General features: G+C 51.4%; 16 protein-coding genes and 1 non-coding gene across 38 annotated transcripts; 7 read left to right on the forward strand and 10 right to left on the reverse strand.

Annotated features, from left to right (window-relative positions):
• Positions 1-18,490: 18,490 nt before the first annotated feature.
• LOC115861231 (polyserase-2) lies at positions 18,491-33,940 on the forward strand. Its single transcript, XM_070043613.1, is given in 21 exon segments — positions 18,491-18,527; positions 18,829-18,864; positions 19,052-19,087; positions 19,316-19,478; positions 19,920-20,200; positions 20,494-20,660; positions 22,481-22,730; positions 22,841-22,974; positions 23,288-23,573; positions 23,660-23,823; positions 24,225-24,462; positions 24,575-24,716; positions 24,991-25,256; positions 25,334-25,455; positions 25,720-25,993; positions 29,836-30,006; positions 30,296-30,313; positions 31,970-32,132; positions 32,413-32,684; positions 32,775-32,941; positions 33,073-33,940. Coding segments are annotated over 21 exon segments (3,711 nt in total). The 3' UTR covers positions 33,397-33,940.
• Positions 33,941-34,090: 150 nt separating this feature from the next.
• KAT8 (lysine acetyltransferase 8) lies at positions 34,091-44,834 on the reverse strand. Its single transcript, XM_030871831.3, has 11 exons — positions 43,519-44,834; positions 42,143-42,217; positions 41,891-42,066; positions 38,205-38,258; positions 37,939-38,103; positions 37,121-37,210; positions 35,292-35,432; positions 35,101-35,194; positions 34,856-35,006; positions 34,551-34,705; positions 34,091-34,266 (listed from the first exon to the last, which is right to left on the reverse strand). The coding sequence occupies exons 1-11, from the start codon at positions 43,727-43,729 to the stop codon at positions 34,202-34,204; spliced, it is 1,377 nt and encodes a 458-aa protein (XP_030727691.1). The 5' UTR covers positions 43,730-44,834; the 3' UTR covers positions 34,091-34,201.
• Positions 44,835-46,034: 1,200 nt separating this feature from the next.
• BCKDK (branched chain keto acid dehydrogenase kinase) lies at positions 46,035-53,210 on the reverse strand. Of its 3 annotated transcripts, XM_060285482.2 has the most exons (14): positions 53,051-53,208; positions 51,478-51,642; positions 50,640-50,932; positions 49,685-50,051; positions 49,491-49,559; positions 49,286-49,396; positions 48,941-48,988; positions 48,741-48,860; positions 48,164-48,262; positions 47,886-47,959; positions 47,417-47,545; positions 47,238-47,327; positions 46,597-46,755; positions 46,035-46,503 (listed from the first exon to the last, which is right to left on the reverse strand). In XM_060285482.2, exons 4-14 carry the CDS (start codon positions 49,877-49,879, stop codon positions 46,359-46,361), a joined length of 1,239 nt encoding a protein of 412 aa, XP_060141465.1. In that variant the 5' UTR covers positions 49,880-50,051; positions 50,640-50,932; positions 51,478-51,642; positions 53,051-53,208; the 3' UTR covers positions 46,035-46,358. The 3 variants fall into 3 exon arrangements, with proteins under 3 accessions (XP_060141465.1, XP_030727699.1, XP_030727700.1); XM_030871839.2 differs by lacking the exon at positions 51,478-51,642 and having other exon boundaries at positions 53,051-53,209; XM_030871840.2 differs by lacking the exons at positions 48,941-48,988; positions 51,478-51,642 and having other exon boundaries at positions 53,051-53,210.
• Positions 53,211-57,511: 4,301 nt separating this feature from the next.
• Positions 57,512-62,804, forward strand: VKORC1 (vitamin K epoxide reductase complex subunit 1). Of its 2 annotated transcripts, XM_030871846.3 has the most exons (3): positions 57,558-57,883; positions 58,716-58,825; positions 59,291-62,804. In XM_030871846.3, the coding sequence occupies exons 1-3, from the start codon at positions 57,711-57,713 to the stop codon at positions 59,497-59,499; spliced, it is 492 nt and encodes a 163-aa protein (XP_030727706.1). In that variant the 5' UTR covers positions 57,558-57,710; the 3' UTR covers positions 59,500-62,804. The 2 variants fall into 2 exon arrangements, with proteins under 2 accessions (XP_030727707.1, XP_030727706.1); XM_030871847.3 differs by lacking the exon at positions 58,716-58,825 and having other exon boundaries at positions 57,512-57,883; positions 59,291-59,513.
• Positions 61,583-66,858, forward strand: PRSS53 (serine protease 53). 2 transcript variants are annotated; one of them, XM_030871833.2, is made up of 10 exons: positions 61,609-61,721; positions 62,667-62,687; positions 62,793-62,955; positions 63,283-63,545; positions 63,689-63,843; positions 63,988-64,207; positions 65,000-65,150; positions 65,236-65,480; positions 65,567-65,712; positions 65,943-66,858. In XM_030871833.2, exons 1-10 carry the CDS (start codon positions 61,664-61,666, stop codon positions 66,258-66,260), a joined length of 1,740 nt encoding a protein of 579 aa, XP_030727693.1. In that variant the 5' UTR covers positions 61,609-61,663; the 3' UTR covers positions 66,261-66,858. The 2 variants fall into 2 exon arrangements, with proteins under 2 accessions (XP_060141464.1, XP_030727693.1); XM_060285481.1 differs by having other exon boundaries at positions 61,583-61,721; positions 62,667-62,955.
• ZNF646 (zinc finger protein 646) lies at positions 66,684-75,559 on the reverse strand. Of its 2 annotated transcripts, none has more exons than XM_060285478.1 (3): positions 75,378-75,559; positions 68,700-74,119; positions 66,684-67,380 (listed from the first exon to the last, which is right to left on the reverse strand). In XM_060285478.1, exons 2-3 carry the CDS (start codon positions 74,035-74,037, stop codon positions 67,259-67,261), a joined length of 5,460 nt encoding a protein of 1,819 aa, XP_060141461.1. In that variant the 5' UTR covers positions 74,038-74,119; positions 75,378-75,559; the 3' UTR covers positions 66,684-67,258. The 2 variants fall into 2 exon arrangements, with proteins under 2 accessions (XP_060141461.1, XP_030727671.1); XM_030871811.2 differs by having other exon boundaries at positions 75,271-75,559.
• Positions 75,560-75,801: 242 nt separating this feature from the next.
• Positions 75,802-91,475, forward strand: ZNF668 (zinc finger protein 668). 2 transcript variants are annotated; one of them, XM_060285480.1, is made up of 4 exons: positions 75,802-76,330; positions 79,788-79,944; positions 82,586-83,254; positions 83,685-91,475. In XM_060285480.1, exons 3-4 carry the CDS (start codon positions 82,608-82,610, stop codon positions 84,895-84,897), a joined length of 1,860 nt encoding a protein of 619 aa, XP_060141463.1. In that variant the 5' UTR covers positions 75,802-76,330; positions 79,788-79,944; positions 82,586-82,607; the 3' UTR covers positions 84,898-91,475. The 2 variants fall into 2 exon arrangements, with proteins under 2 accessions (XP_060141463.1, XP_030727685.1); XM_030871825.2 differs by lacking the exon at positions 79,788-79,944.
• A 4,132-nt stretch (positions 91,476-95,607) lies between these two features.
• Positions 95,608-104,794, reverse strand: STX4 (syntaxin 4). Of its 4 annotated transcripts, none has more exons than XM_030871806.2 (11): positions 104,530-104,794; positions 104,240-104,341; positions 104,028-104,127; positions 103,817-103,891; positions 103,016-103,086; positions 101,373-101,481; positions 101,225-101,301; positions 100,850-100,987; positions 99,851-99,961; positions 99,674-99,772; positions 98,349-98,471 (listed from the first exon to the last, which is right to left on the reverse strand). In XM_030871806.2, the coding sequence occupies exons 1-10, from the start codon at positions 104,557-104,559 to the stop codon at positions 99,692-99,694; spliced, it is 894 nt and encodes a 297-aa protein (XP_030727666.1). In that variant the 5' UTR covers positions 104,560-104,794; the 3' UTR covers positions 98,349-98,471; positions 99,674-99,691. The 4 variants fall into 4 exon arrangements, with proteins under 4 accessions (XP_060141114.1, XP_030727666.1, XP_060141113.1 ...); XM_030871805.2 differs by lacking the exon at positions 98,349-98,471 and adding an exon at positions 99,438-99,577; XM_060285131.1 differs by lacking the exon at positions 99,674-99,772 and having other exon boundaries at positions 95,608-98,471.
• A 14,916-nt stretch (positions 104,795-119,710) lies between these two features.
• Positions 119,711-138,708, forward strand: STX1B (syntaxin 1B). The gene is made up of 10 exons (XM_030871804.2): positions 119,711-119,969; positions 128,741-128,815; positions 129,014-129,113; positions 129,202-129,276; positions 131,759-131,832; positions 132,238-132,346; positions 132,540-132,613; positions 134,594-134,731; positions 134,833-134,943; positions 135,200-138,708. The coding sequence occupies exons 1-10, from the start codon at positions 119,940-119,942 to the stop codon at positions 135,278-135,280; spliced, it is 867 nt and encodes a 288-aa protein (XP_030727664.1). The 5' UTR covers positions 119,711-119,939; the 3' UTR covers positions 135,281-138,708.
• A 93-nt stretch (positions 138,709-138,801) lies between these two features.
• Positions 138,802-142,534, reverse strand: HSD3B7 (hydroxy-delta-5-steroid dehydrogenase, 3 beta- and steroid delta-isomerase 7). Of its 4 annotated transcripts, none has more exons than XM_030871800.2 (7): positions 142,424-142,534; positions 141,883-142,054; positions 141,505-141,660; positions 141,098-141,206; positions 140,921-141,020; positions 140,405-140,567; positions 138,802-139,875 (listed from the first exon to the last, which is right to left on the reverse strand). In XM_030871800.2, the coding sequence occupies exons 2-7, from the start codon at positions 142,046-142,048 to the stop codon at positions 139,460-139,462; spliced, it is 1,110 nt and encodes a 369-aa protein (XP_030727660.2). In that variant the 5' UTR covers positions 142,049-142,054; positions 142,424-142,534; the 3' UTR covers positions 138,802-139,459. The 4 variants fall into 4 exon arrangements, with proteins under 4 accessions (XP_030727660.2, XP_060141132.1, XP_030727662.1 ...); XM_060285149.2 differs by having other exon boundaries at positions 140,921-140,966; positions 141,883-142,050; positions 142,424-142,533; XM_030871802.2 differs by having other exon boundaries at positions 141,883-142,050; positions 142,424-142,533.
• Positions 142,535-143,072: 538 nt separating this feature from the next.
• Positions 143,073-166,693, reverse strand: SETD1A (SET domain containing 1A, histone lysine methyltransferase). 6 transcript variants are annotated; one of them, XM_060285140.1, is made up of 19 exons: positions 165,995-166,693; positions 165,047-165,211; positions 164,736-164,831; positions 162,487-162,757; positions 160,844-160,965; positions 160,382-160,611; positions 159,248-160,097; positions 158,309-159,094; positions 157,610-157,786; positions 157,388-157,475; positions 156,517-156,674; positions 156,273-156,360; positions 153,781-154,116; positions 146,765-147,799; positions 146,166-146,338; positions 145,963-146,073; positions 145,662-145,781; positions 143,976-144,113; positions 143,073-143,893 (listed from the first exon to the last, which is right to left on the reverse strand). In XM_060285140.1, the coding sequence occupies exons 2-19, from the start codon at positions 165,194-165,196 to the stop codon at positions 143,720-143,722; spliced, it is 5,103 nt and encodes a 1,700-aa protein (XP_060141123.1). In that variant the 5' UTR covers positions 165,197-165,211; positions 165,995-166,693; the 3' UTR covers positions 143,073-143,719. The 6 variants fall into 6 exon arrangements, with proteins under 6 accessions (XP_060141123.1, XP_060141120.1, XP_060141122.1 ...); XM_060285137.1 differs by having other exon boundaries at positions 165,956-166,693; XM_060285139.1 differs by lacking the exon at positions 165,995-166,693 and adding an exon at positions 165,790-165,928.
• A 1,367-nt stretch (positions 166,694-168,060) lies between these two features.
• Positions 168,061-174,628, reverse strand: ORAI3 (ORAI calcium release-activated calcium modulator 3). Its single transcript, XM_030871803.3, has 2 exons — positions 172,583-174,628; positions 168,061-169,656 (listed from the first exon to the last, which is right to left on the reverse strand). Exons 1-2 carry the CDS (start codon positions 172,841-172,843, stop codon positions 168,997-168,999), a joined length of 921 nt encoding a protein of 306 aa, XP_030727663.1. The 5' UTR covers positions 172,844-174,628; the 3' UTR covers positions 168,061-168,996.
• Positions 174,629-174,744: 116 nt separating this feature from the next.
• FBXL19 (F-box and leucine rich repeat protein 19) lies at positions 174,745-193,463 on the reverse strand. Of its 2 annotated transcripts, none has more exons than XM_030871792.3 (11): positions 193,148-193,463; positions 191,634-191,834; positions 190,095-190,238; positions 189,888-189,974; positions 189,576-189,794; positions 189,044-189,076; positions 187,262-187,773; positions 180,157-180,320; positions 179,905-180,066; positions 175,303-175,521; positions 174,745-175,194 (listed from the first exon to the last, which is right to left on the reverse strand). In XM_030871792.3, the coding sequence occupies exons 2-11, from the start codon at positions 191,808-191,810 to the stop codon at positions 175,016-175,018; spliced, it is 1,896 nt and encodes a 631-aa protein (XP_030727652.1). In that variant the 5' UTR covers positions 191,811-191,834; positions 193,148-193,463; the 3' UTR covers positions 174,745-175,015. The 2 variants fall into 2 exon arrangements, with proteins under 2 accessions (XP_030727652.1, XP_030727651.1); XM_030871791.3 differs by having other exon boundaries at positions 188,915-189,076.
• A 22,727-nt stretch (positions 193,464-216,190) lies between these two features.
• On the forward strand, positions 216,191-219,534 carry LOC115861220 (cardiotrophin-2-like; the record flags this gene model as incomplete). Its single annotated transcript, XM_030871789.2, is given in 2 exon segments — positions 216,191-216,340; positions 219,076-219,534. Coding segments are annotated over 2 exon segments (609 nt in total), but the record flags the coding sequence as incomplete, so codon positions are not given.
• Positions 219,535-220,352: 818 nt separating this feature from the next.
• On the reverse strand, positions 220,353-224,479 carry LOC115861219 (cardiotrophin-1). Of its 2 annotated transcripts, XM_030871787.3 has the most exons (3): positions 224,426-224,479; positions 223,126-223,244; positions 220,353-221,476 (listed from the first exon to the last, which is right to left on the reverse strand). In XM_030871787.3, exons 1-3 carry the CDS (start codon positions 224,448-224,450, stop codon positions 221,012-221,014), a joined length of 609 nt encoding a protein of 202 aa, XP_030727647.1. In that variant the 5' UTR covers positions 224,451-224,479; the 3' UTR covers positions 220,353-221,011. The 2 variants fall into 2 exon arrangements, with proteins under 2 accessions (XP_030727647.1, XP_030727646.1); XM_030871786.3 differs by lacking the exon at positions 224,426-224,479 and having other exon boundaries at positions 223,126-223,522.
• Positions 224,480-227,424: 2,945 nt separating this feature from the next.
• On the forward strand, positions 227,425-261,914 carry BCL7C (BAF chromatin remodeling complex subunit BCL7C). Of its 3 annotated transcripts, none has more exons than XM_030871783.3 (6): positions 227,425-227,775; positions 228,327-228,405; positions 228,739-228,847; positions 228,941-229,102; positions 230,553-230,638; positions 259,531-261,914. In XM_030871783.3, exons 1-6 carry the CDS (start codon positions 227,684-227,686, stop codon positions 259,729-259,731), a joined length of 729 nt encoding a protein of 242 aa, XP_030727643.1. In that variant the 5' UTR covers positions 227,425-227,683; the 3' UTR covers positions 259,732-261,914. The 3 variants fall into 3 exon arrangements, with proteins under 3 accessions (XP_030727643.1, XP_030727644.1, XP_069899773.1); XM_030871784.3 differs by lacking the exon at positions 259,531-261,914 and adding an exon at positions 231,192-231,381 and having other exon boundaries at positions 227,431-227,775; XM_070043672.1 differs by lacking the exon at positions 228,327-228,405 and having other exon boundaries at positions 227,689-227,775.
• Positions 244,563-244,635, reverse strand: TRNAK-UUU (transfer RNA lysine (anticodon UUU)). Its single transcript has one exon. It is a non-coding gene; the product is annotated as a tRNA-Lys (tRNA).
• Positions 261,915-276,323: the final 14,409 nt, after the last annotated feature.

Consider the following 276,323-nt stretch of genomic DNA (forward strand, 5'->3'; position numbering starts at 1 on the left):
TTGCTGCCCACCCAATGGCTGAGCAAAATTGGGATCCAGTTAGCAAGAAAGAAGGAGAGGAATGGCTGTGACAACCTTCCCCTCTCATTTTTGTTTTTGTCTGCTCTCCCACTAGCATCACGAATAGTGTATTGAGACAGGCAGGAAATATACTTAGGGTGTATCTCTTAAAAAGGAAGATTTCCATCCACAGTAACACTTGCCTAAGAGATATCAAAACTGAATATTGTATTTCATCTCAACCAGCTGAAACTAATAAACAGGTGTGGCTTTAGACTGACCTTGTATGCCAGACCCTCTGATTGGACCTAACTGAAGACTCTTTCCCTACCAATGAGCAATGGGACTTGTTTTAACCAATTGGGTCAGGTGCCCTCTGTAGAAAACTATGACAAATACCAATCCGTTCGAGAGCAGGGCCAGTCAGGGTCACCAACAGACCACCATCCCTACTAACACCCTGATTGGCCCAGCTTGAATCAATTCTCCTAGACTAAGAACTGGTCAGGGAGGTGAGGTTGTGTCTTTCAAAATGGCTGATAGGATGAGATTGAAAAAAGCAGTCAGGGACCTGTGTCCCCAGGCATTGTGGGTCATACTGAGGAGTTTGGTTTTATTATAAGAGACTTGAGTAGCCACGGAAGACTTTTAAGCAGGGGAAAACATTTTTTTAATTTGAGTTAATATCAGCTAAGGCCCCACTCCTGTGGATCAGGGGAGCAGATAGGAGGAAGTGCTACTGGAAGCTGAACAAACAATATAGAACAGCAGGTATACAACAGGATTTTCTGCAATGATGGAAATGTTCTGTATCTGTCCTGTCCAGTGTGGCAGACGCTAACCCCACGTGGCTATGGAGGCTTTGAAATGTGGTGAGTGCAACTAAAGAACTGAATTTTAAATTCTATTTAATTTTAATGCATTTTAATATTAATAGCCACATGTAGTTAATGACCTTTGTATATCTTTCCTTCTGTTCAAAAGTTCACTTTATGCCACTCACTTTTATGAAAGACCTACATTAGTACCTGTCTTTGCTAACTGAAAGATATACATAGAGGGTTTCTGCTTTTACAAAAAAGAAGTGAAAAAAGTGTTCAGTGTTTGCTGTGAGCAAGCTATGTCCACCCCAAGCAGCGAGAGCGGCACCACCAAGCTCCTTCCTTGGGAACTACACTCAACATTTCAACATCAAGCTCCCTTAGCTCTGAACTACGTCTGGGAGCATCTGTGCTTTCTCTGGATTTATTTTGTGCAACCGTTAGCAAGATGTATTCTGAAGTAATTGCTTCTTCGCTTTACGCCATTTTGGCTTACGAAAAGTTTCATAAGAATGCTCTGCTTTCAGAGAGCAGGGTGTTGACCTAAAACAAATAGCCTGCCGGATATTTCTCCAGCAAAGATGAATTTATTCAGGATCAGTAGAGAATTGTAATTCAGAGTCTGCAACCATGGCAAACCACATGCAAGTCCCCACATAGCAAAAGAAGGAGAACTCTTTTATAGAGGGGAAAAGGAAGGTGGGAAGGCTATCATAAACAAAGAGTATATGGCTTTTCATTGGCTGAGTCCTTGCCAGGAAAGAAGAGGAATTTTCTTCTTCCTGTTAGACTCTACTATGGTCCCAGGGTATGGAGCTTCCCCTCTGGTCTTCCAACTCTATTTAATTGAGGCTTCTCTTTATTAAGTTTTTTTTTACAGATCCTCCTTTTGATCCAGTTGTTTCTCTGAATGCATTGCTGATCAAGAGTCAGGTTTTCTAGTTTCAGCAGCTTTTTGTCCCACAACACCAGGAAGGACCTTTCCTGGGTATAGTGTCTCTTTTCAGAGGGAATGTACACAGATTGGAAACCTGTTGAGGTCACATCTGGGTAACAAGGAGGGAAAGGAGGGAGAACTCTCAGGCACTTTCAATCTCAAGTCCACCTGTCGCCAAGATCATAGATATTGGAGATCATCTGAAACATTATGTCGTCGTCAACAGTTTGGTGACAAACATCCAACAGGCCTGGTCTAGATATCTTGGGAAAGCTGTCTTATCAGATGTTGTCTCTTTCAGTTCTAGGAACTCTTTACTTTCAGGGCACCAGAAAATGTGCAGGTCCAGTCAGGGTTCAGTGCTTCCTTTAGGTGTGTCACATGAATCCAAGGGTCTATGCTTTGGAGTTTGACAACCCAAGCGCTGGTTAGCAGAACCTGATAGGGGCCTCTCCAGTGAGGTTGAAGAGAGTTCTGAAGGTGTCTTTTCCAAAAGACTAAATCTCCAGGTTGCAAGATGTCATGTTTAAGGTCTTCATCTCCCAAGGGCACACTGTGAAAAGACAGTTGCTCTACCAAAGCATGATTATTATTATTTCTTTAAAAGCTTTTCTCTTTCTTTTTTGTTTCTCTTTATTTCTTTTTTGGCTGCATTGGGTCTTCGTTGCTGCATGGGCTTTCTCTAGTTGCGGCGAGCAAGGGCTACTCTTCATTATGGTGCGCGGGCTTCTCATTGTGGTGTCTTCTCTTGTTGTGGAGCACGGGCTCTAGGCGCGCGGGCTTCAGTGGTTATGGCACTCGGGCTCAGTAGTTGTGGCTCGCAGGCTCTAGAGCACAGGCTCAGCAGTTGTGGCACACGGGCTTAGTTGCTCCGCAGCATGTGGGATCTTCCCGGACCAAGGCTCAAACCCGTATCCCCTGCATTGGCAGGCAGATTCTTAACCAGTGTACCACCAGGGAAGTCCAGAATGACTATTTTTAATACAAGCAATTATGCCTTTGAAATATTGGAATATCTCTCCTTTTATCAGTTGTGGGTCAAAAGAATCAAGAGACAAGTACATTGGATGACCCGTGACTATCTCAAAGGATAAGTTTCATGGGTTCCAAAAATGGGTGGATCTGAGATTTAGAAAGACCAACAGCAGTGCTTTTGACCAAGGTATTTGGAGGGTCTCTATAAACTTTGCCAACTGAGTCTTAATAATGCCATTAATGTGTTCAAGTAAAGAAGAGGATCGAGGGAATTCCCTGTCAGTCAGTCCAGTGGTTAGGACTCCATGCTTTCACTGCCAAAGGCCACCCGTGGGTTCAATCCCTGGCTGAGGGCGGCATGTACAGTGAAAGTTTTGTACAACGGGCCAAACTGCACAGACTTGTTGAAGTATGTGGCAAGTAAAATGGGTTCCTTTATCACTATGAAACACAAAAGGAGTTCCCCAAGTAGGGGTAGTTTTTTCTAAAAGGATTTTAGCCACAGAAGAGGCAGTAACCTGTCTACAAGGGAAGGCTTTAGTCCAGTGTGAAAACATGTAGACCATAACTAAAACATTTATACCCATAAGATGGAGGAAGTTGTATGAAATCCATTTACCAGATTTCAAATGGTCCATTAAGCAGTTTAAAATGTCCAGGAGCAGTACGAACAGGCTTCCCTGGGTTATACTTCAGACAAGTGGGACAAGTGAGGTAGGCACTTTTTGTGGTGCTGTTCATGTTTCCTCACCAATATTGATTCATGAATGCTATTATTTTATTAGTGGATCAATAGTTTAATGCATGTACAGTGGTGAAAAGTGGGAATTTTAGAGTCTCCAGTAGGACTGGGTTGTTATTTGACCAAAATCAGAGCCTTCTCTTTTTATCAAACCAAGAGTTGTTGAATTTCCAAACTTGTTTTTCCTTTTCTGAGGCCAATTGTTGGGGTTCTCTAGCCAGTTTTTCTAAGTTATCCTTTGGGGGAAATATTCCTTTGGACCATGACAGAGGTTTCGCTGCTCTTGGTCCCATTAAGGACAGCATTCTTGTGGAAATATCAGCAAAGAGGTTTTCCTTAGCTTCTAAAGAGTCATGTTTAGAATGCCCCAGAACCTTAATAATAGTTAAAGTGGCAGGTAAAAGTATTGCATCCACTAATTCCTGAATATAAGGGCCATTTTTAATTTTATTTCCACTGGAAGTGAGGGGAAGCCATGTTGCTTCCACAACATTCCAAAATCATGAACTACTCCCAAAGCATATCTACTATCAATATAAATACTGGCAATTTGGGGGAATTCCTTGGCGGTCCAGTGGTTAGGACTCTGTGCTTCCACCGCAGGGGGCACGGGTTCCATCCCTGGTCAGGGAACTAAGATCCCACATGCCACACAGCACAGCCAATAAATTAATTAATTAAATAAAAATAAATAAATAAACATTGGCAATTTTTTCCTTGGCCAAAGAACAAGAACGATATAATTCAGCCTGTTGGGTTGAAGTAGCCGTCGGTAAAGATGCTGCCTCAAGACAACATCAAAAGGAGTAGCACAGCATACCGAGCATGATATTAGCCAATTGTTCCCTTTTAAATAAGAAACATCATTCAACCATGAGAAGTCAGCGTTATCCAAAGGAATTTCCTGCAGACCATCACCAGGAGTCAGGGGGTGGTCCATCAGTGTTAAGCAGTCATGAGGAATTTCATCAGTGACAGAGTGGAGAAGAGTAGCAGGGTTAAAATCATTACAACAAAAAAGGGTTATGTGAGGAGCAGTTAACATAGGACTTCATAGGAGGTGAGGTGGCTGACTGAGAACTATTGAGTGTGGTGAAAATTCAGGAAAACTTCTATTGCATGAGGTACAGAAATGAATAAAGGGGATCTCACAAGGATTTTCTCAGTGGTCATAACCAAAAGGGCAGTGGCTATAATGGCTCTAAGGTAAGGGGCGTATCCGTGTGCCACTGGGTCCAGTTACTGGCTATAACACCCTATGGATCGATGGAGGTCCTTGTATTTTCGGGTGAGTAGCCCAAGTGCTCTCTTTTCCCTTCCTTTTCATATACGAAAAGGAAAAGGTGAATCTGAGCATTGGGATTCCCAAGGTCAGGTATGTTCATCAAACTCTCCTTTTAAGGCCTTGAAGTCTATGTTGTCTGGCTCAAAATTGGGTCAGGGTTGTTATTGTTGACTAAAACATACAGAGGTTTGGCCATAAGAGAAAAATTTGGAATCCAGTTTCAGCAATTACCAACTAGCCCAAGAAAACCTCCCAGTTAACTCTTAGTTTTGGGTTTGGGGAAACTTAGGACACAATGAGTCCTATCTGGATCCAAGTGTAGCCTTTGTTCTCTTATCAAATGCCCTAAATATTGAACCTGGGTTTGGGCGAACCATAATTTTTCTTTGGTGAATTTATGTCCCTTTAAGGCTAAAAGCTTTAGCGAGTGGATGTTGTCTTCCTGTGAGGAGGCTTGAAAAGAAGAGCAAAGAAGCAAATCATCCACATGTTACAACAAAATAAAACCTCCAGGGAACGTTATATCATATAGATCAGCCCTCTGGATCTGCAAGAAGTAGGGACTCTCAGTAAAACCTTGAAGACTTACTGTCCAAGTGAGTTGTTTTTCTTCCCAAGTGAAGGCTAAAAGGTATTGGCTAGCTTCATCAGCTGGAATACTAAAGAATGCACTACATTTCTTTACTGTAAATCAATTACAGTAAAGAATTAGCTTCCCGGGAATGGGTGTTGGTCACATATGAGAGTTAGGAATGACAGGGTGTCCAGGGATGTGTATTGTCAATGTTGTTTATTGGAGGTCCTGGACCAACCTCCACCCTTGGCCCTCAGGTTTTCTCACTGGTAAAACTGGGAGTGTTACAGGGGCTAATACAAGGGATAATGAGGTCTTGAACCTCGTAATCTTCTGTTATAGAATTTATGCCTTGAAGGGCTTCTTGACTTACAGGGTATTGATTAATTCTGAGAAGAGGTTTTGAGGAATCTATTAGAATTTTTTTAATTTATTTTATTATTATTTTATTTATTTTTATTTTTGGCTATGTTGTATCTTCGTTGGTGCTCGCAGGCTTTCTCTAGTTGTGGCGAGCAGGGGCTACTCTTCATTGTGGTGCGCGGGCTTCTCATTGCGGTGTCTTCTCTTGTTGTGGAGCACAGGCTCTAGGCGAGTGGGCTTCAGTGGTTATAGCACTCGGGCTCAGTAGTTGTGGTGCATGGGCTTAGTTGCTCCGTGGCATGTGGGATCTTCCCAGACCAGGGCTCAAACCCGTGTCCCCTGCATTGGCAGGCGGATTCTTAACCACTGCGCCACCAAGGAAGCCCTCTATTTGAATTTTGATGGGAGGTGTGCTTTGACTTTTGCCAGCATCATTTGGAGATTTTTTCCCATAAGAAAGGTGGTAACTGATTCAGTAGGGACAAATGATTAGTGTTTCCAGAATCAGCTCTAGTACTGTCAGAGATGGAAGGCATAAAGAATGTCAAAGGGTCATTTTGTTCACCTGGTTGGTTACTTTGATTGAAATTATTTCCTCCTTTTGAGAGAAAGAAATTCTTGAATGATGCTTCTCTAAGAAGTCTCAGCCTAATAAATGGGTAAGAGCAGAGGAACTAAGTATAAAAGGGTGTGTAGGGCTTCCCTGGTGGCGCAGTGGTTGAGAGTCCGCCTGCCGATGCAGGGGACACGGGTTCGTGCCCCGGTCCGGGAAGATCCCACATGCCGCGGAGCGGCTGGGCCCGTGAGCCATGGCCGCTGAGCCTGCGCGTTCGGAGCCTGTGCTCCGCAATGGGAGACCACAACAGTGAGAGGCCCACGTACCGCAAAAAAAAAAAAAAAAAAAAAAAAATTAAAAAAAGGGTGTGTATCTCTCAAAGGGCCTAAACAAAATAAATAGATTCAGAGACAGAAACACCCCTCTTTTTTTTTTTTAGCTGTGTGACATGTGGGATCTTAGTTCCCCTACCAGGGATTGAACCTACGCCCCTGCAGTGGAAGCATGGAGTCTTAATCACTGGACCACCAGGGAGGTCCCTGAGGCAGGAACCTGTTGAGGTTCATTAGAGGTCCTCACTATTTGAACTGTGTTAGCACTCTGAGGCAGGGGCTGTTTTATAATTGTGGGGTCAAGAGTAGCTCTGGTGTCGGCTAGGACCGGAAGAAATTTGTCCGCAATCTGGAGAAATGTTTCTCCAAACTGATTAAAAGGGAAGTTTGGGAAGAGCCCCTGTAGATCCTTGGAGCCTCAACATTTTGAGAATTAAGAGGACGTTGGAAAGACTGCTTAAAGGGCTGAAGACATCTAAAGCACTTAAATTTGTAACAATCTTTTTTTCCAATGTCCTGTCTCTTTGCAATAATAGCAGAAACTAGGAGGGTTTGGGCTTCATTTAGGAGATTTCATTTGCTGGAGTTGAAAATTAAGAATTTTGGCGGTCTCCCTTAAATCTGAAGTGGACATAGTTTCCCATTCCATTCTGGTCCTTTTAACTAAAAGGGAAAGTTCCCAGCTCAGCTCATTAACAAATATAGAGCTATAGAGCTAAAATCTACCTGGGCCATCCTTTTTTCAAATAATTTGAAACCCATTGAAGTAGCCATGAACAGGTTCATCTGATTTTTGTGTGCAAGGTTGAATTTTGTTCCAATCAACAGACTTTCAAATTTCCCTATTGAGTCACCTAGCGACTGTATGAGCCTGATCATACAATAAATTAGCAGGCTGGTCTCCCAGTTGTAATTCTAGAGATCTGTCAGGATTTTTCTAATTATTTTCAATTTTCATCCAATGCTGGGCCTGGCCTTCACTGACAGGTATAGAAAATGGCTGATAAAGGGAATCTCCTGGCTGTCCAATTGTTAGGACTCAGCACTTTCACTGCCAGGGCCCAGGTTCGATCCCTGGTTGGGGAACTAAGATCCCACAAGTTGTGTGGCACAGCCAAAAAAAAAATGCTGATAAGTCAGAGAAAGCAGGTTAATAAATCTGAGTGACTTTGTTAAATTTCTCAGCAAATCTGTGAGAAACTTCAGTTACTTTGGGAAAATCTTTGACTCTGGCTTGCAGTTCAGCTTTAGTCCAGAGAATATAAGCTATTAAAGGTTTAGCCTCTGAATCCTCAGAAGACTTAACTTTAAAGGGACAGATTCTGACAAGTTCAGAGGAAAAGGGAGCAAGGAGATTTTCATAGAAAAGAAGTTCAGAAGAAAAGGGAGCAAGGAGATTTTCATAGAAAAGGAGAGAATTGGTACTGGGGAACTGAGGGTATAGAGGAGGCCTAGGTGGTGTAGGAGGGAAAGAGGAAGATGGCCCCATAGACAGAGACAAGATGACACCAGAGGTGGCGCCTGAGACAAAGAAGCCAAGGAAGAAGAGCCTGAGGCTTCCGGAAACATGTTTTCTTTCTTTAATCATTTGTTGGCCTCAGTTAACCTTAAAATCTTATTTTGCAGAGAAGCAATTTAGACTCCAGATACTGTTGGGAAGCCTCAAAAGATCAATCAAAATAAGCATTCCAGGGCTTCCCTGGTGGCGCAGTGGTTGAGAGTCCGCCTGCCGATGCAGGAGACACGGGTTCGTGCCCCGGTCCGGGAAGAACCCACATGCCACGGAGCGGCTGGGCCCGTGTGCCATGGCCACTGAGCCTGCACGTCCAGAGCCTGTGATCCGCAACGGGAGAGGCCACAACAGTGAGAGGCCCACGTACCGTAAAAAAAAAAAAAAAAAAAAAAAAAGCATTCCACTCAGTTCTGAAAACGTTTGAGCTATTGTAGTCCAATTTGGCTTTAAGGAAATTAAGTTTGGGGATTTCCAAATTTCCCCATCATGGCCATCGATATTCTAAATTGCCTTTCTTCAAGTTGGTCAGTTTAGTTAGATAGAAATGATTATGAGGAAGAACTGCAGTTTTGAAACATAAAATCGGCTAGAGTCCCTAGATGTGGGGCACTCTCAAAATATTTAGATAACCTGGATCCCATTTCTCAGAAGTTTTTCTCTAGAGTAAAAGAAAAAATTTCAAACAGCTTCAACAGCTTCCAGCTTCAAACAGTTCAATTCAGACAGCTTGCAAGCTAATATCAGCTAATTCTAAGGAAACAGCTTGGACCCAGAGGAGCCAGGCCAAAGACTTTTTCAGCCAGTTTCCAGAGAATAGTTTATTCCAAAGGAATAGACCAAAGGTGGCAAAACTGGCACAGTTTAAGTGAAGCAGCCCCTCTTCCCAAAGGAATGGGCCAAAGGCATTTTCAGCCAGCTTTGGTTGAAACAGTCTGATCTCAAAATCAGACTGAAGTATCAAATGAGTACTCACATGCAGAACAAGGCCTTAACTCAAAAGACAAAACCTAAAAATAAACCCTAAATGAATCCTGGAAAGCTTCAAATGCAAATAGGGTGTGAGCTCCAATCCAGGAGAAAGATGCACCTTCAAACTCCAGGGTTGGTGAGAAAGCACTGAGTGAAAATGGGCTCAATTGTGAGTACCACACCTGTCTGCTCACCAGCCCCAGAGCCTTCAGGGATCTTCTCTGGTCTCTGTATGGGCCACCAAAATGTTGACCTAAAATAAAAAGACTTCCAGTTATTTTTCTAGCAAGGATGGGTTTATTCGGAATCAGCAGGGAATTCAAGCCACATGCAAGTCCCTGTACAGCAGGGGAAGGAGAATTCTTTTATAGAGGGGAAAGGAAGTTGGGAGGTCTATAGTAAACAGAGTCCATGGCTTTTCATTAGCTAAGTCTTTGCCAGAAAAGGAGTCTTTTTTCTTGCTGTTGGGCTCTGTTTCTGTTGTAGACCCTTCTGGTCTCCCAACTCTATTTAATTGAGTTTTCTGTTTATTAATTTTTTATAAGGGGAAACCTGAAATAATATGCCTCTTTTTTTGTTTGTTTGTTTGTTTGTTTTTAGTGGTACGCGGGCCTCTCACTGTTGTGGCCTCTCCCGTTGCAGAGCACAGGCTCCAGATGCGCAGGCTCAGCGGCCATGGCTCACGGGCCCAGCCGCTCCGTGGCATGTGGGATCTTCCCGGACTGGGGCACGAACCCGTGTCCCCTGCATCGGCAGGCAGACTCTCAACCACTGCGCCACCAGGGAAGCCCCTGTTTTTTATGAATATAATCTGAGTGGGTTTCTGTAATCTACAGCTTCCCTCCTCATACACGCTCTCATTTTAGATGCTTAGAATTCAGAAAACCCAAACAGCTTACAGGAGAAATATCTGCTATGGTATGAGTACCCAAGGCCCACCATGCTTCATCCCCCATCTTTACAGAGGGGTCTAGAAGGCTTCCTGAGCTCAGGCCTCCAAGTCAGGGCCTTGTTGCCACAGTTGCTTCTCAAAAATCTTGCCCTCACCCCAACCCCAATCATCTCCTGGCTCCCTCTCTTACCCCCAGGGTCTAAACCAGGCTCAGCCACACCTGTCCACAGCTGCTCTCCTCAGAGGCAGAGGGTCTCTCTCCCAGACCCCAACACAGATCATTTCCTCTTTCTCTCAAGAACCACCCTCCACATGGCATAGACTGCACCTCACTAAAATGAGTCCTCTTGAAGTAGGGCTGCTCATTTGAGACCAAAGTGCTGAGTCCTGGGGCAATTTCTGTCTCCAGTGTGCCTCAGCTGCTTGGGGGATGTATTGGAGGAAAGGAAGGGAGGCCCAGGTGGTGACCTTGTGCCAGCATGGTCCCTGGAGACCAGGTGATAGAGGCAGGGGATGGGAGTGTCTGGTGGAGTGATATGGAAAGAGGAGCAGTTACTCTTTCCTGCCACAAGTGGGAGCTTCAGACGACATCTTGACCGTACCAGTCAACTCGGCTTCTGGTACAGAGTGGAGTCAAATATGTCAACTTTTATCAATGGTCTCTCAAATATTCCCACTCAGAGGGACACTGCACCGAGTTACATGGCGTGCGCATTTTAGACCCCACCTCAAGTTATTTTGGAGCACACTCCAGAAAGTCTTCTTCCAAGCGAGAGACAACACAGTAACTTAGCAAGGCAATGTTATAGCCAAGGGAATAGGGTTGCCAAGTTTAGCAAATAAAAATGCAGGATGCCAAATTAACTCTGAATTTCAGATAAACACGAATAATTATTTCCCAAATATTGCGTGGGACATAGTTATACAAAAAACTTGTTCATTGATTATCTGAAATTCAGATTTAACTGAACATCGTCTATTTTACCTGACAACCTTACCAGGGGTTACATCCAATTTTAAGTTTTCCAAACTAAAATGTTTGCAGCCTTGCTCTGTGATGACACCCTTCTGCTGTGCGTTAGAGCAGACACCCCAGATCCTTTTCCAATTTCTTCACATCTTTTCACAAGAAGATGCATCACTGTCCAGCTTAGTCACAAGGAGTATATGTGGCCCTGACCTTAACCTGTGGAAACAATCTCCTGCCCCCTCTGCTCAGCACCTTTCAAAAGCTTGGCTGGGAGAAACAATATTTTTTAACGATTATCTCAAGAATGTCTTTTTTTCTAGGTCAGTGATAATCAACCTTTTTAGTGAGAAGCCCAATTCAGAAAAAAAAGTAACTTGTTACCAATTTTTTTTAAAAGAAATTATCTTTTTTATCAGGAACGTAGTATCAACAACTTTGCTTAAGTGTGCTTTTATTGTTTCTCCAATCACTAAAGGGCTTCATTCTTTTGGCTAAACTTTCAGAAACTACATAACATGCCTGCTCTGGTGTATCTGATGGAATGCTCCACCTTTTACCAAAGCTTGTGGTCTAGGAAAGAATTTTTGGAGCTGGCTCAGTTGTTTTTCCTTAATTGACCCTGGAGTCCACTTAATTGCAAAATGTGCTTTGTCTCTTTTTATTCAGGCGTAACGACCACACAGTAAAAGTTCACAAAGTGTGCTAATCTTAAATCTCAGTGAAGTTCTGAATTTGTATACACCTGAGTAGCCACCACCTAGATCAAGATATAGAACTTTCCTGCACTCCAACAAGTATTTTTGTGCTGTTCCCAGTCACTACTTCCACCAGAGGTCACCACTATTCTGACTTCTATATTCGTTGATTAGTTTTGTTCTTGAATCGTATATAATTGGAATCATACATTTAGGATACTTATATTTGTTGAACATTTTCTGTGAGATCCATCCGTGTGGGTGTACATGTCAGTAATTCATCCTTTTTTATTGCTGCATAGTATTCCATTGTGTGAATATATTACAATTGATTTATCAATTTTCCTGTTACTAGGCATTAATGTTGTTTCTGGGTGTTGGCTCTTATGAATAAAGCTTCAACAGACACTTTGTTATACTCATGTCTTTCGGTGCACTCATTTCTCTTGTGTCTAATCATAGGAGTATTGTTATTGGGTCATGGTATAGGTATATGTTCAGCTTTAGTGAATACTACCAAACAATTTTCTACCCACCCTCCCCACCCCTCAGCAGCGTATGAGAATTTCACTCACTCTACCTCTTCACCAACATTTGGCGTCGACAGCTTTTAAAATTTTAGCCATTCTGGTGGGTGTTTGGTGGAAGCTCTTGATGGTTTCTCTCGAGTCATCTTGCACAGCTTTTCATATGCATATTGGCTGTTGGGTAGCCTCTTTTATTGAAGTACCTGAGAGTCTGTGGTAGGTCAGCTCCAAAGATGACCCCCTCAAGGAAGCATGCCTTCTAGTATTCACACCCTTTGTAATCCCCTTCTCACTGAAATCTGCACTAGGTTGTGACTCTTTTTAACCAATAGAATGCTGCAGCAGTGGGGCTGTGCCAGTCCAGGCCTAAGCCCCAGGAAGGCATGGCAGCGTCTGCTCTAGGGTTCTTGGGAACTTCTGCGCCACCAGTAAGAAGTCCAGCTGCCGTGCTGGAGAGACCATGTAGAGTGACTACATGGAGAGGAGAGACCTTGATGTTACGTGGAGAAGGAGAGAGGCCCAGCCATCCCAGGTGAACATCCAGAAATTTCCAGCCCCAGCTGCATCCGACTGCAACCCCATGACAGACCCCAAGCTGGATCAGCAGCAGAACAACCCAGCGGAGCCCAGTCACCCCTCACAACAAAGAGAGATAATAAAAGGGGTTCTGTTTTATTTATTTATTCGAAGTTCATTTATTTGTTTATTATTTATTTATTGAAGTAGAGTTAATTTACAATGTTGTGTTAGTTTCAGGTGTATGACAAAGTGATTCCGTTTTTCAAATTCTTTTCCCTTATAGGTTACTACACAATATTGAGTATAGTTTCCTGTGCTACACAGTGGGTCCTTGCTGTTTATCTATTTTATATATAGTAGTGTGTATATGTTAATCCGAAACTGCTAATTTATCCCTCCCGCCCCCCGCCGCCCTTTCCCCTTTGGTAACCATAAGTTTGTTATCTGTGTCTGTGAGTCTGCTTCTGTTTTGTATACAAGTTCATTCATATCATTGTTTTTATAAATGTATTTATTTTATTTTTGGCTACGTTGGGTCTTCGTTGCTGCGCACGGGCTTTCTCTAGTTGCGGTGAGCAGGGGCTACTCTTCGTTGTGGTGCGCGGGCTTCTCATTGTGGTGGCTTCTCTTGTTGCAGAGCACGGGCTCTAGGCACACCGGCTTCAGTAGTTGTGGCTCGTGGGTTCTAGAGCGCAGGCTCAGTAGTTGTGGCGCACGGGCTTAGTTGCTCCACAGCATGTGGGATCTTCCCGGACCAGGGCTCGAACCCATGTCTCCTGCATTGGCAGGCGGATTCTTAACCACTGTGCCATGAGGGAAGTCCCTGTTGGTTTGTTTTTGAAGTATAATTGACCTACAACACTATGTTAGTTCCTGGTACACAACATAGTGATTTGGTGTTTCTGTACATTTCAAAATGATCACCACTATAAGTCTAGTTCCAATATGTCACCATACAAAGATATTACATAGTTATTAACTATATTCCCCACACCACACATTTCATCCCTGTGACTCGTTTATTTTGCAGCTGGAAGTTTGTACCTCTGATCTCCCTCACCTATTTCTTTCCTCCTCCCACCTCTCTCCCCTCTGGCAATCACTTGTTTGTTCTCTGTCTCTATGACTCTTTCTGTTTAGTTATGTTTGCTCATTTATTTTGTTTTTTAGAGTCCATATGTAAGTGAAGTCGTATGGTATTTGTCTTTCTCTGTCTGACTTATTTCACTAAGAGTAATGTCCTCTTAGGTCCATCCTGAGACGTTGTCGCAAATGGCAAGATTTCATTCTCTTTTATGGCTGAATAATATTCCATTGTATATATGCACATCTTCTTTATCCATTCATCTATTGATGGGCACTTGTGTTTCTTGCATATTTGGCTATTGTAAATAATGCTGCAACGAGCATAAGGTGTATATATCTTCTCTAATTAGATAAATACCCAGGAGTAGAATTGCTGGATCATATGGTAGCTTTATTTTTAATTTTTTGAGGAACCTCCATACTGTTCTCCATAGTGGCTGCACCAATTTACATTCCCACCAACAGTCCTCAAGGTGTCCCTTTTCTCCACATCCTCGCAAATCACATGAATCCTTAAACTCAGAGAACTTTTTCTGGTTTTGGCCAGAGAGGAAGATGTGAAGACAGAAAAAGGTCAGAGAGATGCAACATTGCTGGTCCTGAAGATGGAGGAAAGGAGCCATGAGCCGTGAGAGCAGCCTCCGAAAGCTGGAAAAGACAAGCAAATGGAGTCTCCCTTAGAGCCTCGAGGAAAGAATTCAGCCCTGCTGACACCGTGATTTTAGCCCAGGGAGACCCATGTCAGAATTCTAACCCTCAAAATTGTAAGGTAATAAGTGTGTTGTTTTAAGTGACTAAATGTATGATATTTTGCTATGTCGGTGATAGAAAACTAATACACTAGTTGATCTATAATTTCCCTTTCCACCAAACAGATCAACAGTGAACTGTGTGTCCGTGCACTGCCTCTCTTACCCAAAGGCATCCCCATATAATTATTTTATTGACGATGTTTGATTATGGTGTTATGGGTTGACATTCAGCAGCTCTATAAAAGTCAACCTTATGGGGCTTCCCTGGTGGTGCAGTGGTTGAGAGTCCGCCTGCCAATCCAGGGGACGCAGGTTCGTGCCTCGGTCCACGAAGATCCCACGTGCCGCGGAGCGGCTGGGCCCGTGAGCCATGGCCGCTGAGCCTGTGCGTCCGGAGCCTGTGCTCCCCAACGGGAGAGGCCACAACAGTGAGAGGCCCGCGTATCACAAAAAAAAAAAAAAAAAAAGTCAACCTTATGAAACTCCTAGCTGTTTTGTTTTTTGTTTTGTTTGTTTGTTTTGCTGCCCCACGGCATGTGGGATCTTAGTTCCCCAGCCAGGGAACGAACCCATGCTCCCTGCATTGGAAGCGTGGAGTCTTAACCACTGGACCACCAGGGGAGTCCCTCTTTGCTGTTTTTGCCACAATGATACTGTTGAGGAAGATTTCATTACACTGAAGTGTCCTCTCCATGAGTACCTTCAGGAGAAATTTATTTTCTGTCCTAGTACCTGGAAGAGAGACTCCTGCTTGGGTTTCCCTCTGTGTTGGCTATTAGAAAACTTAGAGCAGTGATTCTTAAGCAAGAGCATATCGGGGTGGAGCAACTATCAGAATCACCAGGGCAGCTTTTGAAAACTGCACTTGCACTCCCTCAGAAATTCCAATCTGTCTCCCTAGAAGAAAGTGTTCCCTCTTGCTCCCACAAGATGCATTGCTTTGGGGAGCCCCTGTCCTATTTAGAAAGGTCTTTTGGGTTGGGGAAAGGGTAAGAATTATTGTCTTGAGCAGCAGTTCTCAAATATGGTCTGGGAACCCCTGGAGGAGCCCCAAGACCCTTTCAAGAGGTGCTCAAGGGCAAAACTATTTTCATGACGTCAAGTGTACAATGTAGGTTTCCAAAGGATTCTTTTTTAATGGCGGTTCCTTTTTTTTCTTTTTCTTTTTTTAAATTTATTTTTGGCTGCATTGGGTCTTCGTTGCTGCACGCGGGCTTTCTTTAGTTGCAGCGAGCGGGGACTACTCTTCATTGTGGTGTGCAGGCTTATTGCGGTGGCTTCTCTTGTTGCGGAGCACGGGCTCTAGGCACGCGGGCTCAGTAGTTGTGGCTCGCGGGCTCTAGAACACAGGCTCAGTAGTTGTGGCGCACGGGCTTAGTTGCTCCGCGGCATGTGGAATCTTCCCGGACCAGGGCTCGAACCCGTGTCCTCTGCCTCGGCAGGCGAATTCTTAACCACTGCGCTACCAGGGAAGCCCTCCAAAGGATTCTTGACACATGATGTCCCAATAGACTGGATGCAAAAGCAGATATGAGAATCCAGCTGTATTTTATTAATCGAGACACTAAAAAAGGTTTGCAAAAGTGTAAAACAATGCCACTCTTCTCACCTTTTCTTTGGTTTTGGAAATGTAGCTGTTTTTCATAAAAAATATGTTATTTACATTAACATAATGAATTTCTTTTTAATGAATTAATATGTATTTCAAGTATTTTTCAGTTTTAATTTCAAATGCAGTAAATATTGATAGATATAAGGCACATAAGCGAAACCTCTTCAGATTCCTCAATAATTTTTAAGATTTCTAAGGAGGTCCTGAGACCAAAACACTTAACTGCTGAATTGGAGGAAGCAGTTTGTAGGTGAGGGTCTTCGTGGCGTGCATGCTTTGCATTAGCCACTCTCCACACCCTCTTCTTCCTACCTTCTTTTTGCCCATACCTCATTTTTCTGAGTGTTTATTGAATAAATGACTGGTTCTTCATCTTTGGAGGAACAAATGCCTACAAATAAGTGCCGGGGGAGACTTAGAAACCCAAGGATTGTGTTAACAAGTCTGAAGTTGTTATCCTAGAACAATACAACAACCAGTTATTTTACCAGGAAAATGGATTTATTCGGGAGCAACAAAGATTTGCCATTCGGGACATGCAACTATGGCAAACCACATGCAAGCCAGGTAACGCAAAGGAGAGTTAACTCTTATAGAGGAGAGGGGGAAGTTGAGAGAGGCTGTTATAAACAAAAAGTCCTTTCGAAGAAACTGGGAGTTCAAAGTATAGTGGCTTTTCACTGTCTGAGACAGTCTCTCATTGGCTGAGCTGCTGCCAGGCAGGGAAAAAATCTTTCTTCCTCCTGCTGGGGGTAGAAAAGTAGTGTCACTTCCTGCTGGAGATGCAAAGCGATGTCTCTTCCAGTTGGGAACTCTATTGACATCAAGTAGTATGTGCGTGAGAGCTCCCCCTTCTGGCCTCCCAACTCCATTTCAGTGAGGTTTCCCTTTAGTAATATTCACACCACCACGTTGACCTTCATTTCCTGCCACGGACTAGCTAAAGTTAACAAGATTATCAATCAATAGTTGGGTCTCTGTATTTGCATTTCCTCTCTCCCTGATCACTTCTCATTTTCCTTTACTCTTGCTGCCCTGCGACTGTACTTCCCAAAAAGGAAACAGCATGTAGGTTTTGCCTAGGCCTCTGTTTTCTAGGGAAACTGGACTAATAGAGTATTGTTATTATTCGCTTATGTTATTGATAAGAAAATAGATATATTTGTGTGGATACTTTTTGTTTGACCCTCCATTTCCATTCCCCACACTTCTCCATCCTGATCTGTTCCCCCAGAGGGTGACCTTTATGGACCACATCATGGGCTCCCTTGCACTCTGACTTCTGGTAGGTTTCAGATGATGGGAGGAGCTGGCAGGTGATCAGAGAGTAGGAGAAGAGTGAGATAGGGACTTTTCTTTCCCAGCTCCCTCCCTGCTGAGCCACAGGTTGATAAAGGTTGCCTTCCTCCATTGAAGGCACTCCTGTTGGCTGGCCCTCTCCTACCGCCCAGCTCTCTCTTTCCCGTTCCAGTATCTGCTCCCTCTCTTTGCCTCTTCAGGCGGGGCTCTCTGTTACTGCTAGCCCCCGGATGCTTCACCATCCCTGTCGGTTTCCCTGTTCCCTGCCTACACCTCTGTCAATAGTTCCTTCATTAAACTCTCCTCAATTCCTCTTCGAGGCACCATATTTCTTAAGTAGACTCCTACTGAATATACTGATGGGTTGAGTGACTTTCCTAAGGTCACACAGAGTAAGTGGCAAAACACCTGAGAGTACTTACGCTAACACAAAGAAGGGTGGAGTCTTTCTCGGCCTTACCAGCCTGCCCAGCCCCCTCCCAGAATCCTATGTCCTGCCCAACCTGCCGGAATCTGTGATCCTTTTGTTGGGATGGGATCGAATTCCCTAGGGCTCCCGTCCCAGACCTGGCCAGCGACTCCAGTAACCAGAGCTGTGTGAGAAGAAAAGGCCAAGCCATTGGGGTAGCCACACCCCAAGGAGAGATGAAGTCTCAGGTGAGTCACGCCACTGAGGGGCCACTTTCTCTGTCCCAAGGGCCACTGCTGACCTGCAGCCCTGCCTCACCAAGGACCCAGAACTTTGGCCTCCCAGCCCCTGGCTGTCCTCTCCTTCCACCTTTGCGGGTTCTCCCACCCAGTAAGTGTCCTGGAGCGAGGACACCTGCCCCCAACACCCACACCGGGCCCCTAGAGACCTGAGACGCGCACAGGGCTCTGGGTGGGGACTTAGGCTCCCTACTTCCTCCTTCTAGCCCCAGATCCACTCAGATTCCCAGAGATGGGCTCCAGCCAGGGAGGGTGGGGCTGTCCCTGGGACCATCAGGAGTCACGGGCTGCCTAGGCAGACAGAGCTGTGGCAGGGAGCAGATCTTCACCCATCTCTGTGCCTCCAGCTGACTCAAATGTACCATGTCCCAGCACCTGCTTCTCCCACTTGCCATCCTTGGTAACCTCAGGGGACAGGGCATGGTTGTAAGGGGCCTGGCTTCTAACATCTGGGGAGCTGGAAAGCAGGACTCCAGGGGTCTGCCTCGGGAGTGGGGTGTCAGAGGAGGCAGGGGAGGAGGACATCAGCGAAGGTGGGAGTGAGGTGTCGGGAGGGGAAGGAATAGCATATGAGAGGAGGAGGAAAGGAGGCCTGGGTGCCATGGGGGGATGGAGTACCTGTAAAGTTTGCGGGGAGGGGGGTCAGGGAGGGCGTATTGTGAGAATAGGTCTCCAGCCTCTTCCTGCCTCCATCTTTCCAGCCATAAGCCCCATCCCAGGAGCCTTCCAGGACTCAGGTAAGGCAGCTGGACTAGGTGAATATCACCCACAGAGGCAGAAAAGATGGGAGAGGTAGCATGGGTGCTGGCAGGGCGGCTGAGAGGGCAGGGAATTGGGGAAGAGGAAAGTAGGAAGATGGCAGCTGGGCACTGTCAAGGGCTGGATGTCACCAATATCTTCCTCTTTTTACCCTGTGACTCCCAGCTCTCAGTCCTACCAAAGAAGAACCTGAAGATCTGGGTAAGGAAGGGTGGGGGGGCTGGTCCTCAGATCTTAAAGGAGGTTAAAGCTGGCTAAGCGATGAGGGAGGTGGAAATGATCAGAAACTTAGAAGTGCCCAGGTTCTCTTTGTTCCCTGTTCGGGGGCAAACTGAAGTGGATTGGGGGGTGGGGCTTTGCCCTGAGTTACCTGGGCCTCTGGCTTGGGGGACAGGGGCAGGTGATGACCTCCACGGTATCCCATTGCAGACTGCGGTCGCCCTGAGCCCTCTGCCCGAATCATGGGGGGCTCAGACTCGCAGCCGGGCACCTGGCCGTGGCAGGTGAGCCTGCATCAGGGCGGGGGCCACATCTGCGGGGGCTCCCTCATCGCCCCCTCCTGGGTCCTCTCGGCCGCTCACTGTTTCGTGACGTGAGTATTCGCCCACGTCCAGCCCCTTTCTTTCAAAAGCCAAGCCCGCCCCGCAGCTGAGTCCCGCGGACTCAAGGCTAAATTGAAGGCCAGCTACCCCCGCCTCCCCGCCCTCCTGAAGCTAAGTGCTCTGCGGGGTATCCAGGTTCGGAGTGTGGTGAGGCCGCCAGCAGACTCCGCCCACCACTCCACCAAATATCCGGGTCTGAATTCCACCTTTCCAAAGCCCCCCATCAAGCACCTCCAAATCGCAACCGCTCCTCCCCCTTTCAGCAGTCTGTCTCAACCTCGATCGCCCCAGCCCCGAATCTGGATCGGATTCCGCCCCTCCTGGCTTCCCGCTGACCCCCCCTTCTCCCTGGTTCCAAGCCCCCAGCCCCACGAGGCCTGCCCCCTCCATGCGGTTCACCTAACCCCACCCCGGCCTTGGCCTTGGCTTAGGAATGGGACCTTGGAGCCCGCGGCCGAGTGGTCGGTAGTGCTGGGCGTGCACTCCTATGACGGACCCCTGGACGGCGCGCACGTCCGCTCAGTGGCCGCCATCCTGGTACCGGACAACTACAGCGGCGTGGAAAGTGGTGCCGACGTGGCCCTGCTGCGCCTGGCCTCTCCCGCCAGGCTGGGCCCCACCGTGCGGCCCGTCTGCCTGCCCCGCGCCTCGCACCGCTTCGCTCACGGCACCGCCTGCTGGGCCACGGGCTGGGGGGACGTCCAGGAGGCCGGTGAGTGGGGCGGGGGCGGGGGGGGGGGCGTCTCAGGAGGTGGGTTATTGGCGAGGTGGAGGCTACCAGGTGGGGCCGCAGGGCAGCCCGCACTGGGCGCTTGATGGGGCCGTTCCTGAGATGAGGCTGTAGGAAGAAGAACGGAGAGGAGTGGGAGGGGACATTGGTTTGGGATGTGGTGGGCGCAGAGACAAAGATGTCCAGGAGGCAGCTGGAGGGGACCAAGCTGAGCCCTGGGGAACAGGGGGCTGCACTCCTGACTCACAGCATTTCTTCTCTGGTTCTGCCCACAGACCCCCTGCCTCTCCCCTGGGTGCTACAAGAAGTGGAGCTAAGGGTGCTGGGAGAAGCTGCCTGTCAGTGTCTCTACAGCCGGCCTGGTCCCTTCAATCTCACTTTCCAGCTATTGCCAGGGATGCTGTGTGCTGGCTACCCAGAGGGCCGCAAGGACACCTGCCAGGTGAGGGGAGGCCCCTGCACCTGCCTGAAGGGCCAGGCAGAGCCCTCACCAATAGGAAGCAGTATGATTAATAGACAAATCCCATCTCGCTCATATTTCTGAACCTCATCTGCAAAAAGAGGGCAAGATTGCCAGTGGATGGGATTGATGTGAAGATTACAAATGGACAGAACTTGGGGCTCAACAAATGGGCACTGTTATCGATGGCAGTGTAGCGCAGTGGTCACATGCCAGACTCTGGAGTGTTATCCTGGTTAGAAGCTCAGTGCCACCACTTATTAGCTGTATAGCCTTGGCCAAGTTATTTGACCTCTCTCTGTGCAGATTTTCTCATCTGGAAGATGGGGATGATAGTGTTACTTGTCTGGAGGTTATGATGATTAAATAAATCATCATATGATTTATTAATCATTATGATAACTAAATAAATTTGTACATGTAAAAAACATTCAGAACAGTGCCTGGTCCTTAGTAAGAGCTAAATAAGTATTAGCTATTATTATTACTATTATTATTATCATTATATTATTATCCCATATCCTAGCCTATAGCACAGCACCTATTACTTAGTAGATACTCAACAAATAGTTATTTTTTAAAATGAATTAATCCTGGGCTTCCCTGGTGGCGCAGTGGTTGAGAGTCCGCCTGCCGATGCAGGGGACACGGGTTCGTACCCCGGTCCTGCGTGTCCGGAGCCTGTGCTCCGCAACGGGAGAGGCCACAACAGTGAGAGGCCCGCGTAACCCAAAAAAAAAAAAATGAATTAATCCTTCACAGAAGGGAATTTTCCAGATAACCTGCTGAAGGCCAAAACATGATATATTTTAACCATTTTCCCCAGAAATGTTCCTCCAATGGCACAGAGCTTTGAGGGCACTCAAGCATGCATGGTGGTGACGGGGATTCAGGCTAGATGGTTTTCAGGGTCCTTCCCAGTTATGAAGTTCCAGGACCTAGGGACATAATCCCTGCCTTCTTGAACAGGACTGCCAACAATTCAACTTCCTCTAGACCAGTGCTGTCGAATAAAACTTCCTATGATGATGGAAATCTTTTCTATCTGCACTGTCTGATATGATAGTCACTAGCCACACTGGCTATTGCACATTTGAAAGGTGGCTAGTGTGATCAAGGAATTGAATTTTAATTTTATTTAATTTTAATTAATTCAAATAGCCACATGGGGCTAGTGTCTACCATATCGGACAGCACAATTCTAGATGATTCTGCACCTTCTTTGTAACCCTCCTGGGGTCACAGAGGTGCCTAACCTGGAATATAGTGATATCTTAGGGACAATGCCCCAGCATTAAATGGCCCCAGAACCCTTGTTTTACTGTCTGTTCCTTGTAGTTCTTCCTCCTTACTTGCCTTCAAACTGTCCCTTCTTGCTGCTTTTCTAATAGCCTATTTCCAACAGCCTTTTCCTCCTGAATGCTGGCATCTCTGATTTACTTTAACAATTTAACAAGGAATTCTAACAACTTAGAAATCAAAGACAGCGTTTGTTTGAACTATTTATTGAACAAGAATCATTGGCTCTGAGTGAGACCTGCAGGCCTCTCTGGCATGGCCTTTAATGCGTTAGCTTGGTGCTCCTGGCTTTGACTGCTCATCAGCCTTTCTACTTTACAAGGCTTTCTTCTGCTTAGAGTTGTAGGGGTTACAGAGGACAAGGCACAGCCAACAAATGTTTCTAGGAGAAGGTGGCTGTATGTAGGGCCAACCAGAAGAGGTGTAGAACCTTTGCGAGGTGGTCCGGTATAAGCGGGTGGGTCTCTGGGCTGATCCCGTGACACTAAGTCATCTATCATCAGGGAGACTCTGGGGGGCCCCTGGTCTGCAAGGAAGGTGGCCGATGGTTCCAGGCGGGAATCACCAGCTTTGGCTTTGGCTGTGGACGGAGGAACCGCCCCGGAGTCTTCACTGCTGTGGCTCCCTATGAGGCATGGATAAGGGAACAGGTGTTGGGCTCAGAGCCTGGCCCTGCCTTTCCCACCCAGTCCCCGGAGCTCCAGTCAGGTCTCCCCGAGCCCACGGATGAGAACTGTACCATCGCCCTGCCAGGTGAGGGGGTGCAGGACACCTGGATGTCAGCTGGATCTGGGAGATTTGAGTTCAGGTGGAAATTGCCTGGGGTTCAGGAAGCCCCCTCACTCAGGCCTCTCACCCCTCAGAGTGCGGGAAGGCCCCAAGGCCAGGGGCCTGGCCCTGGGAAGCCCAGGTGATGGTCCCAGGATCCAGACCCTGCTATGGGGCACTGGTGTCTGAAAGCTGGGTCTTGGCACCTGCCAGCTGCTTTCCAGGGTGAGTGAAAACCCAGTCTCAGGCAGATTCTTGCCCCTTCCCCCATCAGTCTGAGACACTATCTAACTGGCCCAGCCCTTCCCCTGGGTAGGATAGGGGTAGGGGAGTGGGGTGCCATTGGGAGGTGTATGATCCAGCTCAAAAATCCGGGTCCTAGTCTCTCTGGGGCGAATAGAAGGGTAATACGAATTCGACCCAGGATTGGGGTGGGGGGGTGTCTGAGTGCACAGGTCTCAGGTCCGGGATGCAGAATCCTGCCTGGAGATACAGAGTCTAAGCCACGGGTGGAGGTTTAGACGTGAGCATGTGGGATCCAGCCCACGTACCCAGTCTCCCCATCCCGCAGCCGCATCAGCTCAGACCTCCCACCCCGCGACCTGGACCACTGGCGCGTGATGCTGCCCTCGCGCCCGCGCGCGGAGTGGGTGGCACGCCTCGTGCCGCACGAGAACGCCTCGTGGGACGACGCCTCGAACCTGGCGCTGCTGCAGCTGCGCGCGCCCGTGAACCTGAGCGTGGCCCCGCGGCCAGTGTGCCTACCCCACCCAGAACACTATTTCCTGCCCGGGAGCCGCTGCCGCCTGGCTCGCTGGGGCCACACGGGTGAGCAGGGACCCGGCTCGGGCCGGGCGGGGCGGAGCCGGGGCCGGACACCACCGCAGCGCAGGCCTCCTCCCTTTCTCTTCCAGAACCAGTGCCCGGAGCCGGTTCGCTGCTTGAGGCGGAGCTGTTGGGCGCCTGGTGGTGTCATTGCCTGTATGGCCGCCAGGGGGAGTCAGTGCCGCCACCGGGAGAGCCGCCTCTAGCTCTCTGCCCCGCCTACCAGGAGGAGGAGGTGGCGGGCCGCTGCTGGGTGAGCGGCGGCGGGGAGGGGCCCATGGGTCTAAGTAGGAGGGAGGGGCAGACTGGGGGCGGGGCCTGAGAGAGACAGGAACTGGGCTCCGTGATCTGGGGACGGAGGCGGGGTTAAGGCGGGGCCAGAACGCGCTAGGGGCGAAGCTTGGCCCAGAAGGACTTTGGGGAGGGGCCCCGAGACCCGCCGGGCCTTTTCGCTACCTCTAGGTTTAAAGAGAATCCTAAAGTGAGGGCCGACTTATTACACAGATCTGTGTTGGAGCCTGGCTTGGAGGAGGTGGGATTTGTTTATCCGAGTAGGCGAGAGTGTGGAGTCTAGGAAAGCCCCAGGACTTTGGCATCCTCTCATCAACTGGCACACACCTAGAGGCTGGTAACACACACACTCTCTCGCTGCAGAACTACTCTCATTGGAGCCTTCTATGCCGGGAAGAGGGGACCTGGTTCCTGGCTGGAATCAGAGACTTACCCAGTGACTGCCTGCGTCCCAGAGCCTTCTATCCGCTGCAGACCCACGGCCCATGGATCAGCCATGTGACTCGGGGAGCCTACCTGGAGGACCAGTTGTCCTGGGACTGGGGCCCTGAGGGGGAGGAGACTGAGACACAAACTTGTCCCCCTCACACAGAGCATGGCGGTGAGGAGGTGCCTTTGGGGCTTAGGGGCTCCTGGGAGTGCTTAGATCCATGGTAGGGGCTTTGCGGGTCAGCTGTTGGGCCCCCACTGAGGGAGTCGCCTCCTCTCTCTAGCCTGTGGACTGCGGCCAGAGCCGGCTCTGACGGGGGGCCTGTGGCCCTGGCTGGCAGAGGTGCATGTAGCTGGAGAGCGAGTCTGCACTGGGATCCTCGTGGCCCCAGGCTGGGTCCTGGCAGCCACTCACTGTATCCTCAGGTGGGTCTCACCCATCTCCCTGGCAAGAGGGAAAAATTGGAAGATGGGCCAAAGGACTCTTTCAGTAGAGGTTTGTTCTCCCTTTAGGGCTTTTATAGCACAGGGTAATTGCTGCGACGTGTTTTGAGACAAAGAGAGATTAGGAAGGAGGAATAATGAATGAAGGAGTTAGTGGAATGACCCTGGAGATTCATTCCACCCTTTCCCCTGGACTGGGAAGGACTTTATCAGCAATGAGGGGAACAGGAAATGACACTGGACCTTGTTCCAACAGGCTGGGCTCTACAACAGTGCCTTATATTGAAGTGTACCTGGGCCGGGCTGGGGCCAGCCCCCTCCCACAGAGTCACCAGGTATCCCGGCTGGTCATCAGCATCCGCCTGCCCCGGCACCTGGGACTTCGGCCCCCCCTGGCCCTCCTGGAGCTGAGCTCCCGGGTGGAGCCCTCCCCATCAGCCTTGCCCATCTGCCTTCACCCAGGGGGTACTCCCCTGGGGGCCAGCTGCTGGGTGCTGGGCTGGAAGGACCCCCAGGACCGAGGTGAGAGCCCTGGGTCCTGGGGGTGAGAAGTGGCTGGATACCAGAATCCCTAGGACAACCTTCCTTCCTCTCTCTAGTCCCTGTGGCTGCTGCTGTCTCCATCTTGACACCACGACTCTGTCACTGCCTCTATCAGGGCATTCTGCCCCCTGGAACTCTCTGTGTCCTGTATGCAGAGGGGCAGGAGGACAGGTGTGAGGTACGGAGCCTGGGTATCCTGGTCCAGGCAGGGGAGAGGCAGTGCTGGGCAGCTGGACACCAGGGAGAGGGCAGGGTTGGAATTCTTGGGTGCTGGGTCTCAGATAGGAAGAAGCAGTGCTTCCTGGCTGAACCTTGAGAGAGACCAGGGGCCAAGATGCCTGAGGATGGAGGCAAGCTGTGCTTTGTGGCTGGGCCCTAGAAGGTGCAGGGGACCAGGAGGAAAGGGTAAGAGACCCTTTTGGTCTTGGTTCTGATGCTGCAGGTGACCTCAGCACCTCCGCTCCTGTGCCAGACTGAGGAAGGCTCTTGGGTCCTCGTGGGCATGGCTATTCGAGGCAGCAGGGACCTATTTGCCGCCATCGGACCCGAAGAGACCTGGATCTCCCAGACAGTGGGGGAGGCGCATTTCCTGCCCCCCAGTGGCTTCCCCCACTGGCTCCCAGAAGGCGGCGACCTCTGTCCCCCTGACATGGCCAGGGCCTCAGGTTCCCCTCGAGCTGCTCTCTTCCTGCTGCTACTGACCCTCCTGATCCAGGGCTGAGGGGGCCTGGGTCCCTGGGCCACCTCCCCTTCACCTCCCCCACCCCCTCTAGCCCTCTACTTCCTACCTGGTGGGGCTGGAATGTGGCCCAACCGGCTCTGTTCCCTTACCCAGAACCTCCTGAGTGCCCCACCCACCTAGACTGCAGCGGCTTCAGACAATTGGGCCTCAGTGCCCAGCTATTTTGGGCCCTGGCATGCTTGAGGGCAGGGGGAGCCAGTGGACCACAAAGGTGTAAACAGAGACATGCGTGGCTTTGTGGCATTGCTGGGGGCAGGCTGAGGGACGGGGGGTGGGGGTGGGGGGGTGGGGGGGGAGGGGGAAGCCCCAGGGAGCGGGCCTCTCCCTCCTGGGCCTCTGTGAGTCAGGCCTTGGGCTCCCAGAAAATGTATCCCTGATAATGTGGCATCTGTCCCTCATTCCTGCCCCAGGGCGGGGGAGGTCGAGTGGCCAGCTGGGTGTATGTTACCTCCCCAGTGGAATCAGCATCCCCAGCACACACCTGCTGGACACCTCAGCCCTAGCTCTCTTGGACCCTGCTGCCCCTCCCCCCAGAGCAAGAAGGACTGAGGGTGAGGGTCAGAGGAAGGGTCCAGGAGTCTGGGAATCCAGGGTCTGTCTGCCATATCCTGTACCTGCACGGAGCCTCCCCCGTACACATACCCTGATGAATGGTGCCCCAGAGTGTTCACCTCCAGTGTCCCCAGTACACACACATGACACTAGTACCGTTCAAGGGTCCACGACATCCTGCCCAGTGCCCCCAGGGTTTGGGCCCCATCAAGAGTCCCCTGTATGTACATCTCACTACCTCCGCCCACCCCCACTTACCAGTGCACCTCCCTGCATTCATTCAACCACGTTCCCTGCTAATTGCTAAGTCCCGGCACAGCTCGGGCCTTGACAAGCCCATGAAGTGCTCCCAACGTGGGGGGGAACACATGGACTGGGGATCAGGAACAAGTCATAGAGGAGGTTCTAGCAAAGAATAAGGGCAAAAGGGAGACCCATCCGGGGCAGGAGGGGTGCTTGGGGTGGAAACCAGCCGCTGAGGGTGGCAGAGGGGTCACCTCTGGGGCTGGGGTCACCGTCCCTGAGTTGAGTAGGCAGAAGGTTGGGGAGGGGAGACCTTACAGGGAAGCTGGAAGTTCTTGGGAGATTGAGAAGATGGGCAGAGGTTCTTAAAGGCCCTGGCTAATCGTTTTGTGTTTTTTTTTCTTTGGCCGCACTGCATGGCATGCAGGATCTTAGTTCCCTGACCAGGGATCGAACCCCTGCCCCCTGCAGTGGAACACACAGTCCTAGCCACTGGACAGCCAGGGAGAGAATATTCTGCATCTATATCTCCACAGGGACATACACCCCTGCCTGCTCTCCATAAGGCAGGAGATAGATGGTCCCCAGGCTGAGTAGCTGGAGTTTGTCCCCGCTGGGCAGATACTCCAAGATGAAGAGGAGGAGGAGCCAAGCCCCCACCCAGATAAGAGACCCTGTATTTCTCATTCCCGAGGTCAAGGAAACCTTCCCGACTCTACATGCGCAGACAGGCTCCTCAGAGGTCAAAAAGGAGGGGGTGCCACCCCACAGTAAGTGATGCCAACCTATCCATAGATCTCTTTGCTAGAATCCATCTTGGCTAAGAGTTGCTCACGCACACGTGGGAGGACCCTGAGGTAAACCAAGTACGGACTCAGAGGCAGAGAAAGCAAGATGATTGGCCAAAGGAAACCTGGAAGAAATGCCCCATATAAGTGATTCAAACTACCCAGGAGCACGCAACTCTCTCTCTGAGTCCACCTGTGTGTCTTTCCACACGTACCCTTTTTCCTCCTAATAAACACTTTACTTGTTTCACTACTTTCCGTCTCTTTGTGGAAATTCATTTCTACACAGCTGACGGGACAGGGCCTTGTCACTGGCCACTCGTCCTCTGGTGGTCTAGTGGCTAGGATTCAGCGCTCTCACTGCCACGGCCTGACTTCCGTCTCTGGCCAGAGAACAGAAATCCTGCTTCAAGCCACTGCAGGCCGAGGCCACCCAAGATCACCCATGCCCAGTGAGTCACTTGTATGTCATCCCCCACAAATATTTAATATACACTGTCCTCTACCCAAACCCACCCACAGTGTCCAGGGTCTTCCCCCTCCACCCCAGCTTAGACCCCTTCCTGAGTCAGTCTTTTTTTTTTTTAATAAATTTATTTACTTACTTATTTATGGCTGCGTTGGGTCTTCGTTGCTGCGCGCGGCTTTTTTCTAATAGCATTGAGCGGGGACTACTCTTCGTTGAGGTGTGCGGGCTACTCATTGCGGTGCTTCTCTTGTTGTAGAGCACGGGCTCTAGGCGCGGGCTTCAGTAGTTGTGGTTCGCGGGCTCTAGAGCGCAGGCTCAGTAGTTGTGGCTCACGGGCTGTAGAGTGCGGGCTCAGTAGTTGTGGCGCACGGGCTTAGTTGCTCCGCGGCACATGGGATCTTCCCGGACCAGGGCTCGAGTCCGTGTCTCCTGCATTGGCAGGTGGATTCTTAACCACTGCACCACCAGGGAAGTCCCCCGAGTCAGTTTTGTCCCCTTTCCCATTACAGGAATTCCCTGCCCTCCAGCCTAGGCCCTGAAGTCCTGGCTCAGAGGTCCAGACACCTAGTCTTATGGAAGGTAGGTGGACAAGTGGGGCTCTGTATTTCTAAAGCTTGAAGCCAACACACTTTCCCAATTGCCCAGATTCATACACTCACAGAGGAGGCTCCTGACCCCCAACCCAGGCACATGGGCCTCCTTTCCCTGAACCTAGGTCACCTGCGCCCTCCTTCTGAGGACGATTCACCTGGACCACCCTTCCCCATCTTTGCCTTGTTAACAGCTTTTCATAATCCCTTTAGGTCTCAGTTCTAAAGGCACCTCCTTGAGGAGCCCTTCTTGATTCCAGCCTAGGTCACGCTCCTGTAAGTGGCTCCCAGAGCCCGCATTCTTCTTTCTCCATCACAGTTCGTAGCTTGAAATTATTCCGTAATTGTTTGTGTCATTTTATGATTCACGTCTGTCACCGCAACTTCACCATGAGCTCAGGGAAGGCAGGGACAGTGTCCACTTTGTCTCCTGTGCCTGGAACATATTAGGCGCTCAGTAAGTATTTGTGGAATGATTAGCACCACCAGACACGCGCACCACACCTCACCACGTGAAGATGAGGCTGCAGGCTCCACAGAAGGACCTGAAAAGGCCCCAGCCCGGGGGCAGACCTGGCTGTCCGGGGCTCAGATGCCAGGCCTCAGGCGGAACGGAGGGAGAAGCAGCTGGTAACACAGGCCGGGCCGGGCCCTGGGGGCATAACTGGTCATGGAGACCTGAAAGACCTGGGACCTAGAGCCACTGGGTCTGGAATCCAGCCATCCGGGTTTCCAGCCCTGCCTGGGGCTGCTCAGCCCAACCCCCCCACCCCCCTCGCCACACACACACACACACACACACACACACACACACACACAGGGTCTGAGAGGACTCAGGACTTTGGGTCTGAGAGGACTCAGGACTCAACCCAACCCCCCCACCCCCCTCGCCCCCCCCCCCCCCCCACACACACACACGGTCTGAGAGGACTCAGGACTTTGGCAACAAGAGAGGCTGGCTGAGCTGATCAGGGAGGGCGGGACCAGGGGAGGGGCCGGCAGGTAGGTGCCCTTTCCCAGGAGCTGCCACTTCGGAAGGAAGATCTACTGTGTACCCAGGCCGGGCTGGAGACGCGTCCTCACTGCCGGCTGCGGAGACCCTGGCGTTTACTCTGTGCCTGCTGCCTGCCTTCGAAGCCGCCTTGGACACCTGCTCCCGCTTCCCTCTGGTTCTGACACCTGGATCTTGCCTTTGAACCCCAGCCTGAGGTCCCTTCCTTTGGGTGCCTGGTGTCTTCCCAGGGCCCCTGGTCCTGGGTCATGGCCCAGAGGGCAGGGCTGGGGCCTAGGTGGTTGGAGGCTCTGGCCACTCTGCTTTTGCTTGGATTATTCCGGAATGAGATGGGTGAGCGTGTGGGGGTGGGGAGTGTGGAGCACGGGGCGGGGGGGGGGGGGGGGAGCGGGGAGGGGGCGGCCAGTAGTGCACTGGGGCCGAGGGTATAACCCTTTTCTGGGGCACATCCCTTATCCTGGGCTCAAGAACCCCCAGCTTCAGCCTCCCTGGCTCTTGGCCTCTCCCCTCAGCTTTGGCTTCCTGGGGGAGGGGGGCAGCCCTCTGGAGAAGCAGGAGGTAAGGGGGCATCTGGGCACTTGAGACTTCCCGTCTTACCCTCCCTCTTTCTCTTTCCCTCCAGGAGCCGTTGGGGCTGAAGGTGAGGCTCGCCGGGGAAGTGGGGGGAGGGGAAGGGGAGGGGGAGGTGCCACGGGTTCAGATTTCCTTGGGGCGTTTGAGTGCCTGACCTTCTCTGCAAGGCCGTCTCTTTCACTCCTGTTGTCTTATTTGGGTCCCCCAATAGCTCTGGGAGGCGAGGATTACAGCCCTCGTTCTTTGGATTAAGAAACTGAGGGGCAGAGAAATAACTTGCCCGACGGCACACAGCCAGTAAGTGGCAGAGCTGGGATTTAAACCCAGGTCTGACTCCAAACGTGGGTTGTTTTGAGGGAAACAAACCAAGGATCCGTCTCCTTGGCAATCCCGGCTTCACCATGTACTGGCTGTGTCTCGAATGCCAGTTCCCTCACCTCTGAAATGAAGTTGAGGGAGTTCCCTTGGGGTCCACTGGTTGGGACTCCGAACTTTCACTGCCGAGGGCCCCTGGGTTGGGGAACTAGGATCCCACAGGCCGTGCGGTGCGGCAAAAATAAAATAAAATGAAGTTGATTCTGGGAATTCCCTGGTGGTCCAGTGGTTCAGACTCTGTGTTTCCAATGCAGGGAGCACGGGTTCGATCCCTGGTCACGGAACTAAGGTCCCGCATGCCATACAGTGCGGCCAAAAACAAAAAATTTTTTTAAAAAATGAAGTTGATTCTGTCTGTCTCCTGGGGCTGCAATGAAGAGTCTGGAAGATTAAGGAAGTGAAAGCCCCTTTGGGGCCCGGCATTGCTTGAACTGCTGGTCTCTATTGTCCTTTTTACAAGGAGAGGGGGAGGAGCCTCACTGGGCGGTTTTCCCTGCTTCTGAGCAGGTGACTTTGTGAAGGGCACTTGGGTCCTGCTCCAAACAGCGGCCTCTGCGGGGGTGGGGCTGTCCTGGAAACTAGACATTCACACCCTGGGAGCCCGGCTGTTCCGTTCGTTTGTTCAACACACATCCACGACTCCATCCGTGTGCCCAGCCCTGTGCTGGGTGCTGGGGACATAGGGATCTGCCCTCGTCCCTGCCCCTAGGGAACGCCCAGGTTGGCTGGTTGAAGCAGACACGTCATAATGCGGAACAGCCACGTCTGGGAAGCACGGACCTCGGGAGCTCCGAAGTCGCCTCACTCAGCCAGCAGGGTCAGGGCAGGCTACAGAGGGACTGAGAATTTGAACCATCTCCATAGGCAGATAGCAGTTTGCTGAGCGAAGTAGGGATGAGGAAAGGTATTCTAGGCAGGGTGACCTGAATAGGCCAAGGTCTGGAGGTGAACAAGTGTGTGGCCCGCTGTGACAGGGTGTGCAGGGGATGGCTGTGCCACGGAAGGTCTGGAGTCTCGTAAAGGCAGTGCGGGCCAGGGAAGGATTTAAGCTGGGGTATGACCTGGCCAGATTTGTAAGGAGTGGAGCAGATGGAAGGCAGGAAGGCCGGTGAGGACAGAAGCTGGATGAGACCTTAATTAGGCACTGGGTTGAGGGTAGCGGGGGCGGGCAGATCTGACCGTGACTGGTGAACCATGGGATGCGGACACAGGGTGGCTGATTTCTGTGAACTCACTCCCCAAGCTCCAAACCAGACCTCCTGGGCTATGTCGGGAGTGGCAGGGTCGAGGATGTGGTTTGGGGGACCCTGAGGACCTGACCCCCTCCCTTCCTTTCCTCCCTGGGCAGCCTCCTGCGGCGTGGTCCACCAAGCACGTATCACAGGTGGTAGCGATTCAGCCCACGGCCAGTGGCCCTGGCAGGTCAGCATCAGCTACAACGGCGCCCACGCGTGTGGCGGCTCTCTCCTGTCTGAGCAGTGGGTGCTGTCGGCTGCTCACTGCTTCCCAAGGTACCAGCTGGGTAGGGGGCAGGGCGGGGAAGTCAAAAGTGGGCTGGAGGTCAAAGTTCAAGGATCAGTGTGGGTCAGAGGTTGGAGGTTCTTGGGTTGTATCTAGGGATATCAATAAAGTCTGTAAGGATCCGTCAGGAGTGAAGGCCAGAGGTCACAGGTCACAGGATAAAACTAGGATGCAGGGTGGACTCTGAAAGGTCAGGAACTGAGGTTGGACGCCACAAGGCAACAGGGATCCCGGTCTCTCGGGTCCCAGCCTTCGCCCCTCTGCCTGCAGGGAGCACCGCACAGAGGACTACGAGGTAAAGCTGGGGGCCCACAAGCTGAACTACTACAGCTCTGACACCGAGGTCCGCACGGTGGCGCAGGTCATTTCCCACCCCAGCTACCTCCAGGAGGGCTCCATGGGTGACATTGCGCTCCTCCAGCTCAAACACTCTGTCACCTTCTCTCGCTACATCCGGCCCATCTGCCTCCCCGCAGCCAACGCCTCCTTCCCCAATGGTCTCCAGTGCACTGTCACGGGATGGGGCCACGTGGCCCCCTCAGGTGAGGGTGAGGTGGGCGCTGATGTCTAGGGGCACGGAGGGAGCCGACGCAGGGTAGGAGGCCCTGGGTAAGCATCTTTTGCCCCCACAGTGAGCCTCCCGGCCCCCAAGACGCTGCAGCAACTTGAGGTGCCACTGATCAGTCGCGAGACCTGTAACTGCCTGTACAATATCAACGCCAAGCCCGAGGAGCCCCACTTTATCCAGCAGGACATGGTGTGTGCTGGCTATGTGAAAGGGGGCAAGGACGCCTGCCAGGTACACGCGGGGGGTCCGGAGAGAAGATGAGACAGGCGTGTCTTGGGAGATGAGGGCTCAGTGGGGCTGGCACGGATGGTTGGAGGCCTGGGGGCTGGTCCTGACAGCTGCTGTATGGATTTTCTCCTCAGGGTGACTCTGGGGGCCCACTCTCCTGCCCAGTGGGGGGCCGCTGGTACGTGGCAGGCATCGTAAGCTGGGGTGATGCCTGTGGGGCCCCCAACAGGCCTGGTGTGTATACTCTGACCTCCAGCTATGCCTCCTGGATTCACCACAAAGTGGCAGAGCTCCAGCCTCAGGTGGTGCCCCAAATCCAGGAGTCCCAGCCTGATGGCAACCTCTGCGGCAACTACGGGGCCTTCAACCCTGCCCCAGCCCCAGGCTTGGTGGGACCCCTCCTTCTGCTGCCACTAGGCCTGACCCTGGGCCTCCTCCGCCCACAGCACGACCACTGAGCTACTCACCCTGGGAGCTGACTTGCTTCCGGGACCTCCACAACACACCCAAGGACACACGCCTGCTCCCAGGATGCCTGACTTTGAGCCACTCCTTCCTCCCAGGACCCTGTGGGAGTTCAAAGCACCATCCTGACCTTTGAGCCCACTCTTCTGGGTTGCTCTTTGGGACTGTAACCTCCACCACAGGAGTTTACTGCCTAGGAGTCTACTGGCTAGAAACTCTGGTCACCTCCATCTGCTGTCCACAAGCCTATCGGTTGGGCTCCTGTGGAGCCCCCAAGGACCCTCGGCTATGAAAGTGGGCCCCGGCTCCCCACCTGTTTCTAGAAGACGCCCAGATGCCTGCTGCTGAAAGGCTGGCTGTAGCACCTCACCTGCTCTGCCTGATAAGCCCCATCATTTCACCCTCTCACTGTTTTCTGGGCTGGGGCTGCCTCTGGGCAGCATGCTTTCAAGGACAGAAAAGGCCCCACTCTTGCCTCACTGGCTGCCACGCCCCCCTGAGCCCCAACTCCTGGACTCCGGAGGACTGAGCCCCCACCGGAACTGGGCCCCGACTTGCACCTGGTGTGCGGGGTTAGACGGAGCGAGATGGAGTAAAATGTTCTGAGCACAACTGGCCGTGTGTGTGTGACGTGAAATGACGCCCATCCGCTCTGGGCCTCTCCCTCCCACCTCCAAAGTCCAGAGCCACTGGCAGAACTTACTTTATTAAAAAAATGACGAAACAGGTCTGTACATATTTACAGGCTGGGGTGCAAGGAGGCACGGGTCCAGCAGCAGGGGCACAGGCACAGGACACTCACTTCTTGGAGAGTTTGACTTGCTTGTGCTTGGGGGGTGCCCACTTGAGGCAGACAGAGTCCACTGTGGGGAGAAGAGGCATGAGAGGCAAGACTGGGCCTCCGGGCCCGGCCGCTCGCAGTGGCTGCTCTGCCCTGGGCCCAGACCAGGTTTCACCTCGAGGTGAGAACAGGGGTAGACTGGGTCCTGGGGAGGGGGCTGCCCCAGGCTTCGGTCCTGGGAGCTGGTCAGACTGGTTGGGGATCCGATGACAGCAAAACAGAGGCCTTGGCTCACTGCAGTCCTTACATCTACCCTCTGCCCACACACACACACACACACACACACCCTGGGCAGACTCCACCCACCTGTTATGGGTGGTTTCTTATACTGGGCACTTTTGAGGTGTTCCTCCACCAGCTTGGGTGTGACACAGATCACATGCTGGCCCTTCCAGTACTTGACCATGTTGAGGGACTGCAGGGTGCTGATGATGTCATTCTGGGTAATGCTCGTCATCTGGCTGCAGAAAGGGATTAGAGCAGATGCTGGAGAGAGCTCCCTTGTGGGATTTGGCTGGGACAGCAAAAGGGGACAAGGAGACAGTTTGACAGCATCACGGCCAATCTTAGGAGAGTCCTTCCCTCCTGAGGGTTCCAGGTGCCTCCCTTACCTAAGGTCCTTGATGGACAGAGTGCCCCGGAAGTCTCGCAGGATCTCCAGAAGGACCCAGGACCAGTAGCTGCGGTAGCTGAGCTTGCCCAGGTCAGACAGTGGCTTCTCAGGGGAGCCTACTGTGCTCTCCAGCTTGGACAGCTCATAACCTGGCAACAGTGGAAATGAGGAAACTGAGGACCCACCCTGCCCTGGCACCCCTCACCACAGCTGCCTTTCCTGGACAGGCCGGGAACCACTCACTGAAAGCAATGAGGAACTTTCCATAGCCACGGCGCTGGTAGGGGGGCAGGGTCAGGATGCAGGCCACGTTGTTCCCATCTGGTGACTCCTTTTCCTGTAGGGGTGGGTGGTCAGGACCTTTGCGGAGGCTCAGCCCCTGCTTCAGGTTCATTCTCCCCCTCTCCCTCAACCCGGGCTTCCCAACCCAGCACCTTCGAGAAATAGCCGACGATGTGGGCTCCCTGCCTGTCCACCTCGGTCAAAATGTAAAAGACGAATGGCTCCACGTCGAAGTACAATGTCTTGTGGTCCAGGAAAAGCTTGGCCAGCAGACACAGGTTCTGACAGTAAATCTGAGGGGTCGCGAGGTGGAAGCAGGCTCAGGGAGCAGGCGTAACTCCTCCGCCTCGCCCCATGGAGGCCTGGGCAGGAGCTGCCACCCTGCCCTGCAAGTGCCAGGCTCCAGACAGCAGCCAGTGCCAGCACGGTGAGAAGTGGGATCCTCACCAGAACAGTCATGTTTAGAACTGGAAGGAGTCTTAGAGTCACGTTTGATGGATGGGGAAACTGAAAATCAGAGAGCTATGAGCACTCAAGGAGGTAACGGCAGAGCTGGACCAATCACGGCTACCGCTTCTGAGCGCTGAAGAGGAGCTCAATCTTCACAGACACGAACTCTTCTGTTTCAGGTCAGGAAACAAGCTCAGAGGAGACAGTGGCTCGCTCAAGGTCCCATGGCTGGTGAGCACTAGGGCAGGATTCAACCTGCTATATGAGTTCTGACTGTTCACAGCTGTGTCCTCAGCACCTAGCTCAAGGCTAAGCGTGAAGCTGGGAGCTTGGTAAATGTCTGCTGAATGGACGACCCTCGAGCCTGACTGCAACCTGAGCTGTCTGCCCAGTCAGCCACACCGGGACAGAGACCAATGCCAGGAGGGCCAGTGGGACCTGGAGGTTGGCTTCATGGCAGAGATCAAGGACACCTTTTACATCCACTCTCGTTGGATTCAACAATTGTGTGAACCCAGCGCTGCTAGACCCATTTTGCTTAGGAGGCAACGGAGGCTCTGGGGGGCGGCAGTGGGGAGTGCTTGCCTGAGGACCCAAAGCTGGAAAAGGCAGAACTGGGAAGAACACCCAGGTCTCCTGCTGGGGCCCCTCCTGCCGCCCCCAGCCCCATTCATGCTCAGGAGGGCAGAGCAGGGGGCTCTGGTGGGGCTAAGATTTCACAAGCTGCTTATCATAAGGCTGACAGAGGCCCATGTTTACTAAACCCTATTCGATGCCAGGGACTGTGCTAAGTACTTGACTTTGCTGTCTCATTTACTCCACTAACAAGCCTGTTAGTTAACTATTATCATGACTCTTGTCTTAAAGATGAGGAAACAGGAACAAAGGACCTTAAGTAACTTGTCCAAGGTCAGCTAGGAAGTGACGGGGCGATTTGAAGCCAGGAGCCACTCAGAAGCCAGGCCTCTGCGTCTTACACTCCACGGGACTTCCCCAGGAGACCTTCCCAGACTGACCAGGCAAGGGTCAAGTTCTCAACACAGCAAAGCAGGCCCCAAAGGCCCCACCCTGCCGCAATGCCGCAATGAAGTCCTTCAGGAACAAGGAACTTATCGGTCTGAGCCACAGAGCGCTCCCAGCAGGAAACCTCACACAAAGCAGTTCACACCCAGGAAAAACAAACACCTTTTCTTCAGGCAGAAAGAGAAAGCAGTTTTTAAGAACAGCCTGAGGCAAGACAGTCTCCACTCTGGGTTCCAAAAGCGCCTGAACCCAAGCCACCCCAAGCTACCCCATCAGAAGGCAAGTCCTCAGGGAGAGAAGGGAAACTCAGAACTCGAGGCTGGCACCACAGGGCCACGAGTTGACTATGCACCAACCACAGGCCGAGCACCAGCCCGCGCACCAGCCCACAGTCCTCTTCGCACACTGAGGCCAGCCTCTACCCTATGGCGCCGGGGAGATCGTGAGATCGTCGGGAGGTGCCCAGCGTGTCCCCCCACCTGTCACAGTGCCTCCCCCCGGGGCTCACCTTGTGGTCTTTGCCGTCCACCTCGTACACAGAGATGTTGCTCTTGCGGTAGATCTCCTTCCCCGGGGGCTGCCGCCACTGGCACTGGCCCTGGGGGTGGGGACGGGCAGGGGGAGGCACAGGCATGAGGCCCCAAGGCTCCCCGCTAGGTGCCCCATCCCGCCCTGTGTGGCCTGCAGCAGGCCTCTGCTTCTCTCCACCTGGAGACCCCGGGCCCCACCCTTTACCTACATCGAGTAATACTCCCAACCATCTGAGGAGACGGGTGCTATTCTACAGATGGAGAAACCGAGGCACAGTAACCGGCTCAAACATCACACAGCGAGACGGTTTTAAGTCCAGCTCAGCCTGGCTCTGGAGGACTCTGGAGGGCCGGCACCCATGACAAGGGCATTTCCCAAACCACATACATTTGCCTCAGTGTCTCTACCCTGTGGGAAACACGCCACTGCCCTGCCCCAGCAGGTCCTGCATGTGGATTAAAGCTTCCTGTCTGTCCGCACCTCATGGTCCCACAGCTCTTTTCCACAGGGGAACCTGGCTCTGGACTGGCCTTGATAAACATGTGCTGAGGGCAAGGGACCCCAGAAGGTTCCCATTCCACAGAAGAGGAAACTGGGGTCTGGGGAGGGTCAGCAAGTTGGCCAGGGTCACTCCAGCAAAGGCAGAGTCAGGCCTGGAATCCAGGTCTCTCCAGCCGGGGCAGCTTTTCCTTGGACTCAACTGCTCTGGACCTTGCCTAGTGCCGCTGCCTCAGCCGGCCCTCAGCCTCTATGCCCACCACCGCACTCACCAGGCCCGGCCCAGCCCAGCCTCACCAAGTGGAAGCGGTAGCTCTTTTCGTATTTCATGTACTTGAGGCAGTACTCGCAGAGCCAGAGCTTGGGCTGTTTCCCGTAGTCTTCAGGGAACGGGGAGAAGTACCAGGCGTCGATTTCGTAGTTCCCGATGTGGATCTTGTCCACGTACTTCACCTTGGTGATCTGTGGGCGAGGTGGGAGTGAAGGGCAGGGGGTGGCTCGGTCGGGGCAAGGGATGCTGTAGGGAAGGGGTGCCCCCAGTTAGGACCCACTCCCCTACTTACCGCCTCATGTTCCTTCTCCAAGGCTGCTGTTGTGGGGTCCATCTCTGCATAGGTCTGAGTGAGAAAGAGCAGTGGACACAGGTGAACAGAAGTGGAGGTCAGGCCACGCCTCCCATCCCAGAACCCAGCACTTCCCGCCTGTCTAGCAAACCTGTTTCACCTGGTTTCGGAGCTGACTGGTCCAAGTTCCTCTCCCATCTGCCCACCCACCCATACATCCCAGACACTCCTGATGCCCAAGTTTGGACCTTTTGCCTGATGAACAGGGCTAGGATCAGGAGGCCTGGTTCCAGTTCTTGGGCTGGTAAGAGCTTCAGCTGTACAACGCGATCAATCCAGCTCTGCCACAGTTGTTGTGAGACAGATGACATAATGGGCCTGGTCTTCCGCTTCCACAGCAGGAACTGGTGCGGACACTCCGGTGTGCCTGGACCTCTTTCCTGCCCATGGGACTGCTCCCGGAGGCCCCTCCCACAGGCACATCAGGCTCTAGGTGTCCAGAAAGGAACTCAACCTTTCCTCCCTGCAAACCTGGTCATCCTCCTGGGTTCCCCATCTCACTAGGAGCATCACCTTCAGTCCAACTACCCCAGACCAATAAGAGGCCAGCTCTCAAGACTCCTCCCCCTCTCAGCCTGGCATCCGAATAATGGCCACGTCCTGTTAGCGCTACCTCCTTGTCATCTCTGGAACCGGTTCCTCTGTCCCACACCGAATAGCCACTGCCACCGTCTCAGGTCTGGATAGTTGACGAGGCCTCTGTAAATTCCCAGCCCCCAGTCTCAGCCCCCTCAGATCTGCTCTGCTATCAACACTCCTGTTGCTGGCCTCCATGGTTTTGCACATGCAGTTCCTTCCACCCTGAATGTCCTTCCCTCTCCTACAGCTGCCAGAAAATGCTTACTCAGCCTGGCACCGAGCACGAGCCAGGCAAGTGCATGATGAGGCAGAGCTTGGCGAGTGATCACGTGTGATTGTTTTTGCTGTGCTCTCCCTGTCCTTCAAGGCCCAGCACCCTGGGAAGGTGTGGTCAACAATCCTCCAGGAGGCCTGACTGCATTCTTCCCGATGCAGAATACATTCGTTCCCAAGTCAGGAATTCAGTGGTCAACAACAGTACCCTCCGACTCCCCCTTCTTGGTTTCCCCCATTTTCCAAGTCTTTGGAAGGCAGGGACTACAAGTCAGGTGGCACTCACAGCCCATCTTGTTCCTAGGCCAGATGCTGAAGGAGGAACCAAGTCCAGCCTGACAGTGGACGCAGTTAGGCCTATGACCTACACCAGAGTAGATGGCAGCCTTGCCCTGTAGTTCAGAAGGGAGAAGGAGCCAGTCTTTTACCCAGAACCCCTTCCACAAAGCACTTTGCCTGGATGGCCTCATTTAACCCTTTTGGCAACGCTGAGATACAATGTTCTTACTTCTGTTCTACAGAGAAGTAAACAGGCAGGGAGAGGCGAGGTCACTGGCCCTTGGGGACTAGCCAGCTGCCATTTATTCCAAGTACTAAGCACTTACGTCGTAGGCATTACTCAGAACAAGCCTGAGATGGGAATCCTCACTCTCTCCACTGCACGGAAGAGGAAACTGAGGCACAGAGAGGTAAGCTCACAGAACTGGCACCCAGGACAGCTGGGCATGGGCCCCTCGCCTGTCCAACTCCACACCTAACCCCTGCAAAGATGAGGGAAGGATGATTTTCCTCCTCACATGCCTCTTTAAAACACATTTCCCAACTCATACAACACAATCCTCCTCTGTAAATGCATTAAAGAATTACAAAAACACTACTTTCCGTAAATGCTGCAGTTTATTTAGAATTAAACATTAATTAGGCTCTGAAGAACCTTGCTGATCGTTAACTCGCTGTTACTCGTTCTTTGATTTTATCCCCACTGGCCCACTGTCAACCACCCTGCTGCCTGCCAGCTTAGAGGTACATCTTTGCGACTTAATGTGCCAGTGCAACCTGGCTGGGGAGCTAAGAAAACCTTAGATCCGAGCTGTCCGGTAAAGTAGTCACTAGCCACAAGTGGCCACCTAAATTTAAGTTCATTACATTCAAATAAAATTTAATTCTTGGGACTTCCCTAGTGGTCCAGTGGTAAAGAATCTGCCTTTCAATGCAGGGGACACGGGTTCGATCCCTGGTCAGGGAACTAAGATCCCACATGCCGTGCAGCGCGGCCAAAAAAAAAAAATCTTTTAATAAAACTAAAAAATTTAGTTCCTACTCACACGAAACACATTTCAAGTGCTCAAGGGCCACACGTGGGTAGTGGCTACTGTTTCGGACAGCACAGAGGCAGAACACTTCCATTTATCACAGGACGTTCAGTTGGACCGTGCTGCCTTAGATGGTGAGAGATTTTTTGGCCACGCCACGTGGCTTGCAGGATCTTAGTTCCTGACCAGGGATTGAACCCGGGCCATGACAGTGAAAGTGCCGAGTCCTAACCATTGGACCGCCAGGGAATTCCCAGTGAGAGATCTTTCTAATTCAGGTATTTCAAATTTTTTTTATCACAGCACTGTATACCAACTGCAAGTTTGTGTATATACATATATATATTTGTATGTGAGATAGAAGCTTCTTAAAACAATACTTACCTTTAATAAAGTGCAATGCACTATGGTACTTTCTACCTTGTCCTAGTTCTTCCATTTTTGAAATTTACATGGTCACAACCCACTGAACTAATTTGGCAATCTACTAACAGCCCCACAGTTTGCAAACCATTGCTGCTAAGCCCAGGACGAGCACTCAGAAGGATGGACTGGCACTGGTTGAAAATAATGAACGTCTGGGTGCCTTGAGAGCTCCATAAATCCTCCTCTTGTGTGCACACCCCATCTCACAAATCCAGAAACTAAGATTCAGAGTAGGAGGATAGAAACCCCCCAGGGCAGGCTAGCTTCGTGAAAAGAACCCAAGTTTTGGAATAAAGTGGCAGGAATTTCTGGCATGTTTCAAAGAGCTTGTGCCCCAAAGTAGGACAATCTAGTTGGCCAATCTAATTCCTAACTGGATTCCTAAAACTACCTGTACCTCCCTTGTAAACTGGGGATATAATGCTTACCTCAAAGAGTTGCTGTGAAACTTCAGTGAGATCATATACTGAAATACTTAGCCTAATACTGTGGTTCACAAGCCTATAAATGTTTGCCATTATTACTCTAATCTCAACCCACCCTTTTACTAGCTGTGTGATCTTGGGCATGTTACTTAACCTCTCTCAGCCTGCTTCCTGTTTTCCTCAGTAAGAACTAATTATCCCTGTGGTGTTGAGTTGTTAGGGAGGATCTGATGAGCTTATACAGGCACAACACTCAGCACAATGCTTGGCAATAGCAAGTGCCCCAAATCACTCATTCTCTTCCTCCCCTTTGGACTTCAGGTCCATCTGTCAATGTGGCACAGCCAAGAGCGGGCACGAAAGGTGCAAGAGGCCTGAGTTCCAGTCCCAGCTGTGTCATTTCCTTGCCACGAGACTGTAGCCAAGCTCTCACCCTCTCTGAGCCTCAGTTTTCTCATCTGTGAAGAATACCTAAGAAGAAATAAGAGTCCCCTACACACTGTAGGAGCTTAAGAAATGGGAGCTGCTGTGGTTTTGGCACCGGGACCCAAGGGAGTCAGCAGAGGCAGCTGAGCCTCCTGCGGCCCCGGGGAAGGGGAGGGGCCCGGACCTTCTGCACGTGGTTGATCTCGTCATGCTTGCGCTTTTGGTTGCGAGTGATCTTTCGCTCAGGCTGCTCGGCCAGCTCGCTGAGGTACTTCTCTGAGTTCTTCTGCACGGCATCCTTCACCGTCTTGGTCAACGCCAGCCGGTTCTTGTCTACCCATTCGTCCAGTCGCCGGTTAACTGTGAGGATGGGCCATGAGGGTGCTGCCCTTCCGCTCCCGCCCCCCCCCAGACCTGGATACCCCAAGTCACTCACAGCCCACATAGTGTACATAGAATTCCTCTCGGCCCTCCTGATCGTTCACTCGAGACTGGATCACTTCAGCAGAATCTGTGAAGGGAAAAGGCTAGGATCACCAGGAAAGAAAATAGGGCTGGAACAACAGTGATCCTTCACACTGAGGAGCGGTTTCCCAGATTCTGTGGCCAAATGTACGCTAACCTCACCTGTTCACATCTGCCACTCCCTTCAATCACTGTCTGAGGTGGGCCAGATTGGGCTGTTATTCTTATTTTAGAGACGAGGAAACTGAGGCTTACCCAGGGTCACCTATTTGAAAAGTGATAAGAGCAAATACTTAACTGAATTTAAATCTGGCTCCAAATTCAATGTTTCTTTTGCTATACTCAGTCGTTCATTTGTTCAGGGGTCATGAGGGCTAGCTGTGGAATCAGACGGCCCCACTTCCTAGCTATATTTAACTGAAAAAGTTATTTTGGCTTTCTGAGCCTCAGCACCTTCATCTGTAAAATAAGGATAACCGTGCCCACCTCAAACGGTGAATTAATGGCTCTAAAACGTTCAATGACAAACAGCCGACCATTCGATAAACGAGGAAGGCAACCACTGCAGGTCTGGCCCTGTGCTGGGTTGCTGCTGGATATGGTGATGGATCATGAGCAGTCCTGCCCTCCGGAAGTTCCCACTTTGATAGAAGACAGACAGACAGACAATGACAACATAATGGTACATATACTATAGCTCAGGTATGAAGAAAATGTTGCATTTCTTCATACAGAAAGGGAACATACAGAAGGGAACGACTCAATCTGCCTGAAGGGAGTCAAGAATGGCATCACAAGGGATATGATGCTAAAAGGATGACTGGGGCTAGCCAGCTAAACAAGGAGAAAGGGAAGGAAGGGCATTCCAAGCAGAGGGCACAGGCGGTAAAAGGCATATGGCCTTCAGAGTACACAGTGTGGTCTGGTCTGGCAATGGCCTTTACTAGGGGTGCTGGAAAACAGAGAGGTTACAAAAATGAATGCCATTCTAAGGAACTTGGGGTTTATTTTGGAAATGAGGCAAAGCAATAGAAGGGAGGGGAAGCTCGCTTTTGTGTTCTGGTAGGTCCTCTCCGCTGGCGGCTGCAGGGGATGGATGGAAGGGGGGAGTCACAGAGACAAGGGAGACCATTGAGGAAGGAGGTTAACAAGAAAAGGGAATGAAGCCTAAGACTGGGCAAGGAAGTGGATTGGGAGCTCTACACACATTAGGAAGAACTTGGCGAACACCCAACTCGGAGGGGGTTGTAGGCGGCGCCCGGGCAAGTCCGAAAGTCCGCGTTCTCCTCCCTCAGGCCCCGCTCCCGCCCTTAAACCCCGCCCCCTGGCCCTGGGTCCCGCCCTCACGCCAGGTGCTATCCGGCCGCCGGCACAGGTACGTTTCTCCGATCTCCACAGTGACTTCTGGCTCGCCACGCGCCGGGGTCGGCGGAGAGACGCGGCCCGGGGACGGGGAGGTCCCCTCGACCGCCACATTCTCGCCGGGCCCGGGATCGCCCTCCCCCGCGACCCCTGAAGTCGCCGCCGCAATCGCCGCAGCTGCTCCCTGCGCCGCCATCGCTGTAGTGGAAGTGACGCCAGAATACAGCGCCGCGCAGGGCCTTTAGCTCCGGGTCAGCGACTCGTGGCGGAGGCCGCGGCCGGCTGGAGGCGGGAGGGGGGGGGGTCTGTGACGTGGCAGGAGCTCATTGGCTCGTGCGACGGTCTCCGCGGCGCTGGGCCAGATTGACGTGGACTGTGCCGGTTGCCCTGGAGTTGTTTTCCGTTTGGAACTATGGCTGCACCCTGGAGTTGAAAAGAGGAAAAAGGCTTTCCTGATGTGATGCCTCAGCTCGATCTTTTTAAAGGTCCGGGTGCCTGATCAGGGGGCGCTGCCCCCACTCGACCGGGGCAGAGCCAAAGCAGCCTCCCTGGATGCCTGGCTTTAGGGCGATGAATTTGGGATTAGCACCCATCCCCGTACCGCCCACTTCCGCCTGCCAAATCCCGGTCTTCCGTCTAAGACTGAAGAAACTGCCTTCCTTGTTGAGTGGGAAAAGGACAGTTGGGGTGGGGGAAGCAGGACGGATGTGTGTCCTGGGACAGCCAATAAATCACTCTCACAGAATCAAGCCTTTGTAAAGAAAGGACCAGGTCCCCCAAACAGAAACTAGCCAAAGGCAGTGGACATAATGGAGAGCATCTGGGGCTTATTGAGTAAGGAATCCTGGGTTCTGCCCCTTCACTGGGGAAGTTGTACAAGTATGTCCATTCCCAGAGTGTCGTTAAAGGTTAAACTGTACAAGCCATATAACTATAAAAAGGTTGAACCATGTACTTATCTCTTATGTATATAAAACAAGTGTACTGCACAATACCAGACAGGGTAGGTGCTCAAACATTCCCTTTGGCCTCTCTCTTAATCATCTTTGACTTATAATTTGGTTATTGGGCTTAGAAACAATTCTAAGAGGGGTGTAATGCTCAAGCCCTAAGGATGAGGTTATAGATCAGGAAATGTCTAAGTATTTGTGAGGGATGGCAGTGGGAAGTGCTGGTAACTTGGCTTTTGGGGAATGAAGGAGTTTGGGGGGAGCAGTAAATGCCAGTTGTCTGGCAGCATATGAAACAGAAAAAATAAAAATCAGGCAAGAAAAAAAAAATTAAAACTGTAGTACCTTTTCCCACTCTCCACCCACCCCTAGAACTATGTAGATGATTCACCCAGATCCCCTAGAATCTTTTTCTGTTGCTTCTTTGTGCTTATATTTCCTTTGATGGGCTTTCAAAAGCCAGCACCAGAGGCTTGTTTGGCAAACTGCCCCTCAGGCTAATAGAGCTATTTTGCCTCAGAAGAGATGAAAACAGAAGTTCTTAGCCAGCGAGTTTTAAGTACCTCCCCAACCCCATTCAAATAGGGACATTAAACGAATGATTGTCCAGTGGAGGAGTCCATCAATGACTGTGGAGCTTAGCTCTCTTGCCTGGCCTCCTGCCCTTCCCTTTCCCACTTCCCCTACTCCCTTCTGGGAGCACTTTCTCAACAAATCACTCGGACACAAATCCTCCTTTTAAGATGTGCTTCTAGGGAACCCAACCTGAAACATCCCTCCTAGCTTAAAACCCTTCCATGGGTCCCTGCTGCCTCCAGGATAAAACCCATGCTTCTTCACTGTAAATTCAAGGTCTTTCACCCTGACTGCCACCTACCTCTCCAGTCTCACCCCTTCTGCCCTGCAGCCAGCAGGATCAAGTCACTATGGTTTCCCACCACCAGATACAATTCCTGTCTCCCCTCAGTGCCCCACCTCCATCACCAGTTCCACCAAACAGGCCTTCAGGCCTTCTCCTTCCCTGGCAAGATAGGCAGGTGGTCACCTCACCACCTGCTCCCTGGAGTCCTTTCCTTTTGCCCTCCCTACCAGGACCCCACTGTCCTCTGGGGCCTGTCAGAGCACAATCTGGTGTGTTCCTTTCCTTGGCAACAGCAAGCACAGCTGGCAGACAGTATTTTTAACCTTACTCAGGTTCAGGAATCAGGTGGCTTGGAAAGTTGCCTAGTCTGGTGACCGACACCTCCGCAACCTGTGACTGCTGGGAAGGGAAGAGTCAGAACTGAGGCCTAAAGCTGGGCCAACCCGGGCCTTCAATATTGTCTGGGAGCCAGAAACATTTGGTAAATGAAATAAATGAAAGGTCTTTGCACAAACTGCCCAAGTCATCCCCACTCCCGCCAAATGTAACATGCAAGCGACTCGGGGCCAGTTCCATTCCTGGTCTGCCAGGCTGTGAGGACAGAGACTGGAACATGAACTAGTTAAACCCAAGGGCCCAGGGGACCTGAATGGGGGCAGAAACAAAGGCTCACCTGCCCTGCCCACACATGGGGCCCAAGAGGGCATTCAAAATGTGAACTTTAATAACAAACAGCAGGTCAGAGTGGGGGTTCCCCAGGAACAAGAATGACGGAGCTGGTGCTGGAGACCCCAAGGGTCCCCACTTCATCCCCTCTAAGGCCTGGAGGCAGGGAAGCAGTGGACCCCATCGAGGAGGGGAGGTGCCTGGCTCCACGTAAGTCCATCTGCTTGGGGCCCTAAGACCCGAGATGCAGCAGTGTGTAGAGCAGGGTGGCACCCTGCTGGGCCCGGAAGGTCCTGCCAGGGTGTGTGGCCTAGCCTGGGCAGGCAAGCAGGCCAAGGGCTGCGGGGTCAGATGCGGAAGCTTTCCTCCCGGCCGTCGATGTGACGGAGCCGCAGGTAGACGTCCGTGCCAATGCCCTGTAGGGACTGCAGCCGAAGGGAACCACCGAGGTACTCTGCGTAGGCCCGCGATGTGGGCAGCCCGAAGCCAAAGCTGGGGGTGGGCAAGGGGACAGAACACGGGCTTCAAAGGTTGAGTCTCCTGGCCCCCCCCCCGCCCCTCCATTCTGGCCAGGTGGGGCCTCACCCGTGCATGGGTCCCGACTGGCCGCCACTGTGCAGGTCCAGGTGGCCGAAGAGGGGGCTGATCCGGGGGTCCTGGGTGCTGGCCTCAGCTGTAGTGAAGTGGTAGTCCATAACCCGATCCAGGTCTTTGTGAGCGATTCCCCCGCCCCGATCTGAAATCCTGGCAGGATGACGACGACAGGGGTTTGGCTCAGCTTTGGTGGGGCTCACTACCTCCCCAAGTAGACAGTGCTAAGTCGGGCTTCCTGTCGCTTCCACGCAGACATGGAATGTGGTCACCTAGACTCTTGGGCCTTGTTTTTTTAAGCTATGTTTCTCCACCCTTACCTCTGCCACTAACTGCTTATACTTCCTCATAGGACTTGACGTTTATTCTCAGCCCAGCACCGCAGACTGTTTATTTCTGACTCTTTTCCCACTCTGGGCCCCTCAGCTGCTGACAAGGACAGGGCCCTGGGGCCCACAGCTGGCCCCAGATCCACTCATGTCCAGCTCATGGCAATCTCAGAACTGGAGAATATCCTGTCCAACCAGAAACTAAATCTCAGACTGGGGCAGGTACTGGCTTGAAATCATCCAGCAAATCAGAAACAGTGCCCAGAACCCCCATGCATCCCACCCCAACTCCCACCCAGGGCAAACCTGATGACGAGATCGATATCATTGTTGGCGATGGTGATGACCACATCTGGGACATTGTAGGGAGTGTCTAGGTGACTCTCCATTGTGGCTCTGTGCAGGGGGCAAAGATCAGTAGGTGGTGGTGCCCCAGCCTCACCCCAGTTCCTGTCTGCCCCCTTCCAATATATCCAGCAGCCCACCTCATGGCATTCTTGAGCAGCTCGGGCAGGATGTAGTCCAGCGGCATCGGGATGAAGGGAAAACGGGCAGCCACATGTCCATTGATGCGGACTCGGGGGGCATTGCCATACTTGTGTTCACACAGGCGTCTGCGGAAAGGAGCAAGGGTTCAGACCTCAACCAGTGCTTATCAACTGGAGGTGATTCTGTCCCCAACCTCCCAGGGAAATTTCACAATCTCAATCTCTAGCGACATTTTTGGTTGTCACAGCTGGAGAGTATTACTGGCATCAAGTGAGTAGAAGCCAGGGACTCTTCTGAACATCCTAACAAGCACAGGCCAGCCCCTCACAAAAAAGAATGATCTGGCCCAAAACGTTAACAGTGTCACAGTTGAAAAACCCTGCCCTGGACCATGCCCTGGGCAACGGATCAGACCCAAACCTTCCCTGCCCGAAGACGTCACCCCCTTAGCCGTTCTAGCCTCACCTGGCAAAGTCCACCCACTTTTCAATAATCTTCTTTGGTGAGAGGCGAGTGCAGATGATGCCAACAAAGTCGGGCTGGCAGGAGAAAGAAGGTCAGGACCAGGGATCACCTCCACCCACACCGTGGCCACCAAAAGCTTGCAAACTCTAGACTACGGAAGCAGCCCCAAGGCTCTCCCCAGGCCCTCGGCCCGGGTCCCCAGCCCATGGGGGCTCCTGGCTCAGTCCTCTCTGCCCCACTTGACATTCCCAGGTAGGTCTCAGGTCCCCGTGCCCCACCTTGTCCTCATGTAGCGCCAGATGATGTGTAGCCAACATGCGTATCCCAAGCCTTGAAGTCAACGTCTTGTCTAAGAAGTAGCGGACGAGCTTCTCATCCTGTAAAGAGCAGGGGCTCAGAAACCCTGTGCCTGGGACTTCCCTGGTGGCACAGTGGTTAAGAATCTGCCTGCTAACGCAGGGGACACGGGTTCAATCCCTGGTCTGGGAAGATCCCACATGCCGTGGAGCAACAAAGCCTGTGCGCCACAGCTACCGAACCTGCACTTTAGAGCCCACGAGCCACAACTACTGAGCCCATGCACCACAACTACTGAAGCCCGCTCACCTAGAGCCCGTGCTCCGCAACAAGAGAAGCCACCGCAATGAGAAGCCCGTGCACCACAACAAAGAGTAGCCCCCGCTCGCCGTAACTAGAGAAAGCCCACGTGCAGCAACAAAGACCCAACACAGCCAAAAATAAATAAACAAAAAATAAAAACAAAAACAAAAAATGTTTAAAAAAAAAAAAAAAGAAACCCTGTGCCCTTCCCAGGCCCTCACAACAGGCCTGAGCCCCCATTGCGCTGCCCCTGACCTCTATGTGCTTCCGGCTCTCACGCAGGCCCTCAGCTAAGAGGGTCACCACATCCTTGTGGTCGTCCAACAGCTGTCGCACCAGCTGGCAGTATTGGGCATCATCCGTCTGGTCCTTGATCTGCAGGCCACAGAGTCATGAGCTTGGATGGTCCAGCCCTGACTTCTCAGCCCCTCACCCTGCCCTGGCCCAGCCCTCACCGGAGGGAAGTCTGTCAGCTTCTGGAAGGCACGGATGTACAACTCGTGCTGCAAGGAAGAGGTGTGGGAATTCACAGGGATGCTATGGGCACCAGGTAGAGAACAGCCACCCGTGCCCACCTATGGGGATCGCCATCCACCCCAATTCATTTGGTTCAAACCCCATCATGGCCTTTCAAGCCTCCATGAAGGCTTGGGTCCGAGTCCTCTGTGGCCCTGAAACCTTTTGGCAGGTAAGCATCTACCACTCTGATTCCGTCTCCCCATTTGCCCCATGGGCGGTGGGCACACTGATCTAAGGTCCTCTCTACTAGGGAAACCGACGCCGCCTTGAGGCCACCTTACCACGTGCAGTATGGTGGGGTTGCAGCCAATGATGAAAGGAAGACTGCGGAAGCCCTTGATACGATGAGCGATCCTCACTGGCAACTCCTGCTGCAAGTACCGGGCACTTTTCTAGAAGAAAAAGAGGAAGAAAGTTAAGGCCAGGGCCTGAGTGGCTGGGTCAGAGCTCCAGAGACCAAGAGAAAAATAGGGGCAAGAATCTTACCAGAAGGTGACTGCCATCCTGAGAGCGGCCTGAATAGAGCATCATGGTCGGAGTGAGACGGACTGAGGGCTGGAGGGGCAGAGGGCCCTTGAGCACTGAATCTCTGACACCCTGCCCCCATCATATTAGCTCCACCCCTTCCCTGGACACCCACTCCAGCTCTGGACCCAGGCCTCACCGCCCTAGCTGCACACCTTCTCCGCTGCCACATCGATGGCCGACTGGTTGTAAAAGGAGGTGACTGTCTTGGAGCGCTCCCGTGCCATCTCCACGTGGTGGGTATCGGTGGCTGATGTGGAGCGGGCCCGGAGAGACAGTGAGGGCCCCAAGAGAGGCCAGAGTGCTGGCCCGCCCCGGGGTCCGCTCCCCAGCACGGAAGCCAGTATCATCGTTTTGCTCTTTTGTCGAACTGGGCGGCCACTAGGGCTGAGGACCAGATAGATGGAGGCGACCCCAAAACGGGGCAAGAAGGGTGTGGGTGGGCAGGGGCACTTCTCTGACTTCAGGGGCGAGAGCCGGTCGAGGATGCTGACAAGCTCAGCCTCCAGGAGCAGCTCCCATCTATAAAGGCGGAAGAAGGGGGAGTTGTAAGGCTCTGAATCCAGGCGCACTATCTTTCCACGTGAGCACGGGTTAGTCAGATTTGGACAATCTCTGCCCACCCCTTCAACCACTTCCCCAAGCACACACAGGCCGACTCTGGATAACCTTGCTTTCCGGGGCTACTATTCTTCAATCTGATGTTCTATCTGGTAGTCTGGAGGGAAGAGGATCCTTAGACCCATCCAGCCCGAAAACCTCAACCCCCGCTCCCTCTGATCCCGGGCACCCTCGTTCAGGGGGCGGGGCTGACCCCTAATCCGGCGCCTTCGGACCCCGGCCGGTGTCTGGCCTGCGTACCTGCGGCACACAGTATTGTTTACCCCAGGGTCGGCTGCGTTGAAGTAGCGGCTCGGGAGTCCCCGTCTGGTTCCCTCCCTCCGCAGGGTCACTTGGTTCGGCCCGGATCTTCCCCATATGGTAGATGCCAGTCCCCCAGCCCCCCAACCCCAGTCCACGCGCGCTCCAGCAATCCAGAGCAAGGGCGGAGGCGGCGGGCGCGCGATGCGAAGCCTTCGCGGCACGGTCTGAGCAGGTAGCTCCACTTACCTCGGGGCCAGAGCCAGGGCCGGGGTCCGAGAGGAACGGCCCAATAGTCCACCGGCCGGGCTGGCCGAGCCGCTTGCGCCCTCTGCCGCCGTGACGTCACGCGGGCTATGGGCGCCCGGTGCCTCCTGGGAGTTGTAGTTTGGAGCGGAGGACTCGCAACTCGCGCCAACCCATCGTGGCTGTCTCTCTGCTCCCAGGTCCCCAAATAAATAGCACAGCTCTCTCCCGGAGAGAGCTCCCGGAGTTATCTGGTCTCTCTGGGCCTCTGTCTTCTGCTCTATAAAATAGGATCTCTGGGAAAGAAATGCGAGAGGGCGAGAAGACCCTTAGATGCAAAGTGCACAGACCAAACCCTACCTGGATTCCTCCCCTGAGGTCCCGTCCTTCTCCCTTCTAGCTCTTGACTCATTTGTGGGAAACCAGACTGCCTGGTTCAACCCCCAGCTCAGCCACTTACCATCTGGGGCAAGTTACTTAAACTACTCAATACTTCAATTCCCGTATTGGTAAAATGAGGTTGTACCAACCTTAGGGTTGTATGGTCACATGAATTTATATATGTAAAGTGCCCAGAATAGTGCCAGGTGTGGAATTAACACTCTACTAGGTATTACTATTACTATTATTGTTACTGAGTCTAAGCTCGCTCTGCTCGCCGCACGACAGGGCATAGGAGACGAGGTGTTGGGCAAGCAATTCAGCAGACCGAGAAGATGGCAGACTAAAGTCTCAAAATCACCAACTTATCGGGGTTTGGATGCCAGTTTCTTTTATAGCACAGAGAGGGGGAGGAGATGAGGAAGTAAAGTAAAAAGGCCATAAGTTTTGCAAATATCACCTGGAATGGCCAGCCTCGGGGAGGGGATGTGTTAATTTCTTCTTTCTTATAGCCATCCACAGGCAGACAGGGTCCGGATGTTTCCTTGAACAAAGGCACTTTGGTTTAACATTCAGGCAGAAGGGCAGGGTTCCCCGAGGCAGGCCATTGTGTGTAGACAGTATCCTTTTCGTGAACAAAAGCAGCAGAAAGCAAAGGTTAAAGTAAAAGAAACAGATGGAACATATAGTCAGATATGGCTCTTCCCTGTTACATTATCATTATTACTAATTAATGCCAGCAACAAACACAGTTTAGGTGACTTTTCTGTGCAAGGAGAGGAGATTGGTGTTGAATTAAATAAATAGACCCTTCCCTGCCCTGAAGAGGAAGGCAGACAATTTCCGTGTCATCAGTTGTGCTAAGAGCCACACAGGAAGGTCTGGGAAATTGGTATAGGTGCAGTGTGAGCAGGACTGGCCAGGCCTAGGAGCTGGAGTGGGAAGGACATGTCAGGACAGGGAAGAGCCTGGAGCATGTGGAGTCTGGGAGGAGAGGAGCTGAATGAGGTGACCAGAGCCAGATTTTGAAGGATGAGTGTGCATTTGTCCTGAAGTAGTAAGAAGCCACTGAAGAGGGCTTCCCTGGTGGCGCGGTGGTTGAGAATCCACCTGCCAATGCAGGGGACACGGGTTCCAGCCCTGGTCCGGGAAGATCCCTCGTGCCGTGGAGCAACTAAGCCCGTGCGCCACAACTACTGAGCCTGAGCTCTAGAGCCTGCGAGCCACAACTACTGAGCCCAAGTGCCACAACTACTGAAGCCCGCGATCTACAGCCTGTGCTCTGCAACAAGAGAAGCCACCACAATGAGAAGCCCGCGCACCACAACGAAGAGTAACCCCCGCTCGCCGCAACTAGAGAAAGCCCGGCACAGCAACAAAGACTCAACACAGCCAGAAATAAAATCAATTAATTAATTAACTAATTAAAAAAAAAAGCCACTGAAGGGTTTTATCTAGATAGATCTGCTCCTTAGACAGAATGCTCTGGCGGTCGTGATGGGACCAGTGAGACCAAACGAAGAGAGACCAGTGAAAAGACAGTTTTTCCAAGCAGGCGATGATGGGAGAGAGACTTTTCAGTGTGTGTTTGTGTGTACTTATACTGACCAGATTTTTCTTCACCATGGTCATGTATTTTCTAAATAGTTTAAATTTTTAAAGCAAAGGGGTAAGTGAAGCAGGCGATATTTTGGAGTTGGGGGGGGCTGTTTTGTTTTGTTTTTGAAAATTTTTTTTCTTTTTTGGCTGAGCCGTGCGGCTTGAGAGATCTTAGTTCCCGGACCAGGGACCGAACCCCGGCCCTCGGCAGTGAAAGCATGGAGTCCTAACCACTCGCCCACCAAGGAATTCCCTGGAGCTGTCTTTAAACTTCAGCAGAGGTGGGACCCTTCACCACCGGCTGGCCTGCCTGAGGGACTGGGGGAAAGTCTGCACAGATCATGAGGAAGGGGCTCCCTGAGTCTCTGGATTTTCTCTTCGCCCCTCATCCCCACACCATTCCCACCCTTTCTTTTCCCGCATCCCGGCAATACCCTGGAGTGAAGCTGGGAGGACGCTCAGCTCTGGAGGCGGCTGGAGGAAGGCAGGGCTTGAGCCAGCGTTAAAAGGGAGAGGGGAGGGTGCTCCCGCTGGGAAGGCCGAAGTGCGCAGAGAAGCAAAAGATGGCTTGAAGCGTGCCGGATCCCGGCGCTCACGTGGCCGGCAGTGTATTTGACCCTGCGCGCTGGACCAGCCTGGCTGGGACTCGCTGCTACCTCCCGGCGGTGGAGGTTGGACTTGCACCCCAAGAGTCCCCCTTCCCGTTGGTCAGGCTCTCTTCTAAGAGATTTACATGTGTTCGTTTCATCTTCATAACGAACCTCTGAGGTAATGTGATTATCCTCATTTTACAGATGGGGCAACAGAGACCCAGAAAGATTGAACGACTCCTCCGTCCCCTCTTTCCGTTCCGTCCTCACCCCCCATACTCATGGCAACAGCCACACTGGCCCACCTGTTTTTCCCTCAACATACCAGGCACGTTCCACCTCTCACTAGCTGTGCCCTCTGCCTGGAACACCCTTTCCCTAGATTTCCACATAGCTTAATCCCTCACCTCCTGTAAGCTTTATGCCCAAATGTCAGCTGAATGAAGCCCAACCTGATCACCCTATTTAAAATTGCAACCACCCCCATTCCCCTCACACTGCTTTACTCTTATTTATTTATTTGTTTATTTGGCCGCGCGCGCTGTGTGGCTTTTGGGCTCTTAGTTCCCTGGGATTGAACCCTGGCCCCAGGCAGTGAAAGCGCCAAGTCCTAACCACTGGACAGCCAGGGAATTCCTTCTGCTTTACTCTTTATTTTATCCGTAGCATGTATCACTGACAGCATACTATATACTTATGTATTTATCATAGTAATTGCTCAGTTTTTTTCCTAAAATGTAAGCCCATAGTATGAATATTTGTCTGCTATACTGATTTATCCTGTGCCCCTAACACAGTCCCTGGCACATAACAGGTGATCAATAAACATTTATTAAATAAATGGAAGAAATATTGGGCTTTCTTCTTGAGCTATTGAAAGGCAGAGTGACAAAACTACATCTTTTAATTTTTGATAAAGAGGTACTTTGACTGCTGTATGGAGAATGTATCTTAGGGTAAGAGATAAATATATCTGAGAGACCAAAGATGAGGCTACTGCATTTATCTAGGTGGGAGGTGATGATGGTTTGGGTCAAGGTAGAGGTCTGCATAGATTATAGGGAATGAGGGAGTGGTCCAGGAGGAGTGGCTTGGGTGGATTGGGGGGGGGGCATGGTTAAAATGGGAACCCCAGAGAAGGGCCAGGTTTGGGGAAGGTAAGAAGCTCAGTTTGGGGTGCATTGCATTGCATCTGATTGGCCTGTGAGACGTACATATGGTGATGTCCAAGAAGTGTTTCTGCTCTGGGGTGTGGAGCCCAGGAAAGAGATCTGGGCTCAGGTCAGAGTTCAGAAGCTGTGACCTGGAAGGAGTAAGGGAAGACATCAGTGGAAACAATGTTGCCTCATGTGGCGGTTTGTGTTTCCCAAAGATGCCCCACCCCACATGCCCACATGAATTTTTTAGAATGTGACTTTGACACTTCTCATATCAAGAGGTGAAGTTCTGTGTTCCTTCCCATTAGAGCTAAGCAAATTTGTGATTACAGTGGAAGGGATACTATATGATGACTTATGAAGCTAGATCATAAAAGATGATGCAGCTTCCACTTGGCTCCCTGGAGAACTTTTACTGGAGTCCTGAGTTACCACATAAGCAGTCTGATTGCCCTGTATTAATTGTCCATTGTTGTGTGACAAATTACCCTCAAAATATAGCAGCTTAAAACAATAAACATTTATTATCGCACACAGTTTCTTTGGGTCAGGAATTTGGGAGCAGCTGAGCTGGTGGTTCTGGTTCAGGGTTGCTTATGAGGTTGCAGTCAAGATGTTGCCCGATGGTCCAGTGGTTCGGACTCTTCGCTTTCACTGCAAGGGCCTGGGTTCAATCCCTAGTCAAGGAACTAAAATCCCATAAGCTGCACGGTGCTGCCAAAAAAAAAAAAAAAATGTTGCCTAAAACTACAGTCACATGAAGTCTTGACTGATGCTAGAGAATCCACTTCCAGGGTGGCTCTCTCACATGCCTAGCAAGTTAGTGCTGGTTGTTGACAGGAAGCCTCAGTTTCTCACTAAGTGGACCTCTCCTTAGGGCTGCTTGAGTGTCCTCATAACATGGCAACTGGCTTCACCCAGAGTTAGTGATCTAAGAGAGAGCAAAATGGAAGCCACAATATCCTAATGACTTAGCCGCCAAAGTCACAAACCATCATTTCTGTATTATCCTACTGGGTCAGATCAGCCCTATTTCGTGTGGGAAGAAACTACACAATGTTATGAATCCCAGGAGGTGGAAATCATTGAAGACAACTTTGGAAACTGGCTATTGTAGCCTGGAGTCTGCCATGCTGTGAGGAAGCCCAAACTAGTGCCTACGGAGAGGCTACAGGGATTCACGAATAGCCCCTGAGACTGCAAGAAGAGAGAGAGGCCAGGTTATCAGCCTCCCATCGTTCCAGCGTTAGCCAGCATCTGACCACAGTTATGTGAGCCAGAACTACCCAGCCAAAATTCTCGTACTGAATGCCTAACCCCTAAAAACTGAGAGAAAATAAAATGATTGTTTTTCTCTTAAGTCATTATTTTTGTGGTGATTTGTGTGAATCCTCGATGATTCCCACCTCCCGGTATTTATATCCCTCTGTAGTCTCTTCCCACATTGAACAGGGCTGACCTGACAGAATAGGATAAATGACAATATGAGACTTTCAAGGCTAAGTCATAAAGATACTGTGGTTTCCACCTTGCTCCCTCTTAGATGACTCATTCAGGGGGAAGTCAGTCATGGATATAGGAACACTCCAGAAAACTGTGGAAAGAAGTGAGAAACTGGTCTAAGTCTTAGTCCTCTGTATTAGTTTCCTATTGTTTCTATAACAAACTACCACAAACTTAGTGACTCAAAACAACATGAATTTTGACTTCCCTGGTGGTCCAGTGGTTAAGACTCCACCCTTCAAATGCAGGGGTTGCAGGTTCGATCCCTAGTCAGGGAACTAAGATCCTGCAAGCTACATGGCTGGGCCAAAAAAAAAAAAAATTTCTCTCTGGAGGCCCTAGGGGAGAATCCATTTCTTCAACTTTTCTTGCTACTACAGGCCACCCACATTCCTTAGCTCATGACACCCTTTCTCCATCTTCAAAGCCAGCAACACTGCATCTCTTTGTGATTTTCTTCTATAGTCACACCTTCCTCTGAATCTCTTCTTCTGCTGCCCTTTTTCACTTTTAAGGACCCTTGTGATTACATTGGATCCATAGGATAATCTGTTTTAAAATCAGCAGATTAGTAGCCTTAATTCCATCTGCAACCTTTAATTCCCATTTGCTACGTAAACTAACATGTTCACAGGTCCCAGGAATTAGGACACCGACATCTTTAGGAGCCATATTCCACTGGCCACATTGTCTGGAAGAAAAGGAATGGGCCTGAGAAGGAGCAGCCAGAGAAGGAAGGGGGCCATCAGGAGAGTGAAATATCACAGAAGCCAGAGGAAGACAAGAGTTCCCAGGAAGGAGTGCCCAACAGTGATTAATACTGCTGGGAGGCCAAGCATGATAAGAACTGAAAAATATGCATTGAATTTAGCATCCTGGTGACACTAGCCGTAAGTTTTCAGGGGAGTATTGGGGGCAGGAGCTAGTTTATGGTGTGCTGGGCAGCAAGGAAGAGGTGAGGAAGTAAAGACTGGGAGTGTAAAATCTTCCAAAAAACTTGATTGTAAAGGGATATTTGTTGCAACTTCTAAAATAGGGAAAAGTTTCAATGCAAATGGGAAGGAAGGGGAAGTATAGGTGAGAGGGGTCATCAATAGTTGCTATGTCTGTGAAGTGGGGAGCTCAGTTAGCCCACCAAAGGCTTGGAAAGGAGGGACTGTTGGGTTGATCTGGGCTCAGGTTTCGCCAGGTGGCGCCACAATAGAACAAAGGTTAGGGTACTGTCAAGGGTATGGCGGAGGTGATGGAGCTGGGCGTGTGGGGGAGAGACGGAGAGAGAGATCGGCCAGCAGGAGGCGCTGGTGCAGCAGGAGGGAATGGCTGGGCAAACTAGGCGGATTGGAGGTTATAGTCCTAATAATGTCTGAGATAGTAATTTCAGGGAAAACGCGTGGTTCTTGATCGGATCGCAGTATTCGCTGGATTCTTCGATCCTCTGGTTTCTAGTTCATGGATATTCCAAAGTTAGAGCAGGGCTTGGGCGAGAGTAAACTCTATATACTGTTAGCCCGATTAATAAAATTTTTAAAACTCCGGAGACTCCATTACCCTTGAGGCATTGCGGCCACCCCGACTACAATTCCCATCATGCCTGGCAGGCCGTCAAATCAGTAGGTACCCACGTACCTTAATCCGGTTTTCTAGTCCCAGCATTCCTCAGCAGTTTTCGTACCCAGGCAGCACTTCTGCCAAATCCTGGGAACAGCCAATTGGATCAGGGAGTGTGAGACCAACAGACCAGTCACCCAGCCAGACGGGCGGGAGAGAGCGTGGCCAAATCCGGCCCCGCCCCTGCTCCGTGGCTGGTTCCCTTCCGGCTGGCGCCTCCGGCGATACCAGAAGACATGGGCAATACCTGGCGGAGCCCTGGGTGGGCGCGGCTCGCGCTCTGCCTCGCGGGCTTAGGACTCTCTCTCTACGCGCTGCACGTGAAGGCGGCGCGCGCCCGGGACCGGGATTACCGCGCGCTCTGCGACGTGGGCACCGCCATCAGCTGTTCGCGCGTCTTCTCCTCCAGGTGCGTGCGCGAGTGAAGCCTTGGGGGACCCGCTGCTCGTAGGAGCGGTGCATGGGGACCAGGTGTGCATGGCGACCAGGTTGCCAGATGAATCTGGGATTGGGGTGCCCGGGGAGCGGATGCACGAAGCCGGACTGCTGAAGGGGACGTTGCCTGGCGAGACGGGTGTGTACGAGACAGGAGTGTGGTGGAGTAGAGGGGTCAGATAGTGCTGGGGACTGGGGTTATTCGAGGGAGAGTGCACGTGAATCCTGATGACAAGGAATAAGTGACCGGGCAGGACGGGGAGGTGGGGTCGAGTGTAGGGACTGATTATGGTCTTTTTAATTTATTTTGATTATGGTCTTAAGGATGGCTTTGCCTGGGGACAAGGTGGTCAGATCTGGCTATGCTTGAGGGTCTAGGTTAGTGGGATGACCTGAAACAGAATAGGGGAGAGGGTGGCCAGGGCGCTGGAGATTTAGGGATCCAGGGCAGAAAGATTCTGCCCTGGTTTCCCAGTCTCTGGTAACTCTGTAAAGCAAGGTGAAGGGTTATACTCACCTTGCCATGTTAAGACTTATTGAAGGTCTAGGATGAAAAGGGGACCTATCGGGGAACCATGGCCTGGTGTGACCTGGGGATGGGGGAGGATAGGAGCAGTGACATGGAATCCTGTCCTGGCCAAAGAAAGGCTGTTCCTGGAGGCCATTGACCCTTGGACTCATGTGGGGGTTGGGGGAAGGGCTAGAAGGGGAAGGACAGCCCAGATGGCTTCTTGGAAATAACCCTCCCAGGATAAGGCCCATGGCACTCAGTTGACACTCCTAACCTGGGCCCTCCCCTGCACCAGGTGGGGCCGGGGCTTCGGACTGGTGGAACACGTGCTGGGCAAGGACAGCGTCCTCAATCAATCCAACAGCATATTCGGTTGCATCTTCTACACACTACAGTTGTTGTTAGGTGAGCGGCCCTACGCTCTCATGACAGGCCCCTTCCTGTCTTGGCCACCCCAGCCCCATCCCTTGCAATCTTGGTGACCCAGACATCTGATGGCCAACTGCTCATCACTGAGCACCTGGGAGGTGGGAACCTAAAGGAGTCTTTACTGTCAGAGCCAGAAGGGCCCTTAGAGACTTCATAGGAGCCCAGTTTTCTGGAAAAGACTCAGAAGTTCCTTTCTGGGGGAAAACCAAGGGTTACTTATCTTTCATCTCATGTAGAGCTCAGCAGGAAAATTCACTATTTGGGTCCCAGGGATCATTGAACAGTTAGGAGAACCAAGGCCTTGGCGGAGCCTGTCAGAGCCTCTCATTTTAGAGACTCTTCCCCAGTAGCCCCTGCCATCTGGGTGGCACCATGGAGTCATGGCGTGTTCTAGAGGTAGCTAGTTCTGAAGCCCATGCCTGACCCTTTTCTGCCTTGCAGGTTGCCTACAGGGCCGCTGGGCATCTGTCCTGCTGGTGTTGAGTTCCCTGGTGTCTCTAGCTGGTTCTGTCTACCTGGCCTGGATCCTGTTCTTTGTGCTCTATGATTTCTGCATTGTTTGCATCACCACCTATGCCATCAATGTGGGCCTGATGGTGCTGAGCTTCCGGGAGGTCCAGGAACCCCAGGGCAAGGTCAAGGGGCACTGAGCCCTCACCCCAAGCCAGGCTGACCTCATCTGTTCTGCTTTGGCTTGTGATCTTTGCCCAAGGAGGCTACGTCTGGATCCTTAGAAGAGTCTGCAACCTGCCCCTGCCATACTCCCACACAGGACAATGGACCAAACATGCCACACTGTTTCCTTCACCTTAGTGCCTCTGCCTCTGTCCCCAAAGACTGGTTTCCAAAGTTCCTGCTATTGCCCAAGGAGGGATGGTTCAGAGCAATAAAATTCCTTAAATAAATTAGCCAAGTCTGAGCCATCTGTCTGCCAGGGACCTTAGTGTTGGGGCTTTCCCAGTCTTTCCTCCTCTGGGAGGGGAAGATGTGAGTCAGAACGAGAGTGGAGGGCCTGCTGGGAAGGGTAGTTAGTCCCTTCTCCAGTATGTGGAGTCAGCAAGACCTGGGGTGCCATCAGCCCCCACTCCCAGGAAATGGGCTGGCAGCTTGTCCCTCCTACCCACAGAAGCCAGGCCTTGTCTTCTGGGACAGCCAAGCATGTGAGATCTGCCTTTCTGGTTCTATGCAGGCTTGCTGGGAAGTTCTTCCTGTAGTCTAACCTAACCCCTCCAGCTGCCTTATCTACCACCCCAAGCCAGTCTTGGCAGCCCTGGAGGGCCAGGTACAGGTTGTGTTTTTGTTTTGTTTTTCCCAGTATGTACTAAGCACTTATCCACATGTGACTCACTGTTTAAGACCCTGACATGTCAACTCTTTTAATCCTTATATCAATTGTATGAGGTAGGTATTATTCTTACAGTCATCCCTTGGTATCCACAGGAGATTGGTTCCAAGACTCACCTACCCACCCCCAAACCAAAATCCGAGAATGCTCAAGTCCCTTATATAAAAGGGCATAGGGAATTCCCTGGCCGTTCAGTGGTTAGGACTTGGAACTTTCACTGCCGTGGGCCCGGGTTCAATTCTTGGCAGGGGAACTAAGATCCCACTGCAAGCTGCGCAGTGCAGCCAAAAAAAAAAATTAATTAATTAAATAAAATGGCGTAGTATTTGCATATAACCTGCACACACCCTCCCATATACTTTAAGATATACTTTTAAGTCATCTCTAGGTTACTTATAATATTTAATACAATGTAAATAGTTGTAAATACAATGTGAATGCTAGGTAGCTAGTTGTTGGTAAGCAGTAAACTCAAGTTTTGTTTTTTGGAACTTTCTGGATTTTTTTTCTTTTTTTTTTTTGGATCTGCAGTTGGTTGAATCTGCAGGTGCGGAACCTGTGGATACAGAGGGCTGACTGTATATCTTGATGAGGAGATTGAGGTTCAGAGAGAGAGGCTAAGTAATTTGCCCAAGATCACACAGCTAGTTTGGGGGAGGGGGTTAGGGAGCCCTCAGGACTTGAATTCACCAGGGCCATATGGCTCTGGTGTCTATGTTCTTAACCGGAGCCACAGCTGCCTCTGGGTTGGGGTCAGGGTCCCTGAACAGTCTGGTCTGTTCTGAGTTAGAAGTCAGGAAGAGGAAAAGGATGCATCCTGAGTGTTCCTCCCTCCTAATTGAGTCTTCCAACACCTGTTAGGAAGGTGGGCACCATGTGACCCTGTTTCCCGGGAAGGTAGCAGAGAGGCATTGAGATTTGCTAGTCTCGTAGCCAGCAAGAAGCAGACAGCCTGGCCCCTTGACACCTAGCCCTGTACACCCTGCCTCTGAATCAAACTAGGAGAAGATAAATGAAACCCCTTTGGACCCAGGCCTGGGAGGGAAGCTGAAATGAAGAGTGAGAACTGGGGAAGGCCTGCCCACCATGCCCTTCACCTGTTCCAGTAGGACAGCTCCCACGCTTGGGAGCAAGTTTACTCTGCTAGGCTTCGGTCTAAGCACTTTTACACTCAACAGTTTGGAGTTTTTCAGTCAAGGCACAAACGGGCTAACTGTCCAAGGTCACTCAAGTGTTAGGGGGAACTGGGATTTGAACCCAGGCAGTGTGGCCAAGGCTGAGGCCCAGGGAGAGGCGGTGAACAGCCCAGGGTCACACAGCCACAGCCCCAGAGCTGGAAACTGCTGGCTCCCTTCCAGCCCAGGAAAAGCAATGACTCCCGACTCCTAGCAAGTTGGGGGTGGAGCTAGGGAGATCCAGGTGGCTTCTCGGAGAACCAGAGCACGGGCGGCAGAGTGGCTTGGAGCAGCATGAAGGGGAGCTGGGGACCGAGGCTGCTCATCCTGGGAGCCGTGGTTCTCATAGAGGGTGAGTCACCCGTGTTTGCCGGGGAGGTGGTATGGTGGGGTTCGGGGGCTGTCCTCTACCCTAGTAGCCCCCTGCAGCTTGGTGTGTGAGAGAGTGCCTGCCCGGGAGGCCACAGTCAGCCTGTGGCAACGTAACCGTGTCTGGCTGTGTGTGTTGGGGAGGGGTATGTGTCCAAATGGGTATGATTTCCTTGGGCTGGATTATAGTGTGTGTCTGCAGGAACTGTCATTATGCCTGTGTGTGCGCCCTGTGGCCCCATCTGCCTCTCTACTTCCAGAATGACCTTAGGCAAGTTCTGGGGTTCTGTGGCCTCAGTCTCCCCGCCTTTACATACGTTCCGGTTCTCCTGGAGCAGATGTTCAATGGGTGTGTTTGTGTGTGCCTGTGATGGGGAAGAGGCAGGGCAGGGGACCCTTTGGTAGAGTCTCTGGTGGTTTCCGGAAAGATGGCGGAGCCCGAGTTGTCAGAACAGGGGCGGGGTGAGTCTCGATCTCTTGATGCCCTCCCCAACTTGGACATGACACAGGCCTCTAATTATTCCTCTTAGGTCTCTGCAGCGCAGGGCACAATTAAGCTAATGCTCTTCACATGCACAGGCCGCCTCTCTGACTCAGCAGTTGGGGCAGGAGTTGGGGGTCCTGCGGCCTGGAGGAGGCTTGGCCTGGTCCCAAGCTGAACCCCAGGCCCTGCCGCTCAGGCCCAGGAGTGCTGAGCACGGCTGAGACAGAAGAATTAATGACTGAGTGTACACTCTGAAGAGCTTCCAATACAAGCTGTTTCTCGATCTCATATAAATATTTTAATTCTGGGAGGGGCCGGTGAGGTCGCCACAGAGTCATAGCAGCAGCCCACACCAATCCCCCCAAACCTGCCCCCTCCACCAAGGCTGGGCCAGGCAGGTAAGGCTCCCTGCCCCAAGGCTCACCTGTGTCTCTCTCTTCCCAGGTCTTCAAGCAGCTCAGCATGGTAAGTCTGGGGCCGTGGGGCCTGGGCCTTACTTGGGTCTGGGTCGGGCCGGGGGTGAGGGCAGGACAGGGGCCTGCTGTTACCCTGACCCCCGCCTCTCCACAGCATGCGGGCAGCGTGGCCCTGGCCCCTCCACACCTCAGGAGGGCAACACTGTTCCTGGCGAGTGGCCGTGGCAGGCCAGTGTGAGGAGGCAGGGGGCCCACATCTGCAGCGGGTCCCTGGTGGCGGACAGCTGGGTCCTCACTGCGGCCCACTGCTTAGAAAAGTGAGTCACGGCTGTGGTCAAACAGGGTTTCTGGCTTTGGGGGTGAATGATTTGTCCCCAAGCCCCTCAAGACTGAGCCCTGCCCCTAGAGTAACAAAGTACCATTTATTAAAAATATGCCATGTGCCGGGTACATACTATCAAGTTAATCTTCACAGCCCTTCATGGTAGAAGCCTTACAAATGAGACATCTGAGTTGGGAGAAGGATGGACTTTGCTTAAAGCCACAGGTTTTCTGTCCATCTTTCACCCACTTTGTGCTGTCTCCCATGGTGTCACCATCCCCCGTTGCACTCAATGCCTGGGTCTTGTCCCCCCCACTTCCAGGGCGACAGTCACGGAACTGCACTCCTGGTCAGTTGTCCTGGGTTCTGTGAAGCACGAGGGGCTGAGCCCAGGGGCTGAGGAGGTGGGGGTGACGGCTGTGCAGCTGCCCAGGGACTATAAGCACTACAGCCAGGGCTCGGACCTGGCCCTGCTACGGCTCGCCCACCCTGTGGCCCACACACCCCTCTGCTTGCCTCAACCTGCCCATCGCTTCCCCTTTGGGACCTACTGCTGGGCCACTGGCTGGGATCAGGACAATGACGGTAAGTGCTGACCCAGGCTGGAGCCCAGAGGGGCACTCTGCTTGCCCAAGGTCACACAGCCTCAGCTGCCAACTGTCCACGTTCCCGGTCTCCCTTGCTCCTCCGAGCCCAGACTCCAGCCCCAACCCCCTCTCTTTCACCAGTTCCCAGGGCCCTACGGAATATACACCTGCGTCTGATCAGCCGCCCTACGTGTAACTGTCTCTACAACCGCCTGCACCAGCGGCTGCTGGCCAGCCCGGCCCGGCCTGAGATGCTGTGTGGAGGTCCCCAGCCCGGGGTGCAGGGCCCCTGTCAGGTCTGAGGGGGAGGACAAGGGAAGGGAACAGGAGGGGGCTGGGCACTCAATCCACAGGGACTGGTGGGAAGGAACACACGTAGAGGGTGTCCGCCCAGGGCTGGGGCTCAGGTGTCTGTCCTTGACAACACTGCTTGGCTCCAGGGAGATTCCGGGGGCCCCGTGCTGTGCCGCGAACCTGACGGACACTGGGTTCAAGCTGGGATCATCAGTTTTGCAACAGACTGTGCCCAGGAAGACACTCCTGTGCTGCTGACCGACGTGACTGCTCACAGCTCCTGGCTCCAGGCTCAAGCTCAGGGGGCAGCCTTTGTAGCCCAGGACGCTGAGACCCCAGAGATCAGTGATGAGGACAGCTGTGTAGGTATGAACAGCGAGTGTCAGGAGCGGGACGTGGGGGGACCTCCCCTCAGGGCTGCATGACTTCTGGGCAGCAGGTGGAAGCCACAGTGGAACAAATTTCAGCTCAGAATAGAAAACTGATACAGGGTATCCACACGCTGCCAGGGGCTAATGAGGGGGCTTACAAGGCCCCTTTCAGCCCCCAGGATGGGAACAGCTCCATTTATGGCTAAGAGGCATAGATGCTTTGGAACTTTATGAATTTGGGGTTTAGGTAAGATGAGGAATTTCTGGGATCTGGCTGAAGGTTTTGGGGTAGGCTGCAAGTTTCCGAGCAGGAACTCCATGAGATTGGAGAGGGCAGGGCTCCCGCTCAGTGGGGCATTAATTCTGGCAGTAAGTGACTAACATGCAAACTGCATGCAAAATAATTCCTGAGGCGGAAGCTCTATCTTGATGTTAAGAGAAGCACCGGTGAGCCAGGAGTTCTGGGGCCACTCCAAGCCCAGAAGGGTGCAGACAGGCGGGGTAGGGAATGATGAGCAGGCCACTCCCATGATCCTGGACCATCAGAGTTAAAAGCTTAGGCCCTGGATTTTGAATCTCAGGTTGGCTATTTGCCTGTGGTTACTGAGCTAGAAAGTCACGTAACCCCTCTGGAACTTTGGTTACCTTCGGTAATTAGGGCAAGCAAGATTCAACTTAAAAGGATATTGTGAAGATGGTTGATAGCACATGGGAAGCGGTTAGCACGGGGCCTGGCATGCAGTGAGCACTTAGCAGGAAGGCAGATGATGTAATCCGTCTGTTTCAGCCTGTGGATCCTTGAGGAGAGACGGGCCCCAGGCAGAAGCTCCCTCCCCACGGCCCTGGGACGCCACGCTGAAGCACCGAGGGAAGCTGGCCTGTGGCGGAGCCCTGGTGTCCGAGGAGGTGGTGCTGACTGCTGCCCACTGCTTCATTGGGTGAGTCCCGTCTCCCTTGCCTTTGTGCCCCCACCCTTGCTGGCAGCCGTGCCACCCAGTGCTGTCAATGCTGTCCCCTGCACAGGCGCCAGACCCCAGAGGAATGGACTGTAGGCCTGGGGGCCGGACCAGAGGAGCGGGGCCTGAAGAAAGTCACCCTGCATGGGATGTATAGCCACCCAGAGGGGGGCTATGACGTGGCCCTCCTGCTGCTGGCCCAGCCCGTAACACTGGGCTCCAGCCTGCGGCCCCTCTGCCTGCCCTACGCGGACCACCACCTGCCTGATGGGGAACACGGCTGGGTCCTGGGGCTAGCCCACCAAGGAGCAGGTATGTAGGTAGGACAGGGCCACCAGCAGCTGTGCATCTAGCCTAGAGGCCGAGGCAGCAGCTGGGTCTTCTCTGTCACCCTGCAGGCACCAGCTCCTCTCAGACAGTGCCTGTGACCCTCCTGGGGTCCAAGGCCTGTAGCCGCCTGCACACAGCCCTTGGGAGCGACAGAACCCCCATTCTGCCACGGACGATGTGCATCAGTGCTGTGGGTGAGCCGCCCAGCTGTGAGGTGAGCCCCACTCCCCCTGTCCTCACCCCACGGACCCCTTGCACCCCTCGCGCTGCCGCTCATGAACAGACCTTCTGCCAGGCTTGGCCTCAGACCTCTCACCGAAACTCAGCCCTTCTGCCAACTGGCTCCCAAAGAGCCAGGCCCCCAGCCCCGGCCTCAGCCCCCTCTGCCCCGTGAAGCTGCCTTGGGAGAGGAGGAAGTCACCAGTGTCCCCTGACCCCTGACAGGGCCTGTCGGGGGCACCGCTGGTGCAGGAAGTGAGGGGCACATGGTTCCTGGCTGGGCTGCACAGCTTCGGAGATGCCTGCGAAGGCCCGGCAAGGCCTGCCATCTTTACAATGCTCCCCACCTATGAGAACTGGGTCAGCAGTTTGGAATGGCGGGTCTACTTCGCCGAGGAGCCAGGGCCTGAGGCCGAGCCTGAAAGCTGCCCGGCTAACGAAGAGTATGTGGCCCTGGGCCCTCGTGCCAACACTGCCTCCGCAGACACCTTCTCTCTCGACCTGGGGCAGGGCAGGGCAGGGTCTGGCCTGACCCACCTCTAGCTGCCCTGGGTGGAGTGGAGCAGTGGACGGACCCATCTGGATTCAAATTCTGGCTCTTGTCATTGTTTGACTGGGAGAGCACGCCTCTCAGCCTCTTCGGACCTCACTTTTCTCATCTGTCATGGGGGCTGAGGAGCACCTCCTTCCTCTTCCTCTAAGGGAGGAAGGGAGGGAAGCTGTGAGGACGAGGCCAGCCCCATCCTCCTTCCTCTCCCTGACAGGCCAGCCAGCCGGCTGTTGACAGGTGGCTGTGGGATGCTGCGGTCACAGTGAGGCAATTCCTGCGTCACTGCCCCTGCCCCTCTGCCATCCCCTCCGACCCTGTCCCCCACTGGGGCAGGCCCGACAGCGCAATGGGCTCTGGGAAGGAGCCTGCCCCGACTGACAGCTGCCCCCGCTCCCCTCTGCAGCACAGGGAGACCTCCCCTGTGGATGCCCCCTCCACGTCCAGCTCTGCGGTCCAACGCAGGCGTCCCCAGCTTTCCCTATTCATCATCCCCTCAGATACAACCACACCAGCCATGTACTTTGAAAATTTCTTTTTTTGGGGGGAGCAATTTTCCTGTTTTTTTAAACTTAAATAAATTGTTACAAAATAGACTTTAGAAAATAAATTACAAATTGTAGTAAAGGGCTCCCCCCTTCCACAGGCAACATTCCCACCCATGGCTCTCTCTCTGAATCTGCCTCTCCCGAGTGTTGGAATCTGGCTGGTGAGGGTGGCCTGGCTGCAGAGCCTGGCACTGGGTTTCTTGCAGGGCTGGTCACAGGGAAGAGCATGGTGACAAAGGCAGGGGAAAGGAGGTCCTTGAAGGACAGGACGGGAGGAACATCTCACCCCCTCCGTGGGAAAGAAGCCAGATCTGGGTCCTCTTTGCAGGAGGAGGGGAGAAGAGAGCTGGGGATGCCCAAACTACTCCTGAGCAAAACAAGATCAAGCCTTTCCCTACAATCTGCCCTCCCCCTACCCCGTATTCTGATCTTTGGAAACTTGAATTTCAGAGGGAGAAGCTGAGGTCTGCAGGCCACTGGGGTGAAGGGTCCAGGAGTGGGGTCGTGGGGGTGGGTGGAGGGGGCAATGACAAGTCCCCTCTGCCCGCCGCTGGTGCCTTTGGGGTTCCTGGGGAGAGAAAGACGAGGCAACTGAGGGCACAAACCCCACACAGCTTGTACCCCTCCCTCTCCCTAGCCCTGCAGGCCATTCCCCACAGCCCCTGCCCCCAAGGCCTGTGTGAGAACTCCCAATTATTTCCCCAGACCTGGTTAACTAACTCCTCACTCATTCCCTTGGGGTCACGAGAACTCTTATCCTGAAAGCCGTCTTATCAGCACTCTCAGGGGAATCTCACCACCCACCCCTCCTTGCCCTGACAATCTCTGGTCAAGGGGCCCACCATCTCAGGGACACCCACTTTGGGGGCCACTAAATGGAAGTGGCCCTGGGAGAAGGGCTACAGATCCCTAGGGGAGGTGGAGAGCAAGCCCAGGACTTGCTGAGGGAACAGGCTCTCCCATTCCTCTGCAGCCTCGTCCTCCAGCAAGGCTGGGCGGAGGTGTCTTTCCCTGGAGATTACCCTTGACGGAAGGGAAATAGGGGCTGATAACTGTTGTTGCTATAGCTGGGCCTGGTTTCAAAGAATCAATTATCTGTGACTCAGTCCTCCAATTAAAGGTGTGCCGGCGGGAAGGCAGGTGTGCAGGTGGAAAGGGTGGTTTGGTTGGATCCCAAAAAGCAAATGCACAGCAGAGAGAGAAGAAGGTTGAATAAAGGGAAGGAGAAGAAACGTGGGCCAATAGAGGTGGGAAAGGGCCAAGGGTCTAGTTTCCAAGTAAAGAGGAGGGGGAGCAGAGACAAGATTCGGGGAAACAGGGACAGGGAGCTCGGTGCCAACTAATGACCCTGTTCCCCGACCAGGTCAGCATGGAAGCCACAGTCTGGGGGCGTCTCCCATGCCCCCTTCCTTTTTCCCTGGCTCCTTGCCTACTCTAGGGAAGAGCAGAACCTAGACCATCTTGTTCTCTAGAAATCATTACTTAATTGGCTGGATCAGGGGAGTGTCCGGATGCAGCAGCCAGGTGGCACCCAGCTACCTCCCCTCCCAAAACAAAAAGACCGTTCCTCTCTAGCTCCAGCACAGCAGAGGAGCTCCGGCAGCTGCCTCTGCCCCTGACCACTCCCTACCACCCCTGACTACCCCAACCCACCAGGCTACCTATTCACCTTGGGGTAAGGTAGCCTCCAGGGGTTCAGATCTCAGCCACTCAAAAGGCAGCATGCGCAAACTAGCTTTCTCTACATCCCAGCCCTGGCCGCCTCCTGAAATCCACGTGATCCTCTCACTCCTTGCTCCCCTTGGGGCCAGTTTTTACCCTCTACTATGTGCCCGCCTCCTCTGGGACCCTCCAATCCTCTGCCCAAGCCCATTCATGTCCCCATACCAGAGCTGGCCACTGTCCACTCCTCCTGGTGCTGCTGCTGGTGCTGCAGGAAGCTGATGCGGCGGCGGAAGTGGCGGGGACAGTGGGGGCAGGTGAAGGGCCCCTCCCGGGGTGCGTGGACCCGCCCGTGGCCCTCCAGCCGGGCAGCTGTCCGGAAGGCCTTGCCACAGACGCTGCAGCGGTGGCGCTTGGGGTCCGTGTGGGTCCTGCCGTGGTTCTTAAGGGACAGCAGGTTGGGTAGAAGTTTGGGGCAGAGGGAGCAGGGATACAGTCCAGTGGTGTGGGCCTTCTGGTGGTTCAGCAGGCTACCGGCATGGCGGTAGGAACGCCCACACTGGGCACAGCGGAAGGGCCGCTCCTCGTCCACAGCCACTGCGGACCTGATGCCTTGGCCTCCATTAGCTCTCCCGGCATTCTCTCCTGGGGCCCTGGGGGGTTCTGATGGGGCCTTCCTGACTTGACCAGGGAGATCCACCTCATCCTCTACAGCCCCAGCTTTGGGACCTCTGGCCTCCATCAGGGGCGACACCTGACTGAGGCCCCTGGCATGAGTCAGCAGGTGGCTGGCGAGTTCCTGGTGGGACCGAAAGGCCTTGCCACAGTCAGGGCAGGCAAAGGTCTGGGCAGCTACGTGGTTGTGGCTCTGGCTCTTGGTGGCCACAGGATTCAAGAACTCCTTGGAGCAGAGCAGGCAATAGTGACGGTCTGTCTTGTGGGTGTTGTGTTTCCAGGGCCCTTCCGACTGGCAGGAGGTCTTGCCACAAGGGCTGCAGGAAAAGGAGTGGCTCTCCGGCTGCGGCTGAGGGCTGCTGTCTCCATTGTCCCAGCTATCCATGGGAATCAGACTAGGTCCATTGGGCTGGCTATTGCCAAGGTGGCAAGGACTCCTGGGGACACTGTCCCCTGACTCGTCTTCCGGCTTGGTCGGTACGTGACCCCCAGGAACCCAATCTCCACCATGATTCACCAGTCCTCTGTCTCCTCGCCACCCATCTGCTTTCCCCGTGCCCCAGGACATTGGCTCCGTGCCTTCTAAACCTGCTGCCTTGAGGGGGCTCTGACTCTGCTCCGCTGGCCTCATGACTCCAGCCTCCAGCAGGGGTACCGACTCAGTACCGCACCACCGGTCCTCTAGTCCCTGGTCATCGACCAGGTTCCCCTCACCACCCTCGGTGCCGTTTGGGCCTCCCTGACCCCCTCTGGTCTCCTCATGCTCTCGCAGGTGCCGCTCCAGAGATCCCCGGCCAGGGAAGCCCCGGCCGCAGAGGGCGCAGCGCACAGCTGCCCGCCGGGACCGCCCAGCTCGGCGCCGCCGGCTCTCCGAGTGCAGCCTCTGGTGGTCCTTCAGGGCCATGCGGTTGGAGTAGGTCTTGGGGCAGGCGGGACAGCTATACTGGCCCGTCTCGTGGCTACGCCTGTGGTTCAGGAGGCTGCCGGCATGGCGGTAGGTCCGCCCACACTGCCCACAGCGAAAGGGCCGATCTTCCCGGGGCAGCTTGCGGGAGCCCCCAGCCCCACCGCGCTCCATGTGGACCCGCTGGTGGCTGGCCAGCTGCTTGCGCAGGCGGAAGGCCTTCCCACATTCGGCACAGCGGAAACGTCGGGGATCCGCGTGGATGCGCCGGTGGTTCTTGAGGGACATGAGGTTTGAGAAGCCTTTGGAGCAGGCCTGGCAGCCAAAGTGGCCGGTCTGGTGGCTCTGCCGGTGATTGATGAGGCTGCCGGCGTGCTTGTAGGACCGGCCGCACACCTCGCAGCTGAAGGGCCGCTCAGAGCTGGCTTCAGTCTGGCAGCCCTTCTCCGCGGTCTCCAACCTCGGCTCCATTTCTTCCCCCTTCACAGTGGTCTCCTCCCAGGCCTCTTCCTTCACCCTCGCCACCTCCTCCAGGGGCTCCACTTTAAGCTCCTTCTGGAACTTCTCCACCTCTGCCTGCCCGAGGCCCTCCTCTGCCATGTCTTGGGGCTCACCGCTGCCTCCTCCCTCTGGAACGGGCCCCAGCTGGGGCTCAGAGCCTTTGCAGCGCGGGTGGTTTCTCAGATGGTTGCGATAGGCAGCCAGGTTGGGGTAGCAGCGCGAGCAGACGGGGCAGATGAAGTCTCCGGTCTGGTGGATCTTGCGGTGGTTCACCAGGCTGCCCCCATGGCGATAGGTCTTGCCGCACTGGTTGCAGCGGAAGGGGCGGGGCTGGGTCTCCAGAGAACTTTCCCCACCCGGCATACAAAGGCTGTCTGCAAGCGTAGCACCTACTCCCTCTCCAGACTTTGTGTCTCCACCCTCCCCAGAAAAAGAGGTCACCGTGCCCTCAAAGGTGCCAGCTGCAGCCATCCCTGTGGCATCACCTGACTCTCCCGGGTGATGAATGAGGCTGGGAACCTCGCCATTGGTGTTCCCAGAACTCTGGCTTTGGTGGTGACGCTCCAGGCTGCCCAGGTCATCGTAGGTCTGACCGCAGCAGCCACAGATGTGCCCATACCCGGCGCCATCCAGCGCCTCGACCTCCCGCTGCAGCTGATTCAGCAGTTCTGCTTCCGAGAGCTGTAGTGGGGGGCTATGGGTGGAGCCTGCCCCTGCTGCTCCTTCCTCTTCCCCCTCCTCCTCTGAGCCCTCAGTCGTACCATAGGAGTCATGAGCCTGGCGCCGGTGACGCCTGTAGCCAGCCCGCCCAGGGAAGATCATGCCGCAGAGGCAGCAGAGGAAGGGCTGTGCGGATGCTGCCTCCCCAGGCCCATGGCTCTGGAAGTGGCTACGCAAGGCAGGCAGGGACTCAAACTCCTTCGGGCAGAGGGAGCACTGATAGATGCCCGGTGGGTGGCAGGGCCTGTGGCTCAGCAGGCCAGCAGCATGGGGGAAAGAATGCCCACAGTCAGGACACGTGTGGGAGACCTCAGCCTGCCAGCCAGCAGCGGCTCTGGCAGAGTGGGAAGGGGAGCTGGGCTGGCCAGGGGCTGGTTTCTGGTCTTCCTCCACCCCAGGGGGGCCACCACAGAAGCGAGTCCCATTGCTCTCCTCATCGCCTGGGATGTCCAAGTTGTCAAGGAAACAGGCCTCCTTCCTTTCCAGTCCTTCCTCAGTGCCGCTGCTCTCTTTATCACCCTGGAAACAGGCCTCATCCCTCTCAAGCCCACATTTGTCCCTTTCAGCTGCAGCCTGCAAACAGCTCCCATCACTTTCCACGTTGCCTTCGGCTCCACTCAGACTTTGCCTTGAAGGGTCTTGGGGACGGCTCAGGCCCTCACCGTTTTCCACCAGCTCTGGGGCCCAGCTCCCGCCTGACGGGAGTTCAGCTTCTCGCCCACCGCCAGCACTGCCAGCCCGCCTCCGGTGCCGCCTGCTCCGCCGCCGACTGTGGCGGCGCATGTGGTTCTTCATGGCGGCCACGGTGTGGAAGTGCTTGGCACAGGCCCCGCAACTGAAGTCTCCCGTCTGGTGGGTCTGCCGGTGGTTGATGAGGCTGCCTGAGTGGCGATAGCTCTTTCCACAGTCTCGGCAGGCAAACGCCCGAGGAGGTGACACCCTGGTCTCGGTCCTGCCGTTCTCCCCTTCCCCATGGCTCCAGCCGTGACGTTCAAGACTCTCAGGGTCTTCAAAGAGCGTGCCACCCAGGCTACATATCTGTGGCGCGGTCCTATCTGTTGCTGGCGGGACATCGGTGGCCCCCTCTTCACGTCTGCACCCAGGTCCCTGATCTGAACAGGGGGCTGCCTCTGCTCCCACTGGGTCACCTGGGAGCTCCACCTTGCGGCGGCCGAGGGGACCCTCGGCCCCTGGGCCTGTGCTGCGGCGAGCAGCCTTGCAGTGTACCCGCACGTGGTTGCGCAGGGCCATGAGGTTGGGGTACTTGCGGGGACAGAGTGAGCACTGGTACTCTCCTGTCCGATGGCTATGGCGGTGGTTTACCAGGCTCCCCCGGTGCCGGTAAGCCCGACCACACTCATTGCACTTATAGGGGCGGTGGTCCACGGTGGCGGTGGGGACCTCCTTCTCTTTGTGGGTGGTCTCAGCCAGCGGCAGGGGAGCTGGCAGTACTGATGGCTGCCCATCCTCTCCGGCTCCTTGCCGGGGTCTGTGATGAGCCCGCACGTGGTTTTTGAGGGCAGCTGCGTTGAACAGCTGCTTGGAACAGATGGAGCAGGGGTAGACACCTGTCTGGTGGCTCTTGCGATGGTTGATGAGGCTCCCAGCATGGCGGTAGGTACGGCCACAGTCCTCACAGTGGAATGGCCGATACTCCTCCAGGCTGCTATCTTCCAGCTCCCCAGAGGTGCTCAGCTCCCCAGAGCCATTTAGCATCTGTGTACCAGGGAGCTGGTCCCGGCTGCTCTCGTCTGTGTGCCCATTGGTGGTGGGCATCCCCTTCTCTTTCCACAGCTGCTCCTGACTTTCACCCTCGTGGGATTGCTGGTGTTCCAGCAGCTCTCGGGGGAGCCGGAAGGCGCGGGGGCAGTGGGGACACTGGTAAGGCCGATACTGGGCATGGAGTCGGGAGTGATTCTTCAGAGCCATGAGGTTAGAGAACTCCTTGAAGCAGATGGCACAAGGGTAGACGCCCAGGGTGTGGCTCTGGCGGTGGTTGGTGAGGCTCCCGGCATGCTTGTAGGTCTTGCCACACTGACTGCACTTGTACCGCCGCTCCTCCTCAGGAGGAGGGGACTGGGTGGGCTCCTGGCCTGCTGTGAAATTCACTACTGATTCAGCCAAATACTGTTCCAAATTGCTAAGGAGACTGCTGGCCGGGGTGGGGAGCGGTGGGTCTCTGGCAGAGTTGGTGGTGGGCCCCCAGCCCTCTGTGCCCTCCTCAGGATCTGGCTGGCTTTCCCAGCCTTCTCTTTGTCTGGTGGGTGGATCTTCCCAAGTGTCCAGAGCTGCCCTAGGGTCTGGCCCAGATTCACAGCCAGATGTCTCTTCAGTATGTTTCTTCTGGTTTTCCCAGCCTTCCCCAGGGCCAAGCCTCTGGCCCCAGGAGTCAGTGGACACTGTCTCCCCCTGGAGGCATGGAGTGGCTTCCTTGGGGCGCGGAGGCCTGCGCCGCCGGCGGCCTTCAGGAGCATGAGTCCTCATGTGGCTCTTGAGGGCCATGGGATTGGTGAAGTCCTTGCCACAGGTGGTACAGGGGAAAAGGCCAGTCTCGTGGGTCCGGCGGTGGTTGACCAGGCTCCCTGGGTGACGATAGCCCCGCCCACACTGCTGACAGCGGTAGGGCCGAGGGATGCCGTCGGCCTCCTCACTGTCCTGGTTGGAAGATGGATGGAGCAGTTCTCGGTGCCGTGACAGTTCTGGGAGGCTAGGAAAGTGGCGCTGACAGTCAGAGCAGCTGAGTGAGGTGGGCGTGTCCTCCATGGGGCAGTGTGGCAGAAACCTGAAGGTTCAGGAAGAGCAGGCAGGTGGCAGCAGCATCTTCCTCTGGTGGAGGGTCCAAGGCCTAGGAACAGGGGGCAGTGGTCAGAAGGAAAGCCTGAATTAACTTTGCCTATTAGTTCTATGAGCAACAAGTTCACCAGAGGGCACAGATGGGTTCCCCAAGCAGCAATGCCCAGAGACCTGCTCTCTACTGGATCTATTCTGGAAGCAACATCATTTAATACTTCCCTGCATACAAGCTCCCCAAACATGGCAGCTCCTCTAGGCCTGACTCATCTCTGGAGGTATAGATAAGGAAACTGACGTCTAAAGGAATGCAACCTACCTCTGATCACAAATCTATTATTCTGTCTTCAGACCAAATCCCAAAAGCTTTACTGTCTCTAACCCTCTGCTCTCTATAAATCTATCTTCTGCGACATCTTAAAAGGATACCTGTACCTCTCCTAGGACCTTCTATAAGGTAACTCCAATCCTCCCTCCTTCACCCCTCAGCTAAACGGAGTAGCCTAGAGGCATGCAAAAAGCAGCTTCTTTCTTCAGTTGACAGCCTCGGACCTGAGAGGTGAGGTTAGAGGCCCCCTTCAGAGAAAGGGCTGGCTTGCTCCCCCACCTGCCCTATTCCTTTCAGGGTCACAAAGTCACGTTTCTGAAAGACTCTCTTGGGTTCCCTGGATTCCAAACGATCTTCCATCTTGGAAATTTCATCTCCTTTCTGGCTCTTCACCCCCAACCTTTATCTTTCCTACGCCTCTCCATCCCTTCTCATTTTTTCTTCTACCTTCTCTCATAATACTAATGACAACAGCAACACGTGCTACCTAAGCATTACCATGTGTCAAGGCACTGTGCTAAGTAAAGAATATTCGTTATGTCACTTAGTCCTCACAACACACTGCAGTGCCTCTGTTATCCCAGTTTACACACGAGCCAGCCCGTTTGACTCAATCTTCTTTCCAAAGCCCTTGCTCTCTCCATGGCAGGCCCCCATGCCTCCTACATCACCTTGGCCTTCTCTGACTCTGACTGTTCACTCCCTTGGGACCCAAATACAACTCCTATCTCCGACTCTAAACCCCCTTACTGAACCTGCTCCCAGAATTCTCACTTCACAAAGCCCCTTCGCTCAAGAGTCGCCTCTCCTAATCAACCACCAATAAGGTCCTCTTGCCTCACTCATCTCCTCGACCAGTTTTCTCTTAGGACCCCTACCTCACACCGGTGGCCCCTTCTCGTTCCCGCCGCGGGTGCGTCCGTTGGGGACCGCGAACGGGAATGCGCCTGCGCACTGGACCCTCACCCTAACTGCAGCCACGCACCCCAAGGGGTGGTTGTGGAGGGGCTCTCGAGCTCCCACACACGCACACTCTGCCAGGGCTCCTGGGCGGTGGGAGGGGAGGGAAAGAGGGAAAGGAGGGGAGAGGAGGAAGGACGCAGAGGAAAGAGGGCGCAGCTGGCACGAGCCAGCAGTCTACCCCCCAGCTCCGCGGACACTTCCTATTGTTACTAGGAAACAGGAAGTGTCCAAGCCGCAAAAGCTTCCCCGCGAAACTTCCGCCTTAAAAATGCTTCTGTCCCGCCTCCAAGCAGCGGTTCTACACAGACACATTTCCGGTGCTAGATGAGAAGCGGCTAACGCGCGACTCTGACCCCGCCCACGTAGGTCAAAGAGCTGTGTCGTTCTGCACTAATCTTAGCCACACTTCCGGGAAGAGCCGCTAAAATCGTTACGGTGCATATTGGGTGAGCGCAGAAGAGGATAAAAAGGGTTCTGCAGCCCTGGCCTCAGTATTTTGGCGACACTTTTCCTGGGGCTTCTTGTAAAACTTCTAAAGACAGATGAAGGGAGCGTCATTTACTCCTTGCTATTAAGGGAAATGTTGTGGAATATAAGCGGATTTAGGTACTACAAATCTTGGGCATGGCCTTTCTGTCCTCCCACCTTCTAGTTCACGGTGATCTATCCCCAGGCTAGCAATAGCCGGTGCATCCCGTAAACCTATTCCGGTGTCCTCTGTCATTAGCACCCACAGAGACCCCCTGCAAGGTGTTTCTCCGCCACCTTCGGCTGGGGGGTGCTCGGATAAACTTTGCCTTCCTCCCTAGCGGGAAAAGCTCCCTTCCACTTCCGCTCGCCGGCCCCGCCTCCCGTCCCTCCCCCTCCACCCCCCCAAGCTGGGTCCTAGCGCCTGCCGCGCCCTGGCTGTGTCCCGGGCTCCGTCGGTGAGAGGAGCTGTCGTTGACGCCACAGAGCCAGCCCCAGTCTGTTCAGGTAGGAAATGCCGGCGGGAAGCCGCAGGGACCCCCGAGCAGTCCCACTGCGGACGCAATCCGAGCGGGCCTCAGTTTCCCTGTGGGTGCAGAGGGCAGATGGGGTTGGCCTGGCGCGAGCGGCGCGGGCGGGGCGGGAGGAGTGCGGCCCCGGGAGGGCGCGGGCGGGCGGGCTCTGGGCCCAGCGGGTCCTAGAACCCGCCGGCTGTCCCGGCGGACCGGCTGCAGCAGACGCCTGGGCTAGGGCGGCATGGCTGCCCGCCTTGCTCCGTGCGCACACGAGGGTCCTAGAGCCCGCCATGTTGCGGGCTTTTGTCCCAGGCGTGCGGCCCGTCAAGCACGGTCCCCGGAGCCGGCGGCCCCCCTCCCCGGTCGAGGTCCTGGCCGCCCCTCCCGCGGTCCTAGAGAACGCCATCTTGCCGGCCTTTGTCCAAAGTATGGCCTTTGGTCCATTCATTTGTTCATTCTGTCATCCTTCGTTCACTCCTTCTTGCCGCGTTCTCCGATTCCTCGTTTTCCCAGGGCTTTTCCTGAGAAGAGGCAGCCCAGGGCCCTGCCCTGCGGGGCTGTCTGTCTGCCGGGGGCCCGACACGTAGACAGTTGCAGGGAGCGAGAATGCACAAGGTTTCCGCAGCTCTCGGCTCTAACGACCTTAAAACTCCCACATGCCTCAGAAACCTCATTTTACTGATGAGAAAACTGAGGCCCAGAGAGCCATGGCGCTCTTACCTCTATAGTCTTATTAAGTATTCCTGAGGGCACTGGGGAAGCAGGTATTTGAAAGATGCAAAAGAGTTTTCCCACGGGAGAAGGCAGAGGGAACTGCATATGGAGATGTATTTAGGTGGTGAAGTTTGAGAATTGTGGCTGGAGCTAAGGTCGCTGTCGGGAGGGGCACAGTGCCCCTGGAGGTGAGGCTGGAAAAGTGGGTTGGGATTAGATTGTGGACTGACCAGATTGGATGCCTAGGAGATGATTAGTTCTTATCTCTGCATGGTTCACAGTTCCCCATCTGCCGTCTCACCGGATCTCTCATGGCCTGTGAGGCCTATTGGTAACTACTTGTTTAGAGGTGGGGAGACTGAGGTGCAGAGAGGATAAAAAGTGGCTTTTCACCTCATCACTGCCCGCAGGGTTCTAAACTCTGGGAATTAAATCTCTGCATCCCTGGCATTTAGAGCCTGTTCATACAGCAGGACGTGTCCCGCCCCCTAAATTCAGTAGTAAACAAAGACAAAGACAAGCCTCCCTCACCAGAGCAATGAATCCACTGTGGGGTACTGGGGGCGATATTTGGACCCTGTGAACTTGGAAAAGCAGAGAAATTCAGTTACTAAATAGTTGTTGACCGACATTCTTACAAACTCCTACTATGGAGGAGGCAGAGGCTATAGACCTGGGTTCAAATACCGCCTCGGAGGTTGATTTGTTCAGTTTGTTTTGGGCACCAAGCATGGTTCTATGTGTAGAGGATACAGAATAATAAAGGTTCCTGGCTCTTTGCCAGCCTAGACTCTCAAGCTGGAGACAGAGAATTAACTGAACCATACAATGTATAAGTGCTAGCAAAGCAATAAGCAGGGGACAGAGGGCAGAAGTTTGGGAGGCAGAGACCACCTGGCTTTGAGTATTGGCTGTGACTATGACTAGTTTCTTCACTTCTGTGTGCCTCAGTCTCCTTGTCTGAAAAATGGGGGGAAAATAATACTATTTAACTTAGTCTGTTTAGGCTACCATAACAACAACAACAAAAATAACAGACTGGGGGGCACAACAGAAATTTATTTCTCACCGTTCTGGAGGTTGAGGTGTCCAAGGTCAAGGTGCTGGCCAATTCAGTTCCTGGTGAAGGCTCCTTTCTTGGATCGTATGTGGCCACCTTCTGTCTTAAGTTCTCACATGGCCTTGCTTCCATGCATGCGCACATTCATCCATAACAAACTCCTAGGCCATCGTGAGGCTTAGCTTGAGTAGCACACATAAAATGCTTAGAATGATACCTGGTCCATGGTAAATTTGCAAGGAGTGTCATCCAGATGAGCAACATGAAGGAAATTAAACAGGAGGGGGATAGAGAGTGATTAGCAGGGGTGCAGATAGCATTAAGAAAGGTGGTCAGGAAAGCCCTCTTTAAGGAGGTGACAGGGAGCTGAGACCCAAATGGAATCAAAGAGATAGCTACACAAAGACCCTTGGAAATAATGTTTCTAGCAGAGGAAACTACTAGTGTAGAGTCCCTGAGATGGGAAGGAATTTAAGTCTTTGAGGGGAAAAAGGGGGAGCCTGTGTGGGTAGAGCCTAGTGAGCCAAGGGGAGAGGAGTGGGAGATGGGATAGGCAGGAGTTAGATAGTTCAGGGCCTTGCTTGCCATGGAAAAGATATTGGTCTTTGTCCTGGGAGCGGTGGAAAGTCTCATGATTTGGCTAATAAACCTTAAGTAAATGAAGACTGGTAGAGAAAGAGCCCAGCCCAGGGACCTGAAGACTCGTGTTTGAGTCTGGGCTCCTTGACTAGCTGTGTGTCCTTATGTAAGTTTTTTCCCTTACGGGGGCCTTAATCTCCACATCTGAAAAAGAGGTGTATTAAAAATGCCTCTCTCCTAGAAGCTTCTGAAAACCTAAGGTTCTTAAATAAGTGTTAGTTGGAATGACCCAGAAAGCATGTTTAGAATAGATTTCTGAGTCCTACCCCATGCTCCCTGCATGATTATTTTCATGCAGGGAGTTCACAGAATCACTCTAGGGAGTGGTGGGTGGAAGAGTCCTCCGTGAACAGGGAAGTGAAGAGCTGATGATGGTTTTTTTTTTTTTTTTTTTTTTGCGGTACGCGGGCGTCTCACTGTTGTGTCCTCTCCCGTTGCGGAGCACAGGCTCCGGACGCGACGCGCAGGCTCAGCGGCCATGGCTCACCGGCCCAGCCGCTCCGCGGCATGTGGGATCTTCCCAGACGGGGGCACGAACCCGCATCCCCTGCATCGGCAGGCAGACTCTCAACCACTGCGCCACCAGGGAAGCCCCTGATGATGGGTTTTTGTTTTTTTTAATATTTACTTTTTTGGTTGCACTGGGTCTTTGTTGCGGCGTGCAGGCTTCTCTAGTTGTGATACGCGGGCTTAGTTGCCCCGTGGCATGTGGGATCTTACTTCCCCGACTAGGAGTCAAACCGACGTCCCCTGCTTTGGAAGACAGATTCTTAACCACTGGACCACCAGGGAATTCCCAACGGAGGGGCTTTAGACAGGGGCCTAGCCTACCTGACCCTTCGTTCTTTATGGAGCTTGTGCCTGGCACGCCCCTACTATTTCCCCTGGGAAGTGCCTTAGGAGAAGGGATTTACCCCTCCAGCTACCTGGTTTCTGGCTCACAGATGGGAAGACTGAGGCCCAGAGCTTGGAACCCACGGTTCCAGCCCTCTGAGAGGGAAACAGAAACATAAAGGGTGCTGGCTCTGGTCTCCAGGGACTTCTACAGGAATGAGAGGAGACCAAGGTGTAACCTGAGCTCAGGGTTCTGGTCATCGTGGGGCTGGCCCAGGTAGCAGATAAGCCTGGGAGGGCCCAACTACTCAAGGCGAATTAAACACCTGGATTCAAGTCTCAGCTGCACGAGTTACTAGGTATGTGACCATGGGTTAATCACTAACCTTCTCAGAACCTCAGTTTATTAGTCTGTAAAATGAGGACAATAATCCCTATCTCAGGAAGCTATGAGAGAATTAAATAAGGTTGCACACTCAGCAAGGTGTCTGGCTCTGAGAAGATTCAGTAATTGAGGGCAGTAATTATTCTTACCTCATTCAGCCCTCGCCCAACCCTGTGAGGTAAGTAGTGTTATTACCTCCCTTTTTTCAGATAAGAAAACTGAGGTCCTATGGCATGAAGTAAATTGCACAAGGTCACAGCTAGGAAGTGAGGAAGGTAAGATTCGAAGCCATGCAGTTTGGCTTCGGAGACTGCACTTAACGACAATGCTAAATTGTTTCTCTGGGCCTCAGTTCCCTTATCTGTGAAAGGGGGTAATAACAGAACGTTTTTCATGGTGCTGACATGAAGTGCAAGTAAGTTAATACATGTAAAAAGGTTAGGATGTTGTCTGCTGTTTAGCAAGTGCCCGGTAAATGTGAGCTATCATTTTCTTTTTTTTTTTAATATTTACTTATTTATTTGGTTGCACCAGGTCTTAGTTGTGGCAGGCAGGCTCCTTAGTTATAGCTCCCGGGGTCCTTAGTTGTGGCATGCGAACTCTAAATTGTGGCATGCATGTGGGATCTAGTTCCCTGACCAGGGATGGAACCCGGGCCCTCTCCATTGGGAGCATGGAGTCTTATCCACTGAGCCACCAGGGAAGTCCCAGGCTATCATTTTTATTAAGGAGAAACTTTATCAGACTGTCCAGAGATGATCTAGAAAGGAGGTAGTGAGGGCCTCATCCAAGGATAGGCAGATTCCCTAGAAACTAGGCGGAATTCAAGCCCTGGGGAAGGCTGGGCCTCAAGCCCTTTAACTCACCTTCCAGCCCTAGGATTTAATGGGAAAAGTGAAAAAACCAAGCTGAGGGTGGAACAGAGCTGTGTGGGATGTAGGGCAGAAACCAAAGGGGAGATGCAGGAAGACCTTCCTTTGGGAAGTAAGGCTCTTCTTATTTTTTTTTGCTGTACGCGGGCCTCTCACTGCTGTGGCCTCTCCCGTTGCGGAGCACAGGCTCCGGACGCACAGGCTTAGCGGCCATGGCTCATGGGCCTAGCCGCTCCGCAGCATGTGGGATCTTCCCGGACCGGGGCACAAACCCGTGTCCCTTGCATCGGCAGGCAGACTCTCAACCACTGTGCCACCAGGGAAGCCCGGGAAGTAAGGCTCAAAGGAAGGATTGGTAGGATTCATAACAGCCAGGAAGGACCTGGGAACTTGCATGGTGTGATGGAAGCCATGAAAAATTCTTGAGCAGGGGACAGAGCATCACATGGTACCTTAGGGAGAAGACTTCGGCTGCCTGTGCACACTAGATTGTGTGTGTAGGGGTGGGAGACTGAGGCAGGGCCACCAGGCAGAAGGGTGCTGATTCTAAAGATGCAGCCCTTGCCAATCACCCGGGGACTCCTGCATCCTCCCTGGGTCATAACTTAGAAGACACCAACCCCTGAGGTATACAGATGAGGAAACAGGCCTAGAAAGGAGTGCTAGAATCCAAACCTCCTACCTCCCAGCCCATCTTTTGGACACACCTGGCTCCCCTCCCCTCTCTATAACATTGTCCTTCCCCCCACCCTGGCTGCCCCAGCAGCTGCTGCACCTTAAGTGGATCTGATGTAATCCTCTTCCCTTTATCCCCCAGGGAGGATGAGCTGGTGTTAAGACTAATGCAGCTGTTAATCCTATTTCCTCCCAGCCATGATCTGCGGGAGCAGCTGGGTGGAGGCTGTCTGGGCTCTGAACAGAGAAAGAAGGGGCCATAGCTAGAGTGGGTGTCCCAGGAGGCCAGGCCAGAGCAGATACATTGAGTATGAGACAGAGACTTCTAACTTCTGCTAGCAATGGCTCAAGCTGCTTTGAGAGTAATTGAACTTCCCATTACCAGAGTTATGGGAGCAAGAACCAAAGACCCATTCCAGAGCAGAGGGTGGACCAGGATTCCTATCTGGGGTGGAGTACCTTACAGCTGTGCAAGGCCAGAATTCTGTGTGAACGGTTGCTGCCTCTGAAAGCTAACCAACCAGAGGGGAAAGACAAAATACATACGCTGGGGACCTGTCCCTTCCAGACAGATGGTGCCAATGACCACATTTAGCCCACTGGCTCTGCCTTCTTCTGGACCTACCTCTGTCTTTCCTGAGCACTTGGAGACCTTCAGGCCAGACCCACATCTAGGTAGCCTCCGTGTCTGCAACCTTGCACAGGGCTTGGATTCTGAGCTGTAGAAGGAAGATGGTGAGATGGACAGAGCCTGGGCCTTCTGGGAATGCCACAGGGTTTGGAGAAGCCCAGAGGCTGGGGAGGGAAGTGCAGGTGGGCATTTCGATGATCCCGGCCTCTCTTAGTTCCTCTGAGGTCAGTCACCTGGTCCAGCTCCTTTCATCAGTGAACAGACCAGAGAGGAAACTTGAGCGCAGAGAGACAGGAATGTTTGCGAGGAAGGATGTGCATCCCAGGTGGGAAATGCAGATAAGATAGAGTTCCTTCTGAGGCCTCAGAGGGCTTTGGTGAGGAGACGCCTTGGAGAATTGGAAAGGGGTGTGGCTTCTAACTTTGCCTCTCTTGCAGAGAAGCCCCGCCCATCCAGGCCATGGAGGTAGAGTCATCGGAGGAGAGGTCCCCAGCCCCTGGCTACAAGCGCTCTGGCCGTCGCTATAAGTGCCTGTCCTGTACCAAGACGTTTCCAAATGCACCCCGGGCAGCACGCCATGCTGCCACACATGGGCCTGCAGACTGCACAGAGGAGGTGGCCGAGGCAAAGCTGAAGCCAGAGACAGACCCCAAAGCGGAGGATGCCAGCGGGGACAAGGTGTCAGGTGCAGCGGCGAAGCCTCGGCCGTATGCGTGCCCGCTGTGCCCCAAGGCCTACAAAACGGCACCAGAGCTGCGCAGTCACGGGCGCAGCCACACGGGCGAGAAGCCCTTCCCTTGCCCCGAGTGCGGTCGCCGCTTCATGCAGCCCGTGTGCCTGCGCGTGCACCTGGCCTCGCACGCCGGCGAGTTGCCCTTCCGCTGCGCGCACTGCCCCAAGGCTTATGGCGCGCTCTCCAAGCTCAAGATCCACCAGCGCGGTCACACCGGCGAGAGGCCCTACGCCTGCGCCGACTGTGGCAAGAGCTTCGCTGACCCCTCGGTGTTCCGCAAGCACCGGCGCACGCATGCAGGCCTGCGGCCCTACAGCTGCGAGCGCTGCGGCAAGGCCTATGCTGAACTCAAGGACCTCCGTAACCACGAGCGGTGAGGGCGCTGGGCTGGGTGGGGGGCAGCTGAAGGGGTTGGGAAGAGCGCACCAATAGCGTGAAGGCGTTGAGTCCCAAAGATCGGAAGGAACCAATGGGAAAGTGAGTGAGGCAGAGCTATGGGGGCAGAGGGTGAAACTGGGGTCTGATTGGCCTGGGTTCCTGGACTAGGAAGGGGGTGGGGCTTGAAGTTGGGCTGCTGCCCAGGAGGTACGAGTGGGGGCCGGGTCTGTTGAGTGCAGAGATGGATCTAGAACGCCTAGACACCCAGCCTGAAAGTTTCTTACTCTGAGGTACAGACCTGTGGCCCTTAGGGGATTGGGCCAAGGCCCCAGCGATGTTAGGGGGCCCTAACGTACAGTACAGACAGGCGGCGGGGGTCGGGCGATGGGCTGCCACCTTCACTCCGGGCCTCTCCACTCCCACAGGTCCCACACTGGCGAGCGCCCCTTCCTCTGCTCAGAGTGCGGGAAGAGCTTCTCCCGCTCGTCCTCGCTCACGTGCCACCAGCGCATCCATGCGGCGCAAAAGCCCTACCGCTGCCCGGCCTGTGGCAAGGGCTTCACGCAGCTCAGCTCCTACCAGAGCCACGAGCGCACGCACTCTGGCGAGAAGCCCTTCCTCTGCCCCCGCTGCGGCCGCATGTTCTCCGACCCCTCGAGCTTCCGGCGCCACCAGCGGGCACACGAGGGTGTGAAGCCCTACCGCTGCGAGAAGTGTGGCAAGGACTTCCGGCAGCCGGCCGACCTGGCCATGCATCGGCGGGTGCACACAGGCGACCGGCCGTTCAAGTGCCTGCAGTGTGACAAGACCTTCGTCGCGTCCTGGGACCTCAAGCGGCACGCGCTGGTGCACTCCGGCCAGCGGCCCTTCCGCTGCGAGGAGTGCGGCCGAGCCTTCGCCGAGCGGGCCAGCCTCACTAAGCACAGCCGGGTGCACTCGGGTGAGCGCCCCTTCCACTGCAACGCGTGCGGAAAGTCCTTCGTGGTCTCGTCAAGCCTGAGGAAGCACGAGCGGACCCATCGCAGTAGCGAGGCCGCAGGGCCTCCCCCGCAGCAGGAGCTGGTGGTGGGGCTGGCGCTGCCGGTCAGCGTGGCAGGCGAGGGCTCAGCAGCCCCGGCAGCAGGGGCTGGGCTCGGGGACCCTGCAGCAGGGCTGCTGGGGCTGCCTCCGGAATCGGGTGGTGTGATGGCCACCCAGTGGCAAGTGGTGGGCATGACGGTGGAGCACGTGGAGTGCCAAGATGCTGGGGTTGGGGAGGCTCCTGGTCCCTTGGGGGGGGCAGGCGAAGTGGGGGGTGAGGAGGTGGACGAGAAACCACCACAGTTTGTATGCCGGGAGTGCAAGGAGATGTTCTCCACGCTGACGTTGCTGCGACGGCACGAGCGCTCGCACCCAGAGCTCCGGCCCTTCCCCTGCACCCAGTGCGGCAAGAGCTTCTCAGACCGGGCTGGGCTGCGCAAGCACAGCCGCACCCACAGCTCTGTGCGCCCCTACACCTGCCCGCACTGCCCCAAGGCCTTCTTGAGTGCCAGCGACCTGCGCAAGCACGAACGTACCCACCCTGTGCCCATCGGGACCCCCACGCCCCTCGAGCCCCTCGTGGCTTTGCTAGGAATGCCTGAAGAGGGGCCAGCCTGAGTCCCAGGCCCCCTCTGCCACACTCCTGGGAGCTCCGCCCCTACAGGGTGCTTCCTGAACCTCCCTTTGCCTCAGCTCACTCTTAGACTCCAGATCCATCCCTTCATCCCAGGCAGCTAGCTCACCTTCCTGACAAAGAGCTGGGGACAGTGGAGGCTGGCAGCAGCCTCTGAGAGACATGGCTCCCTCCGAGCACCACTCATTAAAGCATTCGCTTTGACACTGGGTTGTCTTCTGTGTTCTGGTCGGGGGTAAGTAATGGGAATTTGGGCATCAGATAAGGTTCAGTGGAGATCCCTGGATTGACAAATTAGAAACTAGAAGGGTCTTTGGGTGCACTGTTTTCTCTACGTTTCAGAATGTCTTGTGACAAAGGGTTCCACGGTCAAGTAAGTACAGGAAATTCCTGTACCCTTATTGGGGATTCTTGGTGATCAAAGTATGTTAAAGTCATCGATAAGTCCTGCAATGAACAAATCTATTTTGCTTTGTTTAGCCCACACTTACTTGACCTGTTACTGAGTAGCTCTACTTCTGTCTTTTTGCAGATAATAAACTGAGGCCCAAAGTTAGTATATTTCCCACAAATTGCAATAACAAATTAGAAAATACACTTGGGGTCCCATTCACAATAACAACAAAACCCATAAACTACAAAGGAGTAAATCTCACAAAAAACATGCAAACCCTGTATGAAGAAAATAGTATCTTTGTCCTGAAGGATATAAGACCTAATTAAATGGAGATATACCATGTACCTGAGTGGAAAGTTATTATTAAAAGATGTTGATTCTCCAGTTTAATCCTTAAGTTCATTGCCATCCAAAAGAATTTTTTAACAAAACTTGAAAATCCTAAATTCCTGTGCAATATATATATGTAAAAACAGTGGAGGGGACTTCCCTGGTGGTCCAATGGTTAAGACTCCGTGCTCTCAATGCAGGGGGCCCAGGTTCGATCCCTGGTCAGGGAACTAGATCCCATATGCCGCAGCTAAGAGCCCGCATGCCACAACGAAGAGCCTGCATGCCGCAGCTAAGACCCAGCACAGCCAAATACATAAATTAATAAATATTTTTAAAAAACCAACAACAGTGAAGCTGTCAGGACTTCCCTGGCGGTCCAGTGGTTAAAACTCCGTGCTTCCACTGCAGGGGGCAAGGGTTCGATCCTTGGTCAGGGAACTAAGATCCTGCATGCTGTGTTGCTCAAAACAAAAACAAAAAAACAGTGGAAATGATGTATTTGACACGCTAGATAATCAAACACCAAAGCACTGGAATAAAAACAGGAGATTACTGACATAAGAATAAATTAATAGAGTGGGGGAGAGGGTTCAAAAGCAGCCCTATTTCTGGGAATGTAGTTTATGATAAATATGATTATTCAAATCGGGAGAAATGTAGGCTGTTAAATAATTTGATAGTTATAGCTGTACTCTGGAAGGCTACATAACTTTTAAAGTAATTTTGCAAAGAACCAAAAATGGAAAAACAAAAACGAGGCGCCACATTTAGTGTAAACTGGGAAGATGATTTGATGTTTATCAAAAGTTAAATACTTCATGATGTATGTAATCATTATGCTGTACGCCTTAAACATACAGTACTGTATGTCACGTCTCAAAACTGGAAGAGGGGAAAAAAGCAAACAAACACATTTTTTTAAAAAAGGTTAAATGCATATACTCTCAGCAAGTACACCTCAAAGAATTTACATCACAGATTTCCTTTTCCAGTTCTGTGGCAAAACTGAAGATGAAAGATTCTTTGGTGCAGCAAAATTTGTGATAACTGGGAACACCCTATATGTCCATTAGCAAAGGACTAACTATATAAGGCCTCTGTAAGATATATTATGCAACAGTTTTTTTAAAAATGAGCCTTATCAGTAGTGGGAAGCAGCCGCACAGCACAGGGAGATCAGCTCGGTGCTTTGTTACCAACTAGAGGGGTGGGATAGGGAGGGTGGGAGGGAGACACAAGAGGGAGGAAATATGGGGATATATGTATATGTATAGCTGATTCACTTTTTTATAAGGCAGAAACAAACACACCACTGTAAACCAATAAAGATGTTTAAAAAAAAAAGCCAAGAGAAAGAAAAACACAAAGCTCAAAAAAAAAAAAAAAAATGAGGCTTATCAGGACTTCCCTGGCGGCGCAGTTGTTAAGAATCCACCTGCCAATGCAGGGGACACGGGTTTGAGCCCTGGTCTGGGAAGATACCACATGCGACAGAGCAACTAAGCCTATGCGCCACAACTACTGAGCCCATGTGCCACAACTACTGAAGCCCGCGTGCCTAGAGCCAGTGCTCCGCAACAAGAGAAGCCACCGCAATGAGAAGCTCACGCACCGCAGCAAAGAGTAGCCCCTGCTCGCCGCAACTAAAGAAAGCCCACAGGCAGCAATGAAGACCCAACACACACAAAAATAAGTAAATAAAATTTTTTTAAATGTTTAAAAAAATGAGGCTTATTAATCTATGTTGTTGAGCAATATTCAAAAAATATGTCAAGTGTAAAATAGTGAAGTACAAAGCAGTGTGGTTAGTATGCTCCCATTTGGGCCGAATTACACATAAGTGCTCAAATTCCTATAGAATATTTCTAGAAAGATAATCAAGAACTGATTCTGGACTATAAATTCTAACCACCGGGGCCTTCTGCATTTATAAGCCAAAACAAAGCCAAAGGTCAGAGTGAACCAGATCCTTCTTTCTATGCTGTTATCTGTAGACTTGGGGGCCACCAAGTTGGCAGCCTTAGGAAGTGCCCGGTGTGCCACTGCCAGTCATGGGGACTAGGCAGCAGCTGGCTGTAGCCCAGGACTGGTACACCAGGTAGCACCTGGAGCAGAAGTACTAGGTATCCCCTTGGTGTCAGGGGCCTCACTCAGTGTTGTCATGCCCAGGCCCTCATTCCTGTTCTCCACAGCAGAACAAGGGGGCCACATGGCAACAGCAGGGATCAGTGTCATGGCTGCAGAAAGAGGGCACCAGTTTGACCAAGGACACTCACTGCCCAGAACCATATCCAGAGCAGGAAAGAAACAGACACCGGACTGAGGGATTGAAAGCAGGGGAACTTTTGTTTACTACTGACTTGAGTTTTGGCCTTGAGCAAGATGATTTATCTTGGGGTTTGGGGAGGCACCTTTTAAAAATAGGTGTAAAGATACCATATACACTAATCAACAGATATCCCTGGGTATCTATCTACAGTGAAGGATGAAGTGGGTCCCCTGGATGTTCAGAACAGATCCACAACTCCTGCTCCCTTTCTGGGCCCAGACAACACACCCATCCCTTGGTCCCTCTTCTCTGACACCCCCAGTATCCCATACCCTAGTTCCTGCTCCCTGAGGACACAGTCTGACTTTCAAAAAATTAACAGCATTATTAAAATATAATTCATATACCATACAATTAACCTGTCTGAAGTGTACAATTCAGTGTTTTTTTGGTATATTCACAGGGTTATGCGACCATCACAGTCTGATTTTAGAATATTCTCATACCCTCAAAAGAAACTCCATACCCATTAGCTGTCACTTCCTATTGATCCAAGCCCCTCCCCCCACCAACCCTTTTCCCTCAGCCCTCATCAATGGCTAATCTACTTTCAGTCTCTATAGGTTTGCCTATTGTGGACATTTCATGTAAATGGAGTCATACAATATGTGGTCTTTTGTGACGGATTTTTTACTTGGCATAATGTTCTCAAGGCTCATCCATGTTGTAGTTTGATCAATTCTTCATTCTTTTTTATTGTCAAATAATATTCCATTGTATGGCTATGCTACCTTTATTTATCCTTTCATCAGCTGATGGACATTTGGGTCTCCATCTTTTGTCTATTGTGAGTAATGCTGCTGTGAACATTCATGTACAAGTTGTTTTTTTTTTAAATGAACTAAGTGAGCCTGTCTTTTTTTAAAATACATTTACTTATTTTATTTTATTTATTATTTTTGGCTGCACTGGGTCTTCATTGCTGTGCACGGGCTCTCTCTAGTTGTGGTGAGCGGGGACTACTCTTTGTTGCAGTGCACGGGCTTCTCATTGCGGTGGCTTCTCTTTGTTGCGGAGCACAGGTTCTAGGTGCGCAGGCTTCAGTAGTTGTGGAATGTGGGCTCAGTAGTTGTGGCTTGCGGGCTCGGTAGTTGTGGCTCGCGGGCTGTAGAGCACAGGCTCAGTAGTTGTGGCGCACGGGCTTAGTTGCTCCGTGGCATGTGGGATGTTCCCAGACCAGGGATCAAACCCATGTCCCCTGCATTGGCAGGCGGATTCTTAACCACTACGCCACCAGGGAAGTACCTGTACTTTTGGGTGGACAAATTTTCAATTCTCTGTGTATATATCTAGGAGTGGAATTGCTGGGTCATATGGTAACTCTATGTTTAACCATTTGAGCAACTGTCAGACTGTTTGCCAAAGTGGCTGCACCATTTTACATTCCCACCAACAGGGTATGAATGTTCCAGTTTCTCCACATCTTCACCAACAGTTGTTATTATCTGTCTTTTTTATTACAGCCATCCTAGTAGGTGTAAATTTGTTGTTTTGATTTACATTTCCCTGGCGGCAAATGATGTTGAGGATCTTTTCATGGGCTTATTGGCCATTTGTATATCGTCTTTGGATAAATATCTATTCCAAGTCCTTTGCCCATTATTATTATTTTTTTTTAATTTGGCTGTGCTGGGTCTTAGTTGCGGCACGTAGGATCTTTTAGTTGCAGCATGCAAACTCTTAGCTGTGGCATGTGGGATCTAGTTCCCCGACCAGGGATCAAACCCGGGCCCCCTGCATTGGGAGCACCAAGTCTTAGCCACTGGACCACCAGGGAAGTCCCCCTTTGCCCATTTTTTAAATTGGATTGATTCTGTTGAGTGGTAGGACTTATGTATTCTAGATACAAGTTCCTTATGATTTGCAAAAATTCCCTCCTGTTGTGTCGGTTGTATTTTTACTTTCTTGATGGTGCCCTTTAAAGCACAAACATTTTTAATTTTGATGATGTCCAATTTGTGTATTTTTGTCTATTTTTGCTTGTGCTTTGAGAGCCATATCTAATAACCCATTTCCTAATACAAGGTCGTGAAAATTTATGCCTATGTTTTCATCCAAGGGTTTTATAAACATTTACAAAGTTTATAATTTAGTTATAAATGTAAAAGTTTAAAATGCATAAAAGTTTTTTTCAAATAAACTATGTTTTTATAGCTAAAAGCTCTTACATTTAGATTTTTGATCCATTTTGAGTTAATTTTTGTATATGGTTTGAGGTAAGGGTCCAACTTCATTCTTCTGCATGTGGATATCCAATTGTCCCAACTCCATTTATTGAAAAGACTATTTTTTCTCCACTGAATTGTCTTGACTTCATTGTTGAAAATAAACTAACTGTAAATATAAGAGTTTATTTCCAGACTCTCAATTTTATTCCCTGGGTATATATCTTTCTTTATGCCAGTATCACATTGTTTTGCTTGCTGTAGCTTGGTAGTAAAATTTTAAATCAGGACCTGTGAGTCTTCCAACTTGTTCTTCTATTTCAAGATTAGTTTTGTTTTTCTAGATCCCTTGCATTTCCATATGAATTTTAGGATCAGCTTGTCAACTTTTGCAAAAAAGAGAAAGAAAAGCAAGCTGTCTGGGATTCTGATAGGGATTGCATTGGCTCCGTAGATCAATTTGAGGAGTACTGTCATCTTGACAATATTAAATATTCTGACCCATGAACATGGGGTGTTTTTAAATTTATTTAGATTTTAATTTCTTTCAACAGTGTTTTATAGTGTTCAGTGTATAAATCTTACATTTCTTTTGTTAAATTTATATAGAAGTATTTTATTCCTTTTGTTCCTATTGTAAATGGAATTGTTTTCTTTCGTTTTTGGATTGTTCATTGCTAGTGATGAGAAATACAATAGATTTTTGTACATTGTTCTTGTTTTCTGAAACCTTGCTGAACCAGTTTACTAGCTCCAATATTTGTGTGTGTGTGTATTCCTAAGGATTTTCTATATACAGGATCATGTCATCTGTAAAATGAGATTGTTTACTTCTTCTTTTCCAGTCTGGATGCCATTTGTTTCTTTTTATTGCTTACAGGGTTAAATAGAAGTGATGGGAGAAGACATCCTGATCTGAGGGGGAAAACATCCAGTCTTTCATCATTTAAGTATGATGTTAGCTGTGACTTTTTCACAGATGCCCTTTGATAATTAGCAAGTTAAGGAAGTTCCCTCTTATTCCTAGTTTCTTAAGCTTTTTTAAAACATCAAAGTTGTTGGGCTTCCCTGGTGTCACAGTGGTTAAGAATCCACCTGCCAACGCAGGGTACACAGGTTCGAGCTCTGGTCCGGGAAGATACCACATGCCGCAGAGCAACTAAGCCCGTATGCCACAACTACTGAGGCTGCGTGCCACAACTACTGAAGCCTGAAGGCCTAGAGCCCATGCTCCTCAACAAGGGAAGCCACCGCAATAAGAAGCCCGTGCACCACAACGAAGAGTAGCCCCGGCTCACTGCAACCAGAGAAAAGCGTTCACACAGCAATGAAGACCCAATGCAGCCAAAAATAAAATAAATTAATTAAAAAAAAAAAAGAAAATCGAAGTTGTTGGATTTTGTCAAATGTATTTTCTGTGTCTATTGAGATGATCAGAGGGTTTTTGTTCTTTATTCTACTAGTATTCTTTATTACATTAATTGATTTTCAGATGTTAAACCAACCTTGCATTCTTGAGATAAATCCCACTTATATAATCATTTTTATATATTGCTGAATTCTGTTTGCTAGTATTTTGTTGAGGATTTTTACATCTATATTCATAAGAAATAGTGATCTGAAGTTTTCTTTTCTTGTGATATCTTTGTCCCGTTTTGTTATCTGGATAATTCCCAGACAGTCTGACTTTTGGCCCTCACTTTTCTTCTGCCCCAACTTCAATTCCCTGGCTCTCTGCCAGGACTGTCCCAGGTAGTGAAAGCACCTTGGGAATGCAAAATCATAGGCCCCGCTGCTGGGGCGATAGCTGGCATCACTCCTTAGTCTGTACTTTGGACTTCAGTCCTGATCCCCTCCCCAGCTGAATGTCTGCATAAACTGGGACTCCTTGCAGGAGAAAACTCCAGAACCAGGGCTGAGGCAGAGGTAAGGGAAGGCAGCAGGCTTTGTAGATGGGGCGGTCATTCTAGATTCAACCAAGGAGATTTGGAGACTTGTTCTCAATTACTTACGCACAGCCCACTCTCAACTAAAAGCCCTCTCCCTGGAGCCTGCTTTCCATTCAAGTCCTATCCCAGCTCTGGTCTCATCTCTTACCTACTTTTTACACTCAGCAGGCTCCAGCCATGCTGGCCTTCTGTTTATTTTCTTCCCAGTCTTGGGACCTTTGTACTTGCTGCTTCCTGGGGATGGAACCCATAATCCTAGATTTGCCCATGATGCTCTTTCTTTTCAAGTCTCAGCTCAAATCTTACTGCTTCTACTGCTGCATAATAAATGACCACAAACTTAACATCTTAAAAACAACGTCCATTTCTTATCTTATGGTTCTATAGATTAGAAGTCCAGGCTGATTCAGCTGGGTCCTCTACTTGGTGTCTCATGAGGATGAAGTCAAGGTCTTGGCCAGTGTGAGCTTTTATCTGGAGGCCCTGGCATAGAATCCACTGCCAGACTCACCTGGGTTATTAACAGAATTCAGTTCCATTTGACTGTAGGAATGAGGTCCCTGTTTCTTTGTTGGCTGTCAGCCAGTGGTTGTTCTCAGTTTCTAGAGGCCATCTACATTCCCTGGCTAGGAGCCCCTCCCTCTTCAAGATCAGCAATGGCACATTGAGTCCTCCTGCTTCAAATTTCTCTGACTTCTGTCTTCCTCTTCTGTAGCTAGCTGGAGAAGCTTTTCAGCTTTTAAGAGCTCATATGATTACATTTGGTCCATATGAATAATTCAGGACAATCTCCCTATCTTAAGGTCAACTGAGTAGTAAACTTAATTACATCTGCAAAGCCCTTTTTCTCATGTTAGGTAACATATTCATAGAGATTAGGGCATGGAATCTTTGGGGGCCATTATTCTCCTTACCACAGTTCACCTTCTAGCCCTCAAAGATTCATGTCTGTCCCACACACAAAATACACTCACTTCCTCCTGAGGTCCCTAAAAGTCTCATCCCATTACAGCATCAAGTCAGAGTAAAAAAAAAAAAAAAAAAGTCTCATATAAATCTCATCAAACCAAAAGTCCCAAGTCTCATTATCTAAATTAGATGCAGATGAGGCTCTGGGTATAATCCATCCTGGAGCACAATTCCTCCCATCTGTGGACCTATGAAACTAAAGAAACAAGTCATGTACTCCAACATGCAATGCTGAGACATGCATAGGGTAATAGTTATAGACATTCTGGTTCAAAAAGGGAAGAAATGGAAGGTAAAAAGGAGTCACTGATCCAAAGCAACTTCAAAAGCCAGCTGGGCAAATTTCTTTAGGTGTCCAGGCCTACAAGTAACCCTCCATGGCTCTGCTCTGCCTTCTGAGCGCTCAGTTCTGCCCTTTGGATTAATCACCTCCCCTAAGAAACCATTCCTGACTATCTTTTAGAACAGCCGTCTCCAACCCCTTGTAATTTTTTGTCACAACACACTGCTTAATTTTTTAATAATACATGTCCTGGTTTTGGGATGTCTTAGCTATTTCTTTACTTGTCATCTCCACTAAAATATAAACTCCATGAAAGCAGAGACCTTGTCTGAATTTTCACCTCTATTTCTCCAGCACCCGCCATAATGCCTGGTGCGTAAGTCTTGCTCAATAAATATTTTGGGAATAAATGAAAGAATCAGTTAAATGTGGATTGGGGTGCTGTGGTATGCTGAACAATAGCCCCCCAAATATGTCCACATCCTAATCCCTGGAACCTGAGAATGTTACTTGACATGGTAAAAGGGATTTTGCCAATGTGATTAAGTTAAGGATGGTGAAATGGTAGATTATACTGGAGTATCTGGATAGGCCTAAGGTAATCACAAGGGTCCTTATAAGAGGGAGACAGGAAGGTCAGAGTGGGAGGAGAAGGTGATATGATAGAAGCCAAGATTGGAATGATGTGCTTTGCAGTGGAGGATAGGGCCACTAGCTAAGGAATGCAGACATCAGTTAGAAACTGAAAAAGGTAAGCAAATGGTTCCTCCAGAAGGAGCCAGCCCAGCCAACTCCTTGACTTTAGCCCAGTGAAACTAATTTTGGATTTCTGACCTCCAGAGCTATAAAAGAATACATGTATGCTGTTTTAAGCCACTAAGTTTATGGTAATTTGTGCCAGGAGTAATAAGAAACTCAAGTTCCATTGCCTAAAGCAAACCATAGCTGATGTCAGTGGAGTGGGGATATATCATCTTTTCGTGTGGAGGGGCCCCACAGGGAAGGCCAACGAGTTTTTGAACAATTGTAAAATCTTCCCCCGTCTGCCCTCTTTGTCACAAATACTGTCTTTTGTGTTTCCTCCACATGCAAAATAAATGCATCCCCGTCTCAAGGCAGACCACCCAAATGACCTATCTAATCATGGCATCAGGCTCAAATCCAGGACCTCTGATAGTCTCTATATCAGGTCCAGATGTGGCATCTCTTGATCCAGAGACCTATGACCCAAAGTAAATAAACAGATAAACAGATAACTAGATAGATAAATAACTAGATAAATAGATCAATCAATCAATCACAAGTTATCTCTGTCCCCTCCACCACATCCAACATATGAAGTGGAACAGGGACAGGATAATAGCAGTAAATACCCTCATTCAGAAGGAAAAATGGGAGACAGAAGTTACTGGTCTATGATAATTCTAAAAATCCTGCTGGGCAGATGTTGAAAAGGACCCCCCTCCTTCCCCTGGGAGTGGGACTGCTTCCTGGGACTAGTTCCCTAGTTCATTCTTCTCCATGTCCTTAGCTCTGCCTTTGTTTGTTTGTTTATTTGGCTGTCTTAGTTGGGTCTTAGTTGCCCCGTGCGGGATCTCCAGTTGTGGCATGCGGGATCTTTAGTTGCAGCATGTGGGATCTAGTTCCCTGACCAGGGATCAAACCCAGGCCCCTGCATTGGGAGTGCAGAGTCTTAACCGCTGGACCACCAGGGAAGTCCTGGCTCTGCCCTTACAATGGCCCATCCTTTTCCATTTATTCTCCTTGGCCACATTTGAGAACACTTGGAGGTTATGCCTTTCTTTAATAAGGCAGCTTTTTTTTTTTTTTTTTTTTTTTTTTGCGGTACGCGGGCCTCTCACTCTCGTGGCCTCTCCTGTTGCGGAGCACAGGCTCCAGACGCGCAGGCTCAGTGGCCATGGCTCACGGGCCTAGCCACTCTGCGGCATGTGGGATCTTCCCGGACCGGGGCACGACCCCATGTCCCCTGAATTGGCAGGCGGACTCTCAACCACTGCACCACCAGGGAAGCCCCAGACATGCCTCTTTTTCGACTTAGTTGTAGGCAAATGGAGAGTTACACTCTTAATCTCTTTTCCCTGAATCACCTTGTATAACTGAAAGGATTTACTGGAAACCACTTCGACCAAGTCAGAGGTTTTTACATAAGGCATGAGAGCCATACACTTGATGTGGCCCTTGCCACAAAGATGAGTTTGTTTTTTTACAATAAATTTATTTATTTATTTATTTTATTTTTGGCCGCACTGGGTCTTCGTTACTGCGCATGGGCTTTCTCTAGTTGAGGCGAGCGGGGGCTACTCTTCCTTGCAGTGCGCGGGCTTCTCATTGCAGTGGCTTCTCTTGTTGTGGAGTACAAGCTCTAGGCACGCAGGCTTCGGTAGTTGTGGCTCATGGGCTCTAGAGTGCAGACTCAGTAGTTGTGGCGCACAGGCTTAGTTGTTCCACGGCATGTGGGATCTGCCCCAATCAGGGCTCAAACCTGTATCCCCTGCATTGGCAGGTGGATTCATAACCACTGTGCCACCAGGGAAGTCCCACAAAGATGAATTTTAATAAAACTTTGTGCCTTAACGGCCTTGTCAAGTTGTATCTTTCACTGGTTAAAAATCTGGATCACTTGCCTGGAGTTTCTATATTCTCTTCCATTTCTGCTTAAAAACTGGCCAATTATATTCTGAGTCATCTCTTTCTTACAGTAACTTGTCAAATGCACGCAATAGCAACCAAGGCATGCTACTAATATTCTCTTTCCCCAATTTTTTGCCTAAAGCTCTAAACTCAGTTGGACGTTATTTATACTCTTAGTTCTATTCCCAGCTTACAGTTTAAAAAAGTGCTTCACCACTGCATAACACACATCACCATCTTTCCAGCTTCCAATGGTAGTTTCCTCACCAGCCACTGTCCAGCTCCAAAGCCAATGACACACAATTCAGGTTTATTTTTTATTGTAGCAACACCCCACTGCTGGGTAATAATTCTGTAACAGTTGAAAGGACTGTTGATGTGGTAACAGCCAACCTCAAAATATCAGTGGCTAACAGCAAGAGAAGTTTCTCATTTACATTACGCATCATTTTACAGGTGGGCTACAGCTCAGCTTCATGTCCTGTTAATTCTGGGTTCCAGGCTGAAGGAGTCTTGATCTGGCAACTGACAGTTTCATGGCCGAGGAAAAAGAGAAGGGAAGCTCTCAGAATACTCATTGGTGCTTAAAGCTTCTATTTGGAAGTGGTACTTTGCATTTCTACTCATATTCCACTGGCCATAGCCAAGCCCATTGTAAGTGGGGCATGAATGTATAATCCTCCTAAAGAGAGGGGCCCAGTAGGAAGGACAGCATATATTTGGAACAATAATCTACCACAGGGCTGTACCGGAAACTGATATCAATCACTGAACTCGTCCATTCTTGCTTCATATGCACTCTGCTGCAGCGTTTTGTACCATGTGACACCTCTCATACATCTTGATCAAGGGTAAAATCTTGACTCAAGGTAGACAATTCATAGGTAGGTCAATGTAGCCTGACCTGGACCAGTCAGGTTCCTTTTCTTAAGAATCTGAAGCATGAAATATTCAGCGGGTGAGGGAGTAAGTGGAGAGGGCTTGCAGGTGAAAGGGATACAACATGATTTGGAAAAGCCACAACTAACACAGGCCATGTTCCCTGAAAGTTGGGCTGACAGCAGCCAAGCCAGGATTTCAGTGCAAAACCTGCCCTGAGCCCCTCACTCAGGTCGGTTTCCCACAGGGAAGGGGTATATGCAAGGAAGCCTGTGAAACCTCCGGTGCACTTGTCTTCTAAGTCTGCTCCAAACTTGCCACTCACCTGTTCAAAAATCTTCTATAGGTCCCCACAGCCCACAGAAAAAGTTCAAATTGTTGAGCCCGGCATCTGAGCCCTCGCTTGGCCATCTAGCCACCTCTTCCAGGAGGTTCTGGATGGCGTCCTGGGTGAGACGGTTAAGCAGCCTTTCAGGGTGGCGCTGTCCAGCACGGCCAAGCGGAAGACACACGCTGCACGTGGACACCCAGCTGCGTAGATGTGGCAGTCTCCGCGTCGGCTTGACAATCTCTATCAGATTCCAGTAGGTACCATGGGTCGTGCAGTTTGATTCTGAAGGTAGAAAAATGGGGGACTGGACAAAGGCGACCAAGAGGACAGGATTCTGCTGAAGCAGCAGGCCGCAAGGGGAAGAGATGGAGAATGGAGAATCAGGGAAGCGCAGAGGCCCCGCGTCCAAATCAGTCTTCCCCTGGGGCAGGATCCATCCGGTTCCGCAGTTTCCCCATTGGGTGGGCATCCATAGTGTTCGAACGCTTCTGAAAATGAGGGGTTACTTCCTGTAGGCGTCTACTAGAGTTTCTTCTGTACACAGGACACAGGATCTCAGACAGGACGAAGGCGTGGGTAACCTCCCAGACTCGGCCAGCCGCAAGTCCGAGCAGCTAGGGAGAGCGACCCGGCCACGCCTTCTCGCGTGAGGTTCTGACTCCCTGCGCACGCCTGCCAGTCTCTCACTGGCCAGCCGCCTTCCGTCTCCTTTGGCGTTTTGATCATGCCCCTTGAGCTCTGTGATCCAATCGCTTTTGGGTGCGACTGAGGACTCGCTCTGAGGCCCCGCCCACATCAGCGTCCTCTAATTGCTGTTTAATACCCGGTGCTCACTCCTTCAGGACGCCCTACGGACCAATCGTGATGCTCTTCAGGAACAACACTTAGGTCCGCTAGTCAGTCGTTTTCCAAGTGGCGACCGGGCTACCCTTCAGCCACACCCCGTACACTCGGGGCCAAGTGTACCCTCGGATCTGGCGCAGGCACCGAGCAACCGCCATTCTAGGGCCACAGGGAGGGGCTGCAGGCGGGCGCCCAGCCACAGATGGAGGCTGGGCGGTCCTGTCCCACGTCACTGGGGCCCAATCCCGCCCTCTGACCCCTCCCCCATCCCGGGTCCAGGGGCGGGTCCGAGTCTGCACCAACGACCACACAGCTAGCCCTTCATCGCTCGCATCGCCCCGGCACCCACGTGTGCACCCCATACTTGGTGGCCGAAGCGAGCGGTACTGCAACCAGACGGGCTGGGCTACAGGAGCAGCAGCGGTGACCTGTGGGATCGAAAGTGCGATGGGACAGGGCGGCTGGAACCCGGCTCCCAGACCTTGGTCAGGATCAGGCACCTCCCTCTTTTTACCAGGCTTCGGAGCCAGCAGCCCTGAAACTAGGTGTCTGGGGACAGGCGCCACACCCAGCTGCAGAAACTAGGCATGGGACTTGGAACTCTTAGACATTTAGAGTGGAAGCCTGGAGCTCAGGTGAGTCATGGAAACCCTGGGGTCAGGCTCCTCTGCCTCCTCTACCCGCTTCAGCCACAAGACCCCTGAGAAACAAGGTGAGCTGATACAGTGCCTGGCTCCATAACCTGAACTCATATAAGAGGCAATGCCTTTTTCTGGGCACAGGGCCTGGCCTGCTGAACCCTTTGCCTGGCAACCTCTTCACTGATTCTTCCCATAACTGGCCCCTCCTCACTTGCCACGCCACTCAAATATCGCCCCCTCTGAGACAGGCCCTTCCGAGGCCACTATATCCAAAGTAACAGGCTCAATTACTTTTTCACAGTGCCTCTTCTTCTTGGCCTCAGGAATGCCCATAGATGCCACACACACACACACACACACACAGCACCTGTGTCCCAGCCTGGCCTGGCTCAGCCTCACTTCTTTGGGGTTAGGTACTCACAGCCAGATGTGGGTGTTACACCCTCCCGGCCCCACTCATTCTCATGGGAGAGTAGAAGGGCACTGCCAGCCTGGTGTGCTCACAGCACCTACGACAGTCTGATCTGAGCCTGCCTGGGCTGGGCCTGTCCCCAAGGGTGGCCAGGAGGTGGGAGGCTGGTTACCTGGAGGCCCTGGACCAGCCTTTTCAGGAACACACATGCACAGGGGAATCTCCAAGCTTTTTTTTTTTTTTTTTTTAATTTCTTACAAAACCACATGTCCCAGCCAGACAGGACAGTGCAGGCCCGCCCCCAGGCACTGTGGCTGGAGGAGGGAGGCCCCCATGGATGAGGGGCTGCCGACCCCAGAAGGACCGTCTGCCCCTCTGCACAAGGCCAGTGTGAGGAAGGGGTCTGGCTGGAGGCTCTGTCCTGCCCACCCCCAGCTGCTGGGAGAGAAGGTAGACCCGGGGTCCCTGGTGCTCTTAGTGCCTGCAAGGGAAGGAGTGCAGAAGAGGGTCTGAGGGGAGGAGGAAAGGCTGGGGTCAGGGATGGGGCAGGCCAGGGGGCAGGCCCACAGTATCTCACCGAGAATATGCAGCGCTATCAAACCAACGTGGAGACGCTAATGATGACCACCAGAACGAGGACAGTGACGGACAAACAGATGGCAATAAAGACTTTCTTCTGTGGGAGAGGAGTGGGGTCAGGGAAACTCAGGAGGGGAAGGAGGGCCACCCGGGGGGTGGGGTGGGGGGGGCTGACCTTCCGCGCCTTCTTCTGGCTCTCCAGGGCCATCTTGACATGTTCCTGCCCACGTTCCACATAGTCTGCTGAGCTCAGAATGTTCTTCTCAATTCTGTTGATAGTCTCCCCCTGTTCGGAAGAGGGGGCGGTTCAGGCAGGTAGGAATGACTGGGGGTGGAGGGCCCAGCAGCTCCTCAGTCTGCCCAGCCCAACCACAAATGACTGAAGGACATTCCTGACAGAGAACACTGCACTAACAAAGATGTGGAGGCAGGACCACATCTGACCAAAGTCCGCTCTCCTGCAGGTGGCTTCGAGGCCCCCTTCCACCATGTGGTCCCTTCTGTCCTGCTCCCTCTCCCCATACAACCTCTACTCGCAGTGCTGGCTGGGAGCTGAGTGCCTTACATGGCTCCTATCTTTTCACACAGGGTGAACTTTTGTCCCCTCACAAGTCTGTCTGAAGTCGTGTTCTTTAGGCCTGTCTCCCTGCTGCTGTGAAGCTCTCCCTATCCTGGTACTCCTACCGAGTGAAAGCTCTTCCCCATGACTCCCAGCTGCGAAAGAGCATTGGGTCAGCTCCTCCAGGACAGGGCTGGAAGCTCCCCTTATCCTGAGATAAGGGCCGGGGGGAAGAATACCACCTCGCACTCCATACTTGTACAGATTTTAGGAGGCAGGCCCTCTAGGGGGCAGCTGTGGAGCGCTCAGAAGTATGAGGGTAGATTCTGTTGGTGGAGGAGAAGCCAGGGTTGGGGCCATACCTGGGGTGGGCTCAAGTTTGAGGGATGGGGTACAATGTATAGAGGAGTGGCCATCCAGGTAGCTGTTCAGGAGGACGCAATTTGGGGGCACAGCTAAGGATGGAAACAAAGGCCAGCCTGGGGGCTTGGCCCAGTCTGGAGGGGAACAAAAGCCCCGGGGAGAGAGGCTAAGGGTGGAGGTGGGCTGACAGGCACAACACAGTCTCACGTCTGGGGGCTGAATCAAGCCTGGCCAGCTGCCTGGGGTACCCACCTGCATCTCCACTTCAGTAGCCAGAAAAGTGAAAATCTCATGAAGTTCACGGATACTGCGCTCAAGCTGCTGGATCTCACTGTGCCGGGCCGAGATCTCATTTAGGGCCTGTCGAGTCACCTGTGTGTCCTTCAGTATCTGGAGAGTGGACAGGAGTGAAGGGACAAGTCACAGGGAAACCAGCAGCAGGTTCAGAATTTCCTGTTCAGCTTTGGAGCGGCCCTCAGGCCTAGAACTGGGGCCAGGCCCCTGATGAGTGGTTCCAGGCAGGCTAATTCGTGCCCTTCCGGGCCTCAGGATTCCCTCCATGAAAAACGGCCAGGACTCAGAGAGGACGGGGGGCCCGGCAGAGGGAGGCTGGCTGTGGCCACTCACATTGGACACAAACACCTCGCTCTGCCCGCTGTCCAGCATCTGCTCCAGCTCCTCGTCAGACACCATTCCAGCATTTGCTGTGAAGGAAAAGGCCAGGCTCAGAGCTGGTCAGGTCACCTGACCCTGTGGGCCGGACGCCGCAACTCACTGATCTTCAGCTGCCTCCGAATCCGCTCCACGTTCTTCTCCCGGTATTCGGACTGCATTGAGTTGCACTTGTTGATGAGCTCCACAAATTGTTGGGACAGGACCCCGTGCTAAGGATGGAGAATAGAAGCTGGGTACTCCTGGGAGGATCCCTGCCCGGTCTGGGCTTCAGCATCCCCGTGGGTACAGTGAGCAAAGAGCATGAGCTCATAGGTGCCTGCTGCCTTGACCACCTTGAAAGGCTCCCCCAGTCTCTCAGAGTAAAAGCCGAAGCCCTTACCAGGACCTGCAAGGCCCTATATGACCCGCCCCTTCCCCCGTTGCCCCTCTGACCTTACCTCCCAACACTGTTCCCTCACCCCTTCCCTCCAACCACAATGGGCTCTTTACTCCTCCCTGAGCAGAGCACAGCCCCACCTCAGGCCTTTACACTTGCGTGCCTTCGGCCTGGAGTGCTCAGGCCCCACAAAGGCCTTTAGTCTTTGTTACAATGTCACCTTCTAAGTGAAGTTTTCTCCACCTTATTGCAACCTGCCTTCTCCCGATGTTCTCATTCCCTCTCCTCCTGCTCTTTTCCCTTAATACTTCCTATGTTCTAAAATAATTTACTGATTTATTATGGTGATTGTCTCTCCGCACTGGAATGTAAGCTCTGTGAGGATAGGGATCTTTGGTTCACGGCTGTATCCCAAACAGCTGAAAAAGGGTCTGGCACACAGTAGACCCTCAACAACTATTTGTGGAATGCTTGTTAAACACCAGCCTCACTGCTTAGACTAGAGGTGTGCTGGGATGCCCGGGGGTCATAGCGATTGCCCAGATTTTTACAGGCCCACCTGGGCCGTCAGCCTCTCACACCAGTGACTACCACAAGCCCCCCCCTCCCCCGAAACGCTCTCTCTCCTTGTGAATTTTGCTGATGTCTAAAATCTGCTCATTCCTTGGAGTTCCTTCCTCAAAGACACATCTGCTCTCTTGGCTTCAGCTGTACCCTTTCAAGATGCCCAAACTGTTCCATCTTCAATCTGGGGTCTTTGCTGAGCTCTGGGCCCACCTACTTCAACTCTGATCTCCAAGAACTCCAAACCATGCCTCACTGCGCACCCAGAGGAGGCTGCTCAGACCACCTCAAATCTCCTTACAAAGCTGTTGATTCAGTGACCTTCCACCCCAGGGAAGTTCCTCTTCCTGACTTCTTGAATTCTGTCCCTGGGGCAGAGGATGTCCCTGTCACATAGGCAGGGAACCTCCCAGCCATTTGACTGCACCCTCTTCTTCCCTGGGCAGAGCCATTAGCTACCAAGTCCTACCTGAGTAATGTCTTTGTCATCTATTCAAGCTTAACTCCCCATCTTGGCTTCTAGAAAGTATCTCCTACAGCCGAGCCCAGATCATGTCTAGGGACTCAGCAACTTCTCACTGAATGGAGGAGAAGAGGGCAGTGATATAATGGCCTGGAAGTCATGAGACCTGGGTTCTTGACCTTGGGTGAATCCTATTCCTCTCTGAGCCTCAGTTTCCCCATTTGGAAAATCATCTGGTTGGACTTGATGATCTCTAAGGGCCCTTCCTTCTCACATCTGCCATCTAATGATCTATAAAACACTAGCTGAAATTTCCTAGTTCTGGGAATAATGAACCCACCTGGGTTTTTCTCATTCTTGTGTTGACCGAGTTATAGTTCTCATCAGCTTCCTCCTTCTGGGGCTCTATGGCTGTGGAAAGACACAAGAGTATTGGTAGAGCAGGGGAGTTTGACCTGTGGCTTCTGAAATTCGGTTTGGGGACTAGGACCCCAGCCACCCAGCCATACAATAGAGAGGGGCTTATGACATAGGATGTTTTTTTGGAAATAAAATTTATCATAAAATGACTAATTCTGAGTCTCTGACAGGCAAAAGTATATTTTTCTTTGCAATAAATACGTCAGAGAATTCCCACAGGCATGCAGAGGCCTCCTAACAAAACCCCCATCGGCCTGCCCAAAGAATGGTCACTGGTCAGCAAGAATTGTAGAAGTACAGCTGATCCTTGCACAACTGCATGGGTCCACTTTTACTTGGATATTTAGAAAACAAATGCATGCTACAGAACTACATGATCCACGGTTAGTTGAATCTACCCATGCAGGACCTGGGATATGGAGGGTGGACCATACAGTTATATGCATATTATGACTTGGGGGGTGGGGTGGCAACACTAACCTCTGCCTCGGTCAAGGGTCAAATGTAAATGGTTTCATTATAAATAAGGGAACCTAAGAGGCAGGCATATGCTGTGGAAAGAACTTTGGACTGGAAGCCAGGAGACGGAGATTCTAGACGTAGGCCTGCTGTGTGACCTGGATATATGTCACTGGCCTCTCTGGGCCACACACTCCCCAGATATACCAGGAGCTGGGCAGGATCAGAGGAAAAGTATCTGTCTGAGGTCCTAGAAGCTCACCCTTCAGCTGCGCGCGGATGTCCCTCCCCAGCTGTTTGATCTCGTCGCGCAGGTTCTGCAGGTCCTGCTTCATGCCTGAACAAGAGAAAGCCATGATGCCCAAACAGCAGCCCCTACCTCAACAAATCTCCCTGCCCACCACCTGCGTGGAACTACAATCCCCACAATCCCTCGGGCTCAGCATGCGTTCTACACCCAGGGTTTGACTCACTCTCCTCGGGAAGGGGCGTGGCCAGAATGGTGACCTGCTGCTTCTCCAACTCTCGGACTTTATTCTCCAGCTTGACAATAGTTTGCCGAATTGTCCGAACCTGGGGAGGATGACCGAGAGGGCTGAAGGAGATATGGGGGTACTCCAGGCCGCTATGCTCTTCGGGTCCTCCAGCCCCCTCGTGAATCCAGGCCGAGACCCCAGCCTCTTACCTTCTGGAAGAATTCATCGTCCGGGCTCCCCAGCCGTGCAGTGCCCGGGTGTACCACCAGCGCGACTCTCTCCTTGTCTTCATCGTCCGAGCTGTCATCCCCCTGCCAGGGCCAGGGTCACTGGCATCACTTCCTTAATATTGCTCTCGCCCAGCAGGACTCACAGACTTCCGGGTCTTTCCTTCCTAGCCCACAGCCACCCCTCCCTGCCCCGAAGACCAGGAGTCCTGCATTCCAGCCAGACCCCACCCCGTCCGCCTGTCCCCAACCCTGCTGTTCCGACTTCTCACCTGCCTCAGCTCGTGGGTCCTGTCCCGCATGGCGGCCCGAGCTCCCTCTCCCCGGCGCCGGAGCCCGGCGGGCCTCAAGATTCTAAGTTTGAAACTCCCGTATCCCACTCACACTCTGACACTCCCCTCCGCCCTCACCCTGCGGACCCCAAAACTGCCCCCTCCACGAGCCGCCAGAGGCTCTTTCCCTGGCACCATCCACAGTCAAGGGGAAGGAGCCGATCTCGGGGACCCCCACGTTTCCACAGGTTGGAATTCCCTTTTCTTCCCCCCCTCCCGCTCCAGTAGCCTCGGCCCCGCCCCCTCTGGGATGACTGGAGCATGCGCACGGGAGCTCGTCCCTTCCCCACCCGAGGGAAAGGCGGAGGTCGGAAGCAGCAGGGCTCCGAACGGAAGCAAAATTGCCAGGACGTGAGAACCCGCCCACTTCGCCGGAACTATCGCATCTTCAAACGGAAATCTACTTGCCAAAAGGGGTGAGAATGCGTCATTGGTATGTAATCTGAGAGGCCCCTCATCTCACATCACCCCACGGTGCACCCCTCCTCGCGTCACGTGACCGGCCCGGTCCCAGCCTCTCGGACTACAGAACGTGACGCTTGGACTGTCACATGTCTCGGCTCTGTCAACTCCGTCTCTGGAACACCTATCTCCCCACGACGTCCTCGGCACCCCGGTGCCCGAGTTACCTCCCTTCAGCCCCCACGCGGCGGGGAGGGGGCGCTGACTATCCCCAGAGGCAGTGGGTGGTAGGACCCTGGCTGAATTCGGCTTTATTTCTTTTGGGTCCGGGCGTGTTGGGCAGACGACTTAGAATTTGGAGCTGTCAACATGATGAGACCTTGAAATTCAGAAAAGAAAAAGATCCAGCATCAGAGAATTGCAGGGTTTTGTAGGCAGAGCATCTGGGGGTGGGAAGTGACCTCACCCGAGGCAGAAATCTCTTCTCCCGCATACTCCTGGCACAGCTTCTGACAGGTGGGCGGCTGGCGCCCGGCTTGAACGCTGCAGTCCCGCTGCACTCACCACCTTCTGAGCAGCGACACCATTTCAGGGCAGCTCAGGCTGAGAAAAGAGTCTATTATATTGAGCAGCATGTCACTTAGACCGCCGCCCCCCAGACCCCCACCTTGCACCGGAGTCTACCCTCTGGAGCCCACAAAAAAATTCCTCATTATAGTGGCCTGTGAGCTCTTGAGGTGAGGGCATGACTGTAGGGTTCTCACCAGAATTCCAGCACCTAGTTCAATACCCAGCACATAGTGGACCCTCAGTAGATATTTGGGGTTTTGTTTTTGGGTTTTTTTTGAGGTACACGGGACTCTCACTGTTGTGGCCTCTCCCATTGCGGAGCACAGGCTCCGGACGCGCAGGCCCAGCGGCCATGGCTCATGGGCCAAGCCGCTCCGCGGCATGTGGGATCTTCCCGGACCGGGGCACGAACCCGTGTCCCTTGCATCGGCAGGCGGACTCTCAACCACTGTGCCACCAGGGAAGCCCAGTAGATATTTGTGGACAGAATCTTAGCCTTTCATATAACTGAAGATGAAGCTTCTGGTTCCCTAGTCTTCTCTTTTAGGCTTCAGGCTGTCACGGTGACACTTCCCTAACCCTAGCCCTGTAGACATTCATTCATTCAGTGGATAGTTATTGGGAATTTACTATGGGCCAGACACTGTTCTAGGGCTGGGGATACATGAGGGCATAACAGACAAGAATGCCTTGCACTTTTGGAACCTACATTCTATAGGAGGAGGCCCCAAGGCCACTGAGTGAGTCTCAGCATAGCCAGGATGAATATTAGTTCTCCTGGATCCCAGGGTTCTTTCCAGGGAGCTTATATGAAGGTCAAGCAAGGGAAGGAAGGGCCCCTTTCTGTTATGCCCTACTAAGGAAATCTAGATTTTTTTTTTTTTTGGCCACGCCGTGCAGCATGCAGGATCTTAGTTCCCAGGGATCGAACCCATACCTTCTGCAATGGAAGCCAGGGAAGTCCCAAGGAAACCTAGATTTCTGTGACTGAGTTGCTGTGGACTTCTGGAAAGTCACTTCTTATCTCAGGGCCTTGATCTCCCATCTCTACAATGGGTGGCAGTAGGGGGATGGGGGGATAGTCTTTATGGGTATTCCCTGCTCTAAAGCTCAATGATAGTGAAACTGTCAAGTGCTGTATCACTCTATGTGAGGGGCTTTGATCCTTCTCCTCTTCTCTTTAGAATTCGGCTCGTCTGGGTTTGGGAATGAAGGAGTGAAGATGGTGCTGCTCTGATCAACCCACAGGGGGAATGAAGGGTTAGAGGCTTAAATGAAGGGTTCGGGAGGCCAAGCCCTGCCCACGGAGTTCCCTGGAAATCAGGAGGAAGAATTGCTCTGCTCTTGGGTCTTTCCTATTGGCCTCTGCCTCCCTGCCCCCCTCCTTTCTTTCCCTCTGTCTCTGTCCCTAGTCTCTCTCTGTCTCTCTGAGTGGTACGGTGGAAGGGCTTTTGGACATCTGACCTTTAGTCCTGTCTTAAATAATTCATTGCTCCTCCGTGGGCCCTAATTTCTTCATTTGACAACTTGGTCTGGTCATTTCTGTTTTGCCTAAGGTAAGAATTGAGCAATATCAGGTGAGGTAAGGAAGGATATGAAAGGGTCTTGCAAAAGCCCCCCTCTGTGGGCTTTTACTGCTGTGGATTCCAGGTCTCTCTGGGCCCACCAGTCCCACCTGTCTCTCTCTGTTTCTCAGCCTTTGGATGACTTGCCTTCTTGGTTCCAGCTATGATCTGGATTTGTTGGTGCCTTTGTTAAATTTCCCAGGATTATGATAGTCATTTTATTTGTGGTCTCTGGATGGGATCACAGGGCTATGGGATGGTGACTTAAGGACATACATAGGAGGCTGGGCTCAAAGCCCCATGGAGTGGTGTGTGGAGGAGCTGGGGAGCAGAGGCCATCTAGAGGGAATAGCTCTGGGGATGGAGCTTTCCAGAGCTGAGCCCATATCTCTGTTTCATGGTCCTTTTTGACTCCTCTCAGGCCCTCTGAACAGCCTTGAAGGGTGCATTAACTATATTGGGCCTCGAATGTGTGGGTGTTGGGGGGTATTTTCCTTTCAGTCTGTGGGAAGGTCAAACCCTACTTGATTTTCTTTAAATTTTGTTTTGGCTGTGCGGGCTCTTCATTGTGGTGCACAGGCTTCTCTAGTTGTGGCGCTTGGGCTCTAGAGTGCGTGGGGTCAGTAGTTGCAGCATGCAGGCTTCTCTCTACTTGCAGCACACAGGCTTAGTTGCCCCGCAGCATGTGGGATCTTAGTTCCCCCACAGCATGTGGGATCTTAGTTCCCCCACCAGGGATTGAACCTGCGTCCCCTGCATCGGAAGGCGGATCCTTAACTGCTGGACCACCAGGGAAGTCCCAAACCCTACTTGATCTTGATGCCTGGCAGCTTGTCCTGTCCCCTCCATCTGCGGGTCCATCTACCAACAGTGGAACCAGATGACCTGGGTTGGAATCCCAGCTCATTCACTTGCTGTATAACTCTGTAAGGCAAGTTACTTAACCTCTCTATGTTAACTCAGTTTCCTCATTTGAAAAATGGGAACCATAACAGTACCAATCTCATAGGGTTGCCGTAAGGATTCAATGAAATGATATATGTGTAAGGAGAAAGAACAGTATCTGGTATTAGGTGCTAGCTAAGTGTTTGCTGCTATTATATGAGGGTGATGATCACGATTGTCACTCTGATGATGTCAGCAGCCCCAGTGTCTCTGCCAGGGTTTCCACGCTGCTGCTCGTCTTCTTTCCCCTTTCCATCTCCTGAGCCCCACTGTGCGCCAGATCACAGGCTAGCTGTCTTGCCAACTCCTGCCCATCTCTCCTGTCTCCACTTGGATCTGACACACCATATATTTTGCTAATTTATTTTATATATTGTCTGCCTCCACCCCTCCTCTCCACTACTAAAATGTAAGCTCCATGAGGACAGGGATTTTCACCTGCATTATTCACTGCCATGTCCCCAGTGCCTACAACAGTGCCTGGCACATAGTAGCTAGTCAATAAGTATTCACAAAGGAATGAAATTATTTCTTTTTAATTTAATAGTTACCTAGCATTCACTATGTGCCAGGTACCAGTACTAGTACTTTATAAATATTTGCTCATTTCATTCTCATATCAATTCTATGAGAAAGTACTATTATTGTCCTCATTTTACAGAGGAGGAAACTGAGGCACAGGGATGTTAAGTAATTTGCCCAAAGTTACACACTAGTAAATGCAAGGGCCAGGATTTGGAACCAGAAAGGAAGCTCCAGACTCTATGCTCTTTTTTTTTTAAATTATTTTATTACTTTATTTGTTTATTTTTGGCTGCTTTGGGTCTTCATTGCTGCGCGGGCTTCTCAGTGCAGTGGCTTCTCTTGTTGCGGAGCATGGGCTCTAGGCATGCGGGCTTCAGTAGTTGCGACACGCAGGCTCAGTAGTTGTGGTGCATGGGCTTAGTTGCTCCGCGGCATGTGGGATCTTCCCAGACCAGGGCTCAAACCCATGTCCCCTGCATTGGCAGGCAGATTCTTAACCACTGCGCCACCAGGGAAGCCCCAGACTCTATGCTCTTAGCCAGTTCACTAGGATCCAAGGAAAATGCCAGCCAGGGATGGCTGCCTGTGTTCCACCCACCTTTGGGGAGTTGTTGCTACCTATTGATGCACTGCTTTGGATCATCTGTGGGGGGAGGAGGGGGCCGACTGCAAGACTGAGCCTTTTTCCTTCCCCCATCACCGGGTCTCTCTTCCACACCTGTTGGGTTGGGGCGGACTGCCGGGGAGGTTGTTGGTCCTCCTCCCATTCCGTTTGCCGTCTCCCCAGGAACTAAAGATGTCCATGCGTGTATTACATAAAGGGCTTCTCTTCACCCTACAGATGTCTCTGAGGCTGGTTTTGTGCCCAAGCCCCAGGTGCTACAGAGATGAAGCCCACACAGCTCTCTCCTCATGATATGTCTTGAGCCTGACCTTGGTCACTCCCTAGAGCGCCATCTGAGAACCTCCCTTCTTTAAACTCTACACACATTCTCGTGGCTTTAACTGACATCGTATTTGGCTCCCAAGCCCACGTCTTCAGCCCCCAATTTTCTCATAAGCTCTAGACCCCTGAATCCACTTGCCTCCTGGACATCCCCTCCTCCCCTCTTGGAGGTCCCATGAATGTCTTAAACTCACCATGTCCCAAACACCATGCATCATCTCCCCCTGAGAATGTCCTAAACCAGCTTCTGTTCCTCCTGTTTCCTCTCAATGTGGATGACAGGGGGTCACCCATGCCATAACCTTGGCCTTGAACTTCATTCTAAAGGTGATGCTTCACACAACTTGTCAGGATAACCTCCATAAAAATACTAGAAGAGGGCTTCTCTGGTGGTGCAGTGGTTAAAGAATACGCCTGCCAATGCAGGGGACACAGGTTCGAGCCCTGGTCCGGGAAGATCCCACATGCTGCAGAGCAACAAAGCCCGTGCGCCACAGCTACTGAACCTGCACTCTAGAGCCCGCGAGCCACAACTACTGAGCCCACGTGCCACAACTACTGAAGCCCGTGCACCTAGAAACCGTGCTTCGCAGCAAGAGAAGCCACCACAATGAGAAGCCCGCGCACCGCAGTGAAGAGTATCCCCCGCTCACCGCAACTAGAGAAAACCCGTACACAGCAACAAAGACCCAACACAGCCAAAATTTTAAAAATTAAAAAAATAAAATAAAATACTAGAAGAAAATATGGGCAAAATTGTTTATAATTCTTAGAGTGAGGAAGGCCTTTCCAACTACAATTCAGAAACTAAATATTTTGTAATAACCTATAAGGGAAAAAAATCTGAAAAAAAAAGATACATATATGTATAACTGAATCGCTTTGCTGTTCATCTGAAACTAACACAACTTTGTAAATCAACCAAACTTCAGTAAAAAAAAAAAAAACACATTACCAATGGATATGAAAAATTCAGAAACTATAAAATAAAAGATTAATACATTGTCTACGTGAAAAAATTCTGCATGGCAAAAAAAGTCAAAGCAAAATCAAAGGCCAATAAACTGGGAAAAAATATTTGCAATCCTTATCATATACAAAGGGCTAATCGCCCTACTATTTAAAGAGCTCCCATATATCGATAAGAAAGACCAACAGTTCAATAAAAAAAATGGGCAAAGAACATGACAGATCACAAAAAGACAATAAAGACAAACAAATATGCAGATGTTCATCTTTGTGCATAATAAAAGGTGAAAATTAAGATAATACTGAGATATTTTTTAATTTATTGCACTAGCAAAATTCATATGTTTTTTTTTCTTCTTCTTTTTTTTTTTTTTTGGGCCACACTGCGCAGCTTGTGGGATCCCAGTTCCCCGACCAGTGATAGAACCCGTGCCCCCTGCAGTGGAAGTGCGGAGTCTCAACCACTGGACCGCTAGGGAAGTCCAGCAAAATCCATATGTTTGACAACATAGTCTTTTGGCAAAACTGTGGGGAAACAGGGACTTTCACTCATTGGTGGGGCTGCAAAATGATACAACCCAGACCATAGTTATCAAGATTCTGAATGTATATATTGTTTCTGAATTCTGAATGCATGTATTGTGTCTCCAGATTCTAAGAATGGCTGGGTGGTTTTTCTGCCCATCTTACCTTAGATTACTCAGCAGCGGTCAGCTTGCCCCTTGGCTGGAGTTGGATGGCCCACGATGACCTCTCTCACACTTACATGTCTGGGACCTAAGCTCTGATGGTCCAGTTGACCAGGATGGCTGAGCCACTCTCTCTCTATGGTATTTCATCCTGGGTTTCTTCATAGCATAGTGGCCTCAGAGTTCCAAGAGGGTGGGAGTAGAAGGTGCAAGGTCTCTTGAGGCCCTCCGGCACAACATTACTTGCACCATATTCTATTAGTTAGAGCAAGTCACAAGTCCATGCGGGCTGCAAAGGGTGAAGAAATGGAATTTTAATTCACCAGATCTGCACACATGTGAAATGACACATACATCAATGTTATTCATTGGATATTGTTTGCAGTACATCCGAAACTTGTCCATTAGCGGGTATGCAGCCATCAAAAAGAATGAAGGTATTCATTATGTATAAATATGAAAACATTTCAAAATATATTGTTAGTTAAATGTTAGAATGAGTGTATCATGCTACCGTTGTATAAGAAAGAAAGTGTGCGTGTGAGTGTGTGTGTGTGTGCAGGCATATGTACGTGTTTTTCCTGGAACCTCATAAAGAAATCCTGGAAAGTTGTGCATAAACAAATAGAAGTGGTTCCTGTGGGTGGTTTGTGAGACTAAGGTAGTGAGTACAATTGTTAGAGTAAGAATTTTCACTGGAAACCTTTTGTATAATTTAGATTTTTGGACCATGTGAAAGTATTATTTTTTATTTATTTATTTATTTTTTTTTTTTTTGCGGTACGCGGACCTCTCACCGCTGTGGCCTCTCCCGTTGCGGAGCACAGGCTCTGGACGCGCAGGCTCAGCGGCCAGGGCTCACGGGCCCAGCCGCTTCGCGGCATGTGGGATCTTCCCGGACTGGGGCACGAACCCGTGTCCCCTGCATCGGCAGGCGGACTCTCAACCACTGCGCCATGAGGGAAGCCCTTATTTATTTTTATTTATTTGTTTTATTTATTTATTTTTGGCTGCGTTGGGTCTTCTTGGCTGCGTTGGGTCTTCGTTGCTGCACGCGGGCTTTCTCTAGTTGTGGTGAGTGGGGGCTACTCTTCGTTGCAGTGCTTCTCACTGCAGTGGCTTCTCTTGTTGCAGAGCACGTGCTCTTGGCACACGGGCTTCAGTAGTTGTGGCGCACGGGCTCAGTAGTTGTGGCTTGTGGGCTCTAGAGCGCAGGCTCAGTAGTTGTGGCGCATGGGGTTAGTTGCTCCGCGGCATGTGGGATCTTCCCAGACCAGGGCTCAAACCTGTGTCCCCTGCATTGGCAGGCGGATTCTTAACCACTGAGACACCAGGGAAGCCCAGTATTATTTATTTTAAATAATTATATCAAAGAAAGAATGGTAAAGGCATACCTTTGAATAATTTTAAGCAAAGACATATGTCTTAGCTTGGGCTGCTCTAGCAAAAAGCCATATACTTGGTGGCTTAAACAACAGACATTTATTTCTCACAGTTCTGGAGGCTGGAAAGTCCAAGGTCAAGGTGCCAACAGAGGGAGTTCCCTGGCGGTCCAGTGGTTAGGACTCTGCGCTCTCACTGCCCAGGGCCAGGGTTCGATCCCTGGTTGGGGAACTGAGATCCCACAAGCAGCGTGGTGCGGCCAAAAAAAAAGGTGCCAACAGATTTAGTTCTTGGTAAGGGCTCTCTTCCTAGCTTGTACTCACTGTGTCTTCACATGGCAGAAAGAGAAAGTTCTGCTGTCTCTTCTTTTTCTTATAAGGGCACTAATCCCATCAGGGGCTCCACCCTCATGACCTGATCTAAACCTGATTACCTCCCAAAGGCCTCATCTTCTGCTACCATTACATTGGGAATTAGGGCTTCAAAATATGAATTTTGGGGGGACACAGACAGCCAGCCCCTGATAGAGCACCATGATCAAACTTTCATTTTACAGAGATACCCTCTGGTGGCCACGTGCAAGGCCACCACAGATGACTGTGCCAGTGTGCACTACACAAGGCACCACACAAAAGGGCCACCAAGTACATGTAGACACCATGTATTTGAACATTTATTACAACAGTTATCTGACAGATGGAGGTAGAGTGTCCTGGGAAAGGACACCTTTCTCTATTTGCACAAGGGTGTAGTAAGTATTGACTATAGTGAAGGTTGATTGGGAGATCAGTTAGGAATCAGGCCAAAAATAATGAGGCCTGAAGTTAGGGATGCAACATTCACTAAAGAGACAGATCTATCAGACACGGTTGCAGATTGGAAGGGATGGTGAGGGAGGAGGAGGGTCCTAGAGCACTCCTCAGTCTCTGGCCCTTGCTGTATGTGGAGGCAAGTTTGCGGGAATAAGAGAAATACCTTAAAATAAATTGCCATTATAAATCATAGCAACAAACTATTAGGAAATGTAAAAACACCATTTACAGAAATATATGATGCCTGGGACTTCCCTGGTGGTCCAGTGGCTAAGACTCCACGCTCCCAATGTAGGGAACCCAGGTTCAATCCCTGGTCAGGGAACTAGATCCCGCGCACCACAACTAAAAAGATCCCACATGCCACGAAGAAAATCCTGCATGCGGCAATGAAAATCCCACATGCCACAATGAAGACCCAGCACAGCCAAATAAATAAATATTTTTAAAAAAGAAATATATGGTGCCTAAATAAATCTTTTAAGAATATGTCAATGGCCTTTATGAGAGAACATTTTTAAATTTTATTGAAAGACTTTAAAGAAGTCCTAAACTAATGGCTAGATATACCACGTGCATGGATAGGAAGACTCAATATTATAATGCCATCGGTTCTCCCAAAACACATCTACAAAGTCAGTGCCATGATCTAGTCTCTGCTGCATGATGTTGACTCTGGTTTTGATGGAGAGAAGGGCTAGAATGAGCCCACTGGGAGGCAGATGCCCGTCGATCAGGAGAATGTTTCAGTAGTCCAGGATTTCTGCCTGGTTTGAATCCTAGCTCCTGTCTCGAGTAAGTTACTTAAACTCTTTTACTTCAGTTTCCTTATCTGTAAATGGAGATAATAATAACAGTAATCCCAGATGGTTTTTGTGAAGATTAAATGAATTAACACTTAAACAGGGACTTAGAAGTTAGGTAAGTGGCTCCATGGGGACAGGTTGATGTTTGTTTTGCCCTCTTCTGTGTCTGTAGCCACAGGGCATAGTCCTGGCACAAAGAGCAGGGCCTCAATAAATACTGGCTAATGGATAAATAGGTCAAATGGGTATTCCTTCTTTTGTTCCTGAGCAAGCAGGTGTGATAGGTCCTGTGCCAGGTACCATGGGGAGGCAGAGATTAATCAGATGGGGTCCTTGAATATGAGGCACTCGGAGTCCAATGGGTTGTTAAGCTGCGTTTAAATTTTGCCACCTGAAGCACTGAGTCTTCCTTGAAGGACAGATGCTCTGGGAAGTAACCCAAGCCCACTACAAAAATAAACCTTTGTTGTGTTAAATCACTGAGATTTGGGAGGTATTTGTTATGTAGCATAACCTAGCCTTAGCCTTGCCTATCTGATATACTGTGGTTCCCAAACTTGACTGAAAATAAGAATTGCCAGAGGTAATTGCTAAAAACCCAGATCTACTGACTCAGAATTTCCAAAGAAGAGACCTGGTCATCTGTATATGTAACAGGCTTGCCCTTCAGCTTCGGGAGGGTCAAGAAAGACTCCTGCAGCTCACCTTGAAAGGAAGAGTAGGAGTTGGACTTGGAGATGGAAGAGGCAAAGGTATTCCAAGGGTCAGGAACAACGTGAAGAAAGGCATGGAGGTGGGGAGACGCAGGAACTACCTTGGGACCAGAATCAGGTACATGGGGAATGGTGGTACGTGCTAAAGTGGGAAGTCAGGTGAGAAAGTCTGAGCTTTATCTCATCAGCGACGGGGAACTGGAGAGGTTTTCTGAGCAGGGGCTGGCCTGGTGATATTGATGCTCTAGAAAGGCCACTCAGTCAGGGAGACTGCATAGGAGGCTGGTGTGTGGTCCAGGCAACCCACCTCACATTGTTATCGAGTGGACTTTAAGTGAGCATGGATGTATTGAGCTCAAAATCACTGACCCGTGAGACGGATTACCATTGTCGTCACATCGTGTGTGCTTATATGTGTCCTTAGAGCCGCAGCCAGATTTGAATTGTGCATCTTTCACACATTCACTCATTAATGAATATTTACTTTTTTGTTCTGTTTTTTTTATTTAACTAATATTTATTGAGCACCTACTATGTGCCAGGTGCCATAGTGCCACTGGAGAACCAGCAATGGACAAAACAAGCAAAAACCCCTGCCTTGAAGACCTGAATAAACACTTCTCCAAACAGGATATACAGCTTGCCAACAGGCACATAAAAAGATGTTCAACATCACTATCATCAGGGAAACGCAAATCAAAACCATCATGAGATATCACCTCACACCTGTCAGAATGGCTATCATCAAAAAGAACACCGATAGCAAATATTGGCGAGGATGTGGAGAAAAGGGAACCCTCGTACACTGTTGGTGAGAATGTAAATTGCTGCAGCCACTACAGAAAACGGTATGGAGGTTTCTCAAAAAACTAAAAATAGAACTACCATATGACCCAGCAATCCCACTACTGGGTATATTTCCAAACAACAACAATTAAAAAAAACTAATTCAAAAAGATAATTGCACCCCAATGTTCACAGCACCATTGTTTACAATTACCAAGATATGGAAGCAACCTAAGTGTCCATCAACAAATGAGTGGATAAAGAATATGTGGTGTACACACACACACACACACACACACACACACACACACACAATGGAATACTACTCAGCCATAAAAAATAATGAAATTTTGTCATTTGCAACAATATGGATGGACTTGGAGGGTATTATGCTAAGTGAAATAAGTCGGGCAGAGGAAGACAAATACTGTATATATCACTTATATGTAGAATCTGGAAAATACAACAAACTAGTGAATGTAACAAAAAAGAAGCAGACTCACAGTTATAGAGAACAAACTAGTGGTTACCAGTGGGGAGAGGGAGGGGGAGGGACAATATAGGGGTAGGGGATTAAGAGGTACAAACTATTATGTATAAAATGACTAAGCTATGAGGATATATTGTACAACATAGGGAATATGGCCAATATTATATAATGACTACAAATGGAGTATAATCTTTAAAAATTGTGAATCTCTATAGTGTACACCTGTAACTTATACTGTACATCAATTATATTTCAATTTTTAGAAAATCCCTGCTTTCATGGAACTTATTTTCTTTGTCTTTTTTTTTTTTGCGGTACGCGGGCCTCTCACTGTTGTGGCCTCTCCCTTTGTGGAGGGAGGCCTCTCCCAGGCTGCCCAGGCCGGATGCACAGGCTCAGCCGGATGCACAGGCTCAGCGGCCATGGATCATGGGCCCAGCCACTCCACGGCATGTAGGATCTTCCCGGACCGGGGCACGAACCCGTGTCCCTTGCATTGGCAGGCGGACTCTCAACCACTGCGCCACCAGGGAAGCCCCCTTCTTTGTCTTTATGCTGGGATAAAGGTGTGAGGGAATATGCCATTCAGTCATTCATCTCTTCATTCAGATTTTTAGTGAATGTCTACTTTGTGCCTCACCTCATGTTAGTTGCTGGGGAGAAGCAGAAATGAGTCAGCCCCATGGGACTCCCATGGGAGTCCAGTGGTTAGGACTCCATGCCTCCACTGCAGGGGGCACGGGTTCCATCCCTGGTGGGGGAAGTAAGATCCTACAAGTTGCGGGGTGGCCAAAAAAAAAAAAGAAATGAGTCTAGTGTGGAAGCAGACTCAGCCCACGGCTCATGAGGCTGTCAGCCTGGACTGCCGGGAGAGGCTTGAACTGGGTCTTGAAGGATGAGAAGGCTGACTATCAATGAAGGGACGAAACAGCGTACTGGGTGGAGGAAAAGACACAGCAAAAGACTCCAGGGTGTTTGGGGTCCATGATTCCTTGGTGTCGTTAAGGCCTGGGGTCCATGGAACAGGGAGGGAAGTGGTAGGAGAGATGAGGTGATGGGGACCAAATGCCAGAGCAACGATTGAGTGTAATCCGGGAAGTTGTGGGGCGTTGACTTTGTTGATGTAGGGGACTGATTTTATCTCATTTCTTTGGGGGGTAATCACACTAGCACCTGGGTAGAAAACTGGATGTGAAGGAAAAGGGCTGCAGGCGAGAAGACCAGAAAGGAGGCTGTTCTTTCTTTCTTTCTTTCTCTCTCTCTCTCTCCTTCCTTCCTTCCTTCCTTTCTTTCTTTCTTTTCTTTCTTTCCTTTCCTTTCCTTTCCTTTCCTTTCCTCTCCTTTCCTTTCTTTGCCATGCCGCACGGCTTGCAGAATCTTAGTTCCCCAGTGAGGGATTGAACCCCAGGCCATGGCAGTGAAAGTGCCAAGTCCTAACCAACCACTGGATGGCCAGGGAATTCCCCAAAAGGAGGCTGTTCTGATGGCCCAGGTCAGTCACCCCTAGACTGACCAGGGGTGGTGGGGATGGAGGGGACCCAGGAGACAGCTCTGGATTTGGCAGTTGAGGGAGGGGCTAGAACCTTGTGGTCTTACGAGAATGAGCTTTGTAATCAAAAAATGCAGGCAAGAGCCCCAGCCCTGTCCTTTACTAACTGTTATTTAACTATTCCAAGCCTGTTTCCTGATCTGGGCACTTGGGATGATAGCAGTAGCTGTCCTGAGGTTGGAAGGATTATGGGGGCTACACAGTGGAGCACCAGGGACTTGGTGGATGCTCGGAACATGGTAGCATTCTTTGGATGGGGGAGGGAGCCAAGGACAGCTTTCTGTGTGCTTTGAGTGACTGGGTGGACGGAGATGCCCTCTTTGATGGAGAGCACTTTGGGGGAAGGCGAGGCCACCACAGTCTTTGTGGTCAGCGTCAAAGCCCTGGCCTCGCTTACGATAGTTATGGATCCACACGTCTCCGAGTGCATCTTTGGTCTCTGTTCTTGGTGCTCAGCTCAGTGCTCAGGCATACAGCAGGTACTGCCCTTGAAGAGCAGGACCTGGCTTGCAGGTATAGATGTGGATATTGCAGGCATGTAGGCGTGGCTGAACCTGGGGAGGTGACAGGGTATAAAAAGAAGAGAGGGCTTCCCTGGTGGCGCAGTGGTTGAGAGTCCACCTGCCGATGCAGGGTACGCGGGTTTGTGCCCCGGTCCGGGAAGATCCCACATGCCACGGAGCGGCTGGGCCCGTGAGCCATGGCCGCTGAGCCTGCGCGTCCGGAGCCTGTGCTCCGCAACGGGAGAGGCCACAACAGTGGGAGGCCCGTGTACCGCAAAAAAAAAAAAAGAAAAGAAAAGAAACTGGGAGGGGGGCCCGGAAACCCTGCTGCTGCGGGGATGTGGAAGAAAGGGGGGGGGGGTGGGCGGTCTGGAAGGAGGCTGGGAAACAACATCCAGAGTTTGGAGGGGGAGGCGTGGGAGGCAGGAGGCAGGTGGGAGCCAAGATGGGAAGGATTTCAAGAAGAGAGGGGTCATCAGTGTCGAATATCCTCCGATCACGATCACGGAGGATAAGGCCTGGCAAGTGGTCCATGGATTCAGCATAGAGGAGGTCACTGGGTAACTTGGCAGAAGCAGGTTCAAGGCCTGTTAGAGGCCAAAGCCCCATTGCAGGGGTAGAGGACTTGATGTGACATTAAGACGTGGAGATGGGAAGAGGTGAGGCAGGCATTAAGGAGAGGGATGCAGGGTACTTGGACCCTCGGGGGGACCAGAACTCCTCTCCCAATAAGGACAAGTTTTGTTTTGACAGTCAGAGCCATCTAAAGATAGGCCAGGAGGTCCCCGGAGGTGGTGAGCACCCTGTCCCTGGAGGTAGACAAGCAGAGCTCTGTGACCCACACTGTCCGGGGACTCTCACACTTAGAGTGGGGAAGGCTGTGCAAAAAAACAAGCCCCATGTCCTTCTCAGCTAGGCTTGGCCGATTCCTTGCATCACAGAAGCCACCTAGAGGGTCACTCTTGCTATTTCTAGTGTCCAGAGAGCCTCCCGCAGGGACACACACACAGAGGTGGTCGTGCACAGATTCACACAGATGCTCCCAAACACAAACTATAAAATCTATCTATATCTCCTGGTGTAAAGGGATCCACAGCTCCTCTCCCCAGGCTATTCCCTTAATTCATTCCCTTACCCCTTCTTTCTGCCATTCCACCGTCACCCCCGTCCCACAGCAGCATCCCTGTGCCTCCTGCCACATCTCCGTCTCTCCGCATCTCTCCCTCCTTCTGTGGCTCTGCCCTTCCCCACCCCCCTCTAGGCCTCTCCAGTCTCCCTCCCTCCTGGGTCCCCCTCCCCGGACTACAACCCCCAGGCGCCCCCAGCCCCGGGCGCTGCGCATGCCCCCTGCTCCCCGCCCCCTCCCGGTTCCCCCCTCCCTCCCTTCCTCCTTACCTCCCTCCTCCCCCCTCCCCCGCGCTTCAGCTCCCGCATCCCTCCATCCAAGCCTGTGCCGCAGCCGCATCGCCACCGCATACCCGGCAGAGCCGAGCCAGGCCCAGGCCCCTGCCCCTGCCCGGCCCTCAGCCCGCCGCCCCTCAGCCCGCCCCCGCCCGCGGGCCCCCCTACAGCGGCCTCGGCGCCCCCCCGCCGGCGCCCCCAGACTCAGGACTCCAGCACCGAGGCAGGAGGCAGGGAGCAGAAGCAGAGGCAGGAGAACGAGGAGGAGGAGGAGGAGGAGGAGGAGCCGTCGCAGGATGAAGGATCGGACTCAGGAGCTGCGGAGTGTGAGCTTGGGGGTGGGGAAAATGGGGGGGCGGGACCCCAGTATTTGGGGAGCGCGTGGGGGTGGAGTGGGGGAGGTGCTGGGACGTGGGGGCAGATGATGAGACTGGAGGTTGGTGGCAGGGGCACCCCAATATGTGAAGGCACCTGATGTCTCCAATGAACCTGCATTTTAGGGACAGTGGCTAGAAGGGGTTGGAGGCCATTAAGACACAAGGGGGCAGGAGAGGTCTCAGGGGCCCTGGACACCCTACATTCCCAGGAGGACCCTGGGGTCTAATCTGGGGATGGAAAAGAGTGAGTGTGGGAGAGAATTGGAGGGTGCTGTCATCCGCTGGGCAGATTTGCTGAATTAGAAGGATGTGGGCAGTTCCTGGGCCAGGCTGAGCCCAGCGAGACCCAGATTTGGGGGCTGCTGTGGGGAAGGACACACGTTGGGACTGACTGAGATGCCAGCACCTGGCAGTGAATGAAGCGTGTGTGTGTGTGTGTGTGTGTGTGTGTGTGTGTGTGTGTGTGTGTTGCTCTCCGTGGGGAGGGGGGCACCTCTCAGAGACAAGGAGGGAAGGGGTGGCCTCAGGAGATAGCCAGAGGGCCGGGGCCTGAGATAGGGTGACCCCAGAGGTGGGAGAGGGGGTTGCCGGGGAGACCGGGAGGAGGTTCCACGCACAGGGCCATGGAATTGGGCTGTATGACGGGGATCAGGCTCCACTGGGGAGAACTGGGGCATCCTAAGCTGACAGGGGCGGGCTGGCGTGGGCCTCTGGTCTGCAGGCCTGAAAAGGCCCAGCTCCAGGAGTCGGGCCAGGCAGTTAGCTGTGTTTGGGTGACGGGGGAGGAGGGTGGCACTGGTGTCTGCAGTGAAGGCTGCCATTTGGAGGGGCTGGGGAGTGGGGGCTTGTTAAGAGTGGCTTCTGGGCCTGGGGGGATGCGGTGGGGTGGAGGGTTGTAGAAATGACCTGGGGCCCCGAGGAGGCAGAGCTGACAGCCTGCTGTGGGGTTATGTTAATAAAGTACTAGACCCAACTGATGTAGCCTGACACACTTCACCAGGAGCCTATTGGTTATTACCCTGGAGTTGTTATCCCATTTGACAGATGAGGAGATTGAGGTTCAGCAATGGGCAGGAACTTGCCCAAGGTCACCAAGCAAGTGGCTGGGAACATCAGACAGGAATCTGGGTTTCCCGTCTGCAAAGTTGATATGCGTCTCTGCTTTTTTAGCCTTTGAAAGAGAAGTCTCAATACTGGGGGTAAAAAGCTCTGTCTTTGGAGAGCCCCCTGGATTTGGGGGTGGGGAACCTGCTCACAGAAAGACAAGAGGAAGGGGCTTAGAGGCAAGTGACTTGTCTCTGGGAGAGGTGGGTTGGCAGGTGGGAAGGAAGGAGGAACTGGTGGTTGGGGGAGGGAATTTTGAAGGTTTATTTTTTTAAATTAAACTTTGAGTGAATATACGCTTAGGCATCAGGAAAATGACGGTGATAAAAATAACCAACACTCATGTGCCAGACAGTTCTAAGTGTTTTATACATACTCATTTCGATCCTCACAGCAACCATAGGAGACTGGTACTAGTATTATCCCATTTTATAGATAAGAAAACCGAGGCCCAGAGAGGTTAAGTAACTTGACCAAAGTCACACAGCTAATTAAAGGCAAGCAGGCAGGCTGACTCCAGTGTTGGTGCTCTTAACTCCCTTTCTGTCCCCGTTTTCATCCAAAGCAGGTTGCCATCCATAATCTCATTAGACCCTCACCTGGTAAGGTGGGGAGACTGGGCAACTACTTCATTTTATAGTGAAGGAAACTGAGGCCCAGTGGTTGAAACTTGCCCAAGGTCACACAGCTAGCAAGTGAGTAGTCTGGATTTGAACCCAGATCCACTGCTGCCAAGACTATGCCATGACTCCAAAATCCCAAGAAATGGAAAGTGGGTCAGGGTGAGGTGGTGGTGGAATTGTGGTGTGATTAGAGAGAGGGGGAGGGAAAAGGCGAAGACAGGGGTGCAGGGAAGGCAGGGGATGGGAGTTCTCATCTGAGTGGATCAGGGACCCCCTGCCCAGAGGGGAGGAATCCTGTCTGCTGGGGCTGCTGGGGGCAGCAGATGGGGGAGGTGGGAGGCGGGGTGGAGGGGCAGAGGGGGCTGAGTGAATGCTGATGGCTCTGGTGTTAGTCATGGCTTAGGGAAACTGGAGATTTGGGAGGGCATGTGTGGGGCGGAAAAAAAGCTTCCAGATACAGGGAGTACGGGGGTCTCCCTGCCAGAGTTGAGAATGAGGAGGCTGGGAGGCAGGAGAGACTAGGCAGGGTGTGGGAGGCCTGGGAAAGGGGTCTCTGAGAAGCTGAGAGGGACGGAAAGGCAGTGATGGGCGGGGATGTCAGCCCAGGGGGCCTGATTGTCTTTTTTCAACAGTACTTTGAGTTCCCGAGGGGGTCTCACATCTGTTCATCACATAGCTGTCAAGGGCACAGATTTGGGAGTCAGACTGTCTGGGTTCAAATCCTAGCTTTGCTACTTCCTGTGTGACCTTGGGTAAGTTGCTTAACCTCTCTGGTCCTCACTTTCTTCATGTGTGAATTGGGAGTAATAACGGGACCTGCTTCAGACGGCTGTCCTGAGGATTGAAATTATGCTGGAAGCGCCTAGAAGGAGGCCTCGTGCTCAGCATTGCTCCATGAGTGTTTGTTATTCCACAGCTGACTCATTTATTTCTCTTGAGTCTCACATCAGCCCCCTGAGATGGGCAAGATGGGACCCCTAATTTATTGGAGTAAATTGAGGGCCACAATGGTAACCTGACTTGCCCAAGGTCATACAGCTGTTAATGGTGGAGCCAGCGTTGAACCAGGGTTTTCTGTTTCCAGTTCACCAGGCACCTTTGGTCAGCAACTGGGAGGCACTGGGCTGGAGTGGAGGCTGCGACGGGGAGTCAGTTGGCTGGATGGGTGTCCCAGGGTCCAAGAAGTGGGTCCAGGGATGGGGCTGAAGAGGAGAGCAAGGGAGCAAGTGAGGTGGAGAGGAAGGTTGCGGGGAGAGAGAAGCCACAAGGGGACGTGTTGTGGGCCGGAGCCTGAGAGGCAGCTGTGGAGTGGGAAGGCGGGGGTGGGGGTGGATGGGAGACTGGGAAGTGGGTGGGGGGAGACCTGAGGTGAGGGAGGCTGGAATTTGAGGACGGCTGTTCTAGGACAAGTCATGCACCCTGGGGGCAGGGACTGGGTCCCAGGTGCAGCCCTCAGGTATGGGATAGGCACAATAGGCGCTTTAGAAATGCAGACCTGAAGCAGAAGGAAAGGGCGGCCTCATGTTTGAGGAGAGCGGGCACGGACCAGGAGAGCCCTGGGTGATGGGTTGGTATCCCCCAGCTGCGTGGGGCTTGTTTCTGCCATTCAGACACATCACATTCCCCCTGCTTGAGGGCCTTTGCACTTGCTGGTGCCTCTGAATGCTGTTCTCTCTGCCTGGACACTGTTCCCTCTGCCTTGAATTCTGTGTGCTCCAGATTGTGGTGCAGTTAACTCCTCAGGCCTTAGCTCAGATGTCAAGGCCCTCCCGAAAGGCCCTCCCTGATGCCCATTTCTCTCTATCACACCTCCTGCTTTATCTCCCTCTTGCTAAGTAGCACCATCTGAAATTGTCTTGTTCATTTTCCATTGTCTGTCTCCCTCCGCTGGAATGTCAGCTCCTTGGAGGCAGGAGCCCTTCCTGTCTTGTTCACCATTGTATTCTCCGCAGCACCCAGAAGAGAACTGGACACTGATCAGAGATATTTGTCAGATGACTGAAGGGCTCAGTGGGGCAGAGGGAGGGTGAGGAAGGAAGTCGGTCGGGGAAGGCAGGGAGGGCGGAGGAGAGAGGTTGGGATGGGAGGACTGGGTTGGATGCTGGGAGTGCGCAGAGGCCTGGGTCAGGGAGACAGATGGACAGAAGCAGGGGGTGCGGTGGAGAGAGGCTGCTGCCTCTAGATCAAAGGATGCTCATGCCCCTGAGAAGCAGGTGTCAGCACGTGTGTGTTGTATGCGTGGGCATGCATATGTATTTACACACACACACACACACACACACACACACACACACACACACACACACACACACACACACACATACTCTGTGACTTTTTTTTTTTTTTGGCCGCACCACGCGGCATGCTGGGATCTTAGTTCCCCTACCAGGGATCAAACCTGCAGACCCTGCATTGGAAGCATGGATTCCCAACCACTGGACTGCCAGGGAAGTCCCCACTCTGACTTTTCTATCACCCAATTCCAGTCTCTTTCCACCTCTGTTTTAGTCACCCTCTCGTTTGTCTCTGTTGACTTCCTGGCCCACGTTGTCCCACTCCCTCCATCCACGCATCTGTCTATGTCGTCTCCCCGTCACTGACACTCCTATGAAGACCTCAGGTGTCTCTGATGGGGAAGGACTGAAGCTAGAGGCTTGGATCTGATGCCCCCTGTCCTCAAGGCGGTTCCAGAAGGTGCCCAGGGCCTCCACGGTCTCCCATTTCATCCTCCTGAGCGCTTGAGGAGCTGGCAATCCGTAAAGAGCAGCGTGCCTGGGTTCCAATCCAGCGCCATTGTGTCAGCACCCCATCAGCTGTATGATCAGAGGCAAATTACTTAATCTCTCTCTGCCGCATCCATCAGATGGGAATAAGAAGAGTGTCTACTTCATGGAGTGAGTGGCTGTAAGGATTAAACGAGAAATGCAAAGCACTTGTAACAGAGCCCGACGCATGGTAATTGCTACCTACTTGTTGGGTATATATGATTCTTACTTTCTTCATTTCGCACAGGAGGAAACTGAGGCTTGAATTGTCCATATAGTGGATGGGAGCACATTTGGTCATCTTTTCTGAGGTAGTCTCATTTGCCCTCAGCCTGTTTTCTTTTAGTCTGGCCAGCTTCTTCCAGAAATGGAGGCCGTGCTCATTATGAAACACACACCTCAGAGCAGGGAGGGCCCATGCATTTCACAGATAAGCCGGGGCCCAGAGAGGGTCTGAGAGTCACACAGCAAGTCAAATGGAGGCTACAACAGCTGGCTTCCTGTCTGGGCTCTTCCTTGCAGCCTGGCACGTCTTACTGGTTTTCTGTCCCAGCCACAGGAGTTCAGTGGTACTGAGGACACAGCAGAGCAGACTCTTTAGGGGCCAGGAAGGAATAGAGAGACAGAAGGGAAAGAGCCTGAGGTTTAGCACCAGGACAATTCAGGTCCCACCTCTGGCCTTATTTCCTGTGAAGCCTTAGGCAGGGTCAGACAACCTCTCTGAGGCGGTTTCCTCATCTGTAACATGGGGGAGGCAGTGGGTAACAGCCAAGCCTCCCTGAGCACTTATTCTCTCAGGCAGCATCAGGCATTTTTACTGCCGCGTCTCACTGGCTCCTTCTGCCCACCATTTAGGGAGGACTTTCTCGCCATTCAGCAAATGCAGAGACTGAAACTCAGAGGGAAGAAGGCATGTGGCCTTCCAGCTGCTGACCTGGGCAAGCTCGTTAGCCTCTCTGTGACTCAGTTTCCCTATCTATAAAAGGCAGCTATTGTAAGAATGAAATGGATAAATAAACGCAGTATGCTTTAGAACGGTGCCCAGCATGTTATCAAATGCTGTGTAAATGTTTTCCACAATTATAGTTATGTTGACCAATGGTCCTTACAGAGTTTTAATGAAGATTAAATGAGATAACAAGAATGCAAGACCTAGGCCAAAGGTGCTATCACACGCTAGTATTTTGCTAGGTTTTCGGGGCGCAGAGCCTCGCCCAGATTGTGTCTTGTCAGGAGGGGACCTGAGAAGGGAAATCTCTGGTGGCAGAGTGGCCAGCAGGAGGCAGCCTGGCCTCAAGCCTCAGAAGGGGCCATGGGAGGGGCTTCCCTGGTGGTCCAGTGGTTAAGACGCCACGCTCCCAATGCAGGGGACACAGGTTTGTCCCTGGTCAGGGAACTAAGATCCCGCCTGCTGCACAGTGATGCCAAAGAGGAAAAAAAAAAAAAGAAAGAAAGAAAGAAAGGAGGGGCTATGGGAGGAGGCATGTCTTAGATGTCTCTGGTTTCCTGGCCCCTTTCAGCCTGGGTGCCCTTGAGCAAGTCCATTTCCTCTTCCCCCTCAGACCTCCTGTTCCCCTCATCTTGAAATGGGGACAGCTTTTCTCGAGGGCTATGGTAGTGAGGATCAGAAGAGATTATAGATGTAAAAGTGTCTGTCAACTGGAGAGGACTTTAGCTGTCAGCTGTCTGTAATTATTACACCAACTAAGTCATCCTTGGGCACTCTACCTTTCCTCCTCTCTCAAGGGCAAGTAAACAGGCAGCCAGGGACACCCCAGGGCAGAATCAGGGATCTGGCCCTGGGAACCAAAGGAGAGAGGGAGAGAAATGAGACTTGAGGAAGTCTAAAGTCAGTCTGGGGAGGGGAAAGAGAGAACAGGAAAGTTCCCAGATACCTGGGCCAGCGAGAGGCCTCATGACCTGTGGGCAGCCAAGCTGAGGGCCAAGTGCTTGAAGGCAGAGAAGGGACAGAGGCAGCGGTGGCGGTGTGGGTGGGTAAATCCCTTGTGTGTCTCTGAGCCCTGGGGGGTGGAGGGCTGAGCAGCTGCAGCTTGGCTCTAGGGGAAGGGGAATCTCGTGAGGCAACTGGCTTTTTGAGGATAGAACATCATGGGAGGCCGGTGGGTCCTCAGAGATGAGCCGAGCATCCCAGAGCCTCATGGAGCCAAGGTCTATTGGTGTGGTTCCGGGTCAGGTGGAAGCTTGAGAAGCCAGAAGTCGCATCAGGGTCGCCAAGCCCCACCTGGTACCACCCCTCCTTCTGGGGGCAGCTCAAATGGAGGCTAGAACAGCTGGCTTCCTGTCTGGGCTCTTCCTTGCAGCCTGGCATGTCTTACTGGTGGGCAGAGAAAGAAGAGCCTCCCTTTCCTGGGAGATATTTGGAGCTTAAATGGAAGTGCTGAAGGTATTCCCCAACATGGCGAGGGGAGGATCCCTGGGGACCATCTGAGCCGGGCTTGGGTGGGAAGCTGGGGTACCTTCGAGAGGGTCCAGCTGGACGTCTCTGTGTTCACGCTTCCTGGGGGTGCTGTCGGGCCTCTCTGATTCCAAGTTCACTTGGCTGTCTAGATCACATCTAGGTCCCATCTGGCCCAGTCTAGGTTCGATCTGAGCTGTCTGCCATCAGTCTGCGCGGAGTCTGGTTCGGTCTGAGCTGTCTGGTTTCTGTCAGGTCCTGTCTGCGATCTGCTCGGACCCTGTCGAGGCCCCGTGCAAGCTCTTCTCTTTAGATCCCAAATGGCAATACCCCCCGCTAGACGCTGTGTAGATCCCATCTTGATTTCATTCAGGCTCTGGTCATGAGATTCTGTCTGAGTTTTGGCTCGTTTTTTTCTGGAAATCAGGGTGAACTGTTTTGTTTGTTTGTTTGCGGTACGCGGGCCTCTCACTGTTGTGGCCTCTCCCGTTGCGGAGCACAGGCTCCAGATGCGCAGGCTCAGCGGCCATGGCTCACGGGCACAGCCGCTCCGCGGCATGTGGGCTCCTCCCGGACCGGGGCACGAACCCGTGTCCCCTGCGTCGGCAGGCGGACTCTCAACCACTGCGCCACCAGGGAAGCCCAGGGTGAACTGTTTTAAGTTTCCGTGGAGGCTGATTAGGGCCCCAGATGTAATTAAGCTTGATGGGCTCAGCTTTTGCCCTCAGACTTCTGTCCCGAGCAGAGTCTTGAGACTGGAGTTTGGAGCACTGGGGAGCCCTTCCTAACCCCCTTTCCTCCTTCCCAGCTCTGAGTGAGTGTGCAGACCGGATGCTCAGAGAGGCTGGGAGAAGAGCCCCAGAGGGCCCTCCCGAATGTCCCTGGGGGCAGAGGGCCCGCTGCACGTCTGTGTGTCCACATGTGTCGGCAGGCAGCTTTGCTGTGGGTCTGTGTGGGTGTCAGTGGGCCTATTTCTGTGTGCCTTGTGTGTCAGCCCTTCTGTCTATGTCACTGGCCTGTCTGGTGGCGGCAGTGGCAGTGTGGGTGGGTAAATCCCTTGTGTCTCTGAGCCCTGGGGGTGGAGGGCTGAGCAGCTGCAGGTTGCAACTGGGAAATCCAAGCAAGTGAGAGTAGGTGGGTGTGAAGTTGGAAGAGGCTGGATGAAAGCAAGTGAATACACGGAGGAGAGTGGGGGGAGGGGAAGAGAGTGGGTGGGAGGAGGGAGGTCGGGGTGCTGACTGTGTCTCTCATCCAGCCCTCCCCTGGCCGACTGCTTGCTTAACTCGGCGCCTGCCGCTGGCAGTGAAGTGACCTTGCATAGGGGACTAGGGGACGTGGCTGGTCGCGTTGGAGGCTGGAGGGGAAGAGAAGGGAGCAAATTGAAGCCTGGCAGGAGCGGCTGGGGGGATGGTGGGGGGGGGGGTCAGGCTCCTGGGACGCTATTCCAGACCCCTTCTCGCAGCCCAGAGCCAATTACCGCAAGGCTGACATTTAGCTGGTTGTTACAATATCGAAATACTTCCATACTGGTTGGTTAAAGCATCTGTCCAGAGCGCCACCCGCCTCCAGGGTGACTGCGCTCACAGGACCATGTCTACCCTCGAAACGGTGCCTTTGGCTAACTCCCTCCAAGGTGTCCTTTGGGCTGTCAGGTACCCGGCCTCCGGGACTCTGTGCCACAAGACACCCAGGATTCGTTGTGACGGCTTGGTACCCCGGCCCCCTGCATGTGACCCTTCCCAGGACCCCCGCTCTGAGCCCAGAGCTGGGAGCATCGGGATTGCGCACAGACTGCCTTTCTTTGCCTCCCAGGCGAAAGACAGCGACGATGAGGAGGAGGTGGTCCATGTGGACCGGGACCACTTCATGGATGAGTTCTTTGAACAGGTAACAGAACCTGGCCCCCAGCCAAAAGCTTCCTTCTCCCTGGCCCCCGGCCCCCACCCTGCTCTCTACTCCTCCATCCCCTTGGCCTTTTACCAACCCCTCTGGGTCTGGCCCGTTTCCCTGAACCCTGACTGAGCCCCCTGAATCCCTTTGTCTGGCCCGACGACTTGGCTGGGTATAGCCGATTTGCTGCCCCAGGTGGAAGAGATCCGGGGCTGCATTGAGAAGCTGTCAGAGGATGTGGAACAAGTGAAAAAACAGCATAGTGCCATCCTGGCCGCCCCCAACCCGGATGAGAGTAAGTGCTGCTGCCGGGTGGCTGGGGTCTGTGGGCAGGAGTCTGGGGTCCCACCCAGACATCTCACCTGCCCCTCCCCTCCCCTCAGAGACCAAACAGGAGCTGGAGGACCTCACTGCAGACATCAAGAAGACGGCCAACAAGGTTCGATCCAAGTTGAAAGGTGAGGAATGCCATCCCCTGCCTAAGGAGGAAAAAAACTCTGCCCTCCATTGGATTAAACAGGCCTCTCTGTGAGGAGTGTCTACAGACTTCCAGGAGCCAGATTCTTAAACACTGAGAAAGCATAAAACCCGAGATTTCCAGATGCCTTGGAGAAAGATATAGACGTGACAGGGAAATGACAGAGAGGAGGCTTTCTGTCCAAATTGCATCTGACCTCTGCTGGTTCCATCAGCAGGAAGGTCCACCAGGAAAATACAGTCTTCCAGGTGGGTTTAATTTCACGAAGGCCTCATTTCTCCAGAACAGTTGCCGGACATAGCGCTAAGCACCCAGTAGGTGGGCTCAGCAAATGCTTCTGAATTGGTATCCTTAGCGCAGGACAGATTGGACTGTGTGGCTGACATCAGGGGCTGGCAAACTTTCAGGAGGGACTTGCCAAATGCTCATGTATTCACTCTAATTTAAGGACTTGGGTGCTGGTAATAACCACCTTCCCCCAAATCACTGTGGGTTGGGAACCTCCTTGTCTGCTGGTGCCAGGGGAATAGCAGTGTTACCATGATGCTAATTTGTATGCTCATGGTAATTCAGCATCAGAAAACATTTGCTGAGCACCTTGAGGCACATTGCTGGGCTTTGGGGGAAAGGAGTCATGTCAGATGCCTGGCCCTGAGCACAATGACCTTGGTCCAGAGAGATGAGGACAGGGACTCCGTGCTCTCCTGGACTCAACAGGAGGCCATATGTGAGCCTCCAGTGCTGATCTGTAAGCCCTTTGCACTCAAGAGAGCGTGCTAGAAAGCAAAATGATCCAAACTGGGAGCACACTGATTGCAAATCCAGACAGAGGGAGCCCACTTCCATCACCAGCTCATTCTGGACAAGTACCCTACCCTCAGTTCCTCATCAGTACAGTAAGAACTACTAAAGCAATTTCAAAGCTAGATGTTTTTGTTGTTGTTTGTTTTTGTTTTTTGGTAGCAAAATCTTTTTTTCCCAAGTGAAATCTTACCCCAAATTCCAATACATACAACACATAAAAGTCAAGCTGTTCTGGCTGACCTGGGGTTGGGAGACCCAGAGCCCTACCTGCCTAGCCTCCTCATCACTCCCAGGAACAGACCCCTCTGAGGTTCCTTCTCAGAAGCAGGGTTCCGTGGGACACAAGTTTAAAAATCCCTGGGCTCAGCAATTTCTTTGAGCCCATTGAGCTCTGACATTAACACTCTTTATAAGACCATGAGGAGGGCTGTATGGTTTAGGAGTTCAGGAATAGACCAAGAAAGAAGCTAGGAAAAGTGGCAGTGGCTCAGAGGAGCTGACCCTCCAGAGCTCCAGAAAAAGAGAGATCATCTTCTCCATCTTTCTCCAGCTCTGTGGTGGCATGAGCTCCGGCATTGCGTGTGACCTTGAATGAGTTGTTTTCTCTATTTCAACCTCAGTTTCTAGTCTGAAACCTGGACTGAACTCCCAGGATTACTGTAAGAAGTCAATAAGATCCTGTAAAGGATCCTTTCCTCCTGGGCTTGGCCCCAGCCCCAAGTCTGACAACAGGGTCCCAGTCTGAGCCAGAGATTCCAACATTCCTGGGTGTGTGTTTCTGGACTTTTCCCATAACAGCTGGGCCAGAGCTGTCACTCAGTCCCTGTCCCGCCATCGCTGGCAGGGGAGCGTTGGGGTGCCACCCAGCACCGTACCTCCACCGCTGCCAGGAACGGAGAAGCAATGTTCTCGGGAGTGGCCCGGAGTCTCTTCCAGGTCTGAGAGGGCCTGGTGATTCATCCCTGCTGCATTTTCCGAGCACAGTAGATCTTACCCTCAAGCTCTTTTTTAGAAAATCTAAATAAGTGTGGGGAGTGCATGATCTAGAAGCAGTAATCCCAGTTAATCTGTGTGCTTTTCCAGAACATCCTTTAGAAGTGGGGATTCCTGGGACAGGGATCACTTTGTAAGGCGGGGGGAGCTATTTTCTCTGTTGGAACATCCATCCACTTACCCTAGAATTTTCCAAGGAAAGGGCAGCCACTGGAACCTGACCCACTTGAAAGTGCTTGCCCTCCACCAGATAAATCCCAGGGTGGGTTCCTGACCCTTTTCTGAGGCTGCAAAAAGCAGAGAGTTCTCCCACCCCCCATACAGGGGATGTGGACTGGGGGGCTGGGCAGGAGTTACAGCTGTGGGACTTCCCAAGACGCAATCCTTCCACCAGAACAAATAGCCCCCTTCTGTCTGGTGACCGACTGACCCTCGATATCCCCTCCTACCTGGTTTCCAGGCCCCCTCAAACATTGGTCCCTTTATCCGCTGGCCTCCTGCCTCCCCACCCTAGACTCTTTACTGTCTGCCCTCGCCTGGGTATGACATCCGTTCATGGGCCTGGGGGGCCTGCCTCGGGGTGTCCACTCTTCATATGCCCCAGACCCCCGCCCCACATGCGCCGGGTCTCTCGCCCTCCCGTCACTGCGTCCTCTCTCCCGCAGCGATCGAGCAAAGCATTGAACAGGAGGAGGGGCTGAATCGTTCCTCTGCGGACCTGCGCATCCGCAAGACCCAGGTAGGAGGCAGCGGCCAGGCACGGTCAGGGTCGGGGCCGGGACCAAACCGCACTGGACCGGACAGGGGAGGGGCCCAGGCTGGAGACCTGCCTGTTGGGCGTGGGCGGGCCAGAGCAGGCACTAGCGTGGGGCGTGGCCAAGGGGGAGCCTGGGCAGGGGCGGGGCTTGGGGCGGGACTACAGCGGAGGTCGGAACCCGGCTACATCTCAGTGCCCTAGCCTGGCCTTGGCTGGCTTGGGCGTAGGATGGGGGTGCTGGGGTATGGGACTGCACACTTGCGAGGGCTTGGGGTCGTGGCATGAGCTGAAGAAGGGGCCGTAGGCTAACTCAGCCCCTCCCGCCCACTCCATCCCTCCACGGTCTCTGCTCCCTGCCTCCTGATGTGTCTGTACCCCCCACCACAGCACTCCACACTCTCCCGGAAGTTCGTGGAGGTAATGACTGAATATAACGCGACCCAGTCCAAGTACCGCGACCGCTGCAAGGACCGGATCCAGAGGCAGCTGGAGATCAGTGCGTGTGACATCTCCCCCCCGCAAACTCCCCAGACCTGACCCATACTCCTTCCAGGCCCTTCCCCTCCGTGGAGGGGACTCGTGGCCTGAGGCCGGATGGGAGGGTGGGCTCCCGGGTCCCTACCACATCCCACCACCTCAGGTGTCCAGGCTGGCCCAGTCGCTGAGCAGCGAGTCGTTTCTCCCCACAGCTGGAAGGACCACGACCAACGAAGAACTGGAAGACATGCTGGAGAGTGGGAAGTTGGCCATCTTCACTGACGATGTGAGCCCCGCGTGGGGGTGGGGTCTGTTTTTGGAAAGCATTCGCCTTTCCTTTCCAAGCGTAGGCTGAACTCAAGATCCTAAGTCCGCCGTGAAATAACAAGCATCGGGAAGTCTGAACCTGGAACTGGGGAATTCCATGGGGGCAGAGCAGGAAGTACCCTCATAAAAATGGCAATCAGTAAGGTGCCAGGCACCGTTCTAAGCATTGAATGTATTTACATTTACCTACTAAATTCATTTAATCCTCACCACAAGCCTCTGAGGGAGTCGTGTTTCACAGATGAGGTAATCTGATCCAGAAAGGTTAAATGACTTGCCGAGGTCACACAGCTACAGGCAGAGCAAGGATCTGAATCCGCAGTCAGGACTCTTCAGTGCTAAGATACACTTCTCCCTAGTGATGCGGGTCATTTCACCAAGTGACTAATTTGCCTACATTTTGAAGGTTTTCTAAAACATCAGTTTCAGTTTTGCTGAAGTTTGGCACACTGCCCTGCGCTTGTCATCTTATATGTGAAAGAGATGGGCTTTCCCCAACTGTAGTTCTTCTTTCTCTTTCTTGACTTTCGCCCTGGCTGACAGGTTTTATCTCCCTTTCAGCTTCTGGTGGCAGAATGACTCTGGTTTAGGTTTCTAGACCAGCGTTAAAGTACATTCAATGACCGTCTAGCAGTTTTCAGCAAATTGCTATTTAGAGAATTGATCTTTGTTAAATTAGCTTTGAGCAAATTGATAATGGGCCAGTTAGCCCGGAGCCCTCCCAAACAGCTCTGCCCAGGCTGTCAGTCTGTCTGAGAGTGGAGGGAAACCTGGTGAGGGGTTCTAAGGGGATAGAGCTGATCCCTGCCGGTTAACCCACCATCATTACGATGCAGGGTGGTCGGTACCTTGCCTGAGGGCTGAACAAGATGCAGACAGGCCCTAAGGTAGTAGTTAACTTCTAGGGTCGGGAAAGCCTTCCTGGGGGAGGTGGCATTGAGTTGTGTGCCTTAAGAGACAGGGAGCATTTGGACACGGGGAGATGGGCAAAGGACATTCCAGAAAAAGGGGACAGACTGAACAAACACAGAGAGAGTGGACCACTTGCCAAAGAGCCATTGGATGATTGGGGCTTTTAGGATTTGGGGAGATGAGGACGGAAACGGAGATGGGGCCTCGACTGCTAAGGAGGTGAGGACGGAAAGGGAGATGATGGGGCCTCGACTGCTAAGGAGGTGAGGACGGAAAGGGAGACCTCGACTGCTAAGGTGAAGGTGTGGAGCCTGTGGATGGTGGGGAGCCTCGGAGGGCTTCAGAGCAGAAGAGTGTCTGGATGTGGTCTAAACAGTGAGTGGTTTGGAAGGCGAGTGGTCTGGCTTCCGTGGGGAGGAGATATATCTGACTGTGGGTTAGAGTCTCTCCCACTGACTCTGGAGGGCTGCCGAGCCTTTCCTTATTATTTCTACCCCGGCCCATATCATGGGGGCTCCAGGGCACACTGCCTTCTCATCTGGGCCTCCTTTTCTGCTTCCACTCTCTGCTGTGTCCCCTTCCATTATCCTGTCTGCCTTTGACCAGATGGTGGCCCCCAATCCTGACAGGGGTCCAGGACCCCTGTCTCCCTTCCCAGGGCCTCCCTGGTGTGTGTGATAGAGACAGCCGTGGGCTGAGGTGGCGGGCTCAGGGCAGGTTTTCCTTCTTGTAATTTAACAGATGTCTCTTTAGTGCTTCCTGTGTGCCAGGTGCTATTCTAATTGATACACACATAGTCATTCACTTAATCTTCGCACAACCTTGTGAGGTGTGAAGTATCTGCATTTTCTAGGTGGGGAAACTGAGGCCTGAAGAGGTTAAACAATTTGCCCATGGTTACAGCTAGTAAACGCCAGCCAGGTTCGAACCCAGACGCTCTGGCTGCAGAATCCAAGCTCTTCCGGGAGTGAAGGGTGGTCTGCAGCTCTCCTCCCTCTTCCCCCCTGCCCCTCCCCTTTCACCCTAGATCAAAATGGACTCACAGATGACAAAGCAGGCACTGAATGAAATCGAGACAAGGCACAACGAGATCATCAAACTGGAAACCAGCATCCGTGAGCTGCACGACATGTTTGTGGACATGGCCATGCTTGTGGAGAGCCAGGTACTGCCTCTGCCACAGGCCTCGGGGAACCTCACCCGGGTCCCCGGGATCCCCTCTTCCAGCCCAGCTCTCACCCCATCCTATGCATGTATCCTCTGCAGGGCGAAATGATCGACCGCATTGAGTACAACGTGGAACATTCCGTGGACTACGTGGAGCGAGCCGTGTCTGACACCAAGAAAGCTGTGAAATATCAGAGCAAGGCCCGGAGGGTGAGCCGGGGCAGGCGGGCCTGTGGAGCAGGTGGGCTGGAGCCGAGCGGGCGGGGCTGGGCTCAGGCCAGGGCTGAGGTGAGTGATGAAATCCCGCGAGAGGCCTTATCTCTGGTTCTGACCTCTTCCTTTTTCTGTTTTCTCTCCCCTCTTCTTTTTCCTCACACCCTCCTCCCCATCTGTCTGTCGGTTTGTGTGTCTCTTTACCTCTCTGTCTCTCTGTCTCCTCCCTCCCTCTCGCCCTTCCTGCCTGCAGAAGAAAATCATGATCATCATTTGCTGTGTGGTGCTGGGGGTGGTCTTGGCGTCATCCATTGGGGGGACGCTGGGCTTGTAGGCCCCCCACCCCTGTCCCTCCCAGACCCTTCCCCACCACATCGGGAGCAATACCCCCACCACCCCTTCACTCCATCCCCTGCTCCAGGCTCACCCTCAAGACAGACCCGGGCAGCACCCGCAACCTTTACCGCCTGTCAGACCCTGGAGTCCCTGGACCTCCCCCCCGCCATGGACCACCCCCCGCCCCCGCACGTAGATAGCAGCAGGCGTGATTACACGTGCACACCAACATGCATGCCGCCGGCACATGCTCGAGACGTGTGGACTCCCCAGCGTGTGTGTGTGTACGTGTGTAGACGTGTGTAGAAGCACCGAATCGCCCTCTCTGCCCCCACCTCAAGTCTGTGTGTCGTCTGAGCTTTCCCCCTTCCCCTGGGTTGTTGTGTAGACTGTGGCTGGGTGTGACACAGCAGCCATCAAGCCCCACTCTTCTGTCTTCTGTGAATAGGGGTGTGTGTGTGTGTCTGTGTGTGTGTGTGTCTGTGTGTGTGTGGCGCCACAGATCCGTGGACACACAGTTTGCCTACATGGAATTTTGTGTTTGAGTGTTTAAATCCAATGTAACAGCACCTCCTCCACTGACACCCCCCCTCCCCCATGTCTGCTACAGATGGGGCAGGTTGTGAGTGTGCAGAGGCTCACACTAACATTCCCAGAGGATCCAGGCACAATACACACACAGGCCATGGCAGACATCCCAGCGTGATGTTGAGCAAACCCTCCTGGCTTAGTCACCCCGGGACTGACATGTCCTGGGGAACATGTGTGTGTGTGTGGAGTTCAGTCGAGGCGAGTGGAAGAATACACGTGTCAATAACCTAGCTTGGCCTGTATATCCATGTGCATTTCCCCCAATAGGTGATGTGAGGGACGTGTGTGTGTGTGTGTGTGTGTGTGTGTGTGTGTGTCTAGGATGTGCCTGAAGTGTCAGTAGGTCTTCTCCTGAGACAGAGCCCTCCACATTTTGCACTGGACATCTGTTTTGGGTGGGCACAGAAATCTATATTTCTACGCTATCTAGAGTACGCCTGTGCGAGTGTGTGTGTGTGTGTGTGTGTGTGTGTGTGTGTGTGTAGAGGATTTCTACGTAGTGTGTTTCTATCCCCCTGTGTATTATACACACACGTTTACCTTCAAGGACCTGTGCCCCATCCAGGTTTGTCTATCCAGATTATTTGCCCCCTCCCTTTCTCCCCAGAGCTGCTGGCCGCTATCTGGTGTGGCCACACACTGCTACATCAACATTGTGCAACTGCAGCTTCCTGCCCTGCGTGGTTGGATCCCCTGTGCATACATGCCCACGTGCTTATCTTTCTCGGTCAGATAGGCCTGTACATGTGGAAGCTGGGACACCTCAGTGTGCTCCCACCCGCCCCGGCAGATGAGGCCACACCCAGGCACACACATGCACACAGGAGCCGGCGTATGCTGACGCTGGCGCTGGCACGGTACCTGTTCAGGCGGGCACTCGTTTGCACATGAATGCCTCCCTATTGATGGGAAGGGCTATTGATGGGAAACATTACTGATCACGGGAATGTCAAGGGCTATTGATGGAAGGGCTATTGATGGGAAGGGCTATTGATGGGAAACATTACTGATCACGGGAATGTCAAGGGCTGCCCCAGGCTCTCAGAAATAACCTTCTTGAGCACTAACCTCAGAACTGAGAGCCCAGCGATGGTCCCCACCGCCCCATCTGATGCTCTGGCCTTTGCCTCAGGAAACTTGGATTTAGGGAACTGTTTATTTCCGACGTACTGGAGTGGTCTAAGTCCTGGGGCCCATGCCCTGGACACATGTCCTGCTGAAATGTCACCAATATCTGTTCCCCTGCAGGCTGAGACTGAGGGTGGGACACGGGCCTGAGTTTCTGACGGTGAGGAAGAGGCCAGCTCCTCCCTTGCTGCGTAGACAACATATGCATCAGTGGGTTTGTGCGATGGGTGGCAGGTGGGAGGTATGTGGGCAAAGGACAGTGTTAGAAGCCTCCCACTCCACTGGCCCAGGAACACAGACCCACATATACAGGATTGAACACACAAGTACAGGAATGCGCCCTGCCTTGGGGTCCGACATCCGTGTGCACAGGGTGGACTTTGGTGTGTGTGCAGATCGTTTCCTGGAGTCCCTCTTCATGTGAAGCGTGTATGTGTGAGAGAGAGACAGTGCAGATGTGACCTTCTGGAACATAGTACCCCACTCCCACCTCAGCTCAGATAGCCAACCTCTTCCCTACCTGGCTGGGCCCTGCCTGTGTGTGGCCAATATATATATATACATATATATACATATATATATATATATGTATGTAAACCCCAAGGTGGGCTGTCCGTTCCCACAGTGCCCTTTGTCAGGACGGGAAGTTTGCCCCCGTATCTGACTGCAGCCCTCCTGCTCCCACTCAGGCTTCTTTGGGGACATCAGAGCAGGCCCCAGCACCCCCCACCCCAGCCTGTTTCCTTCCTGTGGTCCAGCCAGGATACCTTTTCATACCAGGCGTTTCTGGAATTCCCACAGCCTTGGGGCCACAAGGAGAAGGGTGGAGCCATGGCTGGAGTGATGCAACCGCCTCATTGACTGGTATTAGGCCCGTAGCTGCCCATCTCTGGGCCTCAGATGGACCAGAGCATCCCTGAGGGTCTGTTCTGCCCCAGCTTCTCTAAGTCCCACACATCACATGATGTGTTTGCTTGTTGGCTGCTGTGTCTGTATGTGTCCTGGAATGTTGTCTGGGGGCTGGTGTCTTTTGCATGTTCTCAGACAAGTGTGTGCTGCCCGCCCGCCAAGCACCTACAACCATCAAGCCCCTGTGTGCCCCGTGGGTGGTCCCGGACCTGGCCAGGGCTCGCTGCTTCCCCTCCCCCTTTCTCCCTCCCCCTGCCTCTCACGAAGCACACTGCGTGTCCGTCCCATGTGCCTGTGGGTTGATGTGCGCTCTTGCCACGCCTCGAGCGTGCGTACATGATGTGTTCTATGCATTCACCCTGCCCCATTCCCAGCCTGCCCCGCAGAGGACAAGATGGGTGGCCCCCGGCTCCCTCCTCCCCCACCCCGCCTGCTGTGCAGCCGTGTGCGTTGGCGTTTCTGTGTCGCTGGCGTGTCACGTGATATAGCCGTGTTTGCTGACATGAGCCCCTGCCCCTTCTGTTTCTCCGTTGGTTTCTAGAGCTCTTTCCCTCTCCTCCCCAGAGGGAACAGGACTCCTGGGGCCTGGCTGGGGGCCCAGAGCCAGGCCACCCTCTCCTGTTAGCCCTCAGAGTCCCATTTCTCTCTATTGGTGACCAAGTTGCAAATGGATAAAACACAGGAAAATTCTGCCCCCCTCCCAGCCCTGCATGTCCTGTCCCCAGAGCCCCTCACCCCCACCCCGGGCCGGGTCGGGCCCCGTGGGACGGGAGAAATAGCAACCAATCCAACAGCGGGCGTGCTGTGTGCTCACTTCCTTCTGTCCCCACACGGGACGGGCGCCGTGGGGAGTGGGAGACATGGTGGGAGGCGGGTGTGGGAGCTGGACAGGTGGATGGACACAGGCTCGGAGAAGGAGCTTTAATCCAGGGCTTGGACTGGTACAGCATTACTGGGGCATCCTCAGGCAGAGATCAAACAGTGCTGCAGGAACTGATTTGGGTAGAGGGTGGCAAGAGGTGAAAATACACAGATTTCCTCAGCCTTCGTTGAAGAGAATAAAAAAAGATAAATGTCCAAGGGTAATAAATGTTTTAAAATAATGGGACTATGAACCCCAAGGAGGGACAAAGGTGGTGGGAGGAGCCAGAAAGCATCTTCACTCTGAACCCGGGTCTGAGGATCACACCTGGATATCCGAGGTCCAGCACGAGGCCCTGTGGAACTTCTACCCACTTCCTGCTTGAAAAGCCAGAAATGGGATGGGACCGTGGAGAACGTCAGGGGAGTCAGACCCTCGCCAACCAGCCATCAGGCCTGGGTTGAGAGTGAAGACACACTTGCTCCAAAACCCTGCCCTAGAACTGAGGGGTATTAGGACACAGGCTCAAGGCTCATGAATTACAATGTGGAGAGCTCTAGGACAGCCAGTCTGGCACCAGACCCCTCCTCCTCCGGCTCTAGAATGTAGCCCTCCCTCCCCACCAGGGTCTGAGGGCTCTGGACCTGGATGGCTGTGCCATGCTGGCCTCCAGGCCCAGCTCCACCATCACTGGGCTGAGCCCTCCACGGCCTGCACCCAGCGGATGGTGCGGGTCCTGCTCTCCTCCCAGGAGAACAGGGGCTCATAGCCAAAATGGCGCCGAGCCTTGTCGGTGCTGACGGTGAAGGTGGTGTTGGCCATAGCCAGCGTGTAGGGGTTGAGCAGGGGCGCATAGAGCAGCAGCGGCCGCAGCAGCCACTGCAGCAGGACATTGAGGGCAGCCAGAAACAGCAGCAGCCAGTAGGGCAACAGTGGGCGGGTGCCCACCAGCCGGAGTCCACAGGGGCCCAGGAACTCCATGTTGAAGTCCTCATAGCTCTTGTAGGGTGAGTTGTCATAGCAGAAGTACACCTGGCCACCCATGAGTGCAGCTCGGTGCTGGAGCTCCCGGGCCACCAGCACGTGCATCCAGGCCACGTTACCTGTGGGTAGCGGGGGAGAGGGGGTGCCGAGGAGAGAACCGGGGGTGGATATGTCCTTGAATGCCCTTGCAACCATGTAGATACTGCTCTATTCTGGGCCAGGGCATGGACAAGCCACCCCGTCCTTGGGCCCACGTAGATGCTGCCCACATAACTACGGCCCTGCTGAAGGCTGCTTCTTCCAGGCCCCTGTAGCAATTTACTCTCCCAGGCCAGCCTATATGGTTGCTACTCCTTCTTCTGTTAGTCCTGGGTAGATGCTCCCCCCTCCTCTCCCGGGAAGACGCTGCTCACAAAACTGCAACCCTTTCCTCAGCCTATGACACGGTATTGATGTCAGCCTTCCCAACTGGCATGGACACTGTTTTGTCTGTGGCCCCTGCAGACGATGCCCACATATCATAGTCTGCTCTGGCCCATGTATAGACCATCCTTTTTTAGCCAGAGTATAGAACACCCCCTTGCCCCAGTACCATGTGGGTCCTGCCCTGTTTTTTTAGCCTCCCCCAACGCCTAGCCCGGGCCTCACCCACGTAGACCCGGCCATGCTCCACAGAGGCTGGAATGGCCCGGAAGAGCCGACCCCCCAGGCGCAGGCCCTGGTGGTAGAAGTCCCTCATGATCTGGTGGCCTTCGCCGTAGATACCGGTGGGACGCAGGGCACATGTCACGAGGGGCAACCCCCCGAGGACCTGGGGGCAAAAGGCAGGCACTGCTAAGACCTAGGACCCGGTGGTTTGCCCTCTGCCCTGATCTCCTCAAGCTGGAGATGGAAGGAATCCAGGGCAGGATGCAAAGGAGCCCACAGTAAGAAATGAACAAACAAAAAACCAGGGGCTGCCCTGGTGGTCCAGTGGTTAAGACTCTGCCCTTCCACCGCAGGGGGCTGGGGTTCGATTCCCTGGTGGGGGAACTAAGATCCCGCATGCCGTGCAGTGCGGCCAAAAGAGGAAAAAAAAAAGAGGAGCCCACAGGCCCTGGCTCTGCCTCTGCCTGGCAGCTCTTTCCGCCCCCGTCTCCTACATCTCATCTTCTCCAGTCTCACCTTCCTCCCATTGGATTCCAGGACGAGCTGCTCAGCTAGGGCCTTGCTGCAAGGATAGGGGTGTCTGTGTACTGCTTCGTATGGGGTATTCTCATTGCCCCTAGTCGGGGGAGAGGGAAGATTCTTAATGCTGAGGGGAGATGGGGCCCTTGAAGTATTGGGGGAAGCTCAGCTCACCTGTAAAAGGGCTGGCCTTTGATGTTGGGACCCACAACTTCCATGCTGCTTGTGTAGACCAGGAAGCGTGTTCCAGTCTGCACACACGCCTCAATCACATTCCGCGTGCCTGGGGGAAGGCGGGAGTGTATCCAAGCTGAAGCTTCCTCCCCCTCTGCGTCTTTCCCCTCCCCATCCCAAAGCTGGATGAGGACACGTGCCTTCTTTCCCCAGGCCCAGGGAGAACCGCCGCAGGCCAGTGAGGGCCAGCCTGCCATGACAGGGGCAGAAGTGTCCACAGGACAGATTGTCACAGGAGAATCACAGAGGTCAAAGTCAAAGAGGGGGGCAGGAAACAAGCAACCAAGATCAGGCCATGTGCCAGGGGGTATTGAGGACATTGTCAGAACAGGTAGGGAGCATCTCACCCTGCACGTTGACCTCATGGATGGTCTCAGGACTGGTTTTCCCAAACACATCCACCAGCCCAGCTGTGTGGATGACCACGTGGGCTCCGGCGACAGCTGCTGCCACCTCGTGGGCCTGGGTCACGTCCCCCTGGATGGCAGTCACCTGCACGGGCCCTGAGAGTGGGTAGGGGCAGCCAGAGGCAATGTCAGAGCTGAGGCCGTCAGCCAGCTGCTGGGTTCGGCCTACACCCTTGGGCGCCACACTTTCCCAGTGTGACTCATTCATCCCATCCATTCACACTGGAGAACATAACAGGCATCATCTTTTCCACAAGGAAGGGCGTCTACACCCTCCCCCACCCCCACCCCCACCCCCACCCCGTCCCCACCAGTCACCTGTCTTCAGCTCCTCCAGCCAGGGACCCAGGTGTAGGTCAAAGATGCGCAGCTCACGGAGCTGGGGTTCCTGCTGCAGCAGCATGCGGACCACATGTTCCCCCAAGAAGCCACAGCCCCCTGTGACCAGGTACACCAGCTTCTGGGCTTGTGCAGAGTCTGCCATGCCTGGCTGGGGAAAGAGACACTGGCGCGCCTGGGTTGAGACACTGCCCCAGCGCCAGCAGCCCCGTGACTCCTAGGAGGGGCCCCTGGCTGAGTGGCCTGGAGCAGTGACCCAGAGGCCAGAGCTGTTTCTGGAGGCTGTAGCTGTCGGTGCAGTGGCCAGGCTACCTGCCCTCTGACCCTGCCGGCTGCAGTTACTGAGATAAGGGGGAGGGCTTGGCCTGCAGAAAGGGGTCAGGGTTTGAGGTGGAGGGAGAGGTTCTGGGACAGAAAACGAAGGGTGGTTGGCAGGGAGCTGGGGAGGCAGAGTAGAGGAAGGCGAAGAGAGCTGGGATTGGGGGAAGGGACCCCGGGCCCTGGCATCACCACTGCCTACCTGCAGCCACAGTCCCAGGCCGCCCAAACCGGCCACCGGAGGCCGTCTTCTACAGGCTCCTGGGCCAGCGACACACCGTCCCCTTCCGCTTGCTCCTCCTCCCTCCCGGCCCATTCCAGCAACAGAGACCAGCCCAGCCTCCACCTCTCCGCCCCCGACACTCTTGCCACAGGGCACCCTCTGGTGGCCGCTCCGGGCTGCACTGGCATCTGGTTCCAGCAAAACTTGGGCAAGAGGGGTGGGGAAGCCAGAGCCTGCCGGGTGGGTGCCGAGTAGGGTTTTCAGCCACAGAATGGAGCAGGCAGGGTGACCTCACTCCCGGTGCATGATATCAGCCTTTCCCTCTTGCTGGATTTCCCAGGAGGCCAGAAGCCCAGCAGCAGCTGTGGTTCTGGGAAGGGAAGGGAGGCCTGACCTTGGCCCCACTCTGGCTGGCCTTGGCGGGGGATTTCTGGATGGCTCTTGCAGCCTGTCTGCTGGCCCCGAGTGACGGTGGCTGAGTCTGCAGGTCTGGGATCTTGCCCAAAAGCCCCTCTACCCACCCCGAACGTCAGGCCACCTATTTCCCTGTCTTCACCTGCCCCACCCTCTGTCCTCAACCCCCATCCCACCCTGCTGTTCCCCAAAGATACTGACAAAGCCCTTTTGTAACAATAAAGTTTAATCACAATTATAAAAATGTGGCGTTGGGTTCGCGCTATTAACATATGTACAGTCCAGCCCAACAGGAAGGGCCCGCCCCCCACCATCCGGGCCTGGCGAAGCCGGAGCTTCCAGACACCAGGGTGGGAGGGTGACCCACAGGGTCTGGCAGGAACAAAAGACGAGGCAGGGTTCCAGGCACAGAGTCCCCAGGACTGGGGGCGCAGGGCCCCCCTCCAGGGGGAGAACATGGCCACTGCCCCTAGAGACCCCTAAACTGGGGAGGGGTGCACGCAGGGCACAGAGGGGAAGTCCCCATTAACACAGAGCAAGGGGGCTATGCAGCCCCCCCAAGAACAGGATCTGTACAGGCCGGCACCCCAGGTTTCCACAGGAAACAGCTGCTGGCAGCTACAAAACATTTACAGCTTCTTCTCCGCAAAGAAAAAAAATCGGGGTGGGTGGGCAGGGGCAAGAAGGGAAGCGGAAGTTGCCTCAAGGGACTGAGGCTCCCTCGCTAGGCTCGGGGCCCCCCAACCCCACATCTGGAGATGGGGCATGTGGGCCCTGCTGAGCCCACTAAGGCTGGGTGGGCTGGGAGCTCAGGGCACCAAGGGGAATAAATAGGGGTGAGGGCACCAGTCCTGCCCCACCTCAGTTGAGGGAGCCGCGGCAGCTCTCGGTGCCACACAGACAAGGGATCTTGTTGTCCTCCAGCGGGAACTTGTAGTCATAGGTGATCTCCTCATCCACGCCGATGGGCTGCTTGGAGTAGATCACGATCTTCTTCTGGGACTCGATGGTGATCACCTTGGCATAGCAGTTGGGCTACAGGAAGAGGTCAGCGTGAGTCACGCCGCCCCCTCGGCCCCTGCCCCGTCCGCTCCCCCCAGTCCGGCCCCCTGCGCACCGTGCAGCAGTGGTTGATGAACCTCGCCAGGTTGCCACACTTGGTGGCGTCGATGATGGTGTCGTGGTCCACCCGGAACAGGTAGCTGCTGCCAATGCCCTCTTGCACGTAGCGCTTCTCCCGCATGTCGGCCACCATCTAATAGAGGACAGGGTGCGATGGTTAGGGGGCTTCCCCTCAGCTTCCTGCCGGGCTAGGCCTGACCCCACCAGACCCTGTGATGGGGGGTCTGGACAGTCTCCCAGCTGCCACCCTGGGAGCCTCACTGGCCTGTCCTGGATCCACAGCTCTCCCTCTGGTACCTGCTACCCCAAGGTGCTGACTCCTGACTTTGCTTCCAGGACCCCCACCTCCCAATACCTTTGTCTGCCGTTATGACAAAGTCACCCACAGGACCCCAGGGAAGTCTGCACTGGCCATTGGGCAGGAGAAGCGGTCACTGTCTCCTCCTGGAGTGTCTGCCTGGCCCACGGGACAGCCCGTGGGGACTGGGTCGGTTCCTGAGATGACAGTGGCCGTTTCATGGACTGAATCCTACTCATCCCTTCTCCCAGGACCCTCTCTCCAAAACAGGCGCCCACGGCTGCTGCTGTCCACGCCAGGGCCCACATTCTTGGGTAGAGGGAGGACCTCGTTTCCCAGAAAACAGGATGATAAACCCTCTGCACACTCCCCTTGGGTGAACTCACTCTCTTCCAGGGCTTCAACTGCCAGCTAAGTGGCGGGAACTCCTCCCAAACTTCCATCTCCAGCCAAATCCACCTCAGTGGAACTGCTGGGCGACACCCGGTAGATGTCCCCCGGTCACTGCAACTTCACATGTCCTGACAAGAGCTCATCTTGACCACACATCCGCTCCTCCTTGCTCCCTATCTCACTGGCAGCCCTACCTACTCCCAGCTGCTAAAGGCAGCACCGAGAAACCATCTCGCCTTGGCCCTCGCCCTCATTCCCCAGAACCAACTCGTTGCCTGGTCCTGCCAGCTACCTTGGACCCACAGACTCCTGCTACCTTGGACCCACTGCCTAGTCCAAGCCACCCCCGCCTTCGGCTGGGATCTCTGCAACAGCCCCACCCCGCCGTCTCAGCCTCCAGTTCTCTCTGCACGCTGCAGTCAGATGGAACTTACTAACTTCCAAAGTCCTCTCCTGCTTAACACTTCGCAGCAACTTTTCTCCTCTCACCATTGGCCCAAACTCATTAACGTGGCTCCCAAACTCTGCGGCATCCGGCCTCCACCGGCCCCCTCCAGCCTCACGTTGCTGCCACTGGCCCTAGTTTTTCCAAGTGGCCATACTGACCTCCTTGCCCTAAGACCATCCTGCATCCAGGCCTTTGCATGTGCCATCCTACAGTGGAGAGCACCCTCCCCCTCACCCGGGCCTGGGAGTTGCTCAGCATCCTTCAGCCCCTGGTTTAAACATCACTGTGCTCCCACCTCCCCTGCCTCCCTGAACACCGCCTTTCGTATCAACCCAACACCATCCTTATGTTTCTTGCTGGATCATTTACATCTAGTTTACTAGTACCCATTACTAGTTGTTGAAGGAAGGAAGGGAAAAAAAGAAAAGCAGGTTTCACTGGCTAAGTCTCAGAGCCAGGAGGGACCCTGAGGGCCGGGTGGTTCTCATGTTGGCATCCCAGGCTGCCGTCAGGTCAGGCAGGGGCTGGGCGTGGGGCCTCACCTGGCGGATGTTCTGACCCACGTATTCGATGACCATCTCGTCAGCTGCGATGGGTTCCATGGCAAAGAGCCCCCACTCATGGATCCGGCTCCGGCCGAATCGGAGCTTCTTCTTCCGGAACTAGAGGGCGGAAGGCAGACTGTGCTGCTGGACGTCCCCCTCAACCTAGCTGCTGCTTGCCTCTCCTCAGACCTCCGGGGCAGGAGGGTGTTCTGGCCACTCGCCGCCGGCCCACCCCTAGGGGGCTCCACAACGCTGTCTTCCAGTGGCGCCCCTTCCCTCCTCAGTCCCCACTCCTCACCTTGAGCTGGTTTAACTTCAGCAGGTCACTGTCCATGATGGCAGAGGTGCCGATGGCGCTCAGGAGCCGCCGCTGCTCAGAACGGCGCTCCGAAAGCACACGGTTAGTCCCCTGTGAGGTGCAGGGTAGGGAGGAGGTAAGTGACAGGAGAACTAATGGGAAGAAGATGCCGCCAGTGGGCAGGTACCAGGGCAGAGCCTCACCTGAGTGTCCGCTCCTTCCAGTTGCCGGGCCGAGACGGGGCACACGTCCAGGTACCTGTCCTTCTCCTTCTTGCTGATGGGGTAGTAGCCCTCGCTGCGGGCCGAGCCTGTCTGGTGCTCGCGGGGCCCGTCCTGGGGCCGCCGCTTGCGTTTCGGAGTGCTCAGGTTGGTGAGTGCAGGGTGTTAAGGAAGAGAACGGGGTCCTCACCAGCCAGATCCCTGGGGCTCCGCTCCTCTCTCCCCCGCAGTCCCAGCCCAAGGAAAGGGCGACTGACCTTAGCTGGAGGTCCTGAGCATACTCAGTGTGAGGACAGAGAGATGGAGAGAAATAAGTCTTAGACCCCACCTTTCCTGCCACAAAATCTCTGGGAGGCAGAAAAGAGGCACGAAACAGAGAGCAATGGTGGCTTGGTAGCCAGGGGAGAAATAAATACCCAAGCTGAACATGGCAGAGAACTGGCCAGGGAAGGAGGCCAATGCAGACCCTAGGAACGATCTCAGCAGGACAGTGCCTGGCTGAGCGACCGCAGGGAAGCCCTCCCGCCCCCCCGGGCCTGCCTCCCTGTCCTGAGAAGGCCAGCCTCTGGGGCTCAGGATATTGGTGTGATGGACCCAGTGGGTGTCGTTAAGCCAATCAGCCCCACTAGTCTGCTGCAGCAGCCGCTCGTATGTGAGCCGCAGGTAGCCCATGTCCTCCAAGTCCAGGCCCGAGTTCCAAATGTCATACAGGATGGTCATCTGCTCAAACTCGCTGCGGGGCTCGTAGGTGGGGGGGGGCGGGGGCGGGGGCGGCGGGGGCGGCCGCCGGCGCCGGGTGTGGGAGCGGAGGCTGCGCCGCCGGGTGGCCCCCTCGCCGTCGCTGCTGCTGCTGCTGCTGCTCTCCGATGACTCCGACTCCTCTTCCTCCTCCTCCTCCCCATCCTCTTGCTGCTGCTGCTGCTGCTTTGGCTCCTCTGCCTCAGCCACCACCACCTCAGGGGCCTCCAGGACCTCGTCTGCCGGGGAGCTGAAGAGGGCTGCAGGGGCAGGAACTGGCTCCAGGGGCCGAGGGGCCGGCGTGGAGGGTGGCGGCTTGACAGCCAGGGCGTAGTTGTGCTCCAGGAGGATGTGGCTGAGCAGGGGGCCCGGGCGGTCCACCTCGTCCAATGTCTCTGTGGCCTCTGAGTCGTCGCCAGTGGGCAGGGCGGGCAGCCCGCGTCGGGCTGGGGTCAGAGCCAGGTCGGCCAGCACGGCCAGGTCCACTTCTGTCCCTGGCTCAGCCTCCTCTTCCTCGGTGGAGCGGCATCGGCCTCCAGCCCGGCTCCGGCCTCCTCGGGACACCTCCTCGGGCCAGCTCTTGACCAGAGACGCGTGGTCCAGGGGCAGGTTGCGAATGGTCCGCTCCACGGCCCGGGGGACTTTGCGGGAGGCGGGGCCGGGAGACTTGACCTGCGGTGGGGCAGCGGGGGGAGGCTCTGGGGCCGGCACCTCCTCCACCGCAGAGAAGGAGACGGTTTTCCGGCGTTTCTTAGGTGGGGGCAGGAGGGGGATGGGAGAGGAGGGGCGCTCGTCGGGGCGGGGGGCAGGGGCCGGGGGTCCAGCCGGTGGCTCTGGGGTTGGCTGGGGCACACTGGGGGGCGGTTCCTCCGTGAAACCTGGGGAGGGAAGCACACGGGGAAAAGGAGAGGGTCAGCTTCTCGGCCGAACGTCATCACAGATTCGCTACCGGCAAGAACCTGGCCAGCCTCCCTGGGGAGTCCACACCCCAGCTGCCCTCACTCCTCAGCTCCCTACAGACACTCCTGCCCTCACAGAACTTCTAGTCCGATGGAGACAATCACATGAAACACATGTGCAGCCGATCTCTGAAGGGCGGGGGTAGGGGCTCAAAGGAAACACACGCTTGGACTCTAGTCTTTTTACCAAGCCTGGCGGTGACAGAACCACATCCAACAACTAGACACAGAGATCAGACAACCTTTTGTCAGCTGCATTTTATAACCAGGATGCAGTTGTCCAGACCTGAATTGAAGCATCCATTATTTTGACTACAAACAATATTCTTTGTTCAGTGAGGTGAAAAAGATACAACGTAAGAAACTGAATCTTTTCATTAAACTATTTTATAAAATTGCACTGTGGACCTGCCCAAGTGAGAAAGGGGTCAGGAAGTCTCCCCTCAAGAAGCTGAGGGTGGGACTTCCCTGGTGACGCAGTGGATAAGAATCCGCCTGCCAATGCAGGGGTCATGGGTTCAATCCCTGGTCCAGCAAGATCTCACATGCTGCGGAGCAACTAAGCCCGTGTGCCACAAAGACTGAGCCTGCACTCTAGAGCTCATGAGCCACAACTACTGAGCCTGCGAGCCACAACTACTGAGCCCGCGTGACGCAAGTGGTGAAGCCTGCGCACCTAGAGCCCGTGCTCTGCAATTAGAGAAGCCACCGCAATGAGAAGCCCTCGCACCACAACGAAGAGTAGCCTCTGCTCAGCGCAACTAGAGAAAGCCTGCGAGCAGCAACGAAGACCCAACACAGCCATAGATAAATAAATAAATAAAAAGAAGCTGAGGGTGAAGCTGAGGTCCCAAGGATGAGGAGCAGGCAGTGCTGTCTCTCCCCAGCTAACAGGGACGGGGAGCAAATCCTCCCTCTGTGGACACCCCCAGGCCTGCTGCTGAGTGCTGGGGTCTGAACATTGCTCAAGGCATGCATAGCCCTTTCCCCAGGGCCCAGCCCTGTCCTGCAGACCTGACCCATCCCCATGACCGGTCCACAGCCTTGCCCTCTCATCCTAGGTTTTAGCCAGTCAAGCAGACATGGCCTTTCAGGCCCCCGGCCCTTTGCTCACATGGTTCCCTTTGTTCGGAATGCCTCTCTCCTTTCGCCCACCCAGAAAGTCCACACGCAGATTTTGGACCCAGCTCAATGACACCACCTTTGTAAAGCCTTCCCCAGTTTCCTCAGACATTGGTAACATCTTCCTCTCAGAACCAGAAGGCTGGTGGTTCTCAACTGCCATCTTCAAATTGGCTGCAGCAGATTAACAGCTAGAATTTTGTGCCAAGCACCAATCCAAGCCTTTCACATACAGTAAGTACTCACTTAATTCTCATAACGATGCTATGAGGTAAGTACTATTATTAATGCCTTCTTACAGATACGGAAGTCAAGACAGAGAGAGGCTGATAACCTGCCCAAAGTCACCCAGCTAGCAAGTGACAGAACAAGACCTGCATCCCAGGGCAGCCTGGGTTGAGTTCGGGGTCTTACCCACTGCCCCTCGCTGCTTTGGACCTCCTAGCCTGGGACTCAGCGGCTACAGGTCTGGCCCTACCACCCACAGAGCTAAGGGCAGCCAGCACCAGGCCTGGCCTGAGTAGGCAGTGATCAACATGTGTCCACTGCCTCAACCGACACACCCTCAGCCTCCTGTCTCCCGAGGGTCTGGACACCCCTGGGCTCTCAGCCAGGAGAAACCCACGCTCTGAAGCTAGTGAGGTCCCAGGTGCTGGTCCCCGGTCCCCCAGGTCCTAGGAGTCCTCTCACATCCTCTCCTCTCCAGCGCTTTGGGGCGGACCTCTCCTCTGATCCATCCTCCCAACCTAGCGCACTGGGCCCTCTGGAAGCCTGGGCCTTGAGAACAAATTCCACCCGCCACCCCCGACTCAGCTTCTTCCCACAGACTTCCCTTTTGCTCCCCGTCCTGAAGGAAAGCTGGCAGGGCCTTTCATCATTTAGGGAGGCAACTTTCAGGTTACCTGCCCAGTCTACACAACTCCCAGAAGCCACTGTTTCTACGGCATGACCTACCCCACTCCCTCCCTGTGCCCCGGCCATCATTAACTGATGGCTAAATGACCCAAGCCAGCCCAACCAGAAACTTCCCTAAGGATAAGGTTCTAAGATAGAAGGGGGTGGGACTTCCTGGTGGTCCAGTGGGTAAGACTCCACACTCCCAATGCAGGGGGCCCGGGTTCGAACCCTGGTCGGGGAACTAGATCCCACACGCATGCTGCAACTAAGAGTCCACATGCTGCAACTAAGAAGCCCTCATGCCACAACTAAGACCGCATGCCACAAGTAAAAGATCCCGCATGCTGCAGTGAAGATCCCAAGTGCCACAACTAAGACCCGGTGCAGCCAAAATAAATAAATAAATAGAAATAAATCTTAAAAAAAAAAAAGACAGGAGGGAGTCTGTCTGTGGGGGCAGATATCCTCTGATGGAATGGAGAAGGAAGACCATTTGCAGGAGAGAGGGATGAATAGAGGGGAAGACAGAAGAGCAAGTCCTAAAGGTGTCCAGGCCCCTGTCCCTGGGATCTACCAGACAAGCCCTCTCCTAGGCTCCTGCCATTGGGCCACACAGGCCTCTATCCAGTTGTGTCCTTGGTAGCTCGGTTTTCCCTACCATTCTCTAAAAACCAAGGGACCGGCCTTAATTTTCCTCTCCTCTCCCACCTCTGCCATCTACCTAAGGGACTCTGATAGCCCACCTGTTTGCCAGATTCTCACATTCACTCATCCTCAGCTACCCTCCACCAGTCACACACCCGACCTTGTCACCCCCTCCACGTTGGACGGTGACACTCTGACCACAGTTCCCCAGGTCCTTTCAGTTCACCCCACTGTACCTGTTCAATTTCCCATCCTCTATCGCCCCGCCCTCTAGCCCACCACCCTCCCCCTAAATTAACTTCATTCTGGGTCGTGCCCAGACCACAGCGGCCCTTGCTTCGTCCTCTCCTTTCAAGCTACTTTCTGCAGCCTTCCACCACTTCCACCCTGTAGACCCCTAACCCGGAATCCACCCAACCACCTGCCTTCTCTCCTCCTTCACCCCAACCCCCAGCCTCAGCAGGGCTTCTGAGTTGCTGGCGATCCTAGTCAGCTTTCATCCTCACTCCCCACCCTCCTCATACTCCAGGCTTCTACTCCACTCATGCCCCCTCATGCTCAGAAATGTCCTGCCTTCCTACTGAAGAGAGGAAAAGGAGGCCTTCGGCTGAAACCCCACAACTCCCTGCTTCCCCATTTACGGAGAGATATGCATCTGACCTAGAGGGTCCATCCCCCCCAGGTGCGCTGCTCCAGCAAGGATTCCTCTCTCTCCTGACCCATCCACCAGCTCCCTCGTCCCTTCAGTGTATGAACACACTCCAGTCTCACGTACTTTGAAAAGGTAACCCTCCACCAACCCTGCATTTTCTTGCTGTCTCTCCAATTCCAGTTGGGTAACCTTGAACAACTCACTAAGCCTCAAATTCCTCATCTGTAAAATGGGAGTAGCAGAGATGTTGTGAGGAGTAAATGAGAAAGTGAAATTTGCAACTTTGCAACATGCTAGGGCTGGCACATGGGATCCCGCACATGGGATCTACTCAATTAACGTTAACTAATATCATTAAGTACCACCCCTCAACTGTCTTCTTTCGCAAGAGTAGCTTATCCTTCCAAAAGACTGGTTATCTATCACCTGCCCTCACTCCTTAACACCCCCTAACTTGAGCCATGCTACTGAAATTGGTAAGGTCACCAGTGACCTCTTAACTGACAAATCCAACAGATGCTTTTCCTTTTGCGGCCTTCCAATACAGGCCACTCCCTCCTTTTGAAAACCCGAGCTCCCTGGTTTCCTTCCACCTCTCTGATCACTCCTTTCCAGCCTCCTCTGGCTCCACTCCGCCCCCCTATCTCTTGTAAGACAATTAAGGCTCTGGCCCCCTTCTCTCATTCCATACATCCTTCCAAGGTATACACAAGTGTACTCACACCCATACTTTCAAATACCTATCGCATTTCCAGCCTACTGTTTTCTAGAGCTTCAATCTTTTTTTTTTAACTTTTTATATTGGAATATAGTTGATTAACAGTGTTGTGGTAGTTTCAGGTGTAGAGCTTCAGATCTATTGATCCAACAGCCCACTGACTGTTTCTACTTGGAGGTCCCAGAGGGACACGAAACTCAACCCCAATTAAATGCATCAGCCTTCTTCCAAATTCTGGTTCTCGAAGTAGTTTAACCAAGTGGTTCTATGTCCTAAATTTCTCTGAAACCCTCATCCCCACTTCCACTCCCCGCACCTCACTGTAACCACCCTGGCTTTGGTTCAGGCCCTTCGCTTACCTGCATCCTTTCAAACCGTCTCATTAGCTGCCCCACCTCCCTCCTTACCTCTTCCACATCCCTCCCCCTCCTGTGAGAATGATCTTTCTGAAATGCAAATCTGATCACATCCCACTTTTTCTTCCTACCCTGAAAATGAAAGAGTACTGAGATTGCTGTCCCCTCTTCTGCCACCGATTGACTTCGAAGAGACTGAGAGGCGTCTTAGGATTAATCAGAACCTCGACTCCTTCTCTCATGGGTTCTGGGCCAGAAGAGAACGCCTCAGTGCTAGGAGGTCCTCCTGTGCTCACTGCCTATCTCAGACCATGGATTCTCAATAATGTTCGAGAGAGATCTCTGGAAGGCCACATGCATCTTTGAAGGATAACTTGAAAACTGAGTTAATTCCACCATAAGAGCAACCTACTCCAAGTTACCACCATTGCTTGCCTTACTTCCTGCAAGAGCCTCTTAATCTCCCTGCACGAACTCTGGCCCCTCTCCAAGTTTTCTCTGCACTGCATCTTTTCAAAACACAAATACAACCACGTCAGTCCTCTGATGGCATTCCACTGCCCTCAAGATAAAGCCCAAATTCCTAGTGTGGCCTGTTCATTTTGCATGATCCAGCCCTTGCTAATCTCTCCAGTTTAGGCCACCCCAGCTCCCCCTCACTCTCAGCTCTCCAGAAGATGAGCTTTCTTTTTTGTCTCCCAACATGCCACTTACTCTGCCTTGGGGCCTTTGCACATGCTAATCACACCCTCCCGCCTGCTTTGGCTTGATTTCAGCCCAATGGTGCTTCCGCGGAGAAGACTTCCTCACAGACATGCTCAGGTTCTCAGAGTACCCTGTACTTTTCTTTCATGGCTCTTACAGTTTGTAGTCACAGATTTTCTTAAGTAAAGATTAAACTGTCTCTCCCTATAGACCGTAAGCATCATGACAGTGAAAACAGTGCCTATTGTGCATACCATCACATCCCTTGCACCCACTGTAAGGATTCAGTAAATAAGTATCTATTGCCTGAAGGAACAGTTCACTCAGCAAGATACATTACGCGTGTGATATAAAATAACAATTGAATGTACAAATCCACAAAGGAAAGCAAAGACAGAATTAAGTTCTGAGTTTATGTTAATAGTTATTATCTATCCAATTTGACCATTTAATCAGGTATATACTACACATTAAGGAAGAGGCTTAAGAAAAACTGGTAGGAGAAATTTACTAAGTTGGGAATTCTCTCTTTAACTTATTTGGAAAAGATCATTCTGTTTTACTTTATCAGCCAAACACCCTGGTCTAACTCTGAAAACTGTTTATGGCAGTGCAGTTTGAGTGTGTTAGGACATAAATGTCTCCAAGGGAGGAGTGACAGGAGATAGTGACTTCCATCCAATTTTGTATGTTTTCCAACAAAGTCACATACTTGCATACAATTAATAAACGTCAACCACACTGTTCCCATGAAGACAGACACACACATACACAAAGACTACAACAACAGTTCCATACCACCTACCTGCAGGTCTTGCTGGAGACTTCTGTTCGGGGAGAGGTGTGACTGGGGAGTCTGCAACTCTTTCTGGCTCAGGCTCCTCCGCAGGTGCTGGCAGGGGCACGGGGACATCTCTGGGGGGTGATGATGCTGAGGGTATGACTGCTGGCTGCTCCTCTTCCTCTTCTTCTTCAGAGGAGGACTCAGATGATGATGAGGACGATGAGGAAGAAGATGAAGATGAAGAAGATGAGGAGCTGGATGAGCTGCTGCTCTCAGAGTCCGATGTGCTATCATTCTCACCATCTGAGTCAGCATACAGAGAACATTTGGAGGACGAATCGCTTTCGTCGTCCTCGCCTGGAAATCCAGAAGGGGGAATCAGGCGAGGTGAGAAGACCCCTCACTTGGTCAAGCCGTGGGTTCATTCACTGACTCACTACTAGGGATGTGTTAGGCTCTGTGCTAGGTGCTGGGGATTCCTACTCTCAAGGAGTTGGAGAAGCACCCAATCTGTCCACAGTGTGATAAACTTCAGTATGAAGGGCTAGTGGAACAGGCAAAGGGAAGCCCTGGATTCTGCCTGGTTGATCAAGTCAGGGAAGGCATCCCTGTGAAGGAGATGCTGAAGTCAAGAAGGACAAGGAGTCCGCCCAGCAGACGCGGGGGCTGAGTGGGGATGTCAAAGGTAAGAGAAGATGGTGCCCTTGGAGACTGGCAAGCAGCCTGCCCTAACCACCAAAGCTTTTCCCAAAGTGGGTCTTATAGACACTGCCTGGACAACAGACTCTGAAAAAGGATTCCAGGGTAAAATAAGCTTAGAAAACGTTATATGGTCTATGCCTCTGGGAGTGGTAATACATTGGAAGGGCTCTAAGAAATTAAGAATTTCAGAGTCTTGGAGGAACATAATCGAATAGGGGTCTGGAGAATGGCAGGATGAAGCTGAACAGATAAACAGGAGCTAGATCACAAATGGCCTAAAGCATCAGGCTGAGAAGTCACCTGTGGAAGACATGGAGCCAGGAAGAGACTTAATGGGGGAGAGTAAAGGGTCAGGTGTGCATTTTAGGAAAGATTCCATCAGCAGGCTAGAAAATGGATTGAAATGAGAGGGATGGAAACAGAAATGGGGAAAACAGTCAAAACTGCTGCAGAGGCTTCCCAGGTGGTACAGTGGTTGAGAATCCGCCTGCCAATGCAGGGGGCACCGGTTCGAGCCCTGGTCCAGGAAGATCCCACATGCCATGGAGCAACTAAGCCCGTGCGCCACAACTACTAAGCCTGTGTTCTAGAGCCCACAAGCCACAACTACTGGAGCCCACGTGCCACAACTACTGGAGCCCACGTGCCACAACTACTGGAGCCCACGTGCCACAACTACTAAAGCCCGCACGCCTAGAGCCCATGCTCTGCAACAAGAGAAGCCACCACATGAGAAGCCCGCTCACCACAACCAGAGAAAGCCCGCGCGCAGCAACAAAGACCCAACACAGACAAAAATAAATAAATAAATTAATTAAACAAACAAACAAAAAAAACTGCTGCAGACTCTGAGTGAGAAAGGCAAGAGAGCAGGAACAAGGGAGGTGACAAATTCAAGAAACACTGAAGCGGTAAAACGGACAGGAATTGGTGACCAAGTGGATGTGTAGGGTCTGCACCCCTCACTCTCAGCAGATGACCTCGCCCTCTGCTTTCCTGAGCAAGAGGCTCTCAGATCACCGTTCTCATAATTCTGGCCTCTGCTGAAATGGCACCTCTCGGAGGCATCCCTTCACCATCAGATGTAAAACAGTCCACCTTTCCCCTGTTCCCTGACCCTGTCACTCCCTACCGCGTTACGCTAGTTCATCTTCTTCAAGCAAGTATCTCTACTTGAGGTGCTACTATTTGTCCACTTGTATGTCAAGTCCCCGCCTCCCCCTCTTAACCAATCACAAGCTCCAATAAGGCAGGGACCACATGTGTCTTGGTCGTTGGTATTTCCCTAAAACCTAGAACGGTGCCTGGCACACGGGAGGGGCTCGATATCTATTTCCGAGCAAAGGAATAAAAGAGAGACTGAACCATGTACTCAAGCCTCAATAAATCTGGAGGAACAGACAGGTGTTCAACTGAAGAACAGAGCTGTGTCTGGTGCCAGCAGCTGCAGCAAGGGGAAGAAGGAGGCACAGGTCGGTGGCCGGGCCTTAACGGAAGAGCAGTGCCCAAAGGGGGAAAGGCACAGTGGGGCAGCAGGAGAATGCAGCCCCCTTATCTTGAGAAAATAAATGGGCTGTACTGGGTTGTCTTCAGGGGACAGCATGTTTCAGAGGTAAGCAGGAGGGAGTGTTCTGGGTATTGTTTACAGTGGGCCAAAGGTTCCAAAGGATGGGGCTAAAAGGCAGTTGTTTTGGGGGAAGGCAAAGATGGCCAATCAATCCAGCAGGCAGGTTACATGGGCTCGGAAAGGGCTGGACAGGTGGCTGAGTCCCTCCTTCCCCAAAATTTGACTGTACTCTGTGCGTGCTTACCGTCTGATGCCTCTGTCTCCTTCTTTGCAGCATCCATGGCTTCTTCACGCTCTTCATCATCCTCATCTTCCTCCTCGTCCTCCTCATCCTTAAGGAAAGGGACAAAGGGGAATTAACAGAAGAAGGACAACTGGTCCTCCAGGAAGCACAGCTACCAGGGCTCCAGCCCAGAGAGAAGCTGGCTATGGCGGCAGGAACTCAGGACGTAGGCTCCTGGCAGGGACCGGGTGCCTCAGCTCCTCACCTTCTCTGAGGAGGACTCCTGGGATGCCTCCTCCCCCTCGCTGTCCAGAGCAAAGGACTTGCGGTGCTTGCCCTGGGTCTTGCTTCGCTCTTCATCTCGTTTTGGGGGCTTGGTCCCCGGACGTCCTGGCTCTCCAACCTCCTTCTCTCGCTCAGCGTCTAGGCCCAAATGAGTAGTGCAGTTTACCATCAGCAAGAGTTGCCCTATCCTGTGAAAGGAGCTCTGCACACACCATCACTGACCTTTCTCACAGTCCCACAACACAGACCTCATTTTACAGACAAGAAGTTGAAGCTCAGCAGAGAAACATAAAAACGGCACATTTTACTTCACATCTTATACAGTTTTAAACACATTGCACCCATTTTATCTTTCATCTTGTTCTGCGATGGGTGGAAGAGGGAGGTGATTTTGTTATGTCTGGTCCAAGAAAATAGTACTAAGGCCAACGGGTCTCCAGGGAAGCAGATCACACTCAATAAGGAAGTTTTCCGCCACAGAAGCTGTCAACCTATAGCTCAGACTTAGACAAACTGGTAGGAAGGGTGTAAGAGTGCTTAAGCATTAGATAGTAACCTTGGGTAGAAAACCTGTTTTAACCTCATGATTATTCCTCTCTTATGGGGAAAAAGTGAAACACAGAAAACTTACGTCAGCATACCAGAAATAAAAACCACAGCTAAAATCCAGGGATAATCCTACCTGAAGCTTCTCACATCTCAAAGAACTGCTTTACTCTAACCTGTTCCAAATCTTCACTTGGCTCCTTGCCCTCAAGACACCTTCACCCCTTCATCCCTGCCTCCTCCTTTCCTATCAGAATCGAAGCAGCCTTTTTCCTCCTTTCTGCTTCACCTGACCTCCCACTCACCATCTTCATCTTCCTCGGCTGGAGTAGAAGGCCGGGGCCTCTTTTCCTCACTGGCCTCTGAAATTTCCGAAGGCTCTTTTCGCTTTACCTGGGAGATGAAAAGAGATGGTGCCCTTTAAAACCCAAACACTCACGGTTCCCAAGCACCCTTACTCCAAGGAAAGGAAGCCCCCCTTAACCCCCTCTCCCCACGCAACTAGGCAAGATCACAATCCTGGGTACCTTGAAAGAAGGCAGCCGCAGGGCTCCTCGCAGTCCTGACCCAAAGGCGAAGGCTTCGATGCCGGTGGTACCCCCACTCTTGGCCCAGTCTACCAGGGACAGCAGGCCTGGCTCTTTGAGCTTTGTCTTTTCTTTATCCTCCTCCTTGGCTTGCTGTTTAGCTGCATTCTGGAATGGCTGCAGGCAGTAGGGGGACCAAGCTCCAGAACCCAGGCGCTCCCTCCTGCCTCAGAACTACTCCCAGGCCCCGGGAATACAGAAATGCATCTACTCACTTCTCCATCTGACACACATCTATGCCACACCTCCCTCGCACCAGCCCCTGTACAGGCATTTTCTCGAAAGTCCGCTCATTCAGTCCATCAATCTTATGAAGCTGCTACTATTATTCCCACGCTACAAATGGAGACCCTGCAGATTGATGCCCAGAGAGATTTAAGAGCTTCGTCCACCACAAGGAAGCAGTGGATCCAAGAGAAAGCTCTTCTGACTCTCAGACTCCTGCTTCTTCTACTGTTCTGTGTGCCCCCCAACTCCCCTGGGCCCAGCTATGCATGCCACCGAGTGCCCACAGTCTCTCTCTCCACTTGCCCCAATCACCTCTCCTCCCTATTCTGAGCTGTGTAGCCTGAAGAAGCCGGAGGTCTATTCCCTCCAGTGGAGCCCCAGGTCTCCCCAGTCCCAGGCACTGGCCCTCACCTTGGCCTTCTCTTCCTTGCTCTCCCACCACTGGTCAAAGGCTCCAAAGGCCACATTCTCCACCATCTTGCGGTTGAGGTCTCGCTGCATGATGCTCTTCATCTCTTGGACTAGGGTGGCCAGCACACGGCCCACGGTGCCTGCCGATGGCAGGGCCTTGCCCTCTGCCAGCTCTGCGTCCTCCCTGGGAGGCAGCCGGGCCTCTTCTCCTGAGACTGAGGAGGAGGGCAGGGGCTCGGCTGCCATGGGCAAAGGCAGCTGGTAGGCCTCCCGGGAGTATGCCCCTCGGCCTTCTTGCCCTTGTGTGTACAGAGCATATGGTAGGCCATAGGCTGCCTCTTGTGGGGGCGGGAATGGGAGGAAGGCCTCCCCAAAAGCCCCACCAGGGGGACCAGCTGAGGCAGTGGTCAATCCTTTGCCCTGCCGCAGTTGGTGGAGCCGAGTTAACATCTGGGTCTGCATCTGGAAGGACATGGGCATCCCTCCCCACTGAGCCCCAAGTCGATCCATGAGCTCTAAGGAGTTCACAAAGTCATAGATGTGGGGGGGTGGCGGAGGAGGTGGGGGGTACTCGGGGGGCGGTGGCCCATCAGGTCGGGGTGGGAGGAGATAGGCAGGCTGGTGGGGAGGGTAAGCAAGCGGAAGGGAAGCCATGTACGGAGGGGGAGGGGGAGGAGGAGGGGGAGGAGGGGGAGGTTGCTGGGGGGGTGTTGGGGCCGGAGGGGGTGAGCCGCCCCTGTCATCGTCGGAGATTTCCATGTCCTCTCCAGAAGAGCATGGAGAAGCCTGTAGGGGTGCAGAGGACGGTCACAGAAAGCTACTGCCTGTTCCTTGGGCTTTTCCTCAAATCTCTGTTCTCTTGCCTAGTTCCCTTCCTTCTCCCAACTCTGCCTCCTGGATCCCAGGGACTTCCCCTGGCTGACCCCAACCCAACCTCACCTGGTTCTGTCCGTTGGCTTTGGGTGACTCCCGGGTAGCTCCTGGTTCCCCACTCCCTGTAGGTGCCACATCCTCAAAATTCGCCGGGGCTGGAGGGGGCGTGCAGGGCCCGTGACCTGACCCAGAAGGAACCTCGCTCCCTGTGTCCCTAGCCCCAGGGCCCGTGGTGCTGTTCTCTTCCTCTTCCTCGGTGTCAGAAGCCAGGAAAGAAAACTTGGAACGCTGCTCCTTCAACAACATCTCAATGCGGGAATCCAGGCTGCTGTGCTGAGCGAAGGGCACACTCTCATTGGTGGTCTCTGGGGCCGGAGAGCCGGAACGGGCAGGTGAGGCTGGGCGGGGGGAGGTCCGAGCTTCTTCCCTCTCAGGGCTGGGCCCCCCACCACCCCCGCCTCCACCAGGTTCTGGAGGCTCTGGGGGTGGAGCTTCTGAGGCAGGGGGCCGGTAGTCCTGGTCAGCAGGCCGGTTGGGCTCAGGGGGCAAGTAGGAGGTGTAGGAAGGTGGGAAGCGCTCAGCTGTATTTTCAGCAAAAGGTGCCCCAGGGGGCTCCTCCCGAGTTGCCCGGCGGGGTGGGTAGGAAGCATGGCGTTGGTAGCGATTCCAGCTTTCATAATATGCTGGGTAGTTTGAGTCAGAACCACGAAAATGAGAGGATGAGGAAGAAGAAGATGATGAAGAGGACGAGGCCAACGAGGAGGAAGAGGAGGAGGATGCGGCGGTGGCCGCAGTGGTGGCGGAGACGGCTGCAGAGGTGGTCGTGGGGGCTGAAGACGCAGAGAAATGGCGGCGGGAGAAGGAATCTTGGTAGCTGTTCTCTGACCGCCGGGGCTTGAAAGAGGCTGAAGTGTTGCTGGAGAAAGCGTGCAGAGGGGTTAGCTGGGTTCAGCTCCGCATGCCCCAACCCCGCTGCCCCGCTGTCAGTACCCAAAACCCCTCTACGTTGCCCCCAAAGGAAGATCTACACGCTACTAAGTTCCTAGCTAGAGAGTAAATTCCCTGAGGACAGGGATTTGTTGGCTGGATCCAGAGAAACTAAGACAAATTACTCCCAACCCCCTCTTAGAGACTCTAGGTTTCTTCTTCCCAGTGGCAGCTCCCAGAATCTGGGGGTCCCAGAGGGTGTTTCCGCTGTACCTGCTGGAGTAGGCAGAATCCTGAGAGTAGGGGGTGCTGCCCCGAGACGTGTAGGGGGTTCCTTGGGAGGACTGTGGGGTGAACTGGCCGAAGGAAGATGGGGTGTCTTGTCGGCTGCTGGAGAAGCTCGTGTCCTGGGAGCAGGGGGTGCCATTGCCAGGAGTGCCCACCACAGCAGTGCCTGCTGGGAAGGCAGCTGTGTCGGAGGAGGAGCGGCGGCGGGATTCAGTCTGGCGGGAGAGAGTGGAGCAGGGAGAAAGGAAAAGAGATCAAGCACCATTTGACCATATGCCCTTCACCAAACCAAGAACCCCAATTCCCTGCTTTTTGAAAAAAGCTAGGCCTCTTTTCCTTGGCTCTTCCTATACTTAACAGTGAAGTCCAGAACCTCCCAAAGGCTGCTTCTGGCATCTAAGCACCGGGCCCATGTGGCTAGGGCTAAAGCAACCACAAGCTTCTCACCGTCTCAGTGGCTGCACCAGAGCCTTGGAACTTCTCACTGAGGGCCTTGCCCCCAGTAGGCACCGTCTGAGGGGTGTAGGAGCCATTGACTATCAGTTCATAGTACTTCATTCGTTGTTGTCCTGGAGGGAGGAAAATGGGAACCAACAGAGTCAGATGGAGGAAACAACTCCTTTCTGATTTCACGTCCCCACACTTCTTTCTCGGGCCTCAAGCTTCCTAAGATTTCTTGGAGTCTTGGGTTTGGGGCTTTCAGTTCTTCTACCTCATCTCTACCTAATAACTACTACAGACAACGTATCGGGTGACGTTTCACAGTTTACAAAAATACTTCTAACGTGCGTTACTATGTTGGATGATCACCAGGAGAGAGAAGCATCCGAACCCCTATTTTAATTTATAGGCTTAAAGAAAACTAACCTGCACAAAGTGGCAAAACTAGAATTCAAACCCAGTCGTCTGATGCTACATCCCACCATCCTCTTCATCTTATAAACTGAAGTTGCAAAATGGCAGCCTGAAGGCAGCCCACCGTTGTGTTTTTTTTTTTTTTTTTTTTTTTTTGCGGTACGCGGGCCTCTCACCACTGTGGCCTCTCCCGTCGCGGAGCACAGGCTCCGGACGCGCAGGCTCAGCGGCCATGGCTCACAGGCGCAGCCGCTCCGCGGCATGTGGGATCTTCCCGGACCGGGGCACGAACCTGCGTCCCCTGCATTGGCAGGCGGACTCTCAACCACTGCGCCACCAGGGAAGCCCACCGTTGTGTTTTATTTGCCCCACACAATCACTGAAACTATTGGCAAGGGCAAGGGAGGAATGCAACGTTTAAAACCCAGGAGATTTCACACAAGAACCTAGATTTCTGGCTTTAAGAAAAACTATCTATGTTAGTCCTCATTCCCACTTACAAACTGGCTAATGCCAACTAACAGCTGCCTCCTTCCGATGCCACTAGACAGTATGCCACAGTCCCCACCCCTCCCTACTGCTCCTTAGCACAGAAGTCAAGACTGCTTCACTCACCTATACAGGTCCCTAATTCTCAATCCAAAATTTCAATACCTCGTGTTTTTAGAATTTGGCGTCAAAACCTGGTATCAGGCTATTTACTATAGTTCTTATTCATCCTACCTAGTGTGACTCTTCATAAGTTTTCTTGTAAATACAGTCATACACTAGACTAAAGGGTGCTGCCCCAACCCTGCCAAAGACAATACACAAAAAACCGTATCTGGGGACTTCTTTGGTGGTCCAGTGGTTAAGACTCCACGCTCCCAGTGCAGGGGGCCCGGGTTCGATCCGTGGTCAGGGAACTAGATCCCGCATGCTGCAACTAAGAGCCCGCCATGCCGCAACTAAAGATCCCGCATGCTGCAAGGAAGATCCCACGTGCTGTAACTAGGACCCGGCAGCAGCCAAAATAAATAAGTAAATAAGTAAATAAATGTTAAAAGAACAAAACAGAACAAAACCCGTATCTGTACCATAAACTCTCTGTAAAATTCTGATATCAGAAACACACCTGGCCCAAAGGTTTCAGATGAGAAATCATGAAACTGATCACCTGCCTGGCCCCAATAGGCATTTGCGTGTACCATCTCTGCCAGAGCCCAACCGTGGGCAGCAGGCGATGGAGAACTCACCTTTGATGTCGAGCTGGGCATGGATGATGTTGCCCATGACGGAGGTAAGGTGGAGGTTTTTGACTGTTTCCTTGGCTCCCCGAGTGCTGGTGAAGAGCACACGGGCTAGGCCCAGGTGCTTGCGAGTACGGGGGTGAAGAAGGATCTCTACCTCTTCCACCTCACCATACTTTCGGCACATGTCCTTCAGGAAGGTCTCCCGCACGTTGTCATTCAGTCTTGCAAAAGTCACTTCTTTCAGTGGGATCTGTCCGATGTAGAATTCATCCAGCTGTGGAAAGGACAGTAGTTACGTCCAGGGTCTCAATACTGACCACTGCTCCTTTGCCCTTTGGGAAATTTTAGCGAGATCCATGAGGCCAAGAGAGATAAAACTGGGAAACTACGAGGCAAGGGAATGCGGAAGGGGGTCCCAACAAGGGATACATCAGTCTTGACCCCTCTCTTCCCTGAATTCTTCTCACCACAGAATGACAAGAACCAGGAAAAGAAACGCACAAACTGAAAACTAAACCTCCATGGAAAGAACTAGTTATATGGAAATAATTCACCAGTTCAGCTCTTACTAAGTCATTACCAAGGACTGGTCACTAAGAATACAAAAATGTGAAAAAAAGAGATTCCTATTCAGAAGAGTAGACAAGACAGACACACACAATCGCAACATGACAAAACAAGTGTCAGCAAAGGTGGAGACAGGGTGTTTGGGAGCCCAGAGAAGGAAACCTTTGTTCAGATTGGAGACAGGAAAGAATTCATAAAGATGGTGTCATTCAAACTGGGCTTTTCAGATAAACCAGAGTTCACCAAAACGACAGGACCTATAGGGCAGAAAACTATAAAATAACATGGCATTGCCTAGAAACTGCAAAGTGCGTGGCAGGACAGAACACAGGCATGCAGGAGATGAGGCTTGGTCAGATGAATGATCATACACACCAATGCACAAAAAACGTGGACTTGGCAGCAAAAGTAAAATAAAAGAACAGGTCTTCCCTGGTGGCGCAGTGGTTGAGAGTCCGCGTGCCGATGCAGGGGACACGGGTTCGTGCCCCGGTCCGGGAAGACCCCACATGCCGCACAGCGGCTGGGCCCGTGAGCCGTGGCCGCTGAGCCTGCGCGTCTGGAGCCTGTGCTCCACAACGGGAGAGGCCACAACAGTGAGAGGCCCGCATACCGCAAAATACATAAATAAATAAATAAAAATAAAAGAACAGTAAAACCAGAGACAAATGACAGCAATAAAATGGAGAGGAGAACGGAGGCGAGGAAGCCAGGGGAAATAAATACAAGTCTGTATTAAATGAGTGGCAACAGAGATAGAAAAATTAAGGTAAAAAGAGACGTGTTTACAAAAAAGAGTCAGCACAACTTGGTGACACATTAAGGACAGAAGAATCATAGGACGACTCCCAGGTTTCTAGCTTGCGCAGCTGAGTAGATAGTGTTGCCATTCATCAACAAAAGGAAAATATAAAGAAGAGTAGGACTAAAGGGGTGAAGATAATTGTTTTATATCTCTTGAGCTTGAGGTTTCTATGGGGCCTCCAGATGGAGCTGTCCCTCCAGCAAGCGTGTAAGTCTGGGGTTCAAGAGACTGATCTTGGCTCAGATCAGAGGTTTGGAAGTCATCAACATTTCAGTAATAGTCAAAGTTGTGGGTGGAAAAGAGATTGTCCAGGACAAGTGTACAAAGTGAAAAAAGAAGGATGAGAGAATCCCACAAGTGACTTACTTAAAAAAGAAGAAGAAAGAATTAGCGAAGGAGAATAAGAACCACCAGTTTCCTAGGACCAGTGCTCCAAGTCCTGATGAGTCTCCTGCCTGGACAGGGACGTGGGAATCCTCTGAGGAAACGAGACGGAGGAGGGGCGAGGAACAGAGGACTCCAGGGGTGGAGTCCCTGGTGTTGTCACTCCGCTTAACTGAGAAACTGGGGCGACACACAGGGCACTGTTTTGCTATGTGCTGTCTAGAAGTACACAGTGATAGGTGCAGCAGCTAGACCTGTCTTCATCCTTCAAAAAGTTAACACCCCTGCTTGAGACACCTCACCTATATCTTTCTAGAAAATAAACACACTTCCTGTCCAGAACAACTCAATCTCACAGTCTCAGAGATTATTAGATCTGGCTGTGATCCTTTCATTGGAAAACCCCCTTTTATTACACTACACTAAGACTGGACTACCAGAATGGATCCTCCACACCTCCAAGGGCCACCACACCAGGGGACTAGCAGACACGTACCTTAAACTTAGGGACTGGGAGGGAAAAGTCTCTGTTTTTGGACCTGACGTGGCAACGGGGGTCTTGGAGGTCTTCCACTGGTATATACTTTGAGTCCTAGGAAGAAAAGCAGAAACAGAAAGACAACTCAAGGTGAAATCAGTGTTGAGCTCTAGAGCCCATTTGGAGACCCATATGCAAAAGAGCTGGGTGTTGGCTGCCCACTTTAAAGAAGGCAAGCTATGGGTATGGGAGTTCTAGGTGCTGAACAGAGGTAACAGAGAATGGGGCTTGAGTTCCCTAGATGGTAAGGAAAAGCCTGGGGCACTCACGTTGACACTGAAGTGGATTCCATCGTATCGGTACACCTTTTGAGAAGGCCTGCGCAGGGCAGGGTCCAAGGCAGGATCGACGATGAGCTTGTAGTTCCTCCACTGGAAGCTCGGGGCCTTCTGCCCATCTCCCCCACCTTCCTGATCCATCTTTGCTCATTTACACTGTCAGGAAAGAGGAATACGCAAGGGGGCTCAGGACTTAGGCCTGCCTCCCTTGCTGCCCCTCACAGACTAGCCCCGACTCCAAGTATCCCCATCACCCCAGTTTCCACACCTCACCATGACCCGAGGCTCCCCTAGATTTTCTCCCAAGTACCTTCTTTCACCACAACACCCCATTCTCTCTCCACCTCCCAACTCTCTCCTCAAGGCCCCAGGCCCATCTCGCGCCCCCTTACCTTCCCGCTCTCCCTAGCGCGCGCCCCACTTGGCCTCGGCACAAGACCCCTCCCCCGCCCCCTGGCAGGCCCCGCCCCCTCCCGCCTCCTCACCGGCCAGCGGCCCAGGCCAAGCCCGGCTCCGGCTCCCACACACCGGCTCGCGTCCCCGCGCCCCGATCCTCTGGCCAAGAGGTGGCACCTTTTCGGGGCGTTGGAAACACCGCGAGACCGAGCTCGAGACCCGGCTTCGGCCCCGAATCTGGGCGGGGGGTGGGGGGAACGCGCGCCGCTGCTCTCTCCTCCCGCCCCGGCGCGTTCTGCCCCCCCACCTCCGCGCACGCGCGGCGCGGCCCCACTCACCCGCTCGTGGCGAGCGGCTCCCCCTCCCCCCACCCCGCGCGGCACCTCAGCGGCGCGAGGCGGTGGCGGCGGCGGCGACAGCGCGAGACCCGGCCCCGCAGCGGTGGCGGTGGCGGCGCCCCCCCACCACCACCTCCCCGGCGCGCGCACCAAACACCACCGCCACCTGCGCGAGGCCCAGCGGGCACAGCTTCTGTATTCGCACTTTCGCCACGGGCGCCGCCGGGAGACCCACGGGGCCGAAGATAGCGGCTTCGCCTCGGCCGGCGCGCTGTAAGGCTCAAGAGTTGCGGCCCAGGGAGCCTGGAGATTGGCCGCATCCCCCGGAGAGTGGGTTTCACCACGGCTATCCAGCTGCTCTGGCCTGGGGTCCTTGACGAATCGGCGGCGACGAAAGCAGCGACTAATCCCTGAGGATAAGGGGGCGGGGCGGAGGGGAGGAGGCCAGCCAGAGCTGGGGAGATTTGAGTGGCGAGTTGAACAGGCGCAGATTCGTCAGGCGGGCGGGGCGAATCAGTAGACAGGATGCGCGCTCCTTTGCTCCTCTAACCCGCCGCTTCCTCACGCGGCCAAAGGTCTGAGAGGCTGCAGATTTGCCACAAGTCCTGGCCTCAGCTGTTGCCTCCCTTTAACCGCCTTGGTGGAGTCAAGAAAATAATGCCGGGTTAGCCAAGCCCTGTTGGCAGAGTGGGCCACTTTTCCTGGATCTTCCTTACTAGCACAACTCAGAGGACTGCTCAGTTCTGACCTGGGAGAAATGGCTACAGAGTCCGATGAGGATTTTCAGCCGAGTATAGAGAGGCCCGAATAATTCTGAGGAGGAGCCGGCCTAGCGAATCTGCGAATTCCTTCGTGGGCGGGGCCAAGGCGCCGCGCGCAGAGGGCGTGGTCAGCGTGTGGAGCCGGGCGTCGCGGGGGCGCTTCCTGTAGGACCCTCCGAAACCGGGGTGGGCTGGGAGCGGCGCCCGGGAGGTGGAAAAATACTACCAACAACGGTGACTCAGGCTGTTTGGCGCCGCACGTAATGCAGGGAGCGTTTAACTCCCGTTATCCTCCTTGGGCCTCTAGCTGTTTAAGATGCCCATTTGACAGATGGGGATACTGAGGCCTTCAGAAGGTGCCGCATTTTGCCCGTACTGGCCCGCCATTAGTGATTACATCTTAGTCTGTCTCAAAGTTATGTAATAAGGCCGGTGGGCCCTAAAGGACCTTGAACCGGTCCTGTAAGAAACGATAAACTAGGTCGCACTTGAACTTGGGTGGCCCATGACCCGGGCGTCATGGTCCCAGTGCCCGCTGTTTTCAGCTGTGCAACCCCCTGCCCCCCGCCCCCCGCCCCCCTTCCCTTACGCAGTCCCGCCGCTCGAGGGCAGCACCAGCCCGGGCTTAAACTTCGGACCCTGGGGCTGAGGTCGCCCTGATTCTGGGCACCGTTTTTCTTAGGCTTGTTTGCAGGCATCTAGGTCTCAGGGTAATGGCACTCCCAGGCACTGCCTGTGCTGAGGATGCCCTAGGTTCCAGACTTCTCTCAGTACTGTCAGCCCCCTCGATGTACATGACCTTGGGCGAGTCATTAACCACCTCTTAAAGCGTCAGATTCTTTCTCTGAAAATGGATGTTAAATACTGTCATGCGGAACTACTGTAGGCATTAAAACAATGTAGGAAAGGCCCTTGAGACCTCGTTCATGCAAATTCACAATTTTAAGGAACAGAGAAAGATTTGTCCAAAGTCTCACATCAAAAGAATCAATCCTTCTGGGAGAGGATTAGGACCCTTTACAAATTTGAGGAAAATGAGGCTGAAAAAATAAATTTATAATGGAAACATGGGTGATGAGATCAGATTCCTTTCTCTGGTCCCAGTTGAAAGATGTTGGTTCCTTTTCTCAAATAAAACCATTCCCCATGTGATGGTAAAAGTAGTCTAAGTTTTCACTGACTAGCTGGGTGGCTTTGGGCAAGATCCTCAGCCTTCTTAGGCTGAAGTTCCCTTATCTCTGAAAACGCTAATGATAAAGTCTTGCCTCTTGAGGTGATTTTTAAATAAGTTAAGTAGGCTAAATAAGATTACCTATGAGAAGCCCCTAGTAATGTAGTAGTCACTCAAGAAAGAAACTTACACTAAAAGAAACTTATACTAAATCCTCAAAGGATGAGGTAGAGACCCTGGGCTCAGTAACAAGAGTGCAAAAGCCTTTAGCCTTAGAATAACTCAGTCTCCACATTCAGAAGCTACTGGCCCCTGTCAGCACCACAAGGGGGTCATACCTGGAACCTCCTCTCCTCCACCCCTGCCCTGCCCCCAGGGACACTTGCCTCCACTTGATTCTTAAGAACAAGTCAGCTGTTCCCGACAAGGCCTCCCCTTCACCCCATTCACAGCCACAGGGACATGTGTGAAACAGTTTATTATACAAAACTAGGTGCATCAAAAATTCAGTGTCAGAATAGCTCTGTATTCCAAGGGCTATGGACTGGACCTCCTCCCTTAAAACCTCACCCCAACCCTTGCTAGGGATCAGGCTGGGCACACCGACCCCAGCTCTGAACCAGGAGTAGGAACCAGATACAGAAGCATAAATGTGGGTCTAGGGCAGTGGGGCAGGCATTTGAACTTCCTCCAAATAGGGTGGCTCCTCCTTGGAAAGGCTGGACATATGCCTAGGGTAGAAACACCCAAATCCCTCTACCCAAACACCAAAGCAAGAGGGTGGAACCCATCAAAATCTGAGGATGAGGAAGAAAAAAAAAGCCAACCATAAAATAGATTCTACAAAAGTATAGCAAGGATTGGCTGCCTTCTGGGGCAGCTGGGTGGGTGTGTAAGCTTCTGGCCTCCACATTCTATAAGGGGGCAAGTGGCTAAGAGTCAGCACCAAAGGTCTGACAGGGTCTCCCTGCCTCCCCTCTACCTACTGCATGAGCCTTGGACTGAGGACCTTCCGCTTCCTCCCTTGCTCCTCCCAGCCCAGGTGTAGAGTAGACTTTCCAAAACCCATAGGACAGACTGACAGGGAGAATCCCTGGGAATGTGGGAGCTGCCCAAGGCCCAGCCCAAAGGACCCTGAGGGCAGGAATCTGTTCTCTACCTGAGAGTGGCCACAGGAAGTGGCTCCAGGCAGGGCGGGGAATGGGGTCCGTAGACCTGGGGCCTCTGGCTGACCCCTGAGGGAGGCGGTGCTCGCAGCTGTGGCTAACACCGGCCTCACACAGCCTGCAGCTCCCCCTGCAGGCGACTCAGCTCCTCTAGCTCTTGCTTGTGGCGGTCGGTCTTGTGAGCCACCAAGGAGCGGTAGAAATGCAGGGCAAAGGCCATGAACACAAGCCCAACAGGTACCATGATTGCCGTGGAGGCCATGGCTGCTTGCCAGCCTGGTCCATGGGCCCCACCACCGCCACATGCTTGCCGAGGTGGGCAGGCCTCAGGTGGCTCAGCCTGTGACGGGGCTACAGAAGCAGAGGATGGCTTGGAAGCTGGACTAAGGGAGGCGGCCACTGGTGGCAGAGTCTCAGGCACCTGGGAGGCAGGTACCACAGAGCCTGGTGTGCCCAAGGGGGCCCCGATGGGCACAAACTTGACCCAGCCAACCAGGACAACTTCAGCGAGGAAGAGGAAGGTGCCCAAGGCAGTGGAGAAGCCCCAGGCCAGCTCCACGTAGCGGTGGAGTCGCTGGTGTGGAGACTGGTGGACAGAGTTGAGGTTGTGGATGTTGCTGACGGCTTCAATGTGAGGCAGCAGACAGGTGGAGACCATGAGTGCAAAGAGGTGCACAGCCACCAGCACGGTGGTGCAGGCACTGAAGGCCACCAGCAGGCCCGGCGGGTATTCGTGGTTGCTCTCCAGCTGTACCTCTACCATGGCCACCTGTGGGGACAAGAAGGGATGGGTTGAGTGCCCATAACCTCAACAGTAGAGGGGTTTTCTGCCTCTTGGTGTACATCACTGATGTATCCCTAAGACCTAGAACAGTGCTTGGCAGAGAGACGGCACCCAGTCTTTGTTGAGTGAATGAATGGGCAGCCTTGGCAAGGCTCTGTCCTGTTCCAGACCTCAGTTTCCCCTCCTGGCTATCTAGAGGGCTGGATGGCATGTTTCTGACAATCTTATCTTGTTATAACATAGGGGTTAAAAAGCACAGATTCTGGAATGGGGCGGCCTGGGTTCATTTTCAGCTCCATAAGCTGTGCAACCTTGAGCAAGTGGTTTGGTTCTCTCTGTGCCTCAGTCTCCTCACCTGGAAAATAGGGATTGATAACAGCACCCACCTGTCTTATACGGTTGTTTTAAAAATTTAATGAGATAATATATATCAAGTGATAAGAATAGTGTGAGGTACACAGTATGCTCAGGTAAGTGTTTGCTGTTATTATTAGAGTTAACGCTGAAGTCCAAGGCCAGAGTTTGCAAATTGGCACACCATAAACCCAGGCCAGCTTGCAAACATGTTTTGCTTGGCTCAGACAGTGTGTTTTTTAAAAGAATTACGTTGCCAACTTCTAAAACTCAAGAGATGTCATGTAAATATTCCTATTTCCAGATCCTCTTGGAAACTTGGAAGGTCTGGTTACACCAGGCCCACATTCCTGCACGGCACTGATCAGCTAGGGCTGAGTCATGGCTGCTCCCTTTGGATGGGTGAGGAGTGTCTCTTGATAGCCACAGTCCCCACCCAGCCAACTTGGCATCCATATTGCCAAAGGCCTTTGCAAACATTTGAGTTGATGATTCTGTTCTAGGCTTGTATACATCTGGACTCTAGAGCTGGACTGCCTAAATTCAATCCTGCCACTTACTTGCTGTGGAACCCTGGGCAGGTGTCTTAACATCTCTGATCCTCAGTTTTCTCATCTGTAAATTGGTCACAGTAGTGGTACCTACTTCATAGGATAATAGAAGGATGATGCACATAAAAGCCTTAAGCATAGTGTCTGGTACTTAGTGATGGTTCAACACAATTTATATAATGTTATTCTAACCCAGGCCATCTGAATTCCAGAATCGGGATCTTTCCCCATGCCTGGTTCTTGCAAGATCCATTAGGTTGCTCTGGGGCTGGGGGAAGGAGGAAGGTGCAGAGCCAGGAGGGTGGTGGTAGGAAGGCAAGGCTGAATATTTTGGGAAATTGGGCCATGGCAGGTGTTAGCAGGTGTTTTCCACAGACAGAGATCTGGGCCAGGCCTGGTCCTGGTTTCTCCCACAGCCTGACTCAGCCTTGACCTCCCCTGGCAGGACTGGGGCCAGTCTGGCCCCCAGAACCTACTCATCTGGCCTCTTGATCCTGCAGAGAAGGTCCTGGCCCTTAAGCTGTCACCCCAGCAACGTGCAAGTCCAGCAGCTGGTCGGATTGTCCCCTTGGGAACAGGCTGGACCATGGGGGATATGGGGGTGGGGCAACTCCCTCAGCTAGGTCCACGCGGCTGCTCCCTTCCCTCTGCGGTCTGTACAGGTGAAGGGGAGCCAGCTCCCTGTCCTGAGATGACCCCACATCAGGAAGGGTGAGCTGACCTGCAGATCCGGACCCTCACGTAGAAAACCATAGACCTAGGATGACCCTTAGGGGTAGAAACTTTCCCTCTCATCATTCTAATACAGAGGTGGTGGCACAGAGAGGAGCAGAGACTAACGCAATCACCTAGAGCTATGACCCCTTTTTATCCTCATGTTGATATCCCCCTCATGTTCCTATGATGACCCCCCTCCAGCCCATTTTCTCCTTCTTCCTGTCATGATGGTGGGAAACCCTGGACTAACAGTCTAGCGACCCTGGGTCCTAGTTCATCCTATATCCTTCAGCTGCTGAGTGCTCTTGGCAGGCAAAGCCACTGCCCCATTCTGGGCCGTGGTTTCCGTTAACAGGTAGTCTGAGGCATTCTGATGTGTGTCTTGCTCTGACATGCTTGGATCTAGGGTTTGATGACAAGAATAAGCTCACCTTGGGGCAGCTACTTGGCAAGCTACAGAGGGTGCACCCTCCATGATCTCACAATTTCCCACTGGCCTGCGAGGAGGCGGAGGCCTGTCCAGGGTTACATAGCTGGCCACAAGCAGGAAAGAACCAGGACTTGTGTCTGCTAACTGCTCCTCACCCTGGGACCTCCCTCGGTCCCACTTCCTGTGAGGCCTCTGCCCGGGACCGTCAGCGGATATCACCTGCACTTGGAGTTTATCATCTCCAGAATCATGCATCAGCTTCCTAAGCAGCTTTTTTCGCTAGGGGCTCCCTCACAGGCATCCTCTCTTCTCAGAGCTTTCCTGGGCTACACTAAGCACGCTCTGTGCCTGCTGGGGCCTGGCCGCCCTCCTTTTGGGTGTGACCACTCCATCCAGTTTGTTCTCTCAACCACCCCACCTCCCAGCCCCCACCCAGCTCTGATTTGCTGCTGAACCTCGGGTGGGGATCTAGTAACCACTAATGCTGGACCATGCTCCTTTTGGAGCACTTCGCTCTATCCTTGCATATGTATCCCCCTTGGTGATTGTCTACCCCCATGACATGACGTGTCCCCTGTGACACCTTTAGGACTTGCTTATCCTCCCCACGGCCCAGTTTATGCTAGGGATCTGTTTATACACATACATACATACATACGCACACACACACACACACCCCCATAAAAATGGACTTGCGGAGTCCCTTGGTACCTTGTTTGCTACCCCTCTTGTACCTCTTAAAAACCCGTCCTTCCCTTTCCTCTACCCTGTCTCCCTTGGGTACCCGTTCACTTCGCCCCCAACCCGGTGCCCCCCCTGCGCTTCACCCCCACCCTGTACGACCCTTCCCTTCCCTCACCATGGCGAAGCCCGAGAGCAGGGCAGACGTGCGGCTGGAAGCTTTCAGCTTGGCCCGACTGAGGTAGAGGCGGCGCCAGCTGAGTGCCCGCAGCGAGTGCTGACTGGCCCCCATCAGGTCCAAGTAGCCGCGGTGCACGAACTCCCGGTAGGTGGCCGAGCCCGCGGGGCTCTCGGCCTCCGGGTTCAGCGGGGCCTGTTCGCCCGGGTCCCCCTCGCCGCCCTTCATCCTGGGGCCGCAGCACCAGGCGGGCCAGTCCATCAAGGCGGGGCCGAGTCGCCTCGGGGACCCCAGCAGGGCCGGCCCAGGCCGGGGGAAGGCCCCATCCCCCGGCGGGACGAGCGTGGATGCGGACTGTGAGCGCCCAGGAAGACGTGGCCCGGGCGGAGAAGGAAGAGCAGGCGTCTGCGTGGAGCCCTAGGGGCTGAAGCAGGACTGCCGAGGCCGAAACAGGAACTGGGGCGGAGGCGGAGTCGGGGCGGCCACATGATGGGGTGGAGCCGGGGGACCGTCCGCAGAGATCCCGAGACCCCAGTCCACCTAGAATATCCTCTAGGTGCCTGAGCCCCGCTGAGTTGAACGCCCAGCCCCAGCCAGTGACTGGGAGTTCTGGGCTCTGGACCACTGCAGGTACACCTGGACACCTCCAACGTCCAGACTCCAAAACCCTACCTAAACAGTGAACTCCGGGAAAGTGAGCTCATCTAACTGTAGGGACGGCAGGAGACCCTGAATCCTCAATTTCCGGAAGCCCAGTAGGACCTAGGTCCCCCAGATCCATCCAAACAGCCCCCTCCTCCCAGGGCCTCAAAGAACACTCGGGTCATCCCCGCCCTAGCCCCACATCCCCAACGCCGCAGACACACACACGAACTCGGCGGCCCCGGCTGGAAGATTTTGACTTTTATAGCAAACCATATTGTACAGACCCGGGGCCCAGGGGCCCAGCCCGGCTGGGTTCCCCACTTGCCCCCGGCCGGGCTGCCTCCTCCCCCTCCCCCAAGCGGCCCCATCCTCAAGCCTTTTGCGATTCCCAGGATCCCCTCCCCTCCGGCCTTTGGTCCGCCCAGTCCCTCCCCCCACCCGCGCACCTCCCTGTTACCTGAGGTATGTGGATAGATTCCCCCCTCCCCTACATGGTACAACCTGGCTCCCCAGGGAGGCCTGGGCTGAGGGGGGGGGACCTGGCCCCGACCCCTCCCCCTGGCTCCCCAAACCCCGCCCTCGCAGTGAAGGAAGGGGCAGGGGAGGGCCGAGAGTCTGTTACTAAGTTCCCACGGCAACTAAGAGGGGCCCTTTCCAGCCTTAGCACTGGCTTTGGGAGGTGTCCATTGGCTGCTAATTCCATGGCAACCAGGAGTGGCAGTTCCCTGGGCAAATGGGATACAAGTTTCCATGACGATGAAAGAGTGGGAAGAGCCAAGCTGGAGGAGTCCCATCTTCTCCATCACTGGGCTGGCACCCCACCCCCACCCCCACCCCCACCCCAGGTCAGGAGGGGTGGAGCTGCTCAATACAGTAAAGCAAGAGAGAGCCTGGGGGTAGTCCAGTCCAAACTGGGTGCCCACCAGTCCAGTCTCAGTCCAAGCTGGTCCTGTCCCCTCAAGCTCCGGCTCCCCCAGGTCCGAGGTTCCCCCGGTTCAAGTAACACTTCAGTACAGATGAATGTTCAAGTATAGTGCGGGGAGGCAGGTAGGGGGCTGGGGTACCCCTCACCGCTCCCCAGGGCCGCGCCGAACAGCGGGTAGGCCCGCAGCCCCCACTCCTCACAATAGCTGCCATTGTCAGTGACGTTCAAGGAGTCAGGGCTGGGGGGAAGGAACTGAAATCTGGGGAGGGAGGAAGGAGAGGGGTGACCCCGAGGGGGTGCTCCTGCCCCCACCCCTCACTCAGCCCTGCCTTTCCCCTGGCTCCCCGAATCCCCTCATCTCCGACGTCTGGATCCCCAATTGCTCCTCTGGCTTCCCTTTTCGGGCCCCCCCCCACCCCCCAACTCCAAGTATCTGGTCTTTGTTCCCTGAACCCTTGGTGGTCTGCTTTCTGCCCGCCCCCCACCCCCCCCCCGCCCATCCTCCACCTCCCCCAGCCCCCTGGCTCCCAGTATCCTGTGTGCAGATACCCTTTCCCCATTCTCCCTCCCTCAGACTTGCACCTCTGCCCCCCTCCCACCATCCCTTTGGCTCAGCACCCCCCAGTACCTCTGACCCACTCCCCCCAGGGAATGGACAATGAAGCAGGTGGAAGGGGGAGGGGATGGGAAGGAGAGACCCCCAGAGATATCAGTGCAGGGGGTAGAGGGGGGGAGGCTGGCTCAAGTCCCTGGGCAGGAATCCCTAGTCATGAGGTGGGGAACCTGGCCTCCTGGCAGGGGTGAAATGAAGGCCTGAGGTCCAGGCTCCTGATGAGTCCTGGGGGAGGGTGGGGGGCACCCAACTAGCTGTCCTTGAGAAGCAGCTTCTCCTCTGGGCAGCGGAAGGGGCCAGGGGGCCCGGCGGCTGCCAGCCGGGCACAAGCTTCAGGGGAGAGCTGGCGGCAGGAGCGCAGGTCTAGGCGGCGTAGGCGCGGGCAGCGGCGGAACAGCGGGAGGCAGTGGTCCGTGAGGCGGTGGCAACCTGGGGATGGGGCAATAGCAGCTGAGACCAGGAAGGTGAGTAGCGGGTGGGCATGGACCACAGGGACCAAGAGGTTAGCAGGATGGACAGACAAGGGACCACGCTTACCGGCGAGGTTGAGGTGCACCAGGGTCTCTCGGAGCGGGGAGGTGGGGGCCGTGAGGAGGTGGACGCTGGGATCCCCAACGTGGGCGCAGTGGCTCAGGTCCAGGGCGCTCAGCTGGGGTGCGTGGCGCAGCAGAAGCCGCAAGGAGGCATCGGTCAGCTCCAGGCCGGCCAGGCGCAGCTCAGCTACCCCCTGCAGCCGCCCACGGCTCTCCGTTTGCCCTGGGCAGGCAGAGAAGAGGTCAGCCTCCTGGCTGCTGCCATCCCTGCACCAGCTGTGTCTCCACACTCATCCCTCACCACCCCCTAAACCTGCTCCCACTATAAGAGAACCTCGACTTGCATTCTCTATGTGGCTTGCTCTTCTCCCCCAAACACACACAACTCGACATCATTTCATCTGTCCAGTGCTCACACTGCCTCCTCAAGGAGGCCTTCCATGATTACTCCACCTGAAACTGCAACATTCCACATACTCAAACCCCTTCCCTGCACTTTTCCCTCTTTTTCTCACCATCTGACGTATTATATATTTTTCCTCTTGTCCCACTAGAATGTCATTTCTATGAAGGCAAGAATTTCTGTCTGTCTTGTTCTTGCTCTGTGCCCAGGAATTGGGGCATAGGTGCTCAATATGTAGCCACTCATCCAACAAATGACATCCCCGATGGAACTGCCATCCCAGCAGGCTCCTCTGGCACATCTCTCTCCTTCCACGATCAGTGGAGTCCCCATCTGGATCCCTTCACCACTGGGGCGACACCACTCCTGCCTGAACTCCTGCCCCAGCCTCTTCACTCACTCATCCAAAGAGAGCCGTTCTCAAATGCAAATGAGACCACATCCCTCCTCTGCTAAAAACTTTCCAAGGGCACCTCAGAGAAGTCCAATCTCCTTGGTAGAACATTCCAGTTCCTACAAGATCTCACCCGTCTCAGCTCCAAACTCCTCTCTCTCCCCGCCAAATACTTGGGCCAAACTCCACAGGGGACCCTACCCCAAGAGATTCTGCCTGGGGCCACCTGTGCTCAATCCCCTGCCTGGCCAGGGTCCCTGGCTTTCTGGTCTGAGCTCAGAGGTCTCCTCTTCCTCTATCTCCAGGGTAGAAGAGCACCCACCCCTTATCTCTGCACCCAAAGCTTTCCATTTATTGTATCTACCACAATCCTGCATTTCCGTTTTTGGTTTTTGTAACTTAACTCCCTTGGTGCACCAGCAGCCATTGCTTGAGCATGCACCGTGGGCCAGGCACCAACTAAGTGGCTGCCTGCTCCTAGGCCAGTGGCTCTCCAACTGGAGAGGCTTCTGCATCTCCCTGGCAGCTGGCCCCGCCCCCAGAGCTCAGGTAGTCTAAGGTGGGGCCTCAGAGTTTATTTTCCTAATACGTTCTCCAGGGAATTCCCTGGCGGTCCAGTGTTTACAACTGTGCGCTTCCACTGCAGGGTTCGATCCCTGATTGGGGAACTAAGATCCCGCATGCCGCCTGGTGTGGCCAAAAAAAAACAACCAAACAAAAAAAAACAAGTTCTCCAGCAATGTTGAGCTGCTGGTCCAGAGACCACACTTTAAGAACCACAGCCTTGGGAAACAAGTTCTCTGATCATCATTCCTGTTTACAGATGAGAAAATTGAGGCTTCAAATCACTAAACAATCTATCCAAGATCTGAATTAACAGAGCCAGGACACGAGGCCTTGTGACTCTTAAGTCCAAACTCTTCCCACAGCGCTCTCTGCTTCCCAGACACCAGCCTAGCCCCTAAATAAACTAGATCAGATGTCACAAAGTCAGGAAGCTAGCCTACACAAGTGTTCTATGGTGTCTGCATAGTGCTAAAAATTTTCTCTGGGACTGATGCTACATAAAAGGACTTTTTTTTCTTTCTTTTTTTTTTTTTTGCCACTCCACGTGGCTTGCAGGATCTTAGTTCACCGACCAAGGATTGAACCTGGGCCCTCAGCAGTGAAAGCTTGGAGTCTTAACCACTGGTCTGCCATGGAATTCCCAAAATGACATTTTTATAAAGAAATTTTTGATGTGGAGCTTTTCCTTGAAAAATTGTCAGCTCTGTCATCACTGGGCTACCCCTTTCACCTGATGATGAAAGCTGCATGGTGTACTCCCTAACGTCCTGCACCAAGCCCACCACTTCTGCAACCTGCCAGGCCACCAAGTCTGTGGGCACCTGACTTGGCAATCTCTGAATTCTACGTCTTTTTTTTTTTCTTTGCGGAGCTGAGAGCCTGGAAAGGGGATATATCTGCAGATGCCCTCAACCTCGGGCCACAGCTAAGAGCCAATAGAGGGAAGCAGAGGAAAGAGAGGTCACATGTGGCTGGGGCGGGAGAAGTGGGCGTCAGGGAGGATTTCACTGAGGTGGGCCTTTAAGCATTTGAACATGTGGAGAGGGAACATGGGAGGGAAGCGTAGCTAGGCAGAGAACAGCAGGGGCAAAAGCAAGGAAGTAGGAAAACTTTGTTTTGCTCCAGGAATGCTGCACGAAGCCAGGGAGCCAAGATGATAAAGGTGGGTGTAAAGTCCCAACGAGAATTTAGGCCTTGGAGGCCTGGACAGCTCACCTTTGCAAGCTCCTGAGAAAGGGGCTTAGACTGAAGTGAATTGAAGCAGGAGGAGATGGAGTCAGTCTGCCAGATAACCGGCACTTTCTCACCTCCTGGAACGCACTGTTCCCAATGCTCGGTCCAACTCCAGTAAGAGTGGGCAGTGGGTGGGTGCTCAGGTCTGGCTCTCAACCCCTCTGGGCCCCTGGGGCCTCATCCAGAAAATGGGAAAAATCCTAGTTCTTCCTCTACTCCCCTTCCAAGACTGCTGTGGAGGAGTATGGGGTGGGAAGAAGGGAGCCATGAAAGAGAGCTGTGAAAGCAAGGTGCTGGGGTGAGCGGATGGTCCTCACCCTCACAGAGCTTAAGAATCTTGTGGGAGGAAACTAATTTTAACCAAATCATTTCACAACTGTACAGTGATATGCTGGGAGGGGACTGTTCTCTAAAAGAGGGACTGTAATCTCAATGGGGGATAAGATCATGGAGGGCTTCTAGGAGGAAGTGACATTTACGCTGAGACCTGAAAGACAATTAGGTGTTCATCAGGTGAAGGAGGATAGAGCATTCTAAGCAAAGAGGAGTGGGCAAAGGCCCTGGGGCTGGAGGACACTTGGCAAGGAGGCTGAAGTGTAAGGACACCATAGGTCAATGGGAGCCAGACCAGGCTTTATCGACTGTGGTAAAATACTGATCTTCATCCAAAGACCACCAGGGAGCAATGAGAACGAGTGTAGAACATGGGATGACGTGGACAGATCTGACCTTCTGGATAGTTCACCGGCTTCATTATGGAGAACAGACTGGTGGGGGCCAGAGAAGATGCCGTGAGTATCCCATCTCCTGGCTAGAGCTAGACAAAGAGCCCCAGGCCTCAGCATCCCCACCTCACGCCTCCATATGACCCCCAAAGTGACCAGGCCTGTGCTCACCTGACCAGCCTCAGTTCCCAACATCCCCCTTTGCCAATATGGTTCTCACATCCCGTAAAACTGTTTATTCCTGCCTCACACTCCCTGGGAAAACGCTGTCCCTTTCAGGACTCAGTTCAAATAGCACCCCCTCAGGGAGGGCTTCTCTCACTGCCTTCCTGCCCACCACTTGCCCCCCGCCCCCCGACCACAGCTCCCACCATGTCACGCCATAACCTTCTACTTCTGAGTCTCTCTCTTCTGCATGACTGGGGTTCCACCCGGGCGGGGAATGGGTCTGACTCAGTTTGAGGTCTCCAGGGCCCTACATAGGGCCGGACCCAGAACTATGTGTGCCATAAAGCTGACTTTACCTGGCGGGGGACTTGGGCCTGACCAGGTGAAGAGGTCTGGGCCTGACCAGGTGACTTGGGCCTGACCAGGTGAAGAGGTGGCTGGTCTGACTTGGGAAATGAAACTACCACCGCCACACAACCTCCCAAGTCAACTGGCTCTCTCTTTCTGCTCTGTTCCCTCAGCAAAATCCTTACCCTTTCACTGTAGGACAAGAGGATCTAGGGGCCAAATCTGTTGCTCAGTCATGTTTTTGCTGGGTCCACACATGAATTTTAAAAGAATCTGAATTAATTGCCATCATTTAAAAACCAGGATATTTCACAGAAAATCCTTATTTCTGGCTCCTCTTGACAGATGGAACTGACCAGCCACATCGGGCCTGCATTCTTCCACAGCGGTCACCGCTGCTCCCTCTGGCGAAGGCTCTCCAGTAGTGCCCGCCACACCCGGAGACTTCACTCACAATCCCCTGGCTTCTCCCAGAATTGTGTCATCCTCCTGTCCTGTATGTGTTTCATCCCATAATCATCTTCCCCCTAGAAGACAGGGGCTACATCCTCCTCATCCTGTTCCCTCAGCTCTGACCACAGGGCCCAGCACACAGCAGGAGAGTGAATGAATGAACAATGGCCAAGCAGGGCCTGTCTACTCAAACTCATGTATCCTGTCCTTTCTTCAAATCCTTTAATACCTAGCAGGAGTCAGAAGAGACCTTGGAAGCCTCATACCCCCACCTTGTCTGACCCCCTTCTACAAAGGAGTGAACAGAGGCTGCACCTGGTTTGGTGTCTGGCGGAGGCAGCAGCAGCTCTCGGAGCTGGGAGTCTTTAACATCCTCGATCCAGCGGAGGTCCAGGAGCCGCAGGGCCGGCAGTGGGGCTGAACCCAGGGCAGAGACGGAGAGCCAGGAGCAGCCAGAGAGCACCAGCTCCTGCAGGCCTGGGGGCGACGGGAAACTGGTGCTAGGAGGACTCCGTCCTAGGCCTGTCCCCCTCCTCCCCCCAGTCCCACCTCACCACCTGGCACTACCTTGCAGTCGGTTCAGAAGCCACATGAGCTGCTTCTTGGAGACACCTGTCCAGCTGAGGTCCAGAGCTCGAGGCTGGCGACGAACCACACCACTAAGCATGGGCGGGGTCAGTGACTTCCGCCGGCTCAGGTCCATTCGAGGCCACAGACGCTTGTCGTAGCACCTGTCGGCCACAAGGGGAAGACAGAGACCTCAGTCCTCAGCTCTCAGGGAGCCCACAATTCCCCACCCCCATGCTAACCGGTTCACCCCAGCTCTCTCCTGGTCCATATAAGATAGCGGGGAGGACAGGAAGCCCCAGGACCCAGGCCAAGAGCATTGGGCTCAGGGGTCAATTCCATCACTAACTGGATGTGAGACCTCGGGCAAGTTCACTCCTCTCTCTCAGCCTCAGAGGCCTTGTAGAGATGACAGTCCAGACTCAGCCTGCCCACAAGGTTGTTGTAAGCTCAAATGGGGTTACTATAGTTAGTGGGACTTAACAGCTGCTAAAGCGTTCTGCCGTTCTGCCAAAGACACCCCCCCACACACACCATATTTGATGGAGCCCCAAAGAGATCTTTCAGCAGCGCCCCATCCCTACCCTGGGCTTCTTATGGTGGCTGTGGGCACTTCTCATCCTCTATTAATTTCTGCCCTTGATTCGCGTCTGCCCATCCTGAGGACCAGCTGCCCAAGGCTTGACTTAGTCTAGTCTGCCCTAGTCTCTCTTTGATTACTGTATCCCTCCAACTAGAATGGAGGCTCCACGAGGGCAGCCCTGGCTTCTTCCCCTCAGCAGCCCCAGTGCCCAGCACTGGGCCAGGTGCATAGGACATTACCTGTTGCACATCTGTTGCATGAATGGATGATGCCAAGCCACTGTGAACCACTCAAAGCTCCCACAGAGCACCCCCTACAACACACCTCATTTATGGCTTCCCATTTATACACTCAGTCAGTGTTTATGGAAGGCCTAGTAAGTCCCAGGTATTGAAACTACAAAGACGAATGAGGTCTCAACAAGTGAAACAGGTTTGTTTGATCCTGACCCCAGCATTTCTGAGAACCTTGACTAGGCCAACATGCAGAGACCTGGAAAAGGGCTTCCCAAACTTATTTTACCAGGGAACCCTTCCCCATCTCTCCCAAGGTCATCTACTAATACTTTGTAGTACACTGAAGTTCCTCAAGACTCAGTTTGAAAAGTTTCTTCTAGTACAGTAGTTCAAAGCCATGTCAGGAAATTCCCACTGGGCTAGATGAACTGTGTCAGAAGCAGCAGGGGTGAGCAGGGATGCGGGAAGCTGTCTCTTATCTCTCTCCCAGCCCCCATTCTGGAGGCTTTCCCTTCAAGAAGCCCTGGGCTGGGGCAGTGATGCTCAAACTCTAGTCATTCGCTATCCACTCATCTGCAGAAAATGAATTTATGTTTAAATTGATTCCCCTCTTTGAACTTAAAACCAGTATTGTTTCACATAAATATGTTACCCTTAGAAATAAACACCATAATAACAGGCCAAGGTTACTAAATTCTAGCTAGGTGTTTCTGTGGCTCTTGGCTACTATCTAAAGACTATTTTTATTAAACAGGGAGATAAGTATTAGAAAGGTGTTAAAGATGTAATAGCACCCAATGGAGAGATTTCCTTTTCAAAACTATCAATAATGGAAGGATTAAGCCATGTTTTTGTGCCACTTACAACTGCCAGGCACACTCCAGAGTCCCGGGTGACATTTCTGGGAAAGTTGGAAGCACAGACACTAAGCCTTCAGTCTGAACAACTCCACCCCTCTGTCCCACCTGTCACCTCCTACCATTTCCCGCCTCTTCTAGCATTCTAGCCTCTCCCTCTCCTGGTTCCGTCCACTCAACCAATAAACATTTGTAAATCTCTCCAATGCTAAAAAGGAAAAGGAAAAAAACAAACCCCAAAGTAACCCACCTTCAACCCAGCTTCTGCCCCTAGGTCCTTTTCTCCATCCTACTCCATCCAAAATCTCTCTGCTCACTCCGAACCCAGTCCTGAGTTCCAGCTCAACTGCCGCCACCACCTTGAAGCCCTCCTGTATCTTCCATGGCTAGAAGGGAACCCTTCCCCCTGGGGGCACACATAGGCCACCAACTGTTTCTATATCGTACTCCACAAGAGCCAGGCCAAACCACCTGCCCGCCTATAGACACACACTGTTTGGTGCCAACGCATTTTGGCACATGTGTGACTGACAGAAATGCCATCCACCCCAGATCACTCAGGGCTCAGCTCCAGTGCTTCCTCTTCCAGGAAGTCTCTCCTGACTTTTCCTGGCTGTAGCTAATTTGTCCCTTTGCCCTTAGATGACCAGAACACTGGGTTTAAACCTCAGAGTGGCAGCCAACAGTCACTGAGGGCCCTACTGATACTAAGTGTCCAGGCATGGAACAGTGAGAAAACAGGGGAGTATCAGCTAAGTCCACAGTAAGTAAGGCAACAAGGAACATGATAAGAGTCAATGAGAAACTGGGAGGGGGAGCTTCCCAGGGAGACAATGCCTGATCTGAGACTTTAAGGAAGGCAGTAGTTAGGACTTCCCTGGCGGTTCAGTGGTTAGGACTCTGAGCTTCCACTGCAGGGGGCACGGGTTTGATCCCTGGTCGGGGAACTAAGATCCTGCCTGCCACGCAGCACGGCAAAAAAAAAAAAAAAGGAAGGCAGTAGTTATTCCGGTGAGGGGAGGAAGATGATGTGAGTTCCAGATGAGGAAGAACCAGTATCCAGGCCCAGTGCACAGAGAGAAAACGGAGAGCTCTGAGAACCTGAGGCAGCAGGAACAAAGGGCAATTCATCATCTCCCCTTAACGATGAGGATGACGATGACAGTCACTCTAGCACTAACATCTGGTGTTCACTGAGGGTTTACTGCATTCTGTGCACTAAGCATTTAACCTCACAACAGCCCTAGGAGGTAAATACTAGTCTCCTTTTTAGAGGTAAGGAAAATGAGGCCCAGGGAGGTTAAGAGACTTATTCAACGTCCCACAGCTATTAGTGGTAACAGAGCCAGGTTGTAAACCAGGCTAGTCTGGGTCGAGAGCCTGAATTCTGAAGTGGAGAAGAGGCAGGGGTGAGGCTAGAGGAGGCCCAGGGTAGGGGTGCTGTGGCAAGGAGGGCTGGAATGCCAGGCTGGACGGCTGTGGCCATAGAGCTCAGAGGTGAGGAGTGTGAGCCATGGGGATCTAAATCCCAGCTCTGCCACCTCTGTGCTTTGAGTGACCTTAGGCAAGTCACTTGCTCTCTCTGGGCCTCCGCTTTCCATACCATAAAATGGGGTAAAGGCAGCACTTATTTCAAAGGTTTGCTGCATAAATGAAGGGAGAGGAAATTAACTATACTTCCATTTTTTTAAAACAATGATTGAAAAAAATTAAATGAAAGACGTTAAAAAAAAGAAGAAGGGAGATAGTGCAGGACCCTTCTGAAGGGCTTCTCTAAAAAGAAGAAGTGTTTAGTGTAGTCACTGTGCGTGTCCAGATGTCCAACGGGACGGTGGAAGTTCGTTGCGAAAGTGACAGGGAGCCATGGCCAAGTTCCTTCTAGACTAGAGAATGACACTTAGGCAAGAGGTCAGAAGAAGTCTGAGGCCAAAGCATACATCAAGCCAGGGGAGGTAGAACTTTATGTTCAAATGCCTTACCCCATTCCCTTTCCCCCTGACTCAACACCCCTGACCAAGTCAGCACCCTACTAAGCCCACCTCCAAATCCCCAAATTCGAGTACAAAACCTCCCTCTTGCAGAGGCCCTCTGGGGCCACAGAGCCAGACCAGCCCAAACTGCCACCTGTAAGGAATGCACAGCCTCCTGGCTCCAACCGAAGACAGTTCTTCCTTCTCAGCTCTCTGGACTCCCTGCTGCCACCGCTGTCCTCCAATCTGTCCACCTCTAAGTCTTTACTCCTAACCCTAACTGCCTTGAACCTGGGGTCTAGTTCCTTCCTTGCTCATTTCCTCCAAAGTCCCAACCCTCTTCCCTGCGACTCAGCAGCTCCCCCAGGCCTTGTCCACCCGCCCTCCCTCCGCTCGCCTGGGCAGATCACTCTGCCGCCCGTTTCCAAGAGAAGATGAAAGGCACCAGACAGGAAAGCCTGCAACCTCCTGCTCTCCCACCTACAAATTTCTCTCCCACTCCACCTTCACTACCTCTTTCCACATTCTATCCTGATTTCCTCACTTTCATTCATTCACTCATTCAACAAGTGTTTTTTCAGTACCTACTGTATGCCACCTATCTTAGAAACTAGGGACACAGCAGAGAACAAACAGATCAAGTCCAACCTCAACTCCAGGCGAATTGGCTCCAGTGCCCTCACCCCCACGTAGCACAGCCAAAGATATCAACGTCTCCTTGTAGCGAAATCCAACTGCCACTTCTAGTCCTTGGCCTCTCATGACCTCTCGTCAACACCCGACCCTGCTCGTCACTCACTCCTTCCTCAACCTCTCTCCTTCAGGACACACTCGTGCCCTCGATCTCTCTCTGCCTGTTCTTTCTCTAACTCACAAATGCTGACATTCTGATTTCTGCCCTCTTCCTTGAAGTCGCTACCTATAGGTTACAAACTCCCGAACTTGGATATTTCTTTTAAGCATCAGACCTGCACATCCAGCTGCTCTCTCTCCTGTTTGTTCCTGACTGGCTCAAAGGCCTTTCAGACCAAACACGGCAAATCTGAGCTCTTGGCTTTATCCCGGAACCTGCCCCTCCTCAGTACTCCCAAGCCTGGGCCATGGCATTGCTGCCCACCCAGGCTCATGGACCAGAAACTCAGTTGAGAGTCACCCTGCTGCCCCCACAGCCATTTAGTCACCAAATCCAAGCCATTCTGCTTCTTAAAAAGTTCCCAACTCCAGTCCCTCCTCTCCATCCTCACTGCCCCTGCTTCTGTGCCTACGCTGGCAGAGCCTCCTGACTGGTCCCACTGTGCCCCACACAGGCCCTTGCTCCGCCTTCCCCTCATCCTTCTCATCAAAAGCCACTACTTTATCGAGTGTTTAGCACCCTTCAGGTGCTGTGCTGAGTGTTTTGCAAGAACCACCTCATTTTATCCCTACAAGGTATTGATATGAACCCGGACTACAGACAGGAAAAGGGAGTCCTTGACAGGTATAGTTATCCAGCCATGGCCATTTCATCCAGGAAGTGCAGGAATCACAGCTGATGACACCCATGGGTGCCAGACTCCAGGGCCCAAGCTGGAAACCACCGTCCAGTCCAGCTTCTCTGCTTCGTCCGCCTCCAGTCACAAGTCTCCCCTTGAGGCAGAAATCAGGTCCTCTTAAAGCTCTGGATCCCACGTGCCAAACACAGGGCTGGCCCTGAAGAAGAGGCCTCAGCAAACATTTCCGCAATTATTACTTGAGGCAAGGGTGGAGATCCCCAGCAACTGCTGTAACTATTTGCTTCTATGTTGCAGTTTGACTGGGAGCTCTTCAAGGGCACAGATCTGTGTTCTGAGGATGTAAAAGTCTATGCTTTCAGTAAATATTTGTAGCTGAGTGAGTAATAATGATTGCTGTTAAGGCACTGAGAAGTTTCTCTTTCCTAAGTACTGTCCTCAATTTTTTTATGTATATTAGCTTACAAAAACACTAGGAAGTAAATGCCTTGGTTACCCTGTTTTAATAGATGATGAAATTGAGGCATAGAGAAGTTAAGGGAACTAGCCCGATAGCATACAGCTCATCAGAGAAAGAGTAATTCACCTACAGGTAATTTACCTCCAGAGCCTACCTTCCTCTCTTCTTAGCTATATAGCTTCCACAGAGACCAGAAAGTATGAACAAGCACCCCAAAATCCTTAGGAAAAGGACTGGGGTTTGAGGTCAGCCACTAACTGCACTGTGCTTTCAGGTGTCCCTCATTCCCCCACCTCGCAGGGCTGTTATTATGAGGAACACATCAGCTAATGTTTACAAAGTGCCCAACAGGATGCCTGGCCCACAGTAAGGGCCTGGGAAAGAGTCTGGATTTACTCATTTAATAAAATGTTTTTTGAGCACCTACACTACCCTTTGTCCTGTGCTGAGAACATGAAGCTGAAACAGATACAGTATCTGCCCTAAACAGTTTCATGGGAACATGAAAGTGAATGAAGGTTTGTCAACATGCAGCAAGCCTCTATGTGCTCTTTTTTTTTGGGGGGGTGGGTATGGAGGGAAGAGTGTTGTAGGAGTTTGATGGAGAGGTGGGGGGGTTGCCAAGGGCAGGACCAAAGAGGAAGACCAGGGGTTTGGGAAGATGACCACCATTTCTGTAGAAACAAGACTCAGAAAGCAGTGAGGGGCTTCCCTGGTGGCGCTGTGGTTGAGAGTGCGCCTGCCGATGCAGGGGACACGGGTTCGTGCCCCGGTCCAGGAAGATCCCACATGCCGTGGAGCGGCTGGGCCCGTGAGCCATGGCATTTGAGCCTGAGCGTCCGGAGCCTGTGCTCCGCTACGGGAGAGGCTGCAGCAGTGAGAGGCCCGTGTACCACAAAAAAAAAAAAAAAGAAAAGAAAGCAGTGGGGAGATGGGAGGAGGGCAGGCAGAGGGTGCTGGTGGTGGCTCCAGGCCACAGAGAAGTTCCAAGCAGTATCAGGAGGCCCAAATATGGCTGCCTCTGGGAGGACAGAGGCCACTCGGCAAAGGGCTTTCTTATGGGTAAGTGGGACCAATAATAAGACTGTCCTCAGCAGAGGGAGGTGAAAAGCAAGTGAGATGATGCAGGCACAGCAGTCAGCACTATGCTTGGCACGTACTAAGCACTCATAAATGACAGTTATTAAGAGGAAGGGTTCTGGAGCCAGAAGGACTGGGCTCAAATTCCTGGTTCTACTGCTTCCTCTCCACATGACCTTGACCTCAGCTTCACCTGAAGAATGGGATAACAGTACCCACCTCACAAAGTTGTGAGGGTTCAGTGACCTCATATATAAAAAGCAACCTGTACATAGTCAACACGGAAGTACCACACCGCAGTATGTACATCCTGCAGAAACATTATCATTACAAAAACAAAGCCCAGGGAGGCTCTGGGATCTGTTACAGGTCACACAGCAAGCGAGGAGCGTGTGGGCAATGGAATCCAGGCCTGTCCAGGCCACTCACCAGCGGCTCCAAGTCCGGCAGACTCGCATGCAAATGCATAGCTCTCGGGGCCCGAGGTGCTGGAAGACTCGAAGCCAGGCGGCTCGGGGCAGGGGGTGGTCGGATCCGGCAGCCAGAGGCAGCGTGTCGGGCTCGGGGCTTCGAGGTGGGGGCCGCACCACGTGCCGCTCCAGCTGTGGGGGCCGGGGCGGGGGGGCGGGGCCCAGGGGCCAGCTGAGGAGGGGTCCCCCACTGCCAGGGCGCACAGCCCGCCGCCCCCCGCGGTTCTCCTTCTCGCCTGAGCTGCCCCGGGCTGGCCGTCGCCCATTCCGGGCCTCCCCAGGAGCCTCATCCTCACTCAGGGATGTGCCTGACGAGTCGGAGTCCGAGTCGGAGTCTGACGAGGACGAGGAGGTGTCAGGCACCCGCTCCAGCAGCTGGCACATCCGCTTGAAACGCTCTAGCTTCTCCCTCTGGGGTGATGGGGACGGCACCGCCGGGCCCTCCGCAGAGGCCAAAGGCGGCTTTGGTTTCTGCGGGGAGAGAGGAAGGCTGTTCTAGGGCCTGACACATACCTCCCCACCCCCTATCCCTGAGGAGTCACCAAGGGATGAACGGCCCGAGGGACAGTCCTGAGTTCCAGCCCTGGCTCTGCTCCTGAGTGACATGAGGCCTCAGTCAAGCCATGGCCCTCTCTGGACTTTTCACTTTCCTTATCTGTCATATGAAGGCGCTGATCCAAAGAATTAAGTCTTATGGGTCTCACTAGCTTATGAGTTTCCAAAAGCAGTGAGGTGTGGAGAACACATACAGGTCTAGTTTTGAGTACTGGCTGGGCTATCCATTCTGTGTGACATTGGGAAGCCCCTTTCTCATCATCTACAACATGGAACGCTGGACCAGACAATTTCAAGTGTCTCTTCAATGATGTAAGAGTAACAATGACTGTCTGGCCCTGGGTGGAGCCTCCCAACCTGACACATGACATCCTCACAGTGCTGGGATGGAGTGGGCAACTTGGGCCACTCTTTTTAGACATGAGGAAACTTAGGCTCAGAGACTATGGGACTTGCCCAAGGTTACAAACTGATAAATGGCAGAGGCAGAATTTGAACACAATCAGGCAAACCCTGGCATTCAATGTGTCAGTGCAAAGTGGCATCTGAATTCTAGCTTTGCTGTGTGACGTTGGACAAGTCTTTAAACCTCTCTGGGCCTTATTTCCCTAGAATCTAGTACATTTTCAGTTTACAAAGCTCGTTTACTTTAATGTCATTAAACAGCTCGGTGGCATAGATGGGGTAAGGGAGGTAGTATCATCTCCATTTCACAGATGAGGAAACTGAGGCTCAGAGCAGCTGACAAGTTGCCAAGACCAATCAGGGAGTCAGTGGCTGAACAGGGATTTGAACTCAGTTCTTTCCCCTTTAAGGTCTGGAAAGACAAGGCAAATGGGTCAGATGATACCCCAAGGGTTCTTGGGAAATCCGGGGCTCTTGTGGCCTGGCCCCAACCCACTCTCCCCCTCCACTCTTCCCAGAGGCCCAAATGCCCATCATGGTCAAGTGGGGCTGGGGCAGGACAACGTAGGCAGGAAGGGACAGATTTCTGTCTTCAGGGTGGAGGGTGGGGCAAGGAAAGGTGGGAAGGGGAGGGAGGAGGTCCCCGGCACACCTCCCAGTTCTCGGGAGGGAGCCCAGGGTGGCAGGACGAGAAAGCCTGGCTTGGATTCAGAACCCTGGGGGGCAGAAGGCCGGGGCCGCCTGGGTCCGATCCTCGGAGGAGGCAGGCATCTCCACCCACCTTCTTCAGGTGCCTCTCTCGGCCTCCTTTCACCTACCAAGGCAAGAAGGAGATAGGGGGAAAGGGACAGATGCCATTAGCCCCACACTGTCCACAAAACTAAGATCTATGCTCTCCTCTTAGACTACAAATCCCAGAAGCCCCCATCTCAGGGAGAACTCTGAGCATGCTCACCTTGTAACCAGTATCTTGGCTCACTGAGCATGCTCTCATCTCCTCTTTCTTCCCCCTCAGGCCCTTTCCAGCCCCTCCTTCCTCCTCTGCAGCAGCTAATTTGAGCATGCTCTCTGCCTCTTCCCTAAAGCACCCAAAGCTTTCCTGTCCAGTGCCATTTGCCTCTCACCTGTACCTCTCCACCATACTGAGCACGCACCATCCTCCCACCAACAACTCCTGAACTACATCTCCCTACAATCCCTGGGGGAAACCCATGAAGCACTATCTCCCAGGGCCCACTCCCCTCTAAAAGGAACAGGACTACAGCTCCCAGAATCCCTTAGGCTGGACCTAGTGAGCATGCTCCCTGGCTCACCTTTTTCCTTGGGGTAGGGGGCTCATTCCCTGCCTCCCTCTCCTTTCTTTTGGGGGGCCCAGGCACGTCCTCTGGGGGGGGCCCAGCAGGTAGGGGACCCTTGCGCCTGGGTGGGGGTGGTGGAAGTGGCGGCTCCTCCGTCAGCTTCCATCCACTCCCCAGGCTGGCGCCCTCCTCGCCGTTGTCAGCCCTGCGACGGCCTGGTCCCTCACCTGAATCCTGGGGAGATGGAAGCTGGGGGTGAGGTTCTGCACAGATCCCCAACCTCCCGCCTACCCAGAGCCTAGCACCCAGACAAGCCCCAGCCCCTACCTTGCTAGTCCGGCCTTCCTGGGTGCAGCGAGGGCACTCCCAGCAGTTGGGGATCTCTGCATTGATGACACCCTCAGCCTTCCCCATCTGCAGGCAGAGGGCAGGGAGTGGATGTCAGGTGCCACAAACTCAGAGGCAGCCTAGCCCACCTCCTTGCTCCCCGACCATCTGCCCTACCCCAGCCTCCAGGGTCCCCAGGGCCATCACCTTCAGGCAGCCAGGGTGGACGATCTCATTGCAGATTGTACACTCCATGAGACTCAAACCAAATTTCTCTTCCTCTCCCTCCACTGTGTCCTCCTTCCCAGCCTCCCCACACAAGAGGCATACAGCTGTGTGTGGGAGCACAGGCTGTCGGGGGAGAGAGAACGTCAGGGACCCCAAAAGCAAGCAGCAGGAGAAAGACCCTTCTTTCTGGGGATCCTGGCCAGCTGCTGGATGAGGTTCAGAACCTGTGGGCCACATTGGGTCAAATCCTGAATTTGCTCCTTTTTGGCAGTATGACCTTGAGCAACTGATTTAACCTCCTTACATCTCTGTCTCTCCATCTGTAAAATGGGGCTAGGAATTTTTTTCTTGCAAGACTGTCATGAAAATGAGATAATGCAAGAAATGTAGTTGATACATACTTGTTATTACTGCTGTGATCGTTGCATCTGGATCCAGGGCCTTTGTGACCCTGAAATTGTAGCTGGCTTTGGGAAAGGAAGAAGACTGTAGGCAAACGTGACAATAATACCCAGAGAGAGCTGGAGGGAACACAGCAGCAGCTCGGGGTGATTCTGAGTTTGCTCAGTGAGCAGCACAAGGATTGCCCTGGACCCCACAATAAACCCGGTTTTGGCAAGACCCCTGGGACCACTAAAGGCAGCTGGCTGGTCCTAGAAAAAGGAGAGTGGCCTTCAGACAACATGAGTTTGGGAAAATCAGTGGTAATATTGAATCATATCGAGAAGGTTGTGAGGCAGGTTCAAGGAAGCAGCAGGTGGGGAAGAAGGAAGGAAAGTGAGGCAAGGGTTGGGGGAGAAAGGAGGAAAAGGGAGGGGCTGTGGGGTAAAGAGACCAACAAGGAAAGAGTGGCTGCAGGAAAAAAGGGAGGTGGCGGCATGAGGGGGACATAGGATGCAGCTGGCTCCTCATGGCTGCTGGGGAAGGACCACTCTCTGGAGGCCTGGGAAGCTCAAAGGATGAGGAAGCTGGGAGGAAACCCATGTTTCTTGGATACCTACTGTGTGCTGGGCCTTGTAGCAGCTACATTCATATCCATGCTGTTTAACCTTTACAACTCAGCAAAGGAAACATTTCACAGAGAAGGTACCTTGAGGTTCAAAGTGATTTGCTCAAGGTCACACAGCGGGTAAGACTGGCCTCAAATCCAAGACCACTCTAACAGGTGAAAGGACGCTAAAGAAAGCAAAGACCTATTCACAGGGCCAGCTCTGGGAAGGGGTACGAGAGGGCCTGAGCTTTCTATGGGCCTGCACCTCTGAAAGTTGGGGAAAAGGTGAAGGTACAGCGTGGGCTGGGTTCTTCTGTACACCCTAACACTGGCCCCAGCTTGAAGCTGAGGACAAAAACAGGCCTGGCGAATATTTGAACAAGCCAGTGAATGAATGAGTGAACAAACAGCAACTTTACATTACACTCTAAGGAGTCACCACCAGCCACCCAGAAAGGTGCTGGGGCTGGCTGGGGAAAGGTGCCCGGAGCCCCAGGCGTGCCCGATACGGCGGGGGCAGAACTCACGGCAGTGCACTGCCGGAGCAGGCACGACTGCTTCATGCGCCCGGGCCCCCCAAACTTCTTCATGTCTCGGCAGAAGTGGCAGTCCCCGCACTCAGTTCGCACACAGGCCCGGCAGCGGCGGCAGCGGGTTCGGCGTCGGCGCGCTCCGGCCCCCGGCCCCCGGCTGCTCGACGACATTGGGGGCGTCAGCAACGCCGAGGGCTGTGGGTGGAGGGTGGCAAGGTCAGGGGCCCACTGGGGCCCTGGCCGGGGAGACTCCTGGCAGCTTCCCCCACTCCTAGGCAGCCAGAGCTTGGCTTCCTACCCAGGGAGACAAGGAACAAGGTGTCCCTCCTGCAGGGGGTGAGGGGAACCACTCCGTCTAGGCAAGGCTGCTCTCTCCCTGAAGCAGCTCACCCGGGCCCTCTGGGAGCCCCGAGAACTGGCTTCCTGAGCTCACTCCTGCTCTGACACTTCATCGTGCCCCCCTGCCTAGGCCAGGGAGGACGAAAGGACACTGAGAGGGACATGGGCCCTCTCCACTGACATCCCCACAGCAAAGCTCCTTGGAAAGCCAGAGGCTCCTTGTCTGTGGAGTTACCTTAGACAGGTCCCAACTCTTCCCGTTACCCAAATGTGCTCCAGCCCATGCGCTCCCCAATCTAAAATGCCCCAGATTTAGCTCCCAAATACCCACAGATTCCAGGGTGGAAGCTCCAGACCTTTCCTACTCCCTCTCTTCTCTCTTTCATAAGCTACTAACACCCAATCTCTCTTCCCCTAAAATCTAGATTTCCTCACCCGATTCAATGGTATCCTTCTTCCCTAACCCAGTCCCTAAAGAGTCACTGTTGCCCAACTTCCCAGTGCTCGGAAACCCTCCCTGAGATGCTGCTTCAGAGCCCCTCCTCAGCCAAAAATCTCAACTCCTCTGCTCCCCACAGAGCTCCGTCTGCTCTAAGACAGCCTCCTCATGGGTCTCTCAGGTCAACCTGGGCAATCTCCCAGATTCCCTGGGATTCTCGAATCCAGCCTGACATCTCCACAGAACTCACGATGGGCTCAGTCCTACATGTGCACCCCCCCCCCCAGCTTCCCAAGCTGCTTTCCACCCCTAATTGTCTAGAATCCCTTGGGCTCCCCTTCCCAGGGAAACCAGATCCTCCAAGATCCCATACAGACTCAGCAGGCCTGGAGAGTCTCTTTATGGCCAGAGTCTTACCCCAGCTTCCCCCTTTCCAGGGACTTCCAGACCCATCCATGGGGGGAAGGGGCCCTCCAGCGCTCCAGGGGAGGGGCCTTGGAGGGCGGCGACTGCAGGCGGGGATGGGGGTCTGCAAGGGGAAGCAGGGTCTAGGAAGGAAGGCCAGTTCCCCAAGGTTGAGAGATAACAGGAAGGAGGATTAGAGATGAGGAGTTTGGAGCAAAGAGAGGGTGAGGCTGGGGGCGGGTAAGGTAGAGAGAGGCCGGGCGGAGGATGAATGGGACTGGGAGCTGCCCAGGTCTGGGGGTGAGGAGGAGCCGCATGAACCCACCTCACACGTGTCCCGGGAGCCATCTCTCCCTTCTCGGCAGCTCCCGGCGGGTCGGCGGCCATCGGCGGCGGGGGGGCCGGGCGGCACGGGGCGCGAAACGCTCAGAACGCCGGGGTCCACGGCCCCCCGAGGGCGCTCGGCCCCTCCCTCCGGCGGAGGCCGGGACGGCGGCGAGTGGAGATGGGGGGCGCCGGGGGCGAGGCCCTCCCACGGGCTGCGGCGCGGCCCTTCCAGGGGGAGGTCCTGCTCTGGGGGGCTTAGTCCCTCAGCCCCCCCAGGCCAACGGGGGCTCCTCGGGCGCAGGGTGCACAGCTTCTGCCCGGGCCCCACTCAGTCCGGGGGTCCGAGTCCCAGCTCCCCTCCCCCCACCCCGCCCCGCCTCTCCCCGGCGCCCCTGACCCTTTAACTGGCCCCTTCCCGGCCCCCACGGCCCAGGGGTCCTGGGCCAGGCCTGGGCCCCCGCACCGTTTCCGGGGTTCAAGCCCCGCCCACCGCCGGTTCCCGGGGAGGGGGGGGTCCCTGTAACCTGCCCCCCTCCCCTGGGCCCGCCCCTGGCCTGCGGCCCCCTGCCCGACTGCTACGGGGCGAGCAGAGGGGGGTGAAGGAAGCTGCTCGGCCCCGCCCCCCCAGCCTGCGCGCGCCCCCGCCCTCTCCCCTTCCCCCCAGCGCGCGACCCTCCGGAGATAGGGATTTAAATAAAATTTGAATAAATCCCCTTCCTCAAGCAGGAGGCTGGAAGGAAAGGATGGAAAGGGGCAGGAAAAGGGGGAGGGGGCAATTGGGGTGTCTCAGCCCCCCTGGTCCCCCGGCCCCGCGCTGCTTCGGCCCGGGGCCCTGGCCGCCTCTCTCATCCCTCCTGAGCTCCTTCCTCCTTCCTCCTCTCTTCCCCCTCCCCTCTCTCCTCCTTCCCTCCTCCTCCTCCTCTTTACTCCCTCCTTCTCCCAGAAGAACCCCGCCCCCTGCCCCCTCCTTCCCCCACCACCTCCACTTTCCAGGACTAACACGCGCAGGGCACGACGGGACTCGTGGTCCTGCGGACGCTGGTGCCACCGTGGGAACAATGGGATGTTGGAGCCAGCGGGGACTACAAAGAAGATGGTGGAGGACGTGCCAAACCGGGAGCCGAGGGTGCCGGGAGTTATAGTCCGGTTGCCCCGAGGCTCCCCGTTGCAGAGCATAGGGCAGCGGGAACGATGACTACAAACAACATGGCCTTCTTCCCCGGCCCGACCTCCTTCCCAGGCACTCACACGCCCTCCTGTCCACAACCCTCCGCGTCTGTGGTACCTGACGGGAGTCGCAGTCCATCTGCTGCCTTCCCGTTGCCATTTCTACTCGTCAGGAACAATGGAAAGGTGAAAAGGAACAAGGACTACAAGCAAGATGGCGGAAGAGGGGCGGACACCTGACTAGTAGTCGATCTTATGAGGTGCGATGGGAATAGTAGTTTCTTGGCCTTCTAGCGTTCCTTAAGAATGGCGGATCCAGGAGGATAAGGAGACTACCATAAAGATGGCAGGCTACCTAGCCTCTCCCCATCGCCTCATTCTACCACCTTGGCCATCTCGCCCGCCGGTAATACCGAAATCCCCATCCCGTTGGCGCAGAGCCTGACGGGAGTTGCAGTCTTCCCTGCTCCCCTCTATTATCTTCGGTCGAGACAATGGAAGGGGAAAGGGGCGGGGGCTACCAGCGAAGATGGCGGCCGAAGGAAAGGGGAGACGGCGACCTGGGATTTGTAGTCCATGCGCTAAGACTACTCCCTACGGAAACGGGGGAAAGGACTACAATAAGATGGCGGCCTCTGCGCCAGTGCCTGCTGGGGGACGTAGTCCTTTCCTTAGCGCTACAGAGAAAGGACGTGGGCTGTTGAAATATGCATCACGGCCGACACGCTAAATTGAGAGCGGACGGAAACAGAGGGTCTCTTTCCTTCTATCCCCGCCACCCCCTTCTGAACGACCTGCCGGGAAATGTAGTCTCATGCCTTCACTCGCTAGTAGCGGGGGAGAATTTATGTCACCAGTGGAGATCAATGCGGGTGAGGGAGAAAGACGTCCGGGCGATCCAGGAATATATAATATCCGCCTCCCCGTGTGGCGAGGACTTCATCTTTCGGGGGAAGGCTCTTAAAGGAAAGCAACAGAAATCAGTGTTGTCGGGACAAGGGGGGCGTGGTTCTGGCCGAAAGTACCATTACGCTGTTGTCCCTTGGAAAGCTTCGGCGCCTCACACCCGTTGCTTGTTCCCCCAAACCTCAGAGAGTCGGTAGCTTCCAAGTCGTGAGAGCTCCAGGGGAAAGGCTCTGGAGTCATACAAAATCCCCGCCCCTTCTTGGGAAGTCACCAAACCTCGATTTTTCTCATCTGAAAAATGGGGATAACGATACCTACCTCGAAGCAGAGCTAGGAGTGTTAAGATAATGTTCACGAAAATGCCCAGCTCAGGGCCTGACACGGGGCACACGTTGGTAGTTCCTTTTTCGAGGTCCCTTCCAGCCCACCTGTTCTGGGATCCCAGGAATCCCTCATGCCGGAAGGAGTTAGCTCCTGTGAGAAGAAAACTGTGGCAGGCAGTCTACCCCATCTTGAGCCGCACCCCCTCCTACCCCACCGCTCATCTGGGTCCTCCTGTGTCCAGTACCGAGTACTGCTCCCAGGGGGCGCCCATTCTCCATTTGACTGAGGTCTTACAAACTGACCAGATTCCGCAACCTGAAGTTGTAGGCGCTGCAAATCGCCCAGCCAGTCTTGGAGGCACCTGCCCTCACCCAAACACCTCAGCTGACAAAGCAAATGGAACTGCTTCCTACCTCTGTGCCTTCTTACCTGCCTTCTTGATATTCCTCCTCTGCCTGGAAAACAACTCACTTTTGATCCCTGTGCTTCCCCCTCTCTTCTGTGTTTCAGAGAAGAGGGTTAGAGGGCCCTGCGGAAGACTTGGTGGGTGTGGTTTTTCTGTCAGGAAAGTTAACACAGGCCAGTGTGAGTGAAATCCTAAATTTTCAGGGACTGGCCTCACGCTGAACTGAGACTCCTTCTAGCTCACACTTTATCAGTTAGGAAGTCCTTGGCTCCTAGAAGATTATCTCCTCTGCGTCCTCACTGCTCTAGTTTGGGTTTGCATGATTGCCTCAGGGCTTTCTCTGGAGGTGGTCCCTCTGCCTGTTAGGCCCTTCCCCTCCACCCTTCCCACTGCTGCCCCCAGTTAACTGTTCATCCTTCTGGTCTCTGTCCCAGTGAAACCTTCATGTGTGGAATTCCCACATGAGGTTCATTTGACTCTTCCCCTAGATTATAAGCTTTATGAAGAGCCCATCTCATATGTGCTTTCAGCATCTCATTTGATCCTCATAAGAATCCTATGAGGTAGAATCCCATTTTATAGATGAGGAAACTGGGAATGGATGTGTGATAGATAGAGCTAGGATTCAAACCCAAGACTCCAGAGCCCATCGTCAGAGCAACTGCAGCATCCGCCAGCTGATCAAATGCAGCCCCTTTGTGTGCTAAGTTTGGCAGAGCAGCCACAAATTTCTCCTTTCACTTGAAATCCAGCAGCACTGAGTCTGCATTCCTTGAACAAGAATCAGCTGGAGGGGCTTCCCTGGTGGCACAGTGGTTAAGAATCCACCTGCCAATGTAGGGCACACGGGTTCGAGCCCTGGTCCAGGAAGATCCCACATGCCGCAGAGCAACTAAGCCCATGAGCCACAACTACTGAGCCTGCACTCTAGAGCGCGAGCCACAACTACTGAAGCCCGCGTACCTAGAGCCCGTGCTCTGCAACAAAAGAAGCCACCGCTTCAATGAAATGAAGAGTAGCTCCAGCTCGCCGCAAGTAGAGAAAGCCCGCACACAGCAACGAAGACCCAGTGCAGCCAAAAATAAATAAATTAATTAATATATTTTAAAAATGAAGAATCAGCTGGAGCTGAACAGTTGGCTGCCCATTTTGGATAAGACCTGTACTCACAAGATCAACACAGTCCCCATCCAGCTTGCTTCCGTCCTAACGTAAGCACTATTGGCCCCACTTCCTTAACTGAGAGACGAACATAAGCGTACTGAAGGTCAAGACCATTTTTTACACTGTGTAGAGCACCTCAGTGCCAGGCCCTGGGACTACACCCCAGCTGGCTGGGTAGGGAGATGGCTGAGTGAGACTGCATACAGAGATAGAGGAAAACTTTTACTTTTCACTTTATAATTTACTCTGCAGTTTGACATTTTTACCATGAGCAGATATTATTTATATATACTTAAAACATGAGTTGAAAATACTCTAATCCAGCCATGTTGACATTAAAATATAATGACTTCAGACCCTCTCAGACATAAACAAACTCAAGGTATTAGCACCCAAGAGCCCCTTTTCATTTGTACAAAAATAAGGTTTGTCTTCTTTTTTTTAAAATTAATTTATTTATTTATCTATTTTTGGCTGTTTTGGGTCTTCGTTGCTGCGTGTGGGCTTTCTCTAGTTGCGGCAAGTGGGAGCTACTCTTCATTTCATTGAACTGGTGGCTTCTCTTGTTGTGGAGCACTGGCTCCAGGCTTCTGGGCTTCAGTATTTGTGGCACGCGGGCTCAGTAGTTGTGGCTCACGGGCTCTAGAGCGCAGGCTCAGTAGTTGTGGTGTACGGGCTTAGTTGCTCCGCGGCATGTAGGATCTTCCTGGACCAGGGATCGAACCCGTGTCCCCTGCATTGTCAGGCAGATTCTTAACCACTGCGCCACCAGGGAAGTCCCAGCATCTACTTTTAAAATATGTGATTAATAGATGAGTCCATCTTTCATGTTTTTCAGAATCATTTTTTCTTAACCTTAGAGAAATATTATATGAAAAAAATGTCATTTGTGCTGCACACCAGAATCTAACACGGTATTGTAAACCAACTATACTTCACTTTAAACTTTTTAATAAAAAAATTTAAAATGTTTAAAAATAAATGTCATTTGTAGTGAGGAAACATTTCTCTGAAGTTCCATCATCCTTTCAGTTCCGTTTCCATTTCCTTTTTTTCTGTTAAATTCAAATAAAGTTAAATACAATGTTTTTGTTTTGAAATAGGACATATTGTATGAATTGTTATAAATTTTTTCTTTATTTACTTATGAAATATCTAGAGTCATGTTCTCCAAATGTTAATGCAGTAATGACTATTTCTGGATGGTGAACTAGGGTAGTTTGTTGGTTCCTTCTTTGTTCTTTTCTGGTTTGCTTCAATTTTTATAATGAACAGGTATCATTTTAACAAAAATGATAAAGTCATTAGTCTTTTAAATGTATATATTTTTAATTAATTAATTTATTTTTGGCTGTGTTGGGTCTTCGTTGCTGTGCGCGGGCTTCTTATTGTGGTGGCTTCTTTTGTTGTGGAGCACAGTCTCTAGGTGCGTGGGCTCAGTGGTTGTGGCCCACGGGCTCTAGAGTGCAGGCTCAGTAGTTGTGGCACATGGGCTTAGTTGCTCTGTGGCATGTGGGATCTTCCCAGACCAGGGCTCGAACCTGTGTCCCCTGCACTGGCAGGCGGATGCTTAACCACTGCACCACCAGGGAAGCCCTAAATATATACTTTAAAGAAGGTAAGTGGCAGACTTGACGTTTCTCCAAAAAGATATACAAATGGCCAGTAGCACATGGCAAGGTGTTCAACATCATTAGTCATTTGGGAAATGCAGATCAAAACCACAATGAGATACCACTTCACACCCTTTAGGATGGCTATTACTTAAAAACAAACAGGGACTTCCCTGACGGTCCAGTGGTTAAGACTGGGGCACAGTTCGATCCCTGGTCAGGGAACTAAGATCCCTCATGCCACGCAGCATAGCCGAAAAAAATAATAATAAAAATAAAAACAAAGAGAAAATAAGTGTTGACAAAGATGGGGAGAAATTAGAATCCTGTGCATTGCTGATGGAAATGTAAAATAGTCCAGCCACTGTGGATGACAGTATGGTGGGCCCTCAAAAAATTAAACATTAATTTAATGTGTAGTTAATGTTTAATTAATTAATTAATCAAACGTAGAATTACTAGGGACTTCCCCGGTGGTCTAGTGGTTAAGACTCTGGGTTCCCAATACAGGGGGCATGGGTTTGATTCCCTGGTTGGGGAACTAAGATCCCACATGCCAAAAAAAATGGCACAGCCAAAAAAAAAATAAAATAAAATAGAATTACTATATGGTCTAGCAATTCCAATTCTGGGAATTGAAAGCAGAGACTTAAACAGATATTTGTACACCCAGGTTCATAGCAGCATATTCACGATAGCTAAAAGGTAGAAGCAAGCTTAAGTGTCCATTGATGAATGAATGGATAAATAAAATGTGACATACATGAGTATCACAAGGGGATATCATTCAACCTTAATAAGGAATAAATTCTAATACATGCTACAACATGGATGAATCTTGAAAACAGTATGCTAAGTGAAGCAAACCAGACACTAAAGGACAAATACTGTGTGATTCCACTGATATGAGGTCCCTAGAATAGCCAAATTCATAGAGACAGAAAGTGGAATGATGTTTACCAGGGCCCAGGGGAGGGGGAATGGGGACTTAGTGTTTAATCGGTACAGAGTTTCAATTTGGGAAGTTGAAAAAGTTCTGGAGATTGATAGTGGTGATGATTGCATAACATTGTGAATGTACTTAATGCCACTTAACTGTGCACTTAAAAATTGTTCAAATGGTAAATTTTGTGTTATGTATATTTACCACAACAAACCACTATACTGTAAGGGGCGGGGAGAAGAATGTAACGGCAACAGGTTTTCTAGTTTAGAATGGATATAGAAGATATGGGTTTTATTTATGCAATGAACTCAAAATATTACCTAGAAATTTTTAAAATTTATATTCCAGTAACTTTCCACTTTCTTTTTTTAATTTTTTTAAAGCAAAGTTGAAGGAGAAGGGAGCCCTTGTGCACTAACGCCCGCATCTGAGAACTGAAACCGGCTAGTATTTCAATGTCTCAGTCAGTAATTTCTCTCTTTTTTAAAATTAAATTTGCTTATTTTGGCTGCGTTGGGTCTTCGTTGCTGTGCACGGGCTTTCTCTAGTTGTGGCGAGCGGGGTCTACTCTTGGTTGCGATGCGCAGGCTTCTCATCGTGGTGGTTTCTCTTCTTGCAGAGCACGGGCTGTAGGCACTCGGGCTTCAGTAATGGCTCACGGGCTCTAGAGCGCAGGCTCGGTAGCTGTGGCTCCCCCACTTAGTTGCTTGGGGGCATGTGGCATCTTCCCCGACCAGGGCTCTGGCGTGTCTCCTGCCTTAGCAGGCGGATTCTTAACCACTGCTCCACCAAGGAAGACCTCCACTTTCTTATAAAGATAGACTATATAAATATAATTGTGGTTTAAAAACAAACAACTGGTATGGAATGATTATGAGCAACACTGTGAAATTTGAAAAGCAAGATGCAGAACAGTGTGTGTGGTTTGCTACTGTTTGTTTTAAAAAGGCAAATGCCAAACATACCTATTTCATGACATATACATAAAATGTCCTGAAAGTATTCAGAAGAAGCAGGTATCCATGGTTCCCTCCAGGGAGGGGAACTGGGAGGCTGGGGAAGAGAGGTGGGAGGAAAGCCTTTCACTGAACAGATGCCTTTTTGGCCCTTTTGAATATTGAACCAGACAAATGACTGCACTACCTTGGCAAAAAATTGCACACAATTATTAAAAAATGATGTTAAAAGCTTTCTGGAAAATTCTGATATGCACATCTGCTTGGTTGAGGACCACTACCACTAAATGGAATAAATGGGTATTAAGCACCTCTGGTGTGCCATGCCCCATGCTAGGCAGCTATGATGCAAAATTCCTGACCTAATCCAGCATGAGGAGGGAGCCTCAGGCCTTTGTTCATTTAGAGATGAGGGTTTGAGATTTAGTCTCCTCATAATCTAGGATCTGTAAGTCTGTGGCCTCCTGCACAATACTGCATTCTTCCAAAGCTCCGTGGAGAGACCTGAATCCTCGTGTAATACTTCCACCAGCTGCTACTAGGCCTCCTGCCTTCATTCCCTTTCTGAAATGGGCCCAGCTTCACCACCCCTCTAGGCACAGGCCAAGCCCTAAATTCCAGCCAGTCCTACACAGATATTAGGAAACCCTGAGGGCTTAGATTTCTGCTGCCCAAAGCTCTCTCTTCCACTAGATTGACCTGAATTCCACTTGCTTTGGTTAAGCAAGGGTCAGGGGTCAGCTGCCTCCCATGCTTGATTCTATCCTTCCTCCCTCCTTCCCTTCCCCTCCTTCCTTCTTCCCTTCCTCCCTCCCTCCCTCCCTTCCTTCCTTTTCTTTCTTTTTCATATTTATGGTTCTCTTTCCCCATCTGAAATTTTTTTTCCCCTCTTGTTATTGTCTTTTCTAACCATTAAAATACAGTCAATCTGCAACAACTTTAGAATTTGTATATTCTTTTAGCTTTCCTTTTTAAAATATTTATTTATTTATTTAGGCTGAACCAGGTCTTAGTTGCAGCACGCGGACTCCTTAGGTGCGGCATGCACGTGGAATCTAGTTCCCCCACCCGGGATCGAACCCAGGTCCCCTGCGTTGGGAGAATGGAGTCTTACCCACTGGACCACCAAGGAAGTCCCTCAACTATCAATGTACGATTTTTTAGCTTCAATTTGCTCTTTTAACTATTATGGAAAATTTCAAACACATATAAAAGTAGAAAAGTATAATGAACCCTCGCATCCTTCTAAACGTAACACACTTCCAACATTTGTTACATGTGACAAATCTAGTTTCACCTATACCTCCATTCCTCCCATCTTCCCCTCCCCATTATATTATTTTAAAGCAAATCCCAGGCATCATAACATTTCATTTTCTTAAATTAATTAATTTTTTATTTATTTATTTTTGGCCGTTTGGGTCTTCGTTGCTGCGCGCCGGCTTTCTCTAGTTGCGACGAGCGGGAGCTACTCTTTGTTGCGGTGCGCAGGCTTCTCATTGCGGTGGCTTCTCTTGTTGTGGAGCACAAGCTCTAGGCGCGCGGGCTTCAGTAGTTGTGGCACGTGGGCTCAGTAGTTGTGGCTCGTGGGCTCTAGAGCGCAGGCTCAGTAGTTGTGGCATTCGGGCTTAGTTGCTCCGCGGCACGTGGGATCTTCCTGGACCAGGGCTCAAACCCGTGTCCCGTGCATTGGCAGGCAGATTCTTTTTTTTTTTAACATCTTTATTGGCGTATAATTGCTTTACAATGGTGTGTTAGTTTCTGCTTTATAACACAGTGAATCAGCTATACATAAATATATATCCCCATATCTCTTCCCTCTTGCAACTCCCTCCCTACCATCCTCTCTATCCCACCCCTCTAGGTGGACACAAAGCACCGAGTTGATCTCCCTGTGCTATGTGGCTGCTTCCCACTAGCTATTTTACATTTGGTAGTTTATGTATGTCCATGCCACTCTCTCACTTTGTCCCAGCTTACCCTTCCCCCTCCCTGTGTCCTCAAGTCCATTCTCTACGTCTGCATCTTTATTCCTGTCCTGTCCCTAGGTTCTACAGAACCATTTTTTTTTTTTTTTTTAGATTCCATACGTATGTGTTAGCGTACAGTATTTGTTTTTGGCAGGCGGATTCTTAACCACTGTGCCACCAAAGAAGTCCATAACATTTCATTTGTAATATTCTTTAGGCTTTATCTAAGATATAAGGAATTTTTAAAAAACATAACCACAGGTATTTGTCACATCTAAATAAATAATGGTAATTCCTTAGTATCATCCGATACATAGTCCATGTTCAAATTTCCTGGATTATCTCATAAATGTCTCTACAGTTGGTTATTGAAATCAGAACCCAACGCAGGTCCACACATCACATTTGGTTGTTGAAGTAGGCAGCTTCTGACATGGGTCCAAATGATCCCTGCCTCCTAGTATTCCTCTCCCCTTGGTGTAGTCTGGACCTAGTGACTTGCTTCTATAATGAACAGAAACAGTAAAAGTGATGGGATGTCATTTTCAAGACAGGCTATGAAAGACTGTCACTTCCATCTTCTGAGCCCTCTCTCTGGATCTTCTCGGCTTCGTTAATAAAGCAAGACACCACGTTGTGAACTGCCCCATGGAGAGATCCACATGGTCAGGAACTGGGAATTCCCTGCTGGGGCTTGGGTTCCATCCCTGGCCGGGGAACTAAGATCCCACAAGCCACGGGGCCAAAAAAAAAAAAAAAAAAAAAAAAACCACGGCAAGGAACTGAGGGCAGCCTCCAGCTAACAGCCCGGGGAGGGAAGGATGAGGCCCTGAGACAAACAATCCTCAGGGAACTGAATTCTGCCAAAGCCACGTGAGTGGACTCGGAAGCAGATTCTCCTGCCCCTCGAGGTGACTGTAGCCCTGACCTTGATTGCAGCCTGTGAGAGCCTCTCAGCCCAGACCCCTGACCCAGAGAAACTGAAATCATAAATGTTGTTGTTTTAAACTGCTCGTTTTGGGGATAAATTGTTACACAGCAATGATAACGAATCCTGCTCTTATGGCTCCAGAATCCCTTAATCCACAACGGTCCCCTGACCCCTTGTGTATCTCTCTCACCAGGGCTGGTTCTGTATAGAAGACAGAGGTGTGTGTGTTATTCAGTGTCCCTCAGAGCAGGACCCAGAGTCCCCTTGGAGATGGGGTGCGGTGGCCCCCATACTAAAAATGCAAATGCCTGGGCTCCTTGGGATCAATTGAACGTCTGGGTGGGGACCAGGAATCTGTATTTGTAAGAGTATCCCAGGGGATTCTTTTTTCCACTGAAGTCTAGAAACACATAGACTCAGTTGGGAGACCTGGCCTTACCTCTAGCTGTGGGGCAGTGTGTGACCTCACCTCTCTGAACCACAGTTTTCTCATCTGTAAGGTATGATTCTCATAGCATTTACTTTGTAGGATGTTGTGCCTAGCTGCTCCCTTTCTCACTCTCTTTTTTGTTTTTTAAATATTTATTTATTTATTTATTTTGGCTGCCCCAGGTCTTTTTTTTTTTAATACATAAACTTCTTTAAAATTTTATTTTATTTTATTTATTTACTTTTGGCCGTGTTGGGTCTTCGTTGCTGCATGCGGGCTTTCTCTAGTTGCGGCGAGCAGGGGTTACTCTTTGTTGCAGTGCGCGGGTTTCTCATTGTAGCAGTTTCTCTTGTTGCGGAGTATGAGCTCGGACTTCAGTAGTTGTGGCACACGGGCTCAGTAGTTGTGGCTCAGGGGCTCTAGAGCGCAGGCTCCGTAGTTGTGGCGCAGAGGCTTAGTTGCTCCGCGGCATTTGGGATCTGCCCGGACCAGGGCTCAAACCCGTGTCCTCTGCATTGGCAGGCGGATTATTAACAACTGCTCCACCAGGGAAGCCCTACGCTGGTCTTAGTTGCAGTCCGCGGGATCTTCGTTGTGGCCTGTGGGATTTTTTTTTTTTCTTAGTTGTGTCATTGGAACTCTTAGTTGCAGCATGCATGCAGGATCTAGTTCCCCAACCAGGGATCAAACCTGGGCCCCCTGCACTGAGAGAGTGGAGTCTTACCCACTGGACCACCAGGGAAGTCCCTCCCACTCTCTTGATTCATGGATTCACTCTCTCTTTTGTGAGAGAGAAAGGGAATGAGTAGGCTGTAGGTGGAGTGAGGGGGAATTGGGCCTAGGGATGGACCCACATGTACCCTCACACACATTCAGTGTTACTGGGAAGCATGTACACCTCAAGTCCTTGCATGGGAGCACCAACTTGGTTTTTCAGTTTGCCAAACAGAAGTTTCTTCTGCATGATAATTTTCATATATCTAAGACAACAAACTATGTTTATGGGACAGTCAGCTCAACTGCATATGAAATGTTGAAGATTTAAGAAATTCTAAGGAGTCTGAAATGTTAAACGCACTTTTATCTCACTCTGTGCTGTGAACTGTCTGGATTCTTTCTGCAAATTGTTACTGAGTCTATGTAATTCAATTGCTCTTCATTTTTGTGCCATATATGTCACATGGCCCCTGTGTTAGTTTATCTGTTGCTTCCTAAATTTAGTGGCTTAAAACAATAAGTCATTTATGATCTCTCATGGTTTCTGTGTATCAGGAATTCAGTCAGGCATCAGTAGGGATGGCTTGTCTCTGCTCTACCATGTTTAGTAGATGGTAGTGGTGTCAACTACCATTAGTTGACTAGTTGGGGGTGTCAACTATAAGACTTGAAAGCTGGGGCCGGGGTTGGGGGGACTTGGAATCATCTGAAGGCTCGTTCACTCATATGTGTGACTATGGATGAGGGCGGAGCTTGGGGCTCACAGCCAGAACACCTACCACACGGTCTCTTATGTCGCCTGGGCTTCCTCACAACATGGCACCTAGGTTCCAAGGGCAAGTGTCCAGAGCGACACTTCTTATGCCCTAGCCTCAGAAGTCACACAAGATCACTTCTGTCACATTCTAGTTGTTACTAGCAAGTCACTAGAACCAGCCTGCATTCAAGGGAAGGGGAATCAGCCTGCTCCCTTTGAAGGGAGGCACGTCAAAAAATGTGGGCACATATTTTAAAATCATCATGATACTAATGAAAATATCAGGGAAAGCATGACATATTCGTGGTCTGTATTGTGAGAGAGTGCACGTGAGTAATCAAGAGCAATATTTGGGTACACTTACGGTAAAAAAAACAAAACTAGAGCTGTACCTATATTTATCAACATTTTACTTTTCACTTAATGTATGTTTTGTTTTGTGACTTTCTTTAGAAGAAAGAAAGATATTTTTGCTTAGTATGCTTAGAGATCTCTTTCACATTAGTAAGTTTAGAGATCTCTTTCACATTTGTCTTTAATCTATAATTTATTTATTTTTTATTGAAATATAGTTGATTTACAATATTGTGTTAGTTTCAGTTGCACAGCAAAGTGATTCCGTTATACATATATTTTTTTCAGATTCTTTTCCATTATAGTTATTATAAGATATTGAATATAGTTCCCTGTGCTATATAGTTATAATTTATTTTTTTTAATGGTGTTAGAAAGGGATCTGCCTTGGGTCAGTTTCCTGAGAAACAGAGCCCAAGATGGGGATTCTTTTTTTTTTTTAACTCAATATATTTGATGTGTAACATTGTATAAGTTTAATGTATACTTACTTTGACACGTTTGTATATTGTAATATGATTGTCAATGTAGTGATATCTATCACATTATATAATTATAGTAAGATATTATTGTCTATATTCATTATACTGTGCATTAGATCTCTGTGACTTATTTACTACTCATTACAAGTTTGTACCTTTAAACACTGTCACTCTTATCCCCTCCACCCCATCCTCTGGTAAAGACCATTTTATTCTCTGGTTTTTTACAGGTTTAACTTTCTTAAATTACACATATAAGAGACATCATACAGTACTTGTCTTTCTCTGTCTGACTTATCTCACTTAGCATAATGTGCTCAAGGTTCATTCATATCCTCCTTTCTCACAACTGAATAATATTTCATTCTGTATATGTGCTACATCTATTGATGGGCTCTTGGGTTGTTTCCATATCTTGGCTATTGTGAATAATGTTGTGATAAACATGGAAACGCATATATCTCGTTGAAATCCTATATTTATTTCCTTTGGGTACACACCCAGAAGTGGAATTGCTGGATGGTAAGGTAGATCTACTTTTAATTTTTTGAGGAACCTCTTTATTGTTTTCCATAGTAGTTGGACTTATTTACACTCCCACGAACAATGTATAAGGGTTTACTTTTCACCACATTCTTGCCAGAACCTGTTGTCTCTTGTCTTCTTCATGATAGACTTTCTAACAGGTGTGAGATGGTAGCTCATTGTGGTTTTGATTTGCATTTCCCTGATGATTAGTGATGTTAAGCATCTTTTCTGTGCCTGTTGGCCATTTTGATGTCCTGATGTCCTCTTTGGAATAACGTCTGTTCCGTTCTTCTGCTCATTTTTTAATTGGGATTTTTGGGGTTTTTTCCTTTTTTGTTACCTTTTTTTCTTTATTTTTGTGGCTGTTTGTTTGGTTCTTGTCTTTTAGTTTGTTTGTTATTAAGCTGACAGCTCTTTACATATTTTGGATATTAACCCCTTATTGAGGGACTTCCCTGGTGGTTTAGTGGGTAAGACTCTGCACTCCCAATGCAGGGGGCCCAGGTTTGATCCCTGGTTGGGATACTAGATCCCGCATGCATGCCACAACTAAGAAGTCCACATGCCACAACTAAAGATCCCATGTGCCACAACTAAGACCTTGTGCAGCGGAAAAAAACCCACCAACACTTACTGATACATGGTTTGCAAAATTTTTCTCCCATTCTATAGGTTGTCTTTTAATTTTGTTAATTGGGTTTTTTTTGCTGTGTAGAAGCTTTTGAGTTTAATATAGTCCAAGATGGAAATTCTTGACCAAATGACTGGGGAAGTATTCTCAGGAGAATGGGGTCATCAGAATAGGGCAGTGACAAAAAGCTGAACAAGAATGTGGTCTCACCTGGTGACTAGCGTTGGCTAGAGAAAGTTCTGGAGCCCAAATTGTATCACCAAGTTAGTTTCACCTGGAGGCAAGGGATCTACCTTTTTATCAATCTGGTGCTAGTCTGTCACTGGCCAAGTTTTTCCAGGAGGAGAGGTGCTGGGCAATTCTCTGGAGGTGGGGCAGGTGGGGGATGGGTGTACAGTTGGTAAAGGGACCTGGCTGGGGCACCAACAGTGTGCACTACAGTTCACCTTTGCACTGTTCAAATGTATTTGCTTCTCCCATTAAGTTCTCTCCATCCAGGTGCAGCTTCCCCAGGATTCTGACTGATCATAATTTCTGGGTAAACGTAGAAAAGGAGGATTAGCTCCTGAGACTTAACTGATACTTATCGCCTCTTTCCTCTGCCATCCACTCATTCTAGCCCTCCCCTTCCCTTCTGCTTCTGGTTTCAGCTAGTATCTCTGCTGGTCTCGACAGTTTGTCTGGTGGGTTGACCCTGGCCCTCAGCCCTGAAGGGTCTGAGTCCCTAGTTAGCATGCCCTGTGAGCCCATGGTGATGGTACTTGCCCACTTACAAATAAAACTCAGCATGGGGATCTGGAGATGTCTCAATGGATCACCTGAATGCTAAGCGTATTCCTGTCACCCCCATTACACAGAGGTGGTCCTACTTCCTGGTGATGACCTTGGTCTCTTACCCCTGCCCATATGGCATGTTCTTTCTTTGCCTGCTGGTCTATTGGCAGAAGGAGACCAAAGTGACCATGGGTTGGGTGTAGCTCAGAGTTGAATGGGACTCTTGCCATGTCCCCTGGTAGAAATGTCCATCCCCAATCTGGAAATTAGGATCTCTAGACTCACAGGGCCTAAAGTTAGGGGGTTGCAAGCACAAATTCCCCAAGGAGGTCACTGGGAGCAACACTAAGCGGGGCCACGCTTGCTTCTGCCCCTTAATTCCCAGGCTCATGCACCTATCTTCTGGGTCACAGCACCATAAAATAGCCATTGTTTTAAGGTGTACACCTTATTCCGAAGGATGGTACTGTATCCTCTCCACACTGGCATCTCAGCTGGGCCTTCCAGAAGTGGTTCCATCATCCTAGGGGGCCATCAGCTTCTGGGTAGTGCAGCAAATGGCAGTGTGTCCACCACTGTGCTTCCATTGTTGTTATGCGGGCCTCCATCCCAGGGAGAAGGATGCAGCTGTGAGTCATTGGCAGCCAACACTCACACCAGCCTGAGACGGGTACGCTGCCAGTAGAGGGGATTTGGGTGGAACACCAGCTGCATTCACTACATGATCTAATTTAAACTTTTCCATATAGTTTTCCAATATCTTTTATTATTATTATTATTTTTATTATTGGCTGTGCCACATAACTTGCCGGATCTTACTTCCCCGACCAGGGATGGAACCTGGGCACAGCAGTGAAAGCACCGAGTCCTAACCACTGGACCACCAGGGAATTCCCTCTTTTATCTTAATAGTTTATCCTTATCCTCCCTCATATGAAGTGTCCCTTTTATCACATCCTTAATTCCTGTGTATACACTGGTCTACTCCTTGTCTTTCTATTCTTTTCCACTGACCTACTTGCCCAGTCCTGCATCTCTGGCATGCAGTGTTTAGTACAGTGTTAGGGTCGTTTTTGCTATTTGGTAGGGTCTACTCATCTGATTAGAGTCTGTTCATATGTCACTTCTTTGGGAAGCTTGGGTTACACAGTGGGAATTCAGTATGTAACTGTGAATGGAGGGCAGCCGTGCTGGCTCTTTTTCACTTTCATTTCATGCTGTGCCGAAGGGCTTGAGGGATCTCAGTTCCCTGACCAGGGACAGGGATTGAACCAGGTCACAGTAATGAAAGCCCAGAATCCCAACCGCTAGGCCACCAGGGGACTCCCACTTTCTCCCAATTTTAAAGCCAACACCTCAATCTCCCATCTGTGCTCTTCCTCTTCCTCTGGGCCTCCTCATCAAACCCAGGGATGCTCAGGAAGCAGAGGCAAAGCTTGAGTGAATTCCAGAAGGTGCCAAGGACCAAGATGAGACTAGGTTAAGACATAGACACAAAGCACTGCTGACTCTGTGCCTCCCATTTGGTCACCATGGTGTCCAACCATGTGTCCTCTGAATGCAGACAGATGGTGGTGCAGATACTGGGCTATGGGATAACAGGAACCAGCCCAGACATTGGGGCCAGTCTCCTCAGGTCTTAGCTGTGGTACACGGGCTCTAGAGCGCGAGTGCTCAGTAGTTGCAGCGCACGGGCTTAGTTGCCCCGGCACGTGGGATCTTAGTTCCCTGACCAGGGATCGAACCTGAGTCCCCTGCATTGGAAGGCAGATTCTTAACCACTGGACCACCAGGGAAGTCCCCGTTCTGTGTGATCTTGACAAGAACCTCATCTGTAAAATTGGGAATAATAACCATAAAACTTACTTCCCAGGGTCATTACAAGGATTAAATGAGATAATATCTATGTATAAAGTGACTGGTAACATAATAGAGGCTAAAAAATATGATTCTTGTCTTTTCCCTGAATTTCATCTGCAAAATGGGGATGACAGCACCTTGTCAGTTTCCTGAAGGGAACCCAGGGGGACAAAGGTTGTAGAAAGGGTTCATAGACTGGGCTCTGGAGCCTGTGTTCAAACTCTAGCCATGCCTCCTACTAGCTGTGTGACCCTGAACTAATCACTTAACCTTGCTGTGCCTTAATTTCCTCATCTGTGAAATGGGGAAACAGTACTATCCATTCCATGGGGTTTTGTAAAGGAAAGAATTATTATACAGAAAGAGCTTACAACATCACCAGGCCCTTAGTCAGTGCTCAAGAAATGTTAGGGATGATGATGAAGACAACTGAGCTACAAGGTTGTACCTTCCAGTAGGGCAGGATGCCCCTCGGTCCTGTTCACTCCCATCCCAGTCTCTGGAATAGTACCGCAAAGGCTCATGGAATCAATGAATGGAGTAGGCTGTGCTGCTCGTCCTGATGGTCCCTGCGTTGGGACCATGTGCCCTCACTGCCCAGTTGGCCCGCCACCCCATCAAGACAAGGCACTGACATGGCATTCCCAGAGATCAGGTACAGATCAGACTCCTTGGCCTGGCTTTGCAGAGCCCCCAGCTGGAACCAGTATGCTCCTGCCTTCCTTCACCCATCACTCACGGAGGTGTCTTCCTTGTGGGTGGCCTGGTGCTGGGGCTGTGGAGATGACCCCGCCTCCTGTCATGTAGATAGAGAAACGAGGAGACTGAGAATGACAATGCAGGGTGGTCAGTAAGTGGACAGGGGGTGGAGCTTGGGGGCAGTGGGAGCTCTGAAGGGGCAGAGGAGACAGCAAAAGCTTGCCAGAGGAGGTGAAACCCAAGTTGAAGGTTGAAATATGAGAAGGATTGTGTCAGGTGAAGGAGGAGTACTTGCTACACAGGGAGAATGACAGGAGGGGCTGCTGCTGAGCAGGTGTGAGAAGCAGGATACGGCTGGCATAGAAAGTGGGAAAAAGCAGGAAGTGAGGTGCAAGGCTGCACAGGGACTGGGGGATTAACGGCCTTGAAGGCCAGGCTACAGAGCTGGGACTATATCCTGAGAGCACTGGAGAGTCAAGGAAAGGTATGGGGGTGGCAAGACGGGACAAGGCGACCCTTGCTCTTCCCCATTGTTTCATGTCTCAACAACAACCAATCTCTTCGCTCTGTCTACTAGCCATGTTTGTTTCTGAAACCTGCCAAGCATATTCCCAACCTCAGGGCCTTTGCACTTGCTTCTCTCTTTGCCTGGAGATGTAGGGGGTGAAGATTTGCAGTTAGGGGTGGGAATGGGGTTGGGCCTAATATTGGGGTCTGGGTGAGGATCTGGCTTGGAGTTCATGTTCGTGTGTTCTGAATGGACCTCACTATGGGACCTGCTGGATGACTTTGGGGTCATGCTTGAGTGTCCCGGCAGATGGAAGGGACAGATCTCTTGGGAGCATTAGTGTGGCTGGTGGGGACTGGGCTCTAAGCATGGGATGGTGGGGCATCGAGGCTTTTGTCATTGGTTGGAGGCATTATGTACCATTGGGGCAACCCTTGAAGGGACTGGGAGGGGCCTCATAGCAGGGGTCAAGGCACTTGAGTCAGTGAGAGCCTGGGAGGTGGGAATGATTTTTCCAGTTTCCAGATGAGGAAACAAACTGAAGCTCAGTGAGTTTAAGTAACTCGCCCAAGCTAGTGATGGACAAAGGGAGGATTTGCACCCAAGTCTGCTGACTCTTAATTTGCTAGTATTTCCCAGGCATCAGCTTCTGGTGAGACCAAAACAGAGATGGAGACACGTGGGCTGGGAGGTGGGGCAGGACAGGTGGCAGAGCTAATGACATCTGATCAAACGCCTTGGACAAATGGAGCTGGGCCTGGGATGGGGGCCCATTCCTCCAGCTGTGAAGGGCACCTGGGTGCCCTGGGTGTCCAGAGAGAGAGAAAGTGAAGTCCCCAAGAGGAATGGGGGGGGTGAGGGTGAGCCTGCCCTCTGGGGTGAGATTCGGCCCCACATACACTGCCCACCTGTGCATAGCACCAGATCGGGTGTCTGCCTCCCTCTTCCCCTCCTCCCTCCTCCACTACCTGGCCTGGCCCATGCCTCACTGCACCCACTCAATGGGCCTAGTCTAATCCCTTGACATCACCACCTGCCCAGCACAGGCCCTGCCTGGCGGCCTTGGCAGCCCCCAGGCTCAGAGACACAATTTAGGATCCCCCACCTCAGAACCCATCTTTCCCTCAACCTCTTCCCTCCTTCAGCTCACAGTTCCGATTGGGGATACCCCAGATCCAGTCCCAAGCTGGGGGGCAGGTGTCTAGAATCTGTCCTGGCCTTGCTGTGTGACTCCAGGTAAGTAGCTGCCCCTCTCTGGGCCTCAGTCTCCTTATCTAAGTCTCCTCATCTAAGTCTCCTCTACCCCCAGCTAATCACGTCAACCTGTTTTGGCTTCCTCTCAGCACCTTGTAGCTTTAGGAAATTTTGTTTGTTTATGAGTTCACATGTTTGTTGTCAGGGGACCACTGGACTGTGTGCCCCTTATTATTCACCCCGGTGCCCGCACACAGCAGGGGCTCCATCGATAACTGCTGACTGAATGTGTACATGAGTGAATGAATGAACAGATGTAGCTCCTGCCTTAGCAGGAAGCATATGGACCTTCTCCCTCCACACCAGCCCCAATGGGGGAGAAAGGTAGAGCAGTATTTCAGCCCTGAAACTGGGTGGAAGCAGGGTGGGCGTCTGACCCACCATTTTCTGACTCGGCGGGTAGACAGAGGCTGAGAAGTGAATCTCCTTTATGGAGAGACTGGGAAAGCTCTGGAGAAGGACCAGGACCCCGGACCTGTCTCTCTGCCCTCCCTCTCTGCCACAAGGCTTCCCCGGGCGGGGGTGGGGTGGGGGAGGGGAGGGCCTCAGGTATATGTCTGTGTGTCCCTGTGTGCTTTACCTGGGCAGAGGGCAGCCACTGACCCAAGATCTCCCAGGATAGCAGAGACTGAGACACGGCTAAATCTCAGGACTCCTGACCTCCAGCTGCACACGTGTGTGTGTGTGCATACGCGTGGCCATGGTGTGAGTACACGCCATATGTATATGTGTCTGCTCCGAGCATGCGCCTCTGGTGGGGTGTCTGGGTACGGTTGTGTGTTCATAGGCGTCTGTGTGGACGCGTGCGCAGTCCTGTGTCTGGCTCTCCCTGGCGGGGTATGTGGTCTAACACGGGTGTAGGCATGTCCACTAGAGTGTCAGCTCCAGAGGGAAGGGATTTGTGTCTGGCTTGCTCCCTGCTCTATCCCAGCATCTGGAACAGGGACAAGCACACAGTTGCGGTCAATACATCCTTGACTGAATAAACGTATGAAGGTGTGTGCACATGTCTGGTGTGTGCCCACTTGCTAACCCGTGTGTAGACGTGCACATGCTCCTGTGTCTAAAGGTACACCTGGGTGTGGGTGATGTTGCTGACATGTCAACCTCCTGTCCCTTTTCCAAACTCCTCAGCAGCCAGGGCCCAATGCCTGGGTCCCCGTGGGGCAGAACAGGGGCCTCCTCCTCACAGGAAACTGGATCCCTGGACGTGCAAAGCAGCAGGGAGCAGGGCAGCCCCTTTGTCCCCCGATAATCCCTTCCCCGCCTGGCCCCCTTTCTCCCAGCAACCGGGGTTTAAGGTCGAGTTTGGGGGCTGTAGGGGACGAGGGTGTCACCTCAGTGTCCCCTTCCCTACATATTCCCTGTGCCCAGGGCTTCTGACTCCTTCCCTCCCTCGTGGGCGGCCCTAGGGCTCAACCCCAGGTATAAAGCCACCTGAAGGGCGGGAGGAAAGATGCCCCAGAACCACCTGGAGACTGCAGAGATGAAGGAGACAAGGAGAGAACATGAGCTATCACCCGCCGCGTGAGGGAGGGAGGGCGCCAAGGTCCCGAGGCCAGGACGGGAGCGCGTACCGCCTGGCCCTCTGGCCCGTCTGACTCAGGTGCCTGGCTATTTTACATCTGTTGCGAACCTCCAAATCCTTAAACACAGAGGACTTCATTCGTCATTCATTCATTCAAGAAATATTTACCAAGTGCCTGTTAGGCGCTAGGTAGTATTCTAAGCATTTGGGGACACGGCAGTAAAGAAACAGGCAAAAAGTTTGTTGAATGAATGAATGGGCCTTCACCTTCAGGCCTTCCCTTAAGTTCTGAATTTCTGGGAATTCAGGAATGTAGACAGGGAAGCCAAGGAGGCCACCCTGGTTTGTCTCTCGTCTCCAACATAGCTGGTGACCTTAGGGAATTGCCCTCCTCTCTGATCCTCACACTGTTGGTGGGGACAACTGGGCCCAACCCTTGAGAAGCCAATTTGGCAGGATTTACTCAAATTTAAAATAAATACACCCTCCAATCCAGATATTTCCACTTTCAGCAGTTCCCCAAGAGGCTGGGATAAGGATGTTCACAGCAGCATCCATTCATTCAAAAAATATTTATGGGGACTTCCTTGGTGACGCAGTGGTTGAGAGTCCGCCTGCCAATGCAGGGGACACGGGTTCGAGCCCTGGTCCGGGAAGATCCCACATGCCGCGGAGCAACTGAGCCCGTGTGCCACAACTACTGAGCCTGTGCTCTAGAGCCCGCGAGCCACAACTACTGAGTCCACGTGCCACAACTACTGAAACCCACATGCCTAGAGCCCGTGCTCCCCAACAAGAGAAGCCACCTCAATGAGAAATCTGCACACTGCAAAGAAGAGTAGCCCCCACTCGCCGCAACTAGAGAAAAAGCCCACACGTAGCAATGAAGATCCAACACAGCCAAAGATAAATAAATAAAATGAATAAATTTATTTTTAAAAATATATATATTTATCAAGCTCTGCACTAGGTGCTGGGGAACCAGCAGTGAATGAAGCAGGTGAGGTTTCTTCTTTCCTGGAGCCAACATTCCAGGGGGAGAGACAGCAACAAGCAAGTAGACAAAGAAATCAATGAGGGATCTGTAAACAGCAGAAGTCTCTGAAGACTACACATCAGGGAGACGGAGGGGCTTTTGAGTTGAGGCCTGAAGGACGAGAAGGAGCAGCCTTGGGTAGGGTTGTGGGGTGCTCACGGCAGGACCCAGCAAGGCAAAGCCTGCATGGGGCGCTGCAGAAAAGAGGGGCCAGGTCTGTAGCCCACACGGAGGCTTTCACTGTGTTAGGTGGGAGCCACGGGAAGGTTTGGGCAGAGGAGGGATCTAGCTGGAGTTGGAGAGTTGCGAGGTGGCGGAGGGAGGCAAGGGTGGAGACAGAGACACTAGAAGAGAGAGAGGTAGCTCGCTTCTAGATACTTCTTTTCATCTTTTAAAATTTTTTATTGAAAATAACGAATACGTACAGGGAAGTGTGCACAAGTCCTAAGTATACAGCTCAATGAATTTTCACAAAGTCAAGGTATCCTTGTCATAAGTGCTCAGATCAAGAAACACAGACAGACCGAGGGAGTTCCCTGGTGGCCTAGTGGTTAGGATTTCAGGCTTTCACTCCGTAGCCCAGGTTCGATCCTTGGTTGGGAAACTGAGATCCCGCAGGCTGCACAATGTGGCCGGAAAAAAAAAACAACAGACCTCTTGGCCACCTTTTAAGGACAGATCCAACAGGATTTACTGTGGGTTGAACATAAGAGAAGGAGAGAATGAGGCGTCTAAAAGGACCCCATGGTTTTGACCTGAGCACCTGGGAGAATGGATGTGCTCTTCCCTGAGTGGGGAAGGCTGGGAGAGGAAGGGGAAGAGGGCATCTTGAGCTGAGCATTGGATTTTTTTTTTTCTTTTGAGCATTGGATATTTTGACTTTGAGAAGCTTATTAATATCCAAGGGAAAATGTCAAGCGGGAAGTTGAATACATGAGTCTGGAGTTCAGGGGGATATTCTGGGCTGGAAATAATGGGCTTAAAGGATGGTTCTGCCCTGACTTGGATACACAAGATCATTGTAGCCCACAAGGGCTGTACCCACTTGAGGAGCTGTTATGATGAATGAATGAATTGGCAGGCGAGGTGCTGACCTCTGATTTCTCCTGCCAGCCGCCCTCTGCCTGCTGACCCTGCTGCTGCCACCCCTCAGTCTGGGAGCCCCCATCTCCCCAGCTAAGCCCATCAGTCAAGCCTACAGCCTGGCACTCTACATGTAGAAGAATACTTCAACACTGCTGCAGACTTATGTGAGTGATACGGCACGAGCAGGGAATGAGGGGAGAAGGGCGCCACTCTCCCGGCCCAGCTCTGGGTAGGGGAAGCAGAGCAAGGCCAGAGGAAGGCTCCTCCGCGGGTCCAAGGGTATAGGGACTCTGCCATCTAGAGACATACTCCCAGGAACGTTGTCACTGATGGCTGGCTGACCTTGGGCAAGTCATTCCTTCTCTCCCAGTCTTAGCTTCCTCATCCGCCAAATGGGCTGGTGATCCTGCCTTGGCTGACCTCTCAGGACTATTAGAAGATTCAAAGGAAGCACATAGAGGGAAAGGCTTTAGGGGAATCATGATTCTTTCCACAACTACCTCATGCCCCGTGCTTTCTCTTTTTCTTTTTTTTTGATAAATTTATTTATTTATTTTTGGCTGCATTGGGTCTTCGTTGCTGTGCACGGGCTTTCTCTAGTTGTGGCAATTGGGGGCTGCTCTTTGTTGCGGTGCGTGGGCTTCTCATTGCGGTGGCTTCTCTTGTTGCAGAGCACAGGCTCTAGAGCTCAGGTTCAGTAGTTGTGGCTCACGGGCTTAGTTGCTCCACAGCATGTGAGATCTTCCTGGACCAGGGCTCGAGCCCGTGTCCCCTGCATTGGCAGGTGGATTCTTTTTTTTTTTTTTTTTTTTTTGCGGTACGCGGGCCTCTCACTGTTGTGGCCTCTCCCGTTGCGGAGCACAGGCCCCGGACGCGCAGGCTCAGCGGCCACGGCTCACGGGCCCAGCCGCTCCGCGGCATGTGGGATCTTCCCGGTCCGGGGCACGAACCCGTAGTCCCCTGCATCAGCAGGCGGACTCTCAACCACTGCGCCACCAGGGAAGCCCGGCAGGTGGATTCTTAACCACTACATCACCAGGGAAGCCTGCCCCGTGCTTGCTTGAGCCTAAGCCATGCTGGGAAGTCTAGCCTTATTATCTTTTTAAAATATTTATTTATTTATTTATTTTTGGCTGCGTTGGGTCTTCGTTGCTGCACGCGGGCTTTCTCTAGTTGCAGCGAGTGGGGGCTACTCTTCGTTGCAGTGCATAGGCTTCTCATCGCGGTGGCTCCTCTTGCTGCAGAGCATGGGCTCTAGACGCATGGGCTTCAGTAGATGTGGCACATGGGCTTAGTTGCTCCACGGCATGTGGGGTCTTCCAGGACCAGGGCTTGAACCCATGTTCCCAGCACTGGCAGGCGGATTCTCAACCACTGCACCACTGGGGAAGTCCTTAGCTTCATTATCTTATTGACTCCTCAAATAGTTCTGAGAGGTGGATTTATAACCCATTTTACAGATAAGGAATACTGAGTTTTAGAGAAGGGGAATAATTTGCCTGAGGTCACAAAACCTCAGGTCTAGAAGTTCAAACTGGCAGCCTCCTGATTGGGTCTGACCCACAGCTGTTTTGTTTAGGCCATGCAATGCTTGTTCAGATTCTGTGTATGAGTACCTGTCAAAAACAGGCACAGGGATCCTATTGGCCTCCTGCCACCCCCACCCCCCTCTTAGTCCTGCCCTCTTCCCCAAGTGACATGATCTGCCTGGTCCCTGGAGGCCCTGGGGTTTGTGACTCTTCTGCTGTGTTATACTCTAGGTCCACGTGAAGTTACTTAATCTAGTTTCTAGTCTCATATCCACCAAACCCTGGGTAGCTTTGGGTACCCTGAGCCTCAGTTTCCCCACGTGTAAGATGGGGATGTAGGACCAGATGATCTCTCAATTAGGGGATTTATCAGTGTGCATTAAAATTCTGTGGGCCTAGGTTTGTGGAGGCGAGAACTTTAATGGAGAAGTCACTCAGCTAAATTTAATAATATTAATAATTATTTATTAATGATTATAATAAAATGAACAAACATAAACCACTAAATGCTGTGAATAAAAAGGAAATAGGGCTGTAACTATTATACGTTGTCAATAATATATTTATATTGAAAATATTGCAATAAGTAGCATAGTCATAGTGTTCATGATTCTAATATGTAGTTCGTGAACAATATTAATGCCCTTATTGTATGCCAGATGCTGTGCTAAGTGCTTTATACGTTGCGTTGGCCAACTAGTTCGTTCAGGTTTTTTTTTTTTTTTTTTTTTGCGGTACGCGGGCCTCTCACTGTTGTGGCCTCTCCCGTTGCGGAGCACAGGCTCCGGACGCACAGGCTCAACGGCCATGGCTCACAGGCCCAGCCGCTCCGCGGCATGTGGGATCTTCCTGGACTGGGGCACGAACCCATGTTCCCTGCATCAGCAGGCAGACTCTCAACCACTGCGCCACCAGGGAAGCCCCATAGTTCGTTCAGTTTTGAGTAAAAATAAAAGACACATCTTTTGGGCCACAACAGTGAGAGGCCCGCGTACCGCAAAAAAAAAAAAAAGAAAAAAAAAGAAAAGACACATCTTTCATTTTCACCAAGAACTTTATTGAACAATGTATTCATTAACCGAACTAACTTTCTGGCCAGCCCAATATATTACTTATCTTCACCATAATAGTGACACATGGGAATTACTGAAGCTGTGATTCAAAGTTGCACAACTTGTACGTGAAGGAGGCCAAACTGGAACCTAACAAAGCCTGGGCTCTGTGCTAGAACATTTCACCAACTCCCTGAGAGGCAGGGAATGTCAACTCCCCCTGGGAAGATGCCAGTCTCATGGAAGGCAGATGTGAAGTCAGGGGAGACCCAGGGCAGCCTTTTGGCCTCCTCACTCCCGTCTCTGTCCCTCATGCAGCTCCAGTGCCAAGGCAGCCCCTTTAGTGATCCTGGCTTCTCAGCGCCAGAGCTCCAGCTCAGCAGCCTGCCTCCTGCCGCCGTCTCCTTCAAGACCTGGCATGTGCTGAATGATAGGGAGCGTCTGAGCTGTGCCCAGGGGGCCTTCCTGGCCTTGACCCAGCACCTCCAGCTCGTGGGGGATGACCAGAGTGACCTGAACCCTGGCAGTCCCATCCTTCTGGCTCAGCTAGGGGCTGCAACACTCAGGGCCCAAGGCCTGCTGGGCAACATGGCTGCCATCATGACTGCCCTGGGCCTGCCTATCCCCCCAGAAGAGGACACTCTCGGGCTTGTCCCCTTAGGGGCCTCGGCCTTCGAGAGGAAATGTCGAGGTTATGTAGTAACCCAGGAATATGGCCATTGGACTGACCGAGCTGTGAGGGACTTGGCTCTGCTCAAGGCCAAATACCCTGGGTAGAGGAGGTGGAACTTCCCGTCAGAGGCTGCAACACTTCCCCTTTCACAACGGACTATTTTCTGCCTTGCTTCTTGGCTAGAAAGGAGACACATCTTGTCTAGGAGACAGGGCTTGTGTACCATGTATTTGGGAAAATTTCCTGGTAACCAGGCCTCAAGTCGCCACTGCCTGGGCCTTCCTGCCTAGGTCCTATGGCCTCCCTTCCAGATCTGGGTGGGACTCTATGGATATCATTTTATGGATTACCAGTCCAGTGGTACTGGTTGCTCACCTCCTGGGTGGAAAAAAGTATCTCTTTGAAGTGGCTTCACTTCCCACTCCACGGGGCAGTACAGTTGGTCTCCTTCCTGGGCTCTCACTGAGACCTTCTCCCTCCTGTAATTTCGGGGAGGTCCAGGGGCTGCCTTCTTGTCTCTGTCTACCTCACTTCCTGTATGAAGATATGGACTTTCTGAGCAACTAGGCCTCCCTTCTTGCTGGAGCTCATTTCCTCCCCTAGTCTACCTCTCCGACTACGGCCACTGTTCCAACTTCCCATCTTAAGGGGCTTCACTTCTTATTCAATGGACGTCTGATTCTTGAAAAACTAAGGGTTTGTGTCACATCTGTTTCCTGCTCAGGACACATCCACTTCCTGTTCTGGGCTGAGAGATGGCATCCCTGGCCTGGGGCTCTCATGAATCTCCTATTTATACTGTGGCTTTTGGGGATGTCTGGGGGAACCAGTTTGTAACCCAAGGACCTTATTCTCCTTAAAGGTGTCTCCCCATTTTCAACAACTATATATACTGGTAACTTTAGTGTTCTTTTTATTTTTAAACATTTTATTTACAAAAAATTAACTTATTCTCGTAAATAAAACTCTTTTTAAGGGGTGATTTTTTTTTTCTCTCCAGTAGACCTAACTTGGGGGGAAGGGAAGGTACAGGGAGGGATAGGGCAGAGGGAGGGGAAGAAGGGAAAGGACATCAAAGGCAGAGGAGGCAGGGCCGCAAAGGGTGGGATGTGGGAGGGGGAGAGCAGCAGGTGGAGTGACCCTGGGGGAAGGTGGCTGAAATTTGTCTGGAGGAGCCCACCCACCACAGGGTCAGCAGACATGTCCCTGGCCAGGAAAGGACAGAGAGAAGGACAGAGGGAAACAGAGTGCCAGGTGTCCCCTTGAGATGAGGCGCAGATGTACACATGCTCACATGGGGCCAAGAGGAGGCAAGAGATGGGGAGAAGGGGAGACAGAGATCCTCAGCGAGGCAGGCCCAAGCGATGGAGAAGAAGAGGGGGAAAGCAAGGAAGTGATAGACATGGGAAGTCACAGACGGAGACAAGGAGGCCCCAGGGAGAAAAAGAGATCGAGAGTGTACAAAGCAAATAGAGAGATGGAGACGGTCGGAGAACACAGAGACGCTGCTGGAGATGGAGAGGGATGGAGAGGGGGAGACGGCCCAGGAGGGGACCGCGAGCTGCGGCGCGTGCCCCGCTCTTAGGCCGGGCCCCCGGGCGCCAGCTGGCCTAGGTCGGCCTCGGTGCGGCTCACCCACTCGCGGTAGAGGCCGCACACGCGGAGCCCCAGCACCTTGGCCGGGAAGACGCCCGCAGTGACAGTGGCCGCGGCAATGGCGGCGGCGGCGGGCTCCGGTCGGGGCCCGCGGGTCTCGGCGCCCAGAGCGGCCAGCACGGCCTCCACGGCGGCGCCCAGGGCCCGCGCCTGGCGCGCCGCGTCCTCCAGGCGCCGCAGCAGGCGCAGCGCGCGCGGGTTCAGCTCGGCCTGGCGGCGGCGCACGACGTCCAGCAGCGGTGGCAGCGCGGCTAGCGCCGCCTCGTCCAGCCGCAGGCGCTCGGGCACCGGCAGGCCCGCGTGGCCCGGGGCCGGGGCGCTCAGATCGGCCACCGGCAGCCGCGGGGGCGAGAAGCCAGGCAGCCCGAAGGGGTCTCCCTGGTGCTGCACCTGCGGAGACGCGGCAGTCAGGGCGGCTCCTCCGCCCGGAACTCAGCCCTCCACCCCTCTCCTGGGTCCTCAGTGTCCCCATCTCGTAAATGACACACTCCGGCCAACAGAGAGGCTGTGTTTGAGATAATACAAAACAACAAAAACCACTGTGCGCTTTACACCACTGCTTTGTTTCCTCATCTCCTCAATGGAGATAATAACCATATCAACTTCATAAGGTAGTTATGAGTCTGTTAAAATGCTTAAGGCAGGTCCTGACTCATTGGAAGGGCACAAAAAACGTTAGCTCTTTTATTAATGCTATCTGACAGACCCAGCTTCAAATCCTGTCTCCACCACTTACTAGCTGTGCCATTCAGTGCAAAACCGTTTCCTTCTCTGAGCCTCAGTGGTCTCCTCTGTAAGATGGGGGAACAGTTCCCTGTCCTGCCTGCCTACCACGGACCTCTTGAGAATCACAGAAGATAGTGCAGGGACCGAGTTTGTTTCACTCCCTCCCCCCATTCTTCCCCACTTCTGCACCTGCTTGACACACAGCCAGGGGCTCAATGAATAACTGTCATGTGAATTGAATGAACAAATGAAAAGATAAAGGTGATTTGTAATTTGTAAAGATGCTATAACAATACCATTTATCCTTTCCTAACATTTTGCTTCTGGTTCAGGCACTGTGCTGCTTTAAACACACTATTCCTAATCTTCCCAATAATAGGTGTGATGATGATGATCATGGTCTTGTAAATGAGGATATTGGGACTGACTTATCCTAGGTCATCCATCTAGGAAGGGGCAGAAGCTGGAATTTGAACCAAAGTTGGTAGGACTACAAAGCTAGCTTTATTATCTTACTATTGCTGTCATAATTATTAAATTATTATGTTTAATGTTATTAGTACTGCCCATGGTCACAACAAGTTGGCAGGGCTACAGTCTATCTGATTCAAAACTACACCCTCCCTCCACTACATCAGAGTATTTTGGGGAACTATCTAGTTTCCTTTGTCAGTGTCCTCTGGCCAACCAAAGATTTTGGCAGATCCTTCTCCTCTGTAAAAGTGTCCTCTTGGGATGGCATTTTTACCCCTAGATTGAAACCCTTTCTTAGCTTCTCTGCATAACACAGGTAGAAGAGTTCACAGCTCATCTTATTCAACTGCCTCCTTTTTTATTTTTTTTGGTCCTGCCGGGATCTTAGTTCCCCGACCAGGGATTGAACGCAGGCTCTGGCAGTGAAAGTGTCCAAATCCTAATCACTGGACCTCCAGGGAATTCCCTTAACTGCCTCCTTTTACAACTGGGGAGTCCCAAGCTCATGGAGGTGAGATGACAAGATCACACAGAGCCTAAGAACATAGGTTTCCTGACTCCCAGACCAGAGTTCTCTTCACTCTCTCAGGTTCCTTCTGTCTTAAAGTACCAAGGAGGGAGCCTCCATGCTGAGGCTAATGGAGGGGCATTTGGGGCACAGACAGGGTCCTCCTCCAATTTGCTGTGTGGCCAGGGGCCAGTTACTAACCCCTCTTGGGAGCCCCAATTTCTGCAGCTGTGAAGTGAGATTGAGAAAATGGGTGGTCAAGGACCCCTTGATCTGTATGTACTTCCCCATTCCCCAGGCCCCTGGTACCCACACCCCGAACCCCACTCACATATTCCTGGAGCAGCTGCTCAGCATATTTGGTGAGGAGGCGGGCAAGGCTGTGTGTCTGTTGGATCTTGGACTCCAAGTGGGGAAGGGGTGAGATTGAGGAGTCAGCCTGGGGGTCCTCTGGTGGGAAAAGGGGGGGAGGAATGAGGGCACCCCAACCCCTTGCTTCTTGACCACTTCTTCCAGGCTGGCTCTTCCTGAACCCGGAAGCTCCACTCTGAATTCTCCACCTTTTAAGCCAGGCAGGTTCTGTCCCATTCCAACTGAGGGAAAATAGGGCACCAGACATTTGCCAAACGGTTGTTCTCCTGAAATGTGTTCCCTGTCCCCAAATCATGGTTAAAATCCTATTAAAGCCAAATTCAAATACTGCCTCCTCAGTGCAGCCTCCAGATTCACTCCTCCTTTAAATTAACTTCTTCCTTCTACTTAAGGCCATTTGTTCATACTTCCAAGGCGGTTCTTTTAATATCTCTTTTATCTGTGAGAATCTGCCTCAGCATGGGAGCCCTTTGAGGGCAGGGCTCACGTATCTCTGTACCTCAGTGATTGTTGGTGGAATTCAGCATCATCGAAGCACAGAACTTAAAACTGAAACAAGCCTTTAAGCCCATTTTACAGATTGGGATACTGAAGTGCCATTTCTTCCCTGATGGTCCTTCTATGCAAAACCGTGGGCTGGGCACCGTACAGTTTCAATGAATCAGCAACCGGCCTTAACCAGCACAAGTTAGAGGGTGGCGCCCCGGGAAGAAGAGTACATTTCCCGAGACGCCTAGCGCGCGTGCCCAGGGCATGCTGGGGACTGTAGTCCTAGCCCGGCAACTCCCGACCCGCCCCTCGCTAGAGTTTGCCCCGCGGGTCCCTATCCTTAACAGCCTCGACTTTCGTCTCCTGTTGTCACTTACCAGCCCCTGTGGCCCAAAGACTTCCGCCCCTAACTTTACCCCTCCTTCTGGCTCCCAGCTCTGCTTCTTTCCCGGTACTCAGATAGGGTCCCGGCGTCCTGCCCCAGCCACGACCCCAATTCTCCCCCAGGGTGTACTCGAACCGGTAATCTACCTCCTGAGCCCAAGTCCCTGAAGTCACAGCCCCAGGCCTCCTCTAAACTCTGGCGCTTGCCCCTTCCCACAGCTGACGCACAACTCACCCGCTCGTTACCTGACACCGGGGCCCTGCTCTCCCCCGCCCAGGCCGCTCCCTTCCCGGACCTAGGAGTGGCGGGGACCCAGACCCCAGCTTCCAGCCCTTCTGACCCCTGCTCCCCTCGGCGCTCGAGATCCGGCCCTTCAGCCCCTTACCCAGATTTCCCTCCCTCCGGCTCATGCTGGCCCCAGGCTGATCCCGGTTGCCTCCACGCCCCCCTACCGAGGAGGGGAGAAGGGGGAAAAGGGTGGGGGCGTGGCCCGGCCGTAGCCAATCAGGGCTCAGACCCCAACAATCTACACCCCCTCCCACCCCACCTCCGCCGCCCCAGGCAGGATTCCTTGGCCCTGAGCTCAGCTCCCTGCATGCACGGCCTAGTCGGGAAGGGGGCGGCAGGTTGTCTGCAGAGTGGACTCGGGACCTGCAGGCTTGGGTTGCCGGGGCCTGGGAGACAGCCCTGAGTCAGATGGGAGGAGAAGGCTCAGGCTCCGACCTGAGGGAAGGCTTGGCGCCCGGGCTGCTTTTCGGAGAAAGCTGGGGAGGGGTGGGAGGTGGAGAGGGAGCAGCTGGCAGGACAGGAATGTGCTGCCCTTCCTCTTGGCTGGGGGAGGGGAGAGCGGGGTGCGTGAGAGGCCAAGGTGGGGGCCCTCAGGCTTAGGCCACACCTGCCCGGACATACACCTCCCGGCCTATCTCAGATGTCTCCTGCCCTTGCTTTCACAGTCACTCCTACTAGGCGGCCACCTCACCTCACCTTACCAGACCCAGTAAGAGAATTCTTCTGACACACCCGCATCTACTGAAGGGTTTTCACACAGGAACAAACTTAAGAGACAGGTACAGGGAGTCATACCCACACGTCAAACCACTAACCTGATGCAGACAAATGCTGAACGGTCTGTACACACTTACTTATCCCCACAAATGGTTCCCAGGCACCCACACTCTCCTGAGCTCTGGGACCCAGAGATGATCCATTCTTGGTCTCTAGCCCCCTGAGGAGCTCACAGTCTGATGGGGAAACCATAGACAACAGCTTGTTATGGGGTTTGTGAATGAAGAAACTGGGAAGGAGACCTGTGTGTCTGTGAGTACATTGCCATGTGCAGACAACTGTCAGAATAAAGGAAGAAAGAGATGAACTGGCAGAGGGCACAGCAGGTGGGGCATCACACACTGTGCGCGGGCTTTCTCTAGTTGCAGTGAGCAGGGGCTACTCTTCGTTGCGGTGCGCGGGCTTCTCATTGCGGTGGCGTCTCTTGCTGCGGAGCACAGGCTCTAGGCGCACGGGCTTCAGTAGTTGCAGCACGTGGGCTCTAGAACGCAGGCTCAATAGTTGTGGCGCATGGTATTAGTTGCTCTGCTGCATGTGGGAGCTTCCCAGACCAGGGCTCGAACCCGTGTCCCCTGCATTGGCAGGCAGATTCTTAACCACTCCGCCACCAGGGAAGTCACCATCACACATTTTTTTAACAGAAACTGTTGTTGGGTATTTACTATGTGCAAGGCACTGTTCTAAGTTATACAGGTATTAACTCACTCCCATGTTATAGCTGAGGAATTAGAAATAAGTGACTTGTCTAAGGTCACTGGACAAGAACAGCTGGGATTTTACCTCAGCAGTTTGGATCCAGAAATGCTGTCATAACCACCTTCCTATACCTTAACCCCTCTGAACATAGTAACACCAAAACACACAGACACAATAGCCACACCCTTGAAACACATGCACACGTAACAACAGAAATTTAGAAGGTGGCATCTGCTGACAAACACAGCCTCAAACAAAATCAACCAAGACACACTCATTTTAAGTAAACTTTCCATTGAAGTAAAATATACACAGGGAAAAGTACACACATCATAAGGGTACAGCCTGACGAATTTTCCAAGAGTAAATATGCCCTGGGAACCAGCACCAGATTAAGAAACAGAACATGACCAGTTCCCAGAGCCCCCTCTTAGCCCCTCCCAGTCCCAAGGCTGACCACTATTCTGATTTCTCACAACATTAATCGGTTTTGTCTGTTTTTTTTTAATTTTTTAATTTATTATTTTATTTTTGGCTGCGTTTGGTCTTCATTGCTGCGCCGCGGGCTTTCTTTCGTTGCGATGAGCGGGGGCTACTCTTTGTTGCGGTGTGCAGGCTTCTCATTGCTGTGGCCTCTCCCGTTTCGAAGCACCGGCTCCAGGGGCACAGGCTTGAGTAGTTGTGTCTCTTGGGCTCTATAGCGCAGGCTCAGCAGTTGTGGCACACAGGCTCAGTTGCTCCGCAGCATGTGGGACCTTCCCCGACCAGGCCTCGAACCCGTGTCCCCTGAATTGACAGGCGGATTCTTAACCACTGCGCCACCAGGGAAGCCCGGTTTCGCCTGCTTTGAACTTTATATAAATGGAATCATACAGTGTGTAGTGCTGTATCTGACTTCTTTCATGAGACTTGTCCCAGTTGTTGGGGGTAGCAGGACATCACTCTCCTTGCTGTGTCCTCCATGGTTTGAACAGACTACAATCATTTTGCACTCCCCTGTCGATGGGTTGTTTCCAGTCTGAGGCTATTATGAATAGAGCTATGAACATTCCAGTACAGGCCCCTTGGTTCTGATACCCACGCATTTCTGTTGGGTGTTAACGACCTAGGAGTGGAACTGCTGGATCATAGAGTTTCACTCGAAAACCGCCAGCTTTCCAAAGTGCCTCTACCAATTTACACTCCCCCAGAAATATGAGGGATCCAGTTGCTCTACTTCTTCGCCTCCACTTGGTAAGGTCCGTCATTCTCACTTTAGCCATTCTGGTGGGTGGAGAGTCAGTCATATTTGCAGTGTCTGGCACGTAACTGGCACACAGTCAGTAGACTGTTGAATGAATGGGTAGTTGAACACTGTAGAACCAGAGCGCCTGGCGAGGGGGACACACACCCACGCACACGCACACGCGCACACACACACACCCCGTTCCAGGGACGCCCCCACGCGCAGCGGTAGCACACAGGACACACACCCTCTCGCGCCCCCTGGCGCCCACGTGGTCTGAATGCAAGGCCGCAGCCCCACCGCGCGCATCCAGTCGCCCAGCGGCCCCCAACCTGCCTCTCGGCGGCGGGCAGGAGGCGCTGCTCGTCCGGGTGCCCCGAGGGGGCGGGCCCGGTCGGGGCGGGGTCGGCCGGCTTCCAGGCCTGGGCTCTGGCCTCCCGCGCCGCCCGGCCGCTCCGGGGACGGGCCGGGGCGGGGCGCGGCGGCAGGAAGCGGGGCGGGGACTCGCGGAAGCCTTGGGGAGCGAGGGAGGGCGCGGCCAACTCCCGGAGAGAAGACAGGCCGAGAGAGCGGCGCCCCGGCCTGGCGCCGAGCCTGAGCCAGCCGGACGGGAGGCGGCCCAACCGCGGGCTCGGCCTCGGCCCCAGCCCCGCCAGCATGGCCGGCCGGACCGTGCGGGCCGAGACCCGGAGCCGGGCCAAGGATGACATCAAGAAGGTGATGGCGACCATCGAGAAGGTCCGGAGATGGTGAGCGCTGCCCCGGGGCCAGGGACGGGACACGATGGGCCACTCCTCCCCCAGATACGTCTACCCCCCTTCGCCAGCTGTGGCCCCCAGGTGTTAGGTGTGCCTCCCAGCTGCGCCCTGGATCTGCAGGGCTCTATCTTCCTTCTCCTGGCTACACCCTGGGGTCTACAAAGCGTGTTCCCCAGCCCTGCCCTCCCGAGGCTGGAGCCCCCATTTATGCCCCGCCCCCTGAAGCTTTGACACTCCTTTCGCAAGTATGCAGAGTGATCTTCATTGCTTTGGTCCCCAGCCCGGCCCATAGTCGCGCTCTCCACGTATATACCCCAGGGGTCTGCAGAGCCATGACCCCAAGTCACACTCTCTCTCTAGAGGCACCCCCCATCTATACCCTCGGGTCTGCAGGGTTTCTCCCTCTAACTATGTCCCATTAGCAAAACTGCCCCTTCCCTCCGGCACCACCACCACCTCTACAGGTATCCCCAGATGTGTCCAGCTCCTGGGGTGGCTCTCTCCTCAGGCCTCTCTGACCCAGTCCCCCCACCGTCCCACAGGGAGAAGCGCTGGGTGACTGTGGGCGACACTTCCCTTCGTATCTTCAAGTGGGTGCCAGTGGTGGACCCCCAGGAGGAGGTGAGCAAGTTCTCCCACACCAGGCCCTTCCTCTGTGCAGCCTCAGGCAAGCCCCTCCCCACCCTGGCCTCCACCTCCAGTCCCCACTCAGACCTCAAATGCAGGAGCCCGGACAGATGTTAACAATTAGTAGCAACTCCGCCTCTTCCCCCTCCCCCCACACCAGACCCCGCTCACCCCACCCCAGTTCAAAACCTAACCCAGTGTGCACAACCTGTCCCCTCATGCAGGGCCTTCTGCTTCTCTGTGCCTCAGTTTGCTTATTTGTACAGTGGGGGCTTTGCAAGTGCTAACTAGAAAGCTGACTCTGACCCTTAGCCCTCTAACCCCCAGGAGCGACGGAGGGCAGGTGGCGGGGCAGAGAGATCCCGAGGCCGGGAGCGGAGGGGCAGGGGCGCCAGTCCCCGAGCGGGTGGCCCTCTCATCCTGCTCGATCTCAATGGTATGTAGGGATGCTGAGATGTGGGGGGCTGTGGGGATTGAGGGAGGGGGCTGGAGGCCTCAGGCCCAACCCTTTTGGCTTTTGCTCCCACAGATGAGAACAGTAACCAGAGTTTCCATTCGGAAGGCTCCCTGCAAAAGGGCACCGATCCCAGCCCTGGGGGCACCCCCCAGCCCAGCCGCCCTGTGTCACCTGCTGGACCACCAGAAGGGGTCCCGGAGGATGCTCAGCCCCCACAGCTGGGCCAGGAGAGAGGTAGGACCAGGTGCCTCCCAGGAGCCCTCTCTTCTGAATCTTGTTCTCTCCAAGGTCGAAGCCACCAGCTTACCCCTCGACCTGCTCCCCCTCCTGTGTTGCCTCCTTGGGAGGCCTTCCCTGAGTCCTGTGGAAAGTCACCGCCCTTCCTCTAGCGACTATCTGTCTCCTTCCCCTGGCTTCTTGGCATCTGTGGATAACTTAGCACTGTCTGAGGTTTTCATGTAAATTTAGCATTTTACTAGTTAAGTATCTTTCTCTGCCACTCCCACCTCATGTCACTTCCTGAATGTTGGGCCCATATCAATCTTGTTCACTGCTGTATCCTCAGAACACCATGGAACACATAGTAGGTGCTTAATAAATATTTGCTAAGGAATAAGTAATCGTGATAATCGTAAGAGTGATTAATAATAAGAGATAATAACAGCTAATACTTATTGAGCTCTTACTGTGTGCCAGGCACCCTTCTAAGCACTTTCCATGTTTTATCTCATTTAATCCTTACAACAACTCTGTGAGGGTTATGATCTCCATTTATAGATGAGAAACCGAAACCCAGAGAGGTTCAGTAAGTTGCCCAAGCTCACACAGCCATTGAGCCAGGATCTGGGGTATGAGTCCTCCTCAGCTCCTCTTTCTTCCCATAGAGTCAATCCCCTATCTGGTCAGATTCACCTCCCCAATGTGTCTGCCTTCCCAGGCTCCGTCATCTCTCTCACCCGCACCCAGCTCCAGCCTCCTGGGTCTCCTGTCTTCCAGTTGGACCCACACAGCTACCAGAGCACAAGGTTGACGAGGTCATTTTCCTGCTTCAAAGCCTTCAGTGGCTGCCTGTGACCTTTGACTTCTCAGCCTGGCACTCCGGGCCCTTCGTAAACTGTCCCCTGCTGACCTCATTGTTCCCTTCCAAGAACACCATGGCTTGGGCCTGTGTTCCGTGTTGTCTAGATCATACCACACGCTTGTGTACCTTTACTAATATAAAAACAATAATTGGCATTTATCGAACACTTCCTGTGTGCAGGGCACTGTACTTTTCCTGTGTTATCTCATTTAATTCTTAAAACAGTCTCATGTGGTAATTACTGTAATCATCTCCATTTTACAGGTGGGGAAAACAGGCTTAGAGCAATTAAGTCACTTGCCCAGGGTCAGGATTCGAACCCAGGCAGTCCAACCCCAGAATCTGGGCTTGCCAAGCTTCTGTTCCCTCTGCCTGAAATGTACTCCAGCTCCCCATTTGTCTATTTGATCAAATCTACTCACCCGTCAAGATCCCACCTAAATGTCCTTCCTGTGTTTTCTTCCTGGGTTGCAGCCAGGTGACTGGCTCCCCACTCAGTGCTCCCACAGCCCGCGGGCTTATGTGATTGGTGTGTTTCCCTCTTGGTCTGTGCTGTGGTACAGAGCAGCTGTTCAGGGAACACCTGTTAATTTCATGTTCCAGATCCTGGGGGCATAACTGCGGGCGGCACCGATGAACCTCCAATGCTGACCAAGGAGGAGCCTGTTCCGGAATTGCTGGAGGCTGAGGTGAGAGTGTCCAGGAGGCTGGACTCCCAGGTCTTGGAGGGAATGGGGGCTCTGGGGTAGCCAAAGCCTTGGGGGCTGCACTCTTGAGGTCCAGGTGGGAAATGTAGACCTTGGACACAGCTAAAGGCTATAACGCTGGGTTCTTGGGACTGAAAAGAAAAGGGTGTTTTAGAAACAAAATCCTGCGGGCTGGATTGGGGCTGACTTGAGACCATTAAAAGCCTGAAAAGATCATGGTGCACCTCCAAGTATTTTTTTTTTTTAATCCTAAGAATGTAATTAGCTTAAGAAAGTCCCCCACAAACTTCTGACTTTTCCCACAAGGACTACCGTGATACGTTTTCGAGAAATATCAAATATCAACTTCTTTCCCCCAAATGGTGTTGTTGTTGTTTCCGGCGCCCTACTTAATCTGCGTCCTGGGGCCCTGGCCCTGGGCTAGACTCCCGGGTCCGGGAGGGGAGTGGAGTGGAGGCTTTCGAGAAGGCATAGGCTAGGAGGCTGCACTCCTGGGTTTGGGTGGAGCTCATGCCTGTCCACCCTTCCTCTCCAGGCCCCTGAAGCTTACCCCGTCTTTGAGCCAGTGCCACCTGTCCCCGAGGCAGCCCAGGGTGATACAGAGGACTCGGAGGGCGCCCCCCCACTCAAGCGCATCTGCCCAAATGCCCCTGACCCCTGAGAAGCCGGCCTGCCTGTCCTGTCGCCCCAGGGGTCCCTTTGGCTTTTTACAAATAAAGACCCTTTTGTAATTTTGTGTCATGTCATTTCCCCGTCAGGGCTGGGGAGGGTCTTTGGAGACAGTTTTGTCTCACGCTCCATTTCTCAGATGGGGTCACTGAGGCTCTGAGAGGACCTACCTGTAGTCACACCCTGAGTCAGACATGGAAGAGGGGTTTGAGCCAGGACCCTGCCTCCCCAGCACTCCCTCCACCCTGTCCTGTCCCCCTTACCTTTGACCCTTCCTTCAGCCCTCCTGCTCTGGGAATCCCAGGACCCCTTTTCTTCCTGCTCAGCCCTCCCCTGGGCCCAGCAATTACCAAAGCTCTGGGCAGCTAGGCCCGTGATTCCCATTCACACACAGGAACACAGAAGCCCAGAGGGACTTTGGGGCCTGGGATGACCCAACCCATTCCCTGCCCTCAGGAAGCTACAGCATCGTTCCTCCCTGCCTCTGCTTAGCCATTCCTCCACTGGAGCCCCTGCCCACACTTCTGGTTGAATCTTGCTTGTCTTCGGCTCAGTCACTACCTTCTCCAGGAAGCCTTCCCCAGGCTCAGTGAGTTTCTCCCCTTCGGGCTCCTACAACCCCGTGTGCTCCTTTCCCTTTGTCTCAGCATTTATCAGGCTGTTTGGGGATGGTTGGTTTGTGTGTCTATCTCATCCACTAGGCTGTAGGCTCCTGAGAGCAGAGCTTGGTCCCAGCCTTGCCTAGCAGCACACTAGGCATAGAGCAGTCATAGCAATTGTTGGGTGAATGAATGAATTAATGAATGGGCTGAGGCTGTCCAGGAAGGCTTCTCTGAGTAGGTGGCACACAAGCATGACTCTGAGACATGTACCTCAGTGTGGTATATCTGAAGTCAGAAGTCCTGGTTAAAGTCCTGGCTCTGTTACTCGCTAGCTGTGTGGCTCTATGCTGGCTGTTTCCCCTCTCTGAGCCTTAGTTTGTTCATCTGAGCAATGGGGACAATAACTAGGCCTGATCTGCTGCAGTGGGTTGTGGGAAACTTCAAATAATATAAGGGTACCTTCACTCTGTGCCTGCAAGAGAGTCAGAGTCAGGTGTATTAGCCCTATTTTTATTTTTTTTCCTATTTTTATTTTTAACAAAGGAAGAGACTGAGGTTCAGAGAAGACCAAATTGAAGCTTTAAAGAACTTTTAAAAATATTCAGGGTGTTTCCAGCAGCTTCAGTAGTAATATTTGAGCCAGGCTGGCCAGGGGAGCCAGGTGTGCAGTGATGTGGTACATTCATTTCTTGTTGCTGCCTAACAAATTACCACAATTTTAGTGGCTTAAAACAATGCAAATGTATTATCTTAGCATTCTGGAGGTTAGAAGTCCAAAATTACTCTCAGTCGGTTAAAGTAAAAATGTCGACAGGGCTGGTTCCTTCCAGAGACTGTAGGGAAGCATCTGTTTGCCTGCTTTTTCCAGCTTCTGCAGACCACCTGCATCCCTTACGGCCCCTCCCTCCATCTTCAGATCCAGCAGCATAGCATCGTCCAAACTCCCTTTCTGCCTGTGCTTCCATTGTCACATCTGCTTCTCTGACTCTCCTGCCTCCCTCTATTAAAGACTCTTGTGATTACATTGGACCCACCTGCATAATCTAGGCTAATCTTCCCAGCTCAAGATTGTTAATTTCATCACATCGGCAGAATCTTCTTTGCCATGTAAAGTAACATATTCACAGGTTCTGGGGATAAGGCCTGGACATCTTTGGAGGGCCATTATTCAGCCTCAGCACATGTGGTAAAAATCTCAGCCATTTCTAGGGTGTGTGGGTCATCTCGTTATTCCCCTGAATCACCTCATGTGGTGATGAGAGTGCTCTGTAAAATGTAAAGTGCTTTATATGGATTAGTAGTACAGTGTTAAGGCCCAGAATTCAGGCTCTGGGTTAGAATCTCAGCGTCACCATTCATTCACTGTGTGACCTTGAGCAAGTGACTTAACCTCTCTGTGCCTCAGTTTTCTCATCTGTACAATGGGGATAATAGTAACATCAGCCTGGTGAGATTATTGTGAGGATTAAATGAGGCAATACATGGAGAGAGAGTCCTTGGCTTGGTACATAGTAAGTGCTCAACAAATGGCAGCCGTTTTTCCTATTACCCCATTTTACAGATGAGGATATTAGGGGGTAGGGGTAGAGGCCAGAGACTCACCTGCCAGTGAGACTGGGGAGGAAGAGTCATTTCTGAGTAGGCTTGAAAGGCTGAAGTATGAGTCTTCCCCATTCCTATCCCTCTCCTAGCCCAAGGCCCCAGTCCCCAGGAAGCTGTCCCTTAGCCCAAGCCTGCCCTCACCATTTCTGTAGCCTACTCTGTAACCTGGTTTAAAAGCCACCTCTTCCATAGCCATATCCCTGACCATCACCTTGCCATGCCATCCCCTTCCGCTCCCCACATCCACACTCTCTTTTTGGAAATTCTTCACCCTTGGCTCTCAGGCCCTAGCCTCCAGTGCTTTCTTCCCCTATGTCACTCTCTCCTTTTCCCGATCCCTTAAATATCTCTCGCTCTGGCCTAGCTCTTTTCATGAACACTTTCCCTGCTAGGTCCCACCTACTCCTTGAATTAATGGTTCCCAAGTCTCTGCCTCCCAGTTCTGCCCCCTACCTCCAGGCTCAGAGAGCCAAATGCCTCACGACATCTCCACCGAGACGTCCCACATATTCTCAGCCTAGCCCTTCTCCCCACCTGTTCCCAGCATCCCCTCTGGGATTCCCCAGAAATGGCCCACAATCCCAGGAGTTGGCTAAGATGGGAGCACCCAGAAGTCAGAGTCAACATCCCATGAGTCACCCTGTCCCGTTAAGTCCTTGTCCTAAATAACCCTCCCACTTGCCCCTTTCTTTAGGGCCCCACTGTTTTGCTGGTAGGCACCAGTGAGTTTCCCTGCTTCGCTCTGGCCCATCAGCAATGCATTGTCCACCCAGCAGCTGGGCGGTCTCGGAAGCCCGAATCTGCCCATGATGCTGCCCGGGGTTAGAACCCTCCAGTCCCCTCATTACCTGCAGGATGGTACCACACTCCGCCTCTTCCTCCCATCCCTGCACAGCTACCCTTGGAACTGCCTATAATCACCCCCAGACACTTTGCTTTTTTCCTCACCTCTGCGGCTTTGCTCATGCTGTTTGCTCAGCCAGGAGTGCCCTTCTCGTCCCTCTTCATCTGGGAGATGGCTTATTGTGTTTCAAACCTCAGCTTCCTGGTGTGGTCTTCTCTCCTCTCCTCGTGCCCCCTGTCCCCTCTTCTGCCGTTTCCAGAGCATCAGGAATTCTCTTGTGATGGTCGATGTTGCCTTCGGTCTCCAGCACCAGACTGCAAGCTCCACGAAGGCAGGGGAATTCCTTTATTCATAGCAACGTGTATTTATTGTGCACTTACTGTTTGCCGGGTACTGTTCTAGGCCCTGGGGATACAGCATAGACAAGATGGAAAAATATCCTTGCCTTCACGGAACTTAGCTTCAGTAAATCAGATTATATGTAGAAAGTTATAAGTACTGTGGAAAAAATAGAGTAAGGGAAGTGGGGAAAAAGCAGATTGCAATTTTAAATAGGGAGGTCAGGGGAGGCCTGACTGAGGACACATTTGAGGAAAAGGTTGAAGGAAGTGAGGGAGAAATCCTTGCACATATCTGGGGGAAATGCATTCCAGGAAGAGGGAACAGCCAGTGCAAAGGCCCTGAGGGGGCACATGCCTGGAAATGAGATCAGTGCCTCTGGAGCAGAGGGAGGAGGGAGAGAGTGGTGGGAAGTGAGGTCAGGTCAGCAAGGGCCTCAGCGGCAGGACAGGCACATAACCTGTCATTCAAACCTTGAGGATAAAAGAGGATGTATTAGTAATTATCCCCAGATAACAGGTGAAACGGGATAACCAGGATGTAAGGTTATCCTGTTTGGAGGCCATTGTCAGGACTTTGGCTTTTGTTCTGGGTGAGATGAAGAGCTATTGAAGGGGTCTGAGCAGAGGAGTAACATGATCAGACTTAGAGGGCTTTTTCCCTTAATATTTTATTATAGTTTTAAAGTTTACAGCAAAATTGGAAGAATTATATAGGTAACACTGATGTACCTACCACCTAGATTCTATATAACATTTTACTGTTTGCTTTATCACATAGCCCTATCCATCCATCTAACAACCTTTCTTATTTTCTTGATACACTTCAAAATAAGTTGCAGACAGTGGTATACTTTCCTCTCTACACTTCGGCATGCACATTTTTCACTAGAGTCCAGTATTTATTTATAGGTTTTTCTTTTCCTGTAAAAAGAAAAACTATTCATATAGTATTCATATAGCAAAACTATTCATATAGCAAAATGCACAGGTGTTAACTGTGATCCAGTGAGTTTCAACAAATATATAATTTGCATGATGCAAGCCCTTATCAACTATATCACTATCCCCCCCCCCCGGAAAGTCTCCTGTTGCCCCTTCCCTGTCCCCAGCTCCCTAGAGACAGCACTGTTCTGATTTTGGTTTTGATTAGGTTAACCTGTTGTTGAACTTCGCATGCATGGAATGTATGTGCTCCTTTGCATCCATGTCCTTTCACTCAGCATAATGTTTCTGAGAGTCACCCACTCTGTTGCTTGGATCAGTAGTTTGTTCCTTTCTATCGCTGGGTTAGATGCCGTAGACTTGTCTTTGACTAGGATTGCTCTGCTGGGTGGAGAGCAGATGGGTCCAAGTTCTCTGCCTGTTTCTGTTTCCCCGCACAAGCCTGTCAGGCCTAGGGCTCAGCCCTGGATGAGTACATCCCAGGGAGATGGATAGCCTTTTCTCAGGGACCTTTCAAACCTCAGCTTCCTGTTGTGGTCTTCTCTCCTCTCCTCGCATCAGTCCCCCAGAAATCTGGGGAGACAGAACGATATCAGAGGTAGGATCTAGGGTGACCAAGCATTCTGGTTTGCCCAGGACTTTCCCCATGTTAGCCCTTCAAGTTCCATTCCCGGGAATCCCTCAGTTCTCGGCAAACTGGGATCCCACCACTGCCCCTAGGCTCCCAGGCCCTTTCTCCCTCCAGACTACACTTCCTTCCTTCTAAGAATTGATTTTCCTTAAACTCCAAACTGGTCTGCTGCTCCCTTGCTCTAAAACTTCCCATGGCTCCCCATGGCTTTGCCTGGCAACCCAAAGGATATACTCAGCCTATGGCAGTGGTTCTCAAACTTTGCTGCATATTGGAACCACTTGGGAAATTTTGATGTCTGGCTTCTACCCCCAGACATTTTCAGTGGTATAGGATGCGACTGGGGCATTGGCTCCACAGGTGACGCTCATATCCTGCAAAGTTTGGGACTCACTGGCCTATGGGTATGATTTGATTGGCTTACCTGGTGTTGAATGTGTTGCCAATACTTAAAATTAAGTGATTTCATACAAAAATCTGGCCTCCCGGCTACCTTTGACAAAGCAGAAGTTCTGAGACATTGAGTCTGCTACGAAGCATGGTCATTACCTAGGGGTGTGGGCACTGGCTGCCCTTGGCGATGGAGCATGTGCTCTCCAGCCCCTAGAGTCCCCACCACCCCTCCATGTCTTGCTCTTCTCGTTCGTGTTCATTTGCATGGCCTGCAGGCTAATGTCTGAGCTCTCCAGCCTGGTCCCCGCTCACCTCCTCAGCCTCTTCTTCCAGGATGCTCACCTCGCTTCCTGCCTTCCTGCCACATGGGCCTCATGGTGCCCTTTCCCACCTGCCTTTGCCCATGCAGTTCTTGCGCCAAACTCCTTATCATGGCAGACCAGGCCCTGCTCAGTTGCTCAGTTTGGCCTCTGCCCTCCTCTCTCCCTCCTCCCCCCTGAGCTCTCTACCATCTAACCCACGGAACTTCAAACACACCAAAGCTGGCCAAAGCTAGTTGCCATCTTAGCCCTTGCTGCTCCGTCTGCCTGGGAAACCCTTCCCTTCCTCCCTTCCTCTTTCTTCCTGGCTGATGCCTACTCATCTTTCAGGCCTTGGCTTAGATCTCACCTCCTTCAGAAAGGTCCCGTGATCCTCAAACTAGGTCACGTTCTGGGTTAGTCACCGTACTTCCTCTTTCACTTGACGTGTCACTTTCCCCTGCTAGAGTAAGGCCACATTGTTCATCTCTGTTGCAGGGCCTCCTGTAGTGACTGGTAAGTAGTAGGCGTTTGTTAGTGATAAATGAATGAAAGACCACCTCCCTTTCTCCACTGGCAAATCCTACTCCTTTTCCTGTTACATTTCTACTATAGCATTCAGCTCTCTCTTCTCCTGGAGACCCAAAACCTCACTGAGGTCAGGTGATCCACTGAGTTTTAGCTTAGGTCCTTCTCACAGTGGGCTGAGTGGGTCCCCAAACCCATCCTGTGGTGTTTGCCCAGTTTCAGAAGGTGTATCTGGAATAGGCATACTCAGTAACGGGTAGACTCCCCACATCCGTTGAAGGCAGGGCTGTGACTGGTTGGTGACCCCCAGGTCCCCACACAGGGCAAGTGAAAGGGCAGAGCACAATAACTTACTTTCCATTCCCTTATATTCATCTGTTGGCAATGGCTCTTCTGCCTGTCCCCTCCTTTGTTCCTCCAGTCAGCTCTGGGATGCAACTGTGGTGTAGTGAAGGGTCAGGATGCAGAATAGGAATGGAGGTATTCCAGATTCAATTGATTTGTACTAACTGTGTGATCTTGGGAAAGTCATTTCCCTGTCTAGACCTTAGTTGCCTCATCTGAAACATGAAGCCAATATTATCTTTTCCATATACAGTAAGTCTCCTACATACGAACCTTCAAGTTGTGAACTTTCAAAGATGCGAATTGCGTTCGCACGTCCAGTCACGTAAATTAGTTCACATGTCTGGCGTACATTGTCACCTGTGTGCATCCTCTACAAGTGGTTGTGTTTTTGTGTACTTTACTGTACAGTATTGTATAGGGTACAGTAGTACAGTATCTTTATTTCAAGCCCAGGATGTCTGGAAGCAAGTGTAAAAGCAGTGGTGTTGTAGCTGGTACTGCTAAGAAGCGCCAAGCTGTAATGATGGAAACAAAAGTGAAAATAGGGCTTCCCTGGTGGCGCAGTGGTTGAGAGTCCGCCTGCCGATGCAGGGGACACGGGTTCGTGCCCTGGTCCGGGAAGATCCCACATGCCACGGAGCGGCCGGGCCCGTGAGCCATGGCCGCTGAGCCTGCGCGTCCGGAGCCTGTGCTCTGCAACGGGAGAGGCCACAGCAGTGAGAGGCCCGCGTACTGCAAAAAAATAAAAATAAAAAAAATAATAATAATTGAGAGAGTGGAGCGAGGTGAAAAGATGGTAGATGTCACTCGTTCTTATAGCATGAATCGTTCAACCATCAGCACAATTCTAAAGAACAAGGACAAGATCATGGAACATGTGAAGTCTGCTGTGCCGAAGATGTCGACAATAGTATCGAAGAAGCGTGGAAAAGTGATGGAGGAGATGGAGAAACTTCTCAGAGTGTGGGTGCAGAATCAGCATCAGCGTCGAGTCCCGCTCAGCTTAATGCTGATTCAAGAGAAAGCTAAAACCCTTTATGAAGACTCGAAGAAGAAACACAGCGAAGAATCAGAGGGTGCATTGTTTAATGCCGGCTGGTTTCATCGGTTCCAGGCTAGAGCCAACCTTCAAAACGTAAAAGGAAGTGGTGAGGCAGCGAGTGCAGATACGGTAGCTGCCCGGGAGTTTCCTGAAACACTTCAAGCAATCATTGATGAAGGCACGTACTGTACTAATGAAGACCTGATGGAATTGGAGGCCCAGAGGAAGGACGAAGAGAGACAAGAGGAAGAAGAGATAACTGAAGAACCGAAGAGATTCACGATGCAGGAAATGGCAAGGGGATTTTCTTTATTTGAGGAGGCACTGTTAGTTTTTGAGGCACAGGACCTGAACGTAGAACAGTACACGAAGGTTGCAGCAGCCGTTCAGCATGCAATCCAGTGCTACCATGTCATCTACAACAAGGAAAAAAGAGTTACTACCCAGACATCACTGGATCGTTTTTTCAGGAGGGTTGATATAATTGAATCCAGCAAGGAACCAGAACCTGTGCCATCAACGTTAGGCATGAGTGAAATTGAAGCTTGCCTTCCGTCTCCTATTGCTGACGATCCTTCAGCTCTACCATCTCCCACCTCTTCTCCCTCTTCCAGTCAGTAACTCTTCTTGCCTGTTCACTTGATACCAGCCCCCGTATGCCAGCTGTTGTAGTGCACTGCTGTACTTTTCAAGGTACTGTACTGTAAAATTGTTTTATTTTTTGTGTTTGTTATGTATTATTTGTGTGAAAAGTATTATTAACCTATTACAGTACAGTACTATATAGCCAATTGTGTTAGTTGGGGTACCTAGGCTCGCTTTGTTGGACATAGGAACAAATTGGACTTAGGAACATGCTCTCGGGATGGAACTGGTTTGTATTTAGGGGACTTATATTATATATATATATATATATATATATATATTTTTATCTTTTCCTCATCTATCTTTGACCCGTGTCAGGAGCAGAGTGAACCAAGTGCAGATCACGCACGGAGAAACTGTATGTAAACCAAATTTTTGTGAAGCGAATAATATTTCCAATCTTTAATTTTTAAAATCACCGGTAGGACTACAGGCACTCTGGGAAATGCAGTGCTAAAGAAACGAAAGTAAAAGTCTGTTGTAATCGATTATAACCCCAGCTGAGGTTTTACTGTATCTATTGTAAGATATTGTGAGGGAGCCAGAGAGAGTCGGTTGGGATCAATGAAAACAGCCCTAAATGGGGCGCCAGGGCTCTGGTACAGCTGCCGTGTGACTTCAGTCACCTTGTCTGTAAAATTGGACCCACAGATCCGGCTCCCCTTCCTGCCTTTGGTGAAGGTTCCTGGAAACAAAGGAGGGCAGTGCGCCTCGGAAACGGCCGAGCGCGGGGAGGGCGCCCCGCGGCGAATCAAGCGTTAAGGGCACCGAGCGCCCAGCTCGGGTCCTAGAGAGGCCGCGGCGGACTTCCGGTACGGGCGCTCCGGACACGATTTTTCCCAGGGCTGCGGGGCGCGGGCGGGGGACAGTGCCGCCGAGGTTGTGTCTGCTCTACAGCAGCAGATCAGGGTCACCTAGGCCGGGACCTGCGGACGTGTCCCCTTCCCCCGAGTTCCTGACCAGCATTTTTGACCGTGGGCAGCATCTGGACCCTCTGGGCCTTTGTCTCCCCGGCTGTAATGCCGGCGTGAGGATCCCGGGACTAGCCGATCACAGTCAGTTTCTTTTATTTACTTGCCTCTGGGAATCCACTGTCTCCCCATTATACAGTCCAGGAAACCGAGGCCCAGTAAGAGAATGTGACTTTGGAATGGCAAAGACAAGCTTTCCCACCAGTGTATCTAGTCCGGGCAGAGGCATAGTTCAAAACCACATCCCTTGATTCCTAGCGCTGCTGCTCCAAGAGTTTAAGGACGTTTATGATGAGAGCCACTATTGAGAGCTTAGTCTGTGTCAGGAGCGGTGCATACATACCTCGGGAGATGTCCACATTTTGCAATAAGAAAAGTGAGGTTCAGGGCGATTTTCTCCACAGTCATGATGCAGGACAGTGGGTGAGTAGCGAGGGTTATAAACCAGGTTTGTGCAACTTGACTGGCAGATCTGTTTGGGGGAATATTAGCTAACATTGAGTGCTTATGACTGAATCCTTTCATAAGGGGGCAAAAGCTTGCCACAGGGAGATGATGGGGAGCGAGGGATGCTCGCCGACCTGGTTAAGTTAAATAATAGTGGTCCTGGTTCAGGTATCTTTGCATCCTTTCATTTACCTCAAGGAGAAAAAAAATAAGATTTAACCATTTTCTCTTTTTACTAACAACTTTTATTGAGAGATCATTCATATACCATACAATTCACCCATTGAAAGTGTACAATCTAGTGGTTCTTTATTCAAAGAGTTGTGCAGCTATCACCACAGTCAACTTTAGAACATTTTCATCACCCTCAAACCATACCCATTAGCAGTCATCCCCATTCTCCTCCAGCCCTAGACTATCACTAATCTACTTTCTGTCTCTGTAGACTTGCCTATTCTGGACATTTCATATACAGCCATAAGTGGCCTTTTATGACTGAGATAATCTCTTTTTTAAACAAAGTCCAGGCCTTGGGCTCAGAGCTTTGGGCTATAACCATCGCAAGCGAGAATTGAATACCATCGTTTTGATTTTGTTGTCTTTATTTTTTACCATTCTAGGGTAAGTGATAGGTACTTCCTGTTTATGGTAGTGATATAAAGTTTCCTTCTTGAATACATGTTTTTCCATTTTAAAAGTTGATATTTTTAAAGGACAAGATTAAGCAAATAGTAGAGATGGTGTACAGGTGTCTGAAGCCTGGGAACATGGGATGTGAATGAAGTTTTGAAAACACTAGGTTGTCTGATTTGAGGCTTTACAGGACATAGTTGGAAAAACACCCTATTATTCCAATTCAATCTCCTAACAGTTCGTAAGAGGAAGTGCATCATTTTACTGATGAAGAAACAGGTATAGGGACTTCGCTGGTGGTGCAGTGGTTAAGACTCTGCACTCCCAATGCAGGGGCCCTGGGTTCAGTCCATGGTCAGGGAACTAGATTCCACATGCATACTGCAACTAAGAGTTCGCATACCACAACTAAGGAGCCTGCGTACTGCAACTAAGGAGCCAGCAAGTCGCAACTAAGGATCCTGCGAGCCGCAACTGAGGAGCCCCCCTGCTGCAACTAAGGAGCCCACGTGCCACAACTAAGGATCCCTCAAGTCACAACTAAGGACCCTGCGAGCTGCAACTAAGGAGGCCACCTGCCGCAACTAAGACCCAGCGCAACCAAATAAATTTAAAAAAAAAAAGAAAAAGGAACAGGTATAGAAAAGTTAACTATGGTAACTGGTCCAAGGTCACACAGCTAGTGACAGAACCTAGACTTAACCTAAGGTCTCTTTAATTCCAAAGACTACCTATTAACCAAGTTTGAAAATAAAACTGGGGGTGAGGAATGGAGTAGCAGGCTTGAGAGAGGACTCTAGCCACTAGACGAAAACATGTGGGGACCAGGCTAGTTGTTTTGGGTATCCCTTCAAACAAATAATCAAATTTTTTTTTAAAAAACAATGCAATTTGTGACTCTAAGCAGAGATTCCATCTCAGGCACTGTTGGGGTTTCTTCCTCTCTCAAGGGCACACCAGAATCCAAGAAGTGTTGCCTGGATAACTAGGGGTGTGTGTATGTGTGTGTGTGTTGGTGCCAGGGAGGGTCTAATCCCTTGTTCATCTTGGCTGCTGTTGGCATCACTGTCCAAGGGACAGTGGTCCTTTAAAGTCCATGGCTTCTGCCCCATACCACATGCAAGGCATCAGAATCTAGGGCTGCCTGAGACTCCTTGTATGTAGGATCCCATGATTCCTGGAATATCAGGCAGCCACCTACTCCTAGGACTGGCTAGTTTCATGGAGCACAGCCTTGGGGCATGTGCCAGGACTCCCGCTCTCCCCTTCCAGGCCTGGGGACTTTTCCATCCCTTGTCATCACCTCCACCAAGACCCTCTGCCTCCCACCCTCCTACCCTTCTTAATACACTTCATATTCTTTCACTGTTGGCTTTAATAGCACATTAAACTCAGAGCCCATTTCCATTTAAACTAGTTTTCTTTTCCTCGAGGGCAAAGAAAGGAGGGAGCTTAATTTTTAAATCTTAACTTTAAAAATGTAGCATACAGAAGACAAACATACTTGGTCCTCCCCTCACATAGCTGTGCATTTCAGCTTGGACCCAAACTTGAAGTTAATCACACCTATCCTCCTTCAAAGGCAGTTAGGGTCCATTGTTATTCAACTTGAGTGAGAATCTCAACCCTCACTCCAAGCAGTTTAGATCTAAGAATAATTTGGGGCCATATAGAACCAAATAGCTAACCCGGAGCCAGGTAATACTCTAAGAAACTACATGCATAACCTCACAAAAATCATTTCAACAGCTCTGTGAGATAAGTAGTATTATTGTGTCCATTTTACAGATGGGAAAACTGAGGCACGGAGAAGTTAAGTTACTTGTCCAAGCTCCCCCAGTCAGTAAATAGTAGAGGCAGATGTGAGTCCACGTAGTCTGACTGGAGAGCGTGTGATCTCGAACACAGAGCATAGACTCTGAAGTCAGACTATTTCCTTCATCATCTACAGCAAAATTTTAGTGTTCCCTATTCTTCGCAACTTTCTAATGAAAGCAGGCTTTTTCTTTTTTTTAATTTTTCTTTATTTATTTTTGCCTGCGTTGGGTCTTCGTTGCTTTGCACGGGCTTTCTCTAGTTGCGGTGAGCGGGGTCTACTCTTGGTTGCAGTGCACGGGATTCTCACCGCAGTGGCTTCTCTTGTTGCAGAGCACGGGCTCTAGGCGCGCGGGCTTCAATAGTTGTGGCACGGGGGCTCAGTAGTTGTGGCGCATGGGCTTAGTTGCTCCGCAGCATGTGGGATCTTCCCAGACCAGGGCTCGAACCCATGACCCCTGCACTGGCAGGTGGATTTTTAACCACTGCGCCACCAAGGAAGTACGAAAGCAGGCTTTTTTTTTTTTTTTTCCCTTTTTTTTTCAATTTCAAAATTAAACTCAAAGACCACTGTAAAGAGAGTGTTCCTTTAAAGAAAGGAGTCTCACAGTCTGCTCTAAGGAGACATTTTCTGCCACGGCTTTCAGAGCAGCAAGTGGGCTGAGGGGCTTGGAGTTTGGGGGAAAGGAGATGGGGATCCTTGAACCTTGTGGGGAGCAAGGACATGATGGTAACAGTGGCTCCCATTGACTGGGTCTTCCTAACATGCCAGGCCCTAGGTTAAGTGCTAGATAGATGGGTATATGTAATGTGTATGTTTACATGAGACACACACTAGAGGTCAAGTTTTTATCCACTGCCCTACTCTACACTTCTAGATTTTTAGAGGGGAGTTTTTTTAGAGATCACTTCATACCTCCTAATTTATAGGTGAGGAATCATTTCGGTTCATTCCTCAACAGCCATGGAAGTTCTGTTCTATGCTGGGCCCCATGCTGAGCTCTTAGGAAAGATAGAAAAGAACAATTCAAGGTGTTAGCAATAGGAATCTCTGGGTGGTAGGAATATAGTGTTACTCTTATTTTTTCTTATCTGTATTTCTGTACTTTCTTTCTTTCTTTCTTGGCCATGCCGTGTGGCTTGTGGGATCTTAGTTCCCTGACCAGGGATCGAACCTGGGCCCTCAGCAGTAAAAGCGCAGAGTCCTAACCACTGGACCACCAGGGAATTCCCTGTATTTTCTTTTTCATAATAAAATAAAAATAAGTTCCCCCCCATTATGCCCCTACATGTACCGTACTCTTTCTCCAGTTTAAATGATTACACACCTCAAAACCCCCATGGTGGGAGAAATTCCAGTTAAGGAATTCAAGACCTTGTACTAGAGAGGAGTCCTCCTAATTCACATGGCAGCTGCATCTGCAGTCCCATCATGACACCCCACTTTCCTCCTCTCAAATCCCCAATGGGCCCAGGAATTGGCATCTGAACCCAATTTTCCATAACAGTGATTCTCAGTGGGGCCTGAGCATTCAGAAAAGCATAGGGCAGATTTGATTGTCATAATTTCTGAGGCCGCTACAGGCATGCAGTTAGCAGGAACGAGGGACGGTGGTCATCCTGTAATTCACCAGGCAGTGTCCACAGCAAAGGTCATACCCAGAACGCCAGTGGACTCCTGTAGGCTGACCTGGTGGCCTGGGAGGTGTTTGGGCCTGGAAATACTGCCCGACTGGATCATGCCTACCCAGCTGATCAGATCTAACCTCTTGGGAAGTTTGAAAGCCAGACCCAGAAAAAGTGAACTGAAACAGCAGGGGCCATGAGAGCCCATATCAGGAGTCTGGTGGGGTCACTGTGCTGGGAGTGAATGTGCCACTTCTAAGGAACAAGGACGTTCCAGGGACCCCATGACTTCCGTGGGTCTCAAAGGGCATGACCAATGTCCCAGATGTCTGTGAGGCTCCACCATAAATGCTCAGCAGCTACATGGGATACATAAGCCTATGAAAACTCCTACACATTTTTTTCTTTTACTGAAAGTTACTGAATAGGCATAGAGTGGCATTTTAAATATTTTCAAACTACTTCCTCTATTAATGGATATTCTATATACCCTTCCTTATTTTGTTGAAATGTTTTAGGATTCATTCTTTCTGTGGGTTATTTTGGGATAGGTAGCATGCCCTCTGAGAGGGATATTCTTCTATGGAATGTTTGTTGCCTTTTTAATTTTTGCAGCTCCAGGTCCCAAGGTCATAACAAGGAATGATTTGAAATTTGTATGAACTGGATCTGAAATCCTCAGAGTTGCCTATAAGTTGAACAGAAAGAAGTAAATTCACATATTTAAGTGTTTGGATAAGTAGACTTTGTGACTGGGGAAGTATTATACCCCTGAACAACATCTAGCTAAATATTTTGTTCAATATATAATTTTTGTTAATTAAAATAATTAATGTTATAGGCTCAGAGAGGGAAAGCAATTGGCTCAGAGTCACACAGCAAGTTAGTGCAAAGCTAGAACTACAACTTTGGTTCCTTATCTTGAAGCTCAGTCCTCTTTCCATTCGTTCTCTCCCCATGACTGTTGACTCACAAAGCTATGGGCAAGGAGGAAGTTTGGCTTAAGAGTGAAGCTGGGGGAATTCCCTGGCAATCCAGTAGTTAGGACTCTGCACTTTCAGTGCCGAGGGCCTGGGTTCAATCTCTGGTCCGGGAACTAAGAACCACGCAAGGCACGCAATGTGGCCGAAAATAAATATCAGGTAAAATTTTAAAAAGAGTGAAGCTGAAAAGAAAAGGAAGATGAAGTATAGGTCATAGCAGGAAGGCAAACATCTTAATGCTTTTTTTGTTGTTGTATCAGTATTCTATTGTTGTAGCAAATTACCACATATTTGGTGGCTTAAAATAACATAGATTTATTATCTTACAGTGTTGGAGGTCAGAAGTCCAACATGGGTCTCACTGGGCTAAAATCAAGGGGTAGGGAGCGCTGTGTTCCTTCCAAGGCTCTAGAGGAGGATCCGTTTCCTCACCTTTTCCTGCTTCCGGAGGAACTCCATAGTCCTTGGCTTGTGGTCCCCTTCCCCCTTCTTCAGAGCAGCAATGTTGCATCTCTCTGACCATTCTTCCACAGTTACGTTTCCCTCTGACCATAACCAGAAAAGGTTTTCCAATTTAAAGGACTCGTATGATTACACTGGCCACCTGGATTATCCCGGATAATGTCCCTGTCTCAAGGACTTCAGTTTAATCACATCTGCAGAGTCCCTTCTGCCATGTAAAGTAACAGATTCAGAGGTTCTGGGGATTAGGATGTGGACATTTTAGGACATTAGACAAAGGCCATTATTCTCCCTATCACAGTTATGAAATATCATGCATAGACATTCATAGAGAAATAGCTTAACATGATATTATAGGACAAAATACCCTCATAACCACCACCCAGAACCAGAAATAAACATTGCCAGAATCTTGGCAAGAACTCTTCCCTCAATCTTGTTGTTTTGGTTGCATTTGCCTGAAAATTTTTGTCCGTTTATCTGAAACATTTTTGTCACTTTATGTGTTTCCTATAAATTGCTTATAGCTAGATTTTAAAGTCATTTAGTTTCTGCCTTATAATAGGTTAATCAGTCTGTTCATATTTATTGTAATAAACAATATACTTTTTTCTTTCTACCTTATTTTACATTTACTATTTATTTTTCATTAATATTTTCCTGTTTGCGTTTTTTTTTAACTTTTGTTGACTTGGTCAAGTTTCTATTTATTGCCGTCCACCCTCCCCTTTATTAAGCTGCTAGTGTTTATCTTTTCTTTCCTAGCAATCACAATTATTCTTAAATTGTATCAGTACATGGTAATAATCCTACTCCTTCACCAAAATGTTTTACTTGCCCATTCCCACACAATCTCCTGAAAGATGATACCTTTAGAATGCTGTTAACTTCCCCACTCTCCCTACCCCTGGAGTTTTACTAAGATAGTTTACAGGGGTTTTTTTTTGTTCTACTCTATTATTAGGTTTTCCATTAAAGTTCATGACTTCTGCAAAAGAATCCTTACTTAATACCTAAAGCACAAATTCCCAGTCTCTATCTCCTACCATTTAAACCGAACTATATATATAGCAAGATTTGTTGCTCACCTCTGCTACCCCATCTCTTCCTCTTGCATTATCATGAGCTCTCAATCAGTATTGAGAGAGTTTCTTGAGCACTTCCCTCAGATAGGCATGCACATGATCCATGCACTGAATCCTGTAGGCTAGCAGATGTCTTTCTTTTGCCCTGGTTGAGAAGTGACACGATGACTTGCTTTGATTTTGGGGTTACATTCCTTTTCTCTTAGCAGTCTGTATTCTACTGTCTCCTAGCTCATAGGATTGCAGATGAGTGGTCTTAAACTAGTCTGATTCTTGCTCCTTCATAAGTAACCTAGTCTTTCTATCTGGAAGCTTGCAAATTGTAGTGGTTGTTGTTGTTTTCTACCTCTGGAATTTAGGAATTTCATCAGGATATGTCTAGATGTTTATCTTCATTCATGTCAGTCTTTTAATCTTCAGACTCAAATTTCCCTCTCCACCTGTTACTTTTCTCTCCTTTGGGGACTCCTATTATTTGTGTGTTAAGTCTTCTGGATCTGTCCTTCAAATTTACATTTAATGGTATGATTTCTTTTCCCTTGTATTTTTGATGTGTTGTAAGATTTCTTCCAGTATCTTTGAGTCTCTCATTACTGACTGTGCCAATTACCAAGTATGTCTATTTTAATGATAAATTCAGGCATTGAAGAAATAACCACAGAATGGGTCTATGGGCCACCTAGGCCCACTGAATTGGCCTGGAGTTAAGATTCCATCTATCACCTGGCTGCTGTAAGCATCTACTTTGACTGGTGGATCACAGTGGCATTTTGGGTCCCTAGGAATGTGTCCATTAGAGCCAATGTCTAATAACCCATGAAGGGTCTGGATAGTTCCTTTTACCCAGTGCACACCCTAGTAAAACGGCCACAGGTCCCTTTGGGGAAGGCTTAGGGAAACACTTATGATGAATACTTGCAGCAATGGTACAAGGTCCTTCCTCAAGGAGACTTAGCATCACCCTCAGTTAAGCGACTCTAGGTCTATGATTGACTTGGGTCTGCGAACTAGTGACAGGCTATGATTCTCCACTGTGACAACTCAAATCAGAATTTTGGCTACCAGGCCTAGGGTTTCTCCTGTAGATCAAGCAGAAGAGAAACACTTCCAGAATGGTGGAGTGAGGACCTCTGAAAATTCACTCCTTCATAAAAACAAGAAGAACTCTGGCTAAAATGGTCAAAATAAGCTTTTTCAGAACTCTGAAAATTAACCAAAGCCTAGCTACAACCCAAGGAGCATTTACTCCAGAAAAACAGCTGTGCCCTAGTGAGAACAGTGAACTTTGTGCAGTTTTAACTTGCCCTAGTCCCATTCTCCTCTTCACAGGTTCACAGAAACCTTGAAAACTAAAAGCCTCACAACTAAAGGAATTGTGAAAACCCGTGCTTAGTAGCCACAGGAGGGGGAACAGGTTTGAATCTCCATAACAGCTCCATTCCCAGAGAAGTATCTCTGTTTGGTAGCTCTCTGAAAAGCTCTATTCTCAGAGTTTGTCTTTATGTGACCCGACTCAGAACTCTCCCTGTGCTACAGCCATATCCCTAGGGATAGGTTGAAACATCCCTAGTTTAAAACAATCAGTGGCCATTGTTTAATATCACAGCAGCCTGAGATGGTGATACCAGTTTTGGGGTAACGAGAGGCTGGACCTCAATCCCTGGTTGGGGAACTAAGATCCCGCAAACTGTGCAGCACGGCCAAAAACTAAAAACTTAAAAAAAAAAAAGAGGCTAGCGACTTCCCTGGTGGCACAGTGGTTAAGGCTCTGCGTTCCCAATGCAGGGGTCCCAGGTTCCATTCCTGGTCAGGGAACTAGATCCCACGTGCATGCTGCAACTAAGAGTTTGTGTGCCACAACTAAGGAGCCCACATGCCGCAACTCCCTAAGGAGCCTACCTACTGCAACTAAGACCCGGCGCAACCAACTAAATATTAAAAAAAAAAAAAAAAAAGAGACTGGACCAAAAAAAACACAAAAAAACTTAAAAGGAAAAACTAGGGAATGAAATATCCATAGAGGGCTTTGAAAAGCCCTGACACATTCCTGGGAATCCCTATAAGGTCACAAGCATGAGTAGGGCTGTATGCACTCAGGAAAGACCTGAGAAGACCCTAAGCTTTTACCTCTAGCTGACCTTGATGCTCTGTGCAAGCAGGAAGTGGAAGTTAAAGCAGTGTTGTGCACACACACACACACACACAGAGCCCCTCAGAAAAGGCTAGGAAATTTATTGGTTGAATGCATTAGAGGAAATCTCTGTCCAATCATTAGCTGACCACTAAGCAAGCTAATCGAGCACAGACTTCAGTGGCCATGCGCAAAGAATGAAGTCTTTACAGAATTCATCTAGGAAAGTTCGTAAACAGCAGCAACAACAACAACAAAGCCTGAGGAGGGGTGGAATCAGATTTTTGGAGTTGCCACCTTATAATATTTAAGATGTCACTGTCAATAAAAAAAATTATGAGACATGCAAAGAAACAGGAAAGTATGGCCCATACAAAGGAAAAAAAGGAGTCAAAAGAAACTGTCCCTGAGGAAGTTATCAGACAAAGTCTTTAAATCAGATATTATAAATATATTCAAAGAACTAAAGGAAACCACGCCTAAAGAATCAAAAGGAAGTGTGGGAATGATGTCTCACCAAACAGAGACTATTAATAAGCATATAGAAAGATTAAATTTATATTAAAAATGTGCATGTATGTATGTGTATACACATGCATACATATATATATATATATATCTCAAATAGAAATTCTGGAGCTCAACAGTACAAAAGTACAATTGAAAGATTCACTAACAGGGCTCAATAGAGGATTTGACTTGGCAGAAGAAAGAATCAACACACTTGAAGACAGGTCAATTGCGATTACCCAGTCTGAGGAATAGAAAGAAAAAAGAATGAAGAAAAAGGAATGGAGCCCCCAGACACCTGTGGGATACCATCAGATGTACTAATATACATATAATGAGAGTCCCAGATGGAGAGAAGAGAAAGGGGCAGAAAGAGTATTTGGGGACTTCCCTGGTGGTGCAGTGGTTAAGAATTTGCCTGCCAATGCAGGGGACATGGGTTCGAGCCCTGCCCCAGGGAGATCCCATCTGCCACGGAACAACTAAGCCTGCACACCACAACTACTGAGCCTGCGCTCAGAGCCCACAAGCCACAACTACTGAAGCTTGTGCGCTCTAGGGCCCGTGTGCTGCAACTCCTGAGCCCACGTGCTGCAACTACTGAAGTCCTCGCACCTAGAGCCCATGCTCTGCAATGAGAAGCTACCACAATGAGAAGCCCACGCACCACAACTATGAGTAGCCCCTGCTCACTGCAACTAGAGAAAGCCCACATGCAGCAACCAAGACCCAAACGCAGCCAAAAAAAAAAAGTATTTGAAGAAATAATTTCCCTGTATTTGATGTTTTAAAAAATCAATCGGGGCTTCCCTGGTGGTGCAGTGGTTAAGAATCCACCTGCCAACCCAGGGGACGCAGGTTCCAGCCCTGGTTGGGAAGATCCCACATGCCACAGAGCAACTAAGCCTGTGCACCACAACTGCTGAGCCTGCGCTCTACAGCCCACAAGCCACAACTACTGAGCTCACACGACATAACTACTGAAGCCTGCACATCTAGAGCCCATGCTCCGCAACAAGAGAAGCCACTGCAATGAGAAGCCCGCGTACTGCAACAAGGAGTAGCCCCCGCTCGCCACAACTAGAGAAAACCCGTGCACAGCAACAAAGGCCCAACACAGCCAAAAATAAATAAATTAAATAAATAAATTAAAAAATTAATCTACACAGCCAAGAAGCTCAAAGTAGGATAAACTGAGAGATTCACATCTAGACATATCATAATCAAACTGTTGAAAGAGAGAATACTGAAAGCAGCAAGAGAAAAAACGAATCATCATGTACAAGGGATCTTCCATAAGATCAACAGCTAACTTCTTATCAGAAACTATGGAGGCCAGAAGACAGTGAGATAACATATGCAAAGTGCTGAAAGAACAAAACTGTCAACCAAGAAATCTATACCCAGCAAAACAATCCTTCAAAAAAATAAAGGAGAAATTAAGACATTCCCAGATAAACAAAAATGGAGAGAATTTGTTCCTAGCAGACCTACCTTACAAGAAATTCAGAGGGACTCCTTCAGGCTGAAATGAAAGGACTAGACAGTAACTCAAATCCACATGAGGAAATAAAGAACATCAATAACGGAAACGATATAAGTATATAGAAAAGACAGTATAAATATATTTTGTTTATAATTTTTATATTTTAAAGACAACTGCAAACATTGTAAAACAATATACCCCAATAAAATTTAAAAAATAATAATTAAAAAAAAGACAACTGCAAAAAGCAATAATTGTAAAACTGTGTTTATGGGCTTATAATAAATAAAGATGTAACATGTATGACAATAATAGCACAAAGGGGACTTCCCTAGTGGTGCAGTGGTTAAGAATCCGCTTGCCAATGCAGGCTTCATGGATTTGACCCCTGGTCCGGGAAGATCCCTCATGCTGCAGAGCAACTAAGCCCGTTCATCACAACTACTGAGCCTGCGCTCTAGAGCCCGCGAGCCAGAACTACAGAGGCCTGCGAGCCACAACTACAGAAGCCCACGCACTGAGAGCCCATGCTCCGCAACAAGAGAAGTCACCGCAATGAGAAGCCCATGTACCACAACGAAGAGTAACCCCTGCTCACCGCAACTAGAGAAAGCCCACACTCAGCAATGAAGACCCAAAGCAGCCAAAGATAAATAAGTAAATAAATAAATAAATTTAAAAATAAAAATAATAGCACAAAGGAGGAGTGAGAGAAGGGAGCTATATAGGAGCAAGTTTTTATATACTACTGAAATTAAGTTGGCATTAACATGAACTAGATTGTTTTTTTAAAAATAAATTTATTTTATTTATTTATTTTTGGCTGCATTGGGTCTTCGTTGCTGCATGCGGACTTTCTCTAGTTGCAGTGAATGGGGACTACTCTTCATTGTGGCACGCAGTCTTCTCATTGCGGTGGCTTCTCTTGTTGCAGAGCGCGGGCTCTAGGCACATGGGCTTCAGTAGTTGTGGCACGTGGGCTCAATAGTTGTGGCTTGCAGGCTCTAGAGCACAGGCTCAGTAGTTGTAGTGTGTGGGCTTAGTTGCTCTTCGGCATGTGGGATCCTCCCAGACCAGGGCTCAAACCTGTGTCCCCTACATTGGCAGGCGGATTCTTAACCACTGCACCACCAGAGAAGCCCAACTAGTTTGTTTTAAGTAGAGATGTTAATTGTAATTCCCAGGGAAACCACTAAAAAAGTAACTCAAAAGAACAGAATAAAACAACAAGGGAATTAAAATGGAATACTAGAAAATATTTAACACAAAAAGAAAGTGGTAGTGGAGAAACATAGGAACAAAAAAGAAAAGAATTATAAATAACAAATAGCCAAATGACAGATATAAATCCTATCTATTAGCAATTGCATTAAATGTAAATGGACTAAACATTGCAGTCAAAAGATAGAGATTGGCAGAATAGATTTTAAAAACCCAACGTGATCCAACTATATGCTGTCTTTATAATCAATGACATCAATAGGTTGAAAGTAAAAGGATAAAAAAAGATATGCTATGCAAAAGCAACTATAAGAGATGTGGAGTGGCTATACTAATTACCAGACAAAACAGAATTTAAAACAAAACTTGTTACTAGAGGCAAAAGACATTTTATAATGATAAAAAGGTTGATCCCTCAGGAAGACATAATAATTATAAACATATAAGTACCTAAAAACAGAACCCCAAAATACATGAAACAAAACCTGACATAATTGAGGGGAAAAATAGACAATTCAACAATAATAGTTGGAGACTTTAATACTGTACTTTCAATAATGGATGAAATAACTAGATAGAAGGTCAAGAAGGAAACAAATCCAACAATAGTGGAGTAGGTTTCCCATTTATTTCATTGCTAGGGACAGTGAACAAATACCATTGCCAAAGATCTCTGCTAGCCAAGAAATCAGATTGCCTGGTGGTCCCTGCTGCCCTTTACAGTTAATGTGTCCACCTTATCTGGATCCCATGATACCCACCGATAGCAGGGAGTCCAAATAAATGGTGATACCCCCTACAGTCATACCAGGCCTACAAAGAAGAATAACCAGAGAGCTTTTCAAGCATGGAGATGCTCCCTTCAGTGTTTTAGCAAAGGAATTGTCTGTGGGTCCTCTCACTGAATACAGTTGACAGGTTACACATGATAAATCAGTCTATCACCCAAGCCTTTGGATTCTCTCTTCTATGTGATGCCAGGAGAACTCTAGTATCTCAACTTCACTACATTTCAGTCAGCTAACCAAATAACTTCTCAGTGCCAACTTCAGGTGTGTGAGCTAGCACATTAAATCTGGGATCTTTAGTAAATACACCCATATAAGTGAATGTGGCCCTATCTAGTGTTATATTCTACCCTCATTGGTCTAACACCCTTAGAATCCATTCTCACACACTCCTTAGGTTTCTGCCAACATATTAGCAATGTATTGCTATTCTTTCGATGTGTAAGCTGTTTCTTCCTGGATCATGGTGTGTACCTGTCTTCCTGAAATGTGTTGAGACTTGACCCTTGTTAAAGGCTTAGAGGCAACAGGGTAGTTGTGAATTTTGAGTGGAATGAGCACCCCCTTTCAAGGCATTTGCCCCAGGTGAGGTTTTCACAGGGTTTTCAGACAGAGAACAGCTAGTCTCATCAGACACAGAAGAGCAAGCTACTTCCACCGGCAAAGGAGACTCAGAATGACTTGGGAGTTCACTATTGTCTGCTTCATCTGATTCCAACCAGTGCACCCTTCCGAATTTCTGGACCTTATTCTTTCCTGATTGATACCCTAGTTTTCCCATGACAGATTTGATAAGAGTGTGAATTCAACTGTCCTTATAAATCATCAACTTACACAATTAAATTTTGTGTTTGACTTTTAGCAATATCAGCCCTGGGTCTACATAATTAAAAGATAGTTTTAGGACTGTCATGTAAGTATCCTGGTTCTCAGATTGTGACTTGTGCTGGAAGTGAAGAGACCCGACTTTGTCATTTTCTCTCTGTAATCACCCAAGTGCACTGCAAAGAATCCATCCTACACCACAGGTCTGAGTCATGACTACTGCTGTAGGAGTCAAGGGCAGCAGCCAGTTGGGCTCCCAAGGCATGAGCTTCAGTTGGCATCTCATCACAGTCAACCACAGGCAACAGTTTGATTAACTGTGATGCCACTGCATACCGTGGATTGCTAGCATCCCATTTCCCATTGGTTAGGAGCTCAGCACTGTGCTCAAACTCAAGGGTATGACCATATCATTGCAAAATCCCATCTTTGTGAGTCTTTCTCCTGGGACCATCCCAGTACCAATTATTATATCAATCAAGGTCTAACCAGGAGAAAGAAGCCACAATGGGAAAGTTTAACATAAGCAATTATTAACAGGGGATTGGAATAATAGGGAATTGGCTAATTAGAGCTAAAGACAATTCTAAAGAATACAGAAACAGAGGTGTTAAGATCAGCTACTCTCTCTAGGACTGAGATAGAGAGCCCAAGGAAGAGTCCTCTCCCACCAGGCTGAGATCCAGACTTCACTTGAAAGGGCATGGCAGAGAAGTCGCTGACTGCCTCACCAATGGGACTTCCTGGAAATTTGCCCTCTGGGGTGTCATGCATGAAATTTCATGTCATGCATGAAATTTGCCCTCATGGGGTTCCAGCACTGCTGGAACCAAGATTGTAGGAAGTGTTCTGTACAGGAACCCAGTGCTGGAGAGAGCTTTGCCAGTACAGGGATCAAGCACTGTATAAAGTCATACCATTGTGCAGTCAAGAGCCAGATGTATAATCAGGGAGAGCCCAGTGCTGGAGAAAGCCACACCAAGAATCAAGCACTGTTGTCGTTAGAGAAGGTGCACTCGGTGAGAGCAGAGTGCTGGAGGAAACCAGACTGCTGCCAAAGTCAAGCGCTGGAGAAAACCAGACTGCTGCCAAAGTCCAGTGCTGGAGGAAGCTTGCTCTGCCGGAGATCAGTGCTAGAGGAAGCCTCGTGAGGTGCAAAAGAAGTCTGAAGCGTCAAGAGTCCACTCACTGCAAAGTCAGCTTGTGGTCTGGGGTCTGTGGTGACCACGTCGGGGTAGAGAGGGTGCGGCAAGGTGGTTGCAAGTTGGGGGCTGCGAGCTCCTCAAAGGACTCCTCACTCTCACACACATCTAAGGCAGGGAACCACTGGATGTGCCCCTGCAAAACTGTGCAGCAAGCGCAAGAAAAAAACCAAACCTCAACGGGATCAGAGCCAGGAAAAGCATCCCCTTCCTCTTTCAATGTCCCTCTAGCGCCCTCTACTGACAAAGCTTAACTGCCAGGAGAAACGCATAAATAGTCCAGTCCAGTATCTCAGAGCAGATACTAGAGCCTGAATTTGGAGCTGAGAGGCAATAAATTGAAAACTGTCTTAGTGGCAGAATCCCCACATAGGGTCTCTGACCCACAGACTGGGGACCAATATGGCAAGGAGGGCTAAGTGAAAGTCCCACTTCCTACAAAGACAGCAAACCAGTAAAAATACCACATCCCTGGGAGAAGTGCAGAGATTCATGCCAAAGAATTGAAAGAAGCAGGGGTAGTGGGACCTATCACATACCCATTTAACCCGCCAGTCTCTCCTGTGCAGGAGTCAGATGGAAAATGATGGTGGACCTTCATGAACTTAATCAGGTGACACTTCCAATTGCAGCTGCTGTCCCAAATTTAGTACCTTTCCCCTGGTATTTGGTATGCAGCTATCAACTTGGTTTTTCTTCCATACCAGTATGCAAGGTTCACCAGAGTGGTTTCCTTTTTAGCTGGCAAGGCCACTGTGTAACTTCAGGTGGCCTCAGGGCTCTGTCAGTTCCGCTCTGCCCTAATAGAGTCTGCAAAGATCTTAATCATTAACATCCCACAAAACACCACAGTGGTCCACTATATTGACAACATTACTGGATCTGATGAGCAGCAAGTAACAAGTACTTTAATTGCCCTAATAAGACATATGAAAACTAGAAAGTGGGAGATAAGCCCCACTAAAGATTCAGTGAAGTTTCTGGAGATGCAGTGGCCTAGAGTATGAAAAGGTATCTCCTCCAAGGTGAAAGACAAGTTGCTCCTCATACAACCTACTCCCCCTAAAAGAGGCCCAGTGCTTGGTAGGCCTACTTGGATTTTGGAGGCAGTGTACCTCATCGATAGAGTCACCTGGGAGGTGCCAGTTTTGAGTAGGGACAAGAGCAAGAGGAGGCTCTGTGACATGTTCAGGCTGCATTACAGCTGCCCTATCTCTTGGTATTTATGATCCCCCAGAGCCAGCGATACTCCAGCAAGCACCAAAAGCAGAATCAAAGCACAGACTCATAGGACTTTTGATAAGTGTAGGCTCTTTTCTATAGATAACTCTTCTGCTTTTCAGCAAGAGTCTCTGGCTTGCTATTGGGACTTGGTAGGAACCGACCACCTAACAAGGTAACATCAGGTGACCATGCAACCTGAGCTTCTCATCATGAATGGGGTGTTGTCTGACCAACCCAACCACGAGGTTGGGTGTGCACAGCAGCAATCTATCATAACTTGATATAAGAGATCAGGCTTGGAAAGGTCCAGAAGGTGCGAGCCATTTACAGGACCAGGTGGCTCCTGTTGCATGGTCTTCTCTCCCTCAATCACTGGCTATGACCTTCTGGGGTGTCCCTTACACCCAGCTGACTGATGAAGACTCAAGCCTGTTTACAGATGGGTCTGGCTGATAGGCCGTTATGACCTGACAGTGGACAGCTACAGCCCCCGCCCCCCAGCTGGGTGAACCTGGAGGACAGTGGTGAAGAAAAGTCCTCACAGTGGACAGGACGTCGAGCAGTGCATTTTGGCTGTTGACTATGTCTGGCATGAGAAATGGCCAGAAGTACGGACCTATGCTAATTCATGTGTCAGATAGGATTTCCTTCCTTTTCAAGGCTGAATAATATTCCATTGCATGTATATACCACATTTTGTTTATCCATTCATCTGTTGTTTCTGTCCCTTGACTATTGTGAATAATGCTGCTATAAATATGGGTGTTCAAATTTTTTTTTGAGACTCTGCTTTCAATTCTTTTGGATATATACCCAGTAGCAGTGGAATTGCTGGATCTTTTTTGAGGGCCCACCATACTATTTTCCATAGCAGCTGCACCATTTTACATTTCCACCAACAGTGAACAAGGGTTTCAATTTCTCCACATCCTCACCAACATTTATTTTGTTTGTTTTTTTTTTAATAGTAGCCATCCTAATGAGTGTGAGGTGGCATCTCGTGGTTTTGATTTGCATTTTACTGATAATTAGTGATGTTGAGCATCTTTTCATATGCCTGCTGGTCAGTTTGTGTATGTTCTTTCGAGAAGTGTCTTTTCAAGTTTTTTGCCCATTTTTCAGTCGGGTTGTTTGTTTTATTGTTTTTATATTGTGGGAGTTCTTTAGATAGCCTGAATGTTAATTGCTTATCATAGAATCCAGGGATCTTTTTGATGAGACCTGTAGATCGGTATTTTTTAAAGCTCCTTCGCGTGTCCTCTCTTAGGAAATGAGACAGTGTGTTTAAGTTAGTTCTCATCAGGACAAATGGGTATACCATCCTATAGGAATAGAGCGTGGAAATTTCCTACCGGGTTACTATGTGTATCCATCAGTGCTGTCCAGTCATGGTAACCCTGTTCTTCCAGGGTCACTGGACACACAGTTCCCTGGGTCTATTCTTTCCTCCTTGCACAGATAGGAATGAGTTCATATTTATGCCTTATAAATAGAGGAAGAATAGAAGAAACAAAATTTCCATATATTAACACTCTCCTACTTATAAAAAGCATCAAGATTATACATATCTATTCTCATCACCTTTCTTTATCTAAGAAAGGCAGTACAACTACCTTTTTGAAGACTTGATATTAACTATACTTTGGGGTAGCTTAGGGTCTCACAGCCTTTCCCAGATATTTCCCTTAAGCATAACGATCGTCATATTTTTTAGGGTGCTCAAATCATTACAGGTTGGACAATGGCCGTCCATTTACTTAGTGTCTTTCTCTTTGTATCACTACCCCTGACATCCTTGAACATATCCTTGCTTTCTGGCCTCAACAGGATGCTTGTAGACCCATCCTGATTTTTCTTGTATCAAGAAATGGAATCCACTAAAAAAAAAAAAAAAAAAAAAAAAGAAATGGAATCCACTACCCTCCTAGGACTCCTGGTTATTTTAATGGTAAATAATATGACACCAACATCTGGGCATTAGGGGTATACATGAGAGTTAGTACCGGGGTACTGGACCTCACCTGGTAGAAAGAAGTGTTCTTTCAGGTACAGGTTTTTTGGTTTTTGTTTGTTTTGTTTTTTGTTTTTGTTCTTTGCTGTGCGGGGCAGCTTGTGGGATCTTAGTTCCCCAACCAAGGACTAACCGGGGCCTTCGGCAGTGAAAGTGTGGAGTGCTAGTCACTGGACCGCCAGGGAAGTCCCCATTACAGGTTTATATCGATCTTTCCAATTTAACATATCGCTGCTGTGCCCTGCCTTCCTGACAGTCTGTAGCTACCATGATGCTGCCCTTACTATTATCCCCACCCGATAGCTGAACAAACTAAGACTTTGTAAGAAGTTATGTAACTTGCCTGAAATCACTGCAAATAAGTGTAGAGCTGCCCGGCTCTATCAAATTTCAGAAACTGAGCTCCCACAGGGCCCAGCCTCCACCTCTGCCCGCTGTCAGAAATACATCGTTTACAAAGACTTTCCACCAAGTTGCCCCATTTAGAACTCCCAAGGCAGGGTCTTCCTGGTCTTGGCTGGGTTGAGGAGAAGAGAAAACACTACAGCTTCTTCTTTCTTCACTGCAGGATTCAGGAGTGAGGATGACCAGGAGAGCCCTCCACGAGAAAGGCCTGAAAACAGAGCCCCTCAGGCGGCTCCTTCCCAGGAGGGGCCTCCGGACAAACGCCCGGCCCAGTTCTGCGGTGCCTCAGGATCCCAGAGCTCCCGTGGGAGGAAGCAAGGCCCCGAGGGCACCGAGGACGACCCCCCAGGGGAAGGGGAGGTGAGCCGGCTCCCCAGGCAAGGTGAGGCCCTTAGGCTTCCCTTGGCCGCCCCAAGATCCAGCCACCCACCCGTGCCCCCCGAGGGTGCAGAGAGCTTCCCAGCTCCACAGCCACCGCGGGATCATCGAGGGCGAGTGGCCCCAGCCTGACCCGAACCTAAGGCCATAGCACCCATCTGGCTCGCCACTGACACCCGCTCAGAGCGGGCTCGACCACACCCCAAGTGTGGGAAGGGCTTCGGGCACAATCGTACCACATCGAGCGCCTGAGGACGCATCGCAGCCAGAGGGTCCGGAGTGCTGGGTGCGCGCCCGGCCTCCACCCCGGGAGGGGCTGCACGGGAAGCGCCCGGGCCTCCGCCAGCCTCCGGCCGGGGAGGCAGCACAAGCGCAGAGACCTTGCGTCACACGCGCATCTCTCCACCCCCTCCCTACTGCCTCCCCGAAGGCCTACGGATGCCCCGCCTGCGGGTGGGTTCCGTTGATCCCTGGAGGATCTGCAGCAAGACCTCCCGGCGGGGCCTCCGGGGGCCGGAAGCCTTCCCGCCCAGGCGCCCGCCTCGCCCACGTGGGGATGCGGAAGGTGGCCTGGGCTGGCTGGCGGGGAGCTCACAAAGCTTCTGAGCCGCCCCCAGCAGACCCCACCTGGAGAAGGCCCGGGGCAAGTGAGCCCTTTGCGCGGTTCCAATGGACGTCACCGAGTTCTTGCTTGCCCACTCCACTGCTGGGCCCGTCGTACTACGAAATAATCACGTCTCCCATTGGTTGAGGGCTTACTCCGTGCCAGGCTTTGTGATTTATGGGAATGACCTCATTCAATCCTCACCACACTCCTGTGCCATTGGGGTTCTCATTATCAGCATTTTACAGAAGGAGAAACTAAGTCTCAGAGAGGTTAAGGGACCGGCCCAAAGTCACACGGCCAGTATGTGGCAGAACCGGCTTCAGACCCAGGTCTGCCTGCCTGACTCCACAGCCCGCCCCACAGCACTGCTTCTCCTGCCGGTACACGAGTGAAGGGTGCAGGTTTGACAGGACATCTACTTATGAAGCATTCATTTTTCTCGTGATAATTACATAAAACACTTTTTATACTAAAGTGAGCAGATACTCCCAGGAATGAAAGTGAATATTTGTGCCAAGATTGAAATGCAACTTGAGACGCCGGAGATATTCCATATGCCAAGGTCAAGGCTTCAGGCTCAGCCCCCGACTCCCTGAACCACCCTCTTCTCAGACCTCTGCCTTTGGAGGGATGTTGACCAGGGAAGCTCTGCTGCAGGGCCAGCTTCTGTGTGGAACCTTCCTGGAGGCCAAGAAAGATGGCCTCTCCCCAGTTTGCCATCCCACTGAATTGCTTAGGAAGGTCATCGAGTTTCTCTGGGCTAAGGTTTCTAAATTCCCAACACATATCAATCTAGGATTGGGGATTGAAAAATGGGAATTCTTAGGAATTCCTGAAGTCATGTTATTCTGTATTTTTCATAACTTTCTATATTTTTTTAATAAATAAGAAATAAACATTTAGTGGTAGTTACAAAGAACTGTAGGCTATAGCAAATATTCAAAACCAGGAAAATACCAGAGAATATTACTGGGTAGTATTTGGATAACAAAATGTTTAAACCTTCAACAAGATCAACTACACTACACAGAACCATGTGTTGAAATTGCCAATTTAAGGACTTGTTTCTAAAACTTTTTACTTCTCAGAACATCATTCATAGGATTTGTATAAGATATACAATACATATAAACAGGTTAATATTTTAATCTGTGAGAATGACTCACTGTTAACAACAAGTAGGGCCACGAATACGTTTTTTTATTTGTTTGTTTGTGGTGGCTTGTGGGATCCTAGTTCCCCAACCAGGGATCGAACCCAGGCCCTCAGCAGTGAAAGCGTGGGGTCCTAATCACTGGACCGCCAGGGAATTCCCACGAATACGTTTTTTACATGGCAACAGCTACAAAAAAAAGACTGATTAGTTTGTGATCACTTATCTCCTATGTACTTCGGTCCCAAGTTCCAGAAATGTCTACCTTAACCTTGGACTCTGTCAGCGTTTCATTCTTGTGCCGTGCTTTTTACTTGACATCAGTGTATTCCTTCAAACCAGGAATTCCTCGATGTTTATTGTTAAGCATTCGTTCTCACAGGAGAATTATAATAGTTTTTCCTGTTTTCCCAATTTTTTTTTTTTTTTTTTTTTTGCGGTACGCGGGCCTCTCACTGCTGTGGCCTCTCCCGTTGCGGAGCACAGGCTCCGGACGCGCAGGCCCAGCGGCCATGGCTCACGGGCCCAGCCGCTCTGCGGCATGTGGGATCTTCCCGGACCAGGGCAGGAACCCGTGTCCCCTACATCGGCAGGCGGACTCTCAACCCCTGCGCCACCAGGGAAGCCCCCAATTTCTTGACTGATTGTTTTTGGGATTCAGAAAAACACAAATTTCAGGACTTCCCTGGAAGTTTTGCATGCTGCAGGGTGCGGCCAAAACAAAAACACAAATTTCCTGAAAATGGTCGGGAAGGACTTCCTGCATCAAAATACTCTTCTGAGCTGAGTAGGGTTGGCAAGGCAAATACGCTGCAGAAATAATTATCCTGTATAGCATAAAGCCCAGTCACTGAAGTTTCATGGTTTCAGGAACCTCAGAGTCAGAAGATCCAGTTATGGATTCCAGCTCTGCCAGTTCCTGGTTGTGAGACCTTGGGCAAGTCACTTTACCTCTCTGAGCTTCAATCTAATGGATAGAATGCTACCTGCGAAATAACTTGCTTGCTTTGTGAGGCGGTACTGAAGAAGGGTTAAAAGTGTGGCTTTGGAGTCAGACAGTCTGAGGTTTGAATCTACTGCTTACTACCTCTTTGATCTGGGGCAAGGTCTAACCACTCTGAGCCCCATTTTTTCTCTTCTGTAAAATGGAAAAACTGATTGAACCCATTTCATAGGATTTTGGTGAGTTCAAATGAGATCACCTATAAAAACACTTAACACAGAGCATGGTACATTGTGAATCCTTGATGCGTGTGGACCAGTATAGTTATTATCTGCTGTATCTACTACCTCACAGGGCAGTTGTGAGGATGAAAGGGAGGTTTTATTGTGGAAGTGCTTTCTAAGCTGTGAAATGGTCATCCACACACTTCCCTTTCCTTCAGAGGTGAGATGGCCAGAAGCTCCTGGCAGACGTCAGTGGTTTCTCCCAGTAAGGAGCCCAAGAATACCTACCTGTACCCACAGAAGGTAGCTGTGTTGAGGAGGCAGTGTCACCATGGTTACCTGGGAAAGAAGGTTTAGTTGCAATCAGGTAGGCAAACTCCAGCATCATCTGACTGTGGGCACACTTTGGGGAAAGCCAGTTTTCAGAAGGAAGCTTTGGAGAAAGGACAATATTTAACAGAGCCTGCCCACCATAGGTTGGTTTAATAGGGATCAAATCAAGAGAAGGGGGCGTGTGATAGAAGGTGGTGAGGGGCTGTTTGACTGTTGTCTGAAGCCCTCTTATTGGCTGAACTTAGGAAACAATTCTATAAGCTGGAACCAGTGCATCCCGCTCCTGCCATGTGTGCACTTATGATGCTCATTCATTCTTAGACTGTGGACTAAACACGAATCAAAGGGCTCTGCAAAGATGATCTTGTGTAATCCTGACAGCAGCCCCATAAAGTAAATGCTAGCGTTACTCCCGTTCTGTAGCTGAGGGCTTGGAGTCTGGGAAAGTTAAGTCCATCACCCAAAGTCACATAGCCTATATGTTGTGGAGTCAAGATTCAGACCAAGTCCAAACGCTTAGCCTCCGCCAGGCTTCCTCAACTCACTGGGTGCCAGATGCTGAGCTTGAACAAGGAAGAAGGAAACATAGACCTACAGGATTTAGTGCCTCAAGTGGCCTCCTCTCTTGCCTTCTGTAACAACTCTGTCTCCCCATACGATGCCTACTTTTCTGGACACTGTTTCTTTGCTTCCAGGGATGTTTTTCTCTGCTTAGCCCTTAAGTCCAGGTTTTCTGGGCCCCATCCTTGGACTCTTTTCTTTTGTACAGGACTACGAGAGATCTTTATGCCCACAGTTTCCGCTGCCAGTCATCTCTCCTATTTTTTATTTTTTTATTATATTTTTTAAATTCTTTGGCTGCATCATGCGATTTGTGGGATCTTAGTTCCCTGACCAGGGATCGAACCTGGGCCCTCGGCAGTGAACGCGCAGAGTCCTAACCACTGGACCGCCAGGGAATTCCCCGTCTCTCCTTCTAATCCAGACTGCCCCTCTGAGCACCAGCTCAATCCAGCCAACTGCCTCCTTGATGTCCCCTCTGACATTCCAGCCTCCCAACCAAATTCATCCTCTCCCCCTTAACATGCCTCGCCTCCTGAGTTCCCCTTCCTTCTTACCATGGCCTCCTAGTTTCAAATACTGGTGTAGTGGTGAGGAACCCTAGAAGTCTTCCTAGATAAAGCCTCTTGAGTCAGTTCTTGGGGCTGGAGAGGGACTGTGGGGTGTGTCCTTTGAGAGCTGCCATGGGTTTGGCGGTGAACTTGGAGGGTAGAATGCATTGTTTAATCAGCTGTCTGCTAAGTGCCTGGCAGTGCGCCTGGTCTAATAGCAGGGGTCGAGGACACAATCATGAATGAAACAGACAGGATCCCTGGCTTCAGGGAGCTTTCAGGCCACTAGAGAAGACGGACCTCAAGCAATCCTCCCCAAATACCAGCTCTTACAAACTGTGACAAGTATCATGAAGGAAACGTTCAGGGTGCTATGAAAGAACGTGGTAATCCCAGACTGGTTGGAATCAGAAAGGCTGATGATTAAGCTTCCTGGAACACCGTCCTGTTACCTCACACCCAACCAATGAGAAAAAAGTTATGCACCATGCAGGCCTCCCCGCAAAATTTGCCTTTTAAAATTTCCTTGAAGACCATCAGGGAGTTCAGGTCTTTTAAGCATGAGATGCCCATTCTCCTTATTTGGTCCTTCCCAAATAAAACTTTCTCTGCTCCAAAAAAAAAAAAAAAAAAAAAAAAGAACGTGGTAAATCTATATTGGGTGGGGGGAGGGGGTCAAAGGCCATTTGGAGAAAGTGACAATTACTATATTCCTGAGAACTGAGTTGAGGGAAGAGAATTCCACATAGAAGCAACCGTAGGTACACACACAAAGACCCAGAGGTGGACAAGAATGCGGTGTGTTGGGAAAACTGAAAGGCAACTCGTGTCTATGGCTCTGAGTATGCTGGGGCATGTGGGCAAGACAAGACTGGCCTGGTTGGCTGGGGACGGTGGCAGGTGCCTTGTGGGCCATGGTAAGGAGCCTGGGTTTTTTGGTTTAACTTTTTATTTGGAAATAATTTTGAAGTTACAGAAAAGTACGAAGGGCATCCGTATGTCCTCTACTCCAAACTCATCTGTTAAAAATTACTTGTTCTCCCTCTATATGTAGTATATACATGTGACTTTTATTCTGAACTATTTGAGAATAAGTTGCATACATCTTGTTCTCTTACCCTTAAATTCTTAGAATTTCCTGCCCCAGTGCAGTACAGTTATCCACTTCACTAAATTTAACACTGATGCAATATGGTACCTAATTTACCATTCACTTTGTCAATTGTCTCAATAATATCCTTGATGTAGTATTTTCCCCTCTAGTCCAGAATCCAGGCTAGAAACGATGTATTGCATTAAGTTGTCATTTCTCTTTAGTCTCCTTTAATCTGGAATAGTTAGCCTTTGTCTCTTATGACATTGACATGGTAGAAAAATGCCGTCTTCCCCTTTAATAGAATGTTCCTCATTTGAGCTTTGTCTACTGTTTCTTCATTATCATATATGGGTTAAGAATTCCCGGCCGGAAGACTGCATAAGTGTTGTCGTATCCTTCTCAGTGTGACAGCAAGAGGCACACAATGTCTGTCTACTCCTTAGTGATTTTGTCTGATTTCTCCAATCTCTAGTTAAAATTTTTCCCTCATAACTGATAAGCCGTCAGGGCGATACATTACAACCATGCAGCTACCCTATTCCATAGATTATTAAATAGGTGAGACTGACTATCTCTTCATGATTCTTGCCTGAATCAGATCAGTCTTTATTACGATGGTTACAAAATGATGACTTCAACTCCAGGACTCCCTCCACTTGACATTCTTCTGCCTACTTATTTAATATTTATTAGTAGTAGGGACTTTGAGATTTATATTATTTTCCAATAGTTTTATAGTTATTAACCTTACTTATTTTGGTGCTCAAATTGCTCCAGATTTGGGCAGTGGGAGCCCCGTAAAACTAGAAGCCTGGTTTTTATCCCCACTTCGGTGGAGTAGCATGATTCTGTTTGCACATATGACCACCTTTTATTGTGTGACAGTGAGTCGTAGGGGCACAGACATAGGGAGACCTGATGGGAAGCTCTTGTGTAGTTGAGGAGGGAAACGTGGCTTAGACTGGGGCGGTGACATATTGGATGGAGAGAACGGATGGACGTTGGAGGAACTTTGGTGGTAGAATCAGCAGGACTTAGTGGGTGCAGATGGGGGGTGAATGTGTGAGAGGTCAGAGAAGGAGAAGTCAGGAGTGACCGAAGTGGCTGCAGGGATGGTGGAGTCGTTTACTGACGTGGGAAAGACAAGCAGAGTGAGGGGGTCGGGTGGGATGGGTATTTTAGACAGTTGAGTTTGAGATGTCTTTTGACATCTGAGCGAAGGAGTCAAGTAGACAATTGGATATATTGTTCTGCAGCTGATGAGAGAAGTCCAAACCAGAAGAAAATTTAGGACTGCCACAGATGGATGATTTCTGAATCCATGGTCCTGGATGAAATGCTGTGAGAGGGAAGTGTAGAGGAGAGAGAGGGATCAGGCAGGGGAATCCTGAGGGAGTTCACTGTTTAGAGGTCTGGAGGTGCGCGGCAGGAGATGGCAATGGACGGGTCTGTGGGGTCAGATCCCATGGAGCCTGGAATGTCAGGCCAAATCCTGAAGGCTCTGGGAAAGCATTGAAGGGTTCTGAGTAGGGAAGTGAGTGACAGGGAATGATTTGAGTTTTAGAAAGATCGTTCTGAGAGCCAAGCGGGGATGATTTGGAAGGTCATGACAGTAGCTAATGCTACGGTTCTTTCTAAAGTAAATCGGTTTCTCTTTTGCCACTGGAACTTGCTCAGATGGCCACCTGCACCTAAATGCCCTCTCCTTGTCCATCTGGGCACAAAAAAAGATGAACCGAACATCTGCCCCAGCTGCACTTATCAGTCCCAGGTAATGTGACAGCAAACCCCCATCTCCTTGCCTCATTTTGGCTGGAGGCTATTTTGCGGGGGGGGGGGGGGGGTTGAACCTTTTGAGCCAGGCAAAGTGTAGGTGTGCAGGGGATGGTCTCTGAGGTTTGTGAGAGTCTGTTTAGGGACCGTGATCCTCTGACCCAGCCTGCTTTGAGTTTAGCGTGGTCTCTGCCCCCTGGGCAACTGCCCATTTAAACCTGTATGTCGTCCCCTCCCCACACCCACACGTGCAGGGGGAGGTGGGTCGCGTCTGGAAGAACATCTCAGTGCATCCTCTCCTTAGCAGGGGTGGTGCTGTGCAGGGGACCTGCAGTTCTGCCCAAAGGGTGTCGGCACCTGTTTGGATGGAGACACAAACAAAAAAAGCGGACATTTTAAGAGGCCAGAGGGAGGGGCAGATGCTCTGGAAGCCCAGGAAAGGCAAGATTGTTTCTAGTTGGAGAAATCAGGAAAGGTCCGCTGAGAAGGTGGCATTTGAATCAGGCCTTGAGGGTAGAGGATTATTCTGTGGAAAAGAGGAAATAAAAAAAATCAAAGTCCTGCGTCCTCATATTTTATTGACATGGTCAACACAGTCGTTATTGGTTGCATAAATACCCTGTTAGGCAGATCCTCCATTGTTAGTTCTCTGACTGTTGGAATAATTCATACCAGGCCTCGTGACATTGGCTTGGGGCTTGGGGCTGGGCACTGGGGACAGAAGCAACTTGGGACCAAATGCAACTCAGGAATCAGTGCTTGAGCCCACCCGCTCATTCTTCCATTCAGCAAGACCCACCACATCCCAGGCCCGAGGCTACGACGACGATGAGGAGGACATGGTTCCTGTTCTGAAGACGTCACGTCTGCTAGAAAGGGAGCCACAAGTGGAACGAATTTATTGTAGGGCACGGGTAGATGCTGCCGTAGAGGCACAGCGCGTACAAGAAGCGTGCTGACACAGAGAAAGGGGCTGAAGGGAGCTGAGGCCTCGGGAGCAGATGAGTATATCAGGCAGAGTGGGACAGCGAGAAGCGGGGGAGGTCTGAGGACACACGTCAGAGGACCAAGTTCACATGGAGCACAGCAACATACTTCTCTGTCCACAGGTCAGAAGGCACATCTCTCCTACTCAGGCTTCTGGGCATATTCATTTTTTCTGTTTTCTATTTCAAATATTTCCTTTCCCATTTTGGGGGTGGGGGAGTGTTTTATACTCTTTTCCAAAATCTCAACTTGCATGCTTAATTCATTTGTTTTATTTTTCTCTTTTTGACACTAAAAGTATTTAATGCTATTAATTATGCCTCTGCAGATAGCTCTGACTGTATCCTTTTTTAAAAATTATTTTCTAAATAGGTTGCTTTTTATCCTTGATTTACTTCTTGTCCTAAGGGTACTTTGAGATGTTATTTATGTTTTTCAATTTCTGAGTAGTGTGTTTTATGTTATTGTTAGTTCTACTGCATTTTGATCCGAGACTGACTTCTAGAATTCCCACTTTTCAAAATTTACCAAAATATTCTCTGTAGCTTAATATTTATTGAATTTTATCACTGTCCATGAAACTTGAAATGAAGGTACACTGTTTTCAGGGTCAAAAATTTATATGTTCCTATCTTTTATGTCCTTATTTATTTTTTGATTATTTGTTTGGAAAACGTGTTAGGATATTTCCAATAAAAGTGTTTCTCATGTTTCTTCTTGTATTATGAAATATTTGATTGCATGGATCTTTGTTGTTATTTAACACATAAGAATTAAACCCCTTCACTGTGAAGTATACCTTTTATTTTTTTTAATTTGATTTTACTTTTTATTGAAGTACAGTTGAGTTACAATGTTGTGCAAGTATACCTTTAGAGAGTGAGGTCAAGAGCTCGCATTCTGGACTCAAGACAGCCTGGATTCACACCCCAGCTCCACCATCTCTCAGCTTAGATTCCTTATCTGCAAAATGGGGCTAGTAATGGTATTTCCAAGTTTGGGTTTTTTAAGCACAAGCTGTCTCTTCTCTTTGCTTGGCCCTGCAATTTTAAAAAAAAAAAATGGTATTTCCCTTGTCCCTTGTATAGTTGTTGGATTAAATGAGATGATGAATAGAAAGCATTTAGAATGCTGCTTGGCACAAGGTAAGTGCTCAATAAAGCCAGAATTCACTGCTACAATCACTGTTATGTTGCCTGGCTGACCATTCCTGGCATTCGAGGCCTCTGTTGTGGAGAAAAGGTCTCTGGGAACCTCTTTCTTTTTCTCCATCCAGTAAAAATTTGGTAAACAGAATGCTTCTTCATGCAGAACTTTAGAAGACATTGTGGGGAATTCCCTGGCGGTCCAGTGGTTTATGACTCCACGCTTTCACTGCCAAGGGGCGAGTATTCAATCCCTGGTGGGGGAAACTAAGATCCTGCAAGCGGCGCCATGCAGCCAGGAGGCATTGTGGAAAACAGGAAGAAAAAAAAAAGCTGACAACTTCCCAGCATGCAAATGCAGTGACACACTTTGGCTTTGATGGTGGGATCACTGGGTGAGTGTCAGTGGCCTGCTGCCACTAATGTGGGGGTGGGGAGGGCAGGTAGGACGGGAGAAGAGGGGGAGGACCCAGCCTTCCCTGGATGTTGTATTGAACACTACTGTCCAGCCCTCAGAGCCTCACATCCCTTCCACCAGTGCTGTGAGCCGGAACGCTGTAGGATTCCTGTCAATAGCTTCCACCTGCCACCTTCAGATGCTTGCCCTCAATGCTGGAGCCACTTTCCCCATGCCCTCCCTCCCCCAAGGGGGCTTATAGCCAAAGACTGGTGTGAAGTACAAAAGCCCAGCTGCTTGGCCTGAAGTAGGACAAACTCTAAGGTGTTATTTATATCCCAGAGCTGCTAACACACTTGCTAACCTGCCTACCTCACTCCCTTACTGGTTATTCCTGGGAACACTTCCTTAATACATCACTTGTACTTTATTTATTTATGTTGGCTGCGTTGGGTCTTCGTTGCTGCACGCGGGCTTTCTTTAGTTGCATCGAGCGGGGGCTACTCTTTGCTGCGGTGCGCAGGTTTCTCATTGTGGTGGCTTCTCTTGTTGTGCAGCATGGGTTCTAGGCACGTGGGCTTCAGTACTTGTGGCACGTGGGCTCAGTACTTGTGGCACGTGGGCTCAGTAGCTGTGGCTCGCGGGCTCTAGAGCACAGGCTCAGTAGTTGTGGTGCACGGGCCTAGTTGCTCCGCTGCATGGGGGATCGTCCCAGACCAGGGATCGAACCCATGTTCCCTGCACTGCCAAGCAGATTCTCAACCACTGCGCCACCAGGGAAGCCCCTATCACTTGTACTTTAATCCTTGGCCCAGGTTAAGCTTCCAGGAGAATCTGACCTAAGATAAACTGCTTCACTCCCTCCTAACAGGAGGAATTTGGATGTGGAGAGAACACAGTAGTCAGTTTTTGTCCCTTTGGTTGCAAGGGACATAACCCCAAAGGTACTAGCTTAGACAAAAGGGGGAGTGGTTAGAAGGATGCTGCGATATCTTAAGTGATCACAAGGAGGAGATGAGTACACCTGGGCCATAGAAGCATCTGGAATCAGGACATTCTCTACCCAACATATTTTTTCTTTTTGGCCGTGCCACGTGGCCTGCGGGATCTTAGTTCCCTGACCAGGGATTGAACCCGTGCCCTTAGCAGTGAAAGTGTGGAGCCCTAACCACTGGACCAGGAAATTCCCCTTTCTCCAACTTTACTTATGCTTTTACTCATGTCTGCTTTATTCCCTGAGAGTTGTATTTCCAAATAGCTGGAAATGAGGCTGCAAAGAGTATCTCCACCTCACTTTCCTCAGCTCTGCCCCTGGTTTGTCCAGCATGGTACCAAATGGCCACAATTGGGGATAAGGAGTCACCTAGTCCCCATGAATCTCTTCTATTCCTAGTGAAAGAGGGGCTGTGACCAGAAGGAAGGAGGGGTGCTGGACAAAAAACTAGATGCCCACCACACAGTTCTTTTGATGAAGAATGAAGTTAAAAAGGCATGGCTTACTTGTATACCCATGTTCACAGCAGCACTAGTCACAAACCAAAAGGTGAAAACAACTCAAATGTCCATCAACAGATGAATGAATAAACAAAATACAACAAAATGTTGTATATACATACAATGGAATATTATTCAGCCTTAAAAAGGAAGGAAATTCTGATACATGCTACAACATGAAAGAACCTTGAAAACATTAGGCTAATGAAGTTAGTGAGACACAAAAGGACAAATATTTGTTATGATTGCATTTATATGAAGTACCTAGAATAGACAAATTCATAGAGGTAAAAAGTAGAATAAAGGTTACCAGGGGATAGTGGGAAGGGGCATAGGGAGTTATTGTTTAATGAGGACAGAATTTCTGTTTGGGGTGATAAAAAAGAAGTTTCAAAATGGATAGTGGTGATGGTTGCAAAAGATTGTGAATATATTTCATGCTAATGAATTGTGCACTTCAAAAGGGTTAAAATGAGGTGTTAGGCAGGGTTCTCCAGAGAAACTGAACCAGTAGGATAGAGATATATATAAAGAGATTTATTATATGGAATTGGCTCGTGCAGTTATAGAGGCTGAGGAGTCCAGACCCAGGAGAGCTGATGGTGTAAGCTCCAGTCTGACTCTGGAAGAATCAAGGAACAAAAAATACATGACACACATAAAACAAATAGCTAAATAACAGAAGTAAATTCTTTACCAGCAATCACACTAAATGTAAACCCTTCTATTAAAACACAGATCAGGACTTCCCTGGTGGCGCAGTGGAATCTGCCTGCCAATGCAGGGGACACAGATTCGAGCCCTGGTCCGGGAAGATCCCACATGCCGCGAAGCAACGAAGCCCGTACACCACAACTACTGAGCCTTGTGCTCTAGAGCCCGTGAGCCACAACTACTGAGCCCACGTGCCGCAACTACTGAAGCCCACGCGCCAAGAGCCCATGCTCCACAACAAGAGAAGCCACCGCAATGAGAAGCCGGCGCACCGCAATCAAGAGTAGCCCCTGCTCACGGCAACTAGAGAAAGCCCGCGCTCAGCAACGAAGACCCAACGCAGCCAAAGATAAATAAATAAATTTATAAATAAATACAGATCAGTAGCTTGGATTAAACAAAAAAAAAACCCCTAAGGATCCATCTATATGCTCTCTACAAGAGACTCACTTTAGATATAAGAACACAAAGAGTCCTTTAGAAATAAGGACTCACTTTAGATGAAAGTAAAAGAATGGAAAAAAAGATATACCATGCAAGTAGTAACCAAAACAGCGCTGGGTTTGCTGTATTATTATCAGAAAACATAGACTTTAAATCAAAAAAAGGTAATAAGAGACAAATAAGGACATTATATATTAATGTTTTTTTAAAACAGGGTATTTATTTACTTATTTATTTTTGGCTGCGTTGGGTCTTCATTGCTGTGCATGGGCTTTCTCTAGTTGCAGCGAGTGGGGGCCACTCTTCATTGCAGTGTGTGGGCTTCTCACTGTCGTGGCTTCTCTTGTTGCGGAGCATGGGCTCTAGGCACGGGCTTCAGTAGTTGCGGCACATGGGTTCAGTAGTTGCGGCACATGGGCTCTAGGTGCACGGGCTTCAGTAGTTGTGGCACAAGGGCTCAGTAGTTGTGGCTCGCGGGCTCCAGAGCGCAGGCTCAGTAGTTGTGGCACACGGGCTTAGTTGCTCTGCAGCCTGTGGGATCTTCCCGGACCAGGGCTTGAACCCATGTCCCCTGAATTGGCAGGCAGATTCTTTAACCACTGTGCCACCTGGGAAGTGGTTAAGAGTTTTTAATGTCAGTTATTGTACTTTTAATTTTTAAAAGTTCTATTTGATTCTTTTCAAGTCTGCTTGGTCATTTGGTGGCGTTATTATTTCCTGCTCCCTGGCAGATATTTTAAGTCTATGTTTTATTTCTTTAAACATAATAATCAGAGGTATTTTATAATTTGGGTGTGATAATTCCAATATAGGAAATGTTTGCAGGTTGGTTTCTTCTTCTGGTTATTTCTCTGTATCCCTGGATATTTCTATCCGTATATTCTCCTTGAAAACTTATTTGGGGGAATTTGTATTTGCTTCTGCCAGTGCCCAAACACAGGCAATCGACAGCCAATTTAAAATTATAGCTTAATGTTTTTGCTTTTGACCACACAAGTGAGGTGATTTGGAGCTACATATCCACCCCAGGGCTGGCTTGTCATCACAACTTCTCAGAAGTAGTTTCTTCTCCCAGCTCCTGGTTTAATCCTGTTCGATCTCGGCAGGGGTGTCTCTCCGTAAGCAATGGGCAGACGCAGGGCTTGAATTTCTGTTCTGTGACGCATGCTAAAGTTCATCTAGTTTGGCAAATGCTTTCAGGGTAAAAGCAGTTTGTGTTCAAGTTCCTCTGTGGGTTCACACTTTCAGCTAAATTTTAGTCTGATAATTCCTTCTTTGTCCTTCAGTACTTTTAAGAAAATTTATTATTATTATTCCACATTTTTATTGTTTTCAGTGAATAGATTGCTCTGAATAGCCTGCCATATTTACCAGAAAGCGTTCTATGCTTTCAAGCTTCAAAAAATATTATTTATCTCTTATCTTCTTTCATTTCCTCTCTAGTTCTCTTTGTCTTGTGTACTTCAACCTGTTGAAAAGGTCTTTACTTTCATTTTAAAGGAGTTTTAAGAAAAGTCAGAGATAAAGTGCTTACAGACCACCATATTTAACCAGAAGTCTCCCATTAATGTCATTGTTATATGATTTTTGCAAATGAAGTAATAAAATTCTAGAGGCTGGACGGGATGCTTCTCTCTGGTCCTGTCACCTGATGGCTAAATTTCAACTTGGGGGAAGGAAATAGTTGTTCCACAAGATGAGCCCTTTACTAGAGAGTAGATACCCTTCCCTCCCTCTGTTTTATCAGCCTCAGTCTTCCTTGCTGGACTGACTGCACACACCCTGCTCGCACCACTCCTTCCCCCACCCCTCACCATAATCAAGATTTGGGGGAATGAAGATTGCCTCCGTGGTTTAGATTGAAAAGATTTCCCAAGTGATTCTGATATGACCTCATCATTAATTAGAGGATCACTGGGGTAGCTTACATAGGTGAGAGGAAGCTTTCTTGACTCTCAACTAAGTTAACTGAACCCTGTTATGTGCTCTGGTCACCCCTGTGTTTCTCTGATTGAAAAACTCCACCTGTAAATATTGATTTTCCCAAGACCCCAAGTCTGGTCCACCCCCCGCCTTTTCTATGTCAATTGATGGCGATTCCTTCCGTTGTTCAGGCCACAATCCTTAGAGTGATTCTTAATTCCTGTCTTTATCTCATATCCCATTTCCAATTTTGGGGGAAACCTTTTGGGCTCTACCTTCAAAATATATCCAGAATCTGACCACTTTTCACCACTTACACCACCACCACCCTGGTCCAAACTACCCTCATCTCTTATACACTAGCATGCTTTTTTTTTTTTTTAACCAAGCTGCTTTTATTTTATTTTAATGTCTATCTATTTATTTGGCTGCACAGGGTCTTAGTTGCAGCATGCAGGATCTTTAGTTGCGGCATGCAGGATCTAGTTCCCTGACCAGGGATGGAACCTAGCCCCCTGCATTGGGAGCACGGAGTCTTAACCACTGGACAACCAGGGAAGTCCCTTATTTTATTTTTGGCCATGCCGCTCAGCTCGCAGGATCTTATTTCCCCCGACCAGGGATGAACCTGGGCCCTTGGCAGCCCAAGGAGTGTGGAGTCCTAACCACTGGACCACCAGGGAATTCCCTAACATGCATTATTGCAATTACCTTTTAGCAGACTTCCTTGCTTCCATCCTTGCATCTTTGATTCATTACCAACACAGCAGCCAGAAGGGTTATTTTAAATATGTCACATAATGTCACTCTTCTGCCAGAAACCCTGCAATGGCTCCCTATTTCAAAGCAAAAGCCAAGCATACAAGACCCTGTAAGATCTGTACTCCCTGTCCCCTCAATCGTTTCCCACCACTCTCCCTTCACTCACACGCTCCAGCCAGTTTTCTCCTCGCCGTTTTTCACTAATACCAGTCAGATGTTCCCTCTTGCCTTGGATACTCTCCCAGATAGCCCACTGGCAAACCGTCTTGCCTCCTTCAGTTCTTTGTTCAGATCTCACTTTTGCACTGGTGTCCAACCTGGCCACCTCGTTAATGATGCAACCTGCTCCATCTTACCTTGCTCTACTTTTTTATTTTTTTTTGGGGGGGGGTGTTATCTTTTTATTGTTAAATTGTAAGAGTTCATTATTTATTATGACTCCAAGTCCCTTCAGATATATGAGTTCCAAACATTTTCTCCCATTCTGTAGGCTGTCTTTTCACTTTTTTTTTTTGGCCAGGCAGCACGTGGGATCTTAGTTCCCCGACCAGGGATCAAACCCGCACCCTCTGTGTTGGCAGCGCGGAGTCTTATTAACCACTAGACCGCCAGGGAAGTCCCCCCGCCTTGCTCTACTTTTTTTTTCCCCCACAGCCTTGTCTCATCTTCTAACACACTACGTAAGGTATGATCTCCCCCTCGTTAGAATACAACCTCCAAGAAGGCAATAATCAGGTTTGCTCACTGAGCCCAAGCACCTAGACCAGTGTCTGGTACCCAGCAGGCGCTCAATAAATGTTCAATTTAAACATTAAATGCTTGTATGCCTCGCAATACTACTACCACCGAGAAGTATAACTAACGATATCGGGTGGTTTTTGGTCTCCCACTACCTTCGCCCACACCTAGGAGAGCAGCTACTTCGAATTGGAAACACGGAATTTTCAGTTCACCAAAGCTCTTTTCTCTGCTCAGCTTCTAGAAAGTGTATGTCCCAGGTTCACGGTTTCCAACCTGGGCGAGGTCCCACTCCCCAGCCCCACGGTCACGCCAGTGATTGTACCCGACTCATCAACCAACCAATCAACAATCGCCGTTCTTTTTTTTCTCTTGCCCCGGTAAATGACTTCACTTTCCGATTGGTTGTGCCAAGAGGGACAGGACGAAGCAATTTTGGCAAGGGGGGGTTTTACTCTAGGGCGGTTGCCTAGGTCACCGCCCGGCTTTCCGGAAGCTGAGGGAAAATGGGCGGAGCGAGCACACCCCGCCCTTATTCACGATCTGGCTTGGTATTGGTTCGCAGCTTGCGGGCCACGCCCCCAACCCGGACTCGCGCCGCGCCCCAAGCGGTCCGCTGCTCCGGGCCGGGTTACGAGGAGATCCTGAAGGCTCCTCCCTGGGAAGGGGACCTCAAAAGCTAGGACACCTGAGCCCCGCCCCGAGTAATCGCCCCGGCCCGACGCAAGTAGAG

Source organism: Globicephala melas, chromosome 15 (genome assembly GCF_963455315.2).
Source record: "Globicephala melas chromosome 15, mGloMel1.2, whole genome shotgun sequence".
NCBI classification, from domain to species: domain Eukaryota; kingdom Metazoa; phylum Chordata; class Mammalia; order Artiodactyla; family Delphinidae; genus Globicephala; species Globicephala melas.

Bases quoted from the DNA above. Each gene is read 5' to 3' on its own strand.
- KAT8 (XM_030871831.3), bottom strand. From the start codon at position 43,729: ATGGCGGCGCAGGGAGCAGCTGCGGCGATTGCGGCGGCGACTTCAGGG. The intron at 42,218-43,518 runs GTGAGGGCGGGA...TTCCCTTCACAG, and splicing joins GCGGCCGGATAGCACCTGGC to ATTCTGCTGAAGTGATCCAG. The intron at 35,195-35,291 runs GTGCTGGGTTGG...CCACCCCTACAG, and splicing joins TCGTCGGCTATTTCTCGAAG to GAAAAGGAGTCACCAGATGG.
- BCKDK (XM_030871839.2), bottom strand. From the start codon at position 49,879: ATGATACTGGCTTCCGTGCTGGGGAGCGGACCCCGGGGCGGGCCAGCA. The intron at 48,989-49,285 runs GTAAGGTGGCCT...TCTTCCTTGCAG, and splicing joins ACCCCACCATACTGCACGTG to CACGAGTTGTACATCCGTGC. The intron at 47,960-48,163 runs GTGGGGCACGGG...TTCTCCTGCCAG, and splicing joins TGGCGCTACATGAGGACAAG to CCCGACTTTGTTGGCATCAT.
- VKORC1 (XM_030871846.3), top strand. From the start codon at position 57,711: ATGGGCAATACCTGGCGGAGCCCTGGGTGGGCGCGGCTCGCGCTCTGC. The intron at 57,884-58,715 runs GTGCGTGCGCGA...CCCCTGCACCAG, and splicing joins TCGCGCGTCTTCTCCTCCAG to GTGGGGCCGGGGCTTCGGAC. The intron at 58,826-59,290 runs GTGAGCGGCCCT...TCTGCCTTGCAG, and splicing joins CACACTACAGTTGTTGTTAG to GTTGCCTACAGGGCCGCTGG.
- PRSS53 (XM_060285481.1), top strand. From the start codon at position 61,664: ATGAAGGGGAGCTGGGGACCGAGGCTGCTCATCCTGGGAGCCGTGGTT. The intron at 64,208-64,999 runs GTATGAACAGCG...CGTCTGTTTCAG, and splicing joins TGATGAGGACAGCTGTGTAG to CCTGTGGATCCTTGAGGAGA. The intron at 65,713-65,942 runs GTGAGCCCCACT...GACCCCTGACAG, and splicing joins GTGAGCCGCCCAGCTGTGAG to GGCCTGTCGGGGGCACCGCT.
- ZNF646 (XM_060285478.1), bottom strand. From the start codon at position 74,037: ATGGAGGACACGCCCACCTCACTCAGCTGCTCTGACTGTCAGCGCCAC. The intron at 67,381-68,699 runs GTATGGGGACAT...TTCTCTCCCCAG, and splicing joins GTGGACAGTGGCCAGCTCTG to GAACCCCAAAGGCACCAGCG.
- ZNF668 (XM_060285480.1), top strand. From the start codon at position 82,608: ATGGAGGTAGAGTCATCGGAGGAGAGGTCCCCAGCCCCTGGCTACAAG. The intron at 83,255-83,684 runs GTGAGGGCGCTG...CCACTCCCACAG, and splicing joins GACCTCCGTAACCACGAGCG to GTCCCACACTGGCGAGCGCC.
- STX4 (XM_060285130.2), bottom strand. From the start codon at position 104,559: ATGCGGGACAGGACCCACGAGCTGAGGCAG. The intron at 104,342-104,529 runs GTGAGAAGTCGG...TGGCCCTGGCAG, and splicing joins GGACCCACGAGCTGAGGCAG to GGGGATGACAGCTCGGACGA. The intron at 99,578-99,850 runs GTCAGCCCCCCC...CTTCCCTTGCAG, and splicing joins GCCAGAAGAAGGCGCGGAAG to GCACTAAGAGCACCAGGGAC.
- STX1B (XM_030871804.2), top strand. From the start codon at position 119,940: ATGAAGGATCGGACTCAGGAGCTGCGGAGT. The intron at 119,970-128,740 runs GTGAGCTTGGGG...TTTGCCTCCCAG, and splicing joins GGACTCAGGAGCTGCGGAGT to GCGAAAGACAGCGACGATGA. The intron at 129,114-129,201 runs GTAAGTGCTGCT...CCCTCCCCTCAG, and splicing joins CGCCCCCAACCCGGATGAGA to AGACCAAACAGGAGCTGGAG.
- HSD3B7 (XM_030871800.2), bottom strand. From the start codon at position 142,048: ATGGCAGACTCTGCACAAGCCCAGAAGCTGGTGTACCTGGTCACAGGG. The intron at 140,568-140,920 runs GTGAGACTGGAG...TTTTGCCCCCAG, and splicing joins TGGAATCCAATGGGAGGAAG to GTCCTCGGGGGGTTGCCCCT. The intron at 139,876-140,404 runs GTGAGGCCCGGG...CGCTACCCACAG, and splicing joins GCATGGCCGGGTCTACGTGG to GTAACGTGGCCTGGATGCAC.
- SETD1A (XM_060285140.1), bottom strand. From the start codon at position 165,196: ATGGATCAGGAAGGTGGGGGAGATGGGCAGAAGGCCCCGAGCTTCCAG. The intron at 154,117-156,272 runs GTAAGCACGCAC...CTGGATTTCCAG, and splicing joins GGAGACAGAGGCATCAGACG to GCGAGGACGACGAAAGCGAT. The intron at 143,894-143,975 runs GTGCGCAGGGGG...CTCTTCCTGTAG, and splicing joins TCATCAACCACTGCTGCACG to CCCAACTGCTATGCCAAGGT.
- ORAI3 (XM_030871803.3), bottom strand. From the start codon at position 172,843: ATGGACTGGCCCGCCTGGTGCTGCGGCCCCAGGATGAAGGGCGGCGAG. The intron at 169,657-172,582 runs GTGAGGGAAGGG...TTGTCCCCACAG, and splicing joins TGCTCTCGGGCTTCGCCATG to GTGGCCATGGTAGAGGTACA.
- FBXL19 (XM_030871791.3), bottom strand. From the start codon at position 191,810: ATGTCGTCGAGCAGCCGGGGGCCGGGGGCCGGAGCGCGCCGACGCCGA. The intron at 190,239-191,633 runs GTGAGTTCTGCC...CTCCCCCGACAG, and splicing joins TGCTCCGGCAGTGCACTGCC to CCTGTGCTCCCACACACAGC. The intron at 180,067-180,156 runs GTAGTGCCAGGT...CGTCGCCCCCAG, and splicing joins GCTTCTGAACCGACTGCAAG to GCCTGCAGGAGCTGGTGCTC.
- LOC115861219 (XM_030871786.3), bottom strand. From the start codon at position 223,461: ATGATTTGGGGACAGGGAACACATTTCAGGAGAACAACCGTTTGGCAA. The intron at 221,477-223,125 runs GTGAGTGGGGTT...GCGTCTCCGCAG, and splicing joins AGCAGCTGCTCCAGGAATAT to GTGCAGCACCAGGGAGACCC.
- BCL7C (XM_030871783.3), top strand. From the start codon at position 227,684: ATGGCCGGCCGGACCGTGCGGGCCGAGACCCGGAGCCGGGCCAAGGAT. The intron at 227,776-228,326 runs GTGAGCGCTGCC...ACCGTCCCACAG, and splicing joins ATCGAGAAGGTCCGGAGATG to GGAGAAGCGCTGGGTGACTG. The intron at 230,639-259,530 runs GTGAGAGTGTCC...TCTTCACTGCAG, and splicing joins CGGAATTGCTGGAGGCTGAG to GATTCAGGAGTGAGGATGAC.